Source organism: Balearica regulorum, chromosome 12, assembly GCF_011004875.1.
Source record: "Balearica regulorum gibbericeps isolate bBalReg1 chromosome 12, bBalReg1.pri, whole genome shotgun sequence".
Taxonomy (NCBI): Eukaryota; Metazoa; Chordata; class Aves; order Gruiformes; family Gruidae; genus Balearica; species Balearica regulorum.
In genome coordinates this window covers 1726610-1956154 of record NC_046195.1, presented here as the reverse complement: position 1 = coordinate 1956154, position 229545 = coordinate 1726610, and the positions used below count along the sequence as shown (strand labels likewise).

Below are 229545 nucleotides of genomic sequence, written 5' to 3'. Positions count from 1 at the left end.
AAAAAAAACCCAAAACCCAAAAAACCCCAAAACCAACCGAAAACACAAAGAACCGCATCGTTTCGCCCTCTCCCGGGGGCGACCGAGGGGCCCTTTCGACCAGCTTGACTCCCCCGCCTGGGCTGCGGGGCTGGGGGAACCACTGCAGCCCCCCGTCCCCCCCAAAAATATCCCCCCCCACTTCCACATTCCCCCCCCATCCCCAGCCACGAATCGGCCCCCTGAAACCGAGCCCTTGAGCCCCGCGAATCGGCCCCCCAAAACCGAGCCCTCTCGTTAACGCTCGCAGCTCTGAACGCCCGAGGTTTGGTTTTTTTTTTCTCAACCTTTTCAATTTCTGTTTGTTCTTTTTTTTTTCTTCTTCTTCTTTCCCGTTTTTTTTTTTTTTCCTGTGTGTGTGTTTTGTTGTGTTGTTTTTTTTTTTTTTTAAATTAATTTATTTATAGATATATTTAAAAAAAGCAATAGTCCTTTGGTCCCTAAACTCTAAGGAATGATATGACTCTGAAACAAGTAATCCTATGTCCCTGTGCCAGTGACGAGCAGGGGGAAGCACGTGTCCCGCCGCCCTGCTCCATGGGATATATATATATATATACTTATTTATATATATCTTCTATAAGTCCAACATCCTTTGATCCACTCCTTTTTTTTCCCTTTCCCGACGTGGGGAAAAAGAAAATCTTGCCGTTTTTCTTTTTTTTTTTTTTTTTTTCTTTTTCTTTTCCAAACAAGCATCCTCCAGGTGAAAGCGCCCGAGGCTGGTCCCATCCCACCGGCTTTGGTTTAAGAATCCGTTTGGAGCCTCTTTTCCTCGTTTCTCCTGGGAAATCGGTAGCAGCAAATGAGTGCTTTTAAAAAAAAAAAACCAACAACCAAAAAAACCCCCAAAAAACCCCCACAAACACGAAGGTAGATCGTATCCCGGCTGCCCCGGGCCATCGTCTTTTCTCACGGCGAGGGATTCGGCGAGTCCCGGCGAACGGCCGGCAGCGAATCTCAGCCCCGGGGTCGCGTCGCTCTCCTCCTTCCTTTTCTTCCTCACTCTCTCGTTCCCGTTAAGTAACAAACAAGACCGGCTTGGGGAAAAAAACCAAAAAAAAAATAATCGAAAAAGAAAAGCTACGACCAGAATGGTTTCTCTTCTTCGCCATTTTCTCCATCGCTTCCTCCTCTTCTTCCTCCGGGATGCGTTGCAAAGAAAGAGAGTTACGGGTTTGGATACTGCACTTGGGGAAGGGGAAAGTCGTCAGACACCGCGGGACGCCCGACCTGCAAAATAGCGAAGGGGTCGTTAGCCTGAGTCCGGGGCGGGGGGGGACAAGGCCGGAGAGAGGGACCCAATCCCGAATTCGAACCCCACACGCAGGCAATCCCGGGCACAGAGAGCCCCGCGCGCACGCTCCAGGGAATTTTTGGAGCAAACACGGCACCCGCGACGCTGTGGGGCGTGGTGGGGGGGTGCAGCAGGGCTGGCCCCCCCTAATTGCGGCCCCCCCCACCCCGTACCTCTCCGCAGGGCCAGGTGAGCAGGGGTCAGTAGGGTCTGTTGGCATCTTTCGGCCGCTTTAGCTGGACTTTTAGCCTCTTCATGCCGATCTGGAAGCCGTTCATGGCCTGAATGGCTGCCTGAGCGCTCGTCGGATTGTCAAAACTGACGAAACCTGGGGGCGAGGGACGCGGTGGCAGAGATTTTTGTCACCGTGAACGTCGCGAGTCGCCGCTTTACTTCAATCCCGGTGTGGAAATCCCGCGGGACACTCCTTCGGGCGGCCTCAGGTGGAGCCCCAGGTTGGGGGGCTGGGAGAAAGCCGGGGGGGAACGGCGCAGCCCCGGGTTGCGGGGCACTGGGTGACGGAGGCTTTGGGGACACCAAGGTCCGCGGGGACACTGGGGTAAGAGGGTCCACAGGGACACTGGAACGGTCTCTGGGGACACGAAGGTGATAGGATGTGCGGGGACACGGGGGTGACAGGGTCTGTGGGGACACCAGGGCGACAGGATTTGCGGGGTCACCAAGGTGACGCAGGCTGCAGGGACGCCGTGGTGACAGGCCTGCAGGCCAGAGCGCGCTGGTGGCAGCGGTGGCGCTCAGCAGACCTGGCGGGGCCAAGCGGTGACCAGCCCTCCCCGGCACGAGCACGCGCACCGGGCGGAGGACACGGGGGACGGCGTAAGAGGGGACAGCGGCACGGCACGTCCTTCTGTCCACGGTCTCTGGGGACACGAAGGCGATGTCTGTTGGCCCCAGGACGGACAGCCACCTTGCAGCTTCGGTCACCCATCGGTGCCACCTGAGCCGGGACATCGGGGAGAGCCGGAGCCCCGAGGTGGGACATTGGGGAGAGCCACACACCGGGACTTACCAAAGCATTTACTCTGGTTGGTGGCACGGTCCACAAAGACTTTGGCAGAGATGACATTGCCGAAAGGCAAGAACATCTGCGTGAGCTCCGCATCCCCGAACTCCTGGGGCAGGTGATAAATAAACAGGTTACAGCCTTCGGGACCTGGGTGACACACAAAGGACAGTGGCAAGTCAGCCGCGAGGCGGGGGTCACCCCAGGGTGGGGGGTGCCCCCCACAACCCCTCACCTTCTCGCTGCTGCTGCGGGATGATGGGCGCTTGCTGGGGAAAGGCTTGGCTGATGGGCGCGTAGGCGGTGGGATATGCTGCTGGAAGAGAGAAACGCGGAGCTGAGACCCCCGGCGCCCGCCACAGCCCCAGGAAGGGCTGGGGACAGGAACGTCCCCCGCTGTCACCCTCCGCGGAGGTGCCTCTCCTGCCCCGGCGCTGCTGGCTCTTGCCCTTCCCACCCCTGACGGTACGGGCACGGCCTCCCGGCACGCCAGGGATGCAGGATTGACTCTCCCGGGAGGGATGTTGGTGGCAGCAGCAGTACGGCCTCAAGGTTGAGGAAAGCCGGCACTTTTAGTTGAAAAAAATCCAACAATTGGGGGTCCAAAACTTGTTTTTCCGTTGAAAATCTGAAAATCGCTGTTAGTGCTCCCTAACTAAATGACTGCTGGGCTCGATGTACTTCCACAGGATGCTTTGACTCCCTTCTCTCCACGTCCCATCTCTCTGGCCATCGGATTCGGCCACACAACAAACATCTGAGGATTTTTGATGTCGTGGTGCCTCTGTGGCCGTCTCGACCAGTGGGCTGGCACGTCGGCAGAATCCAGCGTGGAGCCGCCTCTCCACCACCGCCCAAACCTCGCCAGCTCTCCCTCACAGAGTTATCTCAGCCCGGTGGGCGTTAAAACTCATTTTCCTCCATCCAAAATTTGCACGGAGGGCCGTGCCGGGAGGGCATCCACGTTGTTGAGGACGAGGGGACGACGCTCTGCATCAGCGTCACCCCCGTCGCTGCCCCGGAGCTCCTGCTCGTCACACTAATCCGTGCCCAAGCACGCTGCCCCAGTCCTGTGGTTCAACCCCAAGGTGACATTCACACCCCCACACACACCCCCCCCCCAAAAAAGAATAAGGTTGAGGAGCAAAGAGGGGAGAGAGGGAAAAAGTGCAAAGCAAAGTTTGAGACCTGCATAGTGCTGCATGCCTGCGTAGGCTTGCTGGAGGGGATCTGCCACCGTGGGGCTTTGAGCTGGGAAGAGAAAAGAAAGGAGAAGGAAGAGAGAATAAGCAAGAGAAACTCCGGGAGGAGCGGCTCCCGCGGGAGAGGGCTCTCGGTCAAGCACCGGCCCGGCGGAGCTGCTCCCTGCCGTTTCGTAGGAGCCGAGAGCATGGCCGCGCTCGCGAAGGCGGGAGGGATTTCGGCGGGGATGGGTTGCGCGGCTGGTTCATCCCGGCTGGAGCGTCCCCGGGAGCCCGCGCCTGTGCCGAGCGCAGGTCGGCAGCCCCGGGGGAAGGCTGCGAGGAGGGTTACCTGGGTAGGGGTGGATGCCGTTGGTGTAGATGGTCTCCGAGGCGGGTTGCCCGTTGGTCTGCGGCGGCAGCGGGCTGAAGCCGTTCACCCCGATCGGCGTGGCGATGCTGGGCACGGGCGCCGTGCTGATGCCGGGAGGGGTGCTCGTACCTGCGGGGATGGAGGCGTCAGCGCCGGCAGGATGTCAAGCAGGACGGGGGACAAACAGAGGGGGAGGGGGTCGTACCTGAAGAGGGGGTGAGGGGGGCGGCCACCAGCCCGCTGACGTTGAAGGCGGCCATTTGCTGCATCTGGGCGGCGGCGATGGCGGCCATGGGGTTCAGGCAGGTCCCCTGCGCGGCCGCCATCAGGGCTGCCTGCTGCTGCATGATCTTAAGGAAAGAAAGGGGGGAAAAAAGGGGAAAGCGAGAGGCAGAGAGAAGGGGGGAACAGGAGAGGATAAATTAGCATCCCCCCCTTTGCACCCGCGCATAGGGGCTCGGAAGGATAAATGCCACCCGCTGCCGGACCCGGGGACTGAGGAGGTCTAGGTGACGCTAAAGAAGGTGAGGTATGGGACCGCTGCGCCGTGCCACCCTCACCTGGCGGGGCGTGAAGCCCTCTGTTGTCTCCCCAAATAGGGATACACCAACCCTGATGGGCATCCACATCCCCTGGTACAACCCCTCACGGGCAAAACCAACCCCCCACAACGGCAGGGCTCCCCAAAAACCCCCAGGTCCGGGCCGGCACCAGCTCCTACCGCTTGCGTATAGGCCCCGTAGGCGCCGAACTGGATGGTCATGGGGTTGAAGATGCCCAGCTGCCCCGCCATCTGATGCATCCGCCGCAGGGTCCTCTCCTTATCCGTGTCCGCAAACTTCACCACCAGGCTGGACGAGGCGCCCTGAGACGAGGAGGGGCGAGATGGGGCTAATGCTGGGGTCTCTGCTGTGCCTCCCCCCCGCCCCCCCAAAAAAATGTCTCTCCCTGTCGAGGAGGGACTCGTCGGCTCGCAGTGGCCGCAGCATCCTCAGCCCTGGGGAGGCTGCCTGGCTTGGCAGCAGCAACCAGCGATCGATGCGAGGTTTAATTATAGCCCGCTTTTCTCCCCGGCGGCGGCTCCCTGACCTCTGTTTCCCTTCTCCCCCCGCCCCCCCAATCTCGTTCACAATTTTGACCTTCAGCGTTAATTAAACAGCCCCTTTCTCCAGCATGGAGGGAATTAGCCCCGTGCACCCACCCCCGGGGCTCAGCGCCCAGGCAGGGATGAACTTCGGGGTGATCCGGCCAACAAATTGCCGGTCCACGGGATTTTGATCCAATTAGAGGATCAAATTAGCCGCTGATTGGATTACGCAGGCAGCATGGGGTCGAACGGGGCGAGGCGAGAGCCTGGCACTTACCGGCATGGTTTGGCTGCCGTGCAGGCTGTTGATGGCAGCCTGCGCCTCGGCGTGGCTGCCGTATTTCACAAAGGCACAACCTAAGGGCAGAGAGGGGACACGGGAGAGGTTGGATTCGGTCACTGCGGGAATCGGCGCCGCCCGGCCGGCAGCTCCCACCCTCCGTGGGTCCCGGCGCCCCACAGGGTGCTCGCCCGGCTCCCCAAAGCCCACCTTTGCTGGCTCCGTCGGGCCCTCGGAGGATGGTGCACTCCTCAATCTGGCCGAAGGGCTCAAAGAGGCGCCGGACATCGTCCTCGCTCTGCTGCTTCCCCAGCATACCCACGAAGAGCTTCCTGTCTTCTAAAAAGAAAACCAAACCCGTCGGAGAGGGGGACGTCGCTCACCGTCCTGTTCCCTCATCCCTGGTTTGCAAACGGCGGGCGGAGGGGAAAGAGCCGGGTAACACCGGAGCCTGGGGAGAGGGCGATGCCGATCTGGTGGCGAAGACGCGGGGTTTATCACCTCCATCCTACAAAACACTCGGAGCGGGAAAACCTCTCCTGCAGGGAAATTGCTGAGGGGTGAAGCCAGGAAGAGCCGGCTCCCGCTTCAGGGACCGGAGCCGGTTTCCTCGGCACCGATATGCGGGATGCGGCTGGGAAACAAAGAGAACCCGCAAAACCAGCGGCGATTGCCTTCGTATGATTGACTCGCAGAATAACCCGCACCCTCCAGCCATGCCCGGGGGACATAAATAACCCAAACACGAGAGAAGGGAGAGTAAATAATGAGAATTTCATGATTATTACCGGCATCTGTCTTGCGCGACCGCGCGCTCCCGCCGCGCGCTAATGGCATTTGACAAAGAAAATAAGGTGCCCTGTCAAGAGCGTTGCCGGGGAAATAAATAAATAATGGCAGGAGACGATTAATGCTCTGTCCGTTAAGGTACCGGGAAAATTAGTTAAGGGAATAGGGTTCGTGCGTTGTCTAGTTAAACATAAACCATCTCCCGGCGAAGGCGGGCGGGGGGGGGACGGGTTCAGCGGCCGAGCGTCGCCTCCCAGGTGAGGGGGCTGGAGCCGGGCGCCCGAGCTCACCCATCGGTTTTTAATCCTTCACCAATTACGCTTCCTAAGTGGGTAATTTATTTGCTGGGTCCCTCCGGGACGTTGCGTCGTGTATAATGACGTGTTTTGAACAGGGGGATAATCTACCCCGGCCGCAAGCATCCCGTGTGTCCGAGCGTGCCTACACACGCACCCAGCGTTTGCTCGTGGCACCGGGAACGTCGGGGAGGGGGCGGGTTTCGATCCAATTCCTGTAATTTTGCCCAAATTAGCGACTCGGCCTGGAAAACGCCGCAGCCCTGTGAGCTGCAAACGCCCGCAAAGAATTTGGGGTAGGATGGCAGTTTCTGTTCAAGAGGGGTCATGTGCGAATGACTTCTGCACCCCGACTCTGCTGGGGTCCCCACAGGCAGCTCCGGGCAGGTAATTAGGTTGTTTGATAGACGAAGACGCTGTCGGAGAGGCGGCTGGCTGGCGCTCTGCTCGGCATGACGTCAGGATGCTCACGGTATGACATCAGGATGTTCGTGGCATGACATCAGGATGTTCCCCGCCCCCACAGCTCGCCGGGCAGGGAGAACTGAGATCGCGTTTGCGCTGCGCTCGGGGTTTGGATGCCACCGGCACCGGCAGCTCCTTCCGCGGGTTTCTCCGCAAACAAACCTCCCCGCGGCAGCCCCCGCGATGTCACCCTGTCCTCCATCACCGCCCCCCCCAGAGTGGCCCTGCGCCCCCCTGCCCACGCAGGGCAGCTGGGGAAAGTGGGGGAACCTACCTCCTCGGCCCTCGCTGTCGGCCGGCTTCACCTGGATGGGGCGGTTCATCTGTAAGACACAAGCGGGAGCGGGCGGTCAGTGGCGGTGCCGTGCCCTCTCCGAACCCTTTTCCATAGGGAATGGCGGGATTTGGCCCCAGCCTGGAGCAGGGAACTGCAAGAACAGAGGCGCGGCTCGTGGCCGCGCCGAACCTGGGGTGCTGCGGGCGGGAGGGCGACGTTACGGCCCCGGGGACGGGTACCCGGTGCCGCAGGCGCCCGCCGGGCCGCCGGTGCCAGCCTTGGCCGCCTGCCCGCTTTCCTCGACTGCAAAGGACTGCAGAGGCGGCAGCGGCAGCACCCGGCCGGCCCCGGCCCCTCGGGCAGCACCACCACCGCTCTCCTTTGCCCGATTCTCACCCAATTTCGGCCTCCTGCCGCGCGTCACCGCCGTGCGTACCCGCAAGCGTGACACGCGCGTGCGGCGGGACGTGCCGGGCCAGCGCGCACGTCCCTGGCCCGCTGCCCCACGGTGCCATTTCTCCTCCTCTCTCCCCCTCCTTTTTCCCCTCTTTTAGCCGAAAAATGCTACAATTACGGCCGTTTCCACGGCAACAAGCGTGCTTCCCCCGCGATGCTGCGGAGCCCAAGCCATGTGCTCGATGGGGTCGTCACGGCAACGGCGGGATGTCACGCATGACGGGGCGGGTGTGCGGCGCACACGAACACAGCCCCGGCGCGCACAGGGACAGCCGCGCACACGCGTGCCTCCTCTGTCGCACCCACGCGGGTCCGTACCCCCAACTCGGGGGTTCCGCTTGCGCATCCCTGGAGGGGGGGTCCCCAAATTTAGGGGCTGAGTGGGGACAGCGCCAACCCCCCCCTCCCCCTCCGCCCCCCAACCTCGGGTGAGGAAGAGGGTGGTTAAGGAAGAAGAGGAAGGGAGGTTTCCACAGCAACCGCCTCGTCTCCAGGGAAACGCGGGGAGAAATGTCAGCGCAGAGCCGGGGATGCTCCAGGGAGGGGACCGAGCCCCCAGGAGCCCACGGCGGAGGGTGAGGGGGACACACACACGACACAGGGCCACCCAGCTGCCCTCGCGTCACCCATCGTGTCACCGGGGTGACATCCACCCCAACCCCTGCACCGGGGCAGGATCCAGCTCACCCCAAACCCCGGAGGCTGTGACAGCACAGAGACCCACGGGACCAACACCCCCCTCCTTCCCCATATCCCTGCCATGCCCAGGAGGAGGGAACCCCATTTTTTTTTTTTGGGGTGCTGCCCCCCCTCCACCGACCCACCAGTTTACCAGCGCAATGGCCTTTGATGGAATAAATTTCCCGTGCCCGCTGCTGTATGCTTAATGTAATAAACCCGGCGAGTATGATTTAGAATAACATTTACGGAGCCGCAGAGTGTCATTTTGATGTGTCTCCCGTCTCCGCTCGCCGGTTATTAAACTGTATTGATTCTCCGGGAGCGGCTGATGTTTATAAATGTCAGGCCTCGGGGACCGGCTAACCTACCCCAGGGCTGCCGCACCGCGCCGGGGAGAAACCGCCCTGGCCTGCGGACACCCCTGAAGGGGGGTTTTGGCACCCCCGGCGTCAACCGGTGCCCACCCTGGGGTGGTGAGTGCCCCCCCGGCCCTGCACCGGGCTCCTGTGGCACCCAGACCTCCCCCTGCGCCCACCTGTCCATCTGTCCCCGCAGCACCGTGCCCCTGCGCCCACGCTGTCGCCCAGCCACCCACTGCTGCCCAACAGCCCTCCATCCATCCCCCGACACCCAAACAACCACCCAGCCATCTTCCCCCGCTCCTGACACCCATCTGTCCACCTCCCAACACTCATCCATCCATCCACCCATCCCTGACACCCACACGATCACCCATACACCCATCTCCCCCCAAGATTCACCCATCAATTCACCCATCCATCCCTCAACACCCATCCCCATAACACAACACCCATCCATCCCCATAACACCCATCCATCCCCCATCTCCCTACCACCCACCTTTCCACCCCTATAGCACCCACACATCCACCCATCCGTCCCCCAACTCCCCCCATCTCCCCCGCATCCTCACACCCCCCAAAGACACGCTGACGCACCCAGGGTCACAGGAGACCCCGTCTGGGGTGTCCCAGCACCCACCAGTTACCGTCACCCCACAGAGCCCCACCTATGGCACCCCATGGCCAAACCACCCGTGTGCTACAGCCCCAGGGGGTCACCACCGGTTGCTAAAACACCTCCTGACCGCTCGGGGACTGTCCCCCACCCAAATTCAGAGCCCCCCAACGGGTTGGGCACCAGGGAGAGCCAGCCCACAGTGAGTCACAGCCGGGAGACCTGCCACGTGGGACAGGGTCACTTCTGGCCCTCACTCCTTCCTCGCTGTCACCCTCCTCCTCCTCGTGCCCAACAGGCGGAGGGATCCGGCAGGCTGCCACGCATCCGAATGAGCCGAGACGGAGGCGCCGGGTGACGTTGGAGCCGCGGGCACCCACGGGAGCCTGGTGCCCGCATCACCCCAGGGGTCCCCAGGCAGCCAACACCCGGTACGGGGAGACAGGCGCTTGGGTACAGGCGGCCACCCATCATGGGAACACCCTGCCAGAGCCCCGGGGGTGAACTCACAGCAAGGGGACACAGCCGGCCTGGGGACAGTCACACCACCGCACAACCCTGCACAGGCACACGACCATCCTAGCGCACCCCCCCCCGCACAACCACGCATCCCCTACAGCCGCCCTCCCACTCCCGCACACCCCTATGCACAAGCACAGAGCCGCACACAGCGTCCCCCGTGCACATCCACCCACCCACAGCTGCACGCTCGCCTCAGCACACCCCCCCCCGCACAACCGTACACCTACACAGCCGCACGCTCGTACCCACGCAGCCCCACGCACAACCGTACATCCGTCCTAGCACGACTGCACACCCACGTGCAGCCGCGCACCCACCCCAACCCAGCCTCGTGTACACCTGCACCCAACACCCCTACATCCGCACAACCCGAGCCTGGAGTCCTCATGAGCACCCACCCACCCACAGCCGCACGCCCACACAACACCCACGGCACCCTCCCCACAGCTGGGGACGCTGCACAACCACAGAAACACCCCCCAGGGTGCACAGCCGGCACCACCGTCCGTGCCAGGCAGGGACACAACAACACCCCTTGCCTCAGTTTCCCCGCTGCGGCTGTGGTACCCGCAGTGGGACCCCCAGAAGCCCTCTGCGGACACACGGACACCCCCAGCAGCACCCACACCCCATCCCCACCACCACCCACGCACACCTGAGACCCGCGCACACCCGGCCAGCTCCCCCCGCTGAGGACCCGCAACGTGTGAGCCCGTGCAACACCCATATGCACACACGCACCCTCTGCTCCCTGGTCACACCCAGTGTGCGTGCACACACACGTGCACGCGCTTACACACCCACCGCTGCCACACCCCAGGCCCACGTACACCCACACCCCATCACCGTGCGCACAATCGCTGGGCGCACAGACACCCTTAGCACCTGCTTACACACACGCAGAACGCCCGACACTCTTGCACACCCACAACCGCTCCCCACCGACACCCACTTGTGCACAGCCCGGGGCAAAACCCCTGCCAACACACACACTCACCCTTGCACCATCGGTGGGTGCAACACCCCTCCGAGCGCATCCCCTCGCACACCTGCGGCCACACAAACATCAACACCCACAACACAAACCCAGGGTGGAAAAAAAAAATACACCCTCCAGCCAACACACAAACACACAAACCCATCCCTGGGCGCAGATACACCCTCTTCAGCTACACCGGCACGCGCACGCTCCATCCCTGCCTGCAAATACACCCTGCTCACCGACACCCCCACCGCCACACACCACCCCTGGGTGCAGGTACACCCTCCTCGTCAACAGACACTCGCAACCCCCATCCCTGCCTGTAAATACACCCTCATCACCAACAACCGCCCTGCCAACACATGCACCCCGTCCCTGGGTGCAGGTACACCCTCCTCCCCAACACCCACACTCACGCACCCCGTCCCTGGGTGCAGGTACACCCCCCTCCCCAACACCCACACTCACACATCCCGTCCCTGGGTGCAGGTACACCCCCCTCCCCAACACCCACACTCACACACAACACCCCTGCGTGCAAATACACCCAGCTCACCACCCCCCCGCCCATCCCCACCCCTGGGCGCAGCTACACCCACCTCACCACCCCAGGCACGCGCACACAACACCCCTGCGTGCAAATACCCCCTGCACACCCCCACCCCCACCCCCCCCCCGCCAACACCCCGCCCCATCCCTGGGAGCAGCTACACCCCCCTCCCCATCACCCTGCCCCCCATTCCCGCCTGCAAACAGCACCCCGGGGTGCAGACCCCCCCGCAGGGTAACCCCCCCCCCCACACACACACACACACTCCGAAGCGCCCCGCGGGTGCCGATGCCCCAGCACACGCAGAGGCTCCGAGCCGAGCCGAGCCGAGCCGAGCCGGCGACAGACAAAGGCGGGGCCCTACCTCGATGCAGAGGATCTTGGACCCGGCGGGCACCCACAGCACGGGCGGCCGCGGCCCGGGCGCCGGCACCTGCGGCAGCTGCATGGCCCGGCCCGGCCCGGCCCGGCTCGGCTCGGCTCGGCTCGGCTCGGGCCGGCCCGACCCGGCTCCACCCGAGGCGGCTCGGCTCGGTCCGGCCCGATTCGATTCGGCTCGGCTCGCGCAGCGGCGCGCGAGAGGCGGGGCAGGAGGAAGGGGCGGCCGCAGCCCCGCCGAGCCGGGCCGGGCCGAGCCGAGCCGGGCCGAGCCGAGGGGAGGGGCTTACGATGGAGACACGCCCCCTCCACCGCCTGGACACGCCCCCGCGCCGGGCTGGGGGCGGGGCCTGGCCGGGGTAGGGGGACCCGGGGGCGCGGGTGTGAGCACAGGCACGGGGGCTGTGCACAAGCACGGAGGGGTGTGCACAGCTACAGGGGGTGCGCACAGGTACGGGGGGGGTGTACAAGCACACACGAGTGTGCACAAGCAGAGAGGGGTGTGCAGAGGCACAGGGGACTGTGCAGAGGCACACGGGTCTGTATACAAGCACACGCGGGTGTGCACAAGCACAGAGGGGTGTGCACAAGCACGGGGGGGTGTACAAGCTCACAGGGGTTTGCACAGGCACACGCTTGTAAGCACAAGGAAAGAGGGGTGTGCACAGCTGCAGGAGGTGTGCACAAGCATAGAGGAGTGTGCGCGGGGGGCTGTGCACAGGCACACAGGGGTGTACGCACAAGCACAAAGGGGTGTGCACAGCTACAGGGGGGTGTGCACAAGCACAGGGGCGTGTTCTTAGGCACAGACAGGGGAGCACACGGAGCTGTGAGCACACACAGACGCAGCTGTGCACCCAGGTGGATGCACACCTACACACCCACGCACCACTGCGTGCCCGCACGCCTGCATACAAGCGTGCGCTCACACACACGCGCGCTCGCCCCGTGCCGGGGTGCAGGGTAAAGAAGTGAGCAGCTACAGCAGCCGTACACCTTGCACACGCGCGTGCACACACGTGTGCGTGTGATGAGAAGGGGACACAGGCAAGCCCGTGCCTTGCACGCCAGGCCTGACCCCCGCACCTCTTTCCAGCTGTCAAAGCGGGCTGTTAACTCTTAAACCTACTGATGCACAGCACCACCAGTGAGAGCGCAGCTCAGGAAGCCACATCCCTGCGAACCTCGTCCCCCTCCGCCAGCTCCGCGCGCCCGAGGCAGGGATTGATATTCACGGGCCCCGGCGCTTTCCCCAGCCAACCGGCGGCCCTATTGATTTTTATTTAGGCGAATAATTAAATATTTATTTTCACTTTGTTAAGCTCGGGAGGTCGGAGCCCACAGAAAGCACAACAGCACGCGGGCGGCAGGAAAAATCAATGCCTCGGTTTGCGGCCGCTGGAGCGGCTCCTGTGCCCGCGCCCGGGGTAGGTGTCACCGTGTCCCCCCCCGCCCCCGACAGTTCACCCTGATCCCCCCTACCCCCCCCCCCCGGTGTCACTTACCCCCGGCAGCGTCTTCTGCTCGTGCAGGGCGCTCTGCGCCTTCAGGGCTGAGTCGCGGGCGCAGTAGGTGAGGAAGGCACAGCCTGCGGAGACGGGGAGATGGGGTCAGTGTCCGGCCTGGCATTACCGCAAAGCCCCGGGCACACGGAGAGACGGCGGCGCGGCTAATACGGAGTTGGGGTGTCTCGGCACCCTGGCACCCAGCACCCTGGCACCCTGGCACCCTGGCACCCAGCACCCTGGCACCCTGGCACCCTGGCACTCAAAACCCTGCCACCCTGGCATCCAGCACCCTGGCACCCCGGCACCCTGGCACCCAGCACAGCAGCACCCTGGCATCTGGTACCCTGGCACCGTGGCATCCAGCACCCCAGCACCCCGACACTCTGAGATCCAGCACCATGACATCCTGGCATCCTGGCACCCAGCATTCTAGCACCCAGCACCCTGGTACCCGGACATCCAGCATCCTGGCACTCTGATATCCAGCACCCTGGCACCCTGGTACCCAGCTGTCTGGCACCTCAGCACCCTAGCATCCAAGACCCTGGCACCCTGACAACCAGTACACCAGCACCCTGGCACCCAGCACCCCTGCACCCTGGCACTCTGACATCCAGCATCCTGGTACCCTGGTATCCTGGCATCCAGCACCGTGACACCCTGCCACCCAGCACCCTGGCACCCTGCCATCCTGGCACCCAGCACCCTGGCACCCAGTACCCTGGCACCCAGCTGGGCCAGAACTCAGCCCCAGAACAGGGTGGGAGATCTCGATACAAAAGAGATGGAGCAGCGGGATGAAGGAAGGAGCAAGGCAAGAGCAGGCAACGAGTCTGGCAGCGTACGGGCAATGGCGCTCCGGCCCCAGGCTCAGGGGAAAGCCGAAGCCCTCCGGGAAGTGGATCACCAGGCGTCAAGGCCGCGTATCCCAGCTTGCCGCCACGCTTCTCCTGACCCCAAGCATCCTCCTCGGGATGGGACTCATGTGGCGAAGGCGCTCCGGCTCCTCCGACATCGCGGTGCTTCGGGAATCGGGAATACGCCTGGGGCGAGGTTTTCCCACGCTGACTCACGCTGCCGAGCTGCTCGCTCGCCTGGAGCTGGCTGCGACGAGCGAGCCCCGGGGACGGGGTCCGGTCCTCTCCCTTCTGTCTCTCCCATTCCCGCGGGAGCATCCCGGGTCCCCGTGCCGCCGCCGCATCGCTCCCTCCCCGAGGGCTCCCCCCCCAATTTGCTGGGGTCGCATCCAAAAGCGTCTGAAAGTGATATTAAAACAGCAGCAAAACAGTTTCCCTTCAACAAAGTAAATATTTAATGAATAAAATTGACATTGATGCATTTTTAATACTGGCACAATTAAATCCGCCAGCTGATTAAGTATTAATAACTCTTAATAAGTACAATCAGCGTGCCTGGGAGGAGAGGGAGCGCGGCAGCGGGGCGGGGGGACGCCGAGGGATGGGGTCCCTCGCCCGCCTCGGGGTGTTGGGGACATCTGCCCTCGCGGGGAGCAAGGAGAGATCTCCCTCGGTTAAATATTATCCCGCTGCGGGTGGAAAGGGGAGGTCAGCACAGCGGCTCGCGTCAGTCTCGGTGCCATTTCCAGTGTTTACCATCCGTAATCAAGTTGGCTTCCTCCTCTCCGCTCTTTTTCCCCCCCTTTTTTTCCCCCTTTTCCCCTGCAGGCGACAATGTGGACGGTGCCTCGGCATTCCGGAGATGTTCGGAGGGCTGGAGCGGGGGCGATCCCGCTCCGGAGGGTCACCGGGAGGAAGGATGCTCTTCAAATTAGAGGAGCGTCCACAATGAAATCACGCGTCTGGGCCGCAGCGGTTGAAGACTGCGCTGGAGGAAGCACCGAGGGGGCCCGGCAAGGTGCGAATCCCGTCGTTCGGGGCACGCGAGCAGCTTTGGAGGCGCCTGGAGACATTTTGAAAGCCATGGTGCTCTGAACGGAGGAGTCCGGGTGGCCACCCCACGGCCAAAGGGCACCGACGCGGCAGCATCCGCAAGCACCCAGTTTTGGCTTCCCAGAAAGTCCCAGCAAAGCGGGCGCTGCCCGTGGCACAGGGGTTTGGTGACAGCACGCAGAAGAGTGTGAGATCCTGCCCGGGTGACCCCCGGGGTGCCTTGAACCTTCTCCGGCACCACAGACCCCCAGCTCACTGGTTGGGGGTTCTGTAAGGACCTTGGCGGTGCACGTGTGAGCCCCTTGGTGCAACGCTGCTTGGGGTGCCGGGTGCTCTGCGCCCTGCGCCGGGATGTCAACCAGGCCAGCAGCGACCCCGGTCTTGCCGGGTCGCGGAGGCCTGGGGCACGACGCAGGCAGGGAGCAGGCAGGTGGGTGCCCCCATCCGCAGTGGGTGCCTGTATCCCAGGTGGGTGCCTCCATTCCAGGGGTGCTCCAACTTCAGGGGTACCCAAAACTCATGTGGGTGCCCCGATGCCAGACGGGTGCCCCCAAGCCAAGCAGGTGCCCTAAACACTGCTGGGGTGCTCCCAAGCCAGACAGCAGCTCCCAACCCCAGGTTGGTGCCCCCACCTCAGGTGGGTGTCTCCATCCCAGGGGTACGTCCATCTTCAACTGGTGCCTCCACCTCAGGGGTACCCCAATATTAGGGGTGCCCCACCTTAGATGTAGCCCATCTCAGGTGTACCCCACTTCAGGGGTGCTCCATACCAGGATGCCCCATAACGAGGTGCCCCCACATCAGAAGTGCCTCATACCAGTGTGACCCATACCAGGGTGACCCATACTGGGGTGCCTCCACCTCAGGGGTGCCCCATATTGGGGTGTCCCATACCAGGGTACCTCCACCTCAGGGGTACCCTGTACCAGAGTGTCCCACCTCAAGGGTGCCCCCAGCTCAGGGGTCCCTTCACATCAGAGGTATCCCCACCTCAGGGGTGTCCCAGTACGGGCTATCTCCAGATTAAGGGTACCTCCACCTCAGGGGTATCTCAACTCAGAGGTGCCCCACATTTGGGTGCCCCACCTCAGGGTATCCCACCTCAGCGGTACCTCCATCTCAGGGGTGCCCCCACCTCAGAGGTGCTCCATACTAGGGTGCCCTACTTCATGGGTACCTCCAGATCAGGGATGTCCCACATCAGGGGTATCTCTCCACCTCAGGGGTGCCCCATACTTGGGTGCCCCACCTCAGGGTGTCCCACCTCAGGGGTACCTCACCACCTCAGGGGTGCCCCATACTTGAGTGCCCCACCTCAGGGTGTCCCACCTCAGGGGTACCACTGCCTCAGGGTGCTCCACCTCAGGGTGTCCCACCTCAGGGGTACCTCACCACCTCAGGGGTGCCCCATACTTGAGTGCTCCACCTCAGGGTGTCCCACCTCAGGGGTACCACTGCCTCAGGGTGCTCCACCTCAGGGTGTCCCACCTCAGGGGTACCTCACCACCTCAGGCGTGCCCCATACTTGAGTGCTCCACCTCAGGGTGCCCCACCTCAGGGGTACCTCACCACCTCAGGGGTGCCCCATACTTGGGTGCCCCCCCTCAGGGTGTCCCACCTCAGGATGCCCCGCCTGTTCGCGCCCCGCCGGCGGGTGCGGAGCCCCCCTGTACCTTTGTGCATGCCGGTGAAGCGATCCTTGAGGACGGTGAGCTCGTAGATGCGGCCGAACTCCTCGAAGAGCGGCTTGAGGTCGCTCTCCTCCAGGTTACGCGGGATCTGCCCCACGAAGAGCTTGATGGCGTCGTGATCCTTCATGGCGATGGCGCCGGGCGGGCGGCTCAGCCCGTTCACCCGGCCGCTGTTCGCGGTGCTGAACGCCGCCCCCGCCTCCGCCGCCGCCGCCGCCACGCCGCTGCCCGCCGCGGCCATGGCCCCGCTCCGCCGCCGCCGCCGCCGCTGCGGGAGGCGCCCACCGCCCCGCCCCGCCCCGCCCCGTTCGGCTCCGTTCGGCACCGATCGGAACCGTTCGGAACCGCTCGGCTCGGCCCGGGCCTCTCCGCTCACACACACTGCCCCCCCCACCCCCCACCCACCCCAAGCCCCCCCCCCCCTTCCTACACCCCCCCCCCACCCGCGCGGCCGCCAGCGGGCTGGTGACGTCAGCCTGCTGGCCCCGGCGAGACGCAAGGTATTAGCATAATGAGGGAGCGTCGGCCAATCAGGAGGGGAGGCGGGCAGAGGCGCGGGGTACCCTGGCTCCGCCCACTACTGCCCCCTGCCGGGCTGACCCCCAACCCCGTCAGCCCGCAGCCCCCGTCACCCCGAGGCAGGACCGGCCGAGCCGCCTCCTCCCCCGCGGCCCTCAGTAGGTTCCAGAGTGAACACGCCGTTCTCCCCTCCGCCTTAGCGCAGGATTTCAATAGGCGGAACAGGCTCAAAAGGGCCAATTTTGGCGCTTTGGTGCATTTGTCACCTCGATGGACCCCACGTCACCCCAGAGGAGGGGGGGGGGGAAGCGTCTCCCTCCTGCACCCCCACCCCGAAAGATCTGTAATTAGACCGAACGGCTTTAATACCTGGCGCAGTCGGTAATTAATTACTCCCAGAGCAGCAGCCGGGCTGGGGGTGCCCGGCTTCCCCGGCGCGCTGCCACGTGCATGCAGGTGCGTGCAAGAGCGTGCAAGCACGTGCATGTGTGTTGCAAGCTTGTGCAAGTCTATGCAAGCGTGCAGGTGTGTGCAAGCATGTGTGAGCACACACGAGCACGCACACTTGCGTGTGCGAGCATGTACAATTGAAAGTGTGTGTGAAAGTGTGTGCACAAGCATATGCATGCTCGTGTTGCAAGCCTATGCAATGGCATGCAAGTGCGTGTGTGTGCAAGTCTGCACATGTGTGCAAGCATGTACATGAGTGCAGGTGTTTACACAGACCCATACGCACACGTGTGCAAGCATGTGCGTGGGTGCAGCTGTTTGCACGGACCCATATGCACATGTGTGCAAGCATGTGCGTGGGTGCAGGTGTTTGCACGGACCCATATGCACATGTGTGCAAGCATGTGCGTGGGTGCAGGTGTTTGCACGGACCCATACGCACACGTGTGCAAGCATGTGCATGGGTGCAGGTGTTTGCACAGACCCATACGCACACGTGTGCAAGCATGTGCGTGGGTGCAGGTGGTTGCACGGACCCATACGCACACGTGTGCAAGCATGTGTGTGGGTGCAGCTGTTTGCACGGACCCATATGCACATGTGTGCAAGCATGTGCACAAGTGCACATCTAAGCACCCACATGGATGGGTGCACGTTTGCCAAGACTCATATACAGGCATGTACGTGCACACACATGTGCATAAGCACATGCTTGCCCACATGCATATGCATGCAAGCCCACGTACACGGCTGCAAGTACATGCACACATATGTAAGCATGTGCAAACACACGCAAGCGCGTCCCAATAAAACCCAGGGACGGCGCCCAGGGTGGGCACCCACGGGTGGGTTTCAGAGGCGCGGCGGATCATCCTGCCGAAATCTGGGGGTTTGGCGGCTGTTCTTCGCCGCCGCCTGGGTTTATTTTTAAACCCGTTTGCCCCGAGTGATTCACACGCTGCCTGTTCTCCTCTGCTCCCTGGCAAGTTTTACGCGACCAAAATAGATGTTCTGGAAGGAACGGGCCGCGCGGCGAGGGGAAAACGGGGTGCTCCCTCCCCGCTGATGGGGATCCCCATCTCTTGCAACGCTCCCCTTCGGCTCCAGCTCCCCTGCAGCAACAACAAACACCCAGAAAAGGTACCAATTTACATCGCTTTGGGGGAAAAAAATCCCAAATTTTTAAAAAAAAGGAGGGGATACTACGCCCCTTTCCTCTGTGCCTGCCGCCCCTCGGAGCCCGAAGCCCTGGAGACCACCGGCACGGACCAGAAGATAAAGGAGATGTCCTCGCGTGGATGAGAAGCTTCTGCAAAGCTTCAGCAGATGAGCGTTTGCTCGTGTGCCGGGTCCGGGAAGGAAGGAGCGTGGATGACACCAGCTTTTCGGAGCATTTTAGGACGTGACAGCACGTCAAACCTCAGCAAAAAGATGCGGCTATTTATTATTTAGGTCTTCTGGGGTTACTCAATTGAAGAGCAATAAACCCGCCGGGAGCGACAGGCAGGCGGAACAGCGAGCCTGGCTCCGCTCAGCCTGAAACACAAGGCCAGGACGGTGTTTGTGATGACCAAAATGACAGAAAAGGGACGCGGATTTCCCGTGGAGACTTGGAGGAAGCAGAGGAGGAGGAAGGAAGAGCAGGGCAGAGGAAGTAGGGGGGGAAAAAAATATCCCTCTCTAGGCTGATTTGGGGGAAACTTCCCTCTCCAGAGTGGTTGGGCTTCACAATCTTTTTTTTTTCTCCCCTCCAAGACACATCACTTGGGTATCCTGTCGCAGGAGGGTAAAGAAATGCCAGAATTAATTCCTGAATATTTTTAATTTAAACTTAATTCCGTATTTTTAAATTAAAGTTCAATAGTAAAACGTTTCCAGTCGTAACAACACATCTCACTCCCACTTAAGACCAAAAGGCACGGCACAACAATTTCTCCCCGAGAGATTCTCCAAAAACTTTGAGTTGAACCCAGTTTTCCAGCGTGGCAACCCCAAACGTCCAAGGAGGAGAACCCCAACTGTGCCAGCTCTGCCAGCTGAGCATGAGAAAGGCCCCTTTTTCCTCTTCGGGGTCATTTATTTATAGAGTTAAAGAAATAAAAATAGAAAAAAAAAAAAAGAGGTGAAAAAAGAAAAAAAAACCTTCAGTGCAACAAAGCAAGAGCAGAAGCTGGGGAGGGGAAGGGGTCCCTCTGCCACGGCAGCAGCTTTTGAGAGAGGGATCGTTCCTCCTGCGCGCACAGCGACCGAGGGCAGCGGGACTGTCCCTTCAAAACCCACCAAATTCGTTTTCGCAGTATCCTACGTAGAGAGGCTGCGCCTGGACACCGCGCCTGGGAAGAGAGGGGAGAGGAGGCATTACGCGGAAGGCGCGGGCAGAGCCCGCGGGCGGTTAGAGGAGAGCAGGGCAGCCATGGGCGCCTCGTTGCGGGCATGACAAGGAGGGAGCGGTTTTCATCCTGCGCTTATAGACTCGGTTTTTTGCTCATGTGCAGGAGCACGGGGTAAGGGCAGGTTTCCCGGGGAAGCTGGTGCTGCAGGAGGGGTGGCAAGAGATGACAGGTCCCCCCCCCTGCTTCCCCAGCACGAAGCCCTCTCCTCGGCAGAGCCACCAGCCCACGCTGGCAGCAGGGGCTCTCTTCCAGCACCGCACAAAGCGAGCTCTGCCCACGCACAGGCAGGAGAAAAGCTCGGGGCTTTCCAGAAGAACAAGGGTCATTTTGCACCAGGGAAAACCCGCTCCACCCTCGCTGCCCTCCCTGGGGCTGAATCCCAGAGAGGGTGACATTTGTGGTGCTCCCGAGCCGGCCTCCGGCTGCGAGGAGGGACGGTTACCTGAGGAGCTTGCAGCGGAAGTCAGCCAGCCGCACGTAGGCATCTTGCAGGTCCCTGACGGTCGTGTTACTCCACAGTCTCTCAGCTACGGCACCAGCTCTCGGCCTTGAGGAACAAGGGACAGAGGGAGTCAGGGCAGGGGGGAGCACGAAAGCTTCTCGCTGAGCTCCCAAGCACTTTCCAGACCAAAATCCTTCAACACAGAAAGACAGGTGGTTTCTGTGTGAAAAGATCCACCCCTAGACACATACGGATCAGGACATGACAGGACAGGGACCAGCATTAAACACGCACTGGTTGCAGCAGCAGGCCGTACAGGAGCACGTTACGGCCTTACAAACCCTCATTTAAGCCACAGTGAAGCTGTCACCAGCACAGAAGCGCTGCCAGGGGACAAGGACAAGCAGCACGTGCAGACCAAACCAGCGGCGTTCGGTGCCGAAGGAAAGGGACCTGAGCCCTGCCCCACGCAACTCCAGCTCACCTCCCCGCGCTGTCTCTTACCAGAGCCTGGGGGCCAGGTTAGTGACGTCCACGTATTCACCCCACATGCACGCCTCTCCGCCGATCACCCGATCCTTCTGCTCAGGGCTGCCTGCCGGAAGACACAGTGTTCAGGTGATAGGGTGACTTATCGCCCTCCCCACAAAGGTGCCCGTAACAGCAGAGAGCAGCTCAGCTACAGAGGAGATAGTTTGCCCTTTTTGGAAGCCCCCCCTGCTTCAAATCCCAGGCTGGGGGAGAGCAGAGTCGTTTTCTGTCAGCATCAAGGGAACAGGACACAGCAAGAATAAATTAGAAAGAGACCCAGCCTTGGCACTACCTCTGAGGGACAAGTCAGCTGCCATACGGGAAGGGGACACAAGGAACACACCTTCAAACTGCAAGGGCTCCACCTGGTAGGCCGCCATCCAGTCCTGCCCATAGGAGATGCGGTTGAGGTACCAGGGGGCGGAGAGCAGAGCCCGGTAGCCAGCTTTGGTGACATTTTCCATCTCCTCCATGTACGGCGTGGAGTTCTCCTTCCACACGTGAATGATGGTGTCCGGCCTCACCTGACGAGCACACATGAACCCCGTGCACGGGATCAGCGCGGCAACAAGCGCTGGCACTTTTCACCCCAGCGCAGGGAACCGCAGTAGGAAAAGCTGGCAGCTCTCACCTTCACTCCATTGTCAAACACCTCCTGCCAGACGATATAACCTTTGCCGAGGGAAGAGATGATGTCCAGAAGCCTGGAGTGGAAAGAGTACCGAGTTTTGGGTCACCCCAACACCCACAGCGGCACGTGAGGGTACTTCTAAAGGAGAAGTGAGAAAGCACAGCCCCTCGTTGGGCTCCTTTGTGGTCGATCTCCCCATAAAATGCAGCTAGGCATGACCCTTTGGGGTCAGGGAGACGTGCTCCTGAAATGGAGAGCTGGTGTCCCTGAGACAGCAGAAGACATTAGTGCTGGTTGCACACTGCAGCTGCAGGCCCAGAACACAGCCATCCTTACCTCTGGATGTAGAATGACTCTAATTTTCTGTAATCTTTGCCAAAGCCCATCTCCTTCATGAAGGCACGGATTTTTGGATTGGATTTCCTGCGTTATAAAGAGAAGATAATAAAAGCACTACATCCCGAGCTCTGGAGTAAGCCCAAGTCCTTCCCACACCAGTCCAAGGCCAGCCCAGGCATTCCAAGACCTGTGGCTGTGCCAGCACCAGTGGCTTCCCACAACCAGCATCACCGTGAGCGCAGAAACCCCAGGTACCAACGCACAGAGCCTGGGGGAGCAGGACACCAAAGATCTGCAGACAATCATGACCAAAAAGCAATGGGCTGGGACTTCAGTCCCAGATATTTCCCCACCCAGGCTGATCTCAGACTCACCAGCACGTGAAGTCCACCTCATCACCACCGAGGTGAAGAAAGAAGTCTGGGAACACGGCACTGACTTCTTGAAACAAACTGCTCACAAACTGGTAGGTGCTGTTAAGGATTGGGTTGATGGGCCCATAGGTCCCAGAAGGGTACTTGCCCAAATAGCAGGGAGTCAGGAGGCCCGGAGCACCTGGGTCGTAACAAACAGGACAGTGAGGATGGTGCCGTATCACCCTGTATAACCCCCCAGACCCTCCTCGGCACGGCCCAGGGCCTGCCAGGGGACAGAAGACCCGGGCATGGCACACAAGGCATAAACACAGCAGCGGAAAAATGATCTCTGGCTCAGGGAACCCCATCTGATGGAGAGGGATCCATCTTCTGCACTCAACTTGTGCTCCCCGCACGCACTCCCAGGCGAGATCAGCAGGGCTCGAGCCTTTGAGGCTGGACGCCCCAGCTTCTCGCACTTCCAGACATGGAAGAGGAGGCACTTGCAGTCCTCGGAGCAGAGAGCAGCGTGTCAGGACTGGGACACAGCGAGGAAGCTTGTCAGCTGCACCCCCAGTTAAACCCAAGATCCCTGCAATGCCCACAATGTTGGTTTTGGCAAAGCAGATGTTCCCCCCCCCCAAAAAGAATTACTCAGCTCGCACCCAAGAAGAGATGGAAACGTTTTCCCTTTGGATTTTGTTCTAGACATTGGACCACTGGGTCCTACTTCCCCAGATGATGGTTTGCTCCCCCTCAAAGCCAGCCCGTGGGACATGGCTGCCCACACGCGGCTTTTGGGATCCAGGTTGCAGATCCCCTTCCTCCTCCCCACTACAACTACAGCTCTCCTCGCAGCGGCAGGATCTGCTCCTCACCTGGACCCCAGGAAAGCGTGTGCCCAGGAGTGTCGAACTCTGCGATGACTCTGATGCCACGTAGCCGGGCGTACTCGATCACCGTTTGGACGTCGCTGGCTGTGTACACGTGGGTCATTGCATTGAAAGCTCCCTGGGGGAAACGCGAGAAATCTCAGCGCCTTGCTCCGGCACCGCGGGAGGGATCTGCTCGCCCTGGGCTGGGTGCTACACGGCGATTGGGGTGGGTTACCTGCTTGCTGAGCTCTGGGAAGGTCAGGCTCTCATAGGGGAAAGACGGGTCATCCACAATGTGCCAGTGAAACACATTGAACTTGTTGTAAGCCATGACGTCCTGGGAAGGAACAGGAACGGAGATGAACATGCCCTGTTCCTTCTGAAAGGTCACCCAGCTTGCCACAGACAGGGGACAAGGTCCCTGTGCTCCAAAAGGACAAGGCAGAATCCCTAAACGCTCTCCAGGATCCAAGAGGGATTCAGACACCTCTCTTCAAACACCCCAGCACCACAAAGAGCTGCAGAGGACCAGCAGTGCAATAAAATTGCTGTTTTCCCTCTAAGCTAATGGTGGAGACCTGGAAATTTAATTCTGCTCGGGATGAACAGAAAACCATCACCCACTCGTGTCTAATGCGGCGGGGAAGAAGTCAGTGCTTTCCCTTGCCTCAGAAACCACCCAGCCTCGGAAAGTAATCTGCATTGCAGGAATCCCGGATACCTCGGGGTTTTCTTCCTTATCCTATTTACAATGGGAGCTGAGAAATCACCCAAATGAAGCAGCTGTGAGTTACAGCAGGACCAAACACAGCCATGGGCACTGGGAAGGACCTACAGCACAGAAGCATTTTTCTATTACGCACATCTAAACATTAAGAACTGAGGTCATGCTGCCATCCCACCCTGGCCTGCTGCTTCATCTAGGGACGAGCAAGCTGATTTTGTTCAAAAAAATCTAGGTTTGACAAGCTCTTCCTCGATGAGATGTAGATGCAGTGGCCTACACATTAGACAGCTCCTAGGATCTTTGGAAAGGAGCAACACCAAAAAAAACCCCAACCCCAAAACAACCCAAAAAGCCCTCCAGGCCACTCAAGGAGCCCTCAGTTGTCACAGAGGAAGGGACACCCAACTAAACCACCTCGTCTCCCAGCACAGGCACCCTACCAGAGTTTCCAGGATGGCTCTCAGAGGCAGGTAGTGACGAGAGGTGTCCAGCAACAGTCCGCGGTGAGGGAAGCGGGGAAAGTCCACGATTTCCGTCTTGTTGATGTAGTACTGCATGCAGAGAACACAAAGAAGTGAGCAGGGCTTTGTCTCCTGCTAATGACCGTCTTGCTCAATCAGGGTCACCCTTTGTCCCCAGGGCCAGCAGGATGGGTAGCCTCACTGCCCAGCATACAAGCAAGCCAGAAAGAGCTGCAACGCTTTACGTGCTCAGAAGGCAGGGATCTGGCTGGATTCATGAAGCCGTACTTGGCCCTCAGCAAGGCTGCGCTGCCCTGCTGGTATCCCCTTCATCCCGAGCATCCCAGTAATCCTCATTCTATTCCCATTACGGAGAGCCGACTGCCCCGAGGAGATGAGGCCAGGACTCACCGTGCCGTTCTCATCTCTCCCAACAAGCTGGCTGAACGTCTCCAGGCCTGCAGGAAAACCACACACAGTCACTTTCTCAGCACAGATTCCCCCAAAGGAACCGAGCTCAATTAACAAGTAAATCTATGGAAAGAGAGAGGCACAGAAAGAGAGACATCCCCATAGGCCTGGGGCAGGAAGAGTGGGAACACCCGACAGAAAGCACCCCTCACCTCTGAGAGCTCCCCAGACGGCATCTGCAGAGAGCAGCAAGGAGCCTTCCGAGACGGACAGCTTATCTGAAATGCAGCATCAGAGAGGCCGGCACTGGCATTAGGTCTCGCACCGCTCCAGGCCATCACAGCCCCAGCTACGGGGTTGCAGCAGCACCAGGCAGAAGTTTCGATACAAGACTGCACTCTAGGTTCCCAGAGAACCTACTTCTGGGTTTGTTTTTTTTTTTGTTTTAAACCTCTCCCACTGCTTTATCAGAATCCTCAGGTAAGTGGCTCCCTCCCTGCCCCAGTTTCTCAATAATACAGTGAGGATGCTGCCTCCCTAAAATTGGGGGTAAGTGCTGCACAGCGCTATTTCCACCTGACGGGCACAGACACAGCTGCGCTCCCACTCCAGTCACTCCCTCCCGCTCCCAATCCCGACACTCACAGCCTTCCTTGGAGTCCAGGCTGGGAAACCCATCGCAGCCCGGCGTGGCAACAAAGACGAGGAGCTGAGTGCAGGGTGTCCCCCAGGGCTGCTCGTTCTCTGTGAAAGACACAGACCATGGACGTCAACTGGATCTTGGCTCCTTTCCCTGCTTCCAGTCCACCACTGTCCTCCCAGCCCAGTCAGCAACGGAGGTGCAGGAGTACATGGAATTTTAACACACGTGGCTGAAACAGGGACCCCCCTCCTTCACCTCAGAGCAGGCGCAGGGGCATTCAAGCAGGGGCTTCTTTCAACACAGGCAACCAGGAACACGAGCTGATCCCAACCTTCAGCTCGGAGAAGGTCTGGTGGTGAGGAAGCCTCCAGGGAAGGCTTCGCAGGGGAAGCTTAAAGGAGCACACAAAGGAGGAGAGACATCAGAGGATGGTCTAGCAGTAGCCCTCAAGGCTTCCTGAACACCAGTTCCTGCTCTAAGCAACAGCCACAACTACTCAAATCTTCTCTGGGGGAAAGAACTTCAAGTTTCCAAACTCTCCCAACACTGGGAAAAAAGCACAAAGCCAAGAGCTCTGCTACCGCACCCACATTTCTCAGAGCAAAGAAAAAAAAGGGGGCAGAATGAATCAAAGCACACTACAAAGCCACCAAAAAGTCTCGCCCAGCACCAAAAGGCTCCTGACTGACTTCACCTTCTGCAGAGCAGGTCCCAGGCTCAAGGGCTGGAAAAAGAAACCCAGCCACATTGAGACCCCAAGCAGGAGCTCTGGCCACGCTTCCCTATCAGAAGGAGCGCTTTCAAGGATGCACAGCCCCGAGACAGCACTGGAGTCGCTCCCCCAACCCCAAAGAGAGGTGTTCAGCCTTCCTGAGATGCCTGGGTCTGCTCATAGCAGTCTCTGGCCAGGAGGAGTGGGTGGGACCCTGCTAATCACATCCAAGGTCCAGGTCTACACCCCCGCAGTGCTCCCAGGAACAGCTCAATACCGTCACCGAAACATTAAAAGCTTGGCTTTGTGTAAGGCTGGTCGCAAGCCAGGCACCGAGCAGGCTGAGAGAGACCATGACACCACCAGCGTAGAGGTGAAACACACACAGCCCGTGCTCGAAAGCTCGCAGGAGCCAGAAACCCCACATTTGTCCATGAAGGAACATCGAAACCTCTGCAGAAAGAAGGGAAACAGCTCGAAGAGAGTCCTCAGTTTTGAGCTTTCCTCTCGGTTACAGACAAGCCGGTAGCCAAGGCAACCTCGCAGATGTGCGAGCTGGCATGCTGGCACCAAGCCCTGCTCCCTCCACTCGGCAAGACAGCAGCTCCCCAAGGATGGTCAGGACAGGGGAAACGCTGATTCTGTTGAGAAGCCTCAACAGAATCGGTGCAAACCACCACACACCATGTTTAAACCTGCCCAGGGAGATCTCGCCAAACCCAGACGGCAACACAGATGGGCGCAGCAGGGATTGGTGACCCATCAACCACGAAGGCTGAAGTTCATGGTTCAAAAGAGCGCTGCCAAGGCACACATCAAGTTAATTACGGTCACGGGCTGGAAGACAAGGACACTAACACAACGATGGCAGCAATGAAACATCAGGGGTAGGAGGTCCTGGCTCAAGCTCCATGCAGGGTTCTGGATCTGTCCAACTTGTTTCAGAGCTGCCCAGCTTAAGGACAAGGGAAAAGAAGCAAGGGAAATCCTAATTAGATATAAGGAAAAAATATTCTTCACCTTGAGGGTGGTCAAACACCGCAGCAAGGGCTCAGGTCTCCACGTGGGACTACCGCAGTTTCAGCTGGACACAGAAGCTTGACCCGACTGCAGGCCTGGCCCTGTTTTGAGCCAGGGCTTGACCAGAGACCCCCATATGTCCCTCCTAACTTAAACTGGTCTCTGTTTTCATGCGTGAAGTCCAGCATGAATGTAGAGTTTGGACATAATCTCACTTGCTTGTTAAACTGATATAACAGCTTTCTGAGACAGAAAACTGTTCTGTCTTATTTTCTCTATTAATAGAAACGATTTCCTTCCATGCAGGGTTTCCATTGCCTGTTATTACTAACCACCCATGTGAAAGGAAAAAAAAAAAAAGAAAAAGGCAAAGAGGGGAAAAAAGCCCTAAAATTAAGTGTGTAGTCTGAGTGTCATAAAACAGGGTGTATGGAAAGCAATGAGTATGCACAGAGCTGGATCTCGTGATCACAAGAAGTTGTTCCAAGTGATCTGACAGTTGTATTTCCCTTCCCAGAGGAATAGAAAAAAGTAAATAATTATACTGGCCATTTGTTTAGTTCCTAGCAGCAAAGAAGAAACAAGAGGAGCCTTCTCAGCTCCCAAATCAAAATTTCTTTCCATTGCTACTTACAAGAGTTGAAGCAATAAAATACACCAAACGGTTCCTCTCAGTGTTTCAGACTTGCTTTTTTCAAAGCACAATATGCTCAAGACAAAGCAGAGTGGCTTCCAACACCATCACCCTTCTCCACTTTGATCAGCAGCGACAGAATTCACACTGACATTTAAAACACTCAGAAGCAGTGTTACTAGCTCTCTTTGATGAATGAAGCATTTCATATTTTTCAGGTAGAACCACAGAATCATTTTGGTTGGAAAAAGACCTTTAAGATCATCAAGTCCAACCGTTACCCCAGCACTGCCAAGCCCACCACTAAACCATGTCCCTGAGCACATCTACACATCAAGTGTACTGTTTTAAATACCCCCAGGGATGGTGACTCAACCATGTCCCTGGGCAGCCTGTTCCAGTGCTTGACAACCCTTTCAGTGAAGAAATTTGTGCTAATATCCAATCTAAACTTCCCCTGGTGCAACTTGAGGCCATATAGCGCTTCAGGCTGCCGCAGACCCACGCAGGCATCCGTTTGCCTCTGCGAGCACAGCCAGGGCATTTCCTGCACTTCATTCCAGACATGCAACGGGTGCTATCGCAAAGATGTCCAGGCACAAGAAACCTTTACAACCTGTCCTAAATCAAGCCCAGGCTCTCAAAGCTTTGGCCTTTCCTCATCTTACCCTATTTCAGAATGAATCCAAGCGCGCTGTGCCTTGGGATGCTCGGCAGCTCAGCTTTGGCAAAGAGAGCCCCACAGCACGAATACGTACTTGGAAGAAACATGCACGAAGCAACAAGAGTCTTTCCTCAAGGTAAATGCTGGACACCAAGAGCTGCTAGAAACGGGAAGAGCCAAGACTTGCAAAAAAGCACTGACGCTGGAACGATTGCAGCAAGAAAAGGAAGCAAAATGAAGCGCTGCGGAGCTGAAACATGATCTGGAGGAGATAAAAAATGAGATAGAGCAAACTCTTGATGGCAAGAGCCTACCTCCTTGAAAGAAATGCAAGACAACTAGTGCTCGCTGTGCCAAGCAAGATTTATTTTAAAATACGTGTGCGCCACAGGCATTGCCCTCCACATACGAATACAACGCCGCCCTTTGCTCTGAGACTCAAGCCACCACTCGATTCATCACACCACAGCCACCACCTCCCCTCGCCACCAGCCCCTGCTGAACTGAGGAAAGAAGGGGGGTAATAAAGTAAATCTCCACACAAACCCCGTGGTTTGACCCCAAAAAACAAATGAGGGTGTGAGTTTTGGAGGGGGGAAGTTAAGAACAAAGCCACACGTGAAAGGACCAACCGCCCTTCCAGCGGCCCCCCGCCCCGCCGGCAGCCCACGTCCCGCCTCACCGCTCGGGCGGGCGGCGGCGAAGAGCAGCGCCCAGTACCGCTGAAATGCCGCCTCCAGCACGGCGCAGCCCGGCCTCACGGCAGAGCCGGCGGCGTAAGCGAAGCGGAAACGGCGGGGAGGCAGCAGGCAACGGCCACCGCCCGGCGGGGAGCGCTCGGCCTGGGGCTGCGGCCACACGGCGGCCGCTGGCTCCGGCACCGCCGTCGCCAACAACAGCAGCAGCAGCGGCGGCGGCAGCAGCAGCGCCCGCCCCGCCGCCATGTCGCGCCCCGCAGGCTGAGGGAGGGGACGGCGCCGCCCGCCGCGGGAGGGACGCCCGCGAAATGGCAGCTCGGCCCCACGGGGACGGACTGGGCCGGGTCGGACCCCGCTGCCGGGTCCGCCTCTCCCCTCACAGCCCCCTCAAGAGGCGACGGCCGCCTCCCCGCCTCTTCCGCACAGCCGCCGGAGGTGTTTTCAAGGCAGCAAACACCTTTTTTCTTCTCGATAAATCCGCAACCCCCTCAAGCTCCCTGTCAAGGGTCATTTCTTCCCCAGCCCTCAAAAACTCAGACCCCCCCCCCCCCCCGAGGATGCCCATGGGGCGTTTCAGCAGCCTGATTTGGGGTCTGAGGAGAAAATTAATGATTTAAAACACATTTCACCCGCACCACTTTCCAGCCGTGTGACTGAACACACACATGCTTTGGATCCACCTTGGGATTTGGCATCTTTTGTTCATACCATGCATTTTTATGAATAATACTGGATGTAAATCAGCCCTCACACAGGTTTCCAGGGTTATTATATAGGTGGCAGGTAACATATTTGATAGGGTTGTACAGAAGGAAAAAAAAAAAAGGAGGGCTTTATCCCATGGTGGAGCCTCACACTGCAGTGATGCAGCGATGTTCTTCACACAGGGTTTGGCTTTTACAAGGAAACCCTCAACCTCAGATGAACTTTTTATTTCGCCTCCTCCCTTCCAGCTCCGCATTCCTCAGCAATCCTCAAGTCAAATAAGGACCCTTAAGCCCAGGTTTTACCCATCTAATTGCCAGCACAACTCCATCAGCTCCTACACAGGCACCAGCTCCATCAAATTATTAAAAAATTGGTGTCCCAGCCCCCCCCCCCCAAGCAAGCAATGAAGCCACCAGAGAGCTCTGAGCTATCAGGAGCACTGGGAGACAAGCCACATGCACAGAGAACAAGCAGGAAATTAAACAAATGCCATGGGAGAAAGCATAACAAGGGAGATGACCCCATCACAAGATGGAAACCCACTCGGCATGAGCAGGACACGACCATGGAAAGGTCTGGTGGAGAATTTAAGACATTGTACATCAGGTCAGCAGCACAGGTAGAGCCAGGAAAACAGAAGAAAAAAATAAGCATTTTGCAGAAAAAAACCCCAAAACCTCAAAGAACTGGCTATCAAAGGTTTCAAAAGCACCAGCACAAAGCTGGAGACTAATGGTGAAAGGAGAAGAGCTGGGAGGACATGAGGAAGTTCCAGTGGAGCTGGGAAGGAAGGTTTTGGATAGATGGAAGGTCTTTACCAGGGGTGAGAGAGCCTGTGAGGTACCAACAAAGGCACCCTTCCCTCCAAGGGAAGGTAAGGACCTAGCATGGATGCAACATGGGCCAAGCAACAACCTTACCAGCTATGTAGAGCCCCAAGCCAGGCAATCAGAATGTGACAGTGGTAGCAGCAACTGGGCCCATCAACAGTCCAAATCTTACCAGGCAAAAGCAAGACACCAACTTTAGTCTAGGATCCATTGGGAAGGCCCTAGAAGTAGATGCATCTAAAGGAGAGCTTAACAAAGAAGGAGCTGCCCAGACCTCAGCTTAAATAGAGCTCCTCGAGCAATGGGTCATGGGTGAAGGTCCCAGGTAGGGTTGATTAGGGCAATTAAAGCCTGTTGGTGGCCTCAGGCTCCTGATAGTCCTCACTTGTCTCTTGTTTTCCCTACAGAGAGGTAGTAGGACCCCAGTTCAGCACAATAGCATGTGCTGGGCTGTTTCCTCGTGGCTCCTGCTATTGCTCCAGGACGTTAGCCCTTCTCAGTTTCCATCCACATCACATGGCAAGAAGGGATGTGGAAAAGAACAGCTGTATTCCAACCTGTGTTGGACTTCTGGGAAAATGGCTCCTGGCATTCCTTGTGCTCGAGTTTTCCTTTGGTTATCTGAAGGCTGCTGCTGGTCTACAGGCAGCTTCTGTCATCATGAGCAGGGTTTGCTGCCTTTCCCCATGCAAACCTCCAAAGCGCCAGCTCTTGCGACCGCTTTTCTGACAGCATTGATTCCAGTATTGCTGGACTTTTTCTCAAGTAGCTTCACTTCATTAAAATTGCAGAGGAAGGAAAAAAAACAAAACCCCACCCGAGAGAGTTTGTTGCTGTGTAGCATCAGGCAGTGTCAGCAGCGTCGGCAGGGCTGTGCTTCCCAGCGTGTGAGACTGAAATGCGAAAGTGCCCTGGCCTGAAGCGAATCCTTATTTTTATTTCAGTCTGGGGAAAGTGGTGTGTTCACCACACTTATGTAAAGCGTTGTGTTCATGGCTTTCAGTCGAAATATTCAAGCCTTTCTATGGATTCTGTTGTTGTTGCTATTTTAGGGGACCTGATGTCTCTGGAGGATGACTCAGAGAAGTTCATCTGTAGCTGGCTGGCATTAATCGAGACTAACAGTCTGATTCAGGAACGTATCTTTATGTAAAAAAACCAGCTTAAACATGTGTTTAACTTTGGAGCTTAGCTGAAAGAAACTGGTTTACATGCTGTCCTGCATTGGGCATAGAGTGGCAGTAGCCAGAAGATGCTGATGCTCTTCAGTAGCTCTTCAACAGACCAGCTCGTGGTCTTCAGGTAAATCTCCAGGGTGATATATCCACCAGGGAAGGCTGGCCTCTTTGAGGCTAGTTTAGCGAGGAATGAACAAGGGACCTGCTTGTGGTGTGACTGGAAGAGGGCTTTAGAAAACACAGACTATTTTCTGGAAATGCCTGCAACAGCCTGTAGACCTCTGACTTGAATTTTGACATTTCAGAAGCTTTCTGGGCAAACTTACTCTCTCTGTTTGCTTGTTTACCTCCCCCTTCATCCTTGGTAAAATAATGATGGTATTCTGATTGCAACTGCGAGGGTTGCAGCCATGTATTTGTTGAAATGACCTTACATGTGGTGGTGGTCCGGGGGGGGGGGGGGGGGGGGTGGGGTAAAGGCCGGCATGTGCTGGGTCTTTGCGGGTGTGGACCCTCCTGTTGCCCATCTAAGTATTTCAGGGATGATATTGCTCAGCACGGTGTCACATAAGCGCTGGCAGGGAGCAAGCCACCTGCACGAGTTGGTGCTGATGTATCTGCTGTTCCAGCTTGTGGCTGCTCCATGCGAAGGTGGGATGACGAGTACAGGCTTCCTCCTTCCGAATGACATTGCTCTTCTCAGAGTGACTCCCCTGACATTTGCTGCAGATTCCAGCAAGGCCACCAGCCTTGCTCTGCTGTGACCTGGGGCTTTCTACCAAAACCAAACTGAGCGTCGTAGGAGAGAACGGGTGAGTCTCCCAGCCTCTCCTAGCTGTGCCAGAAACACCCGTCCCCGAGGGTATCTCAGTGTCCCTGTGAGCACCAACGCTGCGGACTGTGAGCTGGAGAGGCCAAGGTACCAGCACCCATGTCATGGAGCAGAGGGGTGCTCACATTTAAACACCCAGCAAAAACCAGGAGAGACAATTAGCGGAGCTTTAGCACGTGCACGGAGAAAATCCTAACCCAGAGATGACCCTAAATCCACGTCCAGGGTATTTTCACCAGCCAGATCCTTCTCTAACAGTTCAGCTCCTGGGAGAACATCCATGCTTTTGAGGGGTAAAGCAGGCTGGTGTACGGCAGGCTGCTTTCCAAGCCGCAAGCACGTATCCCGGTGCTTTTCAAAGCACAGGATGATTCGTTTGCATATCTCTGCATTTCCACCTTGACCACCGTGTACCATGCTAGATGCTGCCATCGAACGGTTTAGCAGATGCACGTGGTAAATGAATTTCTCAGCACAGATGGAGTTGAACAGAAGGGACCTCTTCAGATGGGAGAGCACATGTAAGGGGAGCGAGGCCTGGGAGATTCAGAGCGAGCAGGCAGGAGCAGGTCTCAGCAAGGAGGAATATTTCAACAATTATGAACTTAGAAGGGGAGTTTAAGGCAAAAAGGGGAGTTTAAGGCAAAAAGCTCAAAGTGAGATGTGTTAATCAGTCTGAAGGATTTGGGTTCCTGACTCGAGCTCAGCCTGGTGGTATTTGCACTATTGGTATTATTTGCAAAGCCTTTTTTCCTCTGGATTATCTCCAGCTCACACAGCTTTGGGGTGGCTGAACAAACGGTGATCTGAGTGGCATCTTGGCCCACGCTCACTGTCAAGGTTGTTAATGGGTGCGCAGGCAGCCAAAATCAAACCCAAAGCATCAAGAAATCTCCCAGTGCAGGATCTCCGTGTGCCTCAGGTGGTGGAGGAGAAGGGCTTTTTCTGGAGATCCCGCCTGGCTCAAGGAGCAGTGGAGCAGGAGAGAGGCCAGGTAAGATGAGAAGTTCACCCCGAATCCGCAGGCACTGGCACTTTTCACAGCATTTTGGTATGGCAAAGTGCGACTCGTCATAGGGAGATGCTGCAAGTTATTGCAGAGGCTGAGTATTTGTGGCTGCTGTCCCTGGCTGCTCTCAGTCACGGCAGCGGGGCCGAGCTAGAATCAATCAGAGCCCGTGGATGCGCGGTGACACACTCCTCGTGCACAGAGGCCCTGCTCCTGTAAATCCCATAAGTGCGTGCTTAACTTCACGGAGCAAGGTGATTGCAATGCAATATTTTATTCTTGTCAGCTTCAGTGTTAACAGTTACTAGAATCACCTGGGTAATTAAGCTCTTGCAAGAATAAAATGAAAAAGTGCCGGGTGCCTATGGAGGTGTAAATAATTTTTCAGAGTGGGTAGGAGAGTGGATCTCAACTTTCCTCAGTAGCTGGTGTGACCCCCACAGCCGAACTTTGGTTCAGGCTGAACCAGAGCTGAAACAAAGACATTTATCTTGTCTGTACTATTGACTAGCAGCCAACTACTTTCACAAATATTACCATCAGGATGAGTCCAATTTGAGCTCTCCCTGAATTGCAGCTGGACTTCACACCAGGAGACTCTCCCCTTGATGCCTCTTAAGGTTTGAGATTCTTTACCTGAGACTCAGAGAGCCTTCCTTGCCACAGATCCTCGGTAAGTGATAGCATGCTGAGTTAATGCTAATGAAACATTACTAATCCATGTAGCTACTCAGTTCTTATAAACTTTGTATAGGTAATTCCATTAGACATAAACTGTTGTCCAAGTCTGAGACTAAGATTGGACACAGCAGCACGTAGGCTCTGTCGGGAGTTTAAAACTCTGAACCTCGTGACTCAACGGGAGGGGCTTCCTTGCATCTCTGGTCTCTGTGTCAATCATTCTAATTCGATTCTAACTCAGTTTTCCTTTCCATGCAGTAATTGATAAGGTGAACCTTGCCATCAAACTTATTGAACCTTGGTAAACCACTGTTAAACTTTGTTAAATTCCATCAAATTTATTAAACTCTGTCAAATTATTTTACCTCAATAAAACATATCGCTGCTTCTCTCTTTTGAGTCAGGTGCATTCCACTCATCCATGACAGCTGGAGTCCTAAAATTCCTGGAGGCAGTGCAGATCCCCTCGGGATGAGCTGAAGGCAGCAGCCCTGCTTTTCTCGGGTACCTTTTGCTGGTGCGTACCCAAGGCTCCCTCGGGTCGGAAACTTCATAACAAAAGGAAGACCTTTGGCAAAGGGCATGGCTAAAATTTCACACCAGAGAGAATTTTTGAGCAGCGAAGCATTGATCCATGTCTTGCCACAGTAAAAAGATAAGGCTGGGATGATCATGGGAGGAGAACCGTGTTCCCGTGTCTGCAGGATGGCACAATGATCCCATTGCTGTTTAGAAATGTTTAGTACTGGGATTAAACGAGAGAGGGAAACAGTCGGGCGCCCGAGGAGGTTTAAACGTGTTTCCAAATGGCTGTGTTGCTGAAGGATGGCTCTTCCCCTTGGGTTTAGAAGCGCTGTGCGAGGTGATGGCTTTAGCTCGATGTCTAACAGCTCATCTCGCAGGGTTTTGCCCAGAGGCTCCGGAGCTCTGCAGCCTCGGCAGGGGCCAGGAGAGGGCAGCGGGGAGGCGCTCGGGTACCCGCGGCGGGGATGCTGGGGGCATCCGGGGGATGGCCGGTCCCTGCCCGTGCCCCGGCACCCCCCCACCGGGGAAGGTCACCTCTGGCCGAGGGTTGGACCCGGTTTTACAAAGCTCTGATAAAGCAAAACCCAGCTGTCTGGTCAATGCTTGTCTCGATGGGCAGATCTGCTGCCCTACGCCTGCTCGTGTGTTGGCCAGGAGCTGGGCAGGACAGGGGGTGACACTGGGGGACAAAGCATAGGGCAAGGACATGGGGTGACCAGCCAAGCCCCCGAGGTTTGACATGGGAGATGGGACCAGCCTGGCGAACAAATGTCCAGCTGCTAAGTCTGGAGCAGAACAAAGCTGGGGCTATTTATATTTATGTAGGGCAGGATGATTAATGCCTGGGCCTTTGCCTTTCCAAACGAGCAGGATAATTAGGGAATGGGCTTTATTTACTAGGTAGCTTGACGCGAGGCAACATGTGTACCCGACCCACACCCCCCTGTGCCACTCCTGACCTGGGCAGAGCTGAGCTCGGGGACAGCTTTGTGTGACAACTGTTTGGGCAGTTATGGCTGCTGGAAGTGGCTGTAACGCTACGAAAAACCCGGAGCTGATTTTCGGAGCTGTGAAGGTACAGACTGGTACCCAGCAAGGTTTCTAGAGACATCTACCCAAGACATTGGATCCCCAAGGGCACCTGCCTGCGTCACCGTGAGCTTAAATCCCTGTTGCCGTGGCCATCATTACGCTTTCCGTGATCCAGCAGAAAATAAACACCCTTTTGGAGGAAGCTTCTAATTTTCTGTTTCACAAGGTATTTGTGTTGAAGCAGGAAGCAGGATCCCGCAAAGCGTGGCAGTGGCGCCCGCCCCAGAGAGCTGATGAAACTCGTCACACCTACGCCGCATACCTCCAGGCTGAGTCTCTTCCGGGCACGGGGGCATCTTCATCTGGATGGAGTGGGTGAATAATGTCACCCACATCAGAATGGCCCCACTTTACCCCGGAGAAGAAACAATTCTCCAGGGCACGAGGAAGTGGAGGATTAGCAGCGGTGCGGCATCACGCATCCACGGTGAATTGCAGCGGAGAGGGTTTGGTATCTGTGGGCTTTCCTCTGGGCCAGGCTGCAGCCTTGTTTCCGAGCCAGATGGAGTCCCTCTCCATCCCCAAATGACTGCAAGCAATAAGCCTGGCTCACCTCCTCCATACCAGTCCAAGCATGGCTGATACTGGAAGCAGAGCTGCCCCGGCCATGCTGCCACGATGGCAGGGAATGCTGAGAAGGGTGCTCGATCCCTGCAGCACCCCGATGTCCGCCCTTGCCCTTCGCCACTGGCGTGGTGTCCAAACGAGAGGTGCTGGCAGGGACGAGGCCACCTGGGAGCGGCGCTGGCCCCTTGTCCCTGACCTGCCCGAAGCGCTTGGCCATGGCAGGCTTGGCCCCAGCCATCTGCCGGAGGGGAAAAAGGACTGTCTGTGGTCTGGCCTATCTTTCCTCCCTGCAAAATGCCAAAGTAACAGAGAAGAAAGGGAATCAAGCCTGGTGTCACTGTGAAAAAATTGCGGATTTTTATCTTCGCTGACCAGAAGGCAGAACTGGAGCTGAGATGCAACCTGGCACAGTCAGGGTCCCCTCCAAGGATGGCAGCCTCGTTTATCCCATGGTTTCACCTGAACTGCTGCCTGGAGCGTCTCAGTGCAATTTCATTCTGATTTTGAGGCAGAACAATCTCTTTCCCCTCACAAGTCGCTCCCCACAGGCGCTGCACCACTCTTTACATAATGGCAGCTCAGAGGGCCTTCCCTCCGCGCTCGGCTGACAGAACACCCCGGGGGGCTCCGCACCGCTACCTCCACCACACATCCCCGCCACCCCGCGGCGCCCGCACCCGGGTCGGTAGCGGAGAGAAACCGGTAGACCGGTAACCCCGCTCCACCCGCCGCGCTCAAGATGGCGCCGCGCCACACTCAAGATGGCGCCGGCGGTGGGCGGGGTGAGAGGAGTGCGTACGCGATGGGGGGAGAGGGTGGGGTGTATGGCGCGCACTCAAGATGGCGGCCGGCGCGGCGAAGGGGAGATGGCGGCCTTCGCGCAGGCGCGGCGTTACGCGTCACGCGCCGCGGCGTGACGTGCCGTGCGTGCGCGGCGCGCGGTGACGGAGCGGGTCGGCCGCGTCCCTTTGTTGGCGGCGGCGGCGGCTGAGGCGGTTGAGGCGCGGCGGGGCCCGGGCCAGCGCCGGAGGTGGGGGGGGCGGCGGCGGCGGCGGCGGCGGCGGTGGGCGCCAGCCAGGCCGGCGGGGTGGGGTGGGGCCGCGGGAGCCGCCGCCGTTTCTTCACCGCCTCGCCATGGACTCGGACGAGGGTTACAACTACGAGTTCGACGAGGACGAGGAGTGTAGCGAGGACAGCGGCGCGGAGGAGGACGAGGAGGACGAGGAGGAGGACGAGCCCGACGATAATCTGGACCTGGGCGAGGTGGAGCTGGTGGAGCCCGGGCTGCGCGTTGGCGGAGAACGCGACGGGCTGTTAGGCGGTGAAACGGGAGGGCTGGGCCCCGGCGGTGGTGGCGGTGGAGGCGGCCTGGGCGGCGGGCCGGGCCCCGGAGGCGGTGGCGGCCCCGAGCAGGAGGAGGATTATCGCTACGAGGTGCTGACGGCCGAGCAGATCCTGCAGCACATGGTGGAGTGCATCCGTGAGGTCAACGAGGTCATCCAGGTGCGACCACCCTCCCCCGGGAGCGGGACAGGGATCGGGCGGGGGGGGCGACACACGGACCGGGACCGGGACAGGGGGGAGGCGGGGCGGGCCGCGCCGCCAGCGGGCCTCGCCTGAGGGGCGCCGGGCCCGGGCCTCCCGCGGCCCAGATTCCCCCCCACACACTCTGGGGGAGCCCCGAACTCCTGCGGGGGAGCCCGCAGCCCCTCTGGGGAAGGGGGCGGGGGGGGCGCTCCTCGGCACCCCCTGGGGAGGTCCCTCGGGGCAGGCCAGGAGCTCGCTTCCTGCCGTGGAAGCGTCGGGAACCAGGCCCTTGGCTCTGAAAGGGCTCCTCTTTGTGTGGTGTCCAGGCGGTGGGCTGTAATCTCTATTTTGCCTCTCTCCCCCCCCTCCGTCTTCACGCTGGCTGGGGGCGGTTTGAGCCCCTACAGTTCCTTCCGTAAGCCGGGGAGTCGATGGCAAGCTCTGGAATTTGAGGAGAGGCAGCCAGGCACCGCTCTGGTTTTGTTGCCTTCTCCCTTCCCTTCCCCCCTGCCACATACAGACGCGCTCCTGCTCATGGGGTTGAACCTTGTCGTGTTTGTTTCCAGTGCAGACCAGGAAGGATACAAGCAGTCGCTTCAAAACGATAACATTTTACCCCCGGTTTTTAAGCACGCTGCTTTAAAATCGAAATTGAGTTTGAAATAACATTTACTGTCTTCAGATGAAAGTATTGAAGTCTTATCTGTTGGCTCTTGAGCTTTTGGGAAAAAAATTCAAGCCACTGAAGCTATCTGGCATCCCTTTCTAAATGTTTATGGCAAGGTTTTGCTCCAGCTCACCAAAAAGTTTCTGATGCCATTCACTTTTTCTGCAGGTGACCAGAGTGCGTGGGTTTTCTTTTGTTCCCATTTACTTGATGTTATTCAGAGTTCTGGCAAGTAAATAGAAAATGCTTTTCCTTTTCCAATATGCAAAGAGGAATAGTGTGAGAAGATGAAATCTATGGATATTAAATATTGAAGGACACAGTGCCCGGAAAGCAGTTGTTTTGTTAGTTGTATGTACTTCCAGTGTTGGTAAATCCATTTAAATACGAGATACTTCAGTGAATGTTTTTGCCCAACTATTCTGAGCTCTACAGTGACTATAATAGCAGCTTTAAAATGTTGCTTTATGTGCTGTAAATCCACCGTAGTTTATATGGAGCTTGATGCAAACATCTGTAAAGGTATTTGCGTACCAAATTAGTAAATGGCATTTCTTAAGTCAAATTAAGGTTTATAGCTTTAATAATAGTACTGTACATGTAAAGCTGAATAAAGGAGTCTGTCTAGGCTAGCTGATTACCTTGCAGTTAAAGAAGATCTCATGATTAAGTATGGATGTTTCCTTGCTACCAGTTATTGATCTCAATATAGGGAGGGAAACAAATGGCAAGTAAATATGCAAATGATTAGTAATATAAACTTTTTCCTCTTTGAAATGGTGATTCTGTATTTAATGACGAAGACTGCGTAAAACATGACCCATGCTGATTGTATTGAACAGATTCTACTATTTCTCCTATCTTTGCATAAGTAAAGTGGTGGGAAAGTTCCTGCTGGTGAGGAGTAGCGAGTCTCCCTGCTCATGCGTTTTCCAGACCCGGCTGGCACGGTGAACTCACCTACCTATTCTTCATGAACTGATTTCTTAGACATGGTCCTGTTTTTTAGTTTGGGTCTCTCCCCCCCCCCCCCCCTTTTATACTGCCCTTGAGCCGTACAACTTGTGTGCTTGATCTCCGAGTTGCAGAACTAGTGGAGAGAAGTCGGTATAGGTAAAGAGACCCTTCTTCTGCTCCTCTACCCCGGGGTGGCGGTGGGAGGCCTGACCCTGCGATGGACTTGGCTGCGTTGGGCTCTGCAGAAGCCTTGCAAACCGCCTACACAGAACCACAGTGGCTGCTGCTTATGCTTTAGTTATTTGTGTTAGATTTGCAGTAGTTATTCCTGGTTTAACAGAGCAGAGTGCAGAAAGCCAGTTTGTTTAGAATGTCATGGGTAAACTCAGGACCTAAAATCAGCTTAAGCCCTGGAATGTATCAGAAGAGAGTAGAAAAACATTCAGTTGCTCTGAATTGCTTTTAAATGCCAGCTTACTGGCATCAGATTCCTAGTCTGTTCGGAGGTAAGTGAACCAAATTCAGTTGATGCTTCAGTATTTGCTCATCCTTGCTTCTGTTACTGGTGGTGAAATCTTCCAGGGCTCTGTTCTGTTTATTTCCTTGCTTTTGGCGTCTGACCAGGATTGCCGCCGCTGCTTTTCTGGTTCAGTAAACCTTTTCTGGAGTCGCATTGGCTCAGGATCCTGCTGCGGATCCTCGGTTGCAGTGCTGTGATTCACTTGTTCCAGTCAAGTACTGGATGGCTTTGGTCTGCGTATCTATGTTGGGCTCTTGGTATCGAATGCCGATGCACGTTGTGGTTAAAGTTTCTTAGTGTTGGGGAACTTGTTCGTGCGAGGATGTAACGCAGAGGTTGCCCGTACCTGAAGACTTCAGCTGTAAGTCTTGCGCCCTCTAACCAGTGAAATTACTGATTTCTCCTCAGAAGTAAGGTATAAATAGGATTTTGTTTTTCAGTTGATCATCTTTGCAGCTGTGGTGAGAGGAAAACGTATCGGTGAGCCATGAGGTATCTGAAAGGGGATATCTGAAACAGTTTTTGTCCGTATTAAAACACTGGAATTGAACAGTTTATTAGCTGGTAATAAATGGAAGTGACTAAATAAATTTATTCTCCCATTCATTAAGTCATTTCCTAATAAAAGCTGTGTAAGAAAAGCCTGAACTTCTCAGGACTGGGATTTGATCTGATGAAGACTTTGCAGAAGTAGTAGTTAACTTGAGGTAAAGTTACTTGTTACAGAGCCTGTAACCTGCACTGTGGTTTGTAATGGGCTCTTGAAGACGGCTGCTCCGCACCGAGCTGTTACCTTTTTTTATCACTTGGTCTTCTAAGACTACTAAACTTGCAGTGAACTAGGGAGGTTTCAGAATGACTGAAATATTCAGAATATTTTGCATTTGCGCTCTCTTGTCTGAGCATAAGCGGGATTTCAGGTGTTTAATGATGATTTTTTGCAAAGTGGCGTTTATGCTTATAATTCTGATTTGACTCAATATGTTGCGCAACAAGAATTCCCCTTCTTCTCCGAATGCAAAAAATGGGGGTATAAATAAACTCCTTAACCTTGTGCTGTCGATTGGCTGAGACTTTTAAACCCCGCCTCAGAGTATCGCTGCCATTATATCACTATGATTATGTGGAGCAGAAAGTCATTTGACCTGTTATTTTAATTGTCTAAGTAAACAGATGGATTTCTGGCAGAATAAATCACCGAACAACTGTAAAAACCTAGACATAGAGGGGGTGTTGAACAAAAGGCTTTCTCCTCTTGCACACGTTTTCCCACAGTTTAATGCCTTCCCTGTGTTCTTCCTCTGAACTTTTTGTCCAAATAATTTTCTGACATTGTTACATCTCTTTTTTTTTTTTGATTGGATTGCTGTTTTCATTGTTGCTGTAGATTTTCTGAAAATAAATGTTTAGAATAACATGTTTGTCTCTGCTCTGAATAGAGCACGTGATGATCTGCGTGTCTGGAGTCTTGCTTGGCCCAGTGTTCTCCTTGCCTTGTCGCAAGCTTGTGCGATTTCAGTATTTCCGAGTTGGTTTCGTTTCACCTTTCTGGAGCATTCCAATGACATTATTGTGATCTCACTGACAATATTCATTCTTTCTGAACTTTGTAATAGCGAGGTGTTGAAAATGAAGCTCCAAAGGCTGATGTTTAAAACAAAGCACAGGAAAAGGGAGTCGAGCTGCCTCTTTATTTTTTTTTTTTTTTCCTTTTCCCCACCCCACAGCAGGGAGTGGGATCCTGGACGCGGCCGGGCGTTGTGCCTGACCCGCCACGTGATTGTGAGCGTGTTGAGCTTCGAACCTGAGCTTTCTTTGGAAGGAGATGACATCACCAGATCCAACAAAAGTTAGTCTAGGTCAAAAATACCTTTTCTCTTTACTGTAGCCTTTTAAATAAGGCTTTTCAGAGCAGAACGGGTAATGTGTAAAGCATTTGTACCAAATCTTGGTTTCTCATTTAAGTGGCAAAGCTGGGTGACTTAGTTGTAAGCAAGGTCAGGCCCTTACTGGATAAAAGCTTCGCCATTAAAAGAAGCCAAAACACCAGGCCGCTCCTAAGTTACAAAGCTGTGTTTGTTAAATTTGTTGAGGAATGGCTTTTTCAAGAGGCCAGCAGCGTTGTGGCGGTGCAGATATCCCCCAGAATGCCGCAGCTCCGTGGTTAAATAGAGCTCTGTTACGGCAAGTGCGAACCCATTGTCGCTCGGCAAAAAGGGGTCTTATTAAACCGTGGCTTTACTTGCTTGGACAAAACGTACTGCCGATTTCCAGTCCTAACTCAGGAAATTTCCCCGATGCTGGTGTAGTTCAGCGCTGTGGGCAAGTACGTTCCAAATATGTTGTCCGAAATAGGAATGACTTGCCAGCGAGCAGCGGGAATTGCTGCTGTTGTACAGGGTTGTGCTTAAAACTCTATTTAATGTTAGAGATGACATCTTGAAGACTCGGAGTACTTGAAGCTGCTTGACAAGCATTAGGTAGGAGTCTGTGGGTGGAAGAGCTTCAGGCTGATGCTTCTTGCGTTTGGGTCCGCTTGTGCTGCCTGCACGAGGTGAATTTGCAAGCCTTTAACTTCTCTTATTGTGTGGTTGGTTATTTGATAATAAAATTCTTGTTGGGGCCCTAAATGTTATCATGCTGGAAGGAAATGCTTTGTTAAACTCTCTGCGTTTCTGTCACGTGGCGTTTATAAGGTGTTTCATTAGAGTAGGAATGCATTTAATATTTCCAAGGAACGGAGTAAACTTCATTGTGACAAAGCGTTCCTGAAATCTGGTATAAGCGATCACCACAAAGTTTTTGGAAATGACATGGTATCTGTTCCCTGGCTGCCAAGACCTGTATTTCTGAATATAATAGATTTTTTTTTCCTTAGAATTATTTTAAATATCAGTGTTACCAGGTAGAAAAGTCTTGTTTTATGTGTTACACCTCCAGCGTAATTTAAACTTCGTACTTAAATGACCCATTTGCTTATTACTTTAGATTTCATTTTCTGTTAGGCCAAGCATAAATCTCATGGCTGGCCATGAGTAAAAAAAAAAAAAAAAAAAAAGATGCTAGTTTCTTTTGTCTCAGCATACTTTTGCAAAAATCACAAGGCAGCCTTGTGGATGCAGATGGGGACTGGCATGTATTGGGGACGTTGTCAAAGTGAAACTGAAAACACTCTTTAGCTATTCTTAAACATTTGTTTCTGAAAGCAAGAAATTAATAGTAAATACAGTTAATGCTATTCCCCGTGGGCTTAATTTTAGGGAGCAGGACCATACTTGTGGTGCAAAGTAGAAATGTTATTTCTGCTATAAATTGGAAGTTGATGTGTCACGGGGAAGTCATGATTGAGACTGCAGCGTTCGTGCTTCTTGATGTGAAACAATAGCTATTTCTGGGTGTTAGAGCATAATTAAAAATGAAACTATGGCTTACACTTTTACGCTCATCCCAAGCTCTGACTCCTTAGTTTTTGCCTTGCTTGAGTTAAAGTTCATTAATAGGAAATAAAAACCCAAACCTCTGATGCTCTTTGTGTTCTTGTGATGCGATATAGAAGTACGGGGCAGTCCTGTGTCTATTCAGAATATTTCACGTTTCTTGCTTAGTGCTGTTTGGCGAGCAACGTTGAATTTGGGAGCGTGGTGCCCAGAATTTCAGTTTGACAGTCTCTGCTTCTTGCAATTAAAACTGAGACCTGGAAGACTTTAATGTTTGTTCAAAGTGATGCCGTTAACTCCAAAATTAAAAGTCTCTCCCTGTACAGCACCTCTCCAGGTGTCCTTGCCACCTGTTGAATTGTTTTTAATTTTTTATTTTGAAAATATTCTCTCTTCCCCTTTAGTCCATGAATGAGATAAACAAGAATGTGGTTTGGCTGTTGCATGTCAGATGCGATAGAGCAGTTAAGGAAGTGATCGTTGATCTCCAATCTGCGCTCATGTTGTAATAGTGACTCAGTCACGGTTTTCGTACAGATAAAATTTCTAGGAGACTCTTCTTTACGGAGAATGTAGCTGCTCATTCCTCTGCTTAAGAAAGACAATTTTGAATGGCTGAGAGCTGGGAGAAGAATCCAGGATTTGTCACGAGAGTTGTGACTTTCTGTGGGAAGTAACTGTGACAGCTGAAAGTCCTCTCCGTGTAGTTCAGTCCATAACTTATCTGTTCGGGCTCATGCTTCCAGTCCTCTGGACTTCTATTACTTTTGGAGTTAAAGGGATCTAAAAATATTACAAGCGATGTTTTCTCTTGTTTGTGGCTGGCTACGCTGTATTATTGGCAGCCGTGAAGAATGTTTGGAGGCTTTTGTGTGTATATAGGCATATAATGCTGCTGGATTCCATCAAGTCATTTGGTAGCTTCTGCATTTGCAAGGAAATTGCAACCTCGTTTAGCGTGAAACACACACGGAGGGTTCGTAGCCACTCAGTAGTGCCAAATGGTGCATTTGAGTGCAGCCCAGCGTACAGTGCCTGTGTGTTCGAGAGAGGACTGCCGAGCTTGTGTAGGACATCGGTGCAGGAGGCTCCGACGTGACGAGGAAGTGACCGACTCTGCCTGAGCTGGAGAATAAAAGTTATCTTTTAATTTAATAATGGGAATTCTGCTAATTTTTACATAGCTTTCCCATCCCAGGTGTTAGTAATGCTGAAACCCTTGAGTTTGTCCAGCCTGTATTTAATTCCTTAGTTTGCTTTTAGCTTTTGATCTTGAGCTGTGATGGAAATACCGTTTAAATAAGTGCTTTGAAAACTGCTATTCCCGGCTTCCTCGGTAGTTGAGTTTCATGTGTAACTTAGTTTGGTAGTGTTTGTACTTCACAAGTTGGTGCCTTTTTAGAATCTGAAATGTCTGTATAACTACAGACACTCTTTCAAAAGAGGTGCCTTGTTTACATGGCATAGTAATGCTGAGTAATTATTTTTGGTATTCAGCGCAGTTTGCTGTGGTGAGTGTTTGAACCACCGTATGTACGTAACACTCAAATACAACTATTGGCATTAGATACTTTCAACAGTATCTAAGTCACTTGGAACAAAGCAGCAGCTATGAAGCCATTCAAAATACTTTTTAAAAATAACTTGTTTCTTCCCACTGTAGCTTAGCTGCCTGCTTCTGGTCGTGTTGACTTGCCCTGTGCAAGTGTCTTGGCAATGGTGGTGCCTTTTGGCAGTGCCAGCGGTCTTGCCAGCTGTTTTGGGCAGCGTTTGAGAGCTGGCGGGACACCTAGCTGGTAGGCATTGCCTAGTAAAGAAGAAAAACCCCTGAAAATTGGCTTAGGAGGGACACGTGTATCCCTTTGGTGTCCTCCCTTTGGAGAAGCGTGGAGTCCAAACAGCTTAAGAGTCAAGCGCTGCTTCTCCATGGCCATGTGTTGGTGTACGTCTGTCCTTGTTGCCAGGCTCTGGCACATCTGTGGGATGGCAAAAGGCTGTAGTTCTCTGCAGATAACGTTGGACAAGGGGAGAGGAGCCAAATACTGCTGCTGGGGACAGCGGAACAATTGAGAGCCCTGTAACAGGGGGCTGTTCGCCATAACCTAAGAGTAACTGAGCGGTAGCCTGTGTACCTGCCTAAAACTCTGCTTCTTGGCTTTTTCCTGAGCTCTGCTGATGGTTTCTGGCTGGCGCCTACTTACTCATGTTGGCGTGTTAAGTTCCTTCCTCTCAATCTTTTCTAAAGCATTCTTGGTTTTGTATCTTCCTCAGTTAAAACTTTTACATCCCAGAGCACCATGTGGCACCTTTCATTTCCAGGGACCAGCAGCGCAAGGATCCTGTCTTAGCCATCTGCTTCAAAAATAGGTCTTTTGGGAAACTACTTGTGGCTGAAATGTAAACGTGTGAAAGAGAAAAGGTTTTTCTTACGGCTTATTCGGTTCTCTGCCTGATCCCCTGGTCTGAGGCACTCTCCATGTTCTGGCACACCATGAACATGCCTTTTCGCACGAGGAGGGTGCATGCTAATTCACAAAAGATCAAACTTTGATTGCTTTGTGATTTGAGGAATTTGGGAGCTGGAGGGAGATAATCCCTGATGTTGGAAATTAAAAGCTTGGCTATTAGCTTACTGCCTTTACAGCTCTTCAGAAAAATTGTGCTTGATGGAGTAATACTTTGTGTGGTGTTTCACCAAATGAGGGATGCAGACTCTGAACTCTTGTTTTCCAGCAGATAAGCAGGATACAGTAGGAGTTTCTGCTCAGGAGGGCTCTGCTTGTGCACAGTTCTCTTGAAGTGGAGAATGCATGCTGCAACTGCAGAACTAGAAGAATCTGTAGAATCGCACCTGAAAATAGTCAACTGCCAAAATAACTGACTTTGGCTGTTAGTTCAAAGAATTTTTTTTTAAACTTATGTCTGCCTATTCCTATTTAGGAGAAAGCACGAAGAGACTCTCTTCCAAGGTAAAGAAGCAAAAATTTTAAGTGGTTCTGAAGGTTTCCGCTTCCTGCCTGGTATTAGTAAGCTAGGTCAATCTCTGAAGGAGCACGTTGAGTAAGTTGTGTGAGTGTACTACCCTGACAAAGTGCATTTGACCTGTTTACTTTAGCTGAACTTTTTCAGAGCCGCTGAGGAAGTAGCTGGTATGTGAACAAGCCCATTGTATAAAAATCATGGCAGGACATACTTGATTTTTGCCATTCCTGTGCCGCTTTGGTGTGCGTGTGGAAACTGGTGAAATAGTTACTGTGTGGTGAGGTACTTCACTCCGGATAACTTCCTTTTAGGGTTTTTCTTTGGTTTTCTGAGCTGAGGCAGTATGGGCTGTTGTTGGTAGGCTCCCAATGCTGCTTGGCTTGAGAAACCCAACAAACTCAAACAAGTTCTGGTGCTTTGAGTTTCTTTGGGTATTTAATACTCGTCCCAAGCGATGCTTTTTGAGACGCAGGGGTGTATAGACAACTGAAATCAGGACAGGCACGGTTACGTGTGCGTTGCTCTTGGCTTAGGCAGTTCCCATTCCCTCCTTGCATGGGTACTGCTGTTTGCAGGGCCAAATGATGAGTGGGGTCAGTGAACTCTCTGATGAAACGTGCCTCCTCTCTACTCTTATCAGTCAGCCCACTGTTTGACCCTGCGAGCAGTTGCTTTGCTCCATTTGCCAGAAGTGGTGGTGGCTGAATTGCTCAGCTCTGTACTGTCAGCAAAAGAAACGTGTGTGTGTGTATACACCTGAAGATAATGTTTTTGTGGCCCATTTTGGGTGCAAATTCAACTCTTTCAAGAGCTCTGGAGAGTTTTTTTCAAAACTTTGGTTTTCTCTGCAGCTGATAACTTTGGATTGCGTGTGTTCTTGTGTAACAAAACACAAACGCAATCAGCATTCCTTTGTCTGGCAGATAGAAATGTGGAGAGGGATTAGTGGAAAGCAGGAGAATTCACGTGAGTAAACAGTCTCCCTTGCACTGAGCTTTCCTGCATGGTCAGAATAACTTATTTTTAAGTTAACTCTTAAAAATCTACCTCCTAGTCAGGCTCGGGGATCAGAGAAATAGGGAGGTGGAAGGAATGGTCTGGAAAGAGGAGGAGTTGCGGACCTCTTCAGGGAAGAGGGGAGTATGTGTGGGAGAGCCATGTCTCGGGGGGAATAACCAAAGGAGAAACCTCCCAAGGCCTGAGGAGGTTTGACTCCAGAATAGGTGCTCAGAAGTGACAGAGCTTCGCTCATTAGTGTATATTAAAACTAGGCTGAACAGCAATTTTTAATAAGAAGATAGGAAGAAGAACACTCCAACAGTTAGCTTGTCAACCTAGTTAGCGTTCTCATTCTGCATTCCTCTACGCCCAAATAAATGATCCCAGTAGATGCTGGTAATGTGGAGTTTGGTTTTGTGTGAAGCGCAAGGCCTTTGGGGTCAAAACCCACCTAGTATGCATGCAGGAAAATAATAATTTCTAATTACTATGAAGATCTGATGAACAAATGTGTCTGCCATCTCTGTTTTGGTAGCTAGTACTACTTCTGTGACAACTGAAAGGCTATCTGGGCAAAGTGAGGAATTATTCTTTGATTTATACATATTTTATATAGGCATTAGCATGTTCCTTAATAACCCTTCTCTTTATTGTACTTGGTAAAATGATGATGTGTTTGAAACTTCTTTATTTGTATTAAGAGCTGAAATGGATACTTGAAAACGTACTCTGCTATATTTTTATGTTGGATGATGATAGTTGATAGTGTAGTTTTGTATGATGGTAAAGATCAAGTATAATGTGATAATATAATAATCAAGTATAACAGGTCTTGGACTATTGGGGTTTAGAAATGTAAGACACTGCCTTCAGTTGGAATTCTGTATTGAGGTACTGGAAATGGCTTCGGAGATTGTATAGAAACTGGCACGACGCTTGAGAAACTGGTAAAATAACTTGCTTCTTGGCTGGCTTTCTTAATTTCCAAACCTCTCGTCTACTCTGTACCGTTACTGTTTAGGACTGCTAGTTATTTTTTTAGCTGGGATGACAGCTTCTAGGAGGACAACAGAGCATGAAGACTGGGAGTTGTCTTTAGGGATGCTGGGATGGCTGATACTCAAACTACCTGGGGTGTGGGTGCTTGGAGATATTTGGGATCTCTGTCATCGTCGCGTACCACGGCGTAATTCCCCTGACCGGTGTCCTGTTATCACTTGCCAGGCTATCTCCGCAGGCTGGTAGTGCTGTGATGTGGAAGAGGCTGGGTGCCAGCCTTTTCAGTACACTTAATTACGCTAATGACTGGCAGATAATTATTCGTATTGCTAGCCTTTGCATCAGTTGTAAAGCAGGACTGATGAGGTGGGTTTTTTCTCTTGCAGAAGTCCAGTGTCTGATGACAGATAGTAATATCTTAAAAAGAAAGGAACAAGGGATGTGCTTGTCAGCTAGCACACAGTCCATCAAACGCAAAACTGCACATCCAGGTTTGTTTCCTAGTCCCTACCAAAAGGGAGAGGCTCCAGGTGCTTCGGAGGGTCTTGCACGTACTTGCTGCTTTAACTGAACTGGTTTGGAAACACTTCTGATTAAATGAGGCAAGTCTTCAAAGCTCTTAAATGGGAAAATGGTAAAGAATGGTAAAGAAGTTGGAGCTTTCCTGTTCTCCCCAACTGCTGTATGACTTGCGTTTTGTTATTTTCGTATTGAATCCCAACAGAGTATTTTCTCTTAACTCGAGGGAGCTCAGATAGCTGGTTAAAAAGAGTTGGTTAAAAATTAGAGACTGCAATTACAATTTTAGATATGTCTTGTTAAAGGATGGACGAATCCTTTATGAGGACGAACAAGAGAATTGTTAAACTCTTCATGTTTCCAGAATATCCTTTCTTCAAAGGTGGCTTCTGTGGAGGCCTCGGAGGGAAAAGTTTTGGGGTATAAACAGACAAAATTACTTCTCATAGCGGAAATCCCGGCTCATAAAATAGCATGCTGCCGGGGCTCTATGTTGTTGGCTATAAAACTAAGTAAGACTAAATGAGCAGAGTATGGTAAATAAACTGCAAAGTCATCATTAAAGAATGGGCCTGAGCTAGAAGAGGCTTGTTGGGAAAAGGATGCTGGCAGATTTTCCTAGTGCAGATACAGCTTCTGCCAGCAGAAAAGAAGTGCTTTTGCAGGTATAGCTGCTTTTGTGCAGGGAAGTGATACAAGCTATAACCACATCTGCTCTGGGGCTTTTGCCAATGTAAAGATGTTGCCAAAGATTACATCCCCAAGACGCTGCTGCATTGGCAATGATTTCCTGGGCCTGTATAGTTTAAGAGTGTTTAGATGGCTAAATTGTTGGGTTTTTTCCTTGATCAAGAGTTGTACACTAAAGCATAGGCATCACTGGGGTAGATTTACTACCTCTCAAGATGACATGTGTACAAAACATTTTGCCAGTAAATACTTCAAAGGGTTAAGCTCTTCCTGTTTTGTATTGCACTGTAATTTGGCAAGACATCCGTCTTTCTGCTGAATGATGCAGAGATGGTATGTGGGCAGGATCTGCTGTCAGAAAATGAGAAGGTGGCGGTAAGAACTGGGATCCAGTTGCGGAGCTGGATTGCTAAATGGGGACACTCATTAAATGTATGCTGAACGGTGACTGCTGTGATGTCATACAGCATGGTGCACCCAAATTCTCCCTTTAGCCAGCTGTGTGCAACCTGGGGCCTTTGTGCAGTGATGGGGAGATGAAATCAGCTGAAGGGAGGTGGGTTTTTTTCTGTCCTAAAGTACTGCATAGTGTGTTGACACTTCGGTGAGCGGATAAAACTTCTCTCAGTCCAAGTGAAGTGTGCCAGAGAGAGAATTGTTCGTTAAAGTGGGTGCTGCTTTGAGGAAGGGACAAAATCAGAAGCAATAAGTGACAGAGAAGTGAAGAGAGGTACCTAGTGCTTGGATGCTCACCAAACTGAGGCCTGGAGGAGAAAGATAAGATGGAAGAATGTTAAGGATTTTTTTTCTCCATAAAAATTCTCTAATGCTTTCATAAAGTGCCACTGGCCAAAAATTCGTCAACAACTGTGCTTCTCATCAGTCATGTTGTCTCTGAAGGGCTGTTAACAGTTGCATGCCACCGGTGACCATGTATCAAAATATATTTGAGCTAATCTGGCTCTTGTCGTGAGAGAAGTTTTTTAATTGGGATGGCTTTCATTTACTGTTCATGGTAGGTCTTTAGCTTACCAATTTGAGTGGATGCTACTTTATTGTGCTCATGGAAGAAGTTACCGTGCTGTAGCATTTTCTTCTCCCCGTCTGTGTATTTGTGGGAAAATGTTAATTACAATGTTCTGAAGTAGAAGTCTGGAATCAGGACACAGCTGCACAGGCGTGTTATTTTAAGATTTGTGCATAGTGAGTATTTCCCCCTGCCAAGTTACCTGTGAGTTGGAGAGCTCTGACTTTGGCTGCGGGAGGTAGCCTGTCCTTTTGCTCTCATTCTTGTCAGAAGAGGAAAACGCTGTGTAATCAAGCACCGCAATAACTGCTGGGTGAGAAGAACCGTGTGTTTGTGCTGGCAATGCACTTTGAGCTAAAGCTCTGTTCACAGTCGGGTGTTATCCTGGAAACAACTGGTTTTGAGGAATCATCTCAATGGCAGTTGTCTTGAGGTGATGTACAATTTGGCTGGATTATCGTCTTGTGACGAACATCTCATCTGTCTTTGTGTTTGAGCATACTGTGATACAATAGGTGTTCTTCATTAATGCCCAGTAACAAAAGCAGGTGGGAGACAGATCACCCGACAATTTGAGACTTAACCAGCGTTTGAGAGACGTATTTATGCTGAACATCCTTGGGATCCAATCCTCTGCTTGTGCACTATCTAAAGAGGACACTCTTTCTTTAATCACTGTCTGGAAGGACCTTTGAGACCAGGAAAAGGACAATTTGAGAGACCTCTCCAGAGAACTTATAAAACTTAATCCACAAAATCAAGTAGTTGTTTTCTTGGCGCATATTTGAGCCTACTGACAAACCTGCTGTGGAAATTGTCTATGGAACAAGGACACAAGTTACTGGGAATTTGCCCTTCCCAGTATTGCCATTGATGTTGGGTGTCACAAAAATATTCTCGTCCTCTCAGAGTTAGCCTGATTTTTTTTATGCACTTCAAGTATGCCATGGTATCCTTATTTCTTCAAGTTATCCTGTGGAGAAAAAAAAAAGTCTTTTGACATCACAAAATACTCAGAGGATACGCTTCTAGGAATGACTTTGCGGGTGTGTTTTGTCTTTTTTTTTTTTTTAAATGGAATAGACTTTTTTTTGGTCAGATACTGTTCTGTTACAGCCGATCTTCGTGAATGCAGCATGATAACAGATCTTCAGGAATGAAGCGATGGTTTGGCCTTTTTGAAAAGGACACGCAGTATGCTGCTGTATAGTGTGCTGTAAGATATTTTTCTGTAAAAGCGCCATCAAAAAAGCAAATTCTCAAAACCATTCTGTGTGGCTGTAAGACTCTTGCGCAGTAGAGATTTCTTACTAAGGTGAAGCTCAACTTCTGATACCTCTGCTGATCTACTGATAGCATCCTCCTAAGACTTACTGCCCATCCAGTGCCTTTTGACCAGGTGATGCCCTTGAACGTGCTTAAAGCAGCAAAAGTGAAGTTCTGTTATCCTAAGGGCACGCAAAATCCGCAGAGATATCCCAGCTACTGCTGACCACTAAGTAGTTCACTGGCCAGGGTCAACCTGTTCTTTACATTGCATGAGCTGCTGGAAGCCGAAGCTAGCAGAGACAGCAGTTTTGCTACTTGATGGGGAGAAACAGTGCCAGTTTTCTACAGATACATCGAGCCCATGAAACGGGTACAGCCCTGTGGGTGAATCTGGCAATGTACGGTGCTGACTGTGGTTAAAGAGTGAAATTAATGTACCGATACGTATTTAAATGAAGACAAAGAAGCAGGGAAAGCTTTTTTTTTTTTTTGAGACACCTTAAGATGTCTACAAAATAGTTTAAAGGAGAAAGCAGTTGTGCAGTTCCTCTTTCAGGTTTATTCCTTTACCACCTGTTTCTGCCTGCAAACAGGACAGTTCCTGTAGCTCGCATCGACAGACCTGTACTTTCCCAGAAATACCCGGTTCATTCAGAAGTTGAGTCACTGAAGTCAACGTTCCCCTGAATCCCAAACGGGGTGCTTTCCGTGGGTTGTTTTCCGTTTATCAGCTTGATGGGTAGCTGACCTGACATATGCCACTTCCAGTCTTTCCAACATTAACTAATAAAAGACTTTAATAATAAAAAAAAAAGTGTATTTCTGTCTTGGTTACGTTAAGGACACATCTTTGCAGAGATTGGCAGTATTCCCACAGTTTACTATCAAAATCTTCTGTTCGGTGGCCCAGCTGAATATAGACACTGCAATGATGATATAGCCAGGGATAGGTCCTGCTCTGATGAGTAGCTGGACTACACTCCTGAGTAGCCACCTCCCTTAAGATCTGTCTTGCAAATGGAGAAAGCTTTTGGAAGAAAGATGACAAACCGTTGGTATTCATCATCTTGATAAGAAACAGTCTTTCTGGATGATGCTTTTTGGAGATGAAAGCTAAAGTTGTTGGTGGGATGATGGAGGAGGAATCTGGGACCTCTGTGAATTATATCCTAATATGCTTTAAAATCTCTGGGACGAGAAGATTTGGGGAGTATGTTGACATGGGGAGAGCCCAACTTTGATGTGCCTCACACGTGACTCTCAGCAGTCTGATTTCACAAATTTCTTGGAAGCAAGTCCCTGTTGTCCGAGTCGTGCCAACTCAGCTGTCTGGCCACATGGTGATCCTGCTCTGGGTTAAAATATACCAGCGACCCCCTTAACCTGGATCAATTCCTCTATCTGGTTCTCTCGTAGCTCTGCAAGCAGTTGTGCAGCAGCGTGCTTGGGAGCCAGCGGTTGCAGGAGCTTGTGGTGCTGCTGAAATAAGTACTTTCCAAGCTGCTCCTTCATGGTCTGGAGCCAATGGGATGAAGCTTCTTTGGGGTAGGCTCTGAAGAGTATATTTTATTGCCCTGCCTAGTTACTGCCCTATTTTGAAGTAAAATAATAATCCAAGTAGCTGTTACTTTATCTCACAGGCCAAAATAGAGCTGGTGCATAGTTAGGCTGGTTTGGATTTCTGGAGTCTTCCTCGGTGTCTTTAAAATCTTGTGGAAGGAAGAGATTTCGTACCTGGGTCTGATCAGCCTGCGCTCTTGGGCTAAGCTGAGGGATTTTTGGCCCACATCACCCGGTCCCTAAACTCCTCCACTTTTGTTCAGCATCGTTTCTTTCTGTAAAGAAGCATGCTTTCGCATTCCTCTTGAACCAACATAATATATTTTTTTCAAGCCCTGCACTAGTGAGTTGTCGTGTTGGTTTGAGGCAAGAATTGAAATGATTGGGGATGCTTGTGGTCTGGAGAAAACCAACAGTCTTGCTGTTTGATGGAGTCTGATCTGTTTGTGGCACATGTACACAAACAGTGCAGTAAGTATCTGGCGGGACAAAATGGAATGTAACAGGGTGAAAGTTTTTATACTGTAGGCTCATGTATGATTGAAGGAGTAAAATGGAGCCTGGGGGTCTGGAAGTGCGTGTAATGTCAAGAGGGAAGGGGGCTGAATTATGCGTTGTGGACATTGCTTGTGCGAGTAGCGCTCTGTGGATGAGCAGGGAAGGTGACTACATGGTGTGATTGGCAAACAGAGGTCTGTTACTGCTTTTTCTAAATATCCATCTGTTTATTTCATTGATTTCTCATCCTACCAGAAGCACTGGGTGTTGACTGAAGGTTTGGCATGAAGGGGGAATGAGTTGTTACCGGGGACCTGGACTCTATCTGAGTGAACCTGCAGGTCCTTTATGTTCAGGATAGCCAAAACTCTTTTGGGGTCACGGATGGGGCTTTTAATATCACCTCGTCCACAGCCTGGTTGCTGTGCTGTGTACTGTTTTCTTCCTCTGCAGTGGGAGATATTAAGGAGCTACTGAAATAGTGAATGGGAAGAATTATATGGAAATGATGCCATCACCTTCTCCTACTCTTTTAAGGCAAGTCTTTGCAAATTCATGAGTGGGAGGCAATGGGTTGAATAAACCCATTCTGAAACGTATTCTGGTACCCATGTGCTCCCACTCCAGTTCTCTCTCAGTACGTCAGCTATAGTTTCACCGTGGCAGCTCTGGAAACTATAGCTGTGGCTTGTGTTGCTTACACAGATTTCCTGAGCTTTTGCTCGTATGTTGGGATTTCTTGTGGTGGGAGACACCAGGAGGAGGGAATTAAATGTATAAAATAAGGGTTAGCATCTCTCTATCCTGTCTTCAAACCATAGATCGCCTGGTATGGAAGCAAGCGTAGCTGAACTACTGGAAAATACCTTCCCTGGTTGTCGCCCGTACGCAGTTTTTAATTTGTGTTGAGTTGTTGGTGGAGCTTTTGCAGTCATCTGAGAGCAGCATGGCAAATCCATCCTGTCTTCTGTGATTTAGAAATTTTTACAGTGTGAATTCAATTTTTGTATTTCCAAATTTGCTAATTCCTCCCAGAGTTGTTGCTTTAGTATTTTTTTCTGATTTTAAAAGCTTTGTTAGACAATGGATCTTTGTTGCAGCTCCTAATCATTAACCTGAAAACTTTCCAAAAGGCTCAGAGAAAATGTAAAGCAGCTGACTGCTTCATTTCTGTCTCTTGAACCAATTAACTGAAGTAATAGTTTTCTCCGAAGTTGCTTCTTATTATCTTCCTCTACTAAAAAAGCGTATGTTCATCAGAGCTAGAAACAACCATAAAGTGCAGATAAGTTACTACAAACTGAGATCATAATATTAAGCTGCCAATGGCAGTAATTCAGTAACGATTTTCAAAATTAAGAGATGATGTGTGAAGGGAAGTTAATGAGATGAAGAAAGATGTAGGAAGCTAAGGAGATGATGGACATAGAAGCCGAAGCCTACATGTGCGTTACTGGGAAGTTACAGTGAAGTGGTAGATGCCCGCTGGAAGACATCAGCAGCAAATGGTGGTGACTGGCAACGTCACAGGGAAGTAGCCTGGCTTCACATGGAGTTGCTTGGAAATGCCACTAGCAGGAAACAGGTAAATTTTGGGATGATTCAGAGCTGAGTGATTCAAAAAAGCCACTTACCGGGGCTTCAGTGGGGCTGTAGGATGCAAATACCATGTCCTTAGTGGATGCATAGAGGCGGAAATTAAATTGAAACTGATTTTCTTGCTCATAAGAGGTGTTTGGAAGATGAGAAGCATCTGGGAATCGTGCGTTGTGCTGGCTTTATAAGCCAGGAGGTGGCTGATGGCAGAAACGTACCTTGGTGCGATTCTCTTCCAAGCCTCAGGGGATGGCAGAGGAGGAGAGTATGGATGGGTGGTGGCAGACTGATCTGTTTAGCTGCTCTCCTCATCTTCTCACAACAGCCCTCTTATGTTCTGTCTGTAATCGAGCCAGGGAATATTAGATTACAGGAAAATTTTCCAGCAGCTTCTCGGAGTGCTCAGTTGGTGGTGTTTAAAAACTAGCAAGCTTGAAGGTACCTTCTTTAAGAGATGACGTCCTCGGAGGTGGTCAACACTTAGATCTCATATTCTCCGTTTGGTTCCTGGGAATTTTATTAAGCTGCTAGGAATGAGGTTTTGTGCTTGTAAAATTTCCTGTAATTGTCTCCTGAAAGAATAGCTGTGAATGGATCTTCGTGAACGAAGGTCACCCAGCGCACTTGCAAAACAACGCAAACCTTGCGATGACAGTCTTACTGTAACGTGATTCAAGCTAAAAGCTTATCTAAAACACTTCGTATGTTGATGATGTCTAAGGTTACGTGTATGGGGCTGGGAGAGATGCAAGTGAAGAGCAGCGGTGCTAAAACAGAGCAGATGATCTAGTTATTGCAGAATTTGGGGCCAATTTCCACTTTGTGTCCCGTCTGTTGTGTTAAGTTGCGCTTGTTCTGTGCCATGGATGGAGAAGGAGCTGTTGTCCTTCAGAAAGGAGTGTCAGTGTGCAAACCTGTTGGGTCTTTGAAGAAATTGAGGGCTTATGGGGGGGGGGGTTCAGCTCCTGCTCGTTGGTGGCACTTAATGCAGTTGAAGTCCTGAGGTTTAGGGCATGCCTGCCTGCACACCACCTCTGTGACCTAGGAGAGCACTGGGGAAAAACATGCAGCACATCTGATTGATGCTGGTCTCCAGACCGTCAGTGAGAGCTACAGCTGAGGCAAGTGAAAAATCTCTTTTAATTTATCAAGAAATCTTTGAAACCTTCTCATGGTGAGGTTGCTGTTGCTCTGCCTGCTAATGTAAAGTGTGATTTACGGATGTCTGAGGCTTAGGCAAAGCCAATGTTTCTGGAGTGTTTACCGTGATTCAGGGATGCAAAAAACAATTATGTAGAAAACCTGGAAGTGATATTAAACTCGTATTGCTGTACTGAATCTGAAAAAGCCTCTGCTATTGGGATACAGGTGCTCCACTTGGGATGAAAACTGTTGAAATGTGAAAGCTGCCATGTTTAGAAAATGAAACCAGCTGTGAAATGGAAAGAAACAAAATGAAAAATTTATAGACCGTGTCTCAAGGAGGTGAGAGAGGATTTTGCTGGAGAACCAAGCTTAAGTTGTTCTTAAGTGGTTTTGATCTGTAGTGAATGCTGAAATTGAAAGAGGAGCTTACTTCCAGCATTGTGATGAGAAACTGAACTCTAAAATACCCTTTCCTTGGTAATAACTGCAAGAATTAACCACGCAGCTCATCCTGATGGATGCAAACATGAATGGATCGAGTACTGCAAACTGTCGTTCAGTAATATGCTACTAGGAAATTCTGATTTAAGCTAATGTCCTAATAATCTTTAATTTATAATTCATTTATGTGTTTAAGTGCATCCAGGTTCCTCCTTCCAATTCATACTTCCTTATTTTGACAGCAAAAATAATTCAATTCAGGTATTAGGGACGAAACTTTCAATTCGATTAAGTTCTATTAAACTAAGGAGTTTTATTTCAATTAATAATGTTTCTTTGGAGAAGTCCAGACCTTCTCAGGGTTTCCCATCCTTCTATCTCGCACTTGCATTGGCGTGCCCGAGCATGGCAGTGTAGGTAAGGATAAGAAATGTAAATTTACTCCAGTGAAAAGCAGTGGTGAAGTGGGGTCTCTTTGAAGGACATTTGGGACTTGGCTGCTTTGTTAGCCTAAAAAAAAAAAAAAAAAAAAAAAAATAATAAATCACTGCTGAAGGACTGGCTGTGTTTCTCTCTGAGCAGAGCTTTATTATGAATGTCTTGTTAGCGAGAGATAGTTGTGACAGCTTCTTTTAAAGTGCCCTGAGAATTTCCACAAAATGGCTGCTTTCCTCGGGTTTCGTTGCTATCTGGATATCAACAGGCTCGCTGCCCTGAGCTGTAGGCAATCTTCCTCGGCTTCAACATGTAAAATTTAATAGGTGGCTGTTGTAAATTAGATCTGCTGTTTCAGCTTTCATGAAACCACGTTTGGAGGAAAACGGAACGTTTGAATGCGTTCGCTTTTTCCCTTGCTTGCCGTCTGTTTCTGGCTGTGTTACTTATTACAGTTTTCCTTTGTAAACAGAGAATACCCTTTGCAAAAGCACGCTTCTCCCCGCTGCAGCTTCTAGCCTAAGTAGTAATCCCGTCTGAGCAGCATCGTAGCTTGCTCGTAACTAATCTTTGTGGTGTAAGAGTGGTAGACGTTAATCCTGTGTGCCAAACAAGAAGCCCATCCAGTTTCAGAACAGAAACTATAATATACTGCTGCTGGTGGTGGTGATTAAATATTCTGTTAATTTTCTCAGCTCTGGGCAGAGCAAGTGTCCAGAATGATCGCTGAGGGCTCGTACAGCAGCGCCAGGGTTGATAGAGGGTGTAGCAGAACTAGTGTCAAAACAGGGGTTGAAACATCAAATTATTTTGGTGTCATTTAACCCCGTATGACCAAGTTACAGGACACAGCTGCTCTGCAGCAGCTAACCTCTCATCGTGAGAGATTCTGTGATTTACTCCTCCAAAACTGCTCCCAAATAACTGTGAGGTAAATATGTGCATGCAAGAAATTAATGCGGAGCAGCTGTTACCCGGTGCCTCGCCTTAAATTAGAACAATCCTTAATGCCAGAGGTTTTTGCATTTGTATTTAACCGTGATTTACATTATGCAAACCAAGCCTCTTAGCGCTGCATCCCTCCCTGTCTTCAGTCCTCCCTGCGTAACGCAGGCTCGGGTCCTGTTGCTGTCCGTGCCGCGTACGAGCAAGGGCAAAGTTGTATTAATCCTTGCCTTCTGTATTGGTGAAACAACTAGTTAAGTTTTAAATGCTAGATCTTAAATGTGGCAAGTGGAGAAAGCAGGCAGCCCGGCTGTTTCTGGTAGGAATTTGTCATGCTGCTGGTGTTTACTTTTTTTTTTTTTTTAAATTAACATGTCGAACAAATACTCCTATAGCTAGAGGAAGCTAAAGCCCAACAAGTCAGTAAAAGCCACCCCTTGCACCATATTTGTGTTATGGTATAGCGAGCCAGCAGCGCTGGTCTCTGAAGCGTAATCCTGAATAACGTGTGGTTTCGTACAGTGCTGTCACAGTGAGAAAACAGCTTTATTTTTGTGATGCTGGGATACTTGGGGAGGGGTCTGATGTCGAGAAACTCATCTTGGGAAGGTGCAGTGCTGCTTGGTTGGGAAAATGGAGAAGCCACAAAGGAAACAAGACCCTCTTCTTTTTCGTGGTCGCTTGGCCTTTGGTAAGCGATGTTTGCTGGGTTTGCCTTGTGGTGCTTGATAATCACTGCAGACCACTTTAAATCCTTATTAATATGACATAAGTTATCCTGCAGTGCAGGGAGAACCTGTCTGTCGTCTTTAAAAAGAAAAGTCAGACAGAGACCACTACCTCCGTTGTCTTTTAGCCTATTAAGCAATTAATAGGTGTTCCCAGAAGCCTTAATACAGTGGCCAAGCGGGCTGCTGTGGCAGAAAGTAGGACAAGGTGCTCTTAATGCCGTTGTTTGAGAAGTTTAAGAAAATACTGTTTCTCTCTGCATCCTCTTGGCAGATCTCTGAGCCGAGCGGAGAATCCTTGCATCTGAGAAGAGCTGCATGCTTTACTACCTGAAACTTGTTTGTAACTGTAGAACAGGGCAGGGGCGAGCGGCTCAAAGAATGTGCTTTATAGATGTGAGAGTGCTGGAAGAAACCTATACATGGGATCTGCTTGGTATGTTTAGCAGATTTCCTGGTTTGAGGCAAGACTTGTCCTAGAAAATGTGATTTTTTAAAAAAATAAAAGTTGTACTGACTATAGGAGCTGGTATCATAACCAAGGTAATCTAGAGATAGGATCAGATTGTTTACTAAGGTATGTTTTCATCTTTGATTAATTTGCTCTAGGAAGTGTGTGTGTTTAAGTGAGCTACTACAAGCTCCTTTAGGTACTGCTACACACTACAGATAGTATTATAGAAGATGATGTTGGTGAGACCCAAATACAAAATAACCTAGAAAGATCAAAACTTAAAGCCCTGAAAGAGGCTGAAATCCTTTTCCCTGAAATTGCAGTAGTCTTTTGGTGTGGGACACCCTCAAATTCCCATACAGCTTCTTGGTGGCAGGACTGACTTGAAAGAGTTCAACTAGTTGCTCCCCTGTGCCCGCAGTGCTGGCACAGGCTCTGTGCTGCTACGTGCTGGGCTGGATCAGGGATCGATGCTATCAGAAAGCTTTTTGTTGATTTCTTTTCTTTATTTTCTTTTCTTTAAATGGGTTTCTGTGCTGGTTTAGCGTGATTCCCACATGGCTGCAGCAGCTTGAGTAGCGTTGGCCGGGCAGAGCACTTGTGGGCCCTGCTGTCAGGGCGGAAGGTGAGGATGCAGCTCCCTAGGAGATACAAACGTGCAAAGACCATCCTCTGGCTCAAAGAGCCTCTCACCCTTGCCTCGGGGTGTATACTCAGTGTATCCACGTTGCGTTTGCACAGTGAGGTGTATCAGCTTGCCCCTTTGGCCGAGATCTACAAAGAGAGGGGAGAATAACTCCATCAGAGCAGCGAGCTAGTCCAGCTCGTCCCGGAGCTGTACAGTCACTGACTGCTTTGACACAAGGAAACGGGTAAATCTGCCCAAAAGTGGGATCGCCCCTTTAGCAGTCAGCTGCAGCGCTGTTACCACAACCCTCCTGAAGGTCGGGGTGCTGCCTCGCTATTTCACGGCCAGTCGCGTGTGGTTGTCAGCCAAGGACCTTGTTGTGTTATTACAATTAGGAGCTTGGATCCGCATCGCCTGGGAGACTTGTTCAAAGAGGGACTGGGGTCGCGTTTTCACAACGCAGTGCGTTTGGCAATACCGGTTTCTGGTTCTTCTGCGCCGTACCATGTGGCAGATTTGCTGTCCCAGCTGTTTATGAGGCTCCACATGGACTGGATCAGGGAACTGGTCTAACCTTTGCAAAGCTGCTTTTGTTCACATGGGCTTTTTAAGCGGGGAAAAAAATTTCTTAATTTGGCCTTTAAACAAGCTGTGCTGGCATTAATAAGAGTAAGAACACACTGCAGAGGGAGAGGAGTGTCACTTTTTATATATAAACCACAAGACTAGTTCTTTGTGCTTAGATTTTGACCCTCGGGCTTTATCTCAGTGAATGTTTTGTTGGTGTCACCCCTGAAAGATGCGGTCCCGCTTGTCCCCTCCTGCCCTCTCCCTTCTGCTAATGCAGCTGTTTGTGTGGTCAGGCAATCAAACAGATTGGGGAACTGATTCAGTGAAAAAACAACTTAAAGGAAAAGAAGAAAAAAAAAAAAAAAGTTTATTTCCGAGTCAGTAATTGGCAGCGTTGCAGCATAAGATGGCTGTACCAGCGCGGACTGGTGAGCGCAGGACATGCAGGCGTGCAGCTGAGGGTAAGGATGGGGGGGGATCGCTGCTTTGGGTGGCAGCATTAATTTTTTGGCAGCTTCAAGTTGTAGCTATAGCCGGCGGGCTCAGAAAATCGCATTGCTAGTTGATGTCCTACTTTTCAACAGCTTCAGAGTGTCCATTGAAAATTTGCCCTAAGGCAAACTTCCATTTTGGTGTCAAATGGTAAAGTACACGTAGCTACTCTTGGGGTTCTCAATGTTGCCTCTGTTGCATGTAAATGGTCCTCAAACCGAGCCGAGATGGTTTGGATTTAGGGAGCTAAAACACGGTTCTGGGGGGTAACAGAAGCCATATGGTTTGTTATGTTTCTCGGCTCATATAACCGAACCCTTGGCTGATGGTAAAGATTTAGTTGGAAGAAAAACTCGTGTACTAATGAAAATCAGCTTTTATTTCTGGTCCTATTTCTGACCTTTGTAGGCTGCGTTTCTTTGCTTAGTTGTATAAATGGATAATATTTTCTGAATCGCGGGGTGCTTTGGGAACATTTGGGGACTTCAAATGGCACTGTCATCATACACTGGCAGCTGGTTACGTTCTGGGAGAGTTTTCAGCCGCAGTGTTTTGGTGGTCAGGGCTGGGACAAACGAGGAATATTCTTGTTCTGCAAATAGTCTGGAGCTTGTGGCAAAAATGGATCAGAGGGATGCCAATTAGCCCTTCCTGCACTTTACGAACATCCTGGGTTTATGTTGCGTAAGTGTGCCGAACATGGAGATGTTGGCACGTGGGCGTCTGTTGTGGTAGCAGTAACGAACCTGTTCCTTAAGTCTTCAGCCACATTCTCATTTTATATAGTCATTTGCTTTATAGAGAGTTTTTTAAAATTTTTTTTCTCTCTGTCAAACTATTTTCCAGTGTATGTTACTTAACATAATCTGTGCAGACAGTACACATTATCAGACACTGATTTCTCCATTTGCTTATTCAAAACTCTGCTCAGCATTCTTATAGCAGTATACCAACTTAGACAAGCAGTTACTCAATTATTTTTTTCTTCTTCTTTTTTTTTTTTTTTTTGTCTAGAATCCAGCGACTATTACTCGAATACTGCTTAGCCATTTCAACTGGGATAAAGAGAAGCTGATGGAGAGGTAAGCAGCCACCTTAGCACGCAGCCATGTTTCACTTCAGACCTGCAAGAAATATTTATTATCAGATGAATGCAAGACTGGATGAATGCACAGTATGTCGCAGGAGGATCTGTTGTGTAAGCTTTAAATGTTCCCCCTTTAGCAGCCTTTACCAGCTAAGAGTGACTCTTGGTTTTAGTATTATTAATACCTGTTAGATTTCAGAGAAGTTTTGGAATTGAGTTGCCCCTTGGAGGAAGGGGTTCCTTCTGATTTGAACACGTCCAGGCAGAGGATTTTCACAGGCTTTGTGAAAAAGCAAGCAGGAAGAAGTTCCCGTTATCTCGCAACTGTTTCAGATTTGGATTTAGTCGCTCTTGCGTGCGTCTTCCTGACATATTTATTTGTTAGTGTTGCTGAGACTAAATTGTTCTTGATGGATAAAGGGTACTGGTAAAGTGCCTGTGACTCGACTTTGTCTTTTCAGCTCTAGGTTTTCTTTAGTGCATGTGTAAATAATGGCTTCAATTTTGCCTCTCCCTCCCGCTCAGAGCATTTTATGGTTACTTCTCATCTTTGATTCTCTGCTCTTGAGGACCTACTGGTTGTTAAGGTCTTTGCTGGTGGAAGGAAGATGAGGGCAGAAGTGCTCTCAGCCTGGTAAGATTGGTTATTTGTCCTTCTCTCGGTTACCATTTCCTTTGCCCGATGATCAGGGTATGAGAAGATGGTCTGTAAAACCGTGTGCAGAAACAGCTGTTGGTAGTACTGTTGGATCAATGGATGCCGACTAACAGCCCGTAGGTGCTCTGTGCTGGGGGCTGAGCCCGTGTGGTTGGGTGCTCTTTCGCACAGGGTGCCAGTGCGGAGGAACAATGCATTTTCAGCCTGCTAGGAGATAGTTTTGGAGCTTAAATATTTCCACTCTCCTAGGAAAATGGATGTAGGACACCTTTAACCCCCTTTGTGTAACACTTTCAGTTAGTGATGGCACTCAGGTATCTCTTACTTTGTTTGGCCTAGATTTCCTTCCCCCCCCCCCCCCCCCCCCCCCGCCCCTGAAGTGATTGTATTTTTTAAAGCTTTCTAGTCTTTGCTTTATTTTCCTGAGACTGACCTCTCTGAGCTAATGTTGGAAGTACGGAAGCTTTGTGTTACAAATACAGTCACATTGAGGCTATTTAACTCTGACTACAACTGCTAAGCATTCTGATTTAGTTCCTTCTCTATAATGTGCATCTGTTCACGTCTTTCTATTTAATTTCTCTTGGTTCTTTTGGTCAGGCTAAAGTTCACTCTCCTTGGCTACCTCCATCTCACTTTGAGATACCTCTACGAAGTGTACTGAAATGTCATCCCTTTATTCAGTAGGTTTTCTCCCTTCTCACTGAAAGCTTCTTTGTGAAGGCTGCCATCAATTTAATAAAAAAATATAATAATTGGGCTGTGGATTTTTTTTCAAAGGGGGGTGTCAGCCACTTCTATGTGAAGTATTATTGTTAAGGCTTTCACAGTTTCCAACCAAAACACTTTAAGTACATGTAAATATTTACAAAGTCCACAGGTAAACATTTACTCTTGGTACATACTTATTAAAATACTTATCTTAATTCTATAGGATTAGCCCCGTGAGTAATGCAATACGTGACCCTTGCTTATGCAGACCTATTGCACACTGGTCACAGTTTTGCTGCTGATGTCCTGTTGTATTAGAAAACCATAAAAACATTTTTTTTCTCTCAAGTAGCCGGTGCTGTTTTCTGTCACTTCTTCACCAAATAGCTTCCACGGAGCCCTCTGCAGCGCTCTGCTGTGCTTAAACCAGGAGCAGGAGGCTCAGAGCTGGTTCTTAGTGTTCAAGTTGATTTTTGTCATTGCTGCAGTTATATGTGACGGCAAGAGTGGGAGGCAGGTGGTCATTTCAGTAGCCAGGATGCAAAACAAATAGGTTTTAAACTAGTGACAGAGCTGGAAATGATGCCGTGAGCTAGCTACGCGTTGCATCTTTTTGCTGAAATCAAGGTGGTTCTCGTTTAGATGAACACAAGCTGATTAAGCCCAAATTTAGGCTTGGTTATTCTTCCAAGAGAGATCACTTTTGAGACTTGTTTGGCTTTGTGTGTGTCCGGCAAATCTTATTGCAGCACTGTGCTAGTGTAAATGAGCTCAAAAACACTGGGAAGCATTCACGTGAGGTGGAGGGGCAAGCTCTTCTCAGGCACAGAGTTTAAATTTAAACATTATTTCTTCTAATGGAAAAAAAACCCTCCAAATCTTACATTTTACTGTGTCTTCAATGCATGACCCAAAAAACCTCTTGTGTCTGAAATCCCCAAGATTCCCCAGGAAATTGCTGTCGTTGCCTGCGGTCTGGGTGGGTTTAATGCTTGCTAAGAAGTAATATTTGGGTGCAGTTTTTGGTGCTTAATTTCACACCAAGTCAGAGCTTGAACTCAGTTGCTTAATGGTGTATATTTACAGTACCTAGCCAGTGTCTGCTTTACCTTTAGCTCATCGTGAGTCAGCATGACCCAACAGGCAGCCTTATCAAACTTTGCCTGTAGTAAAGCAGATTAAACCAAGTGGCTTTTTTTTTTTTTTTGGTAGGTGTTGCGTTTGGTGAGGGCTGAGTCCATGAGATGAAAATTTCCACGTTTGAAACCACGAAAACCTCTTTGTCGCTTTTTGGTATTGTTGTGCATATTTGTATTAAGTGGGTTGTTATTGTCTGTGTTAGCTTTGTCATGGAGTAATTGCACGGCATTATTAAGAGGGCAGATGTGTTACAGGTATTTATTCTACTTGTAATGAAATAATAGCCACAATTGAAAAACTGCCCTATCCACTGGTGAAGCACTAATTGTTTGACTGTGTCTGAAAGCAAAATTGCTGGTTTGGGGTGGATTTGTTTGTAGGATGGAAGTGGGTACTGGAGAAAGTACTCGAGTCCAGCTTCTGATCTGCCACACGTGTTTTGGAGAATGAAGATGTTAAATATTATGTTTTCCTCTTAGTCTTACAAGCTTGGTTAATAGAGACAGGAGACCAGCAGGTGCAGATTGACCAGGTAACCTCAGAAATAAGTGAAGGAAGTGTTTTGGTTTGTAACTTGATTACTTTCCAATTTTACCATGGCTGATAGCGTTCATCCCTTCTGAGGGATGAACCTACTCATGAAGAAGAGACTAAAATGCAGCTCTCCTGGTAATTTTTTATTTTATTTTATTTTTTTTAAAAGTAATTCAGCAGGTAACCAAAGGCCTGATTTAATCCCTAGAGGTACAGACAGAGGTACACAGTACCCCGTAGGTGCTTATCTTGGTGGCCACATGTCCGCCGTCCCTCTGAGCAGAGGACAGATGCCAGGACGGTCCCGGTGGCCTGGCTGCTAGCCCAGCCTGCCTCTTCCCCTTGCATTCAGAGTCTGACTCCTCTCTGTAGGTACCTGGCTGTCTGCTTTCCTTTGGGCAAATAACTGCTTAACACTGTTCAGCAGAGGCTGAACAGGGGAAAAAAACATGTATGGCAGGCTTTTTGGTATGAATATAGCTTTTACTGCGAGTATACTGATTCTCTGACCTTCACAAATGCCCTTTCTCTAAAGTAAATATCCCAAAATGTGTACTAGAAGCATTTATTTTTTTTTCCAGTGAAAAGGCTTTTTATCTTTGATAGTCCCTTGGAAAGGATTTGATTATGTCTAGAAAATTGTGATTAGGCAGTTACCAGCAGCAGCAGGAAATTTTGAGGAAATAAAAGAAGCTGACAGCTTGATCCCTCTGCCAGAAAGACCTGATGATACTATTATGGAGTTGGTGTTGGTAAGCAGTGGAGAAATTATAGAAGAACTTGAAAAAAATTCACTGGTGTGTCTGTTCATTTTAAAGTCGCAGAGAAAACAACTTTGTGATGAAGAGAATGAGTTTTGAAAAGCTAATAGTTGTTGAAGTCAGCTATATTGAGCAAAGAGTCTAGTGTTGAATAGGCCAGAATATTTCTTGAGTATCGGAAGTGCTAGAATTACTGAATATCTGCATTGCAAAGGGAGAAGAGGATAAAGGATTTAAAAGGCTGTTAAGGGTGCTGTACTCCTCCCTAAGATGAAAATAAGGAGCGAGCTACCAAGAAGCAATCCGCTAATAGCGAGAAGTTGAGGAAAAATCAAAACCTTGGAGCTGTGAAGGAAGCGAGGACGTAATCTCCTAAAGGGGTTTTTTCCTCGTGTTTCACAACAGAGATGATGGCATGCAACTATATGATATAAAATATGTAGCATACATTGGGTTCTGCTGTTAGTATGGTCTGTTAGTAGACTTTACCTGTTAGTAAGTCCCTTATTAGTTAATTTTGGGATGAACGTTTGTTCGTGTTAATAAATGTCTTGACACACATCTGTTTGGAGGCATTTGGTTCGGAGGAAGATCCAGGTGTCATACAGGGGGAAAAAAACCCAGACAGCTGGGAGGATCCTAGCAATGAAAGTGGTACAAAGTTTCGCGAGAGGTCTCATCAACGGAGAGACAGAAAAGGACATCTGGGGAAAGGTAGGCATTGTTTGGGATGCATTAGATCCGCAGGGGAAACATAGGTGAAATTGTATGAGATTGTGGTGAAATCTTAACCAGGATTACGGTTTTATGGTCTCCTTGGCTTGAAGAAGGATGAACGGAAATGGAACCAGCGTTTGAGAAGGTTCGCTGGGACAAGGAAGTGGAGGAACGTCACATGAGAAGCTTATCTGCTGTTGGGAAAGGGTGCTGCAGCTGCTGCCTGCAAATCCTTTGACGGAAACCGCAGGAAGGGAAAAGGGAGAGCTGCTTAAACAGATGGTCTGTGTTGATGCTTGAACAAGTGGAAAAAAGGTGTGGTAAAAGGAATTACAAGTTGTTCCTAGCCATCGAAGGAACTGGAACAGTCTTTTGACTGGGCCTTCGGTGTATTTGCATAAGGAGTGGTGGAGCAGTTAGAGGTGCTGGACTTTACTCTGCAGTACTCATTGCAACTGTGTTTTTTCAGGGAGATCCAGGTTTTCTTCTGCATCTTCTACAGTTTATATTTTCTTACTGCCCAGTGACAGCGTGACTTTGAGTCTGAGACACATACGTGCAAATGGTTGTGGAAATTGCTTGGTCAGCGCATCCCGGCACAGCAAAAAAGCAAATGCATTAAAAGAAAACAGCATGGGGAGGGAGGAATACCCGATGCCCTGTTTCTCCTCAGCACTGCTGAGGTTTACAAGTGGCGAATCCCAAAGAGCAGAGCGAATACTGTAAGAATTAAGAGTGCAGCAGAGTTAAAAAGGCAAAACTTGGCCTTTTTTCCTTAGGTTTATGTTTTCTTCTTCTTCTGCTCGGCCCTGGCTGAATCTCAGCTGCCTCATTTGCGTGTCCTGTGTAAGTGGAGGAGAGACCAGACACTTCTGAGATAGAAACCATTTAATATGAGCTGTGGCTCTTGGACGAAAATGTAAGCACCTGCTTGCTTTGGAGTATATTCGTGCTTTGGAAATGTTTAAATTGATTTAAGGACTCCAGTTGTTATCACTAGCCTTTAGCCTCAATAAACACAGGATGTCAAATCACTTTTTTTCTGTCTATTATTGGGAAACGACTGAAAGCCTGGGAAGGAAATGGTTGTTTTTATTTACCTGTTGGTATTTAGAGGACATAGGTAATTCCAGGTGAAAAGCAGTTACTGGCGACTTTCTGTCTATATGTCTTGGTGTAGAACAGTAGGTGTCAAGGCTCAGAAGATGAGATTTTGCAGAGGTTTTGTAAAAATAGTACTGTCTGGTGCAAGTGGTGAAGTCAAATTCCTGATGTGGATATGCACCCTTAAAAACAGCCTGCAATTACAAATATCTCTGGTATTTCCATAAGCATTTAGCTAACCAGGAATACCAGTATTAAAGTTGCATCGTAGCATTTGTCTTCAAAACTATTTTCTTTGCAAACATCACACCCAACTGTTTGTCCGCTCTTTTCAAACGGATGTCGTCCTGTGCTGATCATGCTGCATGTAAGGACAATTTGAAGGCTGGAAACCTTTTGTGGAGTTAATATTTATCCATGATTCTGTAATAAAAAAATACTGCCTATAATGGGACTGCACTGAATTCACTTGCTAAAATTTTATAGATTAAGTAATCCTGAAGGCAAACAGGATAATTTGGTTGACTTAAATCCCTGAGCTAACATTGAAGAACAGTGGCAAAGCCTCGTGTATGCTGCAATGCCAGAATTCAGCGCTACCTTCAAAATTCAGTGTCTTGAAAATTAAGATCTAAAGTTTTGTGAACTGCATCAAGAAACACATGAAGCGGCAGTGAAATGAACCCTTTTTAACTGTGAGTCAAGTCTTGTCGGTAGGTAAGAGAGCCACTATGGATTTGGGACTTTTTTGGGAATATTGCGGGATAAGACCATGTAGCTGCAGAAGGTTTGGTTAGATGTTGTATACCCGGCCTAGTCCGAGATTTTTGAGAGACCTAGTAACTTCTTTCTCCAGCAGAAAGACTTGGTTCTCTTGTATCTGTTGGTGGACAGCAGATCCTTTGGTCGGTCTGGTTTAAATACGTAAAGACTCTTGAACTTCAGCCTTGCCTGGGTGCGTAGCTACGGGGACGGTTACCTGCTGCGAGTAAATCTGCTGGTTTTCAACGTGACTGCACTATGGTCAAATGTGGGTTTTTTCCCTCGGTAGATGCCACCTTATGTGGATTTAACTTGCTGATGATGACGAGGGTGGGGAGGAATGATTGGTTTCCTGGCATTGAATGGGGGATGTATGTGCAGGCAAGGTTAGCTGGTTAATTACCAGATTTGATTAGTTCTTTGCAGCTGCTGCAGGCTGGAGAATGATATGTGGTGTCTTGATACTGGGAGGAGGCAGACCTGCCTACTTGTGGTTCTTTCTAATTTGGTCCTCCTCACCAAGTTGAAGAGCTTTCTGTAAGGCTGTACACCAAACCAGTATTTATTTCCTTAAGGGAAGAGGAAACAGAAAGTGGTCTTTCATCTCTCCCCGCTGACCAATTTTGCATCCTCCCTTCCATGAAATACCTAATCTTTGGAAGCATTGTAAACTTGGAATTGTGTTTTCTTAGGAGGTTGTTAAAATACCTGGGGCAGACCGGAGACAAAAGCTACTCAGATGGCTAGGATTTTTGACCCTGCTGATGCGTTTCTCCATAGATCAGAGAAGGAAGTGCCAAAATTGAAGTCGGGACATCTTTGGGGCTGAGCGCGCGGAGGAAAACATGAAGTACAGGAACTAGGGACGTGCTAAATGACGAACCATGACTGACTGCTGCTTCCTGTCGTCTCTTTAATGTTTTAGTGATTAGAACATTAGGGAAAAATGGAAGGCTTAAGTTGAAAAGGGAATTAAACGTGGGGGCATCAAACCTGTGCTTTAGGAAAGTGTCCTGATGCCTGGACTGTGAAGTATGACGTTCTTGCTTCGGTTTTCTGTCCTGGAGCTTTAATGCAAAGGAATCAGTGTGGAAAATCATGAATTACTTGAAATACAGCTGAAGAATGTACCTGAATTTTTAGAAGCGGGCAATTCAAGCCCAAATCTCTGAAATGGAGTTGTGCAATATTCACTTTTATGGTCAGAGTCGTGTTGTGTTTGTTTAGTAGAAGAGTTTGTTAAAAGTAGTGGGCGTGTGAGCTTTTTGAAGTATTAAAGCCAACTTTGTACATTTAACTCCCAAACTGAATTTGAAAAATGACTTGCAGGGAAGGTAGTTAAATTTTCATTCTCTCGTGTGTGTGATGCAGGTACTTCGATGGCAACTTGGAGAAGCTCTTTGCAGAGTGTCATGTAATTAATCCAAGTAAAAAGTCTCGAACGCGCCAGATGAACACGAGGTCGTCAGCCCAGGATATGCCTTGTCAGATCTGCTATCTGAACTACCCAAACTCGGTGAGTACCTGGCAGCCAAGGTGGGATCTGACCAGTTACTCCCCAAACTTTGCTATCTGAAACGTGATGTTTTGAGCAGAAGTCTGTATTTTTTTAAAAAAAGCCTTTGAAACGAAACGGAGATTTCATTTTTTTCATTGAATCTCCTAATCTGTAGTAGGTGCATTAAAAAAAAAAAGTGTTCAAGATTGTTTCTTAATGCACTAAACCTTATGTTTTGCGTGCTGCAGCTCGATCCAAGTGATGCGGTGGGCAACCGCAGAATGATGTCATGCTTTATGAGTTCTCTTTAATTCTTACTGTCTGGTTTCACAAACTTTTTTTTTTTTTAAAGCAAACCTCAAACAGTATTAGTTTACCCGAAATGGGATTGTATTTCCAATGAAATGATTATCCCTTCTGCAAAAATCTTTGAGGATGCTTGTGTCTGGGGAGCAGCGTAGTAAAGTTCTTCAGAAAAAAGCAAGCAGTAGATGAAGTGATTCTTTCTCTTTTACAAAGGTCAGGTATCAATTCAGACATGCAAATAAACGGTACATAACGAAAAAAATATGGGGAAAGCACGATGTGCAAAGGGATTTATTTAAATAGAATGACAAGACAGGAAGCAGCTTATAAAAGTAGTAAATAATGATGCAAACCAGTCAAGTTAGCTTAGAATAAAACTAAGTAGGACTAGGAGTAAAATAAAGTTGTGCTGTTCAGAGAACACAACAGGTGTGGATATCTTTGGTTCTTTATTATGTTTGTGCAATACTTTTTTAATCGGAGAAGATTAGGGTAGAAATGCCTGCTGGGACTCTAAATTAGTCTTCTGGTTTGTAGTAAGGTTGGTGATGGCGCTTCTTTTTTTTGGTAGCTGTTGACAAATACTAAACTCTCCGATAGACTGATCAATGATGATGGGAGATGCGGGAAGAAAACGAGATTAGTGGAAAAGCTGAAACATGAGAGCCCATCAGTGGCTTTGCCAAAAGGCAGGGTGCTGAGATACGTGAGGAGTTCTTCCTTTGTTGGAATTTCCCGTTCCTGGTGGAGCTGTCCTGACCCTCCAAAACACCGTAAGGTCTGCTTGACCTTTAAAGAGCAAAGCAGCCTTTACGTAAGGTTTCTGCTCTTGCTCTGCGTGTGTTTTACGAGCTTGCTTTTCAGCAAGAATGGAAACATTACGAGCTTTGGGTTTTAGGAGTAGCCTTGGATAAAGTAGCCTCGCTGCTGTAGGCTGACTGCAGGCCTCTTCCTCGCTCCGGAGCAGGCAGGGCAGAGCAGAGCCCGGTTTCAGGCAGCTGAGATTCTCTGCGTTAAGATCACTTATTGCTCTTGAGCCAGTAACCACAAGACCTCGTCCATCTCCTTTTAAGCCTCGCGTGCACTGACTTCCTTTTTAGAGAATAGCTGCAAAGGACAATCGTTGCTTGCTTTGTATGAAGAAGTGCTTTGAAAAACAAAGACAAGTTTGAGAAATTTGCCCTCTACCTTATGCTAAACTCCTGCTGCTTAATCGCTGCAGACTTTCCATGTTGGGTAGTAAGGAAATAATTTTGATTTTTATCTCCAGAAAAGATCCGCTTGGAAACTTCAAATTGAGGTTTCATGGTTTTAACGTATTTTTTTCTTGCTTTTTAATGCAGTTGCTGTGTTGGGTGGGAAGGATATGCCCAGCACTCCCAACTGAGAGGCTGGGGACACACGTGCTGCCTGGGAAGCAGCTTTCTGGCTACTGGAAAGAACTGCACAAAGCACAATAATACTTCTTGGTTTTGTAGATTGACTAGCACATAAAAAAATAGTAGTGGCCAAGTTATTAGAAGAGCGGTTTCTTACCTGGAGCAGTGAGATGTTGCAAGTGAGCAGAGGCATCTCTACATTGTTAGTGCCGATTTAAGTCAAGAGACAGCAGAGGGGAACCTCTCTGGTTCTTTGCCATACATAAAAGTTGGAGCATATAGGAAAGCTAATATTTATGATTTCTTCTTTAAAAGGCTGTCGTGTCTCGGTATCTTTGGTGACCGTAAGCCATCTGGTTTGAAATCTGTTTTGAAGCTGTTTTGGTCAATGTGAATTATAAATTCTAGGCTAAGTTATGTTAAATACCTAACCTACAATCTCAGCTTTTAAATCTTCTTGCAGCTATCAGCTTTTGTTTTTATTTTAGTTCCTCTGGGTCCCCCTGAACCTGTGTCAGTAGTTATTTCAGGTGAAAACCTTACCGGTGAAGACAGGACACGGGAGGACTTTGCCCACCTCCTCTCTTGCATCTCACCCTTCAGGTCCCGCTTGAGAGGAAGGCTGCTGGGGCAAGGGTGTTGGAGAAACATCGTGCTTTTGTCCAAACTGTTTGTTCTGAGGATACACAGGTGACTTAGAGCAGGGACAGGTATTGAATGGCAGCACGCTGCTGCTAGCACCCGACGTCGCAAGAAAAGTAGGTGGGTGTAGATGGGGTGAAAGGAGAGCTGTCCCCTGCGATAATGTGCTTTTTCAGAAGTCAGTTACCCTTTACGCTTGGTGGTTTTATGTTGGCCTTTTTGCTTGCTCCCTTGACATCTGCCGTCAGCTTAGCCAAAAATAATTGGGAACTCCCTCAAAGTAAAGAAATGAGTTGAAAGATACTCTGAATTCTTTGCAGCCCAAGAGGAAGTGTGGTGGCTGCCTTTTACGTGGGCATTTATCAAACTTTTTCACTGCCTGAAAGAACCGAAATGAGTCTTAAGTGAAGATGTGTGCTTACCTGTGTTCTGTAGTGCTTCCTTGTGTGTGCTTGCTGCGGGAGTATTTAGGTTCATTTGGGGATGATCCCCTCATCCGTGTTTGCTTCCCATCACATGTGGAGAAGCTGTAATTCTGGGAAAAATCAGTGTCATCTTCAGGCTGTTTGTGTGCTGTTGGCATCCCAAAAGTTACAGATGTTGGGGCTTTTTTACCATAACCCTGCATCTCCAGTTGACGTCCGCTGTCTGTGGAGCATCAGATACTTTGTTAGCTGGCTCAGTGATGGTTCCAAAACTGGAAGTGGGTTTGGTTTCTCTTTTTTTCAGTCTTGGAGTTGGTCTGTTGGCCCTATAGCTATCTGCCTCTTCTCTCCTTGAGCCATGGTGCTGACAGGACACCACTTTTGATTTTTCTTTTTTTTTTAGTTCCAAAGAAAGGAAAGGTTTGGCTGGGTATTTTTGGTTTTTACTTTGACCACTCGGACGCTCAGCTCTTGCTGCTGTGGGTGGTAAGTGCTCTCTGGCAGGGCTGTGGGAAGGGCAGTCAGATTCGAGTCCAAGCCTCAGGTTCCAACCTGTGCCCTTGTTGATGGCAGGAGTGCCAGACGAGCGTGAATCACAGAATGGCGAGGCTGTGGGAAGAACATGCTGACGAGCACCTTCCCTGCGCAATGCAAGTGCTGTAGCATCCAAAGATGAGCGTAACCTAGCTAATACACCAGTGTTGGGTGAACAAAATAGGCGATGTGGTCGTGGTAATAGCAAGTCTCTAATGGTCAAGAAAGCTTTTTTGGTAGAGCGTTGTTTTCTTAAAATGGACTCTCTCCTTTTCTTAATTAACAGCATCCTACTGCTGTTTTGGGCTGTTGCACAGAGGATACCAGGTTTCTTTCATTTGTGGAGTTTCATATAAGTTGATGATATCTCAGGGTGGAGCTCTTTGTTTACCTTATTGACTGAGAATAAGATGGTTGGAAAAGCTAAGCCAGCACATAGTAACCTGCACAGTGGTGTGAGTGAACTGCTTTAAATATAATTTGTCCTTGCCCCTGGTTCTGGATATAAAATAACTTTAAGATGTCCTGAGAAAAATAACTTAATTTCGGTCTTTCCTCAGCAGTGTTTGCTTCCCCACCTCTTGTGTAACCATTCAATCCCAGATTGTATCATGACATACTCTGTGTAGATGATGCATACGCAGGTGAAGTTGTCCTTGTTGCTGTCTGCTACAGCTAATCATTATTGAATTTTATTTAGTAATTTACACCTGCCAATTAGTGTCTTTAGTCTCTGATGAGCGTCTGGGTTTCAGGGAGAAGTTTACCAAGCAAGTTGGCAAACTTTATGCAGACGCGTTAAAAGCGTAAGTGCCCACAATTCTTTTTATTTCTGTTGCGTAGTGCTCACCCAGTAATGCAGACTGCTCGCTGAGCACTTACTGTTTCCTCTACAAGAGGGAGCTACATTAGTGCCTTTGCACTGGCAAAGGTCAGTGGGCAGCACCCACATGTGATTGCAAGCCCAGTGGAAAAAATGGGAGGAAAGTAGTCTCCGTATCATCTTATAACCGTGACCTGTTTAGTGGTGTTGCATTTATTTTACTCATTTGCGAGAGTAAACCAAGGGAGAGCTGTGTATTTACTCCTAAAGCAAGGATCAGTTTAAATGGGTAGCAGGATGGAAACGTCGGCCCCGCCTTTCCTTGCTGCTGAGGTTGAGCATTAAAGTCTGGCTTTGAAAGCATGACTAAAGCTGCAGTGGCAACATTCTGTAGTGGTGGTGATGCAAAAATAAATAGTAGTGTCTCAAGTTTTGTGTGGGGGATGAGATGTGATAAACTGCACAGCACCGGGAAGGGTGAAACGATGGAGAGAATCCGTGGAATAAAATGATCCCATGTATTGTGTTCTTTGTCTTTGCAGTACTTTACTGGCCTAGAGTGTGGACACAAGTTCTGTATGCAGTGCTGGAGTGAATATTTAACTACCAAAATAATGGAGGAAGGCATGGGACAGGTAAAATGTCAGCTCACCTACCTCATGACTTATTTCTGGAATTCTGTGTATTGGACAGGAAGGGGAAAGAAAAGGGGAGAATTCTGTCCCACTGGAGTTTAAAAAAACCACCAAAACCAACTAAAAGACCAACAAAGAAAACTCAAGCCCCAAAGCTTTGGGGGCTGCAGTCTTTGCCACGAGTGAAGCTGGAGGGAGGGACACGGAGTTAGTGCAGGTGTCTTTGCTCTGGGTGGGAGGAATCGTGCTGTGCACAGTGGTACATCTGGGGTGTGATGATAGAGCCAATGTACTATTTTTACTAAGGATTGTAGTGAAGTCTGTTGCCTTGGAATTCTTTGTGATGCAAAAATAGGATAAACACTGTTCCTCTTATGACCTTTTTGGTTTTGGGTTTTGTTTTTTTCCAGACCATTTCATGCCCTGCTCATGGCTGTGATATCTTAGTCGATGACAATACAGTTATGTAAGTATGATGACTTGCTACCTCTTGGCTTTCCTCTCTTCTTCCATTTTGTTACTCATGTGCTATCCAAACATACTGGCTTAAAAAAACCCCACCCGCATAGAGGCTTTAAGGCAGCAGAGAGGTTGGTCTTAAACTGTTCGTTTTGATACCAGTACGTTTCTCGACTTCCTGGTTAGCTCTGAAAAACCGACACCGCAGTACTTGGAGGAAAGACTCCTTGACCAATTTGGTCAGCATGACAGCAGAATAAACACCGGGCAGTCTTTCCAAACCCTGTTTAACTGCTTTGTGCATTTTATTTCCTTTGATTTACGTAGGAATTTAGGACTTCCTACCTATGTCAACCCACTGGTTCACCAAGTTCTATAGTTATAGTTAATACATGAGTCAGACGAAAGAAGTCCTGTGTGCAGTCTGATGTAGGTCGTGTTTTATGCCCTCTGATAGGAAGCGGTTGACCCTCAAACATAAGATTGGGTTAAGCTGGTATGTCAACCTGTGTCACTTTGCTTATTAAGTTGTCCAGCTGTAGGATGACTGCTCGTACGTTGTGGAGCAGTGAATTCCATGAGCTTCCTTCTCTTTTATATTGGGTGATGTTATTGCATGAGTAACATCCTTCATAATTCTGAACCTTGATTAAGTTCACTTTAATTCTTCATGCTAAAAAGCCTCTAAATGGAAGCTCATTCTCTGCTACCTTCTTCCTTCCTTCCTGAAGTCTGACTCACTCATTGATATTAATTTGCTGGGTTTTATATCAGTTGCTTTCAGACTAGTGATTTCCCATATCCCTCTGCATTAGTGGCTCTATGTTAGTCATGAAGTGTAGGCTGGCTAGAAGTGGAAGTAGCTGAAACGTTTTCATGTCCTGTTGAGGGCTGGTTTGTAGAGTTTGGTGGGTGGAAACAACTGAAGTTGGCGTAGTATCTCGAGGGACTTGATTGAGAGTTTTGTTTACTGGAGTCTGAACTGAACTTGTGGTGTTGTACACTCTCAGCAGGAAATTTTTGAGTGGTTTCTTGATTGCAACAGTTGAAATAGGCTGTTCAAATAGTGCGTGTAAAGTAGACGAGCTGAAATCGTTGAGGGCCGTGGTGGTAGCAGTAGCAAGGAAAAGATGGAAGAAGAGGAGTGCAGCGCTAGCTTTTGTTGCTATGACTTGTTGATATTAGTAGTAGGTCTGACTGTCCTTATGTTTCACTTCATGCCTTTATAGCACAGAAACCCGTGACACTGGGGTGAATTTGTGGTCTTCAGCTCACGCCATGTGCTGTGAGATTCTCCCTTGCCTAGAAATGGCGTAGATATGCGGGGCCTGTGATAGTAAAATGGCATCTAGGTGGTAAAGCAAACAAGTTCTCTTGGTCCAAATAAAACTATGAAGGTTTGTGGGGGTAAAACCCCACCTTTCCTTGATATTACAATGTTTGGGGGAGGGAGGTGCTTTTTTTTTTTTGCACTTTTTTTTTTTTTGCAAAAGCCTGATGCTTTCTTTTAAAAGCAAAGATGGACAACTGCACAACTGCAGCAATCTTATGATGTGGCATGAATAAAAAATGTAAGTAATCCCAACTGGAATCTGCACCTCCATCCCATGTCCTTAATTTTTTTCGTTAGGTCTTTTTCTTTTTAAAAAGCCTGCAGCTCTAGGTTTCCAAGCTATAGCAACCTAAGGTTATTGTGTAATGTATAGACACATGCGTTTTCCATCAGAAAATCAGAGTAGATGGACCACGTCAGTCATTTACTCCCTTCTTAATACTTGCCCTCGACAGGGCAGCACATTTGCAAGTTGAATTATCTCCATACCGGTCCAAATGTAGCAATTCAGATGACTTTCCTGGATTTGTGAGTATTGACGTAGCTTATTGTCCATTTTCCTTGTTTCTGTTGAGCTTAAGTAGGAAGGTTGAAGAGAAGGGTCCCTTTCAGCTCTTTCAAGACCTTCAACCAGTTTGAAGGTAATCTGTTTCTATCCCTCGTTCACCCTTGCTAATGCCACTGGTAATTGCTTTAACCTACATGCAAAGATGTTGATTTCATTAATAAGCAAGGCAAGTTGCTTTTATTACTGGTGTGTGTAACGGCCGCTGCTCGTGGGTGGCAGCAGTCTGGTAGTAACCTCTGAGAATCAACCCGCTCAATGGGATTAGGTGGGTTTTGGGTTCCTATGTGGAAGTTCGATGGAGTGCTGCTCCGTTTTTAATCTTCTTTTGCGTAATTGCAAATGCTGTTGCTGTTGTGTCAGGTCAGAGTGTAGTAAAATCTTGAAGTAGTTGCTTTGGGAAGGTCTTGAACCTCTCACGTGATGTGCTAATCCCACCGATTGGTGTCCTTGAGGAGTTTGCATTATCAAAATGGAACAAGAGCATAAAATTTATGGCCTGATAAAGGATTGCTGCCATCTTTGGATGAATTTTTGAGATTGTGTAGTTCTGAACTGACTTGCCAGAAGGAATAAGGGTGGTTTTTTTTGTTTTGCAAGCAGTTTGCTTTTCCAACCTGGCTTTTTCAGTGAGGTTGCTTCTTTTATATCTTGGCTCACAGAGGAATGTACCCCAAAGTACGGTTTATGGGCACTAGGAATGGGTTTCATCTCTTGTATAGTTTCATTTATTATTTATTTGTCAAAAAGACAATACAATTCAGAGCAAAGTTCTTGAAGGTCTTGACCTGAGTGGTGCTGTGGAACTCAGAGTAGGTGAGGCTGCTAACGTGACGTGATCGTGGGCAGTTTGGTAAGCAAAACCAGTGGATTGCGTCCTCCCCGTGCTCTGGTTAGCTATGGCATTCCTCTTCGTTTAAATTCCAGTTCCTGATATATACATATAATACAATAAATCTTCAAAGTGACATTTATAATGCCTAGAAGCTTGGCTGTGGAGTAAGAAAGTGAGATTTATAATTCATGTTATAACTTCAAATTGGTTAGGTTTGGTTTTTTTCATTCTTCAATAAGTTTCACTCCAAAATTGCAGGCTTGCCATGGACGTGGGCCTGATGAGATGCTTTGTCAGCTGATTTGTTTTATTTTAGCACTGGGAATTTGGCTGCCACGTGCTATGTTTAGGTAATAACCAGCATGTCGTTTGGTGAGGAGCTCACCAGACTGCTAAGGGCTAGGATTTATGCAACATCGCATCGTCACATGCGCTGTTCTTTAACGAATGTTGGCACGATAACACGCAGGAGTAAGCTTGATTTTTGGCTGCACCCTGAAATGGATAATCTATTAATTTCAATATTTATATGAGTTATGGCCTGTATAAAGCTATATTCCACAGTTGATTTAAAACAGAAATACCGCAAAGCGCGTATTAGTCTAGCTTTATATATATACAGACACAGAGAAGACACTTTGGTCATAACTGAAAGATGTACATAGAAGTGTTCAGCAATAGATAATTAAATTATTTAGAATGCATCTAGGGTGGACAATCTGCAAATGCCAGCTGGGTCGGTGTGTCCAGGGGAAAAGTGGTCGCTCTGCTTTTAAAGGATTGTAAAGGATTCCTCTCTGTCTAGTTTTCTTCTGCTTTCTTGCTTCCGAGCCAACTGACTTAACTAAAAATTAAAGTCGATGTTGTGGACACCCTCTATGATGTTGGATTTAAATCAACTTTGTTTTTACGGTAAATAGATTAAAACCACGTTAACATTTCAACCGAAGCTGTAGCGTTCCATTGAAACCCAGATAACATTAAGTCTACACAAGTTATTAACTGTGCAAGTTTTTAAAAGGGTTCACCACAAAATGTGCGCGTTTAATTTAAATTAATTAAATTGTTTGTTTCTGCATTCTTCAGGAAAGTGTTTGGGTTTGTTTTTTTTTTTTAAATAAAATCCCCACACCAAGAGGTTCAGTTCTCATGAATTATAGGAGCTTTCGTATGATTCTGAAGCTAATGTTAAAAGTTAAATATAATAGTTGTAGATATCCTAGTAATATAATACAATAAATAAAGAACAGGTAAGTACAAAAAAGTATAAGCACAAAAGGAAGAATCAAAATAATTTGTCTGAAGTTACTGGCTACGTATGGAAAAAAAATAAGTTTTCTACTCCAATAATTTTTCTGTTTCTTCCCTTTCTGCAGGCGTCTGATCACAGATTCCAAGGTTAAATTAAAGTACCAGCATTTAATAACCAATAGTTTTGTAGAGGTGAGTTTTTATTTGAAATTTTTAATGGCTCCTAGGTTATTTTTCTCACATGTGTACCGAACCAGAGAAGCGAGGATTGTTTAGAACTGGAGCAGATTTGTTTGTATAGTCTCTAATAGAGTGTAAGCACAAGGTAGAGGCTTTGCAGGGGTTATTTTATAGCCCGTTTAGTTACAGGTATAGTTGTAGGAAAACATGAAAAAAATCTGCAGGATGAAAGACCTAGAGATATAGCAAACCATTGGAGGTAAAGCCACAATATTGCTTCTAGCAAAATACTAACAGCTTTGCAACTTCAAAATCAAAATAAACCTAGGGACGGGTGCTTTGGAAGATTTTTCCCACTGTCCCAATTTCCCAGTTGTACGCGTTCACATTCACTGTAGAGCCCAGTATGTAAGTTGTTAAAACAGGGAGGATTGTGACCAAAGGTCATGGTTGAAAGGGGTTTTTGGTTTTGTTTTTTTTTTTTTTTTTGCTTTATTTCGTAGTGTAATCGACTGTTAAAATGGTGTCCTGCCCCAGATTGCCACCACGTTGTTAAAGTCCAATATCCTGATGCTAAACCCGTTCGCTGCAAATGTGGACGTCAGTTTTGGTAAGAACAATCAAGTAAAAGCCATTGATGTTGCTTTTCACTGACCACCTTGATGTGCATTAGCACGTATTCTGTAAATCTTTATATTGAGATGTGGTTTAGATGGTGGGAGAAGCGTGGGGTGGGCTTCAAATATTAAGCCGGGATTTAGGTACAGCTGGTTGCAAAGTAGTTGTTGCTCTCTGTGTCTTGGGCCTCCTTTGAGATGGAGAGGGATCTGCTTCTGCTGAGAGATGGGTTTCAGATTAGGTTCTTGGCTGCGGGCACTGTAGAGAATCAGAACTTATTGAGATAAATACCACTCTGAAATGGTCATCGAGGGATTTGAGGGTTGGGCGGGGTTTTTTTGACATGTATAATGTTTCATTAGGACTGACTTTGGTCTTTCAGCAGAACAGCCCAGAAGAAAACTTGCATGGCGTTAACCTAGTTAAATAAAATTATAATCATCTGGCCTATTTGCTTGTTTTCCCCTTTCTTTCACTTACAGCTTTAACTGCGGTGAAAACTGGCATGATCCTGTTAAATGCAAGGTGAGCATATCAAAGTTCTCTTCTAAATGCATGCCTTTGAAAAGTTTAACGTTGATTTATGTGCAAGACGTAGAAACGAAGCACAAGCTCTGTGGCTGTTCACATCAAGAAGCGTAGTAGTTCACCTGTTCAGATCATAGCATGAGATGGATCAGCAAAATCATCCTGGATGTCTTTAGGATGCTTCAAAGTTTGACTTTGAAGGACCAGTGGTCAGCCAGATGGGGAAGTGTCTGGAGGAGGAGGCGGCTGTTAGAGCTCTGACCTTCTGAAGAGGAATGAAAGTGCTTCCGGAGGGACCGCTTCACTCAACAAGAAGCATTCCTGTCCCAGGTGTTTCTGTAGGGGTTCGGTGCTTCAGCGGGCTTGTGATTTGGTGTACTGAAGGGAATTAACTTGGTCCTGGGACCTGCTGCCACAGTGAGTGCTGGAACTGGGCTGGGTTTTTTTTTTTTCATGAAGGTGTCAGAAGCTGTAATCAAGCCCAGGATTCTGTGGCCTGTGCAGAGCTCGTGGGCAGCCGGGTTTCATATCCTGGGGACAGAGCAGTCTGCCTTCCTAGTGACGAATGCAAAAAAAACCTCCCTGGGAAGAGAGGAGGGAAGCCTCGGCAAAGGTTTAGCTGGTCTTTCCAGGCTAGATGTGGTCAGTTTATTATCTGACACGTACAAGCTTTTGCTTTTGTTACTTGCGTTCATTTGATAAAGCCACGTTTAAAAGGGGAAGGTTTAAAAAAAGGTGTGAGGTGGACAGTCTGGGCATTGCAAGGAAAAACTCGGTTTGATGTAAAGCGAGGCATCCCAGAGGGTCTGACTGCGGTTTTGGCTGCAGATCACAGTTACGATGGCCGTAATATTTGAGAGTCCCGCATGAAGTTTGTGCTGGTCGAACTTGAGAACTGCAAACTCATTGCTGGAGTGTTTGTGCCGAGTGATGGTGCTCGCTGGATCAGGATGGCGCCGCAGGAAATGTCTGCAACTAAATTCGTTGCTGTTTGTGCTGTTTTCCAGCGCCAGCACCTCCTCCCTGTATTCCCGTGTGGTTGTGTGTACCTTACCTTAATGTAAGGAACATTTACAGTTCCTCTAGTTAAATGTAACTCTCTTCTTTTTTTCATTTTTCTAACAGTGGTTAAAGAAATGGATTAAGAAGTGTGATGATGACAGTGAAACTTCCAACTGGATTGCAGCGAACACAAAGGTGAGGGTTTTTCTCATATTTTATATAGACTTATCAGATGAAAAGATGAATGACAGCCTAATTTCTCTGCACTAGGATTTTTTTTTTTTCTGCTGCATGTCATTAGTTAAGAGCAAGCCTCAAAATCCGCTGTATTCTTGTTTGAAGAGCAAATAAGTGTTACTGCCTCGAATCAGGTGGGGTTTTTTGGGTTAAGTGGAGTTTGCTCATGTAAGAAAGAGTTAATTGGAGACCCAAAGGAAGCTCAAGCTTTTTAAGTCTTTAGGCTCCTGTCTGGCACTGACTGCTTCCCTAAGCAAATCTGTGCCTTGCTCCAAGTGTGTGAAACATGTTAACACCACCCGTGGCTTGATTTGGCCGTGATAATTTACATCTGCCTTTAAATCCCCTGGGTTGGCCTCTTGAGGAGTCGTTCATTTCCGCTGGGCAGGATTCCAGACAGAGACTGGCAGAACAGCTGTTAAGATTTTATTATGTAAATGTCTTCTTTCCAGCTAGCCCAACTTCGCCTGAAACTTCGGCATTTGTTCCGTTTGGGACGAATTAAAACAAAGGTTGGCGTGGCGGCAAGAAAACAAAAGCAGCAGATGCCATGGGGGGGGTGTTAAGAACAGACCTGGGTCTCAGGACTGCCAAGCCAGGAGGGTGGAAGAAGGTGGGGAGGGTGTGAGGAAATGCTTTGTTTTCTTAGCTCTGTTGTGTAACTGGTTAATGGTGGTGTTTGCGGCAGCGGCTGCTTCTTTCTGGGGCTGGCTGTGTGTTTTTCATTGAACTGGAATGTTGCGTTACGGTGGAAGCAGAAACGCCCATCACGCTGAAACGCGGAGTTAAAGTCCGGATGAAATTGTGCAGCCTCGGCTGCTGCTTTCTGCTCCGTGGGCTGAGACTTGTGTGGTCCCCGCTTGGAGGCCGAGTGTTGCTCAATTAAGCGAACTTGCCTTTTTTCCTGAGGTTGGGTGTGTTCAAAGACACATTGTGGCTCAAGAACCGAACCAAAATTTGCTCAAAGCTTACTTGGTCTTCAGGTGTCGCCTGTACGAAGCTTGACGAAGGGTAGCCAGATAGCTGGAAAGAGCTGAGTGTACGCACACGTAAAGCAGCTTTTAGCCTTGCGTATCAAATATTTGGGACAACAGAATGGCCACGGACCTACTTTGCCTGTGACAAAGCCCTCGCGAGCCAGATCAGATCCTGCTGCCGCTCCTCGGGGGTGTGATATTGGCCATGGCCATAGGTCTCTTGGTCTTTTACGCGCCCCAGCCTTGGCACGTGCTGCTAAAGCCGAGCTCTCCTTGCTGGGTTTTGTTACGATCGGATGGTAAGCTTTCCGTTAGTGGATTCTGTGCTCATTAAAAAGGCTGAAATGATGCACTCCTGTGTGTTAATGTAGACCAAACGTGAATAACATGCCACTAATGCTGGCTACTGGAAATAGGAAGCTACTCATCTCTTTTTCAGACGAGATGATGAAGCTTTACGCAGCTTGCTTGCCTACAGAGTTAAGCATAGACAGAACTATTATTGTAAAGATTTTTTTGTTGTTGTTTTTTGGGGTTTTTTTCCCTTCCCTACCAGAATCTAGATTTTGTCAGGTAGGAGCCATGCTAGTGGTTGGGCTGGTATTTAAAGCATAGCTCAGACTGTCAGAAATAGCACTGAGTAAGAAGATAATTTTTTTTGTGGGAAACACCCATCCAGAGGACGATGAGGAGGGGAAATGAGTATGGCCAGGCCATGCTGGCATCAGCCCAGCTTATCTGTTAGTTCCTGTAGTCTGGTGTCAGCAGCAGCAGAGCTGTTGTCCTTGAACATCCCTGTCTAAGCTACTTCCTCTAACACCATATGAGATGCTCCTACAGCAAGAAGATACTTTGGATCCCAGGCCGTACAGCAGCAACGGGAAGAAAAATAACATCAGGGTAATTACACCAGACATTTGAGCAAGCCAACTGTCCTGGAGTCTTACGGTGTCCGTATCAATTGAATTAACTGAAGGACAATATCACAATTCTTCTCTCTCCAAACTGATGCTAGATTCAGTCGAGGGGAAAGTTGGCAGGAAACGTTACCCACTCCTCGTCATGATCTCGCGGGCAGCGCCGATGTGGAAGGTGGTAATTTCACACTGCTGGAATGATGAAGCGTGAGCAGCGCTGGCTGCTGGAACATGTGCAATCGGAGCTTCCCAGCTTCCGGAGAACCGGATCGGCCCAGAGCTGCGGGGTTGTCAGCCACCACCTCCTCCGGCCTGAATTGCCCGCTGGCCCTTGACCAAAGGCACGGAGAAACCCAGGTGCCTATTGACAGCGACATGGTCCTGCTGCTGTTCAGAGAGGAACAGAATAAAATCCTTTCCTGTCGTAGCATGAGGTCGTAGCGATACACTGGGATGGGAATTGCATGGTTGGAGTGCACGTGCATCTGTCCTTACGCTCTTTGTACTATTTCTAGCAGGAAAATGGGGCAGTCGCGTTTGGGGAGGGATGTCTTCCTGCCTTCACAGCTCTCTGCTTCAGTGACTGCAAGTCAGAGCCCAAATTCTGTGTTGAATTTCTTCATTTTGAAGAACCTAGAAGGGAATCGGATGAGGTACCATCCAGTGCAAAAAAAAAAAAATAAAAAAATCATCCCCATTTTCAGGGGGAAAAGCTCTCCCAAGTAATTTAATTGCTACTATGGTCTCCGTTGCTGTTTCTAGCTTTTGAGAAGTGCTTTCTCGAGTCCTCCAAACGTGATGCTGAGCTGCAGTCCTGTCCCATGTGGTCTCCATTCAGGGAAGAAAACTTCCTGTCTTGCCAAGATGAAGGTATAAGAGAAATACCGATCCTCCTGGAATGTGGGCTTGAAATCTGGGTAATCCTTTGCAACAGGAGAATGTGAGATACATTTGTTCCAGCTTGCCCTGGGAGACAGAATAGGAATGGAAAATTAGGCAATTGTTGTATGACAGAAAAGTGAAACCCAGCTGAATTGGTTTCTGTTCACAAACTGGAGTGATGCGATGCCTTTTTTTTTTTTTTTTTGGATGAATTCTGTAGAATGATCTGAATGAAAAACGAGGAGATTTGAGTAGCGAGATTGTGGTTTGCTGTATAATTTATTTATTTTTTTTGCATTCATTTATTTGCATTTAGGAGACCTGCGCTAAATTATTTCTCCTTATACAAAAGATACAGCCCTTGCAGCAGAGCATGTGCTGGAGTAGATGGCCTTTTACTTCAAATAAGCTACTTTCGCATTAAGCTTAACGAAATTAATTTAAATTTGAGATAAGCCAATATGAGTTCTTTATCGAGCCTTTAATTTTCAATCTTTGTGCAGAGAAAGGTTGAATAGTCCAAGGTGCTGCATGTTTCTTTCTTTCTTTCTCAGTTTCTTGTACAAATTTGGTTCTTAAATAGTTCCTTTCTTGAATAAACGAGGCAGGTTTCAGGTATTGTTTGGTCCATGAGGCTTTGGGAATAGAGAAACCACATAGATCAGGTGCTTCTGTTAAGTGGACATTCCAAGGAGTAAGAAATACAGAAAACTTGGATTTGTGCATTTCTTTTGGGCTCTTAAGGTGTATCAAGACAGAAAGGAGCGGGGAGAAAACCTGTTTCAAACCTGAGTTTCAGTGATGTTAATCTTTCTGCGTCTTAGAATACTAAAGGAAGAACAACAAAGATGGTAACGGTGCCGGTCATCACCCAAGGCACTGGTTTTTGGGATTTTTTTTTTGGTTGAAATTAAATTGGTGTTAATGAAAGTTGTTCATCTGATACTAAAAATGCCTCCGTCTTAACTGCTTGTGGCTTCTGGCATGTCACCATCTCATTATCTTCCGGGCTAGACGGGGCTTGAACGTCTGATGTATAAACCAGGCAGATTTTCTTCCTCCAAAAAAGCTATTGGCCATTTTTCTCCTCTTAAATGAGATAAAATGGCACGAACCCAGTTCTCTTCCTTTTCAGGTCACTTTTTAATGCCTGAACATGTTCTCCCTCTGTACTTTCTGGAAGTCCTACATTTGTTCTAACGCGTGGAAATTCTGGCAGCCTGTTAGATCCTCCCTGGGCACCAGCATCGAACTTTGCTCTTTCATTTCTCACCAGCGCAATTTCGTGCCAGAGCTGCGAACAGCGTCTTTCCGAAGATGTCAAAGTGCCATCTTTTCCTCTCGGATGAGCGAGCGTTTAAAATACCCTGCTTTGCTCGATGACTCTAGGTGTTGTCACGGCGTACTATTTTATGCCAACCGTAATTAAGTTCAGCAGTTTTGGATTTTGTTGAAATGTGTTAAGAAATCCCCGTGGTTTTTGAGGCTTTTTTTTTTTTTTTTTTTTAATGGGATGGATTAGAGGTGAAGCTGTGAACGTGGCTGGGAGGCTGATGTACACTGGTTGTCTCCAGGAGTTCTGGAGGGGACTAAGCTGTTTCACCTGCCCTGAAATAGGAAATAGGTTTCTATTTAGCCTTCTGTTCATAAAACAGCAGCTGAGGCTTATAGTGTTTTAGGTACATGCAGCCTTTTCATGACAAAATAAGGGTTATTCTCCTTTGCCAGGTTTGCCTGGGCTTTTGTTTCAAAGTGCCAATTTTGTTTGAAATTTTGTTTGAATAATGTTAATGAGGTCGCTTCTGCATGGCGGCATGACAGATAATGTGCAGAATAATCTACTGGTGTAGTAATTTGATTTGCTGGCTATTATGTCGTTGCGTAGCCGTAATTCTCAATAAGATCTTCCTGCCCTATCCTCCTTAATCTATAAATCTCTCCCACTCGTGTTGGTGGCTTGAGTAGTTGCTGCTTTTTTTTTCTTTCTGTCGGCGTTCAGCATTTCTTTAGCATGTTCTTCTCATGGCTTTTCCTTAATTTTTGATAATAATTGATTTTTAAACCACTTTATGGATCCGTATAGCTTACTGCGTAATCTGTCGTCCTTGCGCTTTGCTTGTCAGGTGTATAAAGCCCTGCGACGCAAGGGCTGGCTGCTCCGCTTCGTTTATTCTGTTTGTAGTACAGCTTACTCAGTTTGTAGGACAAATACAGGTGGTGGGGAGGAAAGCAGGGCTGGAAAAGTCCCCTTTATGTGCCTGCTTGCTGCTTGAACCCATCGGAGTAACAACCAGCCCAAAAAAACCCAAACCAAACCAAGCGAGGAGTCAGCTAGCACGCAGTGTAGTGACGGAGCACGAGGATGGGAGGCGAGGTGTGACTGAAGAAAGAAACGGGGAGACCAGAATTGGGAAATGATTCAGGTTGGAAGGGAGCGTCATCTTGTTCAGCCCCCCGGCTCGTAGCAAGGATAACCTCAAAGTTGGGACAAGCTGCTATAATGAACCTTATTTATCATTAGTGCTCAGGTCTGCAAATTTGCAGTCATTGGGAAACAAAACTAGCTGGAAGCACTTTAATTACGTTGACCTGAAAGAAATTAGAGTCTCGTGTCTTCTCCCTCGTCTCTTTTCCCTTGTTAACTCGCTTTGCAGTACTGCAAACCTCCCTCCCTGCAGTGGGAAGGGCCGCGTCTGACATCCGGAGACCACGCCGGTCTTTTGCGCTTCTGGAGCTATCTTCTGAGTGTTTCTCAGTGTGCAAATTCTCCTGCCTTTTACACCACAAATAGGCAAACTCATATGAAAATGTAGTTGGGGCGCTTGGAGTGGATGTAGGAGAACGTGTTGGATTGTGTCCTGCATAAAAGTAACAGTTATAGGATGGGATTTTATATGTTTCTGACCCAAAAGCTGCAGCTGACTTGACATGAGTGTGGATTTCTTGTTTGGATATGTTTGTTATTGCCTTGTAGATAAAAACTGGCTTTTGTAAAAACTTCACGGATGCTGGGTGGCTGGACTGAGCAACTTAACCAGGCTAAAAGACTTTCTGGGTTTATTTTTTTTTTTTCCTCTGTACTTGCTGCTTGATTTTAACCTGATGAGTGCTTTGTGTACTCATTGGGATACAACGGAAATAATCTGTTCTGCACGAGTTGAACATCATTTTAGGAAGTGGCTGTATGCTGCTGATGGATGAGAATGATATTGGTGTTATAAAAAAAAACCCTATTCCCCAAAGATTTCCCTGTGCAGCATTGCTCTTTGATATCCTGGTATTTGTCAAAGGTCTCGCACCTGAAAGGGAAGCCCCGTGTGGGCTTTTGTAGAAAAATCTTCAGCGAGGTGTCACATGAAGGGGAAAAAAAGGGACCTGATGGGAAATGTGGAAATGCCCAAGGAGGAGAAGTGTCTTTTTAGCTGACAGAAGCGTTTTGGAAGCCCTCTAGATTCTTGCTGCATGTTTTCAGATACTTTTTGGATGGCATTTTACAGCTGCAGGTGTCTCGGATTGATAACAGCATGATATCAGCTCGCCGTTTAGCTTTTTTTCAGTTTTGAGTGGACCAAACGCTTGGTAGAGAGAAAAGCGAGATGCCTTCCCCTGGGCTGTTACGGACAGTCACTGGTTCTGTAATTTTGGTGAAGGTCATGAAATTACCCATGCAGTGTACCGCGATGATAGCAGCATAGATAAAATGCGTTCTTTAGGGTTTTTTGCTAGCTAGCCGCTCTGATTTTGGAAATAATTTAAGGCCTGACTCGGAAGAGGATCTCCATGATCCAAGGGAAGAAATAAATCGTGCATTTCATTTGACATGAGATTCCTACTGCCACAGGAACCCTTCTGACTTCAGAAGAGCGTTGTGGGTTCGGTGTTTACCCCGCTAACGGTGCTCTCTGTCCTGTGAACAGGAATGCCCGAAATGCCACGTCACCATCGAGAAGGATGGGGGCTGCAACCACATGGTCTGTCGGAACCAGAACTGCAAAGCGGAGTTCTGCTGGGTGTGCCTGGGCCCCTGGGAGCCCCACGGATCTGCCTGGTGAGTTCAGGAACGTGCCTTGCTAGAAGGCGAGGAAGCCGCGATGCAAACGGCGTGGATTTGGACTGAAATCTGTGGAATCGGTGTCCCCGTTACAGGTACAACTGTAATCGCTACAATGAGGATGATGCAAAGGCAGCAAGGGATGCACAGGAGGTGAGTCCATAACCTTTGGTGATAAGGGAGATCACAAACCCTGTGGCGTGTTTTCGGGCTTTCTGTAAATCTATACATTGGCTCTGAAGAATTTCCTGGATTTGGGCACAAATCCAAAAGACAATTCAGTTCCCCTGTGCTTTGGACTCTTGCTTCATGCCAGAAAAAAAAACAAAACACGTATGTTCAAAGCCACTTTAACCCAGTTTAAAGAACATGTTAGCTCAGTTGCTATCTGTCATGCTGCCTTGCCTGTTTTATAGCAGCTCTTCACATGAAGTCATCTTAATGTCGTGGGTCTGAGACAACAATCCTCGTGTCCTTCGTAAAATACTCTTTACTGCAAAGTTCTTAATGCGAATCCCGAGGTGTTTAAACACAGCAGACCTTTTGAATGTAAATAGAGTAGACTTCGGCTGTTCCAATAACTACACATGAAGGTTTGACAGAGGAGAAACCGCGGGTGAAGCAGCAGCTACATGAAACTGTTCAGTGAATATGGATAGAGCCAAACCCCTTTTCCATGGGGAGGGATTGCACGCTGTGTGCTGCGGCTCGCAGAAATCCAATTCCTCCATCTCCATCGAGAACCGTTACAGCCAAGAACCGAAGTATTTCCTGCAGCCCCTCTTCCTGCAAACAGGCCTGACTTGGGCTGCTACCTGCTACCTTTGCACAGCCACAACATAAAGCTTAACCCTGCCCGTGTTGTCGTTTTTGTGCAGCCGGTCTGTCAGCGAGAAGAAAATAAGATTTAATGTCTGTGTATTGAGTCATCTTGGTTCCTTGTAGTACTTAGCACGTGGGGTCTTTCTCCTGCACTATAATCAGTGTGGCCTGGGCAGCCTAAGGTTGCCCTCTTAATGCAAGAACAGTAATTCTTTAATTAGAATTCCTTATTAGCAAAAGAACCCCAAGGAAAATCTGCTGCTTACTGTTTTTCGTGACACTGGAAGCATTTAAGTCCTGTAACTTCAATTGAGAGGCTGAAATTCAAAACTGATCGAGCTTACGTGATTCTGCTCGCTGCCAGGGTTGGGAGCGAGGGTGCCACAGCTGAGCTAGGAAGTGCCCTGCGTGACAGCGAGCTGCCGTGGGTCTGGCCTCTCATCTCCGCCGAGTGTCGGGGTTAACAGCCCCGCGCATAGTGGCGCCATCCGAGTCTGGCCAACGTGAGAGGAGAGGAAACACCTTTGGAAAGGAAGCTCGTTCTCAGGGTCAGGAAGAGCCTTGCGAAGGGTTTACTTCTTTTGCAGCCTTTACTTTGTTTTAACTATTTGTTTTCTTTTTCCCCTAATGGGAATTAACACAGCGATCCAGAGCAGCCCTGCAGAGGTACCTGTTCTACTGCAACCGCTACATGAACCACATGCAGAGCCTGCGCTTTGAGCACAAGCTCTACGCTCAGGTGAAGCAGAAAATGGAGGAGATGCAGCAGCACAACATGTCGTGGATCGAGGTGCAGTTCCTGAAGAAAGCAGTTGATGTCCTCTGCCAGTGTCGTGCCACACTCATGTACACTTACGTCTTTGCCTTCTACCTCAAAAAGAATAATCAGTCCATTATCTTTGAGGTAGGAGAAAACATGGTTGTCAGGAGTTCGGATGACAGAGTTAAGCAAAATAGGGATATAATGCTTGGAGAAGCCGTTGGCCCCAGTGGTACAGAAGTGTTTCGGTCTTAATATTGTTGTGCAAAAGTTAGAGGATGTGCTGAGCGTCATGTAGCAGTCTCTGCTGGAGGAGGAATTTGAGTTGTAACTTACTGCCCTCTGAAACAAGAAAGGAATTGAGGTTCTGTCTTAACCCCGCCTTTGCTGGTTCAAAACTTAATTCCGGCATTTTGCCTTTCCCTGGTGTTGTTTTTTTTCCCAAGGGTGCCACCAGAAAAATTGCACTTGAGGATGTAAACGTGGAGGTGCAATCTGCTTGGCCAGTGAAACTGTATTGTCTAGTTAGGGTTTAAAACAGTCCTTCGCTGATCTTTGCACAGAACCCAAGCGGGATATTCTGTGCTCCGTGCTCAGCAGAGGGCACAAAGAACTCCTGAGGGGTAGGGGAGGCTCCGCTCTGACTGCTGGGGATGCACGCGGAGTCAGCGAGAGGCTTCGCCAGTGCTGGCAAAAAAAAATAAATAGATGAGGGACAGAATGGGAGATGAATTGTCTTGTACCGCACTGTAGCACTAGGAAGGAAAGGACTTTTTTTTAGACTGGCCAGGATATTGCAGATCGCGGAAGACATAGGTCTGGCTGTTAAATATGCGGATTTGCTTTTGATCAAATGAAGAAATTTCAGCTTTTTCAATCAGTCTTGATGTTCTGAGCAGGTTACTAGTGTGTTACACAGGGTATATCTAATCCTACTTTTTATTTCAGTACTGATTTCAGTTGGATTGAAGAAAAAGATAACAAACAACCTTCTTCCATTCCTTCCACCGCAAAATACTCTGTTTTTTGTCTTTGCAGAATAACCAAGCAGACTTAGAGAATGCTACAGAGGTGCTTTCCGGGTACCTCGAGCGAGATATATCCCAAGATTCGCTGCAAGACATAAAGCAGAAAGTACAGGATAAGTACAGGTTTGTTTTTTGTTTTTTTTTTATTAATCCTCCCTCTCAAAGCTGCTTGATCACCTGTATCGCCATCCCGTGTGACAGGTAGTGGCACGTGTGCTTGCCAAGCTCCCGTCCCCGTTTGCCTTCTGCCATACATTGTGTTTATCAGCCGGTCCCTGGGCATCTGAGAACCGTGCCAGCCCCTGAAATCATCAGCCCCGAAGCCCTCACATAGATGCTGGCAGCGGGTTTTCGTGCCCCTGTTGGGACCAGCTCTCGGGGAAGGTGACAGCCCGCAGGGAGAGGCTCCCAGCTCTGCCTTGTGTCCGCTTCGCTGAGCAGTAGTGAGAAGATGTGATCTCGTAACGGCAAAATATTGTGACGGAAAGCAGTGGCTCCTCGTACGCCGCTGTTCCCGCATGGAAGGAGCACGTGGGAATGGCCAGGACCAAGATAGGACCTATGCTGTGAGGGCCGAAGAAGAACAAGGAGTGACTTTGCTCCCAACTGACAGCTTTGGCCTAGGATGAGTTGCCGTAAGAGAACAATCAGTTCTTTTTATTCACTTTTTGGGCCCGTTTGTGCAAAAAACCAACCAACCAAACCCCCCCCCCCCCCAAAAAAAAACGGGTGTAGGAACGCTATCCTTAAAGAAGAGGGAGAGAGCAACCTGCCCAACTGGGGAGGAGAGCAGGAGAACTGGGGGCCAGGTGACACAAATGCTTTTGCCAGTCCTAGAGGAATCGCTTCTGCACAGTGGAAAAATACAAAGCTGTAAATGTGGATGAGTCACAGGATTATGGCTTGCGTTTTTGAGGCATTTTGCCAAAGTCACTAAATCTGTTATGCCTAGCTTAGAAGGGGGCGGGGGGGGAAGAAAGCCAAAGTAGGGTGAGCCGTAGTGGCTAAGGGACTCTGTGGAGCAGAAGAAGCTGTTAAGCTGTGGTGGGCCTGTGGCCCGCTCTGCCATAGTCTCAGCCCTCCTCCTCTTCTGAGACATTTTCTAATTTACCCTTTAAGATAACTGTTAAGTCGCTATCTCAGCTCAACCTGCTTGTTTGCTTAAGTCCTCTGAAAACTCTTCTAGGGATGGTAACAGCTGTCCAGAAGAAATTAAAACCTAATACAGCCTGAATTGCCTGAAAGCGTAATATCCCAAACCTGCCTTCGTTTTTCTGGGAAGAAAGTATGCATCTGTCAAGCCCGCGCAGGTCCCTAATTAACTAGTTCAGTCACGTCTTAATTGTGTCCTGCCCGGTGCTCTTTGTGTATTGACGCAAGACCGGGACCAAGGATGTTCTCGAGGTGGGTTTAGAGCTCTGGGGAATTGCAGGGACTGACCTCGGAGCTAATTTGGTTTCAGCTGTTTCAATCTCTGAGCTTGCAAAGACACTTCTAGAAAACAGAATTAAACTCCCCCCCCTGCACCAGCGGCAAAATAACTGAAGTTGGGAAAGCAGAAACTGCACGTTCGCTATCACGTGCTTCAGAAAATCGATGGCACTGTGCGTACGACGATTTCTGTTGCAACAACTGATAGCAATGAGAAGAGCCGAAGAGCTTTATTTGGATAAAGCTGTCTGCCTGATCCGATACTGAGTGGTAGCGGCGTAAGGGCTGCGGTGAGGGGTTTGAGTTTGGGTCGCTGTGATGGAGGAGCAAGGATAGTTTTCTGCTAGGATCTCCCGCTGGGAGATTCCTCCTTCGGTGAGCAGGGGGATGTTTGCCTGTTGTCGAACGAGCCACGTTCCCAGCTACGGGAGCCCTTCGGATGCCGTCACGGCTGATGCGCGTGTCTGCAAACTGAACTGTGGACCGGTAACTCGGCAGTCAGCTCCGAACCATGAACCAGCTACACAGCAGGCCCTTGGGAGCTGTCGCTTAGACTTGTCTTGTCCCCTGCGCGCCTAAAGATGATGTAGACTTTGGCATCACCGTTGGAAGGGGTTTAATACAGAAATGCCTACTGCTTATTTATAATTCCCTCTTGGAACCTGAATACTTTAAATGTTTCTCTGCTTTTTATCTTTTTAGTTGGCTAATGCACCTGAAATGAATGTGGCATCTTTTGATATGTTCCTATGATATCCCTTTTCCTCAGTATCATTGATCCTGGTAGGACCGTACCTAACTCGGGGATCAGTTTTATTTGCAGCTTTGTTTAAATGAGCGTAGGTGAGAAGACGCTGCAAGGCGCAACGTCCCTCTGAGACGCAGGAATTGCGATGCGAGGTAAAATCTGCACTCCAACCCGACCAGTAACCGTTCTCGTAACCAGCTCGACCGCTTCCTTCTCCACCGGGATTTTTTGGAGCGGAATAAAACCGTGTCAGCGCTCCCGAGGTGGTGTGGGTGTTCGTTTTTTTTTTTCCCTTGTCCTGATAGGGCTCAGCGAGCAGGTGCCAGCCCGCGTTCGAGGAGAGCATCACCCCATTTTCGGGTGTCACCGCTAACCTGCACTCTGGCTTTTGCAAACTGCAGCCGCTTCTTCCTTTTCCAGCTCTTAACAGAGGTTTCTCAGCTGTAGAATACTTCAGGGAGACTTTTGTGTGGGAAACTCTAAATTTCTGTGCTGGTTTGTTGGTTTTGGGGGTTTTTTTTTTTGGTGGGTGGTTTTTTTTTTTTCAGCCGAGGACCTGGAGTAACTGATGTCTTAATTAGCGCTGTTAACGGGCTACAAATACAAAGTCCCTCCTCAGGGGCTGTCTTTCGGTAGCGAGGCTTAACGTAGGTTTGCGTTACTCGACGCCGGGGCTGAGCCGCAGTTCCTAACGCGCCTTTTCTGTGCTGTTTTTTCTTTGCCGCAGATACTGCGAGAGTCGACGAAGGGTTTTGTTGCAGCACGTGCATGAAGGCTACGAGAAGGATCTGTGGGAGTACATTGAGGACTGAGACTGGCCCCCCGCATAAAACGAACTCTGAAACCTTTACCATCTAGAGTGCTCATGCGATTCAAATAAAACACACACAAGGCGCTACGCCTGTTACACCGCTGGTCTGTAGTACCGGGATTCTGTTTTGTTAACAGAAAATTTAAGTAAATTATATTGTAATAAAGGAAAAAAAAAAAGGTAGATAAACCATTGTACAACAGTATTCTAGGCGGCCAATAAGAGTGTGACAGACGCACTAAAAAAAAAAACCCTCCAACTTTAACTTGTAACGTAGCTTCGTTCTCCAAGCCGACTCCTTTTTTTTTCTTTTCTATCTTTCTTTTCCTGTGTGTAGTACAGATGAAATTTAAAACAGTTTCTTGACACTGCTTTTCATGTCCAAACCAGCCATTTTGATGTACTTTGGTAAGGGGGGGGGAGGAAGGTTCTCCCGCCCCTCTCCTCTTCCTCCTCTTCTCTGCCCCCCCCCGGATGAATGTCGATTTGGCTCGTTGTAAAGATGATTTTTGGGGAGGGGAGGAGGGGGGGGTTACACAGCAAGGAAAAAAACAAACCTGACCCACAAACAAACCAACAAACAAACCTTTGTATATGACTTTTAAAACAAAAAAAGAGGACAACACAGTATTTTTCAAAGTTGTATATAGCGCATATGCATGGACAAAGAGCAAGCGTGGCACGTGTTTGCATAATGTTTAATTACAAAAAAATATTTATTCTTTAAAAATCTTCAAGATTATGTCTATTTGCTGTGCATTTTCTTTCAGTTTGATTATTAATTTTTTTGGTTTTGTTTTGTTTTCCCTGGGATGGGGTGGGGGAAGCGTGTGCTGGTATAGTGAATCCATTTTATTATTATTTGCTTTGTTTTGGAAGGTTTTTTTTACCCGAGACATTGGGTTTTTCTCCTCTTCCGGCAGTTCCTTTACGTCCGCGGCCTCCACGGTTTTGTGCGTGTACCCATTGCTGGCGACAGCCCCGTCCCCTCGCGCGCAGCTCCTGACGCTCGGTAACCCCGTGTGCGTTGCGTTACCGCCCAGTTTATGCTGAGATTCAGGATGCTTTGCCTTCCTTCCTCTTTTTTTTTTTTTTTTTAATCCAGGGTTTTTTGGCCCTGGATTGCTACCTGCCCAAATCCAACTTTGCTTTTCCCATCCATGCACGCAGGATCTGCGCTCCCAATGCAGGGGGCTCTCTGTGCGTGTGTTCAGAGTTTAATTTTTAATTCTGAGGCAGGAAAAGGAGGAGGGGTATTTTGCACCACTTCTCAAAAGACTTGTGGAAAGATTTCGGCTGTGGATCTCCTCTTCCCTCCCCATTTCATCTGTCAAATGGACCGTTCCTTGCTGTTTTTAAGTTTCACTTACGTTATAACAAGTCGTAACATTGAAAAGGAAAGATGATGGAATTGTCTCTGTGTTTGTTTTGGGCTCAGTCACTGGGCATACTGTCCTGGCAAATATTTAACACTCCATCTAGTGCAGTAGAAGTTGAAATCAGTGGGGTATTTTTCAATTAAAAGGGGAAAGAACTAATGAGTTAGCTACTGAGTCCATTTTTATGATTTCTGTAACAAGAGCTATGTTAAAGTAAACAATTGGTGGTGGTTTTATTAAATTTACTCCTGTATAGGAATTCCTTCTGTGGTATTTTTCGCCAGGCTAGTGTCCTCAAAGCTTTCTGCCAGCTTCAAGGGGGAAAAAAATCGCAAAGGGGCACATTAAAAAAGGCAGATTGCAGGCAGGTCGGGGATGCCAAATGAACCTTTCCAGCTTCCTCCCTGATGAACGCTGACCCAGCGATGCGGTTTTGTCCGTCTCTACTGGCTTTCTACTTCACCCCCCCCTCACCGCGGCTTATTTTGCCCCTGGGAAGCTATCGCAGGCGAGAATTATCTCTGCTTTTCCTGCCCTGGCTGGCGAGGGGTGGGACGGAGCAGGGCCTGCGTGGAGGTGCGGAGGTCAGCGCCGCTTTTGTTGGGCTCTGCCTGCGGGCGGGGGCTCCGTGGCTTTCCATCGGCTCTCAGAAATTCCCAATTCCTCTATTAAAATGCTTTTCAACGCCTCGTGTTCTTCCCGAGCGTGGCGGGCCGCGGCCTTAGGTTTTTCACTCCGTGTTCCCCAAAGGCTGCGGGCAGGAAACCTGGTCCGTGGCATCTTCCACCTTGACGGCTGTTGACAAACCTGAGGTAAATGATGATTAAAACCCCGTTCTGCGGGAGTAACCCGCTGCTCTTCCTCTCCCTCAGCCATTACCTGGCTGTAAGGACACCTCTGCAGCCTTCTCTGTGGAAAATAACCAGAAAACAAGCCCCCATCCCTCCCTCCACCCTCCAGCGGGGCCTGAGGGGAGCCCAGCTGGGCTGAGGAGGCAACCGGGGCCCCTCAGCGCTCCCGCGGGCCGAGGCCTCCTTATTCGGCGGGAGAACGGAATAAACCCTTCCTAATAAACTTGTATTTTATTATTTCATTAGTTACTTCGGTGTTTTTCATGGTAAATGCCGCGGCGGTTCCCGGGCTAAGGAACCGGGAGGGGTGTGTGGGGAGGTGTGTGTGTCTCGGTCCTCCAGCCGCCACCGCCGCCTTCCCGTCGGGCATAGCGCCCGGCTCGTCTATGGTTGTCCCGGAAGTGCTTTGCGCGGGGGTAACCATGGTAACGGGCAGCTTCTTCCCGCTACCGGAGTCATGGCGGAGCCGCAGGCCGCACCGGTGAGGAACGGCCGGCCTTCCTCCTGCCCCGCGGGCAGCGAGTGCCCGCCCGGCCCCGGGAGGGCTGAGGGGAGCTTGGGGAGGTGGGATAAGGGGAGGCTGGGGTGGCGGAGGGGTGGTTTTAAGAGTTGTACCACTTGGTATTGAAAACGTAATGGAAATGGAGCCCTGTTCTGAATTTTATTGTGGTAATGTGGTGAAATCGGAGCTTTCCTCAACGTCCCTCCCAGGTCACTTATTGCCCTCGTTTCGCCTGCTGAGCAGGTTGTATGGTGTAGCCGGATTTCTTACTGTCAGGTGTTCTCCACGAAAATAAATGGTCTTGGATTCAGGCAAAAAAAAATAATTCTTGGATTCAGGCAAAAAAAAAATCCTCTCATGGATAAATATCTGATTAAAAGGCGAGGAGCAGAAAGAAGGAATAAATGTTTTTGGTTTTGTTTTTTTTTTTTGTGGTGAAGGTTGATTGTTAACAAAGCCCATCTGGTGTATCTGCAAATGATGTGGAGAAAACGGTGGCTAAAAACTTATTTGGGTGAGGAGGAAATACAGTAAACGACAGGAAAGTCTTAATGGTGCTGAGTGATAGGACTTTTCAGTTGGAATGATGTGTATAGATTAAAAAATTGCAAATATATTAAAAAGTGAGGGAAAAATGAGGGGGTTTGTGCTGGCTATTGCTGCTTAGGAACGAGTTCTTGGAGCTGGGTAATTCGGTGAAAATATCAGTTCAGCTTTTCACATTAGGAATCAGAAAAGTGAATAAAACGTTAGAAATTATTAAGAAAGAAAGCTGGTAAAAGACTTTTCTGCCTACATCTGAGGTGTTCCCACGTCTTGGATACTGCGCGCAGTTCTGGGCCTCCCCGTCTCCAGTAAAAAGAGTAAAATGAGAAAATGTTACCAAAATGTGATGAGCAATATGGGTAGACTGAATCTCTGCTTTAAGAAATTGTTTCTTAAGGAGAGGGGAAGGTGACACAGATCTATAAAATCTGGCATTGTGTCTAGGGAAGAGGGGTGAGGACTGTTTCTTCCCCAAGAAACAAAAATAAAAATACTTCCCTGTGTAATCATGTTTCTCTTCTGTGAAGGCTTGATTTTTTTTTTGATGCAAAATAAGAGGGAAAAAAAAAAGTAGAAGACACATTTATTTTCCTCAGACTGGGTACCTGCCTGTCCGTGAGCTCTGGGCAATATTTGCAGGTTGAGGTTTGTCCGCGCCTGCGGACCCCGATGGTTCCCCAGGAACGACTTTGTTCTAATGAATTTTATAAATGTTTTATAAGAAATGCTTTTTTTCTCCCCGTGTAATCTCTAATTAGCATCTTAAATGCTTGAGTTTTGGTTTTTTACAAGGTAAGGATCACTTTCTAGAAGCCCAATAAATGGTAGTGAGCCTGCGGAACAGGGATGTACTGTAAAATGACCGGGTTTAATTCTCTTCCTAGCTATGGCCAGGGAAGATCGGGGCTTGTCTAGCAGCAATGATGCTGGTTTTATGCCCTCTTTCGGGATTTGCCAGTTGTCCTTTCCAATTATTTTGTGGAATAGATCTTCAAGAAACCTTGTCTGGTAGATTTAATACTCCTCTTTTCTGTCTTTTCAGGTTTCTTCATTGCCAGTGGCTACAGAACCTCCAAAGCCCCATCCTAAAAAAGGTTTGTTTGAAGAAGTGATTGTGTTTCTTGGGCCGGTGGATTTTAAGATTTCTTTTATAGTTTGTGCAGCTGTCTAGTAAGAAATGAATGTCCTCTGGGAAAGCACTATTTAGACTGTAAACTGCTGAGTACAAGTACTTTTTTCCTAGGATCTATGTGATCACTAGCTCAGTGCTGTTTCAGGCTGACTTACTGTACTTACAGCCTGCATCGTGTTTGCCTATAATCTGAAAAACTGTTGATTTTATCATGTACTTGTTGGGCTGCTAATGAGTTGGATAGTCGGTTATCTTTTTAAATTGCAAGAGGAGTTTGTTCGGTTTAGGTTCTTCGGAATAATGACTTGAAAGGATCCTGGGGAACTAACATTGTGTCTCGTTGATTTTTTGTGTCGCGTTTTCTAAGTTTTGAGGTAAAAGAGATGTGCAAGTGATTTCAAACCAGTCACATTGTAACTGGTTTTAACTGTAATTCATTTGATTTGGGGGTTTTTTTTCATACTGAAAGTGAGAATTACTGAACTCAGTCTGAGTTGTTTTGAAATCTTGGCTGATGTTGAACTGGAACAGAAACAATTTCAATTATCGGTTCAAAATATTTGACTAAAGCATGATGTTCTGTAAGGAGTTCACTCAAGCGTGGTGAACTCATGTTCCTAGTATGGATCTGTTCACTGTGGAGACTTTTCCGCGTACCTAAGGTGAGGTTTGGGTGGGTTTTTGGGTTTTTTTGGTGGATTAATCGAATCCCAATTCCTGGCAGCAGAATTCCAGCGCTTGAGCAGGGTATTGCTATCCTGGAGGTGGTGCTTGGTGTAGACCTACAGCTGTTAGCTTGCACAAGTCCGTGCCTCTTTTGTACGTTGCCCAGAGCTGAGAGGAAGCGATTGCTGTGGCTTCAGGCCTGTGTGCAAGTAAAAATAACCCCCAAATTTACTTTTATCTTGACTGCCAACTCTTTCAGAGTAAGGACAGCTGTTGCTTTGAACCAATTAGCATGGCTTCCATGGAGGGACTGATTCACTCCTTAGCGAGATGGTTTGTCTCCATCCTTCTCTGTAAAGATTACGACTCTGATCTCCTCATCCTCAGTAACCCCCACCTCGTTCTGCCTCGTCGCGCAAGTCCCATCTCTGATATTTGTGCAGATTTTACAGGACAGCGTACATTTGCGAGTTCCCTAAATGAAACATCTGTAAAGGGATCAGGCTGATGGTGTTTTCCTGGCGGGCTCAGATCTATTAAATCAACTCTGCATAATTCATGAGCGAACAGAATAGCTGAAAAAGAAAGATGGGGCCATCAGCCGTACAAACAAGCGGTGGAGGTGTGCTGGATAGAAGCTGTCATGCCTCTGTCAGCTTGCTTGTTAGACTGTTCATCAAGTGCCTTCCTGCTTTTAGATGTGTGCAATTTAATATTGATTGTTTGGGAGAATGAACCGTGGTGGTTGCAACTTTCTTAACGGGGCTTGTTTCTCCAGATCCCGCCTGCTGTTTGATAAAGGGCTGCTTGTTCTTGGCACCCGAGGAAGAGTTTTCTCTCCTACTCAGCAGCATTTTGCATTAACAGCCCTGAAGCAGAGCTGGCCGCTTGTTTAAAAAGGACCAATACCGACATTCCTTCAGGTGTTTTAAGGTTGGAAGCCTGAGGCTGGGCAAAGGCCGTGCGAAAGAATCGTTCTGTCTCCATCACCAGGCAGTGTTCCTCCCGGCTCCTTCATCTGGTGTCGGTGTTCGCACAACTGCGTGCCAGAGGGGAGAAAGTAGTAAATGAAATCCAGTTATTCGTGGCTCCGGATCTCCCTTTTATATCAATACGACCCTTGGCTCAAAATTAACTATGGTGACTTAAAAATATAATTGAGCCTGTGACTTTTGTAACTGTGTTTTGTGGCTCTTAGGGTAAATTGAAGCACCTCCGGTACCTGGCACACCTCGGGTAGTTCTTAAATTAAATGCTTTGGAAGCCTTTGTGCTTTGCTGTTTAACATTTGACTGTGTTGCCTTCAGTGCAGCGGGCAAAAGCTGATTTGTGCTGCCCGATCGTTAATCTCTAGGAAATGAGGGCGGCGAAAAGATTTGTAACAGGGAGCGATGTAACAGCGCGCTTTGTGTGTGGGTGTGATGCTGGGGGCACGTGAGGGAGGAAGGGAAAGAATAAAAGTGATGTATGTGCTTTTGTGGAGATTGGCATGAAAGAACAGCATCTTTTTCCCATGACAGGTTGTTGGGTGTTTTTTTTTTCTGAATTGGATTTTTCTAGAACTTCTGAATGAAGTATCTCATCCTATTTTAGTTTCGCTGAGAATTATGGTGAACTTTAAGGAGCCAGGCAAATTGACATCAGTTCTGTGTGAACAGAGCAGTGCTGCTCAACTTATTTTAAACTGACATTTTTAAACACTGAATGGTAACTTTCTGTTGCGGCAATTTGCCTTTTTACATTTCCATCGGATTTTCAAGTAGGATGCAAGAGAGATCCCGAAACCAACATTAATGCAAGCAGGTCTATGAAATACAGAGACCAGATGGTATATTATGGTCTCCTACGAACAGTTTGGAGTGGATAAAATTTATGCCCAGACAGAGCGGGTATTGCAGGAACTAAAGAAAGTCATTGTACGCAATATAGTAGAGTATGACCATGTCATCGCTGAAGTCCTAACTTTAATGGATTCAGATTGTCGTGTACTGGGTAGGAGGAAGGTATTAAACGTATGTGCTTGAGAACGTGATGTCAAATTTGCAAAAAGTCATTTGAATGACAAAACATACGCGCAAGGTTTGTTGCTTAACCAGAAGGAACGCCAGAAGACGGCGTTCTCAGTCTGATGCAGATGAGAATACATTGAATACTGTTGAACCGTGCAACCCGCAAGTCGCGCGGCTTCCCCTCGCTGTTGCGTTGCTTTCCTCCCGTGGATGCTCGTTTGATCCTGTCCGTTAGACAAGAAAAAAATGTAAAAAAGGTTTAGCAACCTGGTCTTACGGCTCTAAAACTAGAATAACTTTGAGTTAAGAGGCAGAATTTGCTCTTCAGTTGGCTGCCATCAGGGCTGATCCATCATGTGGCTTTTAGGTTGCGAAAACCCGAGGGGTTGGGATTTAAGAAAGTCTGTCTTGCAGGCGGGTCAGCCCAAAGGGAAGACGATGAGCTTTCAACAAGCGCATAAAGGGTCTGGAGCAGCCTGCGGTGGTGGTGGGGAAAGGCGTCGTACGCAGCGATCGGGTCAGAAATCTCAACATCTAGCAATCTAAATTAAAGGGCCCGGCGGAAGGCAAACTCCTCGGAGTATCTTGTAGCTGCACTTGGTGACAACCATTATTCAGCAGCTGACACGTTAGTAGCTAAAACCATTCATTATTTTGTCCTTTACCCCCCGTAGGGAGAGCTGCTCTGAAAATCAATTCCCTTTGTTGCTACATCAAGATCCATAACTCTCCCCGTGTTGATATTTTGTCCCCATGCAATTGATGGTAGAATAAAGGCAGCCCTGTTCCTTGAAGCGATGTAGAGTTAATATCAGCCTGCTGAGATGGGGTTTTAATCTCCCTGCTGCATTTTAAATTAATCAGATATTTTCCGAAATGCTTTACTGGTTTTGAATTGAAATAGGCTGCCTCCCATCTTTCCACTTTCCTTTTGCCACACAGGCCAATCAAGTAATTTTTATAGTAACTGATAGTACTGTAGTGGAGAAGCATTTTTACCAGCTTGTATTGTTGATTTTTATGGAACGTATCTTGAATTTATTTCCATTTATCATGGAAAAAAATATTTAGAAAGGAAGTTCTGGGCTCATGTTAGTCTAATAACAGTTCGGAGGTTAATGGAACAATTTTAAATGCATTTGGATTTCTACATAAATATTAGACCTCAGATTTTTTGAGATACATGATGGCTTTTTAATAACAGGGTAGAATCCTAATATATATATACACACACTATAATAAACACACTGAAGCAAAATAAAATAGATTTCACTTGAGTCACTGGAAGAGCTTGGGCTAGAAATCCATGAGACTGTGGAGAAGGAGAACTCTGAATTGTTACCAACCATCTCTCTGTTTACCCAAGGAAGGGTGAGGTAGATAATTTTCAAAGCGAAAATCTTCCCCTTGTGAATTGTAAAAGGATTAGCAGGGATTAAGTGTTCTCCCCAGTCCTGGGCATTAGGATATTTTTTGGATGCTTTGTAGGTATGGTTTTTTCCTAGGGTTTGAAGCAAGGAATTCTGCCTTGGATTAACTGCGACCTTTGGCAAAGTGCTTTGACTTTTGTTTCTTCCCATTTATCACCCACAAGATTGGTCTAATATCCGATGATGGTATTCGGATGCTGCGGGCTTTCAGTTAACAAAACATTTGGAGACGATAAATGAAAAAATATCTTATAAATGGATGTATTGCAATGTACTACTTGGCCTTTTGAGTGCTGTTAAAGGTAGTACTGAAGGGTGCGGGTGAGATGTATGGGAGAAATTTTACAGGGAGAAATTTTAGCGGTCAGGTCTGCCTGTTGGGCATTTTAACATGCTCAACGCATCCCATCAGAGCACTTCTGTAAAATAAACCAGGTGTCTGGGTGTTTCAAGGCCTGTGAGTCTTCATCTTATTTTTTTTTTTTCCCTCCGGCGAGTTCCATTTCTGTCTTGTATAATGGCAAGTGTAACTAGCAAAAATGTCTTGTAAGGCCACGGCGAGACATTGAAAGGGAAGAAATGAAGTTCCCTCTGCTTTTATTGCATTCAGAAAGTAAGTTGCTGACCTGAGATTAAAACAGCTGATGAGGTAGGTTTATCAGCACACGCAAGCGCTTGGTGTCGCTTTGTAAGTAATAGAAAAGTTCGATTCGATTTGGCTGTTGCAGATGAATTAGCTAATAGAAATAGGGAAGCGCATGATGTAAATGTGTGTTTTAAAGCTGTGGTTGTATCCTGTACTTAAACTCTGCGGTAATGAGGGTGTTGTTCTTTGTGGCTCAAAGTTACCACACTTTTACCACATAGAAACCTATATAGATGACGATGACACAGTACTTTGCATCTTAGCAGGGTAGTTTCTTTTGTTTAATCGAATTTTGAAATCTTCTCAAGTGGTGTGTGTTATTCTTGTCCAGCTAAATCCCATGTCAGTATTTAGCTCAACTACTGATAGTGCCATCCTTTCCGTGTGGGTGCTCATCCTTGAAGCCAAGGGTGTAGTTAATGGGTTCTAATAAAAACTAATTGCACGTGCTGATTTGACGGGCAGTAAAGCTCGCTTTAGCCAGTATTGACTCTGGTTAGGAAGTGCTTGTCACGATAAGCAATCTCAAAATGGGACTGTCAGGTAATAAATAACTTTCAGATTATGCAGAAGTAATAAGCGGCTTCTGATCATCCCTCCTGCAAAAATGCACCTTGCGCTCTCTCTGGGCGGCTCCCGCTCACACAGATGAACCGATGGGGATCCCTCCTGCTCCTGCAGATATTTTAAGGGATCCCGCAAGTTTTTTAACGGCTCGAGCACTCTGAAGAGCAGGAACTTTTTAGTACCCTGAGGAGTCGATTCTGTGCACTTTCAGAGCTGATAATTTCTGAATTCCTGATACATTTCCTTAAATCAATATAAATCCGTTCTTTGAGCCAGCTTCAAAGCTGCCTTTGAACTCATAACAGTGAAGCTGCCTGACAAATCCAGATAAAAACCAACCCCCCTTGAGTTAAATTAATTAATACTTTTAAGTGTGTCAAAAAGAAAGACGTTAGTGGGAATGTCCTGTTTGGCGGGGAGCAAATGCAGTTCCCGTGTCTGTACATACCAATTTGTTTCTATTTGGCAATGTGCAAGATGGATTTTTTTAGCCTATTCAAACCTACAACCTTGTGGGAAGAAAATAACATAGATTAGTTGGTAATTACATCATTGTTTTATGTAAGAGAATTAGATATTTTCATCTCTCTTCCATAAGTGGGTAGTAGTGCCATGTATATTTTGTTCAGGATCTGTTAGTTTTGAATGGCAAGATTAAAAAAACCCCCAAATTATTAATTTTGGGTAATTCAACTGTATAAAATACTTCATCCTCTTCTCCCCAAAATAACAGCCCAGTAATCCCTGAGCCGCAAAGAACTGGTAATATTTAAGTTTGAATGTGCTAGCACAGCTCTGCCCTCTTGTGTGTGTACGTTAATATCTGTGATTACAGGATCAAGGAACCCTTTGCAGACACCATAGCAGGTGTGTTTTTTCTCTCAAGCCTGGTATCACCGTAAAGTTTTAGTGCTCATTTTTAAATATGCAGATTCACGGTTTCGGTTCTAGCTTTACATCTTTTGGCGGTTGTCAACCTACTTCATTTCCTCTCTGTAAAGAGGAAAATCTGTATCTGCTTCTTAAGCCCGCTGCAAACTTAATTTGGCAATGAAAAGTGCCATAAAAGTGCCACCTCTTGTAGAAAGCAAGTATAATCTGACTTTTTTTTTTTATAATTTGCTAATTAAGACATATATTACACTGGATTAGGATCAGGTGGAGGGTGAAGTTTGTTAGCCCAGCTTCGGAGGAGCTAACTGTAGGGTTGCAGCATATTACTTTAGGATGACATTGAAATTGGTGAATTTATTTTTTGAGGTCCTTTGAAAGTCCTTGGTGCTAGGCGAGTTTCTTTTGTATTTTAAAGCATTCACCTTCACGTTTGTCTGGGGGCGTGCTGCTTACAGATAAAATGGCACCTCCTATTGTGAATTTAAAAATAATTTTATAAAAAATAGGAAGTAAATTTAGGAAGGCTGGGATTCATCTTTTTGAATTGAGATATCTCTGACGTAGAGCAAGGCTGAGGAGATCACCTGTGCTCCGTATTCAGTCGGTGGAAAGCCTGTCTGATGCCATTCCTCTGACCTCTCCCAGCCACCTATCTTGGGATGCGACGAATCGCTCCCCGAGGACACGTATTCCTCTACCATAAAGACAACGTGAGGCAAGTAACTTAGATGTCTTCATTTTCAGGCACTTCACTTGAGGGAGATGCATCCCACTCAAGAATGTCAGAATTAACGTTGTCTGTGCAACTTGAGTTCGAGCCGTTGAGTCTTTAATGACATCATTACGCGTTGGCTTTGGCCCAGCTCTCCAACATCATCCATTGCGCAGGAATGATGGGACTCGCCGAAAAAGGAACAGCTCACCGAGGGCTTTTGAAATAAAAGATGTCTCCGTTATTCAGTGCAGAGCCTGTTGTCGTGTTTATCTTCAGCTATCAAATCCCATAGATAAATTCCCTGGTGCTGGAAGGTTCTTCTGTGTCGTACTCAAAACCGTGCGTTATCCATTAAAGGCTCTGAAGAGACAATTCTTGTTTTTTCCAGCTTTGTGACAGAAATCGGAGTGAGGTTTCTTGCAGTTTTACAGTGTCGTAACGAAGAGACTGTTCATTCACTCCTTCCAGGGTCTGTCCCCTTTGCCGCAGACGTTTTAAGCTGCGTAACAGGCGCTGCAGAAATCCTGTGATTTAGTCACTGTTTTATTCATATTTCTCAAAGATTTCATTCACTATCTGACCTTGATTCATTTTTATATTCATCGTCAGGAGGATGAGGCGGGGAACCTGCTGAAAATACTGGCGTGTTCCTGTAATTGTACATGTGCTCGTGTAATTAAAGACCATATCGTTAAGACATTCGTGCAGTAGGGAAGAGTGAAGGTTGGAAATATTCATCCTGGGACAGGCATAAGACCTGGAAAACTTTATCCTGAGGCAACAAGTCTGCAAAATTTTGCGCATTCAAAAAATAGGCTCAGGGAGTAGGAAATGTTGAACCGTTTGCAAGACCAAGTTTAAAATATTCTTCTTTTGCAGTGGATGAAATGAGGACAGCTTCGGTTCTAGGTATTACTCCGTATTGAGTGGGGAAATTTCAGAGACCATCAGGGCTGGCTTGTGGTGCTCTCCCTTTTGTAATTTTATTTTTTTTTTTTTTTAAGAAGAAAGCTTTTTTTACAAATGCCTTATAATGACTTTAGTTTCAATTTCTCTGTAAAATACCTCGCGCCGGAGACAGAAAAAAGACTAAGCGTAAGAATTTAAGCCAAAGGAAGGATTAGACTGGAAATCCCCAAACTACCGTGCTCCCGATAGCGGAATTAATGAGAAGCTGGTTACGCAGGTTATTTTGGGAATGCCTGCAGCCAGTGTTGCTTGGTTTGCGGGGGAAATATCTTCCATCCCTGCTTTGCTGTGGGAGGAGACAGTGGGTAGTCACCAGTTAATCTCTTGGGCCTCCCGTGCTATTTATAAGCCATTTTCTTCGGAAGCCCTCTGCGATGGCGTACTCTACCTCCTTTATTTAGGAACAGCGTTGGCAAATAGACACCCAGAGGGAGCCCGGTCTCCTTCTTGCCTACAAGAGCACAAGGCATCAAGCAGGAAAAAAAAAAAAAAAGGTTTAAATGGAGAAAACAACAGTTGGGGTGCTATGCCAGGGGCCTGGCTCCTTGAATATCTCCAAGCGTAGAGTCTGCATCCTTGGGGATTTGAGAACTCTTGCGGTGAATCAGCTTATTTTTTCTAGATTAGGGCGCGTTTAAAAGCAAAAATAGCAAAAGCACTTTCAGATCCTTGTTTTTCTTCTATTTGGAGCGCGTGCCTCTGCTCAGCAGTCAGCACTGACCGTCAAAACTGGCTCGTGCAGAGGAAACGAGCTTTCAGTTGTTTGGGTTTTTTTTGAGCAAATCAAGAAGATGATACGTTTCCAACTTCCTTTTTAAAGTACGTATTTCTTCCTAAAATTCACTCCAATTTTATTGGAATCAAATTTTAGGCTTGAGTTAAGCAATATTAAGCTCAAATCAATTTTTTTTTGTTTCGCAACAATTAGGCTAATGTACTTGTGCATGTATGTAATTCCCCCTTCTCTCATCGAAGGGAGTCAGGATGGCAGAGTGGGATCTCATCAGCCTTGTACTGCTAACGGAGATTTCCCCGTAACCAGACTGGTTCTGCCACTGGGAACATCCCTGTGGCATCGGGAAGTCCGGAATGGTCACAAGTGTGTATTTATTTACAGATCTTCCCACTTTACCTTAAGGTTAAACTTGAGCAGCACCATAGGAGAAGGCATTTATATTGAATAATCAGTGTAGGTATTTGCTTTGTAAATAAAAACGTTTTTATTTGGAGTAACTCAGAACTTTAAATGTCTTAAATCAGAAAAACCACTGAAGTCTGAGCTAGCAGCTCTTTAAGATTTATGCAGTGTAAACTAACAACAGAAAATCACCTTTTTTTTTCCTTCGCCGTAGTGTATAAATCAGCTTGAAGACAACAATTTTCAGCTCTTCTATATATATAGCTCTGGCTAATTTTCCTGCAGGGGGAGGTGTAGAGTCAGAAATGTTGCTTTTTTGTTTAAACCTGCTGCTGTTTTTCAGCCTCCTTCCAGTTTTCTCTGTGTATTGTGAAGCTATTAATACACGATAGGAAGATCACAGCTATGAATTATGGCTTTCTTGCCAGCGCCAGAATTGTATATGATGAGTTTCATTAACCCCAGCTGACTGTAAATAACGAGGAACCATACGGGTTTATTGTTTGATTTAAAGGTGTTGAGCAGCAATTTGCAAAAGGAAAAAACAGAGGGAAGGGGATTAAACAGAGAGAATGGTGACAGCAAAGGGCTCGCTCCTTTTTTCTGTTGTTTATATCTGTTTTGCAGGTATCTGGGTACGCAGACGCCTGTATTCTCACATATGTATATGTATACTCACACGCGATGGGTGAAATACAGCAACCTCCTCTGGGTGGTGATTTTTTGGAGTTATTTTTCATCGTTACTGAGTTTTGAATACATTATGTCTCCGTTTTCAAACTCCAAGGATAGATCCGGGCGTAGGAAGGCCAACATTCCTCTGTTCGTTTTCTTTCAAAGCCATAATGTATTTAGATTGCTATGTTCTCAATAAAAGCCTTTGAGTGAGTAAGGAAGAGGATTTCTTGTGAAATTAATCTGTGCACCGGCCTAGCTGGGAATCTGTAGGATGCTTCACTGCTATCAAGGCTGTCTGTTATTTTTAAATCTAAAGGCCTTGAGATTAGAGCTTAAAAATGCTTTCTATCCGTTATTCGTACCTTCTTTTGGAAAATACAATTCCCTGGCAGCAGAACATCGGTTTAAAGCAGCCCTTTGAGTTTGTCCCTTATTATTTTTGTATTATTTTTGTTTAGAAGATGCACTTTATCTGTCTTTCCCCGGTTTTTACAAACAGTAAATGTAATTCCTGGCATTGTGAAGCTCAAGGCAGAAAGGAGATATGGACAGCCGGTTTCATCCTTGCCTTTCCCTCCCTATCAATGTTTATTTAACATGGTTGTGAGAGCGCCGAGCTTCATTTTGGACTGTAACCTTCCCCAGGCTCTGCAAGCGGGAATAATTGTAACCCTGGCAATAATGTCAGCAAATGTCTCTAGGATGATGCGTTGGGAATTGAGGGATGGGGCAGATGTTGGTCCTGAAGGACTTTGATGCGTTGCCTCTCGGATTTGGATGCTCTCCTGCAGCGGCGAGTGAATTGCCTTTATGCTGTTTTGAGTTTGCTGTTAAGCCGATGACCGGAATTACTTTAAAATGGGAAATGAATCTCATAATCGAAAAGATCAATCCTGCTTCTGTGCCTTGCCTGATGGTGGGAGAAGATAACCTCGCTCCCTCGTGGCTTCGCCGCAGCAAAGCTTCCCGCTTTGATTTCTTCAGAGCAAGATGCACTTTACCAAATTCTTCTTTGGTGCGGCTCTCTTAATAGCAAAATATTACAATAGAGACTTGAGTCATTGCCTCTGTGTGTGTTTATTTTGAAAATACCTGTGTGCTTCAATGCTGGTTTACAACATGCAGTTTTTAATTAGCATTTGGAAAGGGACAGCTGAGTCAGGATCTAAATTAGGCCTTTTGGATAGTCTTACCCATGTATGTGGTACCTGCTGCGATGGATGCCTCGTGAGGCTGCTGCAGAATAAAAAATAAAAATACTTTTATTTAATTACTTTTCTGAAGATTTTTTTGTTCTCTCCTTGTGCTGTATGTTATGTGGGGTTTAGGTTATTATGGGTTTTGGCCGGTTTTTCTTTGTGTCTTCCGGAGTCTTTTGCTTCTCTACTCCTCCTCCAGGCTCTTCTGGCTGCTCTTGCTCAGGTCGCTGCAGGTTGGGTTGCAAAGCTGGAGGGATGGGGAGTGAACTGGGGCTCAGCCTCTTTCCAGTAAGCTGATGTGGAAGAACCGGGCTCTGATTTTTATTTTTTTTAAATTTTTTTTTTAAATTTCTGATGAGACTAAAATGTGTTCTTGAGCTCTTTCTCCACCTCAGAGAGCCGTAGCTGATCTGTGCTTTTCACAGGAAGGGTGCTAGGGTGCTCCAGGCTGCTTAGTTTGCACGCTGGAGGAAATAAGGTGAAAAGCTGCCTGATGGCTACAGTTGTGCCGTTATGTTCAAATCCACTTTACTTTGGCTGTCCCCACAACAAAAGTGGTCTCTCTGCACCTGGCAATTTCTTTAAGAGGATGGCTGGTGCTTTAGCCATCGTTTTCCCCAGAAAATCTGATAGGAGCCTTCTGGGGCTTTTTTTTTCTTCTTCCTCCTCTCTCTTTACAGCAATTTCAAACCCCTTTTATTAAATCTAAAACCTACTGTTTGATAGTTCATATCTAAGCTATAATTACCCAAATGAAGATGCAAGTACAAAATAATTTCCTAGGGAGGTTTACACAAAAGGGAATAACTCTGGTTTTGTTTTTTTTTCCCCTGGTCCCTTGAGAAAATCTATAAGAGGATGAATAAAGCAAAGAGTGATGATAGCGCAGCACAGATACAAACCTGATGATCTTACTCTGATTCTGTCGGGGTTTCCGCTCCGGTGGTTTCCTTAAAGGAGTATTGTCAGAAAGAAAAATCACATTGCTGGAAGTGGTTTGTGCAATCAATCACTGGCCACCGAGAAAGTGGGGGATCAGATGGATTCCCTTTTGAATTCAATCAAAACACACTTCAAAGAAACTGGCATGTCTCTCGGCTGAGGTATTTAATCATAGATTTGGTTCCTGCCTCCCTGTCGCAGTTGCTTCATGAGACAAGACTTTTGTAATCCCAGAAAAGAGAGGCCAAAAGATAAATATGCAAGTTATATACTCACTGTGATACCAAGTTTTTGGATAACTGTGTTTTCTTGGACTGGCCCTTCAGCAGATTGATTTACAGAAAATAATGGCTTTTCTTTTTTTTTCCTCCCCTCTGCTAGAATGGTACAAACTACTGTTTTCTAACCTGTAGTCCCTGCTTCCCTGCAGTGCCTGGATTATTTGCAAGGGCTCTGCAAAAGGTGACAAAGAAAAGCGCGTCTTCATATGATCCACAGGAGTTACATATGAGAAACTTCTGCTGGTCCATATATTGAAGGAGGTGGAAAATTGCAATGTAGACAGCCAGAAGAACTTGATGAATGTGCTCGGCTCCTCCTGGCAAGGCCAAATTCAGTGGCCTGTCCCCGTGCAGAAACCTTCTGAGCAACCGGTAGCGGCAGTATGTGTTCCCAGTTCTAATTAGTGTGAGATTGCAAACCATTATATGCCATATGGAGCCTCCGCTCTTCCCGATTGTTCCTTGTGCTTGAAAAGATCGAGACGTGCTGCAGGGGCTTCTTTCTGTTTTTCTGCCCCTCGGAGCAGCCCCCCCGGCTGGATCCGGCCATACATCGCCGTTCAGGCTGATGCAGCAAGAGCTGAGCAACACACATAATCTGTGTGTGTGGGTTTTTTAGGTATTCTGTGGGTAATTACTAAACTTGGAAAAAATACGTGGATAGTAGGACCAGCAATGATTGAATCAGGTCCTTTCAGAAGGCACAGAATGTTTTATTCCCTTTCTCTGGAGCTAGAGTCCCAAACAGCTGGGGATTTGTATTTCCCTTTTCTTCAGAAAAATGCAGTGACCCTTTGCAGTGGGACAGCCCTTATCTGGGGGAGCAAACCTAAGGGAGATAAATGCACCAGAAGTGGGTGTCTCACTGTTTGCATTGGGAAAAACAGAAATGCAGATTAAGGTGGTTGCGGCTCTGGAGAGGTGTATAAATAATTTGCGTTACTTCTTTCTGCCTCTGAATAGAGTATAGAGGCCTGGTAATAATCCCTTACTTCCCAGAGCCCTTTTTTTAGGGGATCAGACATGTTCCTGTGTCAAATTTATTAATTCCATCACAATTTCTACGTCCTCCTTCTCTGTCCTTTGTGGGTTCCACACCAGATTTGGTTTGTGGTGTTCAGGTTGGATTTTTTATGAGAAGCGGTCAAACTGTTCACATAGGTTCAGGGAGCCTAGCAACTTTATTTTATGAATCTATGTGTTCAGATATAAGATTCGCTTATATCTATGAATTAATCTAGACATCTTTTTTGAAAGACATCAGAATTGTTTGCCTTTTTTCAATTTGCTTGTCTTAGGGAAAAAGAAAAGGGAAAAAGAGAGTAATGTCCTCTCAGTCAGGTTTGTTGCTATTTCCAAATGAGTTTTAGGAGCGTAAAAACTCCATGTGTTTTCCCAATTCCACGTAGCTTTCCTCAGCGTATCGCCGGGGGAAGCAAAACTGTTTTATCTCTGCAGATGTGAACGCCGTTCACTTCTGTGTCTCGTGGTGTGTTTTGATTTCTCTGTTTTCTCTCTTTTAGGTAACTCCGCTGGGTTTTTGTAGTCTTGGACCCAGAAATCAGGCGGTGTCTGTTTTACCCTTTTCTTTTACAGCTTGATACTTTGCTCGGCACTCACTCTGACATTCAGCATTTCTTCCTTCCCAAGCCTGTTCTCAGCAGGCGTTTCCGTAGTGTGGGAGTGGAGTATAATGTCCCTCTGGTCTTAAAAGTGTGAAAAAGCTTTGGGAATAAAACAACCGATCTTCCATCCACTCGCTGATGTACTGTCCTCTTAGCATTTGTGTAGGCTCTAACATAATTTACTCTTTCCCATCTCCGCCAGCCAGGTAGTTTTTCTGTATATTTTAATGTCTGGTTCAGTGCTTTGTATCGGGTAGTGGCACCAGGAGACACTACGCAGGAAGAGCACGCGACTCCGGCCGCTTGCTGCCGTGCATTTCTAGCATCCCCAAGTGCTGCGTTCCCTGGAAAAGAAAGTTCTGTCAAACCCTGGCACCTGTAGTAACTTACACGGGGAGGTGATTACAAATCTGTAACCCCTCAGTAGACTACAGAACAGCAGCCCTCCAGACTCTTTATGAAATAGAGTTTTTTCAATAAATGTATAGCTATTTAGGCAGCCTCTTAACTCTTCCCTTCACGGTTTCATTGTAAGATGGGCAAATAGAAGATGTGAAGTCATCAGAAATCAGTGAATCTGATCTGGGAACACGCATATTACAATGGCTTCCTTACAAAGATGCAGGTATCACACAGCAGAGCAGAATTTGAGGGCATTTGGATCCCTGATCTGTGGGTTTCCGTAAGCTTAGCTAGTTTGGATTACTTTTTTGTTTGGATCGTGGTTTTTCTATTTGTTTTTAGGATAGTTGAACCTTCTTTATAAGGTATTTGACCTTAATTTGCTGGTATGCACACTTAAATCTCAGCTCTGTTATAAATATGGCTGGATATTCTGGAATTTAAGCAAAAAAAACCCCAACAACAAATCCAGAATGGCTTCACAATTTTTTTTTTCCCCAACTTTATCAGTGGAAGAAATTCAGGTTGTTTTTAAGTGCTCCCAGTGGTACTAGACTTGGTGTGAATTGTGGGGGAGAGCCTGGTATGCAATCCGTGCATGATTAAAGCTCAGCGTTTCTAAAAGATAATAACTCTTTGCACCGATAAATGCCTCCCAACACGATTCAGTCCTTCCAGCTACAGAGTTTCTTCTCTCTTACATCTGATATTGACCAGTGCAGAGGGAACGGCGGACCATTTCAAGTAAAACCTTCTGCTCTGGGTTGCTGGAAGCTGAACCTGCATCTCCGTCGGTGCTGCGGGTCCGTGCCATGCTCCACGGGGCTGGGAGAAGGCGCTGAATCGCCCTTGCCGCTGCCCCGGCTCCTCCGACCGTCCTTGCCTTGCTTTGCTTCTGCGCTTCTGTCATAATATTGACTTGCAAACATATAGCTTTTTTTGCCAGTTGCTATAGTTACCTCGCAGCTACCGGCATCTGAACTGTAGAAATGAGTAACAAGCAATACATTTCAAGCCTTAATGAAATGCACAGCAGTGTGTTAAACTTTTAAACCCAACATGAATATCACTAAGCAACATCCATTCGTGATTTGCCATAATTACTGCTGCAAGCTCCTTAGGATTGAAATGCTAGAGCACAAGTCTCTCTCCTCCACTGCATCAAATCTGTTTTTCTGCCAGTAGCTTCACAGTATCTCAGACCTGTGATGTTTCACAGTCCCTTCGCAGTTTCAAAGAACGAAATTTGACCTCTTTAATTTATTCACACCTTCAGACCAGCAACACCTCCAAAATCTCCTTTGGTGTGTATCACCCGTTTTCTTCTCATTCACTCCCAGAAATTTATTTTAAAGACCTTTGATTCTTCTGCCCTAGTTCCAAAATGTGAATCGAACTCGTTTCCTCCGAGCCGCTTCTTGCATATTTGGAAGAACCGATTCCACCGAACCGGCATTAGCGTTGAATTAAAACCTGTGCGGCGTAGTTGGTGCTTGGAGCCGTTTGCTCCAGTAACCGCACCAGAAAGAGCCGATCGCTCAAGTCTTTCGAGGTGGTGGTTTTATTTAGTGTCTACTTTAAACAATGCATTTTATCCATCAGTTTGAGAGGTAAAACGAAACTGGACGCAGGTTGTACGTCCACACTCCAGTCGAATGATTAATTGCACTGCCCGGTTGTGCTTGCAGATCGGGTGGTTCGGAATATCTCTGTGCTGTGCCCAGTTTCTCTGCCGATCGGTCTGATTTCCTGTATTCTGTTAATATTTTACCTGTAGCACCGGAGTTACCAGTCCTAGAGAGGAAAAACTGGTTGATCTATCTACTGTACGTTCGCAGAGACTACGACGAGTGTAAGGTAAGAGCTGCTTTTGAGACTTTGCATTAGGAAATATTTTACTAATATTACAAAACGATAGTTTTCATACCAGTTTTCAAACCACCTTCTTTCCTGACAACTTTTGGAGTAAGAGGACCGGGAGAAAATACAACTAAGATAACTTTAATCTTCTCAAATCATTGGCTACCTTCAGGATGCAGGTCTCTGGAGCAATCTGTGAGCTCAGTATGTCTTTAGGAGCGGAAAAATGGAAAGAATTGCAAACCTCTCTTGTTCCAAGTGATGAATGGGGTCTTCCAAACTGATCATAACGCAGTTCCATGGTGCAGGTTGCTCGATGGCACTATAGAGTAGCTCGGAAGTGGCTGTTTGGTTTGGGTTTATAACATTAAATGGACTAAGGAAATGGCAAATCTGTTAAACAGCGTGTTTTCCCAATAAAATGAACACGAACTATCAAAGATGATGTGCCAGCGGGCAGGAGGAGGGGAATTGGAGTTGCCTTTCTGTTTCTGTCATGTGCAAAGAAGATCCGAAAAGATTTTTTTTTTCCCCTTCTGAAAGACCAAGATTGGTCAGGACTTGCCTCTCTCTGCTGGAGAACTCCTGAAGGTGCTTAGGAAAGTGGCAGGCCGGAGGAAATTCATTTAGCTTTCATTAAATGGAGCCGGAGGGTTGTATCATCAGCAGAGAGATTTCCTCTTAGATTTTGGTTTTAATAAACAAAAGTTAGACTAGCAATCTAAATAGAGAATTGTTTCCCTTTTCCGTTGATCTGACTGTGGTTTTTTTGGTCTCTGATTGTGTATGGTTGCTGTTTCTGTGATGTGCTGTAGAATCACAAAGTGCAGAAAAGATGTACAGCTCAGGAACACAGAGAAAATAACCAAGTGGATGATATAATGGCAACATTGACTTCTCCACATCTTCATCAGTCATGGGAGCAAGCGAAATAACGGGGGGGGAAAAATCAAGACAAGACAGCTAAGACTCTTTTGCTCGGTAGGCCAGCTTTGGAGGAGCTGTAAAAGGAGGCAAAGCCTTTCCTTAGGGCTGGCAAAGCAGGCTTTCCGCAGTAAAGTTGGAAGAGTTTGGCACCAGACCGTAGCAGGTTAAATCATCTTCCATCCTTTCGCCCAGACTGCTCAGAGGCCTGGATTTGTCCAAAAAAAAGAGAACCTCGGCATGCCAAGGTGCTTCTCAGTCACTGAGGAGTGGTAGACACGTCCGAAAGGCGACTCAGATCTTAGGGAGAGGGGTGAGCTGCCCTCTAGTAGTCTCCGTCTCTCTCCGCTGGTGTTACGTAGCGTTACGGATCTAACCTGGGTGCCCCGGGTGCTTCTCGTGTGGGATAAGCTTAGGCGGTTCCAAACATGCTATTTGGGGCTAATACCTTCAAAAACGAAGGAGGTATCAACATTATCCCCAGTGGCTTAAATTGCTGCAAACTCCTTGATTTCAGTATAGTTTGGGCATTTGTTAAAGTTCATTAATTTTCTTTTAAGACTCGGATAAGAAACAAGTGACCTGTGATGCAATTAATTTTGGCCTGAATCTCCTCCCATGCCACTCCTGCACCTGTTTTGATGTTGCCACGCTTTTGACAAATTTTGCTGCTCGTTATAGCGAGAGATTAATAATGCTGGCTGTTCAATTCACCTCTTCTTCTACCCAGCGAGGTGCAAGACAAACATTCCCTGCAGCCTGCGGCCGCAGCATCCCCTGCGATCGCGCAGGGAGAGGAGGGACAAGCCCTGCTAAGCAGAGATCATCACTCAGCTCTCACTCTTCGCATGCAAAGCTAATAAACTGTGTTTTCTGCTTGCAGCATCAATTCCAGCCCTGCCCCCTAACTGGTTTTTTTCACAACAGAAATCTTCCGCTTCTGTTATGTGCGAGGAGGGAATTATTAAAATTACCAGATGCTTTTAATTAATTAAAATCGCTCATGCTGGTTGGTCTCCTGCCAGTATGTCTAAATTCTGTCGGCGAGTTAAATAAACTTGGGAGGAAAAGCTGGGATTACAGATCATATTTCTCAGCTCGAGGCCTTTTGCTGTGGGATTTTTTAGGGCTTACAGAATTTATCAGATCTCTCTAAAAGATAGCTCTCTATTGCCCTCTCTTGCTCTGAGAAACTGGTTTTATGTAGATGGAGCAATATAGAGTATCCATGTGCAGGAGATGCTTGGTTATATCCAAGTTGAATGTCCTATAATAATGTACTTTGTAAAGCGTATAATATAGATATATTATATTAGGAGATACCAATCTGAGGGGAAGAGCAGCCTAGACTTGTTCCTCCTTTTCCTTCCTCTCTTTAGTTTTCTTTTTACGAGTGAGGATTCTCAATAATAACCCCCCCTTGTTTTCACCCCGCTTTCCTTCTATGTGCTATATTTGAGGTTCAGTTTTCCTCCTTGTTTTCAGGTCCTTCATTTATATTCGTCTTGCAAGCAGGAGACGCCGGTGCTGCTCTTATACTTGACAGAAGTGCCAGATGAGCACCGGGTTATCGCCAGCCCAGAAATCCTTCTTTCCCCTCTTTGTCTCTTCTACTTCCAAGCAAAAGAGAAGTCGCAGAGCAGAAACGATGCTCTTGGTTCGTAGCCACAGTGCTCATCCTCCCAAAGGTCACTTCTTTTGACCAGTTTTATAATTTCGGGTCGTGTGTGACTATGGAATATAGCCAAAATGCACTCGCACCCCAAACTGTCAGCTGCATGAATGCAGCCAGCAAGAATTTACATTTTTATCGGGGTTTTTTTCCCTCCTGTGCTCGTCATTGTTCATTTGGCTTTCATTGACTCAGCTGCAGTTGCTCCAATTCAATTTATTTCTTCACAAAGGGCCTAGAGTAGATACCCTTATCAGCAGAAGATGCTTTCAGAGATTCCTTGTGGCATTTTCCCCAGGTAATATCTAATTATCTTTGGTAATAGGAACGAACAGACAAATACTAAAATGGCTACAGTATTCCTGGCACAGTGCTCTGCCCGCACGGCAACCAGCTTGCACTCTTCTGTGTGCTCTGGTGGTTGTCCCAGCCGCAGTCTGGTGCCTTTATTATACGTGGGGTTGCGGTTTCTCTAACTGAAACCGAATCTCCGTCGTTAGCTTTGTTAAAATATTGTCGGTTTGCCACTTTTATAGCATTTTAATATAGTATATTGCAGCAACTAGCTACAAATTCTGTATCAATATTGACTTTTCCAAGCACAAATTCTGATCAAACTAATTTTGTAGTTCTCAAGTCCTGTGTGATACCACTGTTAGTGTCACATGAGGAAGAACCGTGTCCAACATGTTGCGTGATGTTGGAATTCAAGTTATTCTAGGGCATTCTGCAATAAGCACGGATACAGCGCAGCTACATGCAGCGCATTCAAAAAATTCTCCAAATCAAGGTTGCAGAAGGTATTTGGTCAGTCAGAAATCAATTTTCTTCCTTTATTAAAATATTTGAAGGGCTTATATTCTTCTGAAAGCTGCCACGCTGCAGTTCAGTAATGGAGTAATAAGGAACCAGCTAACGGGCTTTTCGGTGCGGGGGGCTGCGTGTGGTATGTACTCTCTGTGCTCTGTCGTTTCAGGCAGTCATCAAAGAGCAGCTCCAGGAGTCTCATGGGCTGTGCGAGTATGCAGTCTACGTTCAAGGTATGTCGCAAGAGGCCGCCGAAATTCTGAATTTTGCTATAGCAAGTTACTTCTGGCTTGAGATACAGCGGACAATAGGGAGAACAGACAATAGAAGGGTATAAACTTCCTGCGTAAAAAATATTTGGCTTTTTTTTCTACTTGCTAGATCTAGTTTTGAAGTTTGGGATTTTCCCATGAATGGACAGATTAGATTCTGTGTTTTCTCCATGTTAATGACTTTGTCACCGGTTCCTCCTTGGGCAAGGGGCTCTTGGCCTTCAATGCGTTGGCGTGTACTTGGGTTGTATGTTTGATTGTATGACAGGTGCGTGTTTTCTGTCCGAGCTACCTGCCTCAGGTGACTGTTGTCTTACTGTTTGCTTTAAGGATGGTCTTCCTCTTCCTCCCCTGTCCTCTGATCCCCAAAAAATGTATCCCAAAACTCAGGGCTGCAATTCGAAGTGCCGTAGTAGGGGACAGCTGAGATTTGTTGGCCGAGGATGTACTGCAGCCTCAGACACGGCTTCTGCCCGAGGTTGCTGCAGGAAGGGCAGAGACCAAATAAGCAATTTTATAATGTATCTGTACTCCCCTTCTTCCCCTGCTGTCAGCCAGGCACGTTTTTCCTGCAGATAATGGACTAATTTGCCTGCCTATGTTGTCTTACAGCTTTGATATTTCGCTTGGAGGGGAAAATTCAAGAATCTCTTGAACTTTTTCAGACATGTTCCATTCTGAACCCTCGAAGCGCTGACAACCTCAAGCAGGTGGCACGATCGCTGTGAGTGGTGTTTTATTGTTTCTCTTTGATGAGCCACCCAGGACCTTCCATGCTTTCTTTTTCTCCCAGGCATCAAGTGAAATCCCAGGCTGCTTAATTCCAAACATGCTTCCTCCTTATCAATGCTTGAGTTAGCTTCCAGAAGCGTGGGCTACCCTTAAAAACAGAATCTCTTGTTATCTGCCTGGCTGCTATTGTGTTTTCTTTTTCTTTGTGCTTTAAGCAAGAGAGGTACCACACTGATTTCTAGCTCCAGAGCTAAGGGTGCTGACTTGAGCTGTGTAAACTTGCCCTACAGACCCCTTTCTGCCTCTGAATGTCCGATTAGATCACCTGTCTTTTTCCTTTGAGACAAAAAGGCAGACTGCAGAGCCCGTGAATTCATTCCTCACATCTCCAGTAATGTCATGGAGTGCCTCAGCATCTCACAGGATTGATGACCTTGGTCCCGAAAGGGAGCAGTGCTCGGATTGTCGTATTGCTGAGATTGTAAACTTCTCGAGGCTTCTCACGCAGGTCTCTGGAGAACTAGCAAAAATAGTGCCATTTCTCACTGGCAGAGCCGATAGCGGTTGCACAGCAGGGTTTTGGAACAAGAAAAAATAAAAATCTAAATGTTTTCACAGGTTTCTTTTGGGGAAACACAAGGCGGCCATTGAAGTGTACAACGAAGCAGCTAAACTGGATGAAAAGGACTGGGTAAGTGTTTCAGCGAGTTGCAGATTATTGTAGCGTGCAGATGTTTCTGCAGTTTTACGAAGACGGCTGCAGGCTTGTTCCAAGCAGAGGTGAGCTCACGCCGCCTGTGGTCTGAGCAGAGGAGGAGCTGCAGGGCACAGGCATTGCCTTTTAGCACAAGCTCACGAGCACGGATGAGCCTCTGCGGCGGCCGGTCTGGATCCCAGGCATCATTTCTACCTGCAAAATCCCACACCTTGTCTCGGGGCACAGAGAATCGAGCGACGTGTTCAAGCTTTGCGAAGTATTAACATAGCCCTATGTAGTCCAAAGAGCTAAATTACATTAAGGAAAATATGGGAAGTAGTTCCCTGTTTGGAAACCCTCAGTTATCGTTAAAACTTGCTTGATTAATTGGGAAACCTTTTGTAACGTGAATCAACATTGAAAAAGATTACCCTCAACTAGCTGCGAGGGTTACTTGTTACCATCACCTGTTTTGGCAAAACAGGGGCTGGTGGCTGCAGGAGCAGTAATTAAATTAGCTCTTCTATATACGAAGACAGAAAATGAAGGAAGAGCGTTGCAAAGGGAAACGTGTGACAGTGGGTGGGAGGAGAGAGGACGCGGCTTTCCGTTATTGTGGGCAGCCTTCTGCAGGTGACTGTTTTGCCTGTGGAAGTGTTGTGTCTAAGACAGACTTACTACAGGCGATCTCATTCCCTGAGGCACCAGGCACTCGCTGACTTCAGCTGTACTTTTGGTGCTCAGTACCTCTCAAATTCAGGCTTGATACAAGGATACATTTGGTATTATTCAACTTACCCTGCGCCAGACAACTCGGAAACCTTTTATACCGCGGGTCTTCTTTCAAGTCTGCATTCCCTTAGCTAACCGAGCGACCTGCGGTATGTGCTTGGCGTGACTCTAACCCTATTTACAACCACAGCAGGCAGACTTCAGCGGGGGTTTTGATTAGTTATTTCCCATACCTGGCTCAGCACTGGAAGTAGAGCCAGCCTGTGCTCTTCCCTTGCACTGTCTCATTCTGCAAGCCGCAGTAAACCGGGAGTTACTGATTCATTACTGTTCTCCACAGTTTGAGAGACTGTTTGGAGGAAAATACCATTCTACGAGGGTTAATGGGGAAATAAGAGAGTTTCCTTTTAAAGGTCAAGGCTGTCTAAACTGATGAAGCGGTGAAATGCTCACCAGAATAGAAACGAGGAACTCGTGGACTTTGCTTTTCAGCTCCCCAAGATGTGCCGGGGTGGGGAATGTGGCAAGTAGCTTGTCTGTTAAACTCTTGGTGATGGATTAGGGGCGTGATTGTCCCCTACAGCGTGTTTAGGCTCTCTAAATGATCTTCCTACTCCATTGCAAATGTGTTTGAGATGCCAGAGGGATACCAGCCCTTCTGGTGCTCGACTTCTATTTTGGAAAATTAGGCACGTCTTCAAATTTTGTCCAGCTGGGTGCAGCATTGTGCATATCCTCACGACCGTACAGGTAGATTGAGAGCCACCCGTGAGGGTAACTTGGCCAACTTTAGAGTTCTCGCTGGGAACCGAGTCACATATCAGTGAAGAAACCAATCTTTGCTCCTTGTTCTCTAAAGAGACCGTAATCGTTTCTGTGGTGTTATCTCGGTGGCCCGTAGTCTTTTGTGTGCAATCACACTTCAGCTCTGTAGGTTCCTGAAGTAACTTAAATTTATGGGTTTACTTGCTCTACAAAGCACAAAGGGTGCGGGCAGGCACAGGGATCTCTCCATCCGGGTCAGTGATGACCGTTACCACTGACAGATTATGTAGCATGTATCTCAAACCTCACGCTGATTTGATTTTGGGGGTTTTATTGGGTTTTTTCTCTTTTTACAGGAGATCAGCCACAACCTGGGTGTATGTTACATGTACCTGAAACACTTCAACAAGGTAATGCAAATGCTCATCTTCTCTACCTGAAAATGGGAAACGGGGTCCCCAGAAATTTCACACTCTTTGGTAGTTTGAAGTGAATCATTTGCAGTGATAGGTATCAAGGAAGTTGTTTTGCTTCAGCGTTTGTTTCTGGGAGCAAAAGTTTGTGGGCTGTCTCTGTTTTCATTTGCATGTTGAATTACTTGGAGTCAGCTGCAAGTTAGTGAAGTTGGAAAAGAGTAAAACTGAGGTTAGTCTTGTTGCCGGTCAGGAGGATTTTTCCAAACTAAGATTTTTCAGAGTGTTTCTGGTTTTAAAGGGAATGTTTGAGAAACCTCAAAGAGCCGCCTCAAACTAGACAGAAAACCAGCTGTGCTCCAACAAGAGCTGCTTCTGTTTCTGAGCCTTTTAAAACCAGAATGGTAAACGCTGCCGGTTTTGTGAGGGACAGCAATTCGTAGAACATGCCAGTTCCATCTTCTTGAAGAAAGAGAAGTGTGACGGAAATGACCCAAACCATTTCCCCAGCACACAGCTCAAACTGCTGCACCTCCTGCAGAGTGTTTTTCAAGGAAACTTGCTGCCCCTTGGGTCTTGCGGGATTCAGAGAGAAGAAATACGAGGTTGGTTTGCTGGAGGTGCAGCAAACACCTTTCTTCCTCCATAGAAAGGATTTTGCTCCTGTGTCTGAAGCTCCTTTTGCACCAAGCCTGGAGCAAAAGTTACGGAAGAGCACAGCTGTAGTCTGGGCAGCACTACCTTTATTAGCTTTGTAGCTGGTAAAGAAACTTTTGGGAAGGTTGAAATGGAGTTTTGTTCCTGGGTCTGAGCATGCCGTATCCAGCTCTTCTCTTAACCCTCCCCTAGGTGTTTGTGGTGAGCACTGAGCTGCCTCTGATCCTGTGGGGTTACTTTGTAAGGGAAAATCCAGCATTTAGAAACGTTTTGTTCCCAGTTTGGACCAACCGCTCCCTGCTGCTCTTTCTGGTGGAGTGCTGTGGCCCTTGCAGCAAACCCCCATTGCATTCCCTGTTCGAGGCATCGCTGTAAAGCGAGAAGCTCTGGTGTGTGAGTTCATGCTTGGGATTTATTGTCTGCACTAACACCTTCCAAACTGGGACCTGCTAATTTCTCAGCTTTTCCCTAAGTCTGAGATGTACTGGTCACCCTGGGCAGCAATAGTTCCATGAGTATGTCTGAAATATAACGAGGCCCTCGGGGATGACTGTCTCTTCAGTAGTCGCTGGTAACAAATATCGCGTATTGCAGAATTCCGTAACTGTGTCAGCATTTCTCTTTCTAATATATCACGTGTTTAGACATAGCAAACCTTGCTGTCCTGCCAGCGAGGCCTCAGAAAGTAAGAGGAAGACATGCTTCAAAGTGTCTCCTGTTGGAGGGGATCAGCGTGTGCCTGGCAAGAGCCGATTCCCTCCTCTCGCTTACTCGCCAGTCCACACTCATTGCTGGAATAAGCGTTTTAGTGAAGAATAAACTATAATGTACCTGTTAACCGAACAAATCCAGAGATTCACTCAAAGCAAAGTCAAATACAGAAACAGGCCTGTGCTCCTCTCCTCCTTGGGAGGTCATCGCCTCTTGGCTTGAAGCCCTGTCATGTTGCCTTTTCCTGTCCCTAAAAGCTCCTGATGCAGCACTCGTTTCAACAATTAGCTGGGCTGGGTTTCGCTGGCAGGGTTCTGCGAGCTCAGGGGGTGTTAGCTGTTCCCTCTCGCTAGCGGCTGAGGGTTGTTCTTGGGCTCTTGCTTCACTGAGGTCTCTAATCACTTATTCATTCTTTTTTTTTTTTTTAATTCTCTGTGGTTGTGTGTTTAGGCACGAGACCAGCTAAACAATGCCCTGGAGCTCAACAGACATGATCTGACTTATATGATGCTGGGGAAAATTCACCTATTGGAGGGGGAGACGGATAAAGCCATTGAAGTCTATAAGAAAGCCGTGGAGTAAGAATATATCCCTTTTTCTATCTGCCCGTGTCCCATCCTGTGCCAGGAGAAATTTGATTGCTGTCCCAGATCTGAATTGAGGACATGATTAAAAAGCTAATGGTAATTATAGTGTCTCTGTGCAAAGCTGGCACTTTCAAGCTCTTCAGCTGTCTCTGCTCTCAGCTGTAGTCCTCCTCCTGCTGACAATGTGTCAGGGAAGAAGGTAGCTGTTTGAAGGTCTGCCAAAAAAAAAAAAAAAAAAGTGGAAAAACAAGTGGACAGAAATGCCTGGGAGCAAACCTATCCAAAACAGACTTCATAAACCCCAAAGGTTTATCTACCAAAAAGATCTAACCCTGAGTGTCTCTCTAACCCCCATCGTCTGTCAAAAATCAGTTGCTGGGTTTCACTTACTGTTTTCACTTGGAGTGATTTGTGTTTGAAAGCGTGTGAGTAGGCAGGCTAGGGATGGGTTGGTGCACGGAGAGTTTCTCAGCAGCCGTCTATCTTCTTTTAGGGCATTCCTGAGCATCTGATTTACCAGTGCTTTTAAAATGTAGTTTTGTAACGGAGGCAAACGCTAAAGAAAAGCGGGAGCGTGTTGGAAGCCACTGGAGAATCTATATTTTGTACTGGCTCTGTTCACATGCAGTTCCCTTACACATCTGCTCTTGCTGCTGTCGGACAGTATATTGGGTTGGGTAGACATTTGGACTGATCTAGAATGTTTATTACGTAAATAATCCTTGCTAAGCATCTTACCAGGTTTATATATCTTAGTGCGCCCCTGCCCTCCCTTCTTCCTCACTCCTGTTGGTTTTTTTTTTTCTCTCCTTTTTTCTTTGTTCTCATCTGCCCATTACACTTTGCCTGCTGGTACCAGCTCCGGGATAGTCTGTTGTTGCTCTGCGTTCATCAGGCGGAGGCGGTTTTGTTCTGGCTGAGGTTTAAAAGTGCCTGTGTCATTGTCCGTATTAGATTTCTTAAGTCTTGATAGCAGGGACTTCTGTTATCAAGGTGAGTGAGGCCACAAATACACAGTGTCTCGTTCAGCTTTTTCATTTTGGTTTTTATTTTCATCCTATTTATGTCTTCAAAGGCTGCTGGGAATGGGGATGCTTTTAAAAGGCTTCACAGCATTGTGAACCTCATACCAGCAGTGAAGGTTTGGGAGTTTCTTTCAATTAAAAGCCCTTGGGACATATTTTTTTCAAGCTTTTCTGTGCTGAATGGGGTGGTGTGTACGGCCAGGGATACCTTAACCAGTAGTTCTGAGGTCTGTGGGGTGCAGCGTGGCACGGAGCCGTGGTGAGCAGTCCCCAGCCGGTCTGTGTAACCAGGTTTGTAATCTTTTTATAGACTTTTTAAAAGTCTGACAATGGGTGTGCGTAGGATCCATCAGAAATGCTGAGGATTGCCTGGCCTACATGCCCCAGGAGGCTTGGGATGGATTTACAGGGTGGTTTGTGGGAAACGATGGAAAATCCCATTTTGTATTTCCAGGTCGCTGATGCAGACTGGCTTTGAAGCTTAGCAAAACCACATGATCTTCTTATGCATCCAGCTCTGTTTCACAGAACTGTGTTGACTTCCCATTTATATCTCGAAGACATTTTGAAAGCTTAGGTTTAATATTGTTCAAAGGAAGTCCCCGTGATGGCAGTTGTTCTCATATTTGTGTTTAATAATAACCGTTAATTTCCTGGGGTGATACTACTACAACGTAGCATCGTAACTCCATGTTCTGTTTTTACCTTGTTCTAGAAGGGCTAATAAACAGCACAGCTCTCTGGCTTTTGTATTACAGGTTTTCTCCAGAAAACACAGACCTCCTTACAACGCTGGGATTACTTTACTTGCAGGTAGTGAAGACTGGTAGCTATGGCGTGAACTTATTTTCAAAACGACCAAGTTGGGGGTTTTTTTAAGAATTAATTCTATCCACCTTCCTATGACTTACACCCATTTCACTAAAGACTGTATTTAACATGACAAAGCTTGCTTTTCTGTATCTTCTTTTTTCCTTTTGCTGCTAAAAGCAAGTTGATTTCCTGGCCCTGAGCCAGAGCAGGAATTCTGTTTGGCAACTGCCCTAATTCTGTTATAAATCCTCCAAATACAACAAAACATAACTAGTCATTACCTTGCTTCTGGAGCAGGAGCCTAGCAAGTTATTCTACAAAAGCACCCATGAAATTGTTGGTGTTAATGCACCGTAGAAGAAAATCGGAATCCATTTAAATAACAAAGGCATCCGTAAGCATTTTCCTATCCGGTTAGATGCTTGAGAATAAAATGTAGATGTCGGAAAATATTGCCTTGCTCCAGAGATGAGGAAATTCAATAGGAGCCTTGCATGTCTTATGTGGATATGTGGGGATTTAGAAGGGAGTATGACCTGGGAAGGGGGATCTGTAAGATAGAAGTAGCTTGAGTATAACAGTAATGCGAATTTAGCCCCCAGGTTTCTCTGCTGTGATTCATTTGCTCAGTTTGTCATCTCTCTCTGGATACGTACTCACCTTCGGGAGTTTTAAAGATGCTTCTGCAGCTTTCCCACTTGCTGTTAATTACAGGAGACGCTGGACTCTGCTGCATCGGTGTAATTGCTGGGGTGACAGCGATTTGTAGCCTCTTTGCTGGAAGGGAGGAAGGAGCAGAGTATCAACCCAGGGCTCCCTCCTGGATAGAAATGTCAGAGCATGAGCTATATGGAAAACTTTGTTTTGGTCAGAACAATGAATCCAGCCCAGCAAAAATAATTTTTTTAGAATCTGTTTTGTAAATTATCGAACAAGAACATGTGTGTATAATGGGAGCACTGTAAAATTCACTTTTCTGAATATTTGTTTTAACTGAGCCAGAAATTCTAGTGGCCAAAAAGTGTGTGTTCTCCTCCTTAATCCCTCTTATTCCTGAATTTCTGATGCTTATTTACTTCTTTTCCCAGCGTGGTGATTACCAGAAGGCTTTTGAACACCTTGGAAATGCGCTTACTTACGACCCGGGCAACTACAAGGTATCATGAGGAGCGGAAATGAACCAACTGAATGATGATGAGACACCTCTTAATGCTCATTCCAGTATCGGAGCTTTGCCATCCGTATCCAGGGGCTTAACCTGGAGAGACTGAAAAGGATCGTGCTCAGAAAGATTTCTCTGAAATAACATTTCTGGGACCTTTCCGTGGGTGGGAAGTTGGATGCGTGTGGAGGTAGGGAAAGGGGAGGAGGCAGAAGACGGGATGTTAAATTGATCCCTTTGGGTTTTAATCCAAAGTCGCAAACAAATTACAACAAACAGAATTTACTTTGCAAGGAAAACGTTCTAGACATTGTTTCAAAAATCCCAAGAGCTGTTCCTGCATCCCTATGACTCCTAGGCACGGAGCACAGATACAAGTGATATTCCATGATATTATTCTCCCATCTACTAATAACCCTGCCTGTGCTTCCAGCTGTCGTATACAAACGTGACTTTTCCTTGGCTCTGGTCTGGAAGGCCGAGCTTGGCATTTAAGTTTCATTCCTGACTGTGAAACCGCTTCCCTTTTTAGCCATGTTACTTCATTTCTCTCTGCCTCTTTTTCCTTCTGTACGACGCTAACGACGTGGAGTATTGAAACGTGGGGTTGACAAATGATACACGAACGCAAGCCGAATGTTTTTGCGAAAATACCTTTACACTTAGAAATTTTACTTGTCGCTGTGAAATATTATCGAGGACTTAACTAGTGTGGTTTAAATATAGTGTGTGGCAATCGCTTTCCCCGTGCATATTTCCATTAATTTGCAGTATCAAGCAGTCAGTGTGAACTAGGCTAGCTTTGCTGCATATGTCTTGCTTGCGTATGTTTTACTCTCCGGTTAATTCGCCCCAGAACTATTTCTATCTGTGCTTGTTGGTAAAAAGAAACTATTCATACATAAATCTTCTCGGAGACTCAGATTCTAGGAGATACTACTGTCATGCCAAAACATACCCTGAACACTTGGCACGTTGCAGTATTTCTGAGGCAGGGATGATCGAGATGGTGCAGGAAGAAACAGACTTGAGTCCCTTCTTTACCCTGTCTTCTGCTATATGTTGAGAGATTCTAGAGTCCCCATCCACTCCTCGCTGTTGGTCTTGGCAGCCTCTAGAAGAAAACACTTGAAAAAATTAAATGCTTTTTCTTGAGCTGGCTTTAGTTTATTAATTTTGTCCTGTTGTCTTCTTGCTCTATTTGGGGAAGCACAGTTCCTCAGCTGGTCCCTTGTCTTCTCTCAAAGGCTACCTTGGCGGTTGGCAGCATGATGCAGGCCCACGGAGATTTTGACGTTGCCCTCTCCAAATACAAGGCAGTAGCCAGCACTGTGCCTGAAAGCCCTCCGCTCTGGAACAACATTGGGATGTGCTTCTTCGGGAAGAAGAAATACGTAGCAGTAAGTATCTGGTTTCCTTTCTTTTCTTGCAAGAACAAGATTCCTCTTGTGGCAGAGACCCGAGGAATAAGCACACTTACTCCTTTTTTGAAGGCCATCAGCTGCCTGAAGCGGGCAAACTACTTGGCTCCTTTTGACTGGAAGATCTTGTACAATTTGGGGTTAGTCCACCTCACGATGCAGCAGTACGCATCTGCTTTCCACTTCCTCAGCGCTGCCATCAACTTCCAGCCCAAGATGGGAGAGCTGTACATGCTCCTTGCAGGTACGCAACGCTCCGTTATCCAGTTCCGGTGGATATCCACCTTTGGGGATGCAACGTTAGAGAGAGAGAGAAGAAAGTTTGGGCTGAAGCAAACAAATATTGGTCAATGGCTATACAATCTCCAGTAGGTCACTGACAGGTATGAAGTCTGAATAGTCTGTTCTCTCTCTGCGGTGAAGAGGAAGGTTAAATTGCAGTTAGAGCCAGGTTAAACGTCTGAGAGTTTGGGTTGCCTAAGGAGAGAGTGGGGATTTCCAGCACTGGACAATTGTTAGGATCAAGCGAGACAAATATTTGTCAGAAGCTACAGTAGTAGGGTTAATCCTGGCAGAGCCCTGACAACCCTGCTAGCACCTATTTATTTTACGATGTAATGACATTCAGAATTCTCCTAAAAATTAAGTCCTTGTGAAGCATCAACACGTGTCTGTACATTTTGCTTTGGTGCAGTTGCTCTGACAAACCTGGAAGACATTGAGAATGCAAAACGTTCCTACGAGCAAGCTGTGGCACTGGACAAGTAAGTCTTAATCACAGCCGTCAGTTGTTTCATCGCATTGCTTTGTCCCTCTGTCTACTTTGACCCTAAATGGTTTGCGATAGGGAAATGTTTTTATTCCTGCAGCTGTGCACGTCACTGTTTTGAAACAACCTCTTTTTTTTTTTTTGTTCTTTTAAATTCAGGTCAGCTCTGAAAAATGAAAGGGAAATTTTGTTTCAGTCCAACCTGAAGCTGGTTTTTATTTTGCTGTTTAGCTGGTGATGACTTTGGATACCAGGCCACCTTCCAGTGAATATTTAAGCGCAGCAGAGCAAATTCGATAGAAGAAAGCCAGTCATCCCAGAATATTTTGGAACCCAAAGTTTGAGTGCTGTGCAGAGCAGTGAGAGGCTTGGGATAAAGCCTTTTCTGAACTGGGCAGAGGGAAGATTTTAACTGGGAAAATATGGGCAAGGAGCTAGTGTAGAGCAGATATAAGGGCAGCAGCGTAGCCCTTTCTCTTCCATTTTGTTAACAATGTCTGCGTTTGCAATCGGGCTTTTAAAATCTGAGCACTCGGTTTCAGAAATGTTAAAATGAACCTTGCAATATTTCATTGCTTCGGTCAGAAAACCACATTTGTCTTGAATTTATGAACAGTTTTGGCTGCCTGGGTCTGCTTTTCGTTACCTTTCTTTTTTACTTTTCCAATTTTAACTAGTAGGCAATTAGACGGTGATTCTTCTCCCCAATTTCCTGGGAATATTTGTGTACTTAGAGCAGCCAGCGCTCCTGAGCCCAGGAGTCTGAATGCTGGCGACAGAGCCGTGGCTTTCCATCTGCAATGGTCACCACAAGGTGACGTGAGAAGATGCGGGTCCCTTTTCCTCTGTCCTCTCTGTCCAGGCTTAATTTTGGGAATTCTGGAAGTTCCTAAACCCATTGTAAAGGGCAGCAGGTTTCAAAAAACAGCGTTTGACCCCGTAGCGCAGTTCTCTTTGCGAAGAGGTGCTGTAAATGCTCTCGGATGTTTTACGGGGCTTGCACGCGTGCCAGAGCTCTCGAATCGGTGTGCCCTGCGCAGCCAGCACACATCTGGCACCAAAGTTCGTCATACTTACACATCGACAGAATTACGAAGCAGGTTTTAATATTATTTCTACATCTGTTTCAAATGTCAGGAGGTCCGTGCAACCTCCTCAGAGGAACCCAACCCGTGCAAACTATGGTCAAGGGTTTATAAACGGAGAGCGTTTTGCAATTAGGCGTTGGTTATTCCTACCAACATCGCTGACTTAAGTCCAGTCGACTCCTTTGCCTGGCTTTCCTAATCAGCCTTCCGTGCCTAGCAAGGCAGTACATGGCCTTAAAGATTGCTCAGACCGCTTAGTCATGAATTTACTTGCTTTGATCAAAGAGAAGGAAAAGAAATTTAGCTCTACGTAAATATTTGGCTCTACGTAAATATTTCCCAGTCTTACTGGGAAAATAAAACCTCATCAAAGGAAAAATGAATGCCAACCGCCAGGGACTGCTGGGAGGAATAGCCAGACTTTGTTCGGCTTGTTCAGCTGACGCGCCGTATATTTTAGACAGTTGTTGTGTGGCTGAATCCACGTCCCCATGGGTTTTCTTCGTCGGCATATTACAAACTGTTTGGATGGGATGAAGATAGCCGTGTTTCTTTCCATTGCCATAAATATTTTTATAGCAGAGCTGTGACATTTGGCCTAGGTGCCCTGTTGGGGTCTGGAACGGAAAGCACCTTGGAGAAATCTTTAGAAAAGGTGTTTTTTCTTAGTGCTGGTTCTAGCTGATAGCTGTCCTTTCTCTCTGTGGTTATTTAGCTATTGATTTTTCTAACTGTCGTATCGCTTCTCAGCTCTTGAAGGCTGATTAGTTTGATAAGGTTCAATTAATTTTAAAACTGGCTGTTCCCAGATCTGTCTGATCTCCGTTTTCAGTGTCTTATTGTGTGGGTATGGTTTCTTATATTTTCTTTTTTGGCTTTTTTTTTCCCCTAAAGAGATGGGGTTTTGATATTTATTTTTTCATGCATTTTTTCCTTTGCTTTGGCGAAGACAGCGGGGAGGGTTTTTGGTTTTTTTGTGGCAGGATCAGTGTCCCAGTTTCTCAGTTAAAGGAAAACCAACGGTTATAAATGCTCTCAGATTTCTTCTACGGGTCGTCTTTCTTGCAGCGCTGTCATATAACTTACCGAGGATGGATAGTCATGGCCTGCAGATGACACTTTCTATTTATTGGACGGCGTTAGCAGAAGCCTTCCCTTCTGCACTTTTCACAAAGGGAAGGTTTTTCTCTCTGTCTTGACGCTTTTTTTTCTGTCTTGGCCCCCTGGGCATGGGTGCTGGAGTCCTTGGATGGCTCCGGTTATCCCTGCCAGACTCCAGGAGAGGGCACCAGTCCCTCGCTCAGATTTATCGTGCAAACCGTACAAAGCATCTCTCGCTGACCTGCGTGCGGTCATACCTGTGCGCCGCTCCTCCGCAGGGACCTGCGGTTGGACGGCGCTCTTCCGCGCGCCCCTGCGACCTCTGCTCTTCCATCCTGTGGCCTGGATGAGCCGAGTGTCTGCGTTTCATTTTTTTTGGCAGATAATACGCGTGCGTTTCGCTTCTCCAAAATAAGGGTGGAATTCGGACAGCTACAGAATGCTCAGAGCGGTTTGTTGAGTGCAGCTTGTCAGGCAGTTAAGGAAGGATCACGTCTCCGAGAGCTTCGCTTACCAATTACGGAGCCAAGGGACTCGGCTCACTCTTCCCCTCCAGTTGACTTTACTTACACTCCTGGCTATGCCAGAAGAAAAGTTGCTGTTTGGCGATAATGTATCCTAGGGAAGAAAATGTGGAATACTGGGGAAAATGAGAATATATGGAGCAATTCCACCTTTTTGAAATCTTCATGTGCTGTTCTGCCTCCGGAAGGGAGGCAGGACTGCGCAAGGTGCGTGTTATCTGCGGTGTTGAGTCCTTCGTTAATAGATATCGCCCGCTGTTTCTCTGCAACAGCACGCAGAGTTGTGTATGGTTCTGCTAGGTGGATGAGGTTTATGTTGTCACCGCTGAGCCCAGGCACCGAGTCTCTCACCAAGCACGTGGGACGCTATTGTGTTCCTGAAAGACTCGCTTTTCCTTCTTGGCCACGTCTGGGCTTTAATTCAAGTCCGGGTAAGCGTTCCCGCAGCGAGTGTGACGCATCCTGTGTGTTTGCTGCAGGTGCAACCCCCTTGTCAACCTGAACTACGCTGTCCTGCTCTATAACCAGGGCGACAAGAAGGGAGCCCTCTGCCAGTACCAGGAGATGGAGAGGAAGGTCAACGCAGCGAGGGAGAGCAGCACTACTCTTGACTTTGACCCTGAGGTACGTGCCTAGCAGTTGTCAGCGGGAACTAAGCCGCCACGATAAGGCTGGCGACAAACGAGGAGGAAATTTGACTTTGGAGTCCAATTATTAGGAAGAAATTCTGCTTATGAGATTTTCCGAGTAGAGCAGTTGCCTGCTGAGAGCTGCTTGCTTCGTTTCTCCTCTTTGAAGCCCGGTTTTTCAATCAATACACAGCAAGACAAGATTCCCTCTTAATTAAGGGAATGAATTAGCAGAGATGTTTCCCTTGAGCACCAAGGCAGTACCCAGCTCTGCGCAGCTCTTGCTTTTATTAGGTTTTTTGGTGGTGGTGTTGACTTTATTGTTGTCTGAAGCGTTCCCATTCACGAGGTTCTCCTCTTTTTGTTGCTTGAGAAGATGGTGGAGGTCGCCCAGAAGATGGGAGCTGCCCTGCAGGTTGGGGAGAGCCTGGTCTGGACTAAACCTTCTAAAGAGTCTAAATCCAAGCAGCGAGCTGCTCCGTCCGGGAAATCCTCCAGCTCTCAGCAGCCTCTGGGCTCTAACCAGGCCCTGGGTCAAGCCATGTCCTCAGCTGCAGGCTACGGGAAAACCACGCAGCTTCCCCCAGGTAATTCTCTTTTCCTTCTCTTTAGAGCAGAGCTGTGAGTGAAGAGAAGGAGAGAAGAGAAATCTCTCTTTGAATCCAGGGTTACAGCACGTCTTTAGGAAGGTATCGGCTTGCTTACGCCGTCATGATGTCAGTATTTGGGAATAGCTTTCCCAGTTTTTTGAGTCGAGGGAGTGTGGCAGGAAGGGGTGCACTGTACTGTCTTCCTTTTTGCAGGGCTGTGGAAAGTCAGTAAAGTTTCCTTTCCTATCTGAGCCGTGACGGGCAAGACTCCATCGGCCTGGGATTCAGATCCTGCTCCGGGCAGGAGGTGGTGTTGGAAACCAGACCTCTTGTCTTCCTTTGGAATTGCCCAGGAGCTGACATGTGCATACAGGCTGCTGGAGAGAAGGGAAACAGTGGACGATTTTCACAAGCGCTTTATCATTTCTGTTACAAAACTGTAACTGCTTTGGCCGTCCAGCCAGCTCCCTCCCTTGCAGATGTTGCTGAATTACCTTTAGCTCGGGCCACTGGGCTGGAGGTTGCTCAGGATTTAGCGTCAGCCTTCGATAGCTCTACGGGCTGCTTCTTGCCGGGGCTGGACAATATCCTCCTGCCGAGGAGGGATGCGCCAGAAATATTGCTCATCGTGGTGATTTTCTGTCACTCTTAGTTTTGTTTCCCATGGACTGAACCAGGAGAGAGGTTGTGTAGTCCAGGCCTCTTTCTTCTGCGCCCCTAAGGACCTATTGCGTTTCTCATGGATGGAATAAACTTTCCATGCAGGAACACTTAGTCAGGAAAGCTGAAAAATAAAAAAAATAAACCATACAGGAGTTTGGGGTTTACCTGAGGGACTTTATCATCCACATCAGAGAAGGGAGCTGGTTCATAACATCAGTTGTCAGCCTAAATCGAAGCGTAGAAACAACTTCAGCATGGCAGTGTCCCATTTTGATTTTATTCTGTAAGCAGCTACTTTAACTGCCTGGAAACTCTCCCTGAGTTTGCTAAAACTGTGAACTGAAAGTGATACTGTGGCTTTGGCTCCGGCTTGAATATAAACCAGCTCCCGGGGAAATCTTTTCCCTTCCGAAGCACGAGTTAATTTCTAAGTTTGAGTTTGTACTGAGTTCTGACAGCAGCCCAGCTGGATGAGATCCTGCACCCTAGCTTCCCTTCAGCACAACTTTGGGTTCCGTAAGGTCTCTGGCTGGACGACTCGCAAGAGTCGAGTACTATCGATAAGCTAACGCTGGACAGAATAAATCTGAGCGTAATTAATAGCTGTGGTTGTTCTGCATCGCCTGGAAGGGCAAAGAGAGTAAGACGAAGGACGTGTAGTCGTACAGTAACGGTACCTGTGTTCTCTCCCCAGGCGCCGGAGCATCACCTCCGCTTGCAAAACCTCCCTCGCTGCCCCTGGAACCAGAACCGGGCTCAGAAACGAGCCCTGAGGAGCCCTCGGCACCGACAGGGGCTGAGGAACAGAGGAAAGAAAAGCGCAAGAGCCGGCAGGCAGCGGACTAGGAGGGACTCTGGGCAGGACGGGCAGGTGAAAGAGCATCTCCAGAGCTGCCTGCTGCCTTGTGGGGAACGGGACCTGCCCTCCGCCCCCACCCACGGTGGCTTTACCCCCACTACCAAAACCTTGCCGCGCAAAACCAACACAGTCAGTTAGTCTAAATGCAGTTTGTTTTCTCATAATGATTTTAGCACGTGGTCTCTACCTTGTCCCAAGGAGTCGTTGCAGCAATCAGAAGAGGTTCCTGCGTCGCTGTGCGCTCACAGCTTGCCGGAAGAGACCGGAGGATGGAGATCCACGTCTCCACAGAGTCGGCTGTCTTCAGCGTTCGGGTGTAACTCCACCAGAAGGGTGTTCAGAAAAACCAGCGGTAGCGACTTAGCGTCCTGGATCCCAAAGAGGATCAAACCCTTCTGGTGGCTGAACTTGTAAGGGCTGAGTAAGCCCTGCACAGGCTGTAGTAAGGTCAGTGGTAATGTGCTCGGGGAGGGGGTGAAGGTTGCGCACCTTGCCAGGGCAAGTACAGAGCAGTAAGCCGGGCTCAGGACTAGCACAGCCGGGCTCAGGACTAGCACAGCCCAGCTTACTGGGAACCGAGGGCTTGTCACTCCCCGTTTCACAAGGGCAAGACTTTGTAAATGCTTTCTCGGGCTGAGGAAAGGGAGCCGAAATGGCTGGGGGCCTGAGGAGGATGGGTGGGCTAACAGCCCGTGGGTTAGCCAGCCAACCGAGCCCACTTCGTTAGGACTTCTGATCCCAGGATTGTTCTTTGAATTTCTTGAATCCAACCTATTTTGCAGCGTAAGTAAGTTTCTAGGTGGCAGCTAAGAAAATTGCAAAGCTGGCCCACAGCAAGGCAGGTGCTCAGAGGCCGGCTGTTCTGGAAGCGGGCTAGCCCCAACAGCTAAAAAAGTCTGCCAGCTTCCTGATGGTTTGCTGAGAAACAGGGTAAACGAGCCTGGGTGAAGCTCTGTGCTCAAGTGAGCGGAGTTCTCCCTTGAGAACTTGTATTGCCCAGCGTGGGGGGGGGGAAAGATTGGTTTGAAGAAAAAAAACCAAACCCAAAGAGCAAGCTTTTTCAGAAAGGACGGCATGGTCAGCTTCAGCTAAATTTAAATTGTTGTAGGATGACAGCAGCCAAGCTCTGAATCATTTAGTTGTGCCCTCCTTACAGTTGTATTTTAGGAGAACCCATTTATGCTGCAAGGCGGCAAAGCAGCCTGTTGGCGAGCAGAGCAAGGAATTTTAATGCCCATGTGATGCTAGAGAAGTTTTGAAATTGTTTCTGTCTTTGAATAGCAAAGCCTGAGCCTTCCTTCTCTCTGCTGCTGTCAGTTTGTTGCCTCTGGGATTTATCCAGAGCTGGGTCCCCAAAACAACTGCTTTTGGGAACAGAGTTTTTCTCTTCCTGCCCTCTGCGTACCAAGCAGCACACAAAGCTGACGTGGCTGAGGGACTTCCGATCCGAATTTTCCAAGCAGAATCCATAGCGCCGCCCCAACGAAGCCAAAGCTTCAGTGTATTTGTGGCTAGTTTAGGTTACCCAGCTTTTGAAAAATCCATCTCCTGCTCTTAGTTCTGCACTGTTGCATTGCGTCACTCCGTAATGAATGAGGTTAGCTCTGGAAACTTCGCTGTAGCGACAAGGTAAGAGCAGCAGGACCACGGCTCCGGGTACATTAACGTCCTTGGGTGGTTAGCTGCTGTTACCTGGAGTGACATTAATGCATCTTTAGGGCCCAACCGGGAACTGAAGTGCTGCCCTGCTCCCTGGAGAGCACCAAAATGGGGAACCCTGCACTTTCTCCTCTGTTCTGCCTCCCAAAACTGCCTGCTTAGCTCCGATGTGGCTTGTTTTTTACCTTAGCTGTCCTCTAGCGCTGGGTTTTCTATCGGTTCAGCTTCAGGGTAGCTCTCCTGCAAGGTTTCCTTTGTGCTAGGAGCCAAAGAGAACAGGATCTCGTGTGGAGCAGCGGGAAATTTAAACAAACCAGCCAAGAAGCAGTGTAACTCAGGTACAGCGCAACCCTTTTTATTCACATGAAACTTTTTACACCAAAAGTTAGTGTGAAGAAGAGGTTAAGATTGCAGAGCAAGAGTAGGGAACTCTTTACCTCCCCCCCAAAACTTCAGTTTGACATTTTTTTTCCTGACAGCAATTGATTATTGTCATCTTTTAAACTCCTTTGCGATATTCAATGGGCAGGAACGATCCTTCTCCTACCGCCGGTCTCAACTTACAGCCCACCAGAGACCAGGAACAATCAAGGATCTCTCACCCAGTCCCACTGCTGCAACCTCTTACCTTCTTTTACGCTTTCACAGAGTTAAGTGTTACACGTCTGTACATAGGGTTTACTACATTTGGAGGTACTCTAAAGGTATTTAAAATAAATAGTTTGGAGAAAAGCTTATGCAGACAATTGAACCAATTCTTCTTCTGGGAAAAGGAGCTGTAGCATCTTGTTACTTTCTGGAAGTAAGGAAGTGTTTTTAAATATGTAATTACAGTTGGATAATAAATAGAACTGCAATTCCTCGTCCTGTTCCCTCTCCTCCCCCCGGGTATGGTGATGACTGCATTTGCACACAGTGAATTCAGAGGATCTTTGTGGAGAGCTTTTTTTAATGCAATCTAATGATGAGAACAGGGCCGGGCTCTTCTTTCAGCTGAAATTAAGGAAGGGATTTTTCAGCAAGACCATACCGAGTCATTTAGGGATTTTGGAAATCGCGCCATATGTTCTAAAACCTCTTCCTGGCACCAGCCGTAATTCTAATCTTCTCTTTTCCCCCCGTAATTAAAATTTTAAGGTGGAAAAGAATGATCAGCTTAATTTCTAGGGAAATAGAAACCATCTGCTTTAGGACTTCCCCCCGTCCCTTAAGAAGAAGGTGTATCATTAACCAGGTTCAGTCATACAGCTTACAAGGAAGACCGCAGCTCAACTTCCCCCCAGGAGAGAACCGCTCGAATAGCGACGCCTGGGCAGCAAGCCCTCGTTTCAGCCAGGAGTGACGATGGATCCGTCCAACAACACGTGTTCAACCCCAACAACTCCGGTTTTGAGATCCCTGAGACAACTGGATGCTGATTTATGACACAGGCAGTATTGATGTCTACCTGCCACGTGACCTTGTGGTCACCGACAGGCAATATTGAGCAATTGCGTCCTACTCAACACCCTCTTCTCGCAGAAGATGTTAAAAATTTAGACTTAACCGCTGGGAATTGGGTTTCAGTCAGCAAAGCCTCTTCTACAGGGACAGACAAGTCTCAGTGCTGGATGAGGAAACCCAAACTTTACTAAAATAATAAGCTCCACACATAAATGCACTACAAAAAAGCAAATTTTAACAAGTAGTTCATCTGCCAAGGCTGTTATATGTAATAGAAAACACAGTCCTGCTACAAGGAAAGCTTTACCACTCTCTCAAACCAAACTGCACCAAAAAAAAAAATAATCAGTGGGTTATATATGAAAGATACAGGTGAGGATTGAACCCACTTTTACCCAGGCTGCACTGACTAAGGAACAGCTTTCCTGAGAAATTCACCCGGGAGGTTTTTCAGGGTATTTTTTTTTTTTTTTGTCTCCCCCACTTGCATTTTAAAGAAATCCTTCCCCCTTAGCTGCCAGCATTTGTATTCTTCAGCTGCTACATGCTTTTCTCAGCAAAGGCCGACACCGGGCTCAGTTCTCAAAGCGACAGCGAGCTCTTTGGAACAGGCACAGAAGGTAACGGCCACGCACGCCATTTCCAACCTGCGTTTCTTTCCTTTGCCAAGAGAACGTCCTCCCACAAAAATCTGGATCAGTAACTCCCTGAGAATTCAGCCTGGTCGGCGCTTAGGATCCACCTGAGATATTATGCAAGAAACTGCTCCATCTGTTACAGAAAAGTTCGTCTGACGCCTCTGAACAGGCAGAACAATCATTTCTGGCTCCAAGATCAAGTTTGACTCAAGTTTAATCAGACTGCTGGAGCAGAAAGCAGACAGGAGGGGTGAGAGCGGGCTGAGGGATGTGCTACGCAAAAGAACTTGTTGCAAATTGGTTTCCTCTGCCCCTTATCACTCAAACTTTCACAGCAAAACCTTTAGTATTCCCTTTTCTCTCTCTGGTAAACTCAGCAGAGCTTGAGTGAAGAACATGAGACAGTCTTTGTTGTGGAGTCTGTTTTAGCTGATTTTAACCAATTAGTCTATAGACATGTAATTGTTTCTTTAAACGTTAAACTATCACTTTGGTATCATCACAGGTTTAAAAAAAACCAAAAAAACCCAACTGTATGCTTTTACCAGAACATTAATTGCACTGGAGAAGAGCGTAATTAATATGGCTCGAGAGAAACATTCATGTTCAAATACTGATTGAACGCGGTACATAAGGACAATCCAACTCGAGCCATAAAAATGTAAATTCAGTATTTTCCTCCAGTTTTATACTGTTCTTCCCAATGTGCTAAAAACTAGATGAGTTTCCTTACACCAGGAATAGCAATGCAGCACACCGTGTGACACAGCGCTGCTCCAGAACAGATTGCTCCAAGCACGTGTATCAGCAGCCAACGCCAAATACCAACGCAGAGAGACTTTTTAGCTGCTCGCTCCTCGACAACAGCATCAGCTTTCACTTAAGCTCTCCAAAAGAGAGCTCAAACGACTCTTAGGGGAACTGGAAATAGTTAGGTTGCCTCTTACCAGTCTCGCAAAAAACTGCCCCTAGTATTCATTTTAGCTTTTATTTTTTTCCTCTGGACGCAGCTAGAAACGTCACCCTGTGGCACGTAATTCCTGATAATTCGGTGTGTGATTAGAGACTTTAAAAACAAAAGCCAACCACAAGTAGATTTCACAGTTTAAAAAAAAAATAATTGACTTTTTATTTCTGTTATTATCACTGGGAGGTGTACTAGAAAGCAACCCCTACCTTAGGCTAACTAGTCTTAAAATAAACTTGGGCGGAAGATAACGGATAGCAAATACGTACACGCTGCTGATGGCTTTCTGTTGGGTTGTGGGAGTGGATATCGAAGCTTGGGGTTCCAGTAGCTGAGGAGCAGAGTCAGGCTCAAAGGCAACATCTAAGAAGGGTCATAGGAGTCGCTGAGGTCTTTGCTAAGGCTAAGGACGAAAATTTCAGCACCATTTCTGTCAAAAGGAACTTGTGAGAAGAGCAAACTTAACCAGACCTCACATACTGCAGAAATAACCAGGAAACACCGAAGTAAAGAAAATCAAGTAATTCCTGAGCGATGCTGCGAAACTCCCCTGGAAAGAAAAAAAAATAAATAATAAAAGAGCCTTTAAATCGGAAAGAGTTGGATTCGGGATAGGCTCTTCCATTGGGCAGCAACCCCACATCACCACGGGCAGAGCAGGAACATATCCCTTCAGTCTGCCAGCCTCCCGAGATTCACGCCTCTCGAGTAATCCATGCCTTGACCTTCAGTAAGCGACATACACAGAAAAAACATGAAGCTCATTTTTGATCAAGGGCAAGACAAAAAAAAACCAAACAAACCAAACCCAGAACCCAACGTGGCTGCGCTGGCCACAGGCCCACAGAAGTGGGAATATCAACGTGCATAAGTTTTGTCATCTAGAGCCGCTAGCTTACTGTCACAATGATGAGCTCATCTATTGCATCTTCGGCAAACTGTGCCTGAGTCAACATTTCCAGTGGAAACCCTTCTGTTGGGGAGCACGAGGCTAGCTGAGGTTTCAGTCGCCCGCCACTGTGGAGCGACGCGCGAGAACAAACAGTTTGTGGAGACAGAGAGGATCGGGGAAAGCAGAGAGAACGTCAAGCCCAGTTCTGAACCTTTGGTACTTTTGCAACTTCTCTGTTTCTTCTTGGTGAAGAGAGATCTGGATTTTTAGAAATCGATAGATAAATTTATTTAAAAATCTCTTGCCTACCAAGGATTTTACAAACCAAACAACAAAACCCACAATCACTAGGAATTTCACTAGGTGTTTCTTCCCCGCTACGCAGACCAACGAAACTCCCACGAGCAATTTCCATTTCTGTTGTTCGGCAAGGCCTGTTAAAAACCAAGCAGCTCTGCTTTGCTGCCGCTGTTGTAGCTGCGCGGAGGTGCGCGACAGCCTGCACGGGCAGGAAAAGGATTTAACGAGACTCTGCGACCCTTCTTGTAATTAAGTTGGGAAGGCAGAGGAAAGTTAAGCGCATCACATTCGCAGAGTGTGAAATACTAAGGGAAGACCGGCTGCTGCGTCCCACCGCTCAATTCAGTTTTATTATCATATAGATTGTTTCAAAGCTTAATCAGGGATACTAACAGCGTGTCTGATTAACAGGTCACACTTCTTTCTTAAGGATTATTCTCGGTGAGTGAATTTGGTAACGAGGCGAGCTCGATACGCCCGAGCAAAGCGGATCTACAGACAGAGCAGCAGTCTAGCCGTCACGAGCTGCCGTCATCTGAGAAGTGACTCACAGCACCGGGCGTTCACAGCGCACGGACAACAGGCCAGGGAAGAAATACTACCTGGTGAGAAAGAACAGGAGCAGCAGGAAGGAGGAGTTAATAGTAATTAGAGTTTTAACTTTTAGGCCCAGATGAATTCTAAGCAATAAGCCCCCTTTTTCATACTTGTTTACAGCAATTTATATAAAGTAGTTTTTAAAAATACGCTCCTGTTAAATCCAAGCACAGCTCACCCTCAGACAAGTTCTGTTACTCTGGTTCTGTGATTTTAAACGGCCATAAGGCAACGCCAGACCAATCCCCTCGCATCCCAGCAAATGTTTTTTGGGAGCGAGAAGTGAAACACAGCAGCAGGCCCGTTTGCTGCTGACAGCTTGTGTGGATTTAGTTTTGTTTTGTTTCCAGCTCAAGAATCCACACCGCTTGGCCCAACGTCAGGAAAGCGGGACCGAGCATAAGCAAAGGATTAGTTCTCCAGCTGGCAGGATGCGCGGCCTTTGGTGGTCCTGGGGGCGCCGTGCCAGAAGGCTGCGATCAACGGTTGCAAAATAACCCTGCCAACGGCCGCAGACCTTTCAGGCAGCTATAAGGAGAGATTTTTTTTTTTTAATTTACTTTTTTTCTGTAGGAAGTCTAAAGCAGAACTCCTAAGTCCCACGCTACAATTTATCAATAATAATAAAAAATCTGGATCAAAATAGTTCCAGTCTTAAGAAGATCCCGCACCAAGATAAATGCTGAGACTGAACGGAAGATCAGGATGGGATAAGCTGCAGGAAAACAGCGCTGACTGTGTTTCTCCTCTGGTAAAACACAGAGGCTTTTTGCTCAGAGGGAAGCAGAAGTTAAATATACATTGACAGACAGCGTCGTGTGCTAAGTCAGTACAAGTTAAAACGGCCGTCATTTTTTTATCCTTACAGAGCATTCACGAATTTTCCAACAGGAGAATATCACCGACAGCAACCTGACAGCGTTACTGAACCGCATCACTCCAGCCCAAATGATACGGACTCTCCTCCCCTCCATTCAGATGTAAAAACTGACCTAACGCGACCTCCTGCAAATTCTGGTCTAGCGCAGGCTTGCATAGACATGGTGATTGCATTTAATCCAGTTATACTGAAAAAAATGTGTATGATAGCTACGCAAATACACTTGCAGTTTCTGGAAGCGAACAGAGACAAAACCATGCTGGAAAGAGACAGAAAAAATAAAACGCTGGTGCTATGCGATCCATCATGTGCTACTACGAGGAAGAAAAAAGATAAGCAGAGTATTTAACAAGGACACATAGTTCTACTTTTTTAATTTCAAAGGCTGTCCAGAGGAAAGAAACGATCAGTGACCTAGTCAAAAAAACCAAACCAACATCAAACCCTAAAAAACCCTACTCGCTTCAGTCTTACCTGGAAAATGCTTTTGAGCCTCCGGAAGGACCTTCCCTAACATATTAACCCTTCTGAATGGCAGGCAGGGAATCGGAAGAAAACCGCACAACCGTTGTCAAACAAAACCCACTTAGTCTCCAGCACTCAATAGCTTTTCTGTAAACTACCAGACAGAAGCAGCCGCTGTTAGCAAAGAACACCGGCCGTGTTGGCTGGAACTCTCGGTATTTAGCGTACAGCAAGCACAGGTAACGGTTTGCGGTTTACCTGGCAAGAAAATAAAGCCGTCTCCCCAAATATAAACCTGGATTATCTTTACTTCTAGCTGCCCAAAAAACTACGGACAGGCTACTAGGGCTCAGCTGAATACCTTTAGTCAGAGAGAGAACAGATACCCAAAGGAACCTACGCAGCCTCGAGTCGGGTTTTTGTTTAAGGAGGAGGTACAATGTGCATCACATTTCAGGACTCTGGCTCCCTCCGGTGCCGAGGGCACCGAGGTCGAGAGGTAATTTCATCAGTAAAAGATTTCATCATCACACCAAGCAAGCGGAAGGTTTGCTCTTGCCACGTACCAACGTGCTGCGAGGAGATAACCGCAAGAGCCTTTTATTTTTAATTTATCAGAGGCAAGACAGGGACGAGCGCTGCCGTGCTCACCCTGGGATCCACGCGCAGGAGATTCCCCTGGCCGCCGTACTTTCCAGCGCTAACAGGCAAGACCCATCCAGAGTTACAAACGGCAAACCTACGCCAAATAGGGATTTTGATATTTGTTTCCCTCCCCGCACGTTTAGAACAAAGCAAAGCCAATTTTCACATTAAAGACTAAAAAGTCTGCACCCAAAACGTGAAGCGTTCAAGTCGTTGCCAAGTGACTGGAATGTATCTGACAGTTTATACCTGGAATTATTCTTTGGCTCTTTTTCAGTCATACCCAGAAAACACACCACACCCTGATTCTGTTCCTATACCATCACTGCTGAAATCCTAATGAGAACACCAAGGTTCCTCCGAAACCAAACGGTATTGGAGAAAAAGGAGGGTGTTAGTCTTCTATTGTGGATATACTTCTGAGTATAGGAGTCCTTCAGCTGAAATAGCATCCCCAAGTCCCACGGTCCGGACGGGATCTTTACACACCAAAACAGGAGTGAAATGGAACGAGATGCCTTCTCTGTGCCAATGCACCACTGGCTCATCCGGATTTAAAGAGATTTTGGAAGGCGCCTCTATCTGGGAGGTCACGAACTCCAAAGGAGCTTTAAGAAAGACTTTGCTGGTATCGATGGTTTCGGTCGCGCAGGCTTGAGTCCCCGCTGCTCGAGCTCCGGCAGCCACGGCGGCAACCTGGTTGCCCCAGTACCCATCCACCGTGACGAGGATATGGTAGGCCAGGGTGTGAAAGTGGATCCGCGTGAGGTCAGAAGCCCGCTCTGCGGTCTTCCCGTGCTCCTTCAGGATCCAGAAGAGGATGTCGCTGACTACACCCACGTCGGGAACTCCGGTCCAGGAAGCAAGGGAGGCGTGGGGACCAGAAGCGGATTGCGTGAGGAACAGCAGCTCCTGTTCGTTCAGCCCAATGGAGTTCACCAGGGGAAAGACCTGCTAACAGAAAACACAGGAACAACGGTTTTTCCTTCAGAGAGAGAATCACGCTTTGGTTTTTCTCGTTCAGGGCGTTGTTTTTATAGTGCTGCATTACTGCCTCTATCGCCAGGGTGCTCAGCAGAAAGGAGCACCCAGTTTCCTGGAGAGGAAAACAAGGAACCATCAGGATCTGCAGGAAAAAAATTCTGCAAAGAAATTGAGGGGTTGTTTTAAGCTATAAGCTCAAATTCAAATCCTGTTTTTTCTAGAAATCTGCAAGCCTCCTAAATCTAAACCAGCCAAAGTTACTTGGACCTGTGGAGTTGCGCGTATTCTCCCGGGTCACCTTCCCCCTGTGACCGCAAAAAATCTTCCTATCAGAGAACAGAGCCCAGCTGTGTTGCATGGTATTTTTACTGAATAAACTCAGATCTGCAAAAAATCCTTCGTCCTCGCTGAAAACGGTCTGATGATCAACCGAGAGCAATGTAAGATACCTCCTAAATGAAACTTCCCAGCGACACCTGTTTTAAATCGAGTAGTCTCTCAGAGCTAAAGAAAACAAATTTGTCCTCTGCTAAGCCAGAAGTCATTACAGTTCTCCTTCGCTGCACAGAGGAGACTCCGGTAAGCTCAGCAGAGAAAACAAAAGCATTCCAAATAGGATAGCAGACATTAACCCCGTGTTCTCAATTTATCTTCAAATGGATAGCCCTAATTTTAAGGTTTCATTTCTATATTCATCTACCAGTCTGCGCATTGTGATACTGAAGAAAAGGAAGCTGGTAAAAAGAGCGTGTCCTTTCGTTTTCGTTACCTGATGCACGATGTTGCTCATAAAATCTTGATCAGTCATACTGGCCAGCTCCAGGTGTATGGGAATGTCAGTAGGGATATCCGAGATGGAGGCCACAGCCTGCAGGGGTACAGGAAAAGAAAAAAAACCCAACAAACCAACCCTAAACCACATATTCATTAAGAAACAGAAAAGAACAAAGGGGGTTTGACTCAGAGGTACACATCTTTTAATCTTCTTGTATACGGATTTAAACATAATTCCAAAGGGATGTCTGACAGGTGCCAGAATGTACTGCTAAGGGGCAGAAATAAAAACAATTTCTAGTTTTCAGAATCCCAGAGGAGGAAAACTATATCTAACCCTGATCTGCACCCAGCTCAGCACTTTGCTAATGGACTTACTCAGAAACCTCACAAATCTGAAGCAGCTGTAGAACAGCTGATCCTAGAACAGAGAAAAAGAAGGAGAAAAAGAAGGCTAGTGCATTGCATCAGGAAAGGCACTGTACAACAGGCAACGATCTGTAAAGAAAAAGAAAAGGTGGTGTAGCTCTTTTGGGCTCAGATGAGAAAGCTGCCTCTTGGATTATCTAACACAGAAGCTGCTTAAAGAATGCAAGCCTCGATTATAACCTTGATCATCTTAGTATCTGGGATAGAAAAAATGTCATTTAGCCACCAGATAAGCTCCAGTTCCAACCTACTCCAGCCAGACAACCAGACCATACCTTTTCCCCCCGCTAGTCAACCCCCTGAATGCAAGAGACATGAGTGTTATGGGATTAGACTTTTGCCATTCCTACAGTTCACATTCTTCTTTTAGCATGCGATATGAAACGATTTGCGGGAGATCTGAAGACCCAGCCTAATTACAAGTTCAAACCTGGAAAACCAAGACTTTGCCATGAAGCATTTGTTGGAATGGAAATTAAGGAGACACCGGTATTCAAGTATCTTACCTCCATAAGTCGTCTCTGTCGCATCTCCTTGCTCTGGCCTTCCATCATGTGAAGTCCTGAAAGTACCACAAGATCCGGCTGAAATTCATCCAAGCTGGACACAAACACTTCCAGCATATTTAAGGCGCCATTTGATAGGTCATGGGAGAAGATAAAGCGGTTGGCGTTGGGTGCTCTCACTTGTCCCCACTCCTCGCCTAGGGTGAAACAAATAGAAGCAAGTTAACTCAGAAGAGAAGCAAATCAAACCACGCATCCGGAGATTGTTTTGGGATATCCTGCTGGAATCCAAGGGCATGGTTTCACGCTTTGACTGGCCCCAATGTGCCATCTCTCGCTCTTTTTCTCACTCGTTCTCTTCATTCACTCCCTCTGCCTTGTTTAGATGCTCGCCTGATCACAAGGAAAATTCAGTACTTGTTTGGTTTTGCAAGCTTTGTGATGTTTTAATTGGTTGTATGAGTTGATCGTGCAATTAGGTGAGTGTCACAGCCAGCTCAAGCCAGACGGCTGGAGTGAGCGGGATATGCAGAGGGGAGACCTCCCCTTCTGGCAACAGCCGCTTGTTAGCCTGTCTCTGGGTACGCCCTCAACAACTCTTATGGTTCCTTACAGCGCAGCTCCCAGAAATGATCTGCAGAACAGAACTGCACCAGTGCTGTATGTGTAAACTGGTTTATTCCTGCATAAGACGATAAATTAAATGGGCTCCATCGCCAGGACACCGAGCCATGAGAAAAGAGGGTAACGACAGCCTAGAGAGGATACAAATTACAACAGCCACAGTCCAACTGGCCAGCTCTCCCCATCTGTACACGCATTGCTGTTCGGTTCCTGGTGCCAGTTATGATAACTGGACAGAAAGAAATGTAAGGGAATAAATAAACACCGGTCACCAAGGGCAGCTTGAACAGAAAGCTCGAGACACAAGCAATTTTGGGGCTCTTATAGGCGGAATCTCCACCTTAGAGCCAGCCTGCATACTTCCTTACTCAGCTCTCCCAGACCGTACGCTGGTTAGAGTTTGGAGAACGTGAGCAGCATTTGGGGAAAAGCCACTAAACCAGCATCAACAGCCATCAGCGCTGCCTCCTCTTAAGAAAAGGCTTAAGGCAAAGCTCTGCCTAGGACAAAGATCCTCAGCTTTGCATCAGGAGGACAGTTCTTATCTGGGAACAAAGATGCTGAGGCATCCTCTACTGAGGTATCATCTACCCAGGATGCTTCCAGGAGCAAGAAGAGTAAAATTCCCTTCAAAATTAGCGTATTTTCCATTGGCTACTGTGTAACAGCACTTGTCAGTTATAGTAACCTTGTCTCAGCCAGGAGTCCATCAGAGTGGATGCTTTGGGATTAGTTTTGCTGCTGAAAAAGTTGAATTATGGGGGTTCTTGCCCTCCCTCCTTCCCAAACACTCCCTCTTCCGTCAGGCCAACGTAACTCTTTCTGAAGCTATACGTCGAGACAGGACCAGCGGAACGATTCAGATGGAAAACAGCAAGAAAATACGCGCAGATTTGTTTTAGTCATTTCCTTAGGGTTACCCTGAATTTCATCTGCATGAGGTTAAATGGTACCTTTCTGTTTTCAGAGAACACTACCAGACTATTTTAGTGTTCATACAGCTTTAGAATTACACCCGTCAGGTCTGCTTAGGCTACGTATCACAACTAAATGAGAAGTCCGCTTGGTTTCTATAGGTTGTAGCATACAAGCATACAGAACCAAAGGGATGGCAAGACAGCAGCAGGAGTTCACGTTTCGGTAACTGTATTACAAAGGGAAAAAGTTTCAAAAGACTTTTAGATGTCTGTTCACCTACCACAGCTCCCCGAAGCACATGGAATTACCCAATTAGCCCGGTGACAGCTGCCAATACTGATAACTTACACAGTCTTTCTGGAATTAACCGATTCAAAAAAACCCTCCAACTTTAAAACCAGGACTGTCTGAGTGATGTTCAGGGTTCCCATCTAACATCCAGCCTTTGGCAAGGTACCTGCTTGATACTCCAAGATAAGATGGAATTCGTCTCTTTCCTGCATGGATTCAGGTGGCACAACCACATTGTCATCAAGTAGTTCATGGAGTTTAGGACCAACTGGGCCACAAAGGAGGATCTAGAAACAAGAAAAAAAAACAATCAAGGATCACCTGCCACGTCCTTTGCCACCATTTCAGTGCATTTAAGCATCACCTAGACAATTGATTTAAAAAAAAAAAAAAAGCAATTTAAAAAAAATCAGCTACATAACTTGTAAGGCCAACCATATGTTCCACCATAACCTAAGAAATAACTGCGGGATCCCCAAAATCTACAGGGAAGTAACGTGAGGCTTATTAAAGACAAGTGAATAGCACGAAACTTTTGGAACGCATACCTTCAGGTCTGGATTTGTTGCAAGCTTCTGACCAATGAGAGCAGCATTTCCTCCTACGTAAAGCTGTAAAACAAACAGAGGCAGGTGTGGGCATTCCCTTGCTTTGATAGTGTCCTCGCTATCAGCTAGAGATTTTACCTTTTTTAGAAGAGAGTCTAGCATTATGGAAGTTAATAAAGCTTATCAGGGCTGAAGGCAAAACAATTTTAAAATTCTCTGTGAGATCTTGACAAGTTTAAGTGTTCTCTGACTTTTTTTTTTTTTTAATCTAAATATTTGCCTTTAGGTAACGCACAGCCCTGTATAAATCAATTCATAATGTAAACAGCCCTTACTTCTGTGCAGCTTTTCTGTGGTAGTTGGTAACTTGTGTTTTATTGGCAAGGCTGACAAGCAATCATTTGAAAACTGCAATAATACTTCCATCCAGTTTGAAATCAAGATTAAACCTGCTACCTGTGCCCGCATGAAGTGAGCGGAACAGTGAAAGTCTCTTCAGGTGAGAAAGGTCAAACTTTCAAGTAAGAGAACGCCAATGCGAGCTTTGAAACCAAAGAATATAGATTGTTGTGAGGATTGCAGGCACTCAGAGGGGACAGAAAACAGGCTATAGAAGGATACAGCTAATAATCAGGTGATGCTAGAAAGTCAACGTAGCAAAAGTGGGAAGAAACAAGTCAACACAAGAGAGTCCTGACCAACAGAAAACATTTAGAGCTCTTCCTCATCTTCAAAAGCAGCTGGCAAACCGGATAGAAGGCAGCATTAAGCAGTTTGTAAAAATGAGCTAATTGCCAAGCAAGGTATCAAGCTAGATTAGAAGACCCAGTATAAATTAGAGCAAGGAACCCTTGCTTTTGGAAAGGGAGGCTTCAGAAAAAAACACCTATTTCTTTTCATCACTCCTAGAGAGAATTTAAATCCTGCGTTAAGTAGCTCAGCTGATCAGAGTGTTTACACCTCCTAGTGCTGGGATCTGTTTCCCCCCTTCCTGCCTCATTACAAGACGTTGGAGCCTTTTACAAGCACCGGCCCCATCTGGCTCCCATACAACAGTATTCTTACAGAGGCGTCTCGGACTGACCCTTCAGTCTTGGGAAAGCAATCGAGGGATAGAGCATTCAAAACCAGGTGCAGAATTCTGCGGAAAGTCATTAACGCACTCAAGCTATGGCAGAGGTTTCTTTCCTGAATGATCTGCACTCTCACTAGACAGAGAACGAAAGTCACCAACGATGCAGAAAATAAGAAACACGCTGCTCAAAGCTTATTTTCAGGTGGAAGACGTACCTGTGCACCAGGGTACTCGGAGGCTGTCTGTGCAATGTGATGGAAAGACTCGGCATCGCTGAAGAAGCGCTCGGCAGCTGCCCCTTTTTCCATGAAGTGAGCAAATGCTTCTTTTAGGTCCTGTCTGGAGTTCAAGACCGCATGATTTTTTCCATCCCCAGGTTCAAGACCGAGTGCCTCTAACAACTTCACACCGGACAGAACCACGTCTACGCAGGCGTTGACGCTGGAAGACAGAAGGAAAACGCATAAGGAAAATAACCACACGTACCTTACGGCACTTGCGAGACAATACAATGAGATCACTTCCCAGCCAGTGACGTTTGCTGCTCGCAGCCCTCATGCTAAGGGGGAAAACAATCAAGCAAACAAAAAGAAACAAACTCAAAGGCATATGAATTTCCTCAAATTCTCTGCTAAAGTGTTCTCCTTTTGACATTTACAAACAAGTAAGCTGAGTGGTCCAAAGGTGGTTGCGTACGTTGCAGTACATTTTGCACTTTTAGGCTTGCTCAAAAAAGAATAAGCCCAATAACAATAACATTTTAAATTCTTAGAATAAGAAGGTGTTGGGTTTGGTTTTTTTTTTTTAAATATATATTTCTGGTTTACAACATACATACAATTCAGAACTGTTAAAAACAAAACTGAAAGTATTTAAGTCTACTAGATCAGCCTCTGGAGTTTCAACTACTACTAACAGTAACCAAAACCACACACACAAACACACCCCTGCCAGGCTGGTTCTGTTTATGAGAAGTCAAGAGAGCAATTTTTCAGCTGAAATATCTGAAAACTGCAATTTCAAAAGGACCGTCCCAAATTTCCAGAATTACCATGCCGCCTTCTCTCAAATACTAGAAATGGGAGAAAAATCCTGCAATAGTTAGGAAGTGACAACCATTTCAGCAGGTCTAGACTTAATGCGAAGTCTAACCTGCAGCTGAAATCTTCCAGTCCCCATTTCTTATCAATTACATAAATTAAAACACAGTCTAATTCAGACTAGAGAACAGGAAAGTTTCTGGGCTGGAACCAGGCCCCCAGGAAGAAAGTTTAGGAACACTTCCCTTTGTTTCTAGTCCTTGGTTTCACAGAGACATCAATATATACCAAATATTTACTGAGATGATACCAGCAACGACTAAGACTAAAACATCATCTGGAACTGCTGTCAAGTGCAATTTCTGTTCCTCTGCCCCACGCTCCTCTGACAGGGATCTAAGCAATCTATAAAACTTTTGCAGGATCTCTAACTTGCTCTGTGTCTATCCACAAGACACTCCAAATGCCAATGCCTGCTTACATGTCAGCGTGAAACGCACAGCCATTTTGCATTCCTCCTCGTCAGTGACCTTTCATGCATGATTTGGGCCCCAACACGTGAAGGCTGCATCATACAAAATAAAGGACATTAAAATCCCTGAGGATTTTCAGGACACGAGGTAACCAGCTCAGAAATCTGCTGTATTGCACGTCATCTCATACACGAAGGAGAGAAAAATCCCCTCGCAGAGCAGAGCAAAGAAAACCAAAGAAACAATAAGCTCAAGCAGCATTTCAGCCCCAAACTCACTGCAGCAAAAGGTCAGCAACTTTATATTTTAATGAATCATTAAAGATGCAAGGGGACATAAACCAAGTCACAGTTCTTTCAAGTGAGACACCTCTAATCATCTTCCAGCTGTCTGTCTTCTCCCTCTCTACCATTCCTCTGCTAACACACTTCATGCTTTTAATAAACTCCCTTAACAGCAGGGATATGCTACTAATGAACTGCTTTTGCTGTTGAACTTCAAGTTTGGGGTGTGTGTATATATTATATATACATGTATTCAGTTGCTTTAAACCAAAGAAGAAAGGAAGGAACAAAACAAAGACACCTGGCTTTTTTCCAGTGAAGGCATGGCAAAAGACTAAAAGAGGCACTGGAAAACCTATCTTGTTATCCATTGAGGGGAGAAAGCCTGTATCAACCATAACGCAAGAGCAAGACAGGCTCCAGCTAACACTTATCAGCTACTCAGCCATTGAGGTGGAGTAACTTCTTCCAACACTTGAAGGCCGACTCTTCTAGTTATAGTCAAATTATCCTGTCATGTTCTTATATTTAAAAGAAAGTGAGTCAAGCGCTATATATAATGGCAAGGTTAATGGTCAGACTTAAAACCAGCATTTAGCATCAATGTGACATTCCTGAACTTTCCCCTTGCCTTCTTTCCAGTTTAAAAAGAGAAAGGGTGATGGATTTCCCTGTGCAGGCACAGACGTCTTCAACATCTCTTGCTTTCTCCTCTCCCTTCCCTCCCTCACCTCCCACCCCTTTGCATCTCTGCCTTGACTCGGTTAATTTTCCCCCATCGCGAAGTCTTTGTGCGCTTCCCCGCTTTATAAACTCATCTCTCGTATCTATTTATTGCCAGACTCTGCTCCCCAACTGCCACCTTCCTGGGGACGTGCCACCAGCTCCAGGTCCCTCAGACTCCATACATAAATTTGGTTTTCAGGCAAGCAAGCCAGGGGGAAGGTCTCCAGAGTCAGGCTTGCCAACCGCGTCTGAACCACGCAGCACACATAAATCACCAATATGTGACTTTTTTTGGCCATTAATCCCCTCAGCCGAGGTCCACCTCTGACTAAGCAACGCAGCCGGCAGCTGCCCACGATTACCAGCGGCTCTCTCAGGAAAACGTCCTCACCTGGAAAACTAACAGAGAGGTTTAACGAACAGGCAGGAGCTCCAGCGAGCGCCCAGCTGCCTTGGCACCACCTCGTGCTCCACGACCAGCCTCTCCTCCTGCCTGCAGCGTGGGCAGCTGCCTGTCTGGCAGCAAGCGGAGGCCTCTCCCTGAGCCTGCTGGGCCGCACCGACCCCAACCCCCCAGTAACTCATGAAGCAGCTTTGAATCTCGTAGTAACTCAGGGAGGCTGCGCTGAGGCCGATGGAGAGCTCCGCCCGGCAGGTGAGGCCCTCATACATCCATACGCATACCTATATACGATATATAAAGATACAGATCTATAGAGAGAGATACAGCCCGGCCCATGGGAAGGGGCGCCCTCCCCCGCCGCTCCGCGCTACCGGCACCTACCCGACGGCGACGCGCGCCCATCCCCGGGCCGGGCGGACGATGGCCGCCTGCCAGGCCGCCACCATACGGCCCTCGAGGGAGCGGGCGCGGCGCAGCCCCCCCAGCAGAGAGGCGGAGAGGTGCCGCAGCGCCGAGTGGGGCAGCTCGGGGCCCAGGAGGCAGAGGTAGCCCAGCGCCAGGGCCAGCAGGCCCACGCACACCGACCTCTGCCACATCGCGGCGTCCGCGCCGGCCGGCCCCCCCACACACACCCCTTTCCTCGCCCGCCACGTCTGAGGAGGGACGTTAGCGGCGGGGGCCTCCTTACGCCGCCTCCGTAGCGCCCCGCCCCCGCCGGGCGCCAGTGTCGTAAAGGCGTTTCGGGAATCGAGGCGGGCCCTACGCGAACGGAGCGGCCTCTCCCGCCCGCAACCTACGTACCTCTGGGAGGTACGGCTGCGCCGCCTGCGTAACTGAGCTATGGGAATAAGGCGGGAGGCGGAGGCTGCGTGAGGGCGGCGGCGCGTCGTGAGGGGAAATGGCGGGGGGGAGCGGGTCGGTTGCGGGCATCGCCGTGCTCAGGGACTCCGGGGTCGTCAGAACCGGGCTGTCGGGCGGCGGGGAGCCAGTGCTGGGGCGAGGAGTCTGCGGTGAGCGCTGCCTCGGGGCTTGGCCCTCACCGTGTTGCCAGCACTGAGCCAAAAGCCTCTCTGGGTATTAGGCCAGCACGCTCCTCTGTACGTGGTACTGCTTCACTCTCCTTTCCTTTGGGTTCTTCCTCAGGGTGCCCCTTCTGTCCTTTGTTGTCCAGGACCTTTGTGGGTCCATGTTATAGTTCCACTTTGTCTGCCTCAGTCACACAGTGCCTGTCACTGCTGTGCCTCAGCTCCTTTGTCTAAACAGCTCCTGTCCAGCAAACTAGTCACTGACCTGAAGCTAATCACTGGCCCTGTATGTATTATTTCTTTCTCTGTGGCACAGCTTCTGATCTCTGCTGCTTTGGTGCCTTCTCCAGGGTGAGTTAACTTCATCAAATCTCTGCCCACGCTCCTCCTGAGGCAACCTGCCTTGGGAGCTGCGGGAGAAAGCATCCTTTGGTGCCTGTTTCATCCCATCACAGAGGTGGTATAGCAAGTCAAAAGGGAGGTTTCCCTTTTTTAATGAAAGGGAGCTTTTCCAGGCATCTTTAGAAATCATAGAAACATTAGCTCTAAGGCTTATGACAAAATTTGCAAGAGTTTGACAACTGCGTGCCACGGTGCGTTGGCTGAGGCAGCTGATAATTTTCTTATTCAGCTCTATGTTGTGAGTGATTGTCATCTCCTTTGACTCTGACAAAACAAACAGTAAAGGAGATGGGATAGCGGAAGGCTTTTTGTTGATTTTTCTTTTTAGGATGCAAGAATTAGTATTCAGTCAACAGCTCATCTGCAGCAGCTGTTATGAATTTATGATGGGCCCATCAGATTCCCTTTCTTACTGGTCCTTATCAAAAAGGACTTCTTTGGGGGATTTTTTGGTTTTTTCTTTGTTTGTGTAGGAGCAAGTGAAGTCCAAAGGTGCGAAGGCGGGCAGAAGGCACAGACAGTGGGGGCTGGAATTGCTAGGGAAGGAAAGAGTGAGAACTCCTCCTCACCTGGCAGCGGGTGGTGTGCAGGGGCACTGACTGCTTTTATAAGCCTAAAGCGTTATGATAATGTAATGATCTTTAAGAACAGAATCTAGAACTAGAGGCCTAGCCACCTTCCCTATTCAAGAAATCCTTCAAACAGTTCTTTCTCCTCAAACAACTGCCTGTTTAAGTGCCCCATAAAAGACTGATTATCTTCATCGCCACCTAGACCTACATTCAGCCCACCAGAGTTGGTCTGTTAATATGTAATCCTCATTTTCCTTTGCTCAGGTGGTCTTTGGGTTTTGTCAGTAGGCTTTTTCATTTGAACAAATTTACTCTTTTTCCCTTTGGCACTCTTCCCGCTAACGTTTGATCTATATGTGATTATGAAATCTCGCTTGCTTCCATACTCTGGAATTCCCTGAGGTATAGGCCTGCGAGGCTCTTGCAGTTATAAACAGCCCTCCGGTTCGAGCAGGCAATGCTATGCCGTGTCAGAATAGAGCAAATACCTGCAGAACCCCTCGCTGCTCACTACAATCAGGTCTCCACCTGTGGGAGCGTGTGTATTTATAGCCTTGTCACAGAACATCATAATTAGACGTGCCCATAAGGCAGCCACAACCCAGAGTGTTGTCACAGCTCGGGGACCCCATTATTAGCACTGTGTTGTCAGAGGGTTAGGCTGCAAGCAGATAACCTAACACAGCAATACTTTGGGGAATTAAGCCACAATTCCATTTTGGGGTGATTAGTTTTTCATCTGATGCAAATGCAGTCTTCTGCATTGTTTCCCTGAAGACTGAAGTTGGCTTTTTTTACTCCCAGAACAGGTACGGTTTCCACATTGACAACAGCGAAAGTGCTCAGGAGGAACTACTGTTATTCGGTCTCCATAAACTGCTGGCGTTCAATCTCCATGAACAGTTTTGTCAGTGGACTTGAATGAGACTGCAAAGGTAATTGAAAGATTTGTTTTATCGTCTTTATTCCTGCCGATAGAAATAAAACATTTAAAAAAAAAAAAAAAAAAAAAAGAGAACCTGCTCAGTTAGAGAGCTAAACAGCAATTTCTTGGTCGACATTCATTTTAAGCCACTGCAGATGTAGGTTTGCCTCAAACAGCCAAACTGGACATGAAACTGTCAACTGAGAACTGAAATTTGGCTCCTTATTTCCTTCCCTTGAGCCACCCACTGCCCCACAAATTTTAGTCAGAGGTAACAGAGGGACGCAGGGCTGTTGGCTTCATAGGAGTTGACTCAGGCTGAGTAAAAGGTATTAATTAAATACCTGTTTAATTACAGAAGTATCAAGCCGATTACTCCTGGTTCAGTGCTGTGTGTTATTTCAAAGATGCAACACACTGATTTAAACAGTTTTTGCTGGAATACTTTTAATAAAAACATAGGAAGAGAAAGGTATGAGTTAGAGGATTTTAGACCGGAAAGAGTTAAATCAAAAATTAATGCCAACATTCCTTCGTTTCTTCTCTCTGGTTATATGAAGTTCTTTGTATAAGAAATCCTTTTGCTTGACACTGTTTCATAGTATGAGCTGCCTGTGACTGGGAGGGGGTGGTAGAGGGACAGCGGATTTAATCAGTCTTCAGTTATTGGAAACTGAACTTGTTCCCTTCAGCAAAAAAAAAAAAAAAAAAAAAAAAAGAAAAAAGAGGAAAAAAGACTTTGTCTGCAGGAGGCAGACAAAAGATGCGTTTTCTCGCTTGTTTGAAAATTAGCTTGTGGAGAGTTGCACACATAGGACGTGTTCACAGCAGCCGCTCAGAGCTCACAAACCTTTACGCGTGAGCTTTCTAATGACCGTACTGAGTTTGCTCTTTTGACCACAGGCATGGTTTTGAGAAATGGAGGGGTTTGCCTGATGCTCACTAGGCTGGAGGCGGGAGGGAAAGGGATGAAGATGGACGAGCAGAGGGAACAGCAGGGAGAGGTGAAAGCCAAAGCTTTGAGTTCCCAAAGGAGCTATGAAGACCTGTTTTTCTTAGCTTGAACTCACAAGCTTGAAGCAATTGTCTGTACTCCTTGTTAAGTTGAATTTACATATTCAAATGAACTAATTCCCTTTGACCTACTTTGGCCAGCCTAAACTGTAGGCCTGTGCACAATGGGGAAAGGGGAGGAGGTTTTTCTCAAACTATGAATTCCTTTATTGTTGCTGGGATCGGTCGTGCGTATCTATAATGCTTGGGATGGAATCTTTAGCCGTAGCTAATAAACATTACGCAGTACTCAGGGCAGGATTTGCATTGCAGATGCTTGCAATCCTGTTGCCTCCTGCCCTATCCAACGCTGCCATCATATTACTGCCTCTCTCTCCGTTCCCCAGGCTTTGTGAAGTCAGTTATTCAGGTTTTGTGTGTCCAGCTCACTCCTCTACGTGTCATCATGCCTTTTTTTACTCTCCCTGAAATCCCACAGCCTCCTGTCTTTTATTGCAGGCCTTGTTTAATCTGAACTGGAAACTCTTTACAGCGGGAACCATATATCAGTCTATATATGTGAAATTAGTGCATAGATTTCTGATGCTTGACCCGTGACACTTAATGAGAGCCAACAGCAGAACACATGAGTGTGAGCAGTCGGTACCGGCATGTCTTCACTGGGGGAGGAGTGGGAAAAAGTGGAAGGTAGGCTTTTTGGATGGATCCTAATAAAGGCCTAGAAAATTCAGAACATGAAAGTTTGTGCTGAGCCATGCAGATGAGCAGAGGAACTCTAATTAAAATACAGACTCTGTCTTGTTCTCAGAAACTGGGCAGCATTCCCCATCTGAGCTCTGCCAACATATCTCAATCCTGGACTTCAGCACCCACTGCTGCTCTGCTCTGTAAGACACCCACTCAGCTTGGCCAGCGCATCTCAATCTTGATCTGTAACACCTCCTGCTGTTCTAATTCTGGGCCCTTTTTGAGCAGAAAATGCCATCTCTCTACTAAATTGTGCCAAATTGCTTAGTTTTGGCCGCAGAACTCATTTTCACTTGTCACCTAATGGGATACCTAGAGACTTTCATCTAACACTGTCAGCAACAGAGGAAGAAGAACATGTGAATACCCAGCCCCCTGCTAAGTCCCCTAATTATATAGTGATGTGTTAATAACAAACACACTTTCATGTCTTGGCAGTTGCAAAACGCTCATCGGTAGTGCAGTGCTTCAGAAGTAACATCGCACAGGAAAGATGCAAGTCCCAGTTTAAATTACTTAATGAGTATCAGCATAGTCTGTACCCAGAATTAGAGTTTGGAAGAAACGCCTAGCGTGAAGCTGTCAGATGCCGGTTGTTTGGATGTTCTGAGAGGTTTAGAGAGGTTTGCTGTTGTAGAAGTGAGTGTTTCTGCGCATAGAATCTCTTTTCCCTCCCACTCTGCCTCATGATTATAAATCTGCCTTCCTTGGAGGCCTCGCCATCGTCCATTTTTTTGAGAACTCAACATCGGGGGGTGGAACGGCTTCCATCTTGGCTGAGACACCAGGGCTGGCGCTGGGAACATCCAGATCCAGAATTATGCATTTCTTTCAATTTGAGCCAAATTGCTGGATTTTACAGTGCCCTGTGGTGATCAGCCTGGCTTTTAGCAGAATAGGCAGGAACTGGAGCAAGCGTGAGCCACCACGTGTGCTGGTGAACACCCCGAGCAATTAGTTTGTGGCAGTGACTGCCTGAGCTCAGGAATAACAGCCTTGTTTCTGGAGCAAATGGTTCAGACCAACAGAGATGCAAGAACTAAAAATCTTGTGGGAAGACAACAGGTTAGGAAATTACCATCAAGGAAGAAGTGAGAAAACTTTGCCAAGAAGATGTCTTGACAGCATTTCCATTCTTGCCCCTGTGAGACTCCAAGTGCAGCTGCACCAGCTGCCACGCTGTCAGGTGCTGAGAGCTGCAGAACGACGGGACAGCTAAACTCCAGTTTATCTGTCAGGTTTGGCTCTGTAAACAGTCACGTGAGAGTTATTAGATATATTACAGGTGGTGGTGCATTCTGTCCAGAAGAAAGGATGGTTCTATATCTGACGTGAGCAGTGCATACGGACAGAGCAATGCTTTAAGTGCTTTTCTGTGCTCTCAACTTCTTTGGCAAGATAGAAGATGAATGACAGATGCCCAATCTTATCTTTGGAAAGGAACTCTGAAAACAAAACTCTCAAAATATTCTTTAGTCCCCTAAATCCATCCAATTTACATACTCATTGTTGAGTGTTTTGTGGATTGCGTCTCGTAGTATCTACTTCGGATTCTTTAGTATATAGATTAAAATTTCCATTCACTCTAACAGCAGTGCTGGTGTCATTGGTAGTGCATGTGCCTTGAAATGTTTGGTGTCTATGAAATCAGACCTCACTACTGTGATACAAAGGGCGCTAAAATGTCGTCACTACCTTGTCAGCATATACCTCAAACTAACAAATTGGTTTAGTACAACCCCATCAGCAAAATCATATGTCCTAAGTGCAACACTTCTGTTAGCATTCAAGAAAACTCTTAAGAGCCGGATCTGTGAGAAGCCCTTGGTTTGCAGCCCTTAGGCTGTAACTGAAGCCCTTGCTGTGGCAGAAGACTGAGGAAGAAAGGTTTAGGCAGGCCTGGAGAGACTAGAATAGAGAAGCCAAAGTGTTTGCTGTCTTTTAGATCTGCGTGCTTGCAGTGCTGTACACAAGGGCTTGTTGAGCGTACTTTGCCAATGGCAGGATAGCCTTAGGTCAGATTTCTGGGAGGGAAAAGCCATAATCTCTGGCTGAGAGTCAGACGGTTTTACCAGCAAAAATACTCTCTTGGTTGAATGAAAATAGCCTCCACCCCCCACCCCACCCGCCGTTTCTTATTCAGTGTGTATCCTGTGCGTGTATGGAATAGCCACAGTCTGGATTTTGGGCACAGGATATGTCTTTGTGGGGAGTGGTTCTCTTCAGCTGGCTCGGCTGCCATTTTGCCATTCCAATCACACACGCGACTGTGGAAGAGTTGCATTGGGTGGGGACAACATACGGTGATGGTTACGTCAGCTACGTGCTGCTCATCCTCGTAGATCCTGCCTTACAACGTGTCTCTGGCTGGGCCCTTACCACAGAGTCTGCTTCATCAGAACAGCCCCAAGCCTCCTTTGCTCCACCTCCCTGAGCTTCATCTCTTCGTTAGCACCTTCTAGTACCGCGAGCCCAGACTATGCTACAACTCAAAGAACAGGAACTCAAGGCTGTAGCAATCAGGCGTACGGTTCTGCTTTCTCATGGATGGCTGATCTGCTGACTGATAGGATGTGCCTTGTGCAATATTGTAAGCTAGGCACATTTTAACATGCTAACTGAAGCCCTGAATCAGATTTTGCAATACGTTTGTGTATTGGTCTACTGAGAGGCAGTTGTTTCAGAATTTCACCGGTGAGACTGCCAAAACTATTTGTGTATTTTATAGTTCACATTGTAAACTACTTGCATGCATCCCCGTGTCATATATTAAGTGACACAACTCATAAATAGCGGTGCCTAGCAAAGCTGTCTTCTGTAGATCCGTCTACAGAGGTTTTAGCCACAGAATTTGCTTTGACAAAGTTGTCCCGGGTATTTTCTTCCTTTGTGAATGACAGGAGGCATAAGACATGGAGTATTTGGTATAAAACGAAGCTAGTGGTAGTAATTGTGGCTGCATATGGAACCAGATTTGTCTTAATTTGCAGAAGATGTCTCTAACCTCTTCCACAAAGAGGCAATGAGCAGAGAAGTAGAAACTTCTCTAGAGCAAATGCGGCTGAGAAAAAGTGATACACAAGTGGAAGACCCAGAAAATGTTTTATAAAACAAAGAGGAGGTGGAGAAGCAGGAGGGCGATGCAACTGACTGTGTGGGGAAGGGCTTGAACAAGATTTCAAAGAAAAGATGCTCTGGAAATAAAATCAGAGAAATCCAGAACAAAATCTGTGCTGTTATAAATACTATTTGAGGTCTGGTTTTACTGAGGTGAGTGTATAGATACTGCTGAGGCTCCATGAACGTGAAATTCCTTTTTCCTTTGTAGTTTTGCGGCACCTGTAGATATTGTGGGGATGCGTCGCCTCTAGGCTAGACAATGTGTGTGGCAAGGAGAGGTAGCTAACCGAAAGAGTTTCAGCTGAATAGCGGATAGATTCCCAGGGAAATTGCTTTGTGGTCGTGTGGGTGACCGACCAGATCAGGCTCCAGAGACTTCCTTTTGAAAGTCTGCGTATGATTTATGCCATCTTCATCTTACGAGCTCAGAGATTATGCTTCGTTGATGCTGCAGGATTGAATGCTTTCCTGCAGTATCTTCAGGCTGATTTGGGTGGTTGTTCTCACTGCCACAGAGCAAAGAACATCTCTCTTGTAGAAAGGGCTGTTCTGCCCATAGCGCTGGTGGCCAACAACATAATGCTCTGGAAGATGAGGTCCGGTAGCCAAATGGGCTAAAGAGAAGAGAAACGACACTAAAATCCTCTCCATGATGGACATACTGAGAAACGTTCATCCTCCTTCATCTTTACAGAAGTACAGAAGAAAGCAAACTAATCCTTTTCTACCTCTGTTGCCTTCTGGATTTCAGAAATGACTGCTGTGAAATTTCCCTTCTCAGTAGTGGCCAAGACGGATTATCACATACATCACTTTATTCTTCCCTGCTTTGCCTCTAGCTGAAACATCACATGTGCAGAAGACGACCTCCACAGCGAGTGAGTACTCCATCTGCTGTCCATAGATCATTCATCTCTAAAGGAAACGCTTGGACTTTTCAGTGACTTGCTCCTGAGAAAGTCAGCTGCTAAACCCTCTTTGACAGAACGCTCGCTTTAGCCAAACACAGGCTTACAAGGACAGTTTTGGTTGCCCATCAACCTTAAAAACTCTGTGGTATAAAAAATGTCTAGGAGAGAGGAACAGGGATGATTGTTGATCTGGACCAGCTTCTGTACAAGAAGGAGTTGAATAAACAGAAACGCTTCAGCCTTGAGCAGAGCCATAGAGGGCTACGAAGTTCTCCGTGCGTAGAGGGTGACCAGTGAATGACGGCTTGGTCATTCTTTCCCAGGCATCACGCTATTCACTGCTGTCAGAGATGAGATAATGGGCTGTGTGGGTCTGTAGTCTGATGTGCCGTGACTGTCCTATGCTCTGCTCTGGAGAGGAGAGGTGTTACTGAGCATGGTTTTTACTTCAAGCGAAGTCCTGAGATGCCAAATAGGGAGGTGTGTGAGAAAACCTTTCCCAGACAGAGCTCCCTTATGGGAAAGGAGCTGATAACTCTTTGGAGACTGCTACCAATTTAGCGCTTAGCTGGCAGCCGAAGGTGAGAAAGACAGGTCTGGGCAGCTGCACAGGACACTCAGCTGGGAAAAGACACAGCTTTGCACTAAGCACCTGATGACCAGACTTAGAGATTATCGAAGCAGATGAGCCTGACTAAGGCTGTGCTACGAGATGCGGAGCAGGAGCCCGAGGAGAGCTGGGTTTTCAGTGGCGGTGCATGTTACTGTCACCGTCGGGTTCAGCTGGAGGCACAGGTGCCGAGACGGTTCTCGCTGTTAGGCTCTTGAGCTTTCAGCTGGGCACCCGTCCAGCCATCCGTCACTCCTTGGATCTTGTCCATGGGAAACCAAACATGATCTGAGAGTTGCCACCGCGGCAGAAATATCAAACAGACACCTGGCATTTAATACAAACTGAGGTAAATTCAGTCTGAAAATAGAACGGGGTTGTGCCTTGACTGCCGGGCAAGTGAGCCTGTGGCGGGGCTTCTGGCTGCTCCCTGAAGGCTGGGGTCGCAGCCCTGTAGATCAGCTCCAAACAAAAGGCAGAACCAGATGTTTGGGTGTAACTGTGGAAAAACAGATGTGGGACAGCTCAGAATCTCAGGTGAATTGAAAGCCAAGACAGAGACTTTTCTTTTTTCCACCATGATTCGATCACATGAGGAACAACTGAGTGAGCTCTTCTGTTCTTTGTGGTACAACTGACAGATAACGTAGGGGGAGGCGAGACTGGCTTTGTTTTCAACTGTGAAATCCATGACGGGATGCATTCTTTGTGAATTAATTAATTTGGAGAAAATGGAGTTTATTTGACAAAAGATTCAATTCCACCCACTTCCCAGCTGGCGTTCTAGTGCAGTGTAAATGTGGACTGTCAGATTCCCTTCAGCCCTCGACGTTTCAACTGAAATAGCAACTTCTGTCTTGTGGGGCAGTGAATAACAGTTGTGAGCCCCGTGCTGCTCGTGAGTTACAACAGGTAGGAGAGTACGAGGGAGAGGCAGGGCTAGGTTCTGCCCTGCTTCAGACAGGGCTGGCTGCTGCTGCACCTCCTGTTCGGCAAACGCTTTGAAGAGGAGCTAAACTTGAGTCCCTCTGAGCAGGGGTTTAGGTTCATTTCCCAGGCCAGCAGAAGTCTTCAGGAATTTTCCCCTCGACTTTTTTGTAAAATGAGGGACGTGATGCTATCCTTCACCCCAAGGGAAGGATTTCCCATTCAGATTGTTCAGTATATCAGCACTGCAGCAAGCCACGTTAATAGGACGTGCAGGAGTTGGTGTAGTACCCAATGACATTCCGCAGACAGGTGCAGAGACATCTTTAAGACAGAAGCTGCGGCAGATCATAATCACAAACTCATTAGTCTGCTAACAAGAGCTGGGGGAATCAGCCTAAAATGAAATTCTAGTTTGTTGTATTAGCATGCGGCAGACACCTGCTGGCTTCCTGAGGTCAGGATTTGGCCCTGGAAAGGTGTGTGCTGCCTACCCGCTGATAATAAACCAGTTCAGAGACCGTTAGGATGTGTAAACTCCAGATTGCTTCCAAATCTTTCAAATAGTTGCAAACTTTTTGTGTGTTCTAGCAAAGAGACAACTGTTGTGGAGGCATTGGCATGAACGTGATGCACCTGGCCCACAGCAGGTCTTATCCCTCAATGCACAGTACAGTGCTACGAACTGAGAGGTGACGGTGTCATCTGTTGCCAGTAAATGGAGTGGCAGGAGAGCGATGGCTTTCCTGTTTGTGTCACCACGATCAACAGAGGAAAGATACCTCTAAATAGCACAGGAATGTTTAGCGATTGTGAGCTCATGTGAAAAGTTCAATCTGTATTTCAAGGACAGGAGGCCTTCGAAGGAGGAGATCAAATCCTTAAGGAGCAGTTGTAAAATGCCACTGTTAGTGCCCCCAAAATGCCTTCAGCTTATTTTGCGGAAATGGCATACTGCAGCTTATATCTATATGACAAGAAAAGGACACAAATGTACACAGTTGGGACCCTGAGCAGCCTTGCAGGTCATAAATACAGCAAGGCAACAGTAAAATGAGATCTTTATTCTGAGTAAAAGAAAATGCAGAAAAAGAAAGCATCTGTGTGCCCACTTTGCGTGCGGTTAGGAGGAATCTGAGAACTAACCGTGCAAGACAGACTTACAGTTGTGAGTATTTGCTACTCTGTCAAGATTGAGGGACACCAATGATGTCCCATTTGCTGCCTACAGATACTTAAAGAAATAAGATAGTACAGCCCCCTGGAAAGACTGGCCTGGGAGTTGCATGGCAGAAGACTCTGATGAGGCGTTTTTGAGAAGGGGAAAGAGTTGGAAGGACACAGCAAGGAAAAGGGCCTAGGTATCTCCGATGAGACTGACCACAGCCCAGTGAATCTAGATCTGGGCTTAGATCAGCCACCTAAAGCAGAAAATACTTTTTTAAGATTCATTTTGTCAGTTATATGCATTTTGTTTTTCAGCTGCAATGTCACCCTGGAGGCACAAACTGTAAAAGCTGGGGCTCTGCAAGCGTCCTCACGTTACTGGGATTCACTTCCTGATGGAATAACAGCTGGTCTGTGCTCGGGAGGGGACCTGTGGGCAGCCGTGGAAGAGAAAGTATTGGAGCCTCTCCAGATCCAAGTGACTGAGTAGGTGGCTCAGTGGTGGTGGTTCAGCTAGGAGAGCTCTGTCAGGGTGGTGTCACCATTGGCCTCCCGAAGTTAGTGTCACGGTAGCGCCAGTCCAGCAGCTGGGATGACCGCTGCTCTCTTAAACGCAGCTGCAAGAGACAAAGCAAATATAGGGGAGTCTTTGGGACTGTCACAGCTGGACACAGCAGCCTGGCACAATGTTTGATGTTAGGGCGTGTGTATACATTGAGCGATGGAGTCAAGGGCATGTGGACCTTACCTGTATCTTTGGGCAATATGAGGTTGACCTGTTCCTCAGCCTGGAGCACCAAAATGGGAATTTACTCACTTTTTGGTATCTGCATGCCCTGAAGCTGATGCTCTCAGTGTTAACACAGCCAGCAGTGGTGGAAGAACCAAGACAAAGGGGAAAATTGCTAAGGAAAACCCAAACCTCTTATCACCGGCACACAAAAGACCACCTGGATCTACCAGCAGGAGATCCTGTCAGTGTTAGACCATTTTTTCAGGGTAAATCATGCACTTGGAAGCCGGCAGAATCTGTTGAGCTGATAAATTCTTGCTCATACAGCCTAGCAGTAGAGAGTCACATATTTCACTGAAACCACAAATACATGCACTCGCTGGAAGTGCAAGACGAATGAGACTTGGAGAACAGTGAAATACGTGGTCCCCTGGGACTTGCTCAGCAGCACGCAGGAGGAACGTAGCCCTACCAGTCTGCCGTGGAGCGTGGAACAGACTCACAGCCCCATTGCAACCCCACGTAAGCCAACCTCCTGTCATCACAAGAGAGGCTTGCACTCACCCACATCTAGCCTCCCACGCGGCACGCACAAGAATTTTCACAGTGGCAGGGGAAGAAGGAACAATCTGCTCGAGCCCGGAGAAAATCCCTGTGGTGCCAAACCAGCCGAGTTCAGGTGGTGTGCGAAACAAGATTGGTGTTGCAGGGGATGGCTTGTCTTGCAGGACAGATATGTAAGAACATATAACACGATGCAAGAGATGTGAGGTTTATTTTTGCTGTCTGAGATGAATGTGGCAGGAAGGAATATTATGAAAAAACACTTTCCAGCAGTAGGTGCTGGCACATGAGCCTGGGTATGGCCTGAGGGCACATCTGGCCAGATGCTGTGAGTGCCCACACTGGGGAGAGCAGGGCTGGGACACAGCACAGTGCTGCTGCTTCTTGCTCGTGGGGAGCTCTGGTCTTCTCATTTTCTTTTGGGCCAAAGGAAATGTTCTGGTCAATCGAAATCCCTTTTTATTTCCTTTGTAATTTCTTTTGCTGACTTTATTTCAGCAACTGTAGTATGGTGCCGAATGTCCTGTGGGTGTGACCGGCTCTGGCTCTGATGCTGGGGGCCTCCTGCAGTCTTTTGCGCTGAGGAAGGACAGAAGTATTTCCACTTTCCAAGTGTTTTCCTGGCAGCCAGGAATCCTTTGTTTCCTGGGAGTGGTGTTCCGTGGAGGAACGCTAACTTCTCCTGACAGCATGGAAGCACTCAGCCAGGCCTGGCATCTCAGGCAGTGTTTGATGCCCAGCCTCCTCTTTGTGTCTAATGAAGGTGCCTGATCCCTTTGTGGATCTCCTGGAGGTGGGACACCTCATTTTCACCTGCTTGGAAGGTAAAATGACAACTGTAGATGAGCTTTATTTATTCTATCCACGCAACATATCTTTATTCATAAAGCTCCTTCACTCGTATCCTTGGCTCCCAGCACTTGGAGCAGTAACTTATCCTTTAAAATGATAATAATCCCAAGCAAACCAAGCAAACTCTCTACAGAAACAAAACTTGTCGTTGCTTTGCCTTTGACCTCACAAAAGATCTCTCACCTATCTTCTCCTGAACCGTGCGTAACGCTCCTGCGCCGATGGGTTGAGGGGTAAGGTCCCAGGGCAGGCTGGTCTGCGGTGTGGGCATGGAAATGCCCAGAGCACGGTGCCCCGGGCAGGGTGAGACAGGAGCTGGCTGCGGAGAGGCTCCTGGTGAGGGGGGCCTGAGAAATCCTCTGTGCTGGTGGTACAAGAACAGACCGGTGAGTTATTCTGGCTGCTCAGTACACTGAGATGCAGTCAGACCCGAGGTGATAAGCAGAGACTGGGCTCCAAGAGAGGGATAATTTATTCCTCACTCCTCTGGTGGATGCCAAGCTCAGGCCCCCAGCAAAGCCTCTGTGAACAGAGCTTGCCTTTATCTGAAGTGCCCAGCAGTTGATAGAAAGCAGTAGGCAGGCGAAGATTTCTGCCTCTGCTTGCCAAAATGCCACTGGCCTTGGCTCAAGGTGCGTAGAAGTTACTGCTATTTTGGGTGCTGCCGGGATTAGTCCTTGTGAAACGCCAGCTCTGCGCATTGGGCGATGCCTGGCCGCTCGCATACGCAGCAGGAGGCTGGGACAGCCGGCCCGGCGGGCAGGGCAGCACCCCGAAAGCAAGTGAGGTGCCTGGCCCGTACGTGCCCCGGTGCTCGCAGTGGCACAGCGGGCCTCGTCTGGCTGTGCGGCGCCGAACGGTCCGAGTCTGGCTGGCCTGCGGGAGAGGGCGCTGCGGGCTTGCGCTGCGCAGCCTGGCTACAGACAATGCACCCGGCAAAGCAGACAATAACAGGCAGGAAACGGGCAGCGAGGGATTCACCTCCGAGCTGAGAGATTTCATTCCTTTGGAGGGGGGAAAAATGGTGCTGAAAACTTTACATGAAACATCCTGAAGAGGGGAGGGAACAGTTCATCTTGAATGACTTGTGAGAAAAAAGGAGCCTGTGAATTACCAGATTCTATTTAGTGTGGAAATCTCTGTTTGTTTTGAAGGGTGTTTTTGGTGGATTAATGTGCTTATGAGTTCAGCCGCTGCTCACCAGAAAGGATGGTGGGTTTTGTTTCATACAATCAGATATTTTTTTTCCCCATCTTGCTCTCCTTTGGTTGTTCCCCCAAAATACCCAGTCCTGAAGGTTGTCAGTAGGAAGGGATGTTAGAAATGGTCCAAATCAACGTTGGAAAAGGTGTATCATGTCACAGGCGTTTGTTCCCTTCCCATTTCCATGGAAACATGCTAGCGTGGACTTTGGTGGTGTCAGGCAGAGCAGCCTGGCCCTCCAGCCTGGCAGGATCTAGTGGACTCTCTCCAGGAGGAGCTGCTGGCAACAGCACACAGAAATGTGGCTTGGTCTCATCAGATTTGGAGAGACCGGGTAACTTGGTCCTTTAGAATAACAGCGCTTGATATATCGCATCAGAAACAACAGCTGGGACAAACCTTTGACTCCCAACTTTCCCCTTTCCATCCTACCCTTCCACATCCCGTTGCCCCGTCCAGTCCCGCTGAGAAAACAGTGTACACCACAGGCTACAATTTTTAATTTCCTGGGGGGGGGGTGGAAGGGGTGGAGAGCACATCTTATGGCGACTGACAGGCTTTTTTGTTCTGCGTCAGTCCTTTTATTAACCCCCTGCTAGATCATTCACTCTCTCTGCTTAGCTGCCCCCGCTGCGTTAGTGATGAGAGTGTTTGTAACAGCAGGTCTGCCTTGGGAGATTATGGGGATCCCGTGGTCAGGGAGCAGTGGGTTGGTCGGTGTGCGCGCACAGATTGCTAGCTGCAGCTTTGCCTCCATCTGCCCTCTCTGCTAGCGTAGATACCTTTTATTATCCCTGCAGCGACAGCAGTTGCGTGTCTGATCCCCCTACAGCCACCCCGGATCTCACCGTTGGTGGATTTGATGTCCCACCTGTGAAGGCGCAGGCGGGCAGGCTGCCGGGAGTCTGGCGGAAGGCGGCGTCTCGCGAACAGGGCGGAAGAAGGTTAAGGCATCATCCACTACCCTGCACCCTCCGCCGTCCTTCAGCTTCGGCTAGTCCCTTTTATTTGTCTTACATCTTAGGGAGAAGGAGGTATTTCCACTCAATAATCTTGTCCGTTTCCCCTTCTGTATTTAGGGTCTCAGTTCCATAAAACGTTTGTCCCAGACGTGGGACTGAAGAATTTATGGGAGCAATATAAATCTCTCTTGGGCAGTTGTTTCCTTTCCCTTTTGGATCAGACTGCTGTTGGTGGTTGATTGTTCAAACAAATTAATTTGGGATGCACACATAAGTTCTAATTAGCTGCAATTATTCACTTATTTTCTCCCTGCCTCCCTCCCACATCACTAGAAATTCAAAAATATCACCCTAACAGTGTGCCCTGCAATAATTATCCCCCAGGCCAATCCTGAACCTCTCAATCTACAATCAATACCTTCATCTGTCAGCCACGATTAATTAAATGGAATCCCACTTTCAGGGCTTTGATTCATATCACTCCAGAACAGCTTACTGCGTATTATAATCCAGACGTGATTCTAATACTGTCCTCAAGTGAAAGGGAGGGGCTGACTGATACATCAACCCCCAACTTCATTAAAAAGCCAAACGATGCAGGAACTGTCATTGCGAGGCAAGGGATAAGTAGGTGGGACCGTGTTCTCCTCTAGAGCCTGGCTGCTTCACAGGGGGAAATAACGCTGCTGAAATCAAAGACAGGAGCAAGGGTATTGCTCCGTGTGAGGAAGGGAAGCAGAGTTAGGCCCAGCATGATCATTTTGCTGTCTGCGCCGTCTGCGTGGGTGTGCTCTGTTCTACAGAGGCTTCTTTTTTTGGCCAGCGGTTGCAGTTTTGGAACTCGATATGGTTCTGAACAGTAATTCAATATCCAAAGGCTGTTCTGAGCTCCTTGGCTCTGGTCTGTGGTGGTCCAAGCCAGAACTCCAGAGATGCTATAGCAGAGCTCTTAAAAACAGTAAAATTGTTTTACTTGAGATGCTTCTGATGGTTTAATAACCCTCCACTCTACACATGGAGTGGTAAAAGCAAAGAGGGATGTTAGGCCAAGCTATGCATCAGCAAAGCAGGGACTGGATCCAAGATTCATGGCTCCCTCTCCTCTTCGCTCTCTTCCTCAAACAGGAAAGGAGGTCAGATCTGAAAGGGGTGATTTGAATCTGTTCCAGGTCTTAAACCTGAGAGCCCGTACCCTTTTTGCTGATGCTGACCGTGTGTCTCAGCCAGACAGCATCCTCTCCTCGGATTTCTGCCTTCCTATTCTTTTTTAACTCTGATTCACAATCAGGCTCTCTCTTTCCCGGATGCCTGTTCCTTGCACCTTCACCCTCAGGACTTCAAAAGCCTCAGGTCCAACATCTAGGAGTCTGAGGGCAGCCGCTGTTATCTCCAAAGGGCAGGCAGCTCAGCAAATCTTTGGGCGATAAGAGACAATGATTTCCAACTTCAAGCCACCTGGAAGAAAGTGGAGCTGATGATGTTGCCCAAGAGTCATGACCCCAGGACTGGGAACAGCAAATCTAACTATGCTTGAGCTCACCAGCAGTCCTCAGTGTCCAATTTCATCTGTGCAACTATCTGGGGGTTTCCAGGACATCTTCCAAGTGATAGATGTGTTTTGTTTTCTGCCCTTGTAGGACAAATGACTTCAGAGCCGTAATCAAAGGGGAATAAGCAAGCTGTGTAGGTCAGCTCAGGATTTGTGCTGCGTGTGGTAGAGCGCGCTGTTTGTACAGCACAAGCAGGAGCTTGTTGCTAGTGCTGGAAACGTTAGACTGGGCCTTCCCGGCAAAATTTACACCTCAGCCGTACATAACAGAGGGAGGAAGCAGCAGGTATGTAAAACCTTCCTCTCTGCCCGTGTTCATATTCAGCAGGGGCCGGAGCCCAGAACTGCAGTAGCATGGCTTGAGGGAGCTGCAGAGCTGACCGCAGCCTGGAGAGGCATGCTTCGCATAGCTGCTTGAATTTGAAAGTTCATTCCAGTTCAGTGAAGCAAGTGGTGCTTTCGTGCTCGCTGTCTGCACTGGGTTCTAGTATTCGAGCTGTACCAGGCATGCCTGTTCGCATCCAGAAATGATTAAAGCTGGAACATTTGCTAGGTGAATTTTGTAAGTTTGATAGGACATTCAATTAGGGAAGAGAAATGATACTGCACAGTGTGTTGGTCACCGAGTCTGCCTCGCTGACAGCGCTCACTGAGAATTTCACAGTGGCTTTGCAGGGAGGGAAAACTGAGATGTGAAACTTGCAAAATAAATAATTTGTTTGGTATTTTGCTGCCTGGCTCTTTCCAAAATCCTGTTCTGGCCTTTTGCTGAAGATCAGAATGATACCCAGGCTGTTACTTTATCTGCACTTTAAGCTTCAGCTTGTAAATAGCAAAATCTCTGTGATCAGAATGACTTTAGGTACATGCAAGCCAAAAAAATGCCAATTGCTTTGCTACCCACCTAAGAAAATTGAGTGGTGGGGTTGGTAATAGAACACTAAAGCACAGTGCCTTTGTGGGTGAAAACTGTTAGCCTTAGGTTCATTGCAAGACAGAGGAACAAAGGCCACTTTGCTTTCATCAGCCACTTGAGAAATACAGACCCCCCACCACACTCACGGGGTGAAAGGCTCTGCTGGTGAGGCTTTATTGCCAGTGGAAAATGAAAATTACACACAAAATACAGAAGAGAAAATTCGTATCTCTGCATGTGAGTACTGTGCCGGGTATGACATCACTGTTAGCCAATCAGCAAGCTCCCTTTGTGTCTGGCTTTCTAATAAAAGCCACTTCATCAGAGTAATTTGCAATAATAATTTATTCACCTTCTAGGAACGACACCACCTGACTCTCTTAATAGCCGGAGAGAGAGAGAGAGAGCGCGCAGAAGTCTCAAGCCCTAGATGCTGTAGCTATGCCCTGAACGAGTGCATTTCCAACACTGACTTGATAAGAGTTGTGTTCAAGTTGCAGATAATACAAGTGATCACTCGTGTTAATTAATTACCCTACGGTTGACGGTTGAGCACTCCTAAAGGTGCTCAGCACTGCAGGCACCCAGAGCAGAAGGTGGTCCCAGGGACGGCAGAAAAACAGGCTCTGGTAGGAAGTGTGGCCACCTAACTGGGCTTAGCAAACCTGGGCAGGGTGTCGTGGGTTCCCCTTGCTCCCCAGGGGTGTATGGGAACAAGAGGCCGCTTTGAAAGGAAACTGGGAAGAAAAAGGAAAAGAAACTGGAAGGAAAGTCTGTAGGATCTCTTCTTGATTTACAAGAAAATGTTGCTTAGAGCAACTGCAGTACTCTGGGGCTGAGTAAGCCCGTTGTGCAGGAGACGTGAGGGCTGCTTGTCCTGCAGCTCTCTCGGAGGAGCTTCACCATGTCAGCACGTTGTGCGGGAGGCTCTTTCAAAGCTATATTAGAGCTGTGCCATATAACTGCTTGTGAATGTGTATTTTGCAGGTGTAAATTCCCCTAATCAGGTTCTGCACAGACAACACTGGATTTGGAAGTGAGCACACAGGCACTGAACAGAGACCAAAACATGAAGACAACCAGAATAAGAGATCACTTCCACCCTGAATAACTTGCTTTATTTTACAGTGAGAGGAAGCAGCAGAGCTGGGAGCAGCGGGCAGATGTCCTGAGCCAGCCCGAGGAACTCCAGACAGACACACCAATATAACCATCAGCACACTGAAACAGGTAATGGAGATGTCAATTGAAAATGCAGCTGGGTTAAAAAAAGCCAACAGTTGTCAGGTTGCAGAGGGAAGGGGGTGTTCTCATAGCGTGCAGGCAGCAGCCCCCCTCTCTGGCTGAGTTGGCAGCCTTGCTGCCTCAGGATCACCAGGGTGTCTACACAGCCTTTGGAGTTTTTTGAAATGAAACCCCCCCAAATCCAAATAATTCAAGCAGTGGAGTTGATTTGCTCTGTAAATCCTCCTGCAAGTGCATTCAGGTAGGCTTTCTGTCAGGGGTTTCTCCAGTAGTTTACCCTCACGCCCCGTGTGCTGCAATTGATCCTGGAGAACAAGAGAGCTCCGCATGACGAATAACCAACCTTTCAGCCGCTCCTTAACGAAGTGTTTAGCCAGCAAGCCATACCACGGTGATGGGGTCTGTTACGATTCAGCTTGGAGGAGTCGCTTGAGGAGGTACAACCTTGTTAGCTTCTTGGAAGGCTACTAAGGACCACATCTTGGCTGTCAGAGCGGTGGGGAGTACAAGGAGCCACAAGCAGTGTAAATGAGGGGTAGGGGCAAATATGTACTCCGCTGGGGTTCCCAAGTAAATCTATTGTAGATATCCTCTACTTGGATATACCTTCCATGTCATAGCAAGCTTGAGGGGCCCTAAGTGTCTTCAGGAAGTGTGGGAGGCGTATGGCCCCTTTCTGAATCCAGGCCTTCCAGATTTGCCATTCCAGTCCCTGGCTGGGCTTGAGAAGTTTCCTCAGGCATTTCCAGGACCATCTGTAGCAACCAGGAGGCCCTGGCTGCAGCCTGCCCATGGGAACAGCAAACTGTCAATGAGGTGTATCCCTCTGGATGTGCTGTGAGAGACCCTCGCGTCGGCCCAGATCAGCGCTGCGGAAAGCAGTCACGCTGATTTGGTGACTCCAGGGACTTCTGAACACTGGAGGTCCCCTTTCAGCTGCAAGGCAGGCCCTAGCCCATGCTCCCATACTGTAAAGCAGCACTGGGGGCTTTAGAAAGCGTTTTGCTGTTTGGATTTTGCCCGTTTATTTGGTTGGGTTGCACTCATCCTGTCTAAAACAATGATTTGGGCTGGAGGATCAAAGCAGAGGAAACCAGGGAGGGAGGAGGGCTGTGGTACTGTGCCAAGCTTGTGTCTGTAGGACCCTTTTAAGTGTTGTTTATTGATTTACTTTGAAACTACATCCTTGGCCTCAAATGGGTGCAATCAAAGGTGACACAACTCCAGAGCAGAAGAGTTTATAACATATTTTCTAAGAATTGCTTGTCATATCTGAAGGGAAAATGGAAGGGTAACATAAACATACCCAAAGCTTGGGGATAATGGCTATTACTGTGCAGAGACAGCGGTCTCAGAGTCCAGAGTGATCTGATGAAGTCTTGCAGTGGAAATTTGCACAAGGCTGTGCTTCGCAAACTCAATTCTCTTTGTAAATGAAGCTGTGTAAAAATATCTCCGAATTGCTGGAGCGGGTAAGCAGGCAAATTGGAGAGACCAGGCCACCTTGTCCTGACTTAACTCTGCATTTCGTGGAGCCTGGCTTTCAGATAACCTCTGCTACTCACCCCCTGGAGCCACCTCACTTAATTTTGCTTATGGGATTTGTACCAGAAAGAGATGTTAACGCTTCTTAGCCCATCATGCCACCACCAGGTACCTGTCAGTCAGCGAGAGACGTTCTTTGAGAAGTTTAACTTTTACTGGCTTGCAAGGCTGGGAGGGAGACATTCACATTTTGGCGTGGTCCATTTATGAATCAGGGCCATATAATTTTGTGCTTCCATCAGGGTTTGTGTACCTTAAACCTAAAAGCAATTTGTCATACGCACGCAGACAGAAACAGAATCATGTCTAGACCACTTAAGGGTTAAGTGTCTCACCTGCTCTTCTCCATTGACTTGGCCAGGCATTTCCAGCTTGTAAGACATCTGACTTGTTATTATCCTCAGATTAGGCCGCAGAAAAGTTGCTTAAACCTGGTTTAAGTGCCAGAATAGGCCCTCTTAATACAGCCCTTTTGTTCTTGTGACCGTTGTCTCACTTGTCCGTTCCCAGCCCCCCCCTTCCCCTCACTCTGCCTGGGGTTTGCTGGACTTGCGAAGAGTCTCTCCGCGGCCAGAAATGGATCCTCTTTTTTTCAGAATCTCTTTGCTGCCTTGAGCTCTCAGAGTGACTGCCTAACACCTGCAAAAACCCCACATCCCTCTGTAAATTGCACGAATCCCTTCCTGACAAATGGGAGACTGTTGCCAGTGACAAGTTAACCTGGACATTCTCTGCGTGCTGCCTTGTGCATTCCAGCCAGCGCTCTCAGGTAAATGGGCGATTTCAAAACGCAGTGTCTGGCCAGCTGGCCATGTAATCGAGGGTCAGTTGTGACTTTCAGGATCCCACTGCTCCTACCCCTGCACATCACAAACATGAGCTCTGTCTCTTCCAGCACCTGGGTAGCAGCCGAATAATGCTGGATAGGCTCAGCTTCCCGACACAACCCCCGGCCAGCTGCAGCTGTGTGGTTGCCTTTTCTGGTCTATGGCTACCAACAAGGTATTTTGGCCTCTCTTTAGGTTTGGTGGTGACCTTGTAGCTCGCTCTGGGGGGAATTCACTGTCCTTTCTTGCTGTACAGCTGCCAACAGCTCAAATGAGAACACAGCCCCTAACCACTGGAAGGTTACTCCTCTCCACGGGGAAGCCCTACCCTCTGTCTGGATGAGATCTCTGCAGCTGCAAGAGCCACATCTGGGCTTGCGCTCGCAGGTAGTGCCAGGGAGACTGAGGCAGAAATTCACCCTGGGAGAACCAGGTCCCAGCAGCTTCCCGTGCCCTTTCTAGGTTTCTTATCGGTAGCTGGTATGACGCATTTGCCCCCAAGGAACAAATCAGCTGGTGGAGGTATGTTTATTCCCCTCTGCCCGCAGAGTAGGACAGGGTTGCCCCCACAGTGATGTTGCTAAGGCTGTCCCTGTCCTGCTTGACAATCTTCAGGTACTGCTGACTGCTTCACCTGCTCCATCCTTGGCCGTTTGCCCAGTCTTCCTCTTTTCCTCCTCTGCGTTCCCTCTCTCGGTGACCTTATTTACAAATTTTGCATATATGATCTCCTGCTGATGACTCACAGTGTGATCACTTTCCTCCTAGCCTGTCCTGTGCTGTCCAAATTAATTCTCAGTCTGTCTTTCTGACAGCGCTTCGTGGACACCCGCCTACTGGCTTCAGCTCAACACAATCAAAGCAGAGTTTTAAATCTGCTTGTGCTTGCTCTTCCCTGCTGCCATTCTTGATGTCTCTTTCTTATGCTCCACCCAACCCCTTGGTCTTCTTTGACTTGACCTCTCTCTAAATACCTGTATCTGGGCCCTGCTGAAAACTAGCCGGTTCTTCCTGAAAAATGTCTCTAAAATCCAGCTCCTCCTCCCTGTCCACCCAGCTGAAATCCCTTTGGGATGCCCAGGTTTTCCGAGCCATCAGATTTCTGCCACGCTTATCAGTCCTGTGCAGAGTACCACACACCTTTATCATCGGGATTTTCACTGGGAACCTCTGACAGTGCGATGTTAAAGGGTCCTGCAGAGCGTGTCTCACCGATCCCTTAATCTTCTCCCTCACAGGAGCTGTAAAGTCTGTGTGTCTTCTGCAGACGGCCTATTCTGGCCCTGCTCCATCCAACCAGCTCATAAAAATTTTTTACTGCGAAGATACTGAGTCCTTCTTGCCAGCCATGCCAGTTCCAACATGCAACTGCATGTTTCTCCCAGGTTACTCCCTCTGCAGCAGAGGAGCAACCTGTAAACACTAACAAAGCATTTTCTCTGTCTTCCAGATCCCTCCTAAAAACTACTGTGCAACACTGCCTACCGACAGCAACATCCTTGATGCCTGCAGCCGCTACCCAGCATCTGCCTCCGTGCCATTTAGTGCTCCTTCGCCTGCGTACGGTGTCTTTGTGGCCTCTAAGCGTGTCCTTGGGATGTACGTACGCCTCTGAGCGTGAGCCTCTGCAGCATTCTTGCAGCCTGCTCAGCAAGATGAGACCAATATACAGCCTGTAATGAGGGAGGAAAGCGTAATCGTTTGGAAGCCTAAATTATTAAGTCTGGTCATTTTGGTTTCTGGGAGCAGTAAACACAAGATTGGTTTTAGGGCTTGCAAATCTTCCATGGAAGCTTCCGTTTCCCAGGCACGTTGCGGTTGTGTTGCCTCTTTCAAATGTAGCAACTTTGGCTCTCCTCCCACAGATTATCCGGGCATGTAAATGACCTAAGACAGATACACTGTCATTTTCTCATGCTGTGATTTTACTTACACCCCCCTGTGGTACATGACAATAAAATTACCCCTCTTGTTCCTTTCCCACAGACAATCTCGCAGGCTTGTCAGTCAGCGTCACGTGCACAGTCCTCCATCAATTGCTTTTGGGACCTAGGGGGTGATTTGGGAAGGATCTGTTGTGCTGTAATTCACCTCTGTTTGCCTTTAGGAGAAGGATTCTGGTTTCCATGCTGTTTCCTCTTGCGCCTGCGTGGCTCTTTGATCACAATTTGACTCCTCAGGCCTTCAGAACTACAGCTACCTTGTAAGGTTTGCCCGTAATCCTAGTGACATGTTGTTTCCTGACAAGCTCTGGACTTCACTTGCTCCCAACTCGTGATTAACGGCTATTTCTGATGGACTTGTGATTAACGGCTATTTTCTGATTCTGCTGTTGCCGCAGGCTTCCTGTTTCTTACCTAGGTTTAAATACTCCTCATCTTCTCTGTTGCCTGACCTTCCACATTTTCCCTTTAAAATAAGGAAGATTTCAATCTTGAATCCACTTCTCTCTCTCTCATTTTTGTCCCCGCTGACCCTTCTGCACAACATACAGCCAGACCTGCGCCACTAACTCAGGTGGAGAGCCCGCAAGAGCCTGCTGCGCTCACCAGCACTTGTTAACAAGGTTCCTGTCTTGAAAACACAAGCAACAGAGCTCTGACATGCCAGCAAGGTCCATGTCAAATAAAACCCTTATGCTTTCTCATCTTCCTCCAAGAAACACTTTATACGTAGGCTGAAAGGTACACTCTCGGGGCTGAGTTTGAGCCCATCAAGCCAGGATCAGAATTGCTTCCAGGCAGGAAGCTTTTCAATCAAATGTTTCTCTTCTTCCCGCTTATTATGCAGTGTGTGCTTCTGACACCAGGGGAAACAGGAGCAGGATATCAGAGTTGGCTGATGTTCTTCTTCCCAGGGCAGACCCTGATGGTCGGGATGTCCCCTGCTCCTGAGGAATGCCAGTGGGGTGTGGAACTGCTCCGGGAATCCTCATCTGTAGGAAAACCATGCATGATGTGGTTAGCGAGTGGATGTGGGTAGCAATTAACTGAGCTTTTCAATATGTTTTGTAGACAGGTTAGTTCAGCCTTGAGGAGGGTTTTTTTAGAAAAAATGATAAGCAAGGAGGAGGACAGTGGTTTCCAGCCCTTGGGCAGTAGGTGACTTCTATAGAGACAGACTTTTCAGTGGGCTCAACTCCACTATGCAGGGGCCACATCTGCATCAGGTAACTTTTTAGAGGCCTGAAAGGTCCAAGCATCTAAGCATGCCCTCTGGAGAGAGGGAAGGGAGAGCAGCCGAGGACTGAGGGATGAGGAAGACAGATTGTCCATAGTGTTGTTCCGAGAAGTTCTGTGTACCCTGATCTGCAGAGGATGGTAAGCTTTGTGAAGGACAGGCGTGTCGACATGCTTTTACTTTGAAGTAAACTTACTCAAAATATGGAAGATTTGCTTTCCGAATGCTGTGTGACCACTGCATACCCTACCAAGCTCCTAGCAGGCAGAACAACTATGACGTCTTGGGTCTAACAGAGGTAACGGCTTGTAGCTTAAAAGTAAAAGATGATGCACTCCTCAGGAGTGGAGGGCTTAGCGGAGAAGGTGTCTGACTGTGCGAAAAGCTTCCTCACAACAGGATGCAGCTCTCTCCTTGCACTGCCTGCCCCAGAGAAGTGATCGTTCAGGTTTATTTTCCCACCTGGGTGTACAGAGCTCGGTGTTCCACCTCCTTTGTGCATGTTCTGCTCTCTGGCAGAGAGGGGAAAGCAGTGAGGGAGGAGCGCACCGAGCTTGCCCTAAAAGCAGTAAATAATAAGATTGCTGTCAGCAGCTCTCAGACTGAGAGCAGCAGCCAGTCGTGTCGGTGTGTAAAAGGAGCTATTACCCGTGCCTCGACTTTGGAACCAGAGCATCCAGCTGAGGTCTTTATTCAGGAGAAAAGTCACAGACCTTTGCAGGGAGCTCTTCAACTCTTTTCATCCATCCCAGGTCTGGCAGATGGATCAAAGCCCACTCTGCCGGCAGATATCCCCTGCATGCTGAGGAAATGAAGCGCAAGTTCATCTTGCTTTTACCTTGGTGTTCTGCCTCCCCATTCACGAAGGAAATGACGTCTGTTTTTCTGTAATATTTTTCGTATTTTATAATATCAGTAGTGATCTCCTGGTCGGACGTTTCAGGCAATTTTATGACCAGCTGTGAGAAGGGACCTTGGCTTCACCTTCTATCTTCCAGGCTTGTGTAAGCTGCCAAACTCATTACTGGCACGTGCAGCAGCACTAATGTTACCTGGGGGTTAGCAAGGTAAAGTTTTCCTAGATACTTCTTCTCCTGCCTGATTTCTGAGCAAATAGGGCTCACAAATCCCTATTTGTACAAGCAGAAAATGTCATTATTCTGTCCAGTTATAATCCCAAACTTAAAAATTAATTGAGGCAGATATTAAATTAAGCAGGTATTGCTTGAGTAAATATTTTCCACTTTGGAGCCTAATCTATTCACTTAATAATCTAAAGCGCAATTTTATTAATTTTTTTTTTTAGTTTGCAAAAAAAAATAATGTCTGTTCCATTAGGAGCTGTTGCTGGCTTAAGAGGATTTTACTCCCATTTTATGGTTTGATTCAAAGAAAATTTATCCTTGCGATAGGTTTAATGATTCTTAGCGAATGTTGTCTTCCCAGCTGCAGTTGGACCATAATAAAAAACCCTTTGGCTTTTGTTAGACTTGCACATTCTTGGCTGCCAATAATGATTAATCTTTCCCCCCTACAAGATCATCTTATTACTTGGGTTTAACTTAGGAGCTGCCGTTCCCTCCGGAGCTTGGTAAGGGCTTTCTCCCAGAGCAGCTCTGATGCAGCGCAGGAGTGACCTGCAATGCCTCCCTTTGTAGTCTGTCTTTGCCCCTTAATTGCTGATCTGCGGCTCGCCGCTTTCTAAGCTCCTCTGCACAGGAATGCTATTTTTGGGGATGACGGAGGATTAATTGCAGGAGGAATTCCTGAATACTTCCGTGCGTGGAAGGGCCCTCAGCAGCCCCAGCTGCCCAGCGGGGAGGATTCCCTAGACAGACGGCTCCGTGCGGAGATGCGGAGGGCAGGCTCCCACTCCTCCCTGACCTTGGGCACGCGGCAGAGGGCAGTGACCCCCACCCAAATAACCAGGCAGTGATCTACGCCACTGCCACCTCTCGGCTCTGCTTGGAAGCCCTTTCCCACAGGGCAGCATCCCCACAGCTCTCCGCAGGACAGACCGTATCCCAGCCATCGCGGTGTGCAATCTGTTTGTCTTGTCAAGGCGTTTCTGCGTCGGTCCCCTCTCGGTAGACAGGGAGGGATGGGAATGCACCCCAAAGATGCGGGAGGAAGCTGAGAGTATAGGCCTGGTCTAGGTGGATGCCTGTGAAAGCGTTACAGCAGATAATTTTGGGGCATCGCCAAACATATGGGACTGGAGCTTCATGCTGAGAAGATTTTGTATTTTAATTCGTGGCCATCTTGGCGGTGTTTTAATGGTTCGTAGTAATAAAAACCCTGGGAACAGGAAGGGAAGAGATTCTGAACCTATTTAAGAGAGACCTTTGCCATTAACAAGACAGACATGCTTTCTGATTGGCTTGTCACATCAGGCATAAGTGAATTTGTGGTCAATGAATTTGCTGTACTGTCTCTCTGCCTTTGCCTGTGGGATCTTTCAGGCAAGATGATCACACCAGAGTTGTTGCATAAAGGAATCTCTTCCCCCTGCCTGAGCTCTGAAAGGCAGATGATTCTAGGGCAGGACCGGCAGCTGGCTGTATGAAGAGAAATGATCAGCAGTACCAACAATTAAAACTGAAGTGGAAAATGCATGAGACATTTGGGCTACCATCTGGAGTTCCTTTTAGAAAGCCTTTGCAAACAAACATGAGTGGTCAGGGCTGCTGTTTTACATCCATCAGAGCCTCGCTGCATACGGAAGAAAAGGCTCGTTTTGGACAATGGTTGTCAGCAATAAGAGCTGCAGAACTGGTGCTAACACACCCTCACTCCGAGCACAGACAAAGACAACTACATTCAGCATCGTTTCAGAAACCAAGGTTAAGTGTCGGACTGGTCCAAGCAGGTTTTATGAACAGCCCTAACATAACAAGCCCATGCGGGTGCAAAGGGGGAGCATAAATGTTTTTTGGAAAGGAGAATTGCTTCGCTTTCCAATTTTTAAAGGCTTATGGTAAATCGTAGCCTGAACACTCAAAAAGAGAAGCCCCAGTGGCTTTACTGCCCATCTCGCAGTCAAATAGCGGGTGAGACTGCACTGCTGGGAGAGACACTGCTGGGCACTGGTGCACACTGAGTCACCAGAAGGAACATGAAAGATGCTAGCATGAATTTCAAACTACATCTACCTACCTCCACAGTGGCTTTCTCAAGGCTTAGGGAGCACTGGGGTATCCCTACGGGTTGATGCTCCTCTGAAAGAACTCGAATCCGAAGGTGCTTTGTCACTGGAACTCAGCCACATAGGGGTCAAGCAAAATTATTTGCAAAATTCTGGTGAAATTCTGCTAGGGGAAACCACCCAGCACTCGTGTGGGATTAGAGCTTCAGTCATTTCTGACTTTTTTAAAATAAGATTGCTCAAGTTTTCGCTTTGAAGAGCCATTTTGTTCAGAAATTTAGCTGGCTGACATTTTTTAAACTGCACAAAAGCTTCTGAGAGCAAAACCAAACAAATTTTCTTGTGGGTTGGCCAGTCTGTGAGGTTGACTCTGAAAAATGTTTTTAGATTTGGGGTTTTTTGCTTCAGCAAAGGAACCTGACAATCTTTTCTTATGGGTGGGCCTGAGAACGTTGGGTTCCCCCCTGCCCCGTATTTTTCTTTTAGTTCAGCCTTTGAGAGGTCCTCCAGATTCCTCTGACATTCCTGCTGACTGAGATGTTCAGCTCTCCTGGGAGACCAGACCCCTCCATCCTCTTCCTCGTCAGGAAAGGGACACAACCGGGCCCTGCAAGACCAACTGGCTGGACACCGAAGGCAGGACTGGCTCAGAGAGTGGACTCCTCCTGGTGATAAGGTTGACAGTAGATGTGGATGAGCATCACTTCCCCCCTGCCGATGGAGCAATGCAGTTTCCTTGCCTCTCTGCCTGCTCTTCAACACCAAATGGGTGAGTTTGCCCCCTTTCTTTTTTTTTTAATCGTTGTACCTGTATTCCTTTCCCACTACTGGGTCAGGGTTGCCATGTCATGTGTAGAGAGTATGTTTTCACTGTCCTGGCTGTTCCAGCTGGCTGCCCATCCCCACGTACCCCCCTCTGATGCTATTTCTGGGCTCAGAGCACTTAGCACCTTTCTTGAGCGAAGGCCGTATTTTCTCACATCCTCCTCAGCTGTTCAAGTAACATGACGAACCCTGAGCAGCTCTGTGAGTGTGAAGGGGACTGATAAAGGGTGTGTTTTACTTTTAACCCTTCTATTTCTTCCCCCAAAGCCTTTCATGCCCTGGATTCAGCCCCCAGACTGGCTGGGGCAGTCACGCTGTAGCAGCAGCCCATGGTTGTCCTGGGGGGATGCGGTAGCTGGGGTCATGGGTGTTTCAGCTGAGCTGGCTATGCTGTAGTGATGCATTGCCATATGCACAAGACACTTCAAAGAGATTTCCATGGACAGGAAACAGGGCAAATTAGAGGCACACTGAGGCTTTTATTTTATGCCAGGACTTCAAAATGTTCTTGCTGGTATTTCTGAGGCCCCACTTTTAACGGCTCTTAATACATGTATATAATATAGCAGGAGACAGGCCTCTGCGTCTCCATGGGATGAGAGTCACAAGACACTTCACATGCGTCGGAGAGCCAAGGGGCTCCAGGGGAGGTTCAGGACTGGCTCCTTCAGGTCTGCTTCCTCTAGCAGCCGGGAGTCAGCTCACGCAGCAGCCCCTGGCCAGCCTCGCCACCCCAGGCGCTGCTCTGGAGCCTGAGGTAGGCCATCCCTGGTGCAGCTGACACACTGTGCTGCTGTGTGCCCTAGGGACATGCCACCTCCCTTGGAGTGGGCACAGGGAGGCAGTGCTGAGGTAGCCAGAGGTCCCGGGGGAGTGGGTGGTGCTGGGATTTTGCTGCCTCTTCTTTTCCCTCATACATTTGCACCCTTTCCAGACGTGCGTCAGCTCCACTCCCACAGGAGCACTGGGAAGAGCATGCTCCAGCTGCTGTTCCTCCATGGTTTCTCCCCAGCAGTATAAACAGTTTACAGGGGACTTTGTAAACAGCAGATTTGTTTAGGATATTGTCTGCATTCCCGCCTCAGCGTTTCCTTATTCAGCAGCACAGGGGGAACGCTGACCTGCCGGTTGTAGGTCTGCGGCTTGCATTGTTGGAGGGGAAGATGGTGACGACCGAGAGGAAGGAGTTGTGTACAGTCCTGCATTCCCTGTGAGCCCGGTGGATTTGGGGGATCACGCCAGGGTCACACGCACACACCACGGCTGCATGGAAATGTTGGCATGGGGTGCAGCTGCTGCTGAGCCCTTTGCAGGATGCGGTTGCGTGAGAGAACAGAGTGTATGTGAACAGAAAGCTTGCTTACTCAGTGCCCGCGGCACTGGGAGATAGATGAGAAATCTTCAAAGATAGGAGCTTCGTTTCAGAAGAGCACTGCCTATTTGAAAAGTCTCAGAAAGTCGTTGACTCCCTGGGGAAGCTGATTGTCCACCCAGGGAAAGGAGGCTGTTAAATCAACTCGGTCTTCGTCCCAGGGGAGTAACATCTGAAGATGTCTGTTCTCCCTTCAGAGCTCCTCACGCAGGGATTCAGCCTGTGCTCCTCAGTGGGAGGTCGGCTTCCCTCCGCCACCCCTTGACCTTTGTAAAGGAGCAGAGAAGGGAGAGGGCGATTCCTACCTGAGCTTCTGCATCTGCCACAGAAGCTTTGTCAAACTTGAGCTGTCCTTAACTCCCAGATAACCATTAAACCTCAGATGCGTGCAGTAAAGACGTGAACAGTCACAGCAGTGGGTGAAGTGAGCTGGAAACAGAGGTTGACATGCCAAAAAGAGGGTCTAGGGGTGGGAGGAGCAGCAAAAATAAATGTTTAGAAGCAGTCGGGAGCCTCTGGGTGCGTGGGGGACGTTCCTCAAGCTCCCAGATGTCTAGTGCAGCTGCGGGTGAGTTCAGCCTTCCTTCTGCTAGTGAAACATTGCTTCTGCAGCGGAGCTGTGAGGCAAGTACTCAAACACACAGCTCGACAAAGCCAAACATGGGGAGAAGCAATCTCATCCCATTTTCCACAGCGTTGGCTTCCCAAGTACGTGGCTGCTGGTTGCAATTCAGAGACAGTCTCCACCTCCTCCCTTAGCGAGACCGTGTGAGGGGCTGGTGACCCGCTCTGGCCATGTCCACACCTTCACCGTTATTAGGAAGAAAAGGCCAGCAAATCCTTCCTGCTTCCCTTGGAGGCATGGATGTATGGCACGGACCCAACCTGGCCCGGGAACGATCGGGAGGGCTGAATTTTGAATGTCTTTGGATTTTTTTAAATCCCACATAAAACCCCTGCTTTTCTTTGAGGAATGTGGATAGTTGAGCATTGTCCAGCAGAATCCTGTTGACCTTCTGGTGAGCTTTAACTGTAAATATTTGAACAAAAAATTATATCGTGTTAACCTTAGCAAAATTTAATCCTTCTGTACATAGTGAAATCTGGCTTAAGTCACAAGTGAAAAGAGAGTGGTGGTTTCAGGTGATTCCCCAGTGGATGTTCATCCACATCAGCACAGAAACCAGCGTGTTGCCCATCACAGATGGCAGCTTGTTCATCAAGAAGGATTGAAAGAGCAGCTGGGATTGCTGGGCAGGATGGTTGGCTGAGTTTAATATGGTCCTGAACAGGAAAGCAGGAGGGTTTCAGGTCACAATGAATGACAGACGGAATGTGGAAGGCACAGGGCTGTCAGGAGGGTTGCTAGTTCTCAGATCTTTCTGTTTCATTGCAGAGTCTGGAGTTTGCCTGTAGCTTGGGACCAGTTTTGCTATAAACCGCGAAGCTCAAGCAGATTTTCAGCTCTGCCTTAGGTAAAATCCCCCTCTGCTCAGCTCACTGACCTGCACTGTTCCCTCTTGGGAGGCCAGTGGCTGTTACAGGAAGGGCTCAGTTTGCTCCCTTCTTCTCTTGGACTCTCACCTCTCTTCTCTCGGGGAGAAGAGGAGGCAGGAATGTCTCTGGGAACTTCTGCCTTCCCTCCACCTCCTGTCTGCCTAATTCATTCCTGGAACTCTGCTACAGCCTGGGATAGGGATGCCGAACTCCCAGAGGGCAGAGCTGAGTCCGAGGGAAGGAAGAAGAATACAAATTACTGAGGAAAGGCTGAGCAGATGTGTGGATGGAGAGAGACAGCAGCAATACCAAAGCAGAAGAAGGAAGAACAAAATGGCCATGGTGGCCGTGAGGCAGGTGGGCACGAGGCTCCCGCAGCCCCAGAGGACCACCCTGGACTTGCACACACTGGTGATTCAAATGCTCCCCAGCAGACCCACGTGTGCAACGCGATCCTCATCAAAACAGCTTAATTAAATAAGCAGTCTGAGTGAGGTGGGGTTCCTCGGAGCCGGCAGCATTAGTGGTGCAGGAGGTGAGCCAGGGGAAGGGATGACAGGTCAGGAGCGAGGGGCAGAGCCGGCTGCCGAGGTGGCAGGTCAGGACCAGGGCACTGGCAGAAAGTGTCTGCAGTTCTGCTCCGAAAAGGTATTTCAAGCAGTGATGTTTCTAAATCAGAAGGAGCTGACAGCTGCCCCCTGCAGCCCTCAAGGGCCTTGAAATCCCACCTTCCTTTACGATAAACAGGTGCCTTCCTTGGTTAGATCCTTTGAGTGGAAACATCTGGAAGCTCCCAGCATTCACCCCAAATTCACCCTGCTCAAGACACCCAAGCGGGCAGATCTGTTCCTTTTGTACCCAGTCCCTCTTCCACAGGGAGCGAACGCAGGATGTTGTGGGGCTGTGCTCTCACATTTTAACCTGGGCTGAACTGTGTCTAGGAACCCATCAGGGCTCAGGCCTTACGATAAAGCGCTGCACGCAGGTCTTCAGGCTCCTGGGCATGTCCCCTACCTCCCTGGGCACTGCATGGGCTGGGCTGATCTTTTGGTCGTCTTTTTTTGGAAGGGAGGGCAGCTGAGGTTGCTGTGGCCCGCTGGTAGCTCTGTGATGCTGTATCGCAAACCCACAGCTGAGAGGAGTGAGAGAGGCCACGCCAGAGCACCCCGTACAAACCGTCGTGAAGGGGAAGGACGTACAACCACGTTTCTAGTGTTTATTATCCTTTTTTACATATGGATGCAGAGAGGAGGCAAGTAAAGAGGATGGCAAAGCCTCTGGGCATCCAGGTGCCGGTCTGCATCTCTAGAACGGCAGAGGGGGAGAGCAAAGATTCACGGACTAAGACCAAGTGAGGCTGAAGAGCAGCGCTGAAAAACGCCGCTTTGGGGTCAAAGCAGCACCCCCGGTTGCGCGATACTGCTGCGGAGTGGCAGAGCACAGGCACAGAGAGCGCCTCAGTCCCAACGATGCTTTCTGCCTTGGCTCCGGGAGCTAACTCTGCCGATTCTTGTGCCGCAGGGACATGGTCGAGGGAGCGCGTCTTGTGAGCGGAGCGGCGCCCGTGCAGCTCAGCCCTGCAGATTTCATCTCCAGGCCCTGCGAATTTGGCGTGGCGAGAGATTACAAAGGTAGAGTTGGGAGCGGGTCCGCAAGGTGGCAAATGCTGTCTAATTAATAGGGAAGATGATTGTTAATAAACTGGGCGTGATAATACTTTGCGGGGGTGGGAAGGGCTGATGAATGTAGAGCCACTCGAAGACCTCGAGTACTGTTACGTGCACAGAGCGTTCACAAGCGGGTTCGGTTCTCACTCCCAGCCGGCCCCGCGTGAGGGGCTGGGAGCTCGTCGTGTGTGTGCAGGCAGCTGGCGTCAGGGGCTCCGGCAAGCTGTAACAATTCCCATTTAGGTTTGACCTTTTGCTGGATATTAAAGCCTTGCTGTGGCTCAGTGAGATGAACGCTGCAGCAAACACAATTCCTCAAGATGAAATATCTCTCCAGTGGGTAATTCCAGCCTCATTTGAGGGTTGTTGTATTTTTTTTTTTCTTTCTCGCTGAATCATTTATTCCGGGTGTCAGGAAGGTGCAGAATGACTTTCCCCACTGGCTTTCAGAGCTTCATTGATTCTTCAACTCCCACTCCTGCAAATCTGCTGGAACAGCAGCCCTTTGCTTCTCCAATTTTCCCAGGAGGGGGTTGGGGAAGGGGAGGCTCTCGGGACTGGGGGAGCTCTTCAGTGAACCCATTCACAATCTGGAGGAGATGCCATCATATTTTAAGCTCCATAGTCCAGAGGCAGTGACTTTTGATTTGTAGGTTTTTCACCTCAAATGCCTTATCAGCACTTGGTTGTCTGCATGGGGAAAAGGGAAATAGGACACATCAAAACTGCTGGTCAAAGCAAGTTTTGTGCTGAAGGATGGGGAGCGGGGCACGATCTCAAGTCTTGGGTCACCCTGAACACCATTTGGACACAGGTCACCAAAGGCAGGGCAAGTCCCTGCCCGACTGAACAGTCCTCAGAAAGAAAAGAGACAGGATGCATTACAGCACCTTCCCCAGAACAGGGAAATAATGACAGATCCATGGTAGAAAGGGGAGCAGCGAGCAGGATCATCTGCTGCAGTCGGTGTGTATGTGTGCATATATGTGTGCAGCACCTGTGGGAATTCCTGAGATTGTACAGAGCGCCGGAGACCTTTGGCCCTTCCTGCTTTCTGGTTTGCTGTTGCAACTTAACTCCTTTGCTCACGGTGGGTAAGAATCTGATCTGTTCCCTTCAGCAAAGGAAAGCAATCTGCTCCCAAAATATGCGTAGTGAACAAATTCAATCATCGTGTGTCTGCCAGACAGGAGTGACTGAACCCAGGCCTCTGCCTGTCATCATCAATCTATTTGCAGTCCTGTATCTGAGTTCACACTTCACCTTCTCCAGTGCAGCTCCCTTCTCTGAGCTCCTGGGAGACACGGAAATGTTCTTCTTCCCTTGCTGGTGGCGGGGAGATGGAAGGAGAAGAGGCAGTGGAGGGAGACCTGGAGAAAACAGGGTCCCATAAGAACTCGGGAACCCAAGAGGTACCATCACATCGCTCTCTGATCCCTTCTCCGTACGGGGGCAGGCCTGAGCCACCGCTGCTTTGTACTTAGGTGTGGCGCTGAGGGAGCCAAGGGGGTGTGAAATGCAGAGCACTGCTTGACCACCCTCCAGCAGAGGAGCAAAGAGAGCAGGACAGCTGCCACATGGACCCGACCTTTCAGCAGGGCTGAATGGATGCCTTGTGTCCAGCAAAGCTTGTCGCCAGGCGCTTGCTACCCAGCTCCGTAGCTTTGATTTAAGGAGTTTGAAGCAGTCTTACCATGCCCATTAGCGCTTACACGATTCCCCTGCCAAGTAGTTGTAAATGTTTCCATTCCTTCCGCACTTGGCCCAGTTTCTCCTGTTTATTATCCTAAATGTGCCCAGGACGTGACCCTGCTCCCCCTCCCCAGCACTCACTCCAATTCTATTTAATTTCTACTTCTTCCTATGAAACGCTGTAACATAAGCACCATTCAAAGGACCGAAAAAACAAAGGAAGGTGGATGTTCACAGAGGTGCTGTGCCTTCCCTTGAGATCAGGCACGCTGCTCTGGCCTCGGTGTCCGATGAGCTCAGACAGACGTAAGAACAGATAGAAAGGCAAAGGGGTGCTGCTTGGTGGCTGTGGGGGAGCTGGGGCTTGGAAAGCGATGGAGAATGCTCAGTGCTGGCAGATATTTAAGTCACTCTTTATTGCAGTGCTCCACAGGAACAAAAAAGATCAATATTTATTAGTCACAGAAAGCATAATTTTGCATGAAAAGCATCGATCAGCGTGTCAGCCGAGACAATGTCATTACATCTTCTTTATGATTTGGTCAACACCACTATATGAATGAGGACATTGTTCCCTTAGATAGATAGAGCCGGGGGAGGTGAAGGAAGAGTTTAGCACAGTGCAGTGGTTAGAAGGGAGCAAAGCAGGGGCTGCAGTAGTGTTTGGTGTCACAGGATGCGCTTAGGGGCTCGGCTTTGGCTCTGAGTCTCCACCTCATGGTTCTGCGTGGTCACTTTGCCCTGGGATCTAAGCACCACCAAGAGAAATAAGCTGCTTGCCAACTGGGGTCAGGGTGAAAGCTTCCCCCCCCCCCGTAAGGTAGTATTGCACAATTATGGGCTTTCTGGGATGTTTATACGATCCTTGAAGGCAACCCAGCATATGTGCTGAGGACTCCTGTCAGTTCCAGCTCTCCTCCAGTCGTTCTTGTGCACGTTGACTGACTCTGACCCAATCTGACCGGTGGGTGGAGGTGTCCGGTGTCAGACCACAGCCCTGAGGACCACTCACAGCCACCAAAACTGTTTGTTCAACCCGAGCGGCAAGTTCGGCGGCTGGCCAGCCAGTCTGTGTGGGCAGGCTGGTGGGGCACGCGTGGCGTGGGGAGCCTCGGACCTGCCGGACGGGCTGGCTGGTGAGCCACGGTGGGCAGGAGATGTGGGAAAGGGCTGTGGGCATCGCCACACGGAGAGTGGGAGGCAGCTGGGAATGGCAGTGGCACGGAGGAGGCACAGGAGCTCCGGAGTGGCCTTCAGCGGGACGGAGAGGTGTTCGAGAGGATCTGGTGGGAAGTAGGAAGATGAGGGAGGTGGAAGTTGTTGCAGTTTTACAGCTGGACACAAAGCCAAAGGGAAGAGGCTTCTGGAGTGCCGACAGCTGCTGCTAAAACCTCTCCTTGCTGCGGGTCCGGCAGCAGGGCCAGCTGCGGTACAGTCAGTGCTAAAGAGGGGTTAGAGCCCTCCCTGCTCCTGAGCACACAGCAACGGCCAGATCCCTATTGCCTCTGCAAAAGCAGTTCAAATCCTGGGGCCAGCGCTCTGCTGGCCCCAGCAGAGATACGGGAGCACAAAATGGGCATAGAAACAGCAGGGCCCGTGGTTTTGCAGAACGCCTGAGTCAGGAGTCCTAGGTCAGGATTCCCAGCAGTGCCGTTGACTCCCTTAGGGCAAGCCACAAGTCAACCGCACGCACTGCAATTGCAGAACTCGGCTTCCACTTAGACACCAAAATAATCAGCTCCACAAGAACTGCTTGCTCCAGTCACTGGGGGCACAGTGACTTTTCTGAAAAGTTCTGCTGTAAATATCGTGATCGGAGCAAGCAGTTCCTCCGGTCTCCCGCCCCACGCTGGATGTGAGCCTGGAAAGCGTGCCCCTGCCTTGGTATAAAGATCCTGACCAGTTCACAGGCTGGTTGAGAGTCTTAATCTAGGTGTTTGTAGATAAAAGGTGTCATCAAATGAAGATGAGTGGCTCTGTCTGGCTATCTGAATGATGAATGAGGTGTTGTTCCATCCAAGCAGAAGGGACCTCCGTGTGCATCCTGAAATAGAGTTTTTAAGACAGCTGTTTCTGCTTCTACAGCCTGCCTAACCTGACAGAGAGCCCTTTGTCAGCGAGAGAGGCCATTGAAGAGGTGGTACAGTAGGAAGGCTTGGTTGAAAGGACACAGGCGCCTACAAACCACCTGCTTTGTAGCTGCTGCTGCAGAGATTTGTGGATCTGCTATCCCTAGCATAGGAGGCTGAGGGATCTCTTGAGCGTAGGAGCTCAGGACTCCATCATGCTGCACCCCTTGGGGTCTGGCATCAGTGTGTTGATCCCCAGAGAGCGCGGGGTGACTGTGGCACAGTGTAGGCGAGACAGTAAGCCTGAATAGGGTCCGAGGGTCGCGTTGCATCGAGGAACACTGGGAAGAAATGAGTTTTCAGCCCCACTTTTGCTCTGCCAGTTGCAATGCACAGAGCAGGCAGCTTTACTGCGTGGAGTCTCAGTGAGGGAACCATTAATTTTGTATTAGGACATAAAAACTGTTTGAGCTGAACAGACCGATAGTCCTTCTAGCCCAGTATCCTGTCTCCACCAGAAGCCAAGGCCGGATGCCTTAAAGGAAGGCATAAAAATCCCATAATGCCCGTAATTGCGCAATACTACCCTATGGGGGGAGATTTCACCCTGACCCCAGCTGGCAGGCAGCTTATACCCTGAAGCAGGCGAATCAATAGCTGTTATGATTTTCATTTGAGCTAGCGTCACTGCGGATGCTGTTCTTATTCACATAAACATCTGATCCTGTTGTGAAACTCTGCTGTTTGTTATACTGTACTTTTGCTATCCTGGCAAGGAGCTGGTGTTCTCACATATGGTGTTCAGGATAGATCCTGGATGGTCTGCTGCTGGCTGCTCGTAGGAGAGCAAAAGAGGAGCTTAGTCCCTTCCCCACCACCCCAGCCAGTCGCTGTCCCTTCTCATGCTCTTTATTTAATATTACCTCTCCCCACAGCCCTGCTGTAGAGTGACCGTGGTGGGGACTTCAACTCTAATGAGAACATTTGGTTAGATTTTTCACTAAGTAAGTAAAACCCTAGATTTTCAGCCAGGGAAGAAAACTCACACCCAACTAGCCATCTTTAGGGTGAGATACCCAGCCCAGAGACTGCTTCTTCCACTTGTCTGGCTTCCCTCAACCCCCACCAGCCCTGAGCATGGGAGAAGTTAAAAAGAAGACTACCCATGAAGGAGCGGCAAAGGTGTGTTTGCCTGCTAGCGAAACACGAGAGGGGAATGAAGGCAGGAGAGCAGGTCTCGTCATGTAGAACGGGGAGGAGGTGACACAGCCCGTGATAATTGGACCATTAAATCTAGCAAAGGCACCGACACTTACACAATGTGGCTCAGGGAAACAAACGTTCTGTAGTAACAATAACTCTCCAATAGCAAGCAATAATAAGTAACTGCAATCATTTTTCTGCTGATCCAGTGCTTAATCCTATTGTTCAGACTCCAGGTTAAATTGTCCTCAAACCACGGTGCAGAGGCCAGATAGGTTTACAGAGATGTGCAGGCGTGACCGAGAGGAAATTTTGGCTCAGAAATCTGTTTGTAAATGTCTCTCAAATGTCCGGTTTTGTTTCCTGTGCCTCCTCTCTGCCAGCCCTTCTGCCTCCAGAAATCTCTGCATCGGAGGGAACCGTCCCAGGCCTCGTGGTCAAGCATCCTGTATTCTGCCCCACACCTCCCTGTGAGTCTCACTCACCAACGACAAAAAATGGCAGAACTGCCTGAAACAGTCACAAAATTGGCTTAAAAATCCTTATAGTTTACAAATCTGGCTTTAACTCTTTTTATTTATTGTAGGTCTGGGGAGGAGGGGTTTAATCCTTGAGCCATATCCTCAGACTTTTCAGCTGCGAGAGCTAAAAGTGCCATTTTTGCAATAACAAAAGTGGAATTTTGCATGCAGACGCAGGGCCCCAGGAGCGGGGGACTGAAGAACAACACCCTGTTTCTGTAAACTGCACATTTAAGTCCGAAATCTGGATGGTTTGGGGCTTCCAGGGCCGATACCCATCTGGACAATATCTTTATAGATTCTTAATTCTCCAACTCTAATCCCGTGGAGCATATCAGACCCCACCAGGTTGTTGGTTGTACTGTAAATTACAGGTGCAAAGTTTGAGCCAGGATCTGATGTTGGGTTTGTGGCGTTGGGTGGCAAAACCCAGGTCCCCTGTTCGGTGACCAGGTTCCCGTTCAGCACCAGCGTGTTCAGGGTGTGAACGTGCTCGTAGCTGGGGCAGGAGTGCTGGAGCTTGAGGCAATCTTAATCTGGGATTAAGAACAAAGACAAAGAAAATTTTACCTCTTTACTGGCTTGGTTGTTTCATTTCTTTTTCAGCTGGATAGAGGACGTGGAAGGGCAGAAAAACCCTTTCTCAATCCCATGTCTGGCCAGGCAGGGGATTGCATAATGCCGCAGATGTTCCAGCTGTGCTGTTGAAGTGCAGATGACTTTGTTGGGTGTTGCTTCTGTCTTGGTTTAGTCTGGGCTTTGGGCTACCAGGCTGTGGTAGAAAAACGACTTACAAATGTTAGCCATCTATTTTCTTGGCCTGACAGCTGCGTGACACCCAGGACTGGCCAGAGCTGGTAAGAGACATCCCTTTTTCCTGAGCGCAGATACACTTCAGAGCGAGTGATTCAGCATTCTGATGATATTTCTCCCACAGCAGCACCCTTCCTGAATAGCTCAGCACTCCTGAATTGGAGCGAATGATGCTAGTGTGTAAGAACACCTACTACGTTTTTACTATCACTTGAATGGTGGGATGTGCCTCCATTCCTCAGTAGTTAGAGTCCCAGCTCGCTGTTCCTGTATCACTTCTGAATCAACTTTGCTTGCACAGCCACATAGGTCCTGATAACAGGAGTGTGACCCTCCGCTGGGCAGGAAGGGATTAAATTGGGACAGAAAGAGACGTCGGATTGCATGACACGGGTGTTGTGAGACAGCGGGCTCGGGGCTGGGGATGGCATGTGGCTGGAGTCTCCTTAATACAAGGTGAGCTGGTCGTGAAAAGTTCATGACTCCCTGTAACTCTTTCCCTCCCTGGGGCCGTCTCGGCTCAATTACGACTTTCCAGAGATGTCTAGAAAGGGGAGATGCCTGGGATATATTTGTTTTCTTCTTCTTTCCCTTTGATGCCTCTTCCCTAATCGTGGGAGACTTCTGCAGCTTGGGGTTGACCTTCTCTGCTTGGGCTGGACCGATGCTCCCTTAGTGAGTCGGTATTAACGGCAGGGCAGGGCAGGACCTGTGATAACTCAGTCTGGCAGCCCCAGCCCCGTCAGCACCGATGTGATGGAATAGTCTTTGGAGACCCAAAGAGCTTCGGTCAGCGCTTCTTTCTGAAAAAGGGTTGTTGTAAAAGGAGTAAAGGAAAGTAACCATACAAAGCCCTGAAAACCTGGAGGAGGGGACAGAAATCAAGACATAAAAAGGTAAGGCCGTTTAGGAAAAAGGTTAGGGTGATGCCATCCCTGTAGTAGTGCTGGTGTTAGTAGAGCTGGACTTGATCCTGCTCTTCCTACCGATGAAACTCCTGCTGGTGTCCGCATCTGAACGTGTCAGAGTAGTGCCCTGGTAAAACGTGTGTGTTGGGAGCAGGGAGGCCCCAAACATCGCTGTCGCCTGCGCTCAGCCCTGCTGAGGAACCCTGTAGGAGGCAAGGGATATCTGGGCAGTGCAGATGGCGGGGTCGTTAGGGCTCGCTGCTTGTGACACCTGCCTGGCTTCAGAGCTTGTCCCTGCAGCTGCAGGCAAGTCCTGTCCTCTCCTGGGCTGCAGCACCCCAGAGCCAGGGACTCGCGGTTCTTCCTTGGGGAGGGTGTGACTGGGCAGAGGCTTGCTAGCAGCACTGTGGTTTCATTTTAACAAAGGAATAAAAGAAGGGAAATGGATTTTTCCTCTGCCAAAGATTTGTACACATCTGTCTCACCCAGACCGTCCCACCTCTTCTCTGAGCCCCAGGCAGGCTTTTGAGAGCTGGTTGCGGCTTGGTTTCCTGCAGCCTAAGACGCTGCCCTTTAGCAATTAGTTGGGCTTTGGGTTCAGACCTTGGACTTTGTGGCCAAAGCACAGCATGGAGCATGTTCTGCGGTGGCACAGTGTGGAGGCAGAAACCTCGTTCTTTGTTCTTTCAGCGATGGTGGTGGTGATGTCAGGGTACCATCCTATTCCCTGCGTATGGTTTTCGTCACCCTCCTATTAAGCTAAGGCAGCTTGTTAACACAGCACACATCCCTGGACCCAGATTTGTAAAACAGATCAGCTGCTCTTGCAGTGTGTTGCAAAATTATTATTTCCTCATGTCATACCGGCCTGGAATTATGCCAGGATGCTTTAGGGGGTAGGAGGCACCTTTAGTTTGTGAGCAGGGTTGCCACTTATCTCTGTTTCTTATATTTCCATATCCCCTACACAGCAATGAGACAACTTGGTGTCCAGGAAGGTTAGCCCAGCACCTGGCCCCCACAGCTCTGCGTTAGGACACCTTGTCACCGTTACGCATCAGGAGGTCAGTGATCTGTGACTGCTCCGCGCACATGCAGACTCAGAGGCACGTTAGCTACCTGTGTCGCCGTCTTTATGTCGCCAGCACACCCAGCCCTTGTTCCCCAGGCTGGAAGGGCTTCGGGGTGGGGCTGGGAGGGTGGAAGGCTGGACTGGCAGCTGGCTGGGCAAGGGAACCGCTTCAGTCATTGCACTGGAGTTGGTCCCGATCAAATATTTTCTGCCACTGATTCTTACCAGTCTTGTGGCATCCCCAAATGAGGCACAGGGGATTACAAAGCAGGCAGCTTTCGTTTAGAGCCTGACCTTGGCATCAGGCTGTTAGCATGGCAAAGAGAAGAGATGAGTTAGCTGGCAGGCTGCCTGTGTGTGGCAAGGGCTCTTTAAAGCCTCAAAGGATGCATTAGTTTGATGTCAGAGGCTTTGTTTGTGGCATTCCCCGGAATAATCACCCTCCCTCTGTGTGTGTGTGTGTGTGTGTGTGTGTACGTGCACGTATCTCCTCCCTGTCTGCATCTCTGATGGTCCCCCATCCCGTGGCCGAAGAGCTCAGTTAGACAGCACGGATAACTCCAGTGAGACAGATGGAGATGGATCCAGGCCTCTGTGGGGACAGCTGCGTCCCTGACAGTCCCCTCTGGTCCTGCACCTGTTAGGAACTATACTTAGCATGGGAAAACTTTCCAGAAAAGAGAAAGCAGGGCAGAAGTGGGGAGGCAGAAAGGCTGGGAATTTGGCCTCATTCTCCCCAGCAGGTCCTGAAGCTCCAAAACCGCCTCTCAGTAATAGCATCCAAAAATGACAATCAGGTGAAAAGCAGGCAGTGTACCAAGGCGTGCTGGCACTGTTCAGAGACAGCCTGAGCGAGTGACGGCTTCATAACTCCTGGGTGAAATGCCAGGAAGCCTGGTGTGTTTGTCCTGACAGGCCCCAGCGGTCCAGATCACTCGGCAATCGCCATATGGGAACTCTGGTAGATACTGAGCGAGGCACGTGCTGGGGCGGTCACAGGTTGAGCCTTCACTGTTGCAAGATGTGAGGCAGCGCAGACTCCCGTGTCCATCACGTATCACCCAGGACTTTTGCAGTACCTCTAACGCACCCCAATTCAAGCAGCCCCCCCCGTTCCTAAAGCGCTTGGCACGCTGTCCACCTGCGCTCCAACCTGTCTGCTGCGCTTACAGCCATCCATCCACCTGCCCGTCATCCCTGTGCGTAGCCATTTATCCGTAGACCTCGCGTGGAATGAATAGGGGAGGAAATCCTCCTCCTTTTGATGCTAGGCGAGGACATGGGAGGCTTTTCAGCTTTTTATTAATGAAGAATGTGAAGTTAGGTGCCCATGCTCTCATGCTAACTGAGTGTGCCTTGCCCCCTGCTGCCCCCCCTTCTTGCGGCAGGGGCTCTCTGGGAGCCTTGCAAGGAGGCAGACTGAGCTGTGGTTGGTTCAGAGACCATATTTTCTTTTATATTCTTTTCCTTTGATAAGTGATGAGCTGTATTTTCACCACACAAGTTTCCCATTGGCACAGGAGGTGCTCGATGGCCATCTCTGCTGTGTCACTTGGGACGTGCAGCGGTGATTGCACCCTCTCTAGACCACCCCTCATCTTCCTCCCTGGGGAGGAAGTCCTGAGCTCCTTCTCTGGAGACACTCCCCTGCCTGGAGCTCCAGCTGGTGCGGAGTGAAACTCTATCAGCATTTCGTAACTGCAGGAGGGTTGGAATGAATGAGAATCCAGCAGCTCTCAAATGCCTCCAGAGCCGTCCCGCAGCAGGGCCCAGCTCCCAGCGCTGCTAACAGGTGGCATTGCCTCCCTGGAAGGACACTCTGCTTCGCTCTCAGCTGCTCTCCCGCTATGCCTTATCCGCACGCCCTCTCTAACACCCGCACGCCGCTCGTGCAGTTAGCGTTTCAGTATTTATGGCCACCTGGGCTGTTGCTTAGCGGGAGGATTTGCTGTACTTAGATGAAAAATGCAACAGGAACTTTAAACTGCTCTGTGGCTAAATTGAGTTCAGTTTTCCAGTCCCTGCAGCTCTCAGCTATCCTTCTCCGCCCTGTTGCCGTGCCCTCTTAGCAAGAAGCAAGAAAACAATTATGTTGCACTTAAGAGCCACCGAGCACTATGGGTTTTATTAAACATCTTCCCTGAACGATGTTCTTAGTCAATGTTTCTCCAGCTTCAGGGGGCAGGTCTGGGTGTGAAACCAAGAGAGGACGAGGGAGTACAGCGTTTTGTGAGGATATCAGCAGCATCTCCAGCTAATAAGATAAATCCATAATATTTTAGTTGCCTAATCTAGATTTTTGTGGCACTGGAACAATTTGTGGTTACACACCTGTGCAGCAGATGTGTATAGGGGCATCTCATCACGTCCAGACGCTTGAGCCCTGCTGGTACCGGTGCTCGCTGTGCCAGCTCTGATGCCAGAAGATTGAGTTCTGTGCCATGGGAAGCATGGAAATGCTTCTCTCCTTTCAGTGGCCACTTGCAGCTTTTTCCTCTTAAGACTGGGAAAACCCGTTTCACACTTCCCAACTTTTCCCTGTGGTGTCAGGAAGTGATACGTAGGGCGAATCATAGCTATTTTCATTTCTGAGCGGGAGAAATGGGAGGTCGTTCCTAATCTCGGTCATGGAGATGGATTGAATGAAACTAGTAAGCGTGGGATAACTGAGTAACCTCTGTGTTACTTGCAAGGTGCTTAAACTCTCTTCATATATGTCACGGAGGCTTTCCTGGAACCAGAGGCACTGGCCAACATAAATTGCTTCTGTCAATGTGCTTTACTGGACTACATCAAAGTAGAATCGATAAAGAGTTAAAAAAAAAACCTACCCAAAAATGGGTTTACTAAGCCAGACCAAGCCATAAACAGACTAGAGTGCTGTGGAGGTCAGGTTTCAGCTGGCGTTCGTGAAAATAGGGGGGTTCTGGCGTTGTCGGCGGGAGGATTCATTGCACTGGAATATTTCAGGGGAGGAGAATGGTACGGGACTTGCTAACGCAGTGCTGCAAAGAGAGGGGCTCCTTGTGTGTCAGGTTTCTGCCTCCAAGTTTGCTGTCACAGATTTAGACTGATATCATTTATATCAGTATAAGCTATCTGTTTCCAGTTAACCTAGATGAAAGCCTGAGTGTGGTTATTGCATTCTAAGGTTGCTGCAACTTGTTAATTATTTAGAATAATAAAGTCAGTCGAATTAATTCATTCCTAAAACCGAGCTTATTTGCATTGGCTTGTCTTTTTTCTTTTTTTTTTTGTGTAACAGATCTCTTTGCGGGCATATGTTTGTGTAAGCTCTTTGTGTGTGCTTGTGAGTGTTTGTGTAATACGTAATTTCCTTCACCATCTTACAACCGAAAGAGGCTGAGCTGGATTTAAACATTGTACAAGAAAAATAGTTTCTCCCTGCCTGTGAATCTATTCGGTGGAGGTCCACCCTAAAGTGAAGCTGAATAGGTAAGGTATAAATCCATGGGAAAAAAATGAGGTTTGTAATGGAAACGCTCCCCTGTCTTAAATTATAGCTAGGCATATGTGAAGCTGAAATTCATGCTGCAGCATCCAGACGGTGCCTCAAGCTGGCCGCACATTCCCAGAAATAAAGAAAAATACCACAGCCTACCTGCAAAATGACCTTTCTCCTAACACCGACTTGCAGCTCAGAAGCTTTTGTGCTGCAAGAGGCAGGGTAAGATACATGAAGTGACAGATTGCTGCTGACAGCGAAAGGCTCTTTCCGTTGCATTTCTCTACAGCCACAGTGATATATCCAGGGGCTTGTTAGAGGAACAACAGCACCAGCCAATAACCAGTTGGTCTAAGCCCTAGAGATAGACCGTATGTCCCACACTCTGTTTCCTAAGCTGCGAACGTAGAGTAAATTCAGCTGCCGTATCACTTCTCTCCCTGCATGTTATACAGCAAAGAAACGCACCTGTGTATTTATCTGTCTATGGCAATGCCTATATCTATAAATAACAATGTTTGTATCTGTGCACGCGTGTGTGTGCATATTTATGCGTCTATGTATTTATTATGGGTGAGGCTGGTTGTAGAGCAGTCCAGAAAATGGAAATCCTTTTGTGCAAATCATGCTTTCTTGGGCGAAAGGAGAGCCAGGAGACCAGGGGTGATGAATTGACCCTGAACCGCGATGAAATTTTTTTTTCTTTTAAAGGCAAAACAATTTCAGGGAAAGGCTCTCCAAAAAAGTCCGGTTTCAGGAGGTGGCTCAATTGAATTTCTGGTTCCTGGCTGCCTGCCTGGAGGGCCTCTTGTCACTTCTGCTTTCTTCCAACAAGGCAGAAGGTGGGATTGACAGCAGCCTTCCCGCCAGGCTGTTAGAGAAGCGGGGAAGCCAGATGCTTTGCCTCCCTGCTCCCTCCCCCTTCTGCGGCCAGAGAGTTAAGTTGCTTAACTTTTCCATCTTCGCTCTCCAGCGTTCCTGGTCTGACGCAGCGGGGCTCCTGAGGAATGAAATCATGCCTGGGAGTCAGCAGAGTCAGTGCGTGTGCACAAAGGGGTTCCTCGCTGTTGAGGGGTAGGAGCGTGCACGTCACACAGTAAATGGCATTATGCTTTTGTACAGGAAAGTGAAATCACACTTTTGTACGGAGAGTTTATGCAAAGGCACGCTTGGTGGAAATGGGCTGATGTACGAGCCTCTCCCCTAGAGCAAAACCAGGGCAAATAGTTGTTTAATATGATTTCAGAGCTTCCCTTCCAAACTCACTCTCAGCCCGTGCTGTTTGTGTAACTGCATGTAAGTTACGTTGTAGGTGATAGCTAAAATATTCTTAGGATTTCTTCTGCAAGGACCATACGTTCAGCCACTGTCTTTTTGTATAGGATTATCGTCTTTAGATGGTAAGAAATGTAAGAAGGTTTCAGTTGCTGTTGAATTAACATTTCTACGTGCATCATTTAACTAGATAATTTGCTGACTCTCCAATTTTCGTGTAGTCAAATTGGTTGACTGTTTTAACATTCTGAAGTGGTAGTTAAAACGATGTGGAGAATGGACCCTGTTCTTTAGATTCAGGGCAGCAGTGGGGTAAGGTTCTCTAGTAGAGTTTTTTGAGACCTGACCAGCTCCAAGTCGGGGATAGTGCATTTCCCAGCAGCCGTGACCCACAGAGCTCTTGCCTTCCCTTCCCAGTCTGCCCACAACTGCAAAATGGCTTGACAAACCAGTAGTGGGTGGCCAGGAAATGACACCCCCTCCCTCCCCAAGCTCATCTCGTTGTGAACAGCTCCAAACGCCAGTTAAGATGAGAACGCTTCTCCTTCTCCGCTAAGCTCGTCTGTACTGAAGCTGCCAGTCTGCGGGCGAGTGTCTCTGCAACCTGTTGGCTCTGCCGGGGGTCATCCGGACATCTCGAAAAGCGGTGAAATCATAGGGTTTCATTGAAATACATACTGTCCTTTTCTCCTCCTCTGTGCTGCGGGGAGAATCGTGATGGAGCAGGCGTTCCTCCTCGTTTGGCACGCATTGCTGCCTGTGCCAACTCAGGCAGGAATGAAGATCAGCCTAGGGCAAACCACGAACATTTGTAGCCTGCAGCAAGGCAAAAAACGTTGCCCAGAACAGCCTTTGGAAATATTTTAATTACCCCTGGTTGAACTGGCAATCAACTAACTTGAGGTAAAGATCACAAGTGGAGACAGAGTCTAAGGGGAATTTTATGCTTGGAGTCAAATTTCAGCAACATTTTTGAAGCATTTCCAATTGGTATGGTTTAACAGCCATCACCAGACATTCCCAAATCAAAACAGTTCTGATGTACATGGAAAGCAAATCAGTCATGCAGCTCTAGCACAGTGTTGTGAGGTGGAGGAACATGGGGCTTATAAAAGAATCAGCCTAACCACCGAGGTCTTTCTGAGCAGCTTTATAGTCAGAAGACTTCTTTAATGGACTGCAAATCAAAAAATGGAATTCATTTTTCATTTCTTCAGACTTGCCAGTGAAAGAAAAGCTTGCGTCTGCCTGACTGCTTTCAGCTCAAGTCATCTTTGCCAGCCAAAGCAGATTCTTCTTGCCTGCTTCCAAGAGGCATGAGCTTAAACAACTGATCTCAGAGTGGGGTGTCTCTACGGTCTTAGACATGAAGAGAGGTGATTATTCCTCCCAAATAATTCGGTTTCCCGTAAGGAAATTATCACACACAGAGAGGCGTGCACCTTCCTCTGTTCCGTCGACATGCACTGCTAGAAAGATTTATTTCAGTAATAAGATCTTTGCAGTGAAACTTAACAAAAACGAGGGGGCAAGTTTATTAATTATATATTTTACAGTTAATGAAAGATAATATTTAACAGAAGTAATTGCAGGGATCTGCCTTGATGGCACAATTCATTTTCAGTAATAAACGGCTTGTGTGTCTCTTTGTTGGACTGATCAGTTACAGAGACAAATCCTGCCTCATGCTAAGCCCCTCTGATCTCTTTTCATTTGCAGGAGATGAAATGTTCTCCCATTCAGTGTGTACGGAAGAGACTGGAGCTGAGCTGCTATCTCCGTAACAGTAAAACTACAGTGAAATCTGAATTCTTTGTCCATGTTTCATCACCTGCTTTGTGATTGCGAGATCAGACATCAGCCTCAGGGTGAGTATAGATACCACCCACACCAGCTCTACCGACACACCGCAATCTGTTTCTGGTTCTCCCCACTCTTGTTTATCCCTCGCAGCCCTGCTGCAGGCTCCGGTAGTCGTGAAAGCCTTGTTCTACAGGACTCAGGTAGTTCACCCCTCGAGCTGCTTCTAAGCAGCCTCTCCCTTTTCTGCTGAAATATCGTGGAGGAGCTCTTGTCGCAATCATCTCGGCTGCGTTCAAACCTGGTCATGGATATACATTAGCTGTCCTTGTAGTAACTTGGCAGGTTGTCAGACCATATGCCCCTTTGGTGTCTGATGCAGAGGGTGACTGGGTGTCTTCTTGTGTGCTCTGACACTTGTAGACTGGGGCAGTTTATTTTGCAGTATCACTGATAATTTTTCTGCACTCCTAACGCCTATCAGGTAGGTTGATAGATTCTACCTCGTGTAGGTGTCCATCTCTCCTTATCTTCCTGCTACCTGAGGTATACTGCAGAGCCTGTGACACGCAGTTGAGTGATTTTTGTTCCCTCCACTTGAGGGAAGTATCTTACAACATTTTAAACCGGTCCACTGTGATTGACTCATGCCACCAATTCCTGAACGGCAGCCAGCAAGGTAAGAGAAGATTTAGAAAAGTTAACAGCATCCAGATCAATTTAGGACAGGAAGTAAACCCAAAAGTTGGATAAAACATTGTAAACAGGCAAACCCAGCATGCCCGCGAAACACAGCCGTCCTGTGCGACAGTGTGACATCCCTTCCTTCTTTCATCGCTTTTTCTTTGAAAACTGTTGGCGCAGTTGGTGGGTTTTCCCCATGGGGGTTCACTGCTAATGAAGTGTGACAGGCGAAGTCGTTAGCTCTAATAGCTATGCACACCTCAGGACAACAGTCCTTCCTATGGGTAAGAGGTTGATGGGAATTTTTCAAGGAGGTGTTTATCTAACGGTATGCCGTAGGGATCAGGGTTAGGTCCAGTCTTCTTTAGTGTCTTCATTAATGAGCTGGAAGAGGGGGTAAACAGCACGTTAATGACATCTACAATGAAACGAAGAGAGAACAAAGCAGAGGGCCAGGGGAGGTCACACGTGCCAGCCCGCCGGAAATGAGTAGGGCTGGGTTGTATCTGCCACGGGCTTTCAGTCTGGCTTCACGTTGGCCTTGTTTGGTACGTAAAATGGAGAGGTTTGGGGCTGAGTCTGGGCAACCAAGGTGGTGGGTTGAGTATTTGTAAGGGCATCTGTTAAGCTATAGTGTTGGCTACTCTGCTTTAAAGCACAGGTTTTCTACTAGATCCATCGTATAAATATTGAAATGTGTGAGCAGCGGAACCAGCAAGTCTTGGGTGGAGATTTGTGAGCTGAAGGGAAGCAGAGAGTGTGTGAGTTGCATGTCTCTTTCTCACGTGTCGGCACTCGTGTGTGCACATCTTCCAACACCTTCCAGAGAGATTTTCATCCGAAGAGCTCTGACAGCCTTTCAGGCATCAATCACGCAAGCTCCGCAATAACCCTGCAAGGTCAGGAGGTGTTATCAGATGGGGAAAAGTCTCTGCGCTGTTCCTCAGAGGAGCAATTTGCGCCTGAACAAGGAGAGAGGCACAGAGGGCCAGCGACTCCTGCAAGTGGGCGCATTTGCTGCAATCGGAGCTTTCCTGATTCCTAGAGCCAGGAATGGGAGCCAGGTCTCCTGAACCCCTGTTCTCCACCTTGACCGCTAGAAACACTTCCTCCCCACAGAAACCTCACCGTGAAACCACCCACAGGAGAACGGCTTTGTTGTTTGGCAGGGAGAGCACAGGCTCTGCTCTACCCAATCCGCAGGCGCATTTTTGGGGTTGCGTGTTTACTAAAATCTTGGCTTTGCTGGTCTGGAGAGAATAAAAGTTGATTGTTCACCAGCCAGGGATCGGCGTCTCCCTGCCTGTACGTGTAAATATCTCTGTACAGCCATACCAGGCCATAGGGAATGTTTGTGGTGCAGCAGCCTGCTTGTATTAGAAGCCTTGTCTCTCTTCTGTGGTAAACACGTCTCTTGTTACCTGTTCTCACTGAAGCTTTTCTGGCTTCTCCTATCCTTTACTTGGCCACTTTGGCTTCAGGGCCTCGTGATAGCTGGATTGATTTATTTATTTAATAATAAAACTTAAAGAACTGGTTGTTTTCCAGATTCCTCCAACTCAGGCACTGGCTGTCTCTGAGGAGCCGGGTCACGATGGGGTTAGCATGGAGGGAAGCAGGGCTGCTTGGTGTGAGCCTCAGCTCTGCAAACCCCGCTGTTCCTTCTGCCTCTCGGCCTTCTCCCAGTAACCCCCCTCCTCCTGAACTGGCAGGAAAGTTTACGGCGCTGCGCAGGCTGTCCAGACCTCACCAGTTCCGTCCCTCTCAGGATGTGGCAGGGATCATGTAAAAGGGAGTTGACAGCCCCAGTCTGCAAACAGGACGGTATGACAGTAGAGAGGAGGTGACAGAAGACAAGAGTGGGCCTTCTATCACTTATTTCTTCTGTGCAGGTCCCTGCTCGGTGTCACGGCACGTGCACACAATACTGAGATTGTGCAAGGAGAACTGTAATGGGAGAGAACTGAGCATCGTGGGGAGAATGGAGGCAGGGAGCAGGCAGGGAGTAGGCAGGGAGCAGGCAGCAGAGGGATGTGGGGCAGGTTATGGAAGTGAACTCCCCTGGACTCTTGGTTGGAGATAGCAGGAAGGAACACAGGAAGGAGGAAAAGGCCTTACTGTGGTGGAAGTAAAGGGAAAGACTGGGTGAGGCTGGAGAGCTTCAGTGGCCTTATCCCATCTTCTGTGAGGGACAGTGACATCCTCCCCGTAGGGGTTAGCAGTGTTGTCTGTTTATTCGCATGGCTGGGAAGCAATCACACTCTTTTGGATGATGGATTAGTGTTTTAGAACAAAAGACAGAAATCTGCTCTGGATCCCAACCTGAGGCATCTGCTGCTCGTAATCTGAAGGCAATCAACTCCTGAAAGGGTTCCCCCACCCCACATCTTCACATGTGGTACCGCCAGGTCCAATGGACCATTTTGCTGCTTTAGGAGATTTGATTTTATTCAGCTTCCTAAAATCCCGAGTTCTGTGATATCTGCATGATGGCACGGCTTTGATCAGAACTCAGTCGAACTGGTTCGTCACTAACACTTTCCTGTCTGTCGGTTTTACAGCTGGATAATGAAACCTGCTTCCCATCGCTCTCTGACCTTGGTTTTGCAGAGTGTTCAGGTGCATCTTAAAGACTTCACGTTTGAAGAGGCAGGCATCTGTCACAGCTGCAGCTCTGGGCCTCGGGTGTTTTGTCTCCCTGAAAGTCTGGCCCTTCCTTCGGGAGGAAGTCTGTATCTTCACAGTGTTTCTGCCCATAGAACTGATAACATTGAGATTGTTTTACACATCAGCGACAGAATGAAGAAAGCAGAGGCAATCAGGACCCAAAATAATTACGTTTATCATCTATAATCATCACACAGGGTCTAACAGCACATAAGCACTTCTAGCAGGCTGCTTTCCAGACATGGAATGCAGGCAGTGTCATTAGAGGATTCACTGATTATTTACAAGGATACAAGCCAGCCGCTGAACAGTGCGGAGGGGGATTCTCTGGCCTGCAAGCACACCTAGTTATTACATATGTTGAAAAGAAAGGCATATCCAGTGCTGAACTCATCTCTATGTATGCAAGCATTACTGGGTGTAGTTTCCAGAGTCAGGCTGTGGAAATAACAACTCAGTCCCTTTCTGCTTGGTCCCGGGGATTTGGAAGGTATAATCTGGAAGAGCCTACAGCTGCTCAAACTCCTCTCCATGGAAGGGATTATTCCAGGGGAACTCTCTGATGTTTCCTCTTGTGGCTCCTCCCTGGTTTCATGCCAGTCTTGAAATACATAACCCTGAACGAGGACTTTAGGACTGAGTTCCCCACTGGCAGAACTATCGTCCACCACACTGCTGCACAGTCTGAGGATGTGGGGCTAGAAATGTCCGAGCAAATTCAAGTGGTCTCAGTTCAGAAAAGGTCCCTAAAAACATTTACGAGCAACAAAAAACCGAACATTCTTCAACCCGTATCCTTGCAGCGTAGTCCTCTCTCTCCTCATGCTGCACCGTTAGGGAGAGCCAAACTTTGGAGCAAGGGAGAAAGGGCCAAAGAAAGTCTGGGCCAAAATGAGTACAGGCTGCATTTAGCCATTTGGTGGAAGGTCTTAGTAACAGCTTGCTTGGAAGTAAAAGTCTTAAAGGTGAGGGCACAGGAAGAGTTAAAGCCAGATTTGCATGTGTAGTGGAATTAGTTGGAATCCCATCAAAAGCCCATGACACTTCATCTCTTCAGCAAAACATCGGAGACGCTGCACGTTTACTTACTCTGATGTTCCAGGTTATAAAGTGACTTTCTAAACCCCTCGTTTTCCATGATGATCTCCAGATGAGGATGTAAAATTCCTCCTTCCAGGACGCCAATCCTGAGGTGTCTCTGTGTGTAAAGGAGGGATATTTCTCATCCTCTCAGTATCAGTGTCAATGGGAACTGGTGTTTCTCCTGCAGACACCACCCCACTGCCAAGAACTCTGCTTTAGCAAGGCTCTTGTGAGCTACTTTCAAACGTGGAAGGGCTTTTTTTAGAGCCAAACATTGATGTAAGTGCATTTTTACTAAAATTCAAATGCAAACCAATCAGCATTTCACTCCAGCACTTCAATTTTCTCACAGATTGTTTTTCCAGGGGCACCCTCTCCTTCTGGCTTATCTGCAAGACTGTGGGAACGCTGTCAAGACAGGAGTCGTTCTCCTGTATCTAAAGGGCAACCAGCTCAGAGACTGAGCCAGATACTTCTGTTGTGTGGGTATCTCATGCCAGTGAGCCGAGGGGGAGAGCTTGAGCTCCATGGTGTGCTCCGTGCTAGGTCAGAAGAGCCCTGCTGTTAACTATGCAAGTGAGATTCTGCCTGCTGCTTCAGGGATGTATAATCCTACAATCAGAGGATAATGTTGGGTGAAAGGAGCCCCAGGGAGTCTGCAGTCCGGGTCCCTGCTCAAAGCACAGCCAGCTTCAAAGTGAGATCCAGTTGGTCTGGACCTCATCCAGTCAGCTTTTGTATATCTTCAAGGACAGGGATTCCTCCGCCTCTCTGGGCCCCTGTCCAGGATAATTGAGGTTTTCCTGGCGCTGAGTGCTCGGTAGCTAAGTGTGAAATCTTTTCCAAAATCTTTTCCGAAATCTTTGCCCTTTTCTGTTCTAGCGTAGGTTCTGCTTGCAAAGCACGTTTATCACTAACTTAACACGTGCTGGACTTCCCCTGCGCTCTTAAAGCTTCTACAGCCTCTTCCTTGGACTTTTCCAGGTACAGAAAGGACAATGCTGGCTCCCATCCCAGTATATACCCAGGGTGGCTGTTCTGTTACTGGCACAGAGGGCTCAGGACCAGCCCAGACCATTGGATCCCCTAGTCCAGCTGGTAGAAGGAAGACGAGACTATGGGAGTCAACCAGGGACTTCCGTTGTAGCTATAGAGCCTGGAGCAGGGCAGTGGAGGGAAGAAGATTTAGACAGTAGTGACCCTGGGTGGGTAGCGGAGTTGCTTTGGTGGTGTGTTCGCATATGTTTCGAATTGGTGAGTAGAAGTAGAGTCGTGTTGTGAAACAGATGTCGGGTTGGGTTCTCCTTGGCTGGGGATGAAGGCTGGCTCCTGTGGGTCACCCCCCCAGGGCTGAAGGCAGCTGCTTGCTGGAGTGGGGAAGTTCTGGAGCAAAATCTCTGGACTTTCATGCTTCAGCTGAACTGGTCTGGGAAGAGAGTGGGACCTGTATAGCGAGGGGCCTGAGTGTCCCTCCCGTGGTCCTTGCGAGGGGGAAATGGAACAAAAGAGGAAGATGCTGAACCAAGGATGCAGCTGGGTTTGCTGATGTAGACATCAGCATGATGCTGAGGTAGACCCTCAGCACAAGAGCTGCAAAACAAAGCTTTGTGGTCTGGAACTGTACCAGGTAAAAGGAGAAGGCCTGTCCCAAAGAGCTCCCTACCAAAGTGTGAGACTGGTGGAGGTGAACAGAGGAGCAGTGAAGTGATTCTGACTGTGATCTCGGTGCTGCGCTGTCAAACTTGCTGTAGGAATCGCAGCGAGAGAAGATTTTGAAGACGACAAGTAAGGAGCTTTGTGGGTGTCTTTCCCTTCAAAGCATGAATAAAGAAAAGCACGACAGTGCTTCCTTGAAAATCTGGTGGGTGGACTGGTGCTATGAGCTGATAGAAGATGGGGGCTGATTCCTTCATAATGAATGAAAGATGACAGATGGGGAAAGGCAAGGAAAGGCCTTCAGCACTAGTATAATTAACTTACTTCTGAGAACATTGGGATGGGCTTTTTTCCTAATGTGAAAGAGAAAAGAGAGGATATTTGACCGAGTAATGGGAACTGTAGAGGTGAACTTGGGTGGTCCTTTGTCCCTGAGACACCTGAAGCAAAGAGGCTGCACCAGCTTCAAGAGCAGAGAGAGAGGATGGCCTCCCTGGTCTTGAGGAGGAAAGGCTCCATGGGGCTGGTCCTTCCTCCTACTGGCTTCATCAGTGGCCCTGAGCTCTTGTTTTGGAAGAGAAGGTGAAGAGCCAATCCCCCGTCAGCCCAATAATGACTTCACACCCCTACTTCATCCCCGCAAGCCTTTTCTCTTGCACACTAACGAGTCTGAGCCTACTTCATTGTGCTTCAGTAATTGTGCTTTTAATTATGCTCTGTGTCTTTGACCATCTGTTGTGCTCTTTTCAGAATCTGTTTCAGTTCTGATATCCCCTTTGAGATGAAGGGACCACAAGTGCACACAGTATCCAAGGTGTGGATGAATCATAGATTTTTCTGTTCTGTTCTTTTTTTTTTTTTTTTTAACTTTCCAAATGATTCATACCACTTGATCTGTTTCTTGATGGTTACTGAGCATTAAGCTGACATTTTCATGGAACTGACAGCTTTATGTAGAAAAATGAGGGCCTACCAAGAGGAGCGAAACCGATGTCTGTTGGAGAGAAAAATCCTGATCCTTTCCAGACAAGATTGTTTGGACAAGGAATATCACAGGGATCTGAAGGGAGAGGTTATAGTAGCTCCCGGCATGGAGGCCACCTGGGAGAGAGGCCAACGTGAAGTTGATGGCGTCGGGAAGATGCTGTAACTTGCCAATAGACATATAAGAGCAAGCATGGCAGACCTCCTCTTCGAGCAAGACTGGAGGGGAGAGGAAAAATCAGGCCAGGAGAGGGAGCTGGAAAGGCTCTAGCTTGAATAGAGGAGACGAAGAGAAGCAAAATGAAAGGTTAATGAGCCAGAGAGCTTGTTAGGAAGACAGGGCCACTGCAAGTTTGGGCAGAGGATGTACAGCAACGTCTGTGAGGGGGTTGCATTCAGGGGTTGCGATAAAGCGGGCTACACAGAAGGAGCAGCAGCAGCCCTGGCTGCTAAATTAAGCTTGTGGATCAGATGGTCCTTCTCACCAAGGGGGAAGATTTAGCCCGTGGAGCTTCTTGGAGGGCAAGAGCTGCGGAGAAAGCATAGCATTTAGTGGAGGAAAGGAAGAGGCTTAATGTCCATGTATTTGGTGTGTAGGATAAACGTAGCTGGAAGAGAGGGCTGAAGTCTGCAGGAACAGAGTGGCTACAGTTGGAGGATAGACCGGGAGGTGATAACCTGCAAGCGGCCTGTTCTGCTTTTTAGGATAAGGGAATAAAACTGTGGGCTGGGGCAGCTGTGTGCTTCTAGCACCGTTTAGCATCTTTTCCCTTCATAGGGAGATCTTAAGTCGGTGTGGCTTCCTCTTTTTGTTCAGCCCTTGCTCTGACTCCTTTCTCCTGGTGTGCAGGGGTGTTCTGGCCTGTCCCACTGCTGCCAGCAAGATACTCTGCTCCTCAGGCTCTGATACCCAGCTTGTTCTCAGCAGGGTGCTGAGAACATCCAGAGCTCTGTTATTGCTTGAGCGTCCGAATCCAGCCCCGACACCCACCAGTCTGTTTTCAGTGCTGGCTTTGTCTCACCGCCGTGCACGTTCTGTGCACCTACAGCCACGCTGCAAGTGTGGCTCTGGTTTGGATTGGTGTGCGGTGACAGCATGGGATGTGGGCAGAGTGGGTATTCATGCATGGGGCCAGACTCTCAGTGCCCTTAGAGAAGTCTTATTCCATCCCAGGCCAGGGAGATCATCCCTTGACCTCCGGCAGCTGCTCCTCATCTTGTCTTCTGAGTGTCTTTTAAAGATACCTTGGACTACCTTGACGTGATTTCCTAATGCCCTTTTTGACCTTCCTCTTTCCCCTGGGCCTGACAACTTGGTGCTTAGATGTCACCCATCATCACATGAGCAGTGAAAAGAACCACCTGATGTTTTCCTTGCTGTCTCTGTTCCAGCTCTCAGACTCCTTTCATCTCCAGCTTCCTACTGTAGGAAGGAGTTGTGGTATTTGGCCTCGTGGTTATCAACCCAGCAAAACTGTCTATTAGCCAGAAAGCAGGAATCGCACATAACTAAAGGAACCAAACCTAATTCCCATTGACAGGAGAAAATTTCCATTGCCCTCTGCTAGTCCTGTCTGAAAGGGAGAGCAGCTCCTGGGACGGAAGGATAAAATGATGTACAGAAGCAAAGTCACCTGGCTGAGATCACACGAGGTCCATGGTAAATCTAGGATTACCAGGAAGATTAAGTGGCATAACTGCGTTGGTTAGTTACTCAAGCTAAGACATTAGATGTGATTTGGGAGCCCTGGCTTCTTCTTGGAGGGGTTTCAGAGTAGATCCTCCTCCATATTCGGTGCCCTAGCTAAGCCCTTGGCCAGATGCCGGTGCCCTGCTCAATCCCAACCCCTTCCTGACCCCTCCAAACAGGCCGTCTTGATGTTCTGTTTTAGTGGGGCTGTCTTGTTTTCTAGGCAGAGATAGGAGTTGCCAGGTCTGAGTCTGCAGGAGTGTCGTCGACTGTACACTAATGTGCAAGGTCTTCCTCTGTCGTCCTTCTCCTCTTGCTATTTTCTTATGCGTGGAGGATGGTGAACATAAATAGCTCACCAAATTACTTAAGGGGCTCTCTCACTTATTCCTGTATTCTGCAGGCAGGTTCCTTTCCAATATAATCCTGTACCTGCAGGGTTAGGTGCCAAGCATCAGTCATGTGAGAGGACTGTAAATGAGGGTCCTTCAAAAACTAGTTCTGTTTTGCTTAGGGCCATAATGGGGAAACTGCTGTGTTTCCATTAAATCCCCTTTGTATCAATCTGTAGAGCTTGGCTGTAGGCGAGAGGTGCTGGGATCCCAATGGGCCACTAATTAATTACCATCCCCACATTCTTTATTGGCAGTGCAGGAGCCTTCCGGCACCGCCTCTTGATAGTTAATTAGGGTGAAGCCAAGGAGAGGCTCCGTTTCAGTGGTGATCAGTTAACATTCCCTCTGGCTTTATTCCTTGCAGACACGTCTTGGCATTGTGAGGGGAAGCCAAGATTGAACATATGGCTTATTGTGGAGCTCTGACCTTCCCAGAATGCCAGCGATCAGGGGTAAAGTCAAGCGGCTGGCATTTCCTTCACGTGCCACTCAAAAGCCTACCTGATGCCATGGAAAGCCTCCGTGTCATTTCTGGGAGGATAAACCCACGGGCGAAGTAGCAGTTGCTACTTGCTCATGTTATTCCTTATTGTACAACACGGAAAGCTAAGAAGCTGTTGGTCGTGCAGTAGGAGAAGACCACCTGTGAAATCTGCTTTGCAGGGCTTGGTGCTCAAAGGTGGTAAAGAGCAGCATAGCTCCATGGATGCTCTCTGATGGGGGCCTGCTGGGCATGGCTGCCCCTTGCATGGCTCTGTGAATCCAGGAGACCGCGAGATAATGGATTGGGACACCTGAGGGCACGCTTCTACAAGCCACACGCACGGTCTGTTGGGATCTTACTTGTTGTCAAAGGAAAAAGCACGTGTGGGATGAGGCATAGTAGTTCAGAAACCGTCCAGCCATTCTGGGCGTGAAATCTGGGGCTGGCTGGCCTGAGAGAGACCTTGGATAAGCGAAATGTAACTGCTCACAGTGGCTTGCCAAGGTCTGGGTGGGAAAAACCTTCCTTTGAAGAGGATTTCCCATCTTCTCCCAAGGAGTCCCCAGCTGCTGAGCTTGCTTTGTTGCCACGGCCTCGTGTCTGGGGTTTGCTTTTCTCAAGACCTTGAAACCCATTCCCTTCCCAAACCCCTCGCAGAGTTTGCCGCAGCCTGTCTCCTGTTCACTCCTTCTCTGGAATCTGCTTTCCACAGAGAAGATTTCGACTTTATTTTCTTTTTGCTTTGCAGCAACCTAATTAGTTAACTTTCTATTGCAGCCTCTTCCTACAGCACTTGCCAAAGAACTCATCAAAGCCTCCCTGCTGGGGGAGGCGGATTATTAATCTCTCTGTGTTCAAGGTTAGAGGAGATATTTCCTCCTCTTGTGGACTAGCAGCTCTTCCAGACAAATCTTTAGCCTCCCCATTCAAGATCAAAACCGCAGGCAGCTGGGAGGGCATTAGAGTAATGCTCATTCAAAGGCCGTGCTTTGTTTCCTTTAAGTGACTATCGTCCCTTCCTCTGATGTGCTGAAGACAAACTGACTTCACCTCTGGGCCAGAGCGGAGGAGAGCAGCCTGTCTGGGAAGTGGCTGTGGTCACTAGTGATGTGTGGCCTTGTCCTGGGAACCCTGGGGCACCCACGTTCCTCCTGCCGTCCCCAGCAGGAGGCTGGTGGGACCTTTGCTGGGTGCGGCCGAGGGGCAGCTCACGGTTCTTCCAGTGGGTGCGCTTGTGCCTGGTGTCATGCAAGCGTCAGCCTTGGCTTTAGGGAGGATGAACGTCGAAAGGAAAAGGCTTTGGCAGTCGAGGTTGGTTTGTTCCTTTGGGAGCTTCTGGGATGTGGCCCCACCGCACGGAAAGTGTCGGCGTAGTGAGCCGAGACGTGCGGGAATGCTGGCGGCTGAGCGCGTGCTGTGGGGCTCGATAGCTCTACTGATCTTGTTCCTTTTGCTTGTACCCTCGGCATCTGCTGCTATCAAGGTGTCTGATGGGTGGTAACAGAGTGTTTCCACAGAGTAGACTTTACAAATCTGAGATTCCTCCTGGCCCTTGAGGCTGCACTGGAATATCACATACTTAATTCTTGGCATAACTGGATCCGTTTGGTCTTGGGATGATTGGAGGAATGCCTGGTCTCCCTCCTGCCTTGACAAAATAAGGTTCATAAATAGCCATGTTCCTCCTGTGGCAGGGAGAGTGGTGCACATAGCGAGTGCCAGAGGCTAACGTAAACAAAATATATGACCGCTGGCTGGGATTTCCCAAATATGTGATGTCCTAGAGATGTGGTAGAGCAGGAGGGGTCTGTGAGAGAGCAGGAGAGCCCGGTTAAATACCCGTGTCCTGCACTCAGATTTCACGTGCGTGTGCCTGCGCTGCGTGCGGAGAACAGCTGCTCGGGCCTGACTTTGCCGGCGTCCCGAGCTGCACGGAGCTCTGCGGCGACAGGAACGCAGCATCTAGAAACAAGTGTCAGCCCCTCTTCTCTGGAGGGGTTGTGTGAGGGCAACAGGGCGCAGAGCTGCGTATTGGACCAGGACCAACCCTGTGTCCAACACTATGTGTCTAAAACCTCTTGGCCACCCAGTGACTCCGCTCCAAGGGCTCATTTTGAGTGAGAAAAGCAAGGGCAGGATTTGCAATGATGACTAAGGAGAGGGAACTAGAAATCGAGCGGGAGAGGTTGGAAGGGTGTTGGAAGTTGCTGTCAAAGTCAAGGGAGCTGGATCCGACTGGTGCTGGAAAAGAGATCAGAGGAGATGACTAGGGCAGAAGACAGGTTAGGTGGTTAGCGTCATCCCAGCCCTTCCTTACTTGAGCAGCTCTGCCCACTGCCGCTTACTCCCCCAGCAGCACCATCCCGGGACCCACGGGGCTGTCCCCCCTGCCAAGGGGCTCATGTACTGTCGTACTCCAGTCCTCTGGCTGGAGAGTGGCACGCTGCTCCCTCCATCACACCCTGCGCTCGCAGGGCCGTGAGGATCCGTCTTTCTGGTACCTCTGCTCCTCGGCAGCAGCTGGTAAATCCATTTTCTCAGCAGGTGTGTTCTTGCATTCTCTGGAAAAACAGTTTTTTTTGGAAGAGAGGGGGGTGAGAACAGAGGAAAAACTGGGGCAGGAGGAAATAAAGGGAAGTAGAAAACAGAGGGGAAAGGCAGCAAATGACAGGAAGAATTAGAGACGGAGTGTGGAAAGGACTGCGTGTCCCTGGTTGCTGAGCACTCAGCAGATCCTGTGGTGTGTCTGCTTTATTACTGACAGAGTTCTCCCTTCTGTCGGCTTGTTTCCTAATTGCTGGTCTTGTAAACTGCTTGATTTATGGCTCTGTTCATCAGTTCTGGCCCTCGGGTATAACATCCTTTTCCTTCCAGGCTGGGAAGTGAATAACGAATTAACAGTCTGCCTTAGGTTCAATAAGAAGCTGAGCATTCAGGGATCTTTATTGTGATGCACGTGCCAAATCAACTGCTTAATTTTTACTTCTCATTCACTGAGGGTATTCAACGACTCCTTCCCCAGGGCAGCAGCTGCATTGTGGATGCGTGGTGCCTTTGAAGTGTCCCACAAGAGAAGCCACCAAGGAATGGTTTCGCTGTTGGTTTGCACAGAGAACTCAATCTGTTTCCTCGCAGCTTGCTCTGAAGCTGACATTGCGTGCCATACACGTTTGCCTCGGACAAACTTCCTTTCAGTGCAGCCGAGGGATGAAGATCAGGGCAGAGAACGAACGGCCCTGCTGAGCCAGAGCCATGACCCCTGGTGCACAAGAAGCCATCGAGCCAACCCCTGGCTGTCACCCCTGTCTTCAGCCCTGAGAAGAGGTTTGTCCTAGACCCTGGAGTCCTTGCAACTTTAATCTTTTACCGAGCAAACTGAATACCTCTGCTCCCACAGTCCTCAATGGCAATCCAGTGCTTTCCACACAGCTCTCATCCACGTGGCTACGTGGTCACGCCACGATGCACCAGGTTTATGGGGCATCCCGGCCTTGGTATGATAAGATTTGTCCATCCTGGCCACCCTGGAGGGTTGTGAGGATGGGAGCTCCCTTGGGCTGTTCTCCTTAAGCAGTTCACAGGACCATGGCAGGGAACTTATGTCATGTTCATACAGCAGCCCTGCAGCACCAGAGACACGCTGCAGCGGAGGCTTCATGAGAAAGAAAACACCTGTAAAACAAAACCTTTGTGAAGGAAGAAAACTCTTGTAAAGAACAAAGAAACTACCGTAGAAGCACGGGAGCTGTTCTGCAAGCATAACGCTCTGCAAGTACTAGCTCAGGGCTTGCAGGTCTCCAGCAGATAAAGTTTAAGCTGACAGGTCCCCTCAGGACTTACCAGCTCTGTGCCGTCGTGCCCTTGAACAGCCTCTTAGGATGCTGTTGCTATCTGCGAGCTGCTTCGTGGCTGTAGCAGGTAAATCTGATCTGCCTGAAAGGGGGAGTTCAAGAAAATGGCTTTGTGCCCTCTGCGTGCCGCTGTAGGGTGCGTTCAACTCTGCATCACATGAGGCCGTGAGTGGAGGAGAGACATCTCGGGAAGTGGAGCACTAACATAAAGCCTGCAGCCTCTCAGATGTTGTAAAAACTCAGTTAGAGGGAGAGTTTTAATAGTCAGTTTTTAGTCCTGAGCCAGTCCTCACTTGTCCGCAGGAGCTCAGCCTGCTGGGAGCTCAGCTGGATGGAGCGTTTTCTCTTCCGAGAATCCTATGGCAGTGAGAGTTGCTGATGTCTGGTTTTTCTCTTAGGGCACATACAGTAAAGCAAAGCAGGAATAAACTACAGGCTACAGCATTTCTTGCCTAGTAGCATTAACAGTACAGCTTGATTAGATCGTCACGGCCATCCTGTATGCTTTGTCTCTTGCTCTTCCTTCCCTTGATGGGTCTGCAAGTGCAAACAGCTGTATCTCTGTCTGAGGAGCAGGAAACCCGTGTCTTTTGGAAGCATCTGCCCAGCCCAAGCCTGTCACTGCGGTGCGGCAGTCTGAATGCCTCCAAATATCCTATTCTTCAACTTCTCACAGGGCTCAAGAACCTGTCCAGCCCTGGGAGGGGGCCTAGGCTGGCCCTAATATGATCCACCCATGCAGAGTCTCTGTCATGTTTCCTAAATTGCACGGCAGGCAAGATGGTTCAGATACGATAAAGGCGGGAGGTTCAGAGTCCTGGCTGTATCTTGTGTCTGGCTGATCAGCCGCGTGAGGCCGAGACCAAAGGAGCAATAGTCTGGGATCCAGGTTCAGGGTGGGCAGAGGGGATGCCTGCACCCTTCCCCTCCTCCCGTGGTCAGGGTAGTTTCTAAGCTTGGGATTAAATCCCCTCCTTTCTGGATGCTGCTGCGGGTGGCAGCACAGCGCAGACAGCTTCTCTTTGGACCTGTTCCTACTGCTCACGCCACACAAGGGGCTTTAAATGGGATCAGAATGAAATATTCCTCTTTAAACTCTATATTCACATGGCAAGATCCTCTCTGTCACCTCTGACCTGTTCCTGCCTGGCTGCCGGTATGGATCTAAGCGCCGCAGCATTCAATCACCTTCCAGACAATTGAACAGGAGCCGTTCCAAATACCGTCACTTTCCCTCTCCCCTGCCCGTGAGCAGGAATTATCTCGGGCAGGTCGTAGCGGTGTGTGTAATAATGACTGTATCAGTGCACGTAGTTCCCGTTGCCTGGATGCAGGTAAAAAAAAAGGCTGCTGGTAGGAAGGGGATATCTTACAGCTGAAGATGTGATCAGAGGAGTGTCTGTTCCATCTTTAGAATCTCTTTTTTTTTTTTTAAGTTACTATATTTCAGCTAAAGGTTACTGCCCCTCTGCTGTCAGGTCTCTTCCCACAGCTCGGGTAAGTAACTCTGTTCGTGCTTCTCTTCTGTACAGAAAGTAAAACAGGTTTGCGTGAAAGCCCTGCTGACACGCTCTTCTTGTTCTGAGTATGACGATGTCGGGGATCTGACCTTTCGCAGGAGTCGGCTTCACTCTGCGTGCCCTGTGGTCACGACGGTCTGCCCTGTGACACTCCCAACCTCAGCACTTCCATCCATCCAGTCGACTGTAGCTGGCATGAAAGGATGGATTTGGGCGTTTTTTTGGGGGTGAGCCTCTGGATTCATGTGTAAACTTCAGAAAGAATTTTGATTTTCAGGTCAGAAATCACAACTGGGACTGTCCACTGGACAGAAGAGGCTTCTGGACCTCATACCAGTTGGGCAAAGAGGCTCTTTTCCTAGCTGGGTGCCGTACCAAATGGCTGGTGTCAGAGCTGTGGGGCTGATCACACCAGGCCTGTGTCCTCCTAGGGCAGAGAGTCGGCTGCACACATCGTTTTGGTGGCTACCAGGCACCAAAGACCTGGGCTGGATGTTCTTCCCCACTTCCGAGGTTCACGATGAGTTTCATGAATCAGAGCATGAGTTCAGCCTTGAGGGGCTCCTGGGGTGAGGAAGTAAGGACTTGTCACAGCCTTCCTCGTCAAACTGCAGTCTCCAGTGACTTTGTGGGTCCAGGGTTCCTTTGCCTTTTGACTCCATTGTACCATCCGGCAGTACAAGACTGCCCTAAAGAGCATAAAGTCAATCCCTCTAAAAACGGCCTTGGCTAAGGCATGTCTGACACGGCTCTGGATTGGGAATGCTCATGAGGAGCAAGCTGGGCTGTGGCTGTCTTCTAAAACCCGTGGGGAGCGTGGCTGTGAAGCGTGAAACCCCAGGTGTACACCTGCTAATTACTAATTTACCCCAATACATCCATCCCTCCCGTACAGGGACAAGGAGGCAGAAGCAAAGCGTTTATATACATTTAGAGTGTGGAAAAAGACACCTCATCGTGACTGAACTGGATTAGGGAGCGATCACAAGCGTACCCCAGCTGGCAGATCTGGTGGTCTCACGGCGTGGGATGGTGACAAGGTGTGAGAAGCAGTCTCAGCTAGAGCTGGCGGAGCTACAGCTGAGCTGGGATTTTTCTGCTTGCTCGCTCCGCAGCACACTCTTCTCTTGGCAGCGCCTTGGAGCCGACATCCCTTTTCCCTACTCGCAGCGTCATTTGCAAGCCAGAGGGAGAATTTGGTGGCAGCCCCCACAGATCTCTCCTACTCTCTGTAGTGGCTCTCAACTTGCTTGAAGTCAAGGACATACATTAACTCACTGTCTTTCTCTCCCCCACACCGTGCATTAGCAATGCTCTGGCTCTGCTTAGGCGGTACGTGCAGGTTACCTGCAGGGTGACGGGAGCCTTCTCTGGCCTTTTCGGTGATGGAAACATTCATCCGTTCTTAGTTCTCTTGAGCCAAGCGGGGGATGCTGCACTGCTGAGCTTGCTCTGAGCATCGTGCCTCCAGATCCTTGGATCGTCCCCACGGCTGGGAAGGGATTGCTGCTTGCGCTCTGCGTGCGCTCAGCTCTCCTCTCTTGCCGGCTAGACCACAGAGAGAGTTATCAGCTGAAGACTGGTAAGCTGTAGCTGACAGTCTAGCTCCTCCTTTTAGATCCAAGACTTGGTCCCTAAAGCCAACCGACCCAGCAGTGGTTCTGTTGCTTGCACAGAAGCAAAGGCAGAAGTTGTAGCCCTCCTGGCAGACCAAAGCTCCCGGGCTGGCAAGAGCTCTGCTGCCTGCAGAGCTAGCTGGGGCCATGCCACCTCTTCTTCCTGACAAGCCTGGTCTGCAAGGAGAAACAAAGCAGGGAGTGATCTGCAGCAATCCCCTCTCTTTGATGACCACCCGCCAGGTCCCCAGCTCCTGCTGGAAGATGCCATCACGAGCAAGGCAGAGCCCTGCATGCCGCAGGAGGGAAGAGACGATCCCCTTCCCCACTGGCATCACTGCTGCTGCGGAGATGTAAAGTTCTGGAGATGTAAAGTTCTGGAGATGTAAAGTTCTGGAGATGTAAAGTTCTGGCAAGGCAGGTGCAGGGCAAGGGAGGTGACTTTTTTCTCTTGGTTGCTTTGTTCGTTGTTTAGGTAACGGGTGGAAGAAAGACTTTGCTGGCTACGTTAAGGAAGTTATTGTTTAGTTGAGGGCTTATTTGTTCTTGCGGGGAAGAAGATTGTGTTTGCCTTTGGGGGGGGATATTGTGCAACAGCCAGTTCTTTTTAATTAGTTGCTGTTTCTTTACCTTGGCTTTATTTAACCAGAGAAGAAATTTCTGAAAGGAGAATTTTTAAAAAGAAAGGGAGCAAAAAAAAAAATACCAACCCCAAACCAAAGCCCAGATTGGTGCTGGGATTTGGGATCTGTACTTCCAGCTTGTCCCTGATGTGTACCCACTTAACAAGAAAAGCTTTTACCGTAGAGGCAGAGGATGTGCCTCATTGCTTTTCTCCTCCTCCTAGCCTCTCCATTCACTTCAGGGAATGAATGAGGGAAGTCTCTGTATCTCTGTGGTGGGATTAATGGCAATATGGAGATGAGCTGAATGTCTAATAGCCCATTTTCCCAGGAGAAGGGGCTTGTACCAGCAGCAGTTTGGCCCAGATGTCTGCGAGGGCTATATCTTTTTCTGTTTTATGAGAGTACCCAATAATTTTCTTCTTTCAGTTCTGCCCTTGAGGTTGAGTTGCCTCAGATGCTCCCTGAGGGCAGGCTGCTGAGCAGAGGGACGTGTCGTGTAACTGGCTGTTGCTGTGAGGGTATTTAGGCACCTGTTTATCTGACTTCCTTGAGAATTAGGCATTAAATAGGCATTGGGTCCAAGAAAGAGGATCTCTCCCTCCCCTCCCTTCATATCCATCCTCTTTTATATCCATTTTCCTCTCTCGCAGCCTCATGGGGAGGAAGCAGGGGGAGGATTCCCCTCTCTGTTCTCCCGCCCGTGTCTCCAGGTCGCAGCTGCCCACGAGGTTGGGGCGGCGTTGGGGGCCCTTTCAGCGCTGGCTCTGCCTTGTCGCCCCTTCTTCCCCGTGAGTGGGAAGGTGACGGTCATCACAACAGCCGGAGAGCAGGGACAGGCAGCTGGGGTTTGGCAAGTTATAGGGCAGGGCAGGGTTTGCTTTTGTGCAGGCCATAAGGAAAGGAGCCCTCCTGGTAGAAAGAGAGTTTAAAATGTCTCCGTTAAAGCACTCCCGGCTGCCCAGAGCTCTCCAGACCATATTTTCAGGCTAGCGGCACTTGCCGGCAGCCTGTTGCCCTCGGAGCGGAGCTGGGTGCCTTCTGTCTCCTCTATTCTCTCCGAGGGCACTTCCCTGCTGTTCGGGTCTGAGTGAGCTGGGGGTCACTCCCCCATCAAGCCTTTCCCCACCCCACCCCCTCCTTCCCTTTCCAGCTCCTTAAACAACAAAGGTGTTGAGGGAATTTATACCTCTGCCTGGTAACAAGACAGATCAGTGAGACGCTGTCACGGTTTTGTGAGGGCTCCATAGATTTTTATTGCTTTTCAGTCCTTGGGTTCCCAACCTTCTTTTGGCTTGTAAATTGCCCACAAAATGCAGACACAGCTCCTATTCTGTGAGTTCCTTTGATGATTTTATTTATACCTCTTGCTTTGTCTTGTCTTTTATTACAGGGAGACTGCAATTAATTATTATCCCATCAGCTTCTATTTAGCCTGACAGTACAATGCAACACGCAGTGTCCAACCTTCCCCTGCCTCTGTGTGCACGAGCGGGCAGCTATTCTCGAGAAGAACAAAGGCGCTGGCAGCTTTCGAAAAGGGCGTGCTGCTAAAGGTCAGCTCAAGAGAGTTCAATAGCACCAGCAGAGCACAGTTGTGATCTGGCTAAAGTGACCAGACATCCCAATTTAGTTGTGATGCTCTTGATTTTACCTTCTCATCCAAAGCGTGTTTTAGACTGTCACTCTTCGAGCGGGTATAGGCTCATGGGTAGAGCAGAGGTAGGGCTCTTGTGTCTTTTTTCTCATATCTCTGATTGACCAGACCTTTTCATGTCTTATTCCCCCTACGAAACAGAAATTGCACCTGCGAGATACGTAAAACAGGCCCTGCTTGTTCAGCACGGGCAAAACCTCAGTGGGAAAACAGGAGGTGTGCATACCGAAGAGAGATGAGTGGCAGACCGGAGTGATCATAAATCTAGAGAACACTGCCCCAGGGAGCAGACTGAAGGAACTGGCAGTGTCTGGGCAAGAGACAACTTAGAGGACACCTGGTGATGCTCTGGCAAAGAAGGAGGGATGAATCTGTTATTCACATCCACAAGGTAGCAAGAATGGATTTAAAACGTACAAGGGATGTGCAATGTAGACGCTGGGAAAGTGGTAAGGATAGTAATGGTGTGAGCAGGTTTCCTGGGCTGGAGAGGGAGTGTCTCTGGTGCTTCTTAGGAGCAGTTTTGGATATGTCTCTGGTTTGTTCTGTGAGTGTATGTGTCGGAAGGAGGAGCCTTCCAGGCACAACCTTGTAGAAATAAGGACTGAAGGCCTCCAGAACAAGTGTGTGTTAGGGAAGTGTTTGATGGTTATTTTAGGACTCATTTCCTATCCAGTCTTTGACACTGGGTTCTGTAGAGGGAATGTCAGTGTTCTCTGCTGGCCGTTCTGACACTAGAAACCCAGCAAAGCTGTTTTCACTCTTTCCTTTTTCTTCACATCTTGCAAAAAGGTTTATTTGCCCTACAGGCCCGCGGATGGCATGTTGCTGAGCAGTGCTGGTGATGAGATAAAGATGTTTTGACAAGATTCAGTGCCAGGTGAGCAGAAGCTGCTGTTAAACCCAACGTTTGTTCACTCCTGCTTATTTCTCCCATCGTCTCATTTGTTCGTTTACACCTGATCTTGGCAGCCTTTGGCAGTGCAGCTCTTGGTCTGACCTCCCCAGACCAGCTCATGACAATGGAGCAGAGCCTCTGGGCCAGCATCCTTATGAAAATGTCAGCGTGGTCCTTCTATGTGGGTGTCCTCTTCTCCCCAGCAGAGTCCACTCCATGCTTCAGAGGAAGCTGCAAGACTGGGCTACGATGCCGTAAATTCAAAGAGATGTTTCTCACTCCCGTCCTCCACAAATGACATGTGCTCACTAGCCCACATGGCTACCAGCCATTAGCTGGTTTAAGTTTTTCAGTCCAAGCTCATGTAGCTGTGGGGCTCCGTGGGAAACGAAGGGCACGTCAGGACGGGGAGGACTGGCAGACTGAGTTGGCTCTGCCATTGCTACTGCCGGGATGAAAGCGCCAGGAACTGCAGGGCTGAGATGCTGAGCTGGTTGGTAGAAAACTGGCTCAAGCTGAGGACTGTCTAGGTTCCCCCCACTTATTTAGCTTTTCTGAGCGAGCGGATTCACTGGCTTGGGTGCAGTTCTGCTCAGGAGTGCTAACCTGCTCCTGAGAGTGAGCTGGGGTGGTCTTGCAACCCTGCCTTGTGTTGTGAGAACTTAGCTCTGCATTGCTTCAGGTCCCTCTCTCCCATGCTTAGAAGATGAAGCTAAAGGTAAGAGCAGTAACTCGATGGTTGATTCTAGGTCTCCTGTTTCAAAACCTCGATTAGGTGGTCAAGTGAGGTCTTCCACCTCCACCCCAGGTGCATCCCTTCTACTGAATCCGTGATTACTGCGATAAAACTGCAACTAAATTCTGTCAGCTCTGAAGCACGAACTATGAGGGTTGGTCTTTACATCAGACATGTAATTACCTGTCTACAAAACTATGAAAACGTACAAGGAAAAAAAAAAAAGAGGGACAAGCAAGATCTCTGTCAAATGAGAGAAAAGCTATCATTTTCCCCTTTTTTTGTTGTTTGTTTGCCTCCGTTCGCAACGGTACATAGCTGTGCTTAACCCAGCTAGGAACCTGCTCTGGAGATCAGTCTGCCTGATAAACTGCCTCGTCGCTACTGACCCTCAAATTTATATAAGGACGCAGGACTTTAGGTTTGAAACCCCTGGAAAAACTCAACTCTGCAAAGTCTTAGAAGCAGGAAAAGCTGCTTTCCTGCATAAGAAGAAAGCCTTTTTATGGTGACTGAATACCGAATTGCAATCAGAATGGCAGTGCTATTTGTTAAATGCAAGTTACTTAAATAATTCATTTTTCTTACTAATTATACAGTACGTGGTTAGCTTCGATGATCACATATAATTAAAGGGGAACGGTTTCTGCAGCACTGTCATGACTTTGATGGTGCTGATCGAGAAGAGACTAAGATTTCCTGGTAGTCTGTACAGATTATGTGCTAATTTAGGGGTTTACGTGGAGTGGCACGTGTATCCTGTGCTCGGAGACGCACCTTGAACATAGGCAGTATCTCCCGATTTCCTAGAGGTCCTTAGATTTGACTGAGATCCTGGGTTATCAAAGCCTCTGCTTAATTTTCAATCTGTGCTTAAAACCTTTTGAAGTCAACGACGCTTAAGTATATGCTTCAGCTTTAGTCACACACTTGAGATTGTTGCCGAATCGAGGTCACTGGCCGGTTAAGGATGAAGCCTCGCTGGTACCTGTTCTTCCCCAAGGATACAGTCTTGAAAAGTCTTTTTTTAAATGAGACTATATGTAGGAGGAAAAAAATATCGTCTCTGGCTATATTATTTTGCCACACCAACCAGCGGGGAAGCCTCACAGTGGATTACTGTACAGGGGAAAGGCTTGGATTTCCGCGTGTGCTTTAATGACTGGACTTTTGTTCTACCTTTTAACTGTGACTGTTTAATAACTACTTGACTCACTTTGCCCTCAGCAGGATGTTGCACGTAGCTTCACTGTGTTGAAGAACACGGTTGAAATTAAAAATTTAATTTAATGATTCGGTTGGTGACAGATTACCCAATAGCCTGCCTGTGGAGTGGACCTTCGTATGGATCCTTCTATACAAGAACGCTTCCCTAGACAAAAAATAACTTACAGATGTTATTCGGTAAATTCCCAAGTCGTCATCTCTGCAGTCTTTAAATCCCTTGTGAAAAAATCTCTACTGAATGTTTAGCCAACAGCAAAATGAAAGGAAGTTCTCTCCTTTAAAAAAAAAAAATTGGGAAGAGGATTTAGGTATCTTTGCACAGCGTATCCTGGGAAATACCTCAGTTGGTCTCTCCTCTGAAGAGTTCAGGATTTAAACACACAAGTCAGACTTGAGGTGGGAGGGGAAGCCGGCTCCGAGAGGAAGGTGACATGCCTAAAGGTGGCACAAGAGGACAGTGGCAGAGCTGGAATTATCCCCCCAGCCCCCAGTGCAGCCTGTGCACCGGGTCAGCAGCAATCCTTGCGCATTTTGGCTGCTCCGTGACGTTTGACAGCTGCATTCGGATGTGGGCAAACCCTCTATGGAAGGACGTTATTATCTTCAAGGCCTGATGGTGGGTAAAGAAACTGTAAGAAGCAATTTTTTGTACCCAGAGTAACCGAAGAGGCCTCCTGAGCTTCTGCTCAGCGTGGGAGAGAGGTATCTGGGGGAGGCAGGTAGCCAGCAGCCACGGGCAGGGGCAGAGCTGTCAGGAAAAAGAAAAGAAAGCATATTTTGATTGAATATATCAGTGGACTTCAGTTCTCTGGATATCAGTTCAGTTTTTGCGAGGAAATCTTTCCTACCCAAAAACCCCATGCTAGCAAATTCCCCCAAAGCCCTGTTTCAGCAGAGAAAGAACCCTCAACATGATTGTAATGTCCATCTAGTCTACAGGTCCCAACCAGAGAGTGGAGCAAGGGAAACGGAGGTTTCGGTTCAAGAGAAAACTCTTGGTTGCCCTGAGGGAAGAACAACAGGTCTTTCTGCCTGGTCTCCAAAACCAGATTCATTGGACCCGACTCTCCTGTCAGGCAGGGCTAGGACAAGAAATAATGCATTTGGGTTGTGGTGGGAAAGATTTAGGTTACATGTCAGGGAATTCTTCCTTTAGTGTTGATAGTTTGGCCATGCAATAGCTTTTTTGGTTTTGTTTTGTGGGTTTTTTGGTAGCTTTATTAGATGGAGAAGGTGGCGGTGGTGTTTGTGCTTGGAAGCTACTAAGGTAGGCGTGCTTCGTCAAGGTCCACAGAAAATCCGATCAGGTGAACTCCTATTTTGAGTGTCTTCCTCGTGCTGTGTGTCTCTGTGAAAGGAGTCAAGTGTCCTTGACTGTAGCAGCCCTCTCTGGAGAGACAATCTTTTTGTACCTCCACTTGTACCTGTACCCTCTAGCTCTCTCTGGCCCATTCCCAAAATGAAGCGAAAATGCGTACGCTCCATCACAACAGAAACAATAACAGGAGGCGAAGGTTCAAGACGAACGTTGTTGTTCTCACGAAATCTTCATTTACGGTTAGTTTGTAGCTGGTGGGGGGTTTTTTAAGAAAGAATACATTTACTGTAATAGCAATGAGTCAGCATGGATGTATTGCAGGTAAATCATGTCGGACTAATTTGATCACTTATGCTAATGAAATAACTATCAGTCTAGATAGCATAAATCTATCTCGTTGTCCAGAAGGTTTTAAGAAAATTTTACGTGATGGATTATTGTAGAAACTCCCTAAATGTAGATTAAAATAATCTGTTATTGAAACGGGTGAAATACTGGCAAGAAGGCAGAGTCCTGGCTTGGAGCGAAGGGTGAGCGTCGATGAGGAGGTGACTGAGGAGCAGATGCTCTGCTGGGACTCTTTAATATTTTTATTAAAGATTTACACAACACCGCAGCGCGTAGGATCATTAAATTTGCAGATGATCCAAAGCTAAGGGGATTAGGCAAGGCTTACTGGTCTTTCTCTGCAGAGAAGTTGCTTTTTGGCAGTATAATCGTGCCAAATTATGTAAGGAGGCTCAAAACTGATCTCGACTGGACCAAGATCCTCCGCGGCACCTTTGACAAAGAACTGGCGGTAGGAACTGGAGTCTTTTCAGTGGAGATGGGGGAGTTTATATCGTAAGGTGTGGTGGAGGTGTGGGGGTGAGAGGAATCACCAGCAGGACGACGGAGAGAGATCGTTCCTTTGGTTTTTGATTTTTTGAGTCCTTAATACACTCTCACCAGAAACATTGCGCAGCAGCGTTTGATAGAAAGTACTGGGGGTGGTCGTGTTTCATTATAGTATATAAAACATACATTCCGTTTGTAGCCGATGTAGCAATTGTATCTGAGAGAGCTCGTGTTTATGTCTCTGAGTAAGGACTCACCTGTTCCTCACAACCTGCAGTGGAAGGAGAGGGAACTGGGCAGGAACAAAACATTCCTGTTCTCATCCGTACGCACACAAAAGGGTAAACTGGGAGCAGATACTACACTTGTAGCTCCTATCCTATTATAGCACACAGCAATGTTGAAATGTGGCCCTATCCCCGCCACGTTTAGCTGTGTAAATATTACTCTTATTGTACTTATCATCTGAACTACCGAACTTCGCGTTCATCTGGGTTTCTGGTTTTAGGCGCTCTTCGTTACACGACGTCTGGGCAACATCCTGCCCGTCCAGGCAAGAAAGGAACTTCCTCAGCTTCAGCCTGCTCCCATCGAGTGCGAGACAGCGGAGCTGTGCGGCGGGCAACACTCGATGCTTCCCCGCAGCTTTTCTACCGATTTTTAGAGAGTGATGTGATGACTGTGCTACTCCAGTGACAGCCTTACAAACGCTCCTCTTTCTGCTGCTCTGGAAAAAAAAAAAGTTCCGTTTTTGGAAGATGTACTCTAACTAGCGGCTGATTTGTCGCATGAGATTCTGAGTAGGGGGAGAGTGAAAATAACAGGAGAGTGGGTTTTCCTCTGTTTTGGGCTCTGATTTAAATCAGCTTCTGAGGCAGCATTCATTTCTGGGAGAAGAGCAATGCTTGTGGATTGAGATTTCTGCAATGGGAGCAATCTTTTGGGGTGCGAATGCCTGTGTTTCAGTGTAGGCATTTAAAGGTGGCCAGTTACCCTGACAGCAAACCCAGATGCCACGTTCCCGATTTCTCCGCTGCTGAGAAGCTGAACGGCAAATCTTCAGGCATGTCTTATCATTAACAGAAGGGCAAAAGTATTAAAATGTATCCACAAAACAAATACATCAAAGAAATATGAAATCCCCGTGTAGTAGGTATAACTCATTCTTACTGCCAGTTCAAAATGAACCGTAGCGGGAGAATTTAATGATAGCGTTGTTTAGCGAAATTAGACTTGACAGTAGCCAGTTGCCTTTTATTTTGGTTGGTTAGGATTTGCAATTGTTTGACACTCATTAGAAATCACGGTAACCTGTTTTAAGGGCAGGCAAATTAAGATTCCCTCTCTCCATACAAGATTACTCATCACACCACAGCTACACGTTAATTGGGAAATAACTAGTGAACGAGCAGGTCTTACGCAAGCTGTCGTCTGAGCACGTCGGGTAACGTACCAGAGGTGATCTCGCAGAGAATTTGGTCAGATACACAACAGGTAAGAAAAAACTGTTGCAGGAAATTAACACTACAATAACTTATCCGATGCAAAAATAATTATCAGTCCTTAACGATCCTGGTAATTTTTTGATGGGAATTCACCTGACCTTCTGTTTCCATCAGTGCCTCCACCAGGAGAACGCATGGTTCCCTACCTGAACCTCAGCCCTGGGTTTTTTTGTTTTTTTTTTTTATTCAGAGCCTGCCAGGGAGTTAGAGAAGCCCCAGGGTTTGCTGGGCCAAGCCAGGCTTCCAGGGAAAAGACCTCTGAAGGCTACAAGACAACAGGGTAAGCTGCGAGCTCCAAACGTACCACTTTCTGTCTCCTGCTAGAGGAAATCTTGTTTAACTAAACCAGAACAGAGTGGAACGGGGGAATATTTTAGCTCATTCTTGCAAAGGGGCTGGGTAATGCAAAGGGCTGTCTAGGAAGCATCATGAGGTCTTGCAGGGAGATGAGCAGATGCAGAGAGAGGCTTCTTAGCGGTTACGCCTGCTTTAGCAAGCAGCAGGATGTGGTAGGAGCAGATCTGGGGAGTGAAACGTTTGGTGCTGGTCCACTATATGTGTTTTGGGGGATTTACTTGGGATAGGGCTGATCTGGCCCCATGGCTTGGAACATTCGATAACAGCTGGGACGTGTTGGGTGGGTTTCTGGAGCTCGTCTTGTCATTTAGTTTTGTCTGAAAGGAATCCAGCGTGGACCTAGATGCAGTAAGTGGAGAAGGTTGGAAGAGTCACCTCAAAAGAGCTGTCCTGCTCCAAAATAAAACAACCGCCGATACAGCTGTAGAAGAGTCTGCAGGAAGCTGGTCAAACCAGCCTCTCACTCCCAGAAATAGCTAATGAAAGTTAATCCGAACACGCACAGCCTGTTTTGTTGTTTTTCCTAACATGTTCACTCTGAAATGCTTTCGTTCCAGGCAAGCAATACTTTGCAATCAGGAAGTTGCTTGTTTGGTGATTAGCGTGGCTGTTGCCCCCGAGGGAAGGGATGGCATTGTCTGGACAGACTTCGGATCCGCCAAGGAAACTTGGATCTGGTACTCCACCCGAGATCTAGTCTACAAGCGGAAAGGTTGCCTGGTTCCCAGTGATGACTTTGGATTCAGGAGCCAAGAGATGGGTGTGCTGTGTGGGGCACCGCACCACATGAGAGTGGTGGGAAGCGTAGTTCACCCGCTAGCTGTGACATGAGTTTCCAGCGTCAGTTTGGCAGGAAGATGTACAGGTAAGATTAGCTTTATTCTCTGTGATGCATTCATTTTTTTTTTTTTTTATCTAGAAAATACACTCCTTGTATCACGCTGCCCAAGTCTATGTGTTCCCTGCATATTCGAGCAGAAGATGAATTTTCACTTCTGACAGTTCAGCTTGCAAAACCGAGGGAGAGATGGAAAAAAGACCCTTCTGCGTCAGTGTGATGATTGATCGCTTTTTATTTTTGCTCAGATGCCAGGTCTGGATTTGAAATAAAAAAAGTAATATACTATTTTATGGAGTTATTTCAGGAGGGGGCCCTGAAGGAAGAATGTAGAGTGCTGTAAGACGGGGCTGAAGAGATCAGACAGGAACCAGGAGAACAAAAGCCGCCACTGTTAGAGATCTGGGAGTTGGTGTTGGATGAAGCGGGGCCTCCCGCTGTTCGCTGCTCACTGTTGCTGTGGCCGGGCTGGCATCACTGTGCAGGGGGAAATGCAGGCAAAGAGCTAATCTATCGAAACAGAAGGGCAGACTTAGCTTGAGAAGATGAGCATGCTGAGCTGGTTTCTGCTCTGTTACACCCTGAAACCTCGCTGATATCTGTACAGCTCCCCAGCTGTAACTAGGAGCAGACAGGGGTTCTTTATGCATTTTCTCCAGAGCCAGACTGGTGAGGATTTGGTGAGGACTGGAGAAACTGATACTGAGATTTTCAGCTCAGCAGGAGGGAAACTCTATTTGCTTAATTTGGGAAGAGACAGTCATATAACTTACAGTGTGTAAAGCTTAAGCAGTGGAAGTATCCCCCCGAGCATAGCGTAGAGTTCGAGGCGGCAAGGAAAAGTCTTTCAGGCTGCCCGAGCCTTTCCACAGTGCTTCCTCCGTTCCGTCAAATACAAAGAAATGCCTGGTCCAAACACTTTGCGCAAGAACTAGACTCCAGTCTAGTAATCTAGGGATTATGACAGCCATGTTTAGTCTAACCGCCTATATAATTTCTCCCAGAAGGTGAGTTAAAAAGCGCCTTCTGAAAAACAGCTAATCTCATAATTTCACCTACTTCTCTGGCAAGCTTTTCCAGTACCAAATGGCCTTCACTGCTGTTTCTGTTACGTTTTAGTTCAAGGTTAAATTTCTAATTTCCAGCTTTTGCAGTTCTCTTGGAAGAGGCATCGCAAAAAACGCTCTCTGACAATTGCCTTCCCCCCATACGAGTGCCCGTAGTGGTAATCAGATCCCTTCACAGTCACGCCTCTGGTAAGTCGACAGGCTTGGGCACCTTCTGAAGCACGCTGGACAGCTTCTGTTTCCCAACTCCTGGGTCGTTTTTTGGCTTTGCTTGAATCGCTTCTGTATTTTCTTTTTCTCCGTGATGGAAGAAACATAGCCTGGACACGGCTTTCCAGCAGATTGTTGCTGGAGCTGCAGACGAGAAGGAACGCGTCCCGCTGGGGTCTGCGATGGCCCTTCCTAAACACCGCGGGATCGGAGGAGTCCCATTGCGGCAGCTTGCACCGCAGCTAGAGCTACGGCCGGTCTCTGCGATGTCCTTTTCAAAGCCACTCCTTCCTGAGGCAGCATCCTGTAAGCGTAACTTGCATTTCTGGTTTCCAATGTCTTTCTTTGCATTTAACTTTTTAAGATCATTGTTTCACTGGAGTGTGGCCAACTCTCAGTTATTTCAGATCGCTGTATATTGATAGTCCAGTCCTGCTTGTTGTTTCTCCACCGCCGATCCTGTTGGCATCTGCAAACTTTGCCACAGCAAGGATTTTTACAGCGTCATTTAGATCATTGATAAAAATAGCAAATAAAATGGTAACGGGAGTTTCACTCTTCTGTTATCCCAGATATTTTTACCCAGTGTAATATTGCTGTACATTTATTGAATCGTGCCTATTGGAATATGCAATAAATATGCCTTTGAAGAATAGCCAGTTTCCAGAAATGCTTTCCACCTTAAACGTATATTCCCAGTCCATTATAGCGACAACTGAGGTTAAGACTTGGGAAAATAGAAATATTAAATGAATAGGTGTGCACGTCACTGCCTGGTGCCAGATTGT

General features: G+C 48.1%; 5 protein-coding genes and 1 long non-coding RNA gene across 22 annotated transcripts; 3 read left to right on the top strand and 3 right to left on the bottom strand.

Moving 5' to 3' along the window:
* Positions 1 to 690: 690 nt before the first annotated feature.
* CELF6 (CUGBP Elav-like family member 6) lies at positions 691 to 17040 on the bottom strand. Of its 8 annotated transcripts, none has more exons than XM_075764503.1 (13): positions 16746 to 17040; positions 13160 to 13242; positions 7106 to 7154; positions 5492 to 5617; positions 5279 to 5358; positions 4636 to 4779; positions 4120 to 4264; positions 3894 to 4043; positions 3549 to 3611; positions 2596 to 2676; positions 2367 to 2510; positions 1510 to 1664; positions 691 to 1272 (listed from the first exon to the last, which is right to left on the bottom strand). In XM_075764503.1, the coding sequence occupies exons 1-12, from the start codon at positions 17002 to 17004 to the stop codon at positions 1537 to 1539; spliced, it is 1452 nt and encodes a 483-aa protein (XP_075620618.1). In that variant the 5' UTR covers positions 17005 to 17040; the 3' UTR covers positions 691 to 1272; positions 1510 to 1536. The 8 variants fall into 8 exon arrangements, with proteins under 8 accessions (XP_075620618.1, XP_075620624.1, XP_075620617.1 ...); XM_075764502.1 differs by having other exon boundaries at positions 1155 to 1272; positions 5492 to 5620; XM_075764504.1 differs by having other exon boundaries at positions 1155 to 1272; positions 2596 to 2673; positions 5492 to 5620.
* Positions 17041 to 19020: 1980 nt separating this feature from the next.
* Positions 19021 to 29562, bottom strand: HEXA (hexosaminidase subunit alpha). Of its 2 annotated transcripts, XM_075764896.1 has the most exons (15): positions 29254 to 29562; positions 25544 to 25642; positions 25111 to 25176; positions 24899 to 24945; positions 24467 to 24577; positions 23535 to 23636; positions 23303 to 23435; positions 22443 to 22623; positions 22066 to 22152; positions 21730 to 21802; positions 21442 to 21622; positions 21072 to 21162; positions 20568 to 20672; positions 20013 to 20065; positions 19021 to 19505 (listed from the first exon to the last, which is right to left on the bottom strand). In XM_075764896.1, exons 1-15 carry the CDS (start codon positions 29513 to 29515, stop codon positions 19264 to 19266), a joined length of 1833 nt encoding a protein of 610 aa, XP_075621011.1. In that variant the 5' UTR covers positions 29516 to 29562; the 3' UTR covers positions 19021 to 19263. The 2 variants fall into 2 exon arrangements, with proteins under 2 accessions (XP_075621011.1, XP_075621012.1); XM_075764897.1 differs by lacking the exon at positions 19021 to 19505 and having other exon boundaries at positions 19536 to 20065; positions 29254 to 29558.
* An 8050-nt stretch (positions 29563 to 37612) lies between these two features.
* On the top strand, positions 37613 to 96566 carry ARIH1 (ariadne RBR E3 ubiquitin protein ligase 1). Of its 5 annotated transcripts, XM_075764891.1 has the most exons (17): positions 37613 to 38194; positions 62792 to 62859; positions 70623 to 70767; positions 74791 to 74841; positions 75401 to 75493; positions 75904 to 75959; positions 80062 to 80128; positions 80620 to 80726; positions 81217 to 81259; positions 82388 to 82459; positions 84911 to 85048; positions 85158 to 85265; positions 89195 to 89325; positions 89424 to 89481; positions 90794 to 91054; positions 91949 to 92061; positions 94845 to 96566. In XM_075764891.1, the coding sequence occupies exons 1-17, from the start codon at positions 37826 to 37828 to the stop codon at positions 94927 to 94929; spliced, it is 1965 nt and encodes a 654-aa protein (XP_075621006.1). In that variant the 5' UTR covers positions 37613 to 37825; the 3' UTR covers positions 94930 to 96566. The 5 variants fall into 5 exon arrangements, with proteins under 5 accessions (XP_075621006.1, XP_075621008.1, XP_075621007.1 ...); XM_075764893.1 differs by lacking the exon at positions 84911 to 85048 and having other exon boundaries at positions 37615 to 38194; XM_075764892.1 differs by lacking the exon at positions 74791 to 74841 and having other exon boundaries at positions 37616 to 38194.
* A 1002-nt stretch (positions 96567 to 97568) lies between these two features.
* On the top strand, positions 97569 to 135228 carry BBS4 (Bardet-Biedl syndrome 4). Its single transcript, XM_075764973.1, has 17 exons — positions 97569 to 97639; positions 99249 to 99300; positions 115277 to 115356; positions 118932 to 118995; positions 119647 to 119758; positions 120385 to 120457; positions 122317 to 122370; positions 124192 to 124319; positions 126112 to 126166; positions 127255 to 127323; positions 128576 to 128728; positions 128822 to 128993; positions 129444 to 129513; positions 132711 to 132855; positions 133237 to 133447; positions 134808 to 135069; positions 135101 to 135228. The coding sequence occupies exons 1-16, from the start codon at positions 97616 to 97618 to the stop codon at positions 134957 to 134959; spliced, it is 1614 nt and encodes a 537-aa protein (XP_075621088.1). The 5' UTR covers positions 97569 to 97615; the 3' UTR covers positions 134960 to 135069; positions 135101 to 135228.
* A 6823-nt stretch (positions 135229 to 142051) lies between these two features.
* ADPGK (ADP dependent glucokinase) lies at positions 142052 to 153276 on the bottom strand. 5 transcript variants are annotated; one of them, XM_075764974.1, is made up of 7 exons: positions 152915 to 153276; positions 149823 to 150048; positions 148533 to 148595; positions 148151 to 148271; positions 146152 to 146348; positions 145212 to 145310; positions 142052 to 144409 (listed from the first exon to the last, which is right to left on the bottom strand). In XM_075764974.1, the coding sequence occupies exons 1-7, from the start codon at positions 153127 to 153129 to the stop codon at positions 143861 to 143863; spliced, it is 1470 nt and encodes a 489-aa protein (XP_075621089.1). In that variant the 5' UTR covers positions 153130 to 153276; the 3' UTR covers positions 142052 to 143860. The 5 variants fall into 5 exon arrangements, with proteins under 5 accessions (XP_075621089.1, XP_075621093.1, XP_075621092.1 ...); XM_075764978.1 differs by having other exon boundaries at positions 142052 to 144412; positions 152915 to 153239; XM_075764977.1 differs by having other exon boundaries at positions 143357 to 144554; positions 152915 to 153261.
* Positions 153277 to 155339: 2063 nt separating this feature from the next.
* LOC142603451 (uncharacterized) lies at positions 155340 to 229307 on the top strand. Its single transcript, XR_012837381.1, has 9 exons — positions 155340 to 155467; positions 171861 to 171962; positions 181161 to 181443; positions 185890 to 185999; positions 200774 to 200922; positions 226476 to 226565; positions 227200 to 227507; positions 228626 to 228736; positions 228859 to 229307. It is a non-coding gene; the product is annotated as an uncharacterized LOC142603451 (long non-coding RNA).
* Positions 229308 to 229545: the final 238 nt, after the last annotated feature.

Bases quoted from the DNA above. Each gene is read 5' to 3' on its own strand.
- CELF6 (XM_075764502.1), bottom strand. From the start codon at position 17,004: ATGGCCGCGGCGGGCAGCGGCGTGGCGGCGGCGGCGGCGGAGGCGGGG. The intron at 4,780-5,278 runs GTAAGTGCCAGG...TCCTCGTCTCAG, and splicing joins ACGGCAGCCAAACCATGCCG to GGCGCCTCGTCCAGCCTGGT. The intron at 4,265-4,635 runs GTAGGAGCTGGT...TCTTTCCTTAAG, and splicing joins ACGGGGCCTATACGCAAGCG to ATCATGCAGCAGCAGGCAGC.
- HEXA (XM_075764896.1), bottom strand. From the start codon at position 29,515: ATGGCGGCGGGGCGGGCGCTGCTGCTGCCGCCGCCGCTGCTGCTGCTG. The intron at 23,436-23,534 runs GTAACCCACCCC...CGTTTCCCCCAG, and splicing joins TCCCAGAGCTCAGCAAGCAG to GGAGCTTTCAATGCAATGAC. The intron at 19,506-20,012 runs GTGGGTTTTGAA...CTCCTGCGACAG, and splicing joins ATACTGCGAAAACGAATTTG to GATACCCAAGTGATGTGTCT.
- ARIH1 (XM_075764891.1), top strand. From the start codon at position 37,826: ATGGACTCGGACGAGGGTTACAACTACGAGTTCGACGAGGACGAGGAG. The intron at 75,960-80,061 runs GTAAGTATGATG...CCCTTTCTGCAG, and splicing joins GTCGATGACAATACAGTTAT to GCGTCTGATCACAGATTCCA. The intron at 81,260-82,387 runs GTGAGCATATCA...TTTTTCTAACAG, and splicing joins ATGATCCTGTTAAATGCAAG to TGGTTAAAGAAATGGATTAA.
- BBS4 (XM_075764973.1), top strand. From the start codon at position 97,616: ATGGCGGAGCCGCAGGCCGCACCG. The intron at 122,371-124,191 runs GTAATGCAAATG...TTGTGTGTTTAG, and splicing joins ACCTGAAACACTTCAACAAG to GCACGAGACCAGCTAAACAA. The intron at 128,729-128,821 runs GTAAGTATCTGG...CCTTTTTTGAAG, and splicing joins GGAAGAAGAAATACGTAGCA to GCCATCAGCTGCCTGAAGCG.
- ADPGK (XM_075764978.1), bottom strand. From the start codon at position 153,129: ATGTGGCAGAGGTCGGTGTGCGTGGGCCTGCTGGCCCTGGCGCTGGGC. The intron at 150,049-152,914 runs GTAGGTGCCGGT...TCTGTCTTCCAG, and splicing joins TGGGCGCGCGTCGCCGTCGG to CGTCAACGCCTGCGTAGACG. The intron at 148,272-148,532 runs GTATGCGTTCCA...TCTTGTTTCTAG, and splicing joins CAACAAATCCAGACCTGAAG to ATCCTCCTTTGTGGCCCAGT.